Below are 243,793 nucleotides of genomic sequence, written 5' to 3'. Positions count from 1 at the left end.
AAATCATATCCACTCTAGCCCATCAGGCGGAGCGTTCGAGCCAGCTGGCTCAAGCGGTCGCGGAGATCTGCCAAACCGTGTCCACGCTGGCTCAACGCTTGCAGGAGATTGAGACACGCCTCGCCACCCTGGCGGCCCCTTCCTCCCCCCGCCCGTGAGTAGGCACGAGCTACCTTTACCACACCCCTCACGCTACGCAGGTAAACCCGGGCGCTGTGCTCAATTTCTGATGCAGTGCTTGCTTGTGTTCTAACAACCCTCCGCCTACGTTGGCGATGATGCCAAGGTAGCCTTCATGCCTGTTCACGGGCCAGGCCAAGACCTGGTGCTGGCTGTTCGGGAGTTTCGACCTGAACTTTGCTCTTCCTACTTTGTGGCCGAGCTGTGCCAAGTTTTCCACCACCCGGTCACAGAGGTCGAGGCAGAGGGAATCCTCCACGACTGCGTGCAGGGTAGCCGTTCGGCCGCAGAATACTCTATCGCCTTCCGCATCCTGGCTGCCGGCAGTGACTAAAACGATCGAGCGTTGAGGGGAGTGTTTCGTCGCGGATTGAGCGTCGCTCTCAAGGACGAGTTGGCTACCCGCGACGCTGACACCACCCTCAACGAAATGATCGACATCATCATCAGCCTGGACCATCGCCTTCGGGAGAGGCAGCGGGAGCAAGGCAACTAGCGGCCCAGCGAACCCGGAAGCAAGCTGCGGACGACCACACCGGCGGCAACGAGCGGTCGCGACTCCTGGAGGGGTCTCCCGAAACCATGCAGATGGGAAGCGGGAGCGATCGAGCCAACCCTGGGGTTCGTCGCACTCAAGGCCCCCAGCCGAAAACCTCCAGCACCTGTAAAACGGCGACCGCGGCGACCACTGGAGGCGGCGAGCACAGCGCCCGTCACGCGGTTGGAATTGGACGGCAAATTAATTGGTCCATCCAACTCCCAGACAATACGGGCGCTACGCTAGTGGATTCGGGGGCGGACGGGTGCTTCATCGATCCCCAACTGGCAGAGACATTGGGCTGCGACATAGAGAACTTCAAGACTCCCAAAGAGACTCTTGACCTCGACGGTCGACTGCTAGCGAAGGTTACCTGTATCACCGCACCGCTTAAACCGTGGTTATCGGGTAACCATGTTGAACACCGTCAATTCCTTCTCATGCCCTCCCGCAATGTGCCACTCGTGCAACCATGACCCTTCCATCTCATGGAAGGGTCCCACCATACAGGGTTGGAGCCCCTACTGCTATGCCAATTGCCTACGGTCGGCTACTGCAGGGCGAGACCCGTCCCGCGGCGGCGCGCCCAAAGAGATTTGTCTCGAGGGAGTGCCGCGTTGTTACCATGATCTGCGGGAGGCGTTCAGTAAGGACAATGCGCAATCCCTGCCACCCCACCGACCGTATGACTGCACCATGGAACTGCAGCCGGGGGCCCCACTACCGGATTCTCGGGAATCCGACTCTATCATATCTCACACCCGGAACAAGAAGCCTGAGCACATACATTGACTCTTCCCCCGTGGCGGTCATCCTGGCGCTGCAGGAGTGGAGACACTGGCTTGAAGGGGCCAAACACCCCATCACTGTATACACCGATCAGAAGAACCTGGCCGCCATTTGGTCCGCCAAGAGACTCCACTCGCGGCAGGCCCAATGGGCACTGTTCCTCACGCGATTTAACTTTACTCTCACCTACTGCCCAGGGTCGCAGAACACGAAGCCTGACGCCCTATCTCGCATTCACGAGCCGGCAGAGAAGGAGCATGTCATCTCCAACATCTTGCCGGGGCAACACATCCTGGGCGCCCTGCGGTGGGAGGTTGAGAGGAAAGTTCAGGAGGCCCAGGGGGTAACCCTATCCCCAAGGGTTGCCCGGTGGATCGTCTGTTCGTCCCCCCGCTCGACGCACCGAAGTGCTACTATGGGGACACGCCTCCAGGGTCGCCTGTCACCCGGGGATTAACAGGACGATCCATCTCATCCCCCAGCGGTTCTGGTGACCAGCGTACAGGAAGGACGTCTCGTGAAGGCATGCCCCGCCTGTGCTCATGGGAAAGTCTCCCACCAACCCACGGCGGGACTTATCCAGCCGCTACGGATTCCTTCCTGACCCTGGTCCCATATTTCCGTTGACTTCATCACGGGCCTCCCCCCTTCCCGTGGCAAGACGGTCATCCTCACCGTTGTGGACCGCTTCTCTAAGCCGGCCCACTTCATCCCGTTAACCAGATTGCCGTCCGCCATCGAGACGGCTCAACTCTTGGTTATCTATGTCGTCCGTCTCCACGTGATTCCGGCGGCCTGTCGTCTGGCTACCATCCCCAGACCAACGGCCAGACAGAGCGCAAGAACCAGGACCTGGAAGCGGCTCTCCGGTGTTTGTGCCTCCACCGCCGGCGTCGTGGGCTCTCTTTTATGATGGAGTACACACACAACACCCTGGTCTCCACAGCCACAGGTCGGTCTCCTTTCATGTCCGCCTGTGGTTAGCAGCCGCCGCTGTTCCCCACCCTGGAGGGCCAGGTGGAGATTCCGTCCATCGAACATACACCTGAGACAGGCCCATCGAGTGTGGAAGGAGACCAGAGCCACGCTGTCGCGCACAGCAGCCCGGAACCAACATATTGCGGATCGTCGTCGCCGTTCGGCACCAACTTACCAGGTCGGGCAGGAGGTATGGCTGTCCATGAGGGACCTTTGGTTAGCCGGGACATCGGCCAAACTGGGTCCACGGTTGTCTGGTCCCTTTCCTATCGAGGGCATCCTCATCCCGGTCTCGGTGAAGCTACGGCTGCCACCCACGATGAGGATCCACCCGGTTTTCCACGTCTCCCTCCTCAAGCCTGTGGAGACCAGCCCCCTGGCTCCAGCACCCCCCCGGCCCCCAGATGGTGGACGGCGACCCGGTCTACACCGTGCGGGAGATAGTGGACTCTAGGCGCATGGGCAGGGGATTGCAGTACCTGGTCGATTGGGAGGGCCACGGGCCCGAAGAACTACAGTGGGTTCCCCGTTCCTGGATCCTCGACCCATCTCTCCAAACCGGGTGGGCTGCCGGGAGGCGTCCATTGAGGGGGGGGGGGGCAATGTCACATCCTCTTCAGAGCCAGGAGCGAGCCCCTCCCCTCCTGTCTTATCCTCCTCTGCGGCAGGAGCGGGCCCCTCCCCTCCCTGCTCTCTGGACTGACTGTCCTGTTTCTCATTCCTTTAATTGTACCTTCGGGCTATAAAAGCCACCCTTTCCCGTTCGGTCCGCGTCGGTGTATTCTCCGTAGATCCCTGTCACCCAGCAGTACGCAGGTCTGTTACGCTGTTGTTCTCGGTTGCCTGATTTTCTGTTTGCTTTGTCTCAGTAAAAACCCTTCTTGAATATACCGTCTCCACCGTGTATTTCTGTCACCACTCCTCGAGCGGACGTGACACAAGTGAGGAAAACTATATGAGTTCCCCAAACACAAACACACCCAAACATCAACATCATTCTAAAGGCACAACACGGGAAGTCGTGAGCAAAAGATTAGAGAAATTTCCTTTTTTGCACAGGACTGATGGAACATGAAATTTCCTTTTTTTGGACAGGACTGATGGAAAATAGAGGACCCGAGCTAAAAATGGGGGACAGACACCACCCATGGTGGGTGAGATGAGGATTTATATATATATGTATGACATAAACATTCCACTACGTTCCGACGAGTCAGCTGCCGTCACTCTCGCTCGGAACATGACAGCTACGGATGACTCAGCTACAGGATGTTCTTTTCTCTTAAAATATCTATCCAATCACACTGTTGCCACAGCCACATCACTAGATTTCACAGCCTCCTTATTCTTTAATATCGTACTGATCGTAGATTTCGACATGCTGTATTCCCTAGCCAGATCAGACACTCGCACATCTCCTTCATATTTTGCGATTATTTCTTTATTAAATGCAATAGTTGTACGCACTACTTTTCTTTTTTCACTTTTAGCAGCACTTACTTTCTTTGGAGGCATGATTAGGGGCTAAAACTCTTCGTACACTTATATTAAACGCTAGAGCAAAACGCAGCACGTCCGCAAGCGACAACAGTTGGTCACGGAGAGAGCGATAGACCCATACGCCGCTCAGCACCCCACCGATTGCTGTTCGAACTGCGAAGCAAGAATTTCTAGAATATTTTGTTCGGACTGTGAGTCGTTCGAAAACCGAGGTTCCACTGTGTGTATATATATATATATATATATATATATATATATATATATATATATATATATATATATATATATATATATATATATACATCACATCATATATATATATATATATACATCACAGCGGCAGATATACAAGGAAGAGTCTCAGGTATGAAAAACTGGACGGCACCAGGCCCGGATATGGTCCACACCTACTGGCTAAAGAAACTCACAGCTCTCCACGAGCGCCTAGCAGCACAAATGAACCAGCTGCTGATGGATGGGACTCACCCAGGATGGCTAACCGAAGGGCGAACAATCCTGATCATGAAGGATTCCTCAAAGGGTGCAGTTCCTTCCAACTATCGGCCAATAACCTGTCTCTCCACAACATGGAAGCTCATGTCAGGCATCATTGCGGCTAAGATAAGTGGACACATGGATCAATACATGAGCAAAGCACAGAAAGGCATTAGTAGAGATACTAGAGGTGCCAAACATCAGCTGCTGGTTGACAGAACAGTCGCTCAAGACTGCAGGTCCCGACATACCAACCTGTGCACAGCCTGGATTGATTACAAGAAAGCATATGACTCGATGCCACACACATGGATCAATGAATGCTTGGAGTTGTATAAGGTCAACAGGACCCTGAGAGCCTTCGTTGCAAACTCGATGAGGATGTGGAAAACCACACTTGAAGCCAATGGCAAGCCACTAACGCAAGTGTCCATCAAATGTGGCATATACCAAGGTGATGCACTCTCCCCACTGCTGTTCTGCATAGGACTGAACCCCCTCAGCCAGATAATCGCCAAGACAGGCTATGGATACCGCCTCAGAAATGGAGCTACGATCAGTCACCTCCTCTACATGGATGACATCAAGCTGTATGCTAAGAGCGAAAGGGACATAGACTCCCTGATCCACACAACCAGGATCTACAGCAGTGATATCGGAATGTCATTCGGGCTGGAGAAATGTAGTCGGATGGTGACTAAGAGGGGCAAGGTAGTCCACACTGAAGGGGTCTCACTCACTGAAGGAACAATAGCAGACAATGAAAACAGCTACAAGTACCTCGGTATACCACAGGCCAATGGCAACCTCGAATTAGCAACAAGGAAAGCGGCTACGACCAAATACCTCCAGCGGGTGAGGCAAGTCCTCAGAAGCCAGCTCAATGGCAAGAACAAGACCCGGGCAATAAACAGCTATGCCCTGCCAGTGATCAGATACCCTGCAGGAATAATAAGGTGGCCAAAGGAAGAGATTCAGACCACGGATGTTAAGACCCGAAAACTCCTCACCATGCACGGAGGGTTCCATCCCAAGTCCAGCACCCTGAGACTGTACACAAGCCGTAAGGAAGGAGGCCGGGGACTAGTGAGTGTGAGAGCCACTGTCCAGGATGAAACATCCAAGCTCCATGAATACATCAAAGAGAAGGCTCCAACGGATGATGTACTCAGAGAATGTCTCGGACAATGGGGAACAGAGGATGAGGTGCTGGAAGAGGGACAATCATGGGAGGAAAAGCCCCTACACGGGATGTACCACCGAACCATAGCAGAAGTGGCTGATCTCAAGAAGTCCTATCAGTGGCTAGAGAGGGCTGGCCTAAAGGACAGCACAGAGGCACTCATCCTGGCTGCCCAAGAGCAGGCCCTGAACACCAGAGCCATAGAGGCAGGGATATACCACACCAGACAAGACCCAAGGTGTAGGTTGTGCAAAGAGGCACCTGAGACAATCCAACACGTAACTGCAGGGTGTAAGATGCTGGCAGGGAAAGCCTACATGGAGCGCCATAACCAGGTGGCTGGCATAGTCTACCGAAACATCTGTGCGGAGTATGGACTGGAAACCCCAAGGTCAAAATGGGAAACACCTCCCAAGGTGGTGGAGAATGACCGAGCAAAGATCCTGTGGGACTTCCAGATACAGACCGACAAGATGGTAATGGCCAACCAACCAGATATCGTGGTCATAGATAAAGGGGAAAGGAAAGCCGTTGTCGTGGATGTAGCGGTCCCGAGTGATGGGAACATCAGAAAGAAGGAACATGAGAAAATAGAGAAATACCAAGGGCTCAGAGAGGAGCTGGAGAGAGCCTGGAAGGTAAAGGTGACAGTCGTGCCTGTGGTGGTCGGAGCAATCGGGGCAGTGACCCCCAAACTCGACGAGTGGTTGCAACAGATCCCGGGAACAACATCGGATATCTCGGTCCAGAAAAGCGCAGTGCTGGGAACAGCACGGATACTGCGCAGAACCCTCAAGCTTCCTGGCCTCTGGTAGAGGACCCGAGCTGAAATGGGGATAGACACCACCCATGGTGGGTGAGACGAGGATTTTTATATATATATATAATGATAGTGTTTTCATACAAATCCGTAAACATCATAGTTTAGTACATCTTATGTTATTGCATGTTTAGTTTAGTCTATATGGATGTATGTAGCTTATTAGTTAACTACTTGCGTATGCAGAGTGTAACAAGTATCAACTTTCAGTCTAATGTTCTCCCAACACTTGTCCGTAGCTGATAGGCTCAGTCGAGACAATGTCATCAACTGCTGTGTGTTTAAACTAGTTTGAGGAGGCGGGCTTGGTGCTCTTGGCTTCCCCCTCCGACGAGACATGTTCTTTTTCTATTGTTCTACGAGAATAAAGTAGTCTTTTCTGTTCACCATCTACCGTCCCCGCTGGTACTTCATCATAAAACTCAGTTGAACTCCGAACCAGAAGAGAAACAGGAATTAGACTCCAACATATATATATATATATATATATATATATATATATATATATATATATATATATATATATATATATATATATATATATATACAGTAAAGTCTCGTTATATTGATATTCAAGGGAGCCCGAAAAAATATCGATATAACCGGGACTATCGATATATCCGATCCTGCGCCGAACTGCATTAAACAAAAGCCGCCAAAAGAGGGCAGCCAAGCGCCATATAAGAAACAGAGCTGGCCATGAGCTCCCATTTTTTTTTAGATGTTCCCCCAATGTTGCCTCAAAATGGCACATATAATTCTTTAATGATTGTAAACATGTATGCTTTAATCTTCAGAACTACAGTGTATTTGAAACATATTCATAACTGGATGTGTAACAAGAAAGCATATTATCCGAATCTGAAGCCATTGTTTCATGGACGTCTTGGCGTGAAGTCATTTTTATTTGCATTTGAATAAAAAGTGACATCGGCTGTCCTTTAATACACAGTATGGAATGTTAATAATTTTCAAAATCATCGCGCTTCAGCAGACAAAACAAGAAACATTGTTGCAAAAAACGATTGCATTCATATACAGTACAGTGGGCATGTACATAACACAACAGGGAAACTGCAACGCTTACATCTTACTGTATTATGTATACAATTTAAAAAAGTCATCAATCTTCTTCTGCTTCCCATTTTTACCTTTTAACACAAACACTTCAATCTCGTCTGCTACACACGAGCTAGCGTCTGAAAATGAAAATGGCTCTGCTACACGGGTGCTGGGCACGTAACCAAGTCACCTGACCAAGTCGACCAATGGCGCGAGTGATGGCGTGACACGTAACCAAGACACGTGACCAAGTTGACCAATGGCGCGACCGATGGCGTGTCACGTGACAAAGTCACACGGCCAAGTCGACCAATAGCGCGACCGATGGCGGCTCATGTGACCAAGTCGACCAATGGCGCGACCGATGGCGGCTCACGTAACAAGACACGTGACCAAGTTGACCAATGGCGCGACGGATATATCGATATAAACAACAAGAATGGCCGGCGGGGGATGAAAAGGAGCACCGTAATAACCGGATTATCGTAATAACCGGGTATCGTACTAAACGGTACTAATTATACATAAAAAGACTAGAAATGTGCAAGGGAAATGAAAATAGTATCGTAATAAGCGGTACTATCGATATAACCGATATCGATATAACGAGACTTTACTGTATATATATATATATATATATATATATATATATATATATATATACATACACACACACTGTATTTTGTGGTGTATAAGGCACACCCAAAAAGGTCTTGTGTTCTTCAAAAGGTGACACTGCGCCTTATACGCCAGTGCGCCTTATATGTGAAGTCATATTGAGCCACAACAGGTCTCACAACAACCAGCCTCCACCATAGCATCTTATAAAGTGGTGTGCCTTATATTTGGAAAATGTTTTTCATTCATTGAAGGTGTTCTTTGGAAAAAGTTTGAAAATACACTATTCATATGGAGTGTGCCTTATAGTCTGGTGTGCCTTATACACTGGAAAATACCATATACATATACATATATATAGCCTGGTGCAAGAGTGGTTAGTGCGTTGACTTCACAGTGCAGAGGTCGCAAGTTCAGATCTCGTTCCGGCCTCCCTGCATGTTCTCCCCATGGGTTTTCTCTGGGTCCTACGGTTTCCTCTGATTGAACTTGTCTTTAAGTGTAAGTGTCAGTGAGTGCTGATGGTTGTTTGTCTCTGTTTGCCTTGCAATTGGCTGACAACCGGTTCAGGGTGTCCCCTGCTTAGTGCCCGAAGACGGCTGGCATAGGCTGCCCTAGCATAAGCACATCCGACATAGAATCCAGCTGGTCGGGAAATAGCAGGTGCTTGTCTAAACTGGTCAGTGATGCCAAAAAAAATGTTCAGGACCAGAGAAATTTGAGAAGCTTCGAGTCGTGCTGTCCTCCCTTGTTGAAAATCTTGAGCAGGACTCTGCAGTGCTGTTCTTGTCAATAATGGTAGACTCTGATCTGGTCTTTGTCATTTAGGCCAAGCTGTAGGAGGTTGCTTTGGGAACTTGAAGCCTGATAGCGAGTGAACAGAGGGCTGAGACACTCACTTAAGGACATGAACGATTCATCATGAATTTATCAATCAATTGATCATTTAAAATGAACCGTTTTTTCCCAAACTTTTGAGACCACACCAAAAATCGATGAATGACGTCAATTAAAATGGAAGTCTATGACGTGGGCCTTATCATGTGCAAAATAAAAAGTGTCCAAAATGAGAAATAAAAGATCATCACCAAACAATCAAGAGTCATTGCTTGTCATTCTGCGCTGAAAGGATACATGCTGCTGTCCTTGGTTCGCATTTCCAGCCACCGCTTGTTGCTGTCAATCATCCTCTGCAGTTTTCGGCCGTCCACTTTCACTGACTTTTGAACATGCAGGCTACGGGGAAACGCAAAGCATCAGCTGCTAAATACATTCAAAGTTGCTGTCTGTCATCTTATTGATTGATTGGAAAAAAAAAACTGGACCCTTGTACTGTAAATATGGGTTGATGATATGTTATGTGTATATACTGTATGTATATAGGTATAGCTAGATAGCTAGCTATACATATTCAGTATACATATATACACATAATATATCTGTAGATATCAAGCACACATCAACATGTATGTGTATAATTTAAAACAGATTCCTATCTTACAGACAGTGTACTGTCGGTGTCCAAATACCTGACATGTAAATTAGATATCAAGTAGACAGGATGAACTTAATACAACCATGTATGTGTATATATGTATAGACAGATAGCTTGCTAGCTAGCTAGAGAGCTACATCGATAGATCAAGAGAGTGAGAGAGATCAATAACTCAGAAGGAGATGTCATGCTCCTTGAGGCGCTCCAGAGTATTGCAGGTATTATCCACTTGAGATACTTTTTCTAAGAAATTTCGCTCTTTGACAGATTCCCATTTCCACCACAAACGCAAATATATGTTTACCTCGCAGGAGAATATGGTGTCGTCGAGGTCAATTTCTTCGGGGTGCTGGAGCTGAGCACTGCTGCTGCTTCTGGAGAACAACAACAGCACCAATCGGCGACAGTTTAGGCTGCTCGTATCAAACAAGCGATGAACGATGGCTTGACTGTGCATACCAGGAAAGATTTCTCCCCATCTGCGGAGTGTGGCATCATCAGCAGTTCTCAGCCCACTTGTAAACGAGGCGTCCGGGTAAGGGGGCAATCCTGATCCGCTTTGGGTTGATGACTTCCAAAGTGGGACAGCTTGGCCAAGAGTGATTGAAGATCTTGTGTTGCTCTGTTTCTGGGTCAATGAACCCAGAGCTCCTAAAACGGAGTTGAGCTGCCCCGAGATCTGCGGGTGGGACTGTGCTAGCTCATGAGCTTTAGCCAAGAACTTCACGCCGCATCCTAAGAAGTGAGAGGATAACATCTGAGAAGATGGATTGAAAAACTTGGAGTTCCCCCTTGGGCGAAAGACGATCGTTTGTCACCTGGCTCGTCAGGGTCGTCAACCGTGGTGCTCAAGTCTGAATCGGTCACATCAAACGTGACCTTCCTCTCTCCAGACAACAGTGTTGCATCTTGAAGGAATGACTGGAAAGGGAATCAAAAACGTAAAAAGTATTCAACAAGAGCACTGTGCAAATTCAAAACAAGCGTAATATACACATCGCAAGGAACCTTTGCAGTCACTTGGATCAGAATTTCAGAGCCTGGCCAAATGAAATCAACTGTTGACGGGCCTTTAACCCTTTCAGGGGTCGTGGGTACAACAGTGGAAAGCTTATCATGTTATCAGGTTACAGCACAGGTGTCAAAGTCAAGACCCGGGGGACAAATCAGGCCCGGCACATCATTTTATTCGACCTGGTGAAAGCAAATCTCTCCCTAAAGCATCATGGAAAAAAACTCCACTCCAGTGCCAGGGTTTTTGTCACTGACACTCGAATTGCAGGACCCACAGAATATTGAGTTGGAGGACGACAAAACATTCAATGCAGCGTCAGAAAACTTACTCTCTTCGTTCAAAAAAAGAGTTAATTCTTAAATGATATGGGTCTGGAGTTATTTGAGCTTGAAATGAGGGTGGTTGTCCAAAATACAATACAATACATACATATTGGTTTAGATAGCCCTTTAACAACAGCTGAAGCTGGAACAAAGCGCTAACATGGAAAAAGGAGAAATGATGCCCCTTTTTGGAAGGAAAAAAAACCTTGGCTAAGGCTATGGCCAGCACTTTATCGGCACCCAAACAAGTAAAAACAAAACCGGAACAAATTCGGGCATGGCGCTCGACATGATATTTTGGATTGGATGTGTTTATTCACCTCGCAGTGGAGAAATTTACATTTCACAGCAGCAAAGATATGTAAGGAAGAGGAAAGGAAAGAAAGAAGTAGAAAAACAAAATACAGGAGCTGCTGGAAATCGAATACATTTGTCAATGGCAGTGAATAAGTTAAAAATCACATTCTCTATGTAGTTTTATCTTCTTTTTATTTGTAAATGTATCCGTTGTTTTATTTATGTGCTTGTTTTTTGATTGTAATGTATTCCTGAGGAGCTTTGAAAGTCGCTTGTAACTCAAATGTATTATTTTCATGATTATTATTATTAGACATCCTACTGCCAGTTGCCCTCCAATGACATGATGCTAAATGCTAAACTCCTCAGCGATGGAACCTTCAAGCCGATGAAGTTGTTCTTTCCTGCGATTGAGTGTATCCATCTGCTGGATCTCAGACGCGTTTCTCACGTCCTGACAATAGAATGAAAATGCAAATGTGCCACATAGACATGGATCACATTATTAGCATCTGCCGAGTTACCTTCGCTTCGAGGTTGGATTGCTGAGCGGAGTCGCCGTGGGCCACGTGCAGAGTGTGTTTGTGCTTTAGTCGGCTGTTCTCCTTCTCCAGGAAGAGTTTGGTCTTTTCGATGGATGTGCAATGGGAGGAGTTTAATAGGCCACATCTGAGTCAATGGATGCAGGAGTCATATTTTCAATGTCAGTAAATTGTTGACATTTTGTCACATTCAAAAATGAATATGGATGCAAGAATTGCAATGAAAAATAAGAATCGATGTTTCCTCCAAAAGCTATGGAATGATGAGACCATTTTTTTCGGACACTGGTCACATTCGGCATGAAAATGGAGAAAAGTCAACTTCAACGCACAATTAAGACAGTGGAAAAAAATAATTGGCACCGCCCTAGCCACTCTCGAGGACTTGCACGGTGCAAGAATCCAAATAAGGGCGCAGAAAATCCTACTGGACCCTCCGCACCCTGCCCACCACCTTTTCCAGCGACTCCCTTCAGTGATCTTTTAAAATAACTTTGCTAGGGGGAATTTTTTTCTTGGTTATGCCACAATTAACAGTTTTTGGCACAATGATTACAAGTGGGAAAAAAAATGTTTTTTTGCTTATTTTTGTACAGTAAAGTCTGGTTATATCGATATTCAAGGGAGTCCGAAAAAATATCGATATAACCGGGACTATCGATATATCCGACCCCGTTTGCATGTAATTTTCTCCGTGCGTGCATAGAAATAGTATCGATATAACCGGGACTATCGATATATCCGATATCGATATAACGAGACTTTACTGTGTTTGGTGTTTAAAAAAAAAAATTAAGCAAAATATATTCCATGAAATCCCCTAAGGAACATTAAAGTTTAAAAGAAGGAATATTGGTGTTATAACTAGTTATATGCACATGCTAAAACATCCTATGTTATTTCATATCTACTTATTCTTATCAATTAGTAAGTCCATCTATGTAGTTTAGTTATTTGTATATGTTAATTAGTATACATGTACTCAGCTTGTACTTAGTATACGAATCTAGCTATCATGTTTCAGTCTAATAATAAATATTCAAGATTGTATCTAGCAGATACAGCAGGTCCTTTCCAAAGTGACATCACTCCTGATGTCTATATATCTGTCTGAGACACGCTCATGCGCACGCTCTTGTCTCTCTGCCCCTTGGCTTCGCTTCTCCCCTTGAGAACATCCTCTAGCTGCCTGATAATAAATATTCCTTTCTTGTGTATCACCTTGCTTCATGCTGATTTAATATTTAGACTACACAAATGGAGAAGTGAACCAGGAAGAATAACATTAATCCAACATTGGTAATCTCTGAAAATTATATTATTGTATTGTGATAAAACCCTGGAATATTTTTGAGGTCATAAAAAATACAGAAAATACCGCACATTATACTAATCTGCAATATCTATTTTTTGTGTTTGACATCAAAAAATGAAAATGATGGGGAAATCCTGGTGTCGTTTAAAAATATGCCATTCATTGAAGGCGTTCCTCATAATCCGGTGCCTTCATACTACTGGACCCTCCGCACTCTGCCCACCACCTTTTCTAGCGACTCCCCTCAGGCAGGCTACCGATCCATGCGCAGCAAATCCACAGACATTTAAACAGCTTCTTCCCCCAAGCCATTGACTCACGAAACAGTAACCCTAGTACAGTGACACCTCAGTTTACTTAATTGGTTCTCAGAAAGTGTGTGTAAGCGACAAGTTCATCTGCCAAACATTTATTCCCCATAAGAAACCATTAAAAATGAGAAGGTTTCTTCAGCCGTCATCTGTACAAATTTGAAGGTTTCGGACGTTTAGCCTCCTATCCAAGAAGCTTCGTCAGCGAACTAAAGTCTGACACAGGGACACAGATACCTATCATAGCTGTGTCCGGCGCCGCCATGTCTGGACATTAGGGATATATAAACAGGGCCGATACGACGAGTCAGACTTTAGTTCGCTGACGAAGCCTCTTGGATAGGAGGCGAAACGTCCGAAACCTTCAAATTTGTACAGATGACGGCTGAAGAAACCTTCTCATCGATGGACCACTCCTGTACGACTGAGAGTTTACACAGATATTAAAAATGAGATTAATCTGTCCCCATAAAACATACTTTTCTACTAAATAAGCCTTAAAACTACACAAAATATACCTCATTTTATGTACAAGTGTTGGATAAGAAGCGAAACGTCCGACACCTTCCAAAAAGTACAGATGACAGCTGAAGAAACCTTTTCATCAATGGACAACTCCTCTACGACTGAGAGCTTACACAGACGTCTCACTCACAATGTCCCCTGCTAGAAATCAACAGAAGTTTTTCTGCCTTTTCTATTGCCTGAGACCGTTATTTAGACAACACAGAAAGACCCTTAGCCACATGTAGCAATGGTCGACTTAGTACACTGAGACTGGGACGCTAAGTCACACAAATGCACACCTCGTTCCTGTTTTTCGATGATATTCTTCTGCTCGACCGTCATTTTCTTTTGTGTCCTCTTCGGCTTAACACTAGCATGTTGTGGGGTCTTTTTCGGTCCCATAATAGCAAAAGTACTCCACTCGATAACAAACCATGTCTGCACTCAGCAAGAGGGGGTGTGGAAAACTAGTACGCCAGCCACCGTGGCGCTGTTCGACCTTGTGGGTTGGTGTTCTTCTGCCGAAAATTAGTCCGCCCAGCCACCACTGCGCTCCGTATGGTTTGGTTCATTTGCCGAAAACTAGTTTGTATGCCAAGATTATATTCTCGCGAATTTAATGTTCGTAAGGCGAAGGATTTGTAAGAAAAAAGTGTTCATAAACTGAGGTATCACTGTACAACTGTATAGTGCCTCTTTGCAATTTTTCTATGATGATACTTGTGCAGCGTCTTCTACCCGAGAAAAATTCCTTGTGTGTTCTACACAATCTGATTTGTACGTTTGAATAATATAAAGGCTACTGTAGTCTGTGTAAGCTCTCATACAGGAGTGATCCATCAATGAGAAGGGTTCTTCAGCAGGCTGAAGAAACCTTCTCATTGAAAGGCTACTGTACTTACTCAAGAATGCCATTTTTATTGGGAGGTGATTGTTCCAGGTCATCGACATGTAGTGATGAGTCTCTTTGGTTGCTCAAGGGCACTGTCATCTTATTTTCGTCCTTTTGTCTAGCGTCGCTCCCTCCGTTGCGGATTTCTAACTCGCTAACAGGAATTAAGTCAAAGGAAATTGATGATGTTCTTAAAATCGACCTTGTAAGGTCACAGGCACTCAACATTTCGAATCATCTGAGAAGTTGTACCTGACCCTGCGACTGAGTCGGTCGCATCGGTCCTCCAGCAGAGCCACCTTGCTCGCCAGTCGCTCCTTGTCCTCCTTGGCCTTCATGCTTTCCTCCCTCAATTTGTCTCTGTCCTCCCGCAACCTCGCCTCATCTAGCCGGGCCTCGTTCCTCTCCTCCCGCATCACACGAAGGAGTTCTTGAGCTTGCGCTTGCTCCTCTTTCCTTCTCTCCAGCATCAGCTTGAGCTGGTCTCTCTCGAGTGTCATTTTGTTGAAGGTCTGGATTCACATAAATTCATCCGTTAGCCATGCATACAGTAGTTCACGTCGTCCATCTTGGTAACAAAACACCCTACCCCTATCCGTTTGTCAAGACCCTCCTCTACTTCCCCAAGCAATTTCCGCTTCCTCTTCAGATCTTCAGTCTTAGGAAGGTACATTATGAGAAAGCATCGAGTGCCTTGAGTTGTATTTGGGTGAGCTGTGTGTACCTTGCCGGATAGCATTTCCTCCTCTGTCTTCAGCTCTTTGGCTCTCAGTTCCAACTGACTGATGAGATCCTTCAGTTCTGCCTCCTGCAGAAAGAATTACAAAAAAACACATTTGAAGAAATCGCTCATCGTTTGTCACGTTGAAACATTTATTTTCATTGTTTTTTTTCAGCCTACTAAAAGCCAGATAAGGTCAATGAAAATAAATTTAAAACAAAAAGAAAGCAAACAAAAAAAATCAATGTTTAAGCAGTCGCTATAGATAGACAGAAAGACAGCTAGATAGAGAGCTAGCTAGATAGACAGATAGCGAGCTAGCTATACAGATAGCCAGCCGGCAAGCTAGAAAGCTAGCTAGCTAACTAGCTAAACAGATAGCAAGCTGGCTAGCTAGACAGATAGAAAGCTAGCTAGACATATAGAGAGCTAGCGAGCTAGATAAACAGATAGCGAGCTGGCTAGCTTGCTGGCTAACTAGCTATCTATATAGATAGAGTTGGCTAGCTTGCTAGACAGAGAGCGAGATAGCTAGACACAGAGCTAGCTAGACAAATAGTGAGCTAGCTAGCTAGACAGATAGCGTGCTGGGAGAGCGAACGCTAGCGTAAATGGCTGCCGCTGCTCACCCGCAGAAAAAATATCCTGTGACTGTAAATTGTCCTTGAGAGTTTTGAAAGGTGCTTATAAATGAAATCTATTATTATTATTACGGTATTATTATTATTATTGTTGTTATTATTGTTATCATTATCATTATTATGATTATGATTATCATTATTATTATTATTAGACAGAATGTAGCCACAAGGGGGCACAAGCCAGTGTCTTTTTGTGCCGGTCCCAAGCCCGGATAAATACACAGGGTTGTGTCAGGAAGGGCATCCGACTTAAAATTTTTTGCCAAAACAAATATGCGAATCAAACCTATGAATCCCATACCGGATCGGTCGAGGCCTGGGTTAACAACGGCCGCCATTGGTACTGTTGACCTTCAGGGTGCCAGTGGAAAATGGACGACCGTTGGTCGAAGAAGGAGAGGAGGGAGGTGTGCCCGGAGGAAACAAGAGAGATGGAACGCCAAGAGTATAGAACTAAGAGTAGGAACTTTGAATGTAGGAACAATGACAGATAAAGGTAGAGAGCTGGTTGACATGATGCAGAGATGGAAGGTAGACATACTGTGTGTCCAGGAAACCAGGTGGAAAGGGAGCAAGGCTAGAAGCTTAGGGTCAGGGTTTAAGTTGTTCTATCATGGCGAAGACAGAAAGAGAAATGGAGTTTGGGTTATCTTAAAAGAGGAGTTTGTTAGGATTGTCTTCAGAATCAGAATCAGAATCATCTTTATTGCCAAGTATCGAAGTAAAAAGAGTATCAGATAGAATGATGAGTCTGAAGCTAGAAATTGAAGGTGTGATGTTCAATGTTGTTTGTGGGTATGCCCCACAAGTAGGATGTGAGCTGGCGGAGAAGGAGAAATTTTGGTTGGACTTTGATGAAGTCATACAGAACATCCCGAAAAGTGAGAGGGTTGTAATTGGTGGAGACTTCAATGGACATGTTGGAGCAGGAAACAAAGATGATGAGGAGGTGATGGGTAGGTTTGGACTCCAGATGAGGAACGCTGAAGGACAGATGGTGGTTGACTTTGCTAAGAGAATGCAAATGGCTATTGTGAATACTTTCTTTCAGAAGAGACAGGAACATAGGGTGACCTATAAGAGTGGAGGCAGAAGTACACCGGTAGACTACATTTTGTGTCAACGGCGTCATCTAAAGGAAATCAGTGACTGCAAAGTAGTGGTTGGTGAGAGTGTAGCCAGACAGCATAGGTTGGTGGTGTGTAGGATGACGCTGGCAGTGAGGAAGATGAAGAAACCAAAGGCTGAAGTGAGGACAAAATGGTGGAAGTGGAAAAAGGAAGAGCGTTGCATGACATTTAGGAAGGAGGTAAGACAAGCACTGGGTGGGCAAGAGGTCCTTCCAGATGACTGGCAAACTACAGCGAACGTAATCAGAGACACAGGTCGGAAAGTACTTGGTGTATCGAGTGAAAGAAAGGTAGATAAGGAGACTTGGTGGTGGAATGGGGAGGTGCAGGAGTGTATACAGAGAAAGAGGTTAGCAAAGGAGTGAAAGAAAGGTAGATAAGGAGACTTGGTGGTGGAATGGGGAGGTGCAGGAGTGTATACAGAGAAAGAGGTTAGCAAAGAAGTGGGACACAGAAGACGGACAAGAGTAGACAGCAGTACAAGGAGATGCAGCGCAGGGTTAAAGTAAAGGTGGCAAAGACCAAACAAGAGGCCTATGATGACTTATATGCTTGGCTGGACAGCAAGGAAGGTGAGACTGATCTTTACAGGCTGGTGAGACAGAGAGACAAAGATGGTAAGGACCTGCAGCAGGTTCGGGTGATTAAGGATAGAGATGGCAATGTATTAACAGGTGCCAGTAGTGTGATGGCAAGATGGAAAGAGTACTTTGAAGAATTGATGAATGAGGAAAATGAGAAGGAACAAAGAGTAGAAGACGTGACTGTTGTGGACCAAGACGTAGCAAGCATTAGCAAGGATGAAGTGAGGCGGGCGCTGAAGAGGATGAAGGGGGGAAAGGCACTCAGGCCTGATGATTTATCAATCGAGGTATGGAAGTGGTCTTGGAGAGGTGGCGGTGGTGTTCCTTACTGGGTTATTCAACAAGATCTTAGATGGTGAACAGATGCTTGAAGAATGGAGACAAAGTGTACTCATGCCCATTTTTAAGAACAAAGGAGATGTGCAGAGTTGTACTAATTACAGAGGAATAAAGTTGATGAGCCATACAATTAAACTCTGGGAAAGAGTAGTTGAAGCTAGACTAAGGGCAGAAGTGAACATTTGTGAGCAGCAGTATGGCTTCATGCCAAAAAAAGAGTACGACAGATGCAATGTTTGCTTTAAGAATGATGATAGAGAAGTACAGAGAAGGTCAGAAGGAATTGTGTCTTTCTAGATCTGGAGAAAGCGGATGACAGGGTGCCCAGAGAAGAGCTGTGGCATTGCATGAGGAAGTCTGGAGTGACTGAAAAGTATGTTAGAGCGGTACAAGACATGTATCATGACTGTAAGACAGTTGTGAGGTGTGCTGTCGGTATGACTGAGGAATTCAAGGTGGAGGTGGGACTCCACCAGGGGTCAGCTCTGAGCCCCTTCTTGTTTGCTATGGTGATGGGCAGGCTGACAGACGATATTAGCCAAGAATCTCCTTGGACCGGAGAAACTAGAGCTGTGTAGATATGCCCTGGAAAGGAGAGGAATGAAGATCAGTCGCAGCAAGACGGAATATATGTGTGTGAATGAGAGGGATCCAAGTGCAAGAGTGATGCTACAGGGAGAAGAGATAAAGAAGGTGGAGGATTTTAAGTACTTGGGGTCAACTGTCCAGAGCAATGGAGAGTGTGGAAAAGAGGTGAAGAAGCGTGTCCAGGCAGGCTGGAGCGGCTGGAGAAAAATGTCAGGTGTGATGTGTGATAGAAGGGTTTCAGCTAGGATGAAAGGAAAAGTGTATAAGACCGTAGTGAGACCAGCCATGATGTTTGGATTGGAGACAGTGCCACTGAAGAAAAGACAGGAAGCAGAGCTGGAGGTAGCAGAGCTCAAGATGTTGAGGTTTTCTTTGGGAGTGACCAGGTTGGATAGGATCAGGAATGAGTACATTAGAGGGACAACTCATATTAGAGTCTTTGGAGAGAAAGTCAGAGAGGCCAGACTGAGATGGTTTGGACATGTCCAGAGGAGAGTGACTATATCGGGAGAAGGATGCTGAGTCTTGAACTGCCAGGCAGGAGACCGAGAGGAAGACCGAAGAGGAGGTTTATGGATGTGGTCAAAGAGGACATGAAGGTAGCTGGTGTGAGAGAAGAGGATGCACAAAACCGGGATAGATGGAGGACATTGATTCGCTGTGGCGACCCCGGAGGGGAAAAGCCGAAAGGAAAAGAAGAAAGAAGAAGATTATTATTAGACAGCTAGCTAGACAGATAGATAGATGGCCTATCCCAGCTGTCTTCCAGCAGTAGGCAGAGGACACTCTGAGCTTACTTTTTATTTTTTTCCCATTTTACAAACATAAAAAAAAGAATCTGAATAAATGGCTTGCGCGGAGAAGAAAACATTGTCTTTGTTTTCCCTTGATCAGCTAGACAGATAGCCAGCCGGCTAGCTAGAAAGCTAGCTAGCTAACTAGCTAAACAGATAACAAACTGGCTAGCTCGACAGATAGCCTTGTCAAAAGTTCACCATTTTCCTTCTTTTATGAGTGCGACTGATCGTACCCGATGGGAGAACGTCAGCTGTGCTTTCTCGATTTCACTGTCAAGTTGCTTGTGGAGGCTTTCGAGCTGAAGAGCGTGCGAGGCCTGAAGATGCTCTCTGTTCACCTCTAGAGTTGACAGTAAGCGGTTCCTCTGGGCATTTTCCTGTCACAAATAAACATGAAATACGTATTCACATTTTATTTGTCTGTTAGTGGAAAAAAAATCATCTGAAAGCCAGAATTCATTTTGTGGGCAATATTGTCAGAAAAGTTTGGAATGATATGGTGTTTCATGATCGTAGTTTGTTGTAGTTTCCTACGAAATCATGAACTCATTCACAACCATTCATGAATTTATTCAGGAATTGAATATATGATGTAGAGCGCCATTACCAAATTTGTTCGGGTTTTGGTTTTTCATGCTTGGGTGGCAATAAAGTGCTGGCCATGGCATCTGGCAATGTTTTTTTTTTTCCCACAAGGGGGCAGCATTTCCTTTTTTTCCCCATGTTAGCACTTTTTACCAGCTTTAGCTATTGTTAAAGGACAACCGACGCCTCCGGACAAGTTGTGTCCGTAATTTGTAACATCACTTCAAATGACTTCTACTGAACGTATTTTACAAAGATTCCACCCCATAGAGCTATATTTTACATTTTAAGACTCACGCTGAATATTCAGGAAGTCATGTTTTCGAGTTGGATTGGATTTGCCTTTATTAGTCTCTCAGTGGAGAAATTTACATTTCACAGCAGCAAAATTATGAAAGAAATGAAAGTAGAAAAGCAAAATACTGGAGCTGCTGGAAAGGCAGCCACTCTCGCAGCGCCGTCTTGAAGTCAAAATAAAAAATAAAATAAAAAAACTAAATAACAAATAACATGACAACACAAAGACAGAGAGACATCCATTCTTAAGAACTTTCTGTACCCTCTTTGTTACGTAAAGCAGTTCCAGATGAAAGAGGAGAGGATGAAAGTCTTCACCAGTGGAACAAGGACATCATGGTGGAATGTGCACGTCGACTACAAGCTAAATATTGAAAGCAAACACACAGCTGTAGCATCCATTGACAAAAAGAGATTGCCTCACATCTCTTGTCCCTCATAAATCTGCTTCAATTCCAAACCGCGACAGTTCCATATATGCATCGGCGCTCTGCGCTGTCGCTCCTTCCTTCTCATGGTGGGCTCCTCAAGCCATGTATCCATCCAGCCGCAGACTGTCCAACAGCACCGACCTTCCGCTGACAAAGCGGGGCTGTGAAGATGCTGCCCATTACAGGTGCAAAAAAGCACAATGGCTGCCTACTCGGGCGCCATCTTGGACTCCTTATGACGATCCCCACATTTGGAAGGCCCCTGACCGAGAAAGCGACACACAATGCATTTTGCGGTTCTTTGTTTGGTCTGAAAACTTCATGTTGATCTGTGTTGATGGCGAAATTAAAAGGAAAAATACATAAATGACGCGATGGTGAATCATTGTGTGTTGCACCAACACAATTATTTGATATTCGCTGACACAAATTCCCAGCAGACAAATCAGCCCATTTCCAACGGAGCTTGGGCGCCATCTTCTGCATTTTCTGGGACGCTACATTGCTATCATTGACGGCTCGAATAGATATGGGAGGACTCCTTTAATCGATTGCCTCTGATTTGTCTCTGTGTTGTCATGTTATTTGTTCCTTTTATTTTTTTGTTTTTTCCCAAGATGGCGGCACGTGAACACGCAGTGGCTCCCCTCTCCCGGCAAATTTGCATTTTTTTGTTTATTATGTTTGTTAATGTCAGCCTTGCATGCTGGGTCCGAGAGGACAGTAATTTCATCTGTCATGCATATTACCATACTGTATTTGAGAATAAAGCTGACTTTGACTTTGAAAACTTCGTGTTGATGGCGAAATTAGAAGGAAAACACAAATAACGCGACGGTGAATCCTTGTGTGTTGCACCGAGTAACTATTTGATATTCGCCGACAATAATTTTTGAGCCAATTTCCAATGAGTTTTCTCTCCATCTTCTGCCTTTTTTGGGTGCGACATTTCCCTCTCTGATGCTTCAAAATGACACGGAATAAATTCTTTAATTGATTGCAAACGTGGATGCTTTCCTCTGCAGAACTATTTGAATCATAACTGGATGAGTAACAAGAAAGTATGTTCTCCGAATCTGAAGCCATTGTTTTGATTCTCGAGGAAGGCAGGATGTCTTGGCCTGACACCACGAACAAGGGGGCAGGACCCTCTGAAACTGGCCACTTCCGGTTTCAATTTTTTTGCAGTTTCAGCACACTTGAAGTACTTTTTATTGGTGTTTTGCATTTCACTAAAAATATCATCCTGCATGTTTTGGGTATTTTAGATGCTATAAAACGTTGTTCTGATGTCAGTTAGGAAACAAAAAAGTGGTGTCGGTTGTCCTTTAAAGCGCCATATAAACCAATACGTATGTATTGCATTGGATTTTGGACAGCCACCCTCATTTGAAGTTCATATAACTCCAGACCCATATCATTTAGGAATGAACTCTTTTTTCTGACTAAAGAAGAGAGTTTAAGGTTTCTAACCCTGCATTGAATGTAGATGTAGTCCTAAGCGCAATATTCTGTGGGTCCTTCAGACCTAAATTGTGATATTAAAATAGTCTTCTTTTTTTCCTTTCGGCTTTTTCCTTCAAGGTGTCGCCACAGCAAATCAGCGTCTTCCTTCTTTAGAGGTTTGATCCGCATGTTTGTTTTGGCCAAGCTTTTACATCGGATGCCCCTGTTGCGTCACACGAGTGTATGATTTTGAAGTGCGCCTTTCAACACTTTCATGTCTTTCAATTTCTTGATCTCCTTGATGTGCGTATCACCCTGACGCATAGCACACGCTTGTAAATTGTATAAAAGGAGCTGTCGCAGGACAGAGAGATGGGGCGAACCACGGGGCAGACTCATCTCGGACTCACGCCCGGCTCACGCCGGGCGTCGGACGGACATCACGGCACGACTTGCTCGACTCCACGCCACGATCAAGCTCTGCGCGTCACCTGCCTGGGAGATCTGACAACGAACCTACTTACAAATAAAGAGAAACATCAAACTCTTTATTGGCGAGCCAGCCAGGAGGATTTTTTTCCCTCCTCCTCAGCCCAATCAACTCTCCAAATGGAAAGTTCCAGATTTCCCAGCCGCCCGTGAACCCGGCATCTTCACAGCAAGACCCCTCAAGCCGAGCTCCCGATGGGCCGCCACCACCCGTGGGCGCCCCGACCCCACCGTGAAACCTGCCGCACCCTGATGGCCGACATCGTCCAATTCGCCTGGCGACTCTGCAACTAGCTGCATCGTATATGTCCACGATCGCACATCGTCGGACATCGCTTATGTCCACGATCGGACATCGTCGGACATCGCTTATGTCCACGATCGGACTTCGGGAAGACGCTTCATGGCCGACACGGCCACCGACGTCAGCGTTCTTCCTCAGCGTCCTGCAGAGCGCCATGGCAACGCGATCATCGCCACCGTCGCCGATGACCGGCCTGTCCGTGCCCGGCAGCATGGCCAACCCTACGCACCTTCGTCCTCACAATCCCTCATCGATTCTCCGACAAGTCACGGTGAGAAGACCTTCCGGCATCGACTCGACGGCCGCGAGGAAAGTTTCCATCGATCGACTCAAACTGGCAGTCGTAGAGCACTCTTTGCCGTGCTCCCGTACAACGACTTCAGACACCACGAAACCTCCTCGGCAACCTCCCAACCGACGCCTGCCATGCCCGGTGACCGTCATCTTGCCTGGCCTCATCATGTCGCTGAGTGACTTTTGTTTTTATTTCTTTTTCCTTCATCGTTTTCACTGACTTCGGATCCAGGAGGGGAGCCCTGTTGCGTCACACGAGTGTATGATTTTGAAGTGCGCCTTTCAACACTTTCATGTCTTTCAATTTCTTGATCTCCTTGATGTGCGTATCACCCTGACGCATAGCACACGCTTGTAAATTGTATAAAAGGAGCTGTCGCAGGACAGAGAGATTGGGCGAACCACGGGGGAGACTCATCTCGGACATCACGGCACGACTTGCTCGACTCCACGCCACGATCAAGCTCTGCGCGTCACCTGCCTGGGAGATCTGACAACGAACCTACTTACAGATAAAGAGAACCATCAAACTCTTTACCCCTCCTGGCACAACCCTCTGATATTAAAATAAAGTACAGTATGTATTGTCACTATGAGTTATAAAAACTAAACAGGCATACATTGATGACAACAAATATGAACAAAAAAGCCGATTGACATGAAATAGTACTGTATTTTCAGATGTATAAGGCGCATCGGAGTATAAGGTGCAACCCTAATGAACGGTGTATTTTCAAACCTTTTCCATATACAGTGGGGCCTTGGCTTACGAACTTAATTGGTTCCCACAGAGTGTGTAAGGTGAAAAGTGTGTATCCCAAAAATTAATTTCCCATAAGAAACCATTAAAATGATAATAATCCGTTCCCAGGTCTCCATAAAATATACATTTCAACTAAATAAGCCTTAAAACTACACACAACATACCTTATTCTATGTATAATAAATGTGCTATTGTATTGTAATGAAAGAAATACACTGCACTGTATAATACAGTCACTTTATTTATATTTGTGGTGGTCGTTGATGTCTCTTAATTGACACATGTTGCTTTTTGACGTGTAAGGTCTTACGAAACTGAGACATCACATTATCATTCATCTGTGCTGTATGTCATGCATATTAGCATATTTGACAAAAAAGCTGACTTTGACTGACTTTGATTCATCATGTAGATGATTCTCATAGCCACAGTCTTTTCTGGATGGAACTGTTCAATGAAAGCCTGCACATCATTCCACTTATTGATGAGAAGGTTTCTTCAGCCGTCATCTGTACAAAAGTGAAGGTTTCGGACGTTTCGCCTCCTATCCAAGAGGCCCCATTTATATATCCCTTTAGGTGATGAAGGCGATGACCCTTTAGGATATATAAATGGGGCCGATACGACCAGTCAGACTTTAGTTCGCTGACGAAGCCTCTTGGATAGGAGGCGAAACGTCCGAAACCTTCACTTTTGTACAGATGACGGCTGAAGAAACCTTCTCATCGATGGACCACTCCTGTACGACTGAGAGCTTACACAGACGTATCATTCCACTTAGCCAACATTTCCTTGATGCTCTCACTTGATGCTGCAGCCATCTCCTCCTCCTCGCCCTCAGATGACAACTCCTGAATGGCTTGCTTCTGCTTGTCCTCTTGAAGGCAAATCCAATCCTCTGTGTTGAGGACCTCATTATGGTCAGCAAGAAGCTCCTCGATGTCATCTGCATCCACTTTGAGTACCGTAGGTGCCGGCAGAGATTTTATTACAACAAAAGGTGCAGGTCCGATGATTTCACGGACCCGGACGCGACAAAAGAAAACAAAAAGGGGTACAGTGAATAGGCGGGCGGGGGCGATCTGTCCAGCCTATCAAGCTAGGCAAAATAAAATGGCACACGCGGGTGCAAAAGCTCGCGATCCCGGAGAGCAACAAACTTACGCAATCACGGCTAGCAATCACCTTGGGCGAAGCAAACTCTTGTGCTGACAAGTCCAAGACACTGGCGAGGCGCGAGGTATCGTAATCATCCTGCACTGGTGACAGCGACTCGTTTAAATGTCCCAATGTCGGTGATTAGGGGAATGACAGCAGCTGGCGGAGGTCGGGAGCGGCGGCCCCGCCCCAGCTGTCAACTCGCACGTGACAAGTTCGGTGTCATTAGTTATTTGAAAGCATCGAGTAATAAAGCCTTTGTTTAAAGCTTTGTTGCGAAGGATGGTAGCAATGGTGGACTTAGCATATCGGTACCGGGCCGCAAAATCAGACAAACGCACACCTCATTATATCCTGCCTTCCTTTACATGATGTCACATCACATTACGTCACATCCTATTGCGTCGCATCCTGTCCGTCATATAAATGCTCTCCCAGTCCGCGCTTCTCTCTCTCTCTCCCTGCCTCCTCCTCGGCCGACACCGCGATGCCCTTGCTGTCTACAAGATTAAACTAACTTATTCTGTCCAACACCTGGCTTCCTGCTGATTTAACCATCCTCTGCCATCAACACATTGAAAAGCTATGAACCAGGAACGAACGATCACTTCCAACACATTATTATTGGTGCCGAAACCCGGGAAGGAGTGGGCCCCGCGTTTCTTCCAGGGGACGAAGCCCTTTTTCCTTCGAGTGTGTTCGAGTGGGCCGCCCCTCCCTTCTTGGTGCTCGTGGCTCAGGATTGCTTCACGGGTGAGTGGCGCCGCGAGCATGCAGCTATGTTGAATGAATGGATTGCTAATTTTTTTGGCCAAAGGAATTCTAATTACGGTTGATCTGCGCCGAGCTCTGTGGGCGTAGACTTACTACGTTAAACTGAGGGGGGGCCATTTTGGAGGAGCTGTCTGTCCGTGTCCTTTTGTGTGTCCCTTGTGTGCTTCTGTGTGTGTGCATTGTGTGTACGTGCATTGTGTGTGTGTGTATGTGCACGCCTTGCTTGAGCGGAGACGTTGACACAGTGGGGTGCCCTGGGTGTGAGCTTCGTTGAGACAAAGGAACAGAGAGAGCGGGCAGCCCAGCCCTCCTCCTCCTTCTCTGCCTTGAAGGGTGGGGGACAAGCCCCCCCCCCCCCCCCTTTGGTGACTCCAGCTGTGCTTGGTACAATCTAGCAACATGGAGCGCTCATGACTGGGGAGACAGTCATCGCAACTTGAGTCAGCAAATCAATTCACCAAGTGATATTGACAGCGTTGGATTCACAAGAGCAAATCAGGACCTTCTGTCCATTGTATCAATCTGATCATCTTATGGGCACGCCTGGAAACGATCAACAGTTGAAATTTTTTTTGGGGGACACCTGGAAAAAATGTTTTCAAGATTCACAGCCGCATTCAAGGATCGGCTAATTGATTCGTTCGCCGAATGGGTATATACACGGAAAGAAAAGGAATAAGGCAGTTGCGTTAACATTCACGCACATATTGTGCAAAAAAAACATTATTCCTGCCTGCGTGTAATTTGCCACCCATGTCTCTCTTTCACAGGACGAGACTACCTTGCAAGAGGACTTGACGGGGGGCCATCCAGATGACTACCCAGTCTCATCGGAAAACCTGCCCATCTATGCCAGCTCGACATCCTCATGAATGACATAATGTTGTTCCCATAGCTCTTTGATGAATACCGTCCAGTTGAAACAAACACTAAATTAAATAGGCAGGCAAATTAGACTGAGTGAACAAATACATAAGCCAACAAAATAAATGAATGCAGAAGGAGCGAATGGAGAGGAGTGCGTGTTCGTCTGGGTCCTTTTCCGAGGACCCCTGCTGAGTGAATGCTCATTATTACACTTGTTTTGACCTGACAATTGTCATTCCCCTGAAGTCCAAGAACAGATGATTTGATTCATATATACGATATACATATTGAATTTGATGACGATAACAAATTGAATTTGATCGGATTCACCTTTATTAGTTTCCAAGCGGAGAAATTAATTTGAAGAGTACAGGGTTGATTTGCAAAATATGATTACTATAAGATTACTCCGCCAGCCGTGGTGGGGCGGCGCTCCGTGTATATCCCGAAAAATAGTGCTTAATCCAAAGTTTAATTTTTTAAATTTAACATTCGTAACCGGAAAATATCGTAAGGCAAGGTGTTCGTAAACCCTGGCTCCACTGTATAAGGCGCACCGGACTATAAAGCGCACTTTCAATGAATGACAAAGTTTTTTCAAATATAATACAGTGGGACCTTGGCTTACGAAGTTAATGGTTCCCAGACAGTGTGTAAGGCGAAATATGTGTATCCCGAAAATTAATTTCCCATAGGAAACCATTAAAATGAGAATAATCCGTTCCCAGGTCCCCATAAAACATAATTTTCTACTTTCTAATTTTTTAAGCCTTAAAACTACACAAAATATACCTTATTTTATGTATAATAAATGTGCTTTAGTATTATGATTAAAGAAATAAACTGTTCTGTACAATAGTCATTTTATTTACCTTTGTGATGGTCGTTAATGGCTTGATGGAATCGAGTGGTCATGCGTTTAATGCTCATCAGCATTAAAGACTTGATGAGCAACGTAACCTTCTTTCACCATTTTGAGGAATGATCCCTTGTAGGTGTTTTCTCTGTGGTAATTGTATCTAGTTCTTCATCAATTGTGATCTGTTTAGCTGGGTTGATAGCTTTTTGCATCAAGTGTACAGATGACTTGTGCGGGTTATTTGTGGAGCCTGAACACAGTTCAAATATCCCATATATTTGAACTGTTTTCTATCCATTTTCTCACTATTCTCACAAAATATCCCATATATTTTAACTGTTTTCTATCCATGTTCTCACTATTCTCACACTTTTGTTTTTTTTGTATCAAACTCTGTCATCTCCCTTTCGTGTGTATGCGTTTTCTCACTCTCTCTGTCTGCCTGTCTCTTTAATCACGTGGCTTTAACCGGAGACGCCATATTGTTTTTTGGAGAACGGCCTCACTCTCTCTGTTTGTAACCCGATCCCCCACTGCTGTGTTCTTGACCAATCGCGTGGCTTTAACCGAAGACTGGGGGCGGGGAATAGAGGACAAACACGGTGGCCACCATTTTCTTGTTAGGAGAACGGGCTCGTTCTCAAACGACACATCACTCATTGTGGCAGCTCCGTGTGTATCCCGAAAAATAGTTCGTCTGCCAAGGTAAAATTTTCATAAATGTAACGTTCGTAAGCCAAGAGGTTCATAAACCGAGGTCTCACTGTATTCAAATATATATTAGAATTTTCCAAATACATGTAACATCCGAGTTACGACCAGCGTGATTTACGACCACCCGTACGTACGACCACAACCCCCAGACCCTTTTTTTATTCTACGTCTGGCACCACAATGCGTACTACAATTTTGGCCAGCCAGCATATCACACACTCGCACAGCAAAATACTGTGTGACTACACTCAATACAGTAGTTATACAGTGCAGATACTGTCTTGGCAACATCTCCTGTAGTACTGTATATTGCTTTTTCCCCAAGCATGTGTGTCGGACGACCTATTCTGGCTGTTAGCAGGGAGAGCAATTTTACATTACAGGTAGTTATACAGGAATAAAAAAAATCGATAATATGAAATATAAAATGATAAAAACGACACGAAAAGGTAAGTATAACATTTTAAATGAACTTGTCATGATGCCAAAAGAAATGTTAAATAATTTTGTGTTTTCTGGATTTTGGATGGGAGAAAGGTGCGCATTTCTCCCCATTCAAAACAGTAGAGTTGGGCGACCATTAATTGACTCTGAGAAGGTGATTGCAACCACCAGGGAATGGCCAATTCCCGCTGGGACCTGATTGGCCAGAAGCTCAGGTGAAGCACCTCTAAAACCAGACTGAGCCAGTCACTTTGAGGAGGAAGAAGAGGGATTAAGGACAGCCTGGAGAGCAGTGTTACCTGTGGTCAGCCGAAAACTGATATCCACCGCGACTTCAAATAAAGCAAACTCACAATACCCTTCCTGCATCTGGCTGAGTGAACTTTTATCATCTTGCTGTCTCGTCGCACAACAATTGGTGGCAGTGGTGGGATCATTTCACCCTGCATGAAGAAGGTGGGATCGTTACGCCTTGCTGAAGTGGAGAAAGTGAAGGCAGTGGAGAAGATACCACCTCCCCAGACCAAGAAGCAATTGAGGTCATTTCTTGGGCTGATTGGTTGGTATATGAGGTTTATTCCACACTTTGCTACATTTGCTACAATCACCTCGACCATGGACAACAGCATGTGAACAAGCTTTTAGGGCCTTAAAGTTTTTCATCTGTCAAGTTCCTGTCCTGCAGAGTGTAGATTTTTCCAAGGAGTTTCTAGTCTAAGTGGATGCTTCGGATGTTGGTCTCGGCGCAGTTCTGGTACAGGGCAGTGCTGGAGAAGAGAGACCCATCCTGTTCCTGAGTAGGAAACTCTTTGAGAGGGAGAAGAAATAGTCCACCATTGAGAAGGAAGCCCTAGCCATCAAGTGGGAAATTGACTCACTCCGTTACTACCTTCTTGGACGGGAATTCAGATTACAGACTGATTATCAAGCCCTGAAGTGGATGCACTCCATTCAACACCAGAATGCGAAAATACTGCGGTGGTGTCTTGCCCTTCAACCATACCAGTTCAACATTGAGCATTGAAAAATATCAAGAAAAATGTCATGGCTGATTATTTGTCAAGAATGTCTGAACTCTGAGGAGAGGGTGTGAATGATGTCATGATGCCAAAAGAAATGTTAAATAATTTTGTGTTTTCTGGATTTTGGATGGGAGAAAGGTGCGCATTTTGCCCCATACAAAACAGTAGAGTTGGGCGACCACTAATTGACTCTGATAAGGTGATTGCATCCACCTGGGAATGGCCAATTGCCGCTGGGACCTGATTGGCCAGAAGCTCAGGTGAAGCACCTTTAAAACCAGACTGACCCAGTCACTTTGAGGAGGAAGAAGAGGGAGAAAGGACAGCCTGGAGAGCAGTATTACCTGTGGTCAGCCGAAAACTGATATCCACTGCGACTTCAAATAAAAAAAACTCACAATACCCTTCCTGCATCTGGCTGAGTGAACTTCTATCATCTTTCCACCTGCTTGCTGTCTTTCCGCACAACAGAACTGTTCAGCAAACAGTTTTGTATACATTACAGGTACAGTTATACAGTAATAAAAATCGATAATACAAAATACAAAATGATAAAAATGACACTAAAGTTATAAAATTATAAATGAACTGTAAACAGTTTGGTATATAATACCATTCAATCGAAAACGTTGCTTAAAAACAACAGATTGACATGGTATACTATCCTGTAGTATAAATCTCACGTCGGCCATTTTGAATGGATTTTGACTTAAGACTGTTTGACTTACAACCGTTTTGTTGGAACGGAACCCGGTCGTAACTCGGATGTTACCCGTATAGGGCGCACCGGACTATAAGGCGCACCTTCAATGAATGAAAAAAGAGATTGAGATCTTCCTCAAAACCACAAGAGAGCAAATTTAATTTTCTCACCTCCTCCAGGTGTTGATCTCGGATATTGTTTAGCTTCCTCCTGTGCTTCTCCCTCAGCAGTTCCAGCTCCTTCTCATGCTCGCGCTGCACTTCTTCCCGCACTTCCAGCAACAAATCGGAATGCTGCATGGAAAATGAATGAAGGTTATATTGAAAGTCCCGTGTCGGTGAAGGGACTTTGACGAAAGTACCTGTATGCGGTACTCTGCTAGCTGCTGTTCAGGACGTGGACCAATATGCTGCCTCCTCCTTTCTATGCCACTGACCTTTTAGCAACCATATTAAAAACACACCCCAATAAAATGAGAAAGATGTTATTTCCGAGCTCATTGAGGGTTTTTATTTTCAAAAGAAAAAAACTATTAAACACCTCCATTTTAAAAGAGTTGAGTTGCTCTTCTGGAAGTTTCTTTTTCTCTACTTGCACGTTTTCTTCTGACTCAGATTTCAGATGCTCAACGTCCACCTTATTTCGAGTCTCCAACGTGTCATGCCCCGCTGCCTTTTTCTCTTCAAGTGTAATTTGCAAATTTTTCAGCAAGGCTTCACGCTCCTCCCTGAACACACAAACATACACACACACACACACATGCAAATATAATAGCATACGGTGTATAAAATAGGCTGAATATATTACTTTCCTGTGTCTGTTTAGTCTTGTTCTTATTCCATGCAGCGTAAGAAACCTGAGATTCTCTTCTTTCAATAGAAAAAAAGAGTCAATTCCCAACTGATGTGTCTGGAGTTATCTGAGCTTGAAATGAGGGTGGCTGTCCAAAATACAATGCAATACATACATATTGGTTTATATAGTGCTTTAACAACAGTTGAAGCTGGAACAAATCGCTAACATGGAAAAATGGGAAATGCTACCCCCTTGTGGAAGGGAAAAACATCGCCAGAGGTCTGACCAATGCTTGATCGGCACCCCCTCCCCCGCAAGGTTGTGAACACTCATACAACCGGTGTCAAAGTCAAGGCCCGGGGGCCAAATCGGCCCCACGCATTGACTTTTTTCGGCCCGCAAAAGCAAATCAAGCATGTCAGTGTCATGATGCTCGCCAATGTTTGAACCAAAATTGAACACTGTCCTATGTAAACCACAATAACAGTCATTAATCTTGACTTCAGATTTGCATTTGAGAACTCACTTGCATGCCGCAACTGCTCCCATGCACCTTTGTGACCTCATCTCACGAAGCTTCTTTTCTCTCTCCATCAACGCAGAGTCTTTCAGTGCTGCAATTATCCCGTCGGACTCCGTGTTCAACTTGACCTCCTCTTCTTCCCTCTTGGACAGAAGATGCTGCTTCAGAGCTCTGAAAAGGCAGATAAGCAAAGTCAGAATTAAAAAAAATTAGCTTAAAGTTGACTTTTTTTCAAGAGAAATGTTTTTTTGTGATGTCATCATAAAAATGACATACAGTGACACAATGACACACTTAATTGGTTCCCAGAAAGTGTGTGCAAGGCGAAAAGTTGATCTTCCAAACAGTTATTTCCCATAAGAAACCATTAAAATGAGAATAATCCATTCCCAGGTGCCCATAAAACATAATTTTCAACAAAATAAGACTTAAATCTACACAAAATATACCTTATTTTATGTATATTAAATATGCTACTGGATTGTAATTAAAGAAATAAACTGTACTATATAATAATGTCGTTTTATTGACCTTTGTGATGGTCGTTGATGTTGTTGCCGCTTGATGATAGAGTGAAGTTGCTGTGCTTTCTCAGCGATAATACTCTCACTCAACCTGCTCGCTGATTTTCGGGAATCCAAATCAACATCAAGTTTTTCAATCTCTTCTATTGCCTGAGACCGTTGCATAGCCAACACAGAAACACTCTTAGCCACACGTAGCAATGGTCGACTTAGCGTACTGGTACTGGGACGCTATATCACACAAATGCACACCTCGTTCCTGTTTTCCGATGATCTCCTCCTTCTGCTCGACCATCATTCTCTTTTGTGTCGTCTTCGGCTTAACACTTAGCCTGCGGCGGGGTCTTTTTCGGTCCCATAGTAGCAAAAGTACTCCACTCAATTACAAGCCATGTCTGCACTCAAAGAAAGTGGGTGTGGAAAACTAGTCCGCCAGCCACCGTGGCGCTGTTCGACCGTGTGATTTGGTGCTCTTCCACCGAAAAGCAGTTCGTCATCCAACACTATATGGTTGCGAATTTAATGTTCGTGAGGCGAAAGGTTCAGAAGCTAAAACCTTCGTAAGATGAGGTCTCACTGTATTGCTTTGAAAAGCTCTCCAAATTGTTTTTTTTTGCTCAACAATAACACCCAAATTTTTAAAACTGTGCGAAGTGATCAATAAAGGCGACAATAAAAGTTGTGAAAATGTCGCGCCCTCTCATACTCGGAAGTCCAGTACCTGAGTTTCTCGTTGCTCTCTTCCGTCAGCTTTTCTTCCTCCAGTTCTTGGCCTCTCAGCTGGGCTTGGAGGAGACACTTTCTTCGCTCCTTCTCCTGCATGAATCGAACCTTCTCTGACTCCTCGTCTCTCTTTAAATCCTCGATGAAGAGAGATATTCTCTTCTCCTTCTCTCTTTTCAAATGTTCCTTCTCTTCTTCTTCTTCTCTTCTCATCGTCTCCTGAAGATCAAATGCTCTTTTTTGGTTCTCCCCCATTATTTGCTCTTTGCAGTTCTCCACCACCCATACGGCATCTCCGCTTTTTCCGTCCTGCTCCTCACTCCTTTCATTTACGCTCTTTTTTTCTTCAGTTTCCCTTCCCTCATTTTCTTCTTCTTCTTTCTTCTCATTTTTCCCGATTACAAAGTCGTCTTCCAACGGGCTGCCAGAACTCCGCACGGCAGTTTCCACTTCGTTGATTTGGGCGTTGGAAATTGGGCACAGTCGACGTGTCGATGTTTCAGGCTTGTGCAGAGTCGGAGCTGAGGGGAGACCAGCTTCTCTTGGCACACCTGATTGGTGGAGCACCAGGAAATCGACTTTTGGAGATGTGGCTTTGTTTTCGTCTGCCATTTGCCTTTGGAGAAAGCGCATTTTAAAAATAAGTTAATTTCTGAAAATGATTCACAGTCATTATTTGTGATGTGCTTGACTGTGCACCTCGTCATACACTCACTTCTTCATCTCAGCTTCCGTATCTTCCTCATCCTCAATATTCTCCAATGGACTCACAGAGCCAGACAGATCATTCAGGTCCAAAACTTTTTCCGACATCTTTGCGAGACAAATTAAAAAAAAAAAACAGTTTATGCACAGGTTTCTAGCTTTTAAAGGCTTTCTGATTCTAATATTGAGTTTGAGGACTACATAAACATTCAATGGAGTGAAAGAAACCAAAGTTATATGGGTCGGGAGTTATCTGAGCTTGAAATGGGGGTGGCTATACAAAAAAGAGAAACAAAAGTAATGGGGAAGGTATGTTGACTTTCTTCATCCTCTTTGTATTAGCTTTCCCACACAAAAACAATTATTAACTCATTCACTGCCAATCAATTTCTCCACTGCGAGACTAATAAAGGCAAATCCAATCCAATCCAATCCAATGTGCAAAAATGTTTCCACTCCCCTGACAGGGTTTTTTTTGTCATTATCACTCAAATTCCAGGACCTACAGAATAATACAGTTTTAGGACTGCAGAAACATTCAATGCAGCGTAAGAAACATTAGATTCTGTTCTTTCATCAGAAAAAAGAGCTAATTCCTAAGTTATATGGATCAGGAGTTATCTGATCTTCAAATGGGGGCGGCCATACAAAAAAGATTAATAAAAATAATGGTGAAGGTATGAAGAATTTCTTCATCCTTTTTGTATTAGCTTTCCCTCAAACGCACACAAAAATAACTCATTCACTGCCACACGATGTGCAAAAATGTGTCCACTCCAGTGCCAGGGTTTTTGTCACTATCACTCGAATTCCAGGACACAAAGAATATTGTGTTATAGGACGACATAAACATTCAATGCAGCGTAGGAAACCTTAGATTCTCTTCTTTCATTTCATTTGTTTTTCTACTTTCATTCCTTCCATCAGTTTGCTGCTGTGAAATGTACATTTCTCCACTGCGAGACTAATAAAGGCAAATCCAGTCTCATCCAATCCATTAGAAAAAAAGAGTTAATTCCTAAGTCATATGGGTCTGGAATTGTCTGAGCTTGAAATGAGGGCGACAATACAAAAAAACATCTCTCTCATCTCATCTCATTTTCCGTACCGCTTATTCCTCATTAGGGTCGCGGGGGTTGCTGGAGCCTATCTCAGCTGTCTTCGGGCACGAGGCGGGGGACACCCTGAATTGGTTGCCAGCCAATCGCAGGGCACACAAAGACATACAACAGTCACTCTCACACTCACACCTAGGGACAATTTGGAATGGTCAATCCAATCTGCCTGACATGCATGTTTTTGGAGTGTGGGAGGAAACCGGAGGACCCGGAGAAAACCCACGCGGGTCCGGGGAGAACATGCAAACTCCACACAGGGAGGCCGGACCGGGACGCGAACCAGCGACCTCTGCACTGTGTACTGTATGTGTGTGTTTTTATATATATTGGCGGCTGGATAGCTCAGTTGATAAGGCATTGGTTTGGCATGTGGGAGACGAGGGTTCGAATCCCACTTGTGGCAGAGAAAATGAGCACAATGACATCATCCAGTGTGGGTCCTTGGGCAAGACCCTTCACGCTAATGCCTACCTCATACAATGATGAGAGACAATAAATGGAATGACATGCCGGCTCAGACGTCGCCCGGCCAAACAAGGTCTGCGTCGGGTGCTGGGGAACCAGAGCACCTTGATGAAAAATGGGCTACTGGAACAAAGCGGAGATGGACGAGATGCGATAACATGGCTCTGTTGGAATGCTACCACTCAAGCAACCCTAGTAGAGGGGTTACATGCGGAGATGGGGGCTGAATGGTTACTTCGAAACCCACAGTCATGGTTGACCACGAAACAACTAGTTAGCTCATTGTTCCAATATCCACAAACGGCAATTGCTATCACAACTTGAGATTGATGAGGTACAACACAAATTCCGAGGTGAAGGGCCCCAGGCTGCCACATCAGAGGAAGAGGTTCAACCAGAGATTGGGAGGCAAGCCCCAATGAATGATGAGATTGGGAAGCCAGCCCCAATGAATGAAATGCTGAGTGAAGCAGCAACTGACCTGAGAAATAAGGTCATGGCAAGAATGAAAACTGGGCAACGAAGAAACCGACTATGTGAAGTACGGCTATGTGAAGTACCACCTGAAAGTCTCATGGAAACTGTGAATGCAGCACGGAGAACGATCCCGACCGGAACGATCACGGAAACCAATGAGCTGATATACGCCTCAGCATCAGTGATCCTAGAGATGCTTGGCTACAAGAGCAACCATGGGAAAAGACGGTTGGAATGGTGTGAATAAAAGGCCAATACCCAAGAGGTACATGCAGATAACCATACCTGAAGCACTCGAAACTGCCAAACAAAGGCACCAGGCCTTGTCCAGTCGCCTAAAGAGGTACACGAAAGAGAATGAGGCCAGAAGAATAAACAGGTTGTTCGCAACACAACCTGCGAAAGTGTACGCTCAGTGGCACCCAGGATGGCTAACCGAAGGGCGAACAATCCTGATCATGAAGGATTCCTCAAAGGGTGCAGTTCCTTCCAACTATCGGCCGATAACCTGTCTCTCCACAACATGGAAGCTCATGTCAGGCATCATTGCGGCTAAGATAAGTAGACACATGGATCAATACATGAGCAAAGCACAGAAAGGCATTAGTAGAGATACTAGAGGTGCCAAACATCAGCTGCTGGTTGACAGAACAGTCGCACAAGCAGGTCCCGACATACCAACCTGTGCACAGCCTGGATTGATTACAAGAAACCATATGACTTGATGCCAATCACATGGATCACTGAATGCTTGGAGTTGTATAAGGTCAACAGGACCCTGAGAGCCTTCGTTGCAAACTCAATGAGGATGTGGAAAACCACACTTGAAGCCAATGGCAAGCCACTAACGCAAGTGTCCATCAAATGTGGCATATACCAAGGTGACGCACTCTCCCCACTGCTGTTCTGCATAGGACTGAACCCCCTCAGCCAGATAATCGCCAAGACAGGCTATGGATACCGCCTCAGGAATGGAGCTACGATCAGTCACCTCCTCTACATGGATGACATAAAGCTGTATGCTAAGAGCGAAAGGGACATAGACTCCATGATCCACACAACCAGGATCTACAGCAGTGATATCGGAATGTCATTCGGGCTGGAGAAATGTAGTCGGATGGTGACTAAGAGGGGCATGGTAGTCCACACTGAAGGGGTCTCACTCCCTGAAGGAACAATAGCAGACATTGAAAACAGCTACAAGTACCTTGGTATACCACAGGCCAATGGCAACCTCGAACTAGCAACAAGGAAAGCGGCTACGACCAAATACCTCCAGCGGGTGAGGCAAGTCCTCAAAAGCCAGCTCAATGGCAAGAACAAGACCCGGGCAATAAACAGATATGCCCTGCCAGTGATCAGATACCCTGTAGGAATAATAAGGTGGCCAAAGGAAGAGTCAGACCACGGATGTTAAGACCCGAAAACTCCTCACCATGCATGGAGGGTTCCATCCCAAGTCCAGCACCCTGAGACTGTACACACGCCGTAAGGAAGGAGGCCGGGGACTAGTGAGTGTGAGAGCCACTGTCCAGGATGAAACATCCAAGCTCCATGAATACATCAAAGAGAAGGCTCCAACGGATGATGTACTCAGAGAATGTCTCAGACAATGGGGAACAGAGGATGAGGTGCTGGAAGAGGGACAATCATGGGAGGAAAAGCCCCTACACGGGATGTACCACCGAACCATAGCAGAAGTGGCTGATCTCAAGAAGTCCTATCAGTGGCTAGAGAGGGCTGGCCTAAAGGACAGCACAGAGGCACTCATCCTGGCTGCCCAAGAGCAGGCCCTGAACACCAGAGCCATAGGGGCAGGGATATACCACACCAGACAAGACCCAAGGTGTAGGTTGTCAAGCGGCACCTGAGACAATCCAACACATAACTGCAGGGTGTAAGATGCTGGCAGGGAAAGCCTACATGGAGCGCCATAACCAGGTGGCTGGCATAGTCTATCGAAACATCTGTGCGGAGTATGGACTGGAAACCTCAAGGTCAAAATGGGAAACACCTCCCAAAGTAGTAGAGAATGCCCGAGCAAAGATCCTATGGGACTTCCAGATACAGACTGACAAGATGATAATGGCCAACCAACCAGATATCGTGGTCATAGATAAAGGGGAAAGGAAAGCCGTTGTCATGGATGTAGCGGTCCCGAGTGATGGAAACATCAGAAAGAAGGAACATGAGAAAATCGAGAAATGCCAAGGGCTCAGAGAGGAGCTGGAGAGAGCCTGGAAGGTAAAGGTGACAGTCGTGCCTGTGGTGGTCGGAGCACTCGGGGCAGTGACCCCCAAACTCGACGAGTGGTTGCAACAGATCCCGGGAACAACTTCGGATATCTCGGTCTAGAAAAGTGCAGTGCTGGGGACAGAACGGATACTGCGCAGAACCCTCAAGCTTCCTGGCCTCTGGTAGAGGTCCCGAGCTAAAATGGGGAACAGACACCACCCATGAGGGGTGAGACGAGGATTTTTTTTATAGCGGCTGGATAGCTCAGTTGATAAGGCATCGGTTTGGCATATGGGAGACGAGGGTTCGAATCCCACTTGGGGCAGAGAAAATGAGCATAAAAACATCATCCAGTGTGGGTCCTTGGGCAAGACCCTTCACGGTAATGCCTACCTTATACAATGATGAGAGACAATAAATGGAATGACATGCCGGCTCAGACGTCGCCCGGCCAAACAAGGTCTGCGTCGGGTGCTGGGGAACCAGAGCACCTTGATGAAAAATGGGCTACTGGAACAAAGCGGAGATGGACGAGATGCGATAACATGGCTCTGTTGGAATGCTACTACTCAAGCAACCCTAGTAGAGGGGTTACATGCGGAGATGGGGGCTGAATGGTTACTTCGAAACCCACAGTCATGGTTGACCACGAAACAACTAGTTAGCTCATTGTTCCAATATCCACAAACGGCAATTGCTATCACAACTTGAGATTGATGAGGTACAACACAAATTCCGAGGTGAAGGGCCCCAGGCTGCCACATCAGAGGAAGAGGTTCAACCAGAGATTGGGAGGCAAGCCCCAATGAATGATGAGATTGGGAAGCCAGCCCCAATGAATGAAATGCTGAGTGAAGCAGCAACTGACCTGAGAAATAAGGTCATGGCAAGAATGAAAACTGGGCAACGAAGACACCGATTACAATGGCGATGTGAAGTACCACCTGAAAGTCTCATGGAAACTGTGAATGCAGCACTGAGAACGATCCCGACCGGAACGATCACGGAAACCAATGAGCTGATATACGCCTCAGCATCAGTGATCCTAGAGATGCTTGGCTACAAGAGCAACCATGAGAGCAACCACTACCCACCATGGAAAAGACGGTTGGAATGGTGTGAATAAAAGGCCAATACCCAAGAGGTACATGCAGATAACCATACCTGAAGCACTCGAAACTGCCAAACAAAGGCACCAGGCCTTGTCCAGTCGCCTAAAGAGGTACACGAAAGAGAATGAGGCCAGAAGAATAAACAGGTTGTTCGCAACACAACCTGCGAAAGTGTACGCTCAGTGGCAGGGTTCTAACAGCAGAGCAGACCCTCCAAGGCGGGAAACTGAATGATACTGGAAAGGCATATGGGAGAAGGAGGTCGCACATAACAGCAGTGCACAATGGCTGGTGACTCTGAAAGAGGAGCACAGCAACCTCCCTGAACAGAACCCAGTTACCATCACAGCGGCAGATATACAAGGAAGAGCAATTTCTCAGGTATGAAAAACTGGACGGCACCAGGCCCGGATATGGTCCACACCTACTGGCTAAAGAAACTCACAGCTCTCCACGGGCGCCTAGCAGCACAAATGAACCAGTTGCTGATGGATGGAACTCACCCAGGATGGCTAACCGAAGGGCGAAAAATCCTGATCATGAAGGATTCCTCAAAGGGTGCAGTTCCTTCCAACTATCGGCCGATAACCTGTCTCTCCACAACATGGAAGCTCATGTCAGGCATCATTGCGGCTAAGATAAGTAGACACATGTATCAATACATGAGCAAAGCACAGAAAGGCATTAGTAGAGATACTAGAGGTGCCAAACATCAGCTGCTGGTTGACAGAACAGTCGCACAAGCAGGTCCCGACATACCAACCTGTGCACAGCCTGGATTGATAACAAGAAACCATATGACTCGATGCCAATCACATGGATCACTGAATGCTTGGAGTTGTATAAGGTCAACAGGACCCTGAGAGCCTTCGTTGCAAACTCAATGAGGATGCGGAAAACCACACTTGAAGCCAATGGCAAGCCACTAACGCAAGTGTCCATCAAATGTGGCATATACCAAGGTGACGCACTCTCCCCACTGCTGTTCTGCATAGGACTGAACCCCCTCAGCCAGATAATCGCCAAGACAGGCTATGGATACCGCCTCAGGAATGGAGCTACGATCAGTCACCTCCTCTACATGGATGACATAAAGCTGTATGCTAAGAGCGAAAGGGACATAGACTCCATGATCCACACAACCAGGATCTACAGCAGTGATATCGGAATGTCATTTGGGCTGGAGAAATGTAGTCGGATGGTGACTAAGAGGGGCATGGTAGTCCACACTGAAGGGGTCTCACTCCCTGAAGGAACAATAGCAGACATTGAAAACAGCTACAAGTACCTTGGTATACCACAGGCCAATGGCAACCTCGAACTAGCAACAAGGAAAGCGGCTACGACCAAATACCTCCAGCGGGTGAGGCAAGTCCTCAAAAGCCAGCTCAATGGCAAGAACAAGACCCGGGCAATAAACAGATATGCCCTGCCAGTGATCAGATACCCTGTAGGAATAATAAGGTGGCCAAAGGAAGAGTCAGACCACGGATGTTAAGACCCGAAAACTCCTCACCATGCATGGAGGGTTCCATCCCAAGTCCAGCACCCTGAGACTGTACACACGCCGTAAGGAAGGAGGCCGGGGACTAGTGAGTGTGAGAGCCACTGTCCAGGATGAAACATCCAAGCTCCATGAATACATCAAAGAGAAGGCTCCAACGGATGATGTACTCAGAGAATGTCTCAGACAATGGGGAACAGAGGATGAGGTGCTGGAAGAGGGACAATCATGGGAGGAAAAGCCCCTACACGGGATGTACCACCGAACCATAGCAGAAGTGGCTGATCTCAAGAAGTCCTATCAATGGCTAGAGAGGGCTGGCCTAAAGGACAGCACAGAGGCACTCATCCTGGCTGCCCAAGAGCAGGCCCTGAACACCAGAGCCATAGGGGCAGGGATATACCACACCAGACAAGACCCAAGGTGTAGGTTGTCAAGCGGCACCTGAGACAATCCAACACATAACTGCAGGGTGTAAGATGCTGGCAGGGAAAGTCTACATGGAGCGCCATAACCAGGTGGCTGGCATAGTCTATCGAAACATCTGTGCGGAGTATGGACTGGAAACCTCAAGGTCAAAATGGGAAACACCTCCCAAAGTAGTAGAGAATGCCCGAGCAAAGATCCTATGGGACTTCCAGATACAGACTGACAAGATGGTAATGGCCAACCAACCAGATATCGTGGTCATAGATAAAGGGGAAAGGAAAGCCGTTGTCATGGATGTAGCGGTCCCGAGTGATGGAAACATCAGAAAGAAGGAACATGAGAAAATCGAGAAATACAAAGGGCTCAGAGAGGAGCTGGAGAGAGCCTGGAAGGTAAAGGTGACAGTTGTGCCTGTGGTGGTCGGAGGACTCGGCAGTGACCCCCAAAGTCGACGAGTGGTTTCAACAGATCCCGGGAACAACATCGGATATCTCGGTCTAGAAAAGTGCAGTGCTGGGGACAGAACGGATACTGCGCAGAACCCTCAAGCTTCCTGGCCTCTGGTAGAGGTCCCGAGCTAAAATGGGGAACAGACACCACCCATGAGGGGTGAGACGAGGATTTTTTTTTTATATATATACAGTGAGACCTCAACTTACGAACTTAATTGGTTCCCAGACAGAGTGTGTAAGGCGAAAAGCGAAAAAAAAAATTCCCATAGGAATTCCCATAACTATTAAAATGGGAATAATCAGTTCCCGGGTTTCCATAAAATATACTTTTAAACTAAATAAGCCTTAAAACTACACACAACATACCTTATTCTATGTATAATAAATGTGCTATTGTAATGAAAGAAATACACTGCATTGTATCATAAAGTCACTTTATTTACATTTGTGATGGTCATTTATGGCTTGATGGAATGGTGTTGGAGGTCGAAGGTCAAAGGGAATTGCTGTTTGGCAAGAGAGGCGCATTACATGACGACTGTAATTAAAGAAATAAACTGTGCTGTAAAATAAAGTTTTATTTACCTTTTTGATTGTCGTTCCATCAACCTTCCATAAGGACTGTTGGTAACTTAACCTTTGGTGCTGTTCGGTCGTGTGCTTCCGCCGAAGATCACTCCGCCAGCCGTGGTGGGTGTGTATTATGAAAATAGTGCTTATTATAAGGTTTAATTTTCATAAATTTGACGTTTGTAAGACAAAAAGTTTGTAAGTTGAGGTGTTTGTAATTTGAGGTCACACTGTATATATATATTTTTTTCTTTTGACTTCAAGACGGCGCCGCGAGAGTGGCTGCCTTTCCAGCAGCTCATGTATTTTGTTTTTCTACTTTCATTCCTTTTATCACTTTGACGCTGTGAAATGTAAATTTCTCCACTGCGAGACTAATAAAGGCAAATCCAATCCAATCAGCACCCTCGCAAGAAAAAAAAACCTGAAGAAATTCGGGAACGGCATTTCACGTCGCGGTTTTCAATTCCCGAATAAATTCTGGAATGGCAGCGAATGAGTTAATGGCACGGCATGCTTACAACCAATCGCTACGTGGAAGGCTAAGCTAACAACAAGTCACATGAGCAGACAGTACACAGAGAGTGAACAGCAAACCCTACCTCTGGAGGAAGGGGGGATTGATTATTCACACTGTCCATCTCTTGGTCGCAAGCCGCATTGACAACAGCCACTTTTGCTTTCGTCTTGCCGTACTGGTCAGATGGAGTTGTTGCCATCTCCACAATCTCCATGACCTCCTCATTCACAGATGTTGATTGAGCCTTTTGGGCATGGGATTGGTCTTTCAACTCTTTTCTGTGATGCATTCGTCCATCTTCACTGGCGAGACAACTCTCCAACACCTCATCTTCGTCCTCCGTCAGCTTCCTCTGGCTCAAAGAGCATCGCTCCAAATCTCCATGACTGTCAACATCCTCTTCTCCATCTTGTCCGCCATTATCATCTGCTGTACTCTTATACATAACCCCCTCAGTCTTTTTTGCGTCATTATTTGAGAAAACCTTGAACATATCATTGTCTTCTTCTTTCTCCTGGACAACTTCTTCTATCACCTCCGCACACTCCATCTTCTCCTCGTCCGAGATATCCACATGATGGACTCTGCCATTTTTGTCACATGTGTTGTCCAAAATGTCCTCCTCTACTAAACCTCCAAAATCTCCTTTGCCTTTCTTGTCACTCTCATCATCACTGGTTTCTTTCTGCTCATTTTCCAGACTCCTGCGACCGCCTCCCTTCCCGTCGTGAACATCGCCACCATCCCCCGTTTTTTCTCGACTATTCTTTTCCTCATCGTTTTCTTGGGATTCTTTGTCCTCGCCCTCCTTTCGAACAGATAATCGGCGACCTCTCAAAGAGTACTTGTGTAAACAGTCCATCCATTCCAAACATAAAAAGAGGAAAAGTAGAAAGGGGGGGAAGCAGGCAGACAAAGACAAGTCAGATCATTTGAACACACGTGCAAAAGTCAGGGCGGTCAGTGACAATCTTGACAAATACATGCAGGACTGACAGACGGTGTTAAGTAAGTAATTACACATGACAAAATACACAACAACAACAAAAATTGTAAGTGGAAGCTAAATGTATAGATATGTATAATTTTGGCCTATTGAGTACATTTTCAAATGAGCCGTGGCTATGACCAAAATAAATTAAAAAAAATACACAAAAAAAATCACAAGTAGTCAGGTTTTCGTCTATACTACAGAAGGCTGTTCGAAAAGCAATTTGTTCGAAATTCAAAACAATTTTATTCGCCCGTGATTAGGGGCTAATGTACAATGCAGGAATAACAAAAAACAGCCAGAGAGAGATACAGAGAGAGAGAGAGAGCTCAATAGCTAGATAGATAGATGAAGGCTATCTAGATGAATAGCTAGCTAGCTATCCAGAGAGATAAAGAGATATAGAGAAAGAGAGAGAGCTCAATAGCTAGATAGATAGATGAAAGCTAGCTAGGTAGATAGCTAGACAGAGAGATAGAGATAGATGCAGATAGAGAAAGGGAGATAGACAGATAGATGAAAGCTAGTTAGGTGGATAGCTATCTAGCTAGACAGAGAGATAGAGATGGATACATACAGATAGAGAGATAGACAGATAGATGAAAGCTAGCTAGGTGGATAGCGAGTTAGCTAGCGAGCTAGACAGAGAGATAGATCAAGAGATAGATAGATACAGATAGAAATATACAGATATATATATATATATATATATATATATATATATATATATATATATATATATATATATATATATATATATATATATATATATATTCGAGAGAGAACTCGATTGCTAGGTAGCTAGATAGATGAAAGCCAGCTAGTTGGATAGGTAGCCAGCTAGCTAGACAGTTAGAGATAGACAGGTACACATACACACACAAGTCAAGCTTGATTGTTCGTTGTATTGTCTTTGTGCTTCCTACTGTCTTTGTTATTAATTGATTGTTTGATTCCGTCTTTGTTGTTGTGCAGTGAGCCCTTGTTTTATCGCGGGAGATAAGTTCCAAAAATAGCCCGCGATAGGTGAAATCCGCGAAATAGTGAGATTTATTTTTTAATGTTATTTTAAATTGCAATACTGTACTGCAGAATAAAACAAAATAATAAAACCTCTTTTCAGGCCCAAAATGTGTTTAAAAAATAGAAATATTTTCTTTGACATTGTGGGTTTTGTGACTGAGAAAAATTGCAAACGTAAATTTGGCAGAATGTACAGAAACGAAAACCGTTGGTGTAGACTAGAGGGTTGAGAAAATGACCTCCATTACCCGTATTTTTATTCGCTTAGACTACCAAGTCAGTAGATGGCGTTACACTCCTGTGAATGGAACTGATAGGACTATTTATATATGCACATTGTAAAACATTCAATGTTTATTATAAACAACGCATTTATGTGTCTAAGTTTAGTCTACGTATATATATATATATATATATATATATATATATATATATATATATATATATATATATATATATATATATATATATATATATATATATATATATATATATATATATATATATACAGTAAAGTCTCGTTATACCGACATTCTCGGGAGTCGGAAAAAATATCGATATAACCGGACTATCGATATATCAGATCCTGCAGCATGTAAATTTTCTCCTTGCGTTCATAGAAATAGTATCGTAATAAGCAGTACTAGCGATATAACCGATATCTATATAACAAGACTTTACTATATATATACAGTAAAGTCTCGTTATATCGATATTGTTTATATTGATAATACTGCTTATTACGACACTATTTTCATTTCCCGTGCACATTTCTATTCTTTTTATGTATAATTAGTTCCGTTTAGTACGATTCGTGGTTTTTACGATAACCCGGTTCCTACGGTGCTCTTTTTCATCTCCCGCCGGCCATTTTGCTATGTTTATATCGATACACGCCATCGGTCGCGCCATTGATCGACTTGGTCACGTGACCTGGTCACGTGAGTTTGTTACGTGACCAGCTCCCGTGTAGCGGAGCCATTTTCATTTTCAGACGCTAGCTCGTGTGTAGCAGACAAGATTGAAGTGTTTGTGTTAAAAGGTAAAAATGGGAAGCAGAAGAAGATTGATGACTTTTTTAAATTGCATACATAATACAGTAAGATGTACGCGTTGCAGTTTCCCTGTTGTGTTATGTACATGCCCACTGTACTGTATATGAATGCAATTGTTTTTTGCAACAATGTTTCTTGTTTTGTCTGCTGAAGCGTGATGATTTTGAAAATTACCATACATTCCATACTGTGTATTAAAGGACAACCGATGTCACTTTTTATTCAATTGCAAAACACCAATAAAAATGACTTCACGACAAGACGTCTTGCATTGCTTGTGAATCCAAACAATGGCTTCAGATTTGGATAATATGCTTTCTTGTTACACATCCAGTTATGAATATGATTCAAATACACTGTAGTTCTGAGGAGGAAAGGATACATGTTTGCAATCGATTAAAGAATTATATGTGCCATTTTGAGGCAACATTGGGGGAACATCTCTGACCCGAAAAAAAGAGGCACGAAAAGGCGAGCTCATGGCCAGCTCCGTTTCTTATATGGCGCTTGGATGCCCTCTTTTGGCGGCTTTTGTTAATGCAGTTCGGCGCAGGACGGATATATCGACAGTACGGTTATATCGCTATTTTTTGTAACTCCGGAGAATATCGATATAACGAGACTTTACTGTGTATATATATATATATATATTGTGATATCATGAGAGGCTAGCTCTCAGCGGGACGGGACAAGAAGTGCAATGGACGACAGGTTTGGATAAAAAAAAAAGGTTTTAATCAAGGGTTCCAGGGGGAATTTCTCCACTGTGAGACTAATAAAGGCATATCCAATCCAATCCAATCAACAAAGGTTTGAATAGTGTCTCTTCCAATACTATCAAAATAAAGTCTCTTCTGATACTTAAATCTAAATAAAGTCTCTTCTGCTACTTAAATCCAAAGAAAGTCTCTTCTGAGGTAAAACTGAAGACGGAGTTCTTTACAAGACTCTCTAGGCCTCACCCCTCTTGACGTCCTCGTCATGTAGCCTAGCCACCTTAGCTAGGTTCAAATCCAGTGTCCAGTCGTGTGGTCCCAACTGGCAATGAGTTCCACGCAGCAATCAACTTCTCCACAGAGCACAGCAATCGAGCTTGTCTTTCCCCAAGCTGCACACTCAGAGGCTCTCTGCCTTAAGAGCCCTGCTTTCCAATCAAGCCCCGATCAGCTGCAGGTGTGTGGGTTTAATTGCTGCCTTCCACCTGGTGGGGCCAAGACTCTCTCTGGGTGGAGCCATCTTAGGGGGATGTATTTGCCCTCCAGGACACAGCCTCTCGTGACATCACACATCCCCCCCCCCTTGAGACCGACGTCCTTGGCGGGGTGAAGGATGCGAAACAGGCCAGGAAGGCCTCCCTTCGGGAGAGGGCATCCGCATTGCCTTGGCGCTTGCCAGCCCTGTGGACAACAGAGAAGTTAAAGGCCTGCAGGCTCAAGAACCACCTGGTTACTCTGCTGTTGGTCTCCTTGTTCCTGGCCATCCATTGGAGAGGAGCATGATCAGAGACCACTGTGAAGCGTCTTCCCAGGAGATAGAAGCGCAATGACTCCAGCGCCCATGTAATGGCAAGGCACTCCTTCTCTACAGTGGAATAATTCTTTTCCCTGGGCAACAGCTTCCTGCTAAGGTACAGGATGGGATGTTCCTCTCCTCCATGTACTTGCGAGAGTACAGCCCCCAGACCAATTTCCGATGCATCCGCTTGCACCATGAAGTCCTTGCTGAAGTCTGATGCCACCAGGATCGGACTGGAACATAGCGCCTGTTTTAGATTGGCGAAGGCCATTTCGACCTCTGGGCTCCATTTTACCAATCGGGAGTGTTTTTTGGTCGTCAATTCCGTCATGGGGGCTGCTATAGTAGCAAAGTCAGCGATAAAGCGTCTATAGTAGCCAGCCATGCCTAAGAACGACCTCACCTGCTTCTTGGTAAGGGGTTGGGGCCAATCTTGTATAGCCCGTAGTTTTGCTTCTTGAGGCTTCACCAGCCCCCGTCCTATAGTGTAGCCCAGGTAGTTGGTCTCGCCAAATGCCAACCTGCACTTTTTTGGGTTTGCTGTGAGACCTGCTTTTCTGATGGAGTCAATCACAGCTTGCACTCGGGGTAAGTGACTCTCCCAGTCGGGACTCTGTATGACGACATCATCTAAGTATCCTGCTGCGTACCTCTTGTGGGGGGTGAGAATCCGGTCCATTAGGCGCTGAAACGTGGCGGGTGCTCCATGGAGACCAAACGGGAGCCTGGTGTATTGGTAGAGCCCCTCAGGTGTGGCGAAGGCTGTCTTCTCCTTTGATGCCGGGGTCAGGGGCACCTGCCAATAACCCTTTGTGAGGTCGAGAGTGGTGATGAAGCGTGCCTGTCCCAGGGAGTCAATAAGGTCATCAACACGAGGCATCGGTACGCATCAGACACCTCATTCAACTTCCGATAGTCGTTGCAGAATCGTATTGACCCGTCTGGCTTGGGAACCAACACGATCGGACTTGCCCAGGCACTTTGCGACTCCTCAATCACTCCAAGTTCCAGCATCTTCCGTATCTCCTTCTGAATAGCTGCCTTACGGGCCTCCGGCACCCGATATGGACGTTGGTGGACTGTTTTTCCAGGTGTGGTGCGTATCTCGTGTTGCACCACGTCCGTGTGTCCAGGTATGGAGGAGAAGACGTCTTGGTTACGCTCAACCAATTCGAGGGTCATTTGGCGTTGGTGTGGGGACAAATTTGGACCCGTCTGGACGTCTTCTCTGGCCGGTTCCTTCGCCTCGCTGGGGGGTAGGCAACTAAACAGCGCCTCTCTGGCATGCCATTTCTTTAGGAGGTTAACGTGATAAATCTGCTCAGGTTTCCTCTTACCAGGTTGCCTCACCTTGTAGTTCACCTCCCCCACGCGTTCGATGACCTTAAAGGGCCCCTGCCAGGATGCCAGGAACTTGCACTCCACGGTTGGTACCAAGACCAGCACTCTGTCCCCTGGCTTGAACTCTCGAGGCTGGGCAGGTCTATTGTAGGAGGCTTGCTGCTGTCGTTGGGCCGCTTCCATGTGTTCTCGCACTATGATAGATGGCCTTCATCCTTTCCCGCATGTCCCCCACATGCTCGATGAGGGTACGTTGTCGGCACGGCTACTCTTCCCAAGCCTCTTTGGCGATATCCGGCAGTCCCCGGGGTCTGTAAGAGTACAACAACTCAAAGGGTGAGGAACCGGTAGAAGACTGTGGTACCTCCCTCACGGCAAATAGCAAGTATGGGAGCAGTTGATCCCAGTTTCGGCCATCTTCTTTGATAACTTTCCTCATCATGGCCTTGAGTGTTTTGTTGAATCGCTCTACCAATCCATCTGTCTGTGGGTGGTAGATGGAGGTTCTCAGCTGCTTGACCTTGAGCAGGGCACACAGGTCCTTCATGACCTTGGACATAAAGGGGGTTCCCTGGTCGGTCAGTATCTCCTTTGGGATCCCTACCCGGCTGGCGAGAGCAAACAGTTCCTTTGCGATCTGCTTTGTGGTAGCCTTTCTGAGGGGGACAGCTTCTGGGAAACGGGTGGCATAATCCATCATTACTAAAATATACTGGTGTCCCCTCGCACTTTTTGGTAGGGGTCCGACTATGTCCAGCCCAAGCCTCTGAAAAGGGGTCTCAATGATGGGTAAGGGAATTAGCGGGTTTCTGTATGTGGGCTTGGGCGCCACCTGTTGGCACTCGGGGCAAGAACGACAATAGTTCTCGACATCCTTGTGTACCCCTGGCCAGAAGAACCGTTGCAAGATTCTCTCTTTTGTCTTTTCCACCCCTAGGTGTCCCCCTAGCAGGTGTGTGTGTGCCAAGTCCAGTACTGTAGCTTGGTGTGGTTGTGGTACAAGAAGTAGTTCTCGTACTTCATCATTTTGCTTCGTAACCTGGTATAATAGCCCCCGATCAACCGCAAAATGGGGGTATGTGGGGCTTGTCCTTTCCCCCAATACTACACCCTCTAAAACCTGCACATTCTTCATGGCGTTGGCAAGGGTAGGATCCTGTAACCGGGCTGTACCATACCGGCCTGTTAGAGGAAGCAGCTTCTGGGTCCCTGGGTTCTCATCGCCACTGGAAGCCGGGAGATTTTCTGGCGCTGGAGTTTCCTCGGCGGTCTCTGGGCCAGACTCCGTCTTCGGTGGTGCATTTGCTGTCCCTAGGAGGGCACAGGCTGGGGAGAGTGAATTAGAGGGGTAGGCTTGACTATTCACTGCACGCGTCTTACCTCTCCCCTTCCGAGGTAGTCGGGCCAGTCTTTCCTGTGTTTCTCTCCACAGGGGGTGAAAGGCCGGGCAGTCGCGTCCAATCAGGAGGGGGACAGGGAGAGAGTCAACCACACCATCTACCGTGCGGATGATTCTCTTGGTTGTGGTCATGGTGAGTTCCGTAGTGTGGTACTCTCTGGTGTCTCCGTGGACGCAGGAGACTGGAAGGGTTTTCTCTGGAGATAACCTGGTTGGATCGACCAGCGTTTGGCGCACCAAGGTGACCAGGCTTCCGGAGTCCAGCAGGGCTTCAACATCCTGTTGATTCACCGTCACTGGACAGGTAGGGGGTCTTGTTAGTGAGCTTTCACTACCCCCCAGGAGGGAGGCATAGTGAGCAGGGTGGGCACTAGAAGAGTCAGCGGTCGGCATGGACTCTTCCGCTGGTTTTCCACACTGCCATGAGATGTGTCCCGTCTCTCCGCATCTGTGGCATCGTCTGGTTTCGGTGCCACTGGGCGTCCGCCACTGCCTGGGTGGACTTCTGACACTACCTGGAGCAATCTTGGTGGGCTTGGGCAACTTTGGGCGGGCCATTTCAGTCCGGGATGGTGATGTGTTGCCGGTTTCCCTCTTGGTCGTTCGCAGCATCTCCGCTGTGGCCTGGTACTGCTCCACCGCTGCCACTGTTTGACCCGCAGTAGTCAGCGACTGCTGACTGATTATCCTTTTTGCCTCATAGGGCAGGGCTCGTAAGTAGCGATCCACGACAATGGCTTCGACCACCTCAGCTGCCGTGCTCCTTTCCGGTTCCAGCCACTTCCGTGCGATGTGGGCCAATTCGTGCATCTGTGCCCGTGGAGGTTGGTCTGGCTGGAAAGCCCAGGTGTGGAAGCGCTGTGCCATCCCGAACTTGGTGAGCCCATGTCTGCTGAGAATTTCAGCTTTTAAATAGTCGTAGTCTTCTGCTCTGTCTGCGGTCAAGTCCAGGACAGCATTCAGCGATTCCCCTGTCAGGAAGGGTGCAAGCAATCCCACCCACTGCTGCTTGGGCCACTTTTCTCGAGTGGCGGTTGCTTCAAACGTATGCAAGTACGCCTCAACATCATCCGTCGCCCCCATCTTGGCTAAAAAATCCCCCGCCTTCACCCGGGGAATATTCTTGGCGGCCATTTGTTTCTGCAAGAGCAATTCCTCTGCCTTCAGTTCATTGGCTCTCTTTTGCTCCTCCAGGAGAGCCAAATTGGCCCGATATTGGGCATCCTGACTTGCAAGCAGGGTTTTCAAAATGTCTTCCATTGTTGTAATTTAGGATTTTTCAATTTAGAAAAACCATAACACAAACCATCAATGTCCATGCACTTACTAACGCTTGTCCAATGCCCGCATCCTCCACCATATGTGATATCATGAGAGGCTAGCTCTCAGCGGGACGGAACAAGAAGTGCAATGGACGACAGGTTTGGATACAAAAAAAGGTTTTAATCAAGGGTTCCAGGGGGAATTCACAAGCAACAAAGGTTTGAATAGTGTCTCTTCCAATACTATCAAAATAAAGTCTCTTCTGATACTTAAATCCAAATAAAGTCTCTTCTGCTACTTAAATCCAAATAAAGTCTCTTCTGAGGTAAAACTGAAGACGGAGTTCTTTACAAGAGTCTCTAGGCCTCACCCATCTTGACGTCCTCGTCATGTAGCCTAGCCACCTTAGCTAGGTTCAAATCCAGTGTCCAGTCGTGTGGTCCCAACTGGCAATGAGTTCCACGCAGCAATCAACTTCTCCACAGAGCACAGCAATCGAGCTTGTCTTTCCCCAAGCTGCACACTCAGAGGCTCTCTGCCTTAAGAGCCCTGCTTTCCAATCAAGCCCCGATCAGCTGCAGGTGTGTGGGTTTAATTGCTGCCTTTTACCAGGTGGGGCCAAGACTCTCTCTGGGTGGAGCCATCTTAGGGGGATGTATTTGCCCTCCAGGACACAGCCTCTCGTGACATCACAATATATACATGTGTGCGTGTGCGTGTGTGTGTGTGTGTGTGTGTGTGTAGTTTGCCTTATAACTTCATGTATTTATAGTGTATACACTCATATCATGTTTCAGTCTAATGTTGCACGCCTTAAGTCACAGCCGATTGGCTCCCTTTGAAGTGAGGTCATTCCCGAAGGCAGTGGTGGGCCTTCAGAGCCAGCAAGGCCTTCTCTGCTGGCCTAACATAATCAGACATCATTATCATAATTATAATAAAAGTCAATTTCATTAAAAAAAGTATTTTTTCTATATATATATATATAATTATTCTACATACTGTTTTCTTGATGTTATATTATATCCATTTGGTTATGCTCCTTTCAGTGTTGTATTTTTAGGTCAGAGTTTTTAATCCAATCAGAATTCAGCTAGCTTGTGTCGCCAGGCTGTATGAAATCTGACCGACGCCTTCAGAATCAACAGTGAGGGCGTCTGTGCACTGTACATGAACGGGCACATGTAGTTGATATATAGTTGCGATAGCCAATCAGATCACGAGTTGGCACAGTAAGGCCAGCTAGAGGGCCTCACGTTGAACATGACATGTACGCGTCCTGTGATTGGATACTCACTTTACCTCAGCCCTCAGCGGAGGCAGCGCTATGCAAATCAACCAAGCTACAACAGATCAGACCCGGAAACGTTAGCAGAAAAACCAAGTATATCTACTTGCTTTTTTAACCCACAATGGCTGAAGGAGAGGACAACTCAGATTTGGTAGCAGATATACTCGCAAGGCCATTCTAAAGACGGACCTTTCAGGAGAAGCTAGACCTTGTGAGAGGAGGCCGGCTGACCCCCGAGCTAGCTAACCTGTCCCAGGCGGGGAAAGGGTTTGTCCGCCATTTCCATTCGAGCAACTACGAGCGGTATCCCTGGCTTACGGCTTCCAATGAGCGCTGCAAATTGTTCTGCTGGGAATGCCTTTTGTTTGCAAAGGATCGTTTTGGCGTTTGGAGCTACACTGGATTTGCAAACTTGAATTGTTTGACCAAGGCAGCAATGAGACACCAAAGCACGGCTGGACACTTGCAAGCTACGGTACTTTTAAAAACTTTCGGGGACACCCGAGTGGATTCACAACTCAACGAACAGGTGCGCAGGTAAAGAGACTTCCACAATGAAATGGTGAAGAAAAATAGGGAGATATGAAAAGACTGATTGATTGTGTCGTGTTTTGGAGGACAACCGTTTTGGTGAGTGCAAACATTTTTATTTACTTATTTTTTCACTTTTAACATGTTTCTGAAATGTTATTTCATTCATATTAAATCAATGGTAAATAAATGAAATGACAAATATACAAAAAAATTAAAAAAAAAATCTTGCTCTTCTGCAGTGTGTAAATAATGTGCATTGGCGCAGCTGTGTGATTATAGCGGAAGTACTCAGAGACTTGTGTGATTGTGTCGCTGTCGCATGTAGGCCTATTCTCAAGAACAAATGAAAACGATTTGTTTACTTTTATTTTCAACAAAGAGTTCGTTTTGTGAACGTCTTGTTGTTTTTCTTATATTAAACTGACATTTTGTAATTTAGCGTAAAATCTTGTTAAAGATTGCATATTCTTGGTGGACTTAATAAAACTTTGTGGACAAATGATTTTTAATTTCCTTTTATTTTTAAGTGTTTGCAGTATCACGTATAGTGACAAGTTCTAATTGATGATGCAGATTTATTGATGTGTAATTGCTCCGGAAAATAGCCTGTGTTGTAGACGATTAAGGTGATGCCACGCCCAGTACTGCGTGCATGTGCTTTTGTAAATGATATCTCCAGCCATTGTGTCATAAATTATGGTATTACGAGGGATATTTTTTCAAGTCGGACTAAGTAGGACTTCACTGAAGGCCTAGGTGTGAAATGCACGGACCGCCACTGCCCGAAGGTATAAATAACATCTGTTAGGGAAACAGCCTCCCCCTTCTTCACTGGTCCTTTTCTCTCTCTCTTGCTCGGCGCTCTGACTGAATAATAAATATTCTTTTTGTATCGTTGTACTAAGTTCATCCTGTCTACTTGATAACTAATTTAAAGCAGATTCTTTACTTACAGACAGTGTAGGTGTTCAAATACCTGACATGTTTGGGCGTCTACTTCCGCCTTCGGCAGAGTGTCACGGATGTTGACATTCTTTTTGTATATCACCTTACTTCCTGCTGATTGAATATTTTGACGACACAAATGAAGAACTGAACCGGGAAGAAGAACAAGATTTAATCTGAAAATATTCATAATCTAACAGGAACAGAGGAAGTAAACATAAACTCAGCCGAAGCATGCGCAGTCAGTAATAAATCGCCGGCTGACCTTCATCTTTCCTCGTCGTTCACAGGTATTCAAACTAATAATTTCTAGACATTCTCATGATGTTAAAGTAATCAGGGACATGTTGTGTGATGCTTTGGATGTGCCGCATGTCCATATGAAACCGTAGTTTTGTGGCTTTGATGAAGTTGGGATTTGGATGTTGATTGGTAGTTTTCATTGCACATCGCTAGCTAACGGAAAGCGCGTGTGTGTGCACGAGCGTGCATACGTACGTACACATGTGAAAATGTGGATGAGTTACTATGAAAATATGTTGAATGTATAGGCCTACACATTGATGTTTAGATTGATCCCAGGAGTGGGTATTATTGAAAGTTTGAACCAAATTGTATTCTGATATTGAGATTGCCGAATTGATGTTTTGATTAGTAAATATGTTGTGATAATTTGATAATAAATCACTGCCGGCTGAGCAGTGAACGACACTTCCTCGTCGTTCAAAGAACACCTTATTGACTCACAGTGCTCACTGCCTGTGATTCATTTGGACCGACCCAGGTATCACCTCGGACTGAGGTTGGTTACATTGGCATGGGTCTCATGAAAAACCAGTATCAACTTTTTTCACGTCGAGAAAACATCAACTCCCCTGAACCAATCAGGATTCACTGTAAAAAAAAAGCACTGTAAAAAACTCCACGAAGCAGCGAACCCGCGGGAGGTGAAGCGCGATATAGCGAGGGATCACTGTATATGCTGTATCCGATATGTGCTGCATGTACAACACTTTGTATACATTGGTGGTTATATAATTACGGCTGAGTTGAATGAAGTTGACAAAAACAAACACGAGGATAAGCATGCTGTCAAAATTCAGAAGGCAAAACAGTAACAGCGACAGTAGGTAGAGAGCAGGACAAAGAGGAAGGCACAATGGCAGCCATGTCCGTAGCATAAGTCCCAGCAGCATAAAAGCTACTCAAACACATCCTGGGTCCAAATGTCAAGAGATTGAAAGATAGAAAGACGAAAGAAAGATACCAAAAATTCAGATAGGGTTTGATTAGAAATTAGTGAAAAGGTTTTTGAACATGTCAACACTTCCCTCATGAGACAATAATAATTTCATTCATTTGAATTTATGCAAAGAGTGCTGACAAAAAAATAGCTCGAAAGGCAAGTACAGTGATACTTCAGCTCACAAACTTAATTGGTTCCCAGAATGTGTGTGTAGGGCAAAAAGTTCGTCTTCATAACATTTATTTCCTATAAGAAACCATTAAAATTAGAATAATCCGTTCCCAGGTCCCCATAAAACATAATTTTCTACTAAATAATCCTTAAAACGACACAAAATATACCTCATTTTATGTATAATAAATGTGCTATTGGATTGTAATGAAAGAAATAAACTGTACTATATAATAAAGTCGTTTTATTGACCTTTGTGATGCTCGTTGATGTAATTGCCTCTTGATGATAGCTGAGTGAAGTTGCCGTGGTTTCTCAGCGATAATACCCTCACTCACACTGTCCCCTGCTAGCTGATTTTCATTAATCCAAATCAACACAAGTTTTTCAACTTCTTCTATTGCCTGAGACCATTGCTTAGACAACACAGAAACACCCTTATCCACACGTAGCAATGGTCAACTTAGCATAATGGTACTGGGACGCCAAGTCACACAAACGCATTCCTCGTTCGTGTTTTTCGATGATCTCCTTCTTCTGCTCGACCATAATTTTCTTTTGTGTCCTCTTCATCTTAACATTAGCCTGTGGTGGGGTCTTTCAGTGCCATAATAGCAACAGTATCCTCGATAACAAACCATGTCTGCACTCAAAGAAAGGAGGTGTTCAACCGTGTGGTTTGGTGTTCATTCGCCGAAAACTAGTCTGCTAGCCACCGTGGCGCTGTTCGACCGTGTGGTATGGTGTTCATGAGCCGAAAAACTCGTCCGCCAGCCACCGTGGCGCTGTGTGGTTTGGTTCGTCCGCCCAAAAGTAGTTTGTCTGCCAAGATTATATTCTCGCGAATTTATCAGGCGAAAGGTTTGTGAGCTGAAGCGTTCGAATGTCAAGGGATCACTGTAGAAGTTATTTGACAATATAACTATTCCAGAAGTGATTCTTAAAAAATGGATCCTATTTTCAGCATTTCTAAATGAAAAAAAATGTCATGCGATGATAAATGCAGCTCATTAAATTTCATGCATCACCTATCAAATGGTCATGGGTGGTTTACCCATGACCATGATATACTTCATTTGCAGCATTTTTTGAAAGTGAATCGATTTATTTGTTATCAAGAGAATCTTGATATTATTTCTGATACCTGTTGTGATGCTGGTTCAGAGCTGCACCCTGCAGATATGTCCTGCATTTCTGGTTCCGTCCTTTCTTCCGCTCGAACTGCAGCGCTCTCTTCACTGTCCTATCCCACATATGCACATGTAAATGCACAAGCACCCACGCATGTAAGAAAGAAGATGAAGTCATCCAGTAGGGTGTAGAAGAGGACTCAAAATCAAACATGGAAAACCAATAAATTTTAAAAAAGAAAATACATTAATGTTGTTACATAAAGGGGACATTGGTAGGCTAAAATGAAAGCACAACCCAAATGACTTGAGGATCTTGGTGGTTTTGTGTACCTCATACTGTATCCCCCCTCTGAGGTCATCCAAATCCAGGTGGAGGTTCATCAGTTGCTGATCTGAAGACGGTTGACTTGACTATAAATAAAAAAATACAGTCAAAAAGAAATAAATCAGCATGGAGGCCATTGTCGATGAGCTAATTGGTCAATCGTTGTACTGCACCTCATTTTCCAAGATTTCATCACCATTGTCAAACTGCATGTGAAGATAGACTTGTTCTTCCTTGTTGGAGCTTAAAACACTTGCAGGACTACTCTTACGGGGTATCTTACAAGGCAGGAGAATCACAATTAACACTATGAAGTAATAAGTGCGGGCTTTACAATATTGAAATAAACACATACAGGTAACATCCGATTTACGACCGGCGCATGTTACGACCACCCGTACTTACGACCTCCAGACCTTTCTTTTTTAATTCTACGGCTGCAACTGCTACAGCCAGCAACGCGACAGAGACAGAGGTCCGTGCAGGATGATTTATTAAGCTACAACACAAAGTGCTGGTCCCAAAAAGAGGACCAGGGGAATAATCAAAAATAAAGAATACAAACAAATTTACCTTGGCATACAAACTTTACCTTGGCATACAAACTTTTTTCGTACACGGAGCTGCCTCTATGAGTGATGTGTCATTCGCGAACGAGCCCGTTCTTCTAACAACAAAATGGCAGCCCTGCCCCAAGTCTTCGGTTAAAGCCACGTGATTGGTCAAGAACGCAGCAGTGGGGGGGGGGGGGGGGGTTCAACATTAAAGAGACAGGCAGACGACGACAGTGAGAGTTTCAACTTTGATAGTTCAGGGGCAGAGTGTAGACTGCAGGGTTAAAATATCCCATCAATCAGGCTCCACAAACAACCCGCACAAGCCATCTGTACACTTGATGCAAAAAGCTATCAGCCCAGCTAAACAGAACACAATTGATGAGGAACTAGATACAATTATCACAGATGAGGGATCATTCCTTAAGATGGTGAAAGAAGGTTACGTTGCTCATCAAGTGTTTAATGCTGATGAAACCGGCCACGCCATTCCATCAAGCCATCAACGACCATCACAAAGGTAAATAAAACGAGTTTATTATACAGTACAGTTTATTTCTTTAATTATAATACCATAGCACATTTATTATACATTAAATAATGTATATTTTGTGTAGTTTTAAGGTTTAGAAAATTAGAAAGTAGAAAATTATGTTTTATGGGGACCTGAGAACGGATTATTCTCATCTTAAAGTTTTCCTATGGGAAATTAATTTTTGGGATACACGCCTAACACACTGTCTGGGAACCAATTAAGTTCGGAAGCAAAGGTATCATTGTATATACAGTGGTACCTCGGTTCTCGAACGCCTCACTGTTCGAACAAATCGGTGTTCGAACAAAATATTCGAGATATTCTTGCTTCGGCGTTCGAACATCAATCGGTGTTCGAACGCCAATACGGTGCGTGAGTGCGTACGCGAGGGTGGGGAGCTGAGCGGCATGTATCGCTCTGTTCGTGACCAACTGTTGTCGCTAGCGGACGTGCTGCGTTTTGCTCTAGCGTTTAATATAGGTGTACGAAGAGTTTTAGCCCCTAATCATGCCTCCAAAGAAAGTAAGTGCTGCTTAAAGTGACAATGAAAAGTAGTGCGTAGAACTATTGCATTTAAGAAAGAAATAATCGCAAAATATGAAGGAGGTGTGCGAGTGTCTGATCTGGCGAGGGAATACAGTATGGCGAAATCTACGATCAGTACGATATTAAAGAATAAAGAGGCTGTGAAATCTAGTGATGTGACTGTGGGAGTGAGAGCAAGTGTCATTGGATAGATATTTTAAGAGAAAAGTACATCCTGTAGCCGAGTCAACCGTAGCTGTCACGTTCCGAGCGAGAGTGACGGCAGCTGACACGTCTGAACGTAGTGGAATGTTTGGGATCCCAAAGCAGACACGTACTACGCAAGCAGTTTATTCACAAATAAAAGAAAACACAGCGAGTAAGAAGGTGATCCGACCCGCTTACTACGCCAAAAAGCAAATGGCACACGAGGGTGCAAAATTACGCAATCCCGGAAGATGACATAAATTTACGGGACGCAGGGAAAATACCTCGGACCGGATACACTCGCGCATCGAAGGAAGAGTCCAGGTACGACGAGGTGAGTCAATCATCCGGCATTAGCGAGGTGATCGCGAACCGTATAAATGCCCCGTGTCCGTGATTAGAGAATGACAGCGGGTGGAGAACGGTCGGGAGAGGCAGCCCACCCCCCCCTGTCAACTCGCAAGTGACAGGAGCAAAGAGGTGGTTTCGGTGTTCAAAAAAAAAAAATCGCTTTTCGAACAGGGTCCTGGAACGAATTATGGTCGAGAACCGAGGTACCACTGTATTTTTTCCACCTGTCTTGTAAACATATAGCTGACCTGCAAATCATACCACCCCCATTTACATATGGAGGTCCCGCTGTAGTTTTGAATCTGACTAATGTATAAGTCATGTGGTCTTACGGGAAGAGGTTCAGGAGATGCTTTGTGGGGTTCAAAACTTCTTTGCTCAAGAGAGCGTGGAATTGCAGATGCAGAGATCGGGCCAAGGGCGAGACCACCACCGAGAGGAGTCAGGCTTCTTAATGGAGGAGGCAAAGACCCCAATGTCGAACTCAGATCCTATAAGACAGACGGGGGTCTACAATTAAAAAGTGAGATGTCACAGATCAATATTCTCAGTACGTTTTTGGCAGTGATACATTTCCCCCAAAACTATCTATGACTGGGTTGATTTTTTGTTTTCTGTCTATTTCGTAAACATTGGAAAATTGAGCAAGAAAGTCGAGCTGCATATCATATTCCCCTTCCATTTACATACGGGGGTCCCACTGTAGTTTTGAATATGACACCAGTGGATAATTAATGTGGTCTTACCCCAAGAGGTTCAGGAGATGCTTTGAGGGGTTCAAGTCTTCCTTGCCCAAGAGAGCGTGGAAATGCAGATCCAGAGATTGGGGCAAGGGCGGGACCACAACCGAGTGGAGTCAGGCTTCTTAATGGAGGAGGCAAAGACCCCAATGTCGAACTCAGGTCCTATAAAACAGAGGGTTACGATATTTATACAAGTAATCTTTATAGCTAGAAAATATGACTTAGTATTATTCAATGTACAGTGATACCTCATCTCACTTCTTGGCATACGAACTAGTGTTCAGGAAACACACAGAGCGCCACAATGGCTGGCGGACTAGTTTTTGGCGGAAGAATACACAACTACACGGTCAAACAGCGCCACGGTGGCTGGCGGACTAGTTTTCGTCACCCCCTTTGTTTGAGTGCGGACGTGATTTGTTATCGAGTGTAGTACTTTTGCTATTATGGGACCGAAAAAGACCCCACCACAGGCTTGTGTTAAGACGAAGGGGAAACAAAAGAAAATTACGGTCTAGCAGAAGGAGATCATCGAAAAACAGGAACGAGGTGTGCGTTTGTGCGACTTAGCGTCCCAGTACGCTAAGTCGACCATTGTAACGTGTGGCTACGGGTGATTCTGTGTTGTCGAAGCAACGGTCTCAGGCAATGGAAGAGGTTGAAAAACTTCTGTTGATTTGGATTAACGAAAAGCAGCTAGCAGGGGACAGTGAGTGAGGGTGTTATCACCGAGAAAGCACGGCAACTTCAATCGGATATCAACAAGAGGCAACTATATCAACGACCATCACAATGGTAAATAAACAACTTTATTATACAGTAGTTTATTTATTTCATGACAATACTATAGCACATTTATAATACATAAAATAATGTGTATTTTGTGTAGTTTTAAGGCCTATTTAGTCGAAAATTATCTTTTATGTGGACCTGGATACGGATTATTCACATGTTTAATGGTTTCTGATGTGAAATAAATGTTTGGCAGACAAACTTTTTACCTTACACACACTTTCTGAGAACCAATTAAGTTCGTAAGCTGAGGTATCGCTGTATTTGTTTCTGCTGTAATGATTTGTTTTAAAAGCTCACTCCTTTTTGGGGTGCATCCTTTTTTTTCTTATTTTTCTCCTTCTTTTCTTTCTTCTTCTTCTTGGGTCCAGAGCCTTTAGCGGCGGCAGTGCACTGGATGCGTTCACGTTCTTGGATAACGAGGTTGCGGTAGTGTTCATCACAGGGGTGATGCCAAGTAGACTCCCCGGAAGAGAAGTTATAGTAGTAGATGTCTCCTGTAACATCTTGGCTGCAAGAGGGATTACAACAAGTAGTAGTCATCATCCATTCGCAAGCAAAGTGCTTGTGGCCTGCTGCGGACAGCTCCCTGCAGATGGTTCAGAAAGCTCAATCAACGCTGGCGCTGACACTGTCGGATGTCTTTGTTAGTCATTTACAATGATGGATTCGCCGTACGCTGGTACTTCTACTTGCCAATGTCTCTTCACATGAAATTTTCTAAATGGTCAAACTGAAAAGGGAGGATTTTGTGTCGTTACGAAAGAAATTTCAAGTTACGAAAAATACAGTCTTGGTTGCAACTCGCAACCTTCTGATCACCAGCATTTTTAAGTAAATGATCGGCGATTGGTTTCAAAATCCTGATCGTGCAAGCCTACCATCCATGCCATAGAAATGTTGTCACAACATCCATCCATTTTCTATGTCGCTTATCCCGTTTTGGGTAGCAGGTGTGCTGCAGACTATTCCACCCGATTCGCGGAAAGAGGCTGATTACACAATTGATTTTTCGCCAGTCAACCCTAGAACGCAAACTATGTATTGCATTTGTGGAGAACTGGACTACATTGCACTGACAACTGTTAAATGTAGCTATCCATTTGTGCTTCTGATACTATTTGTAAAAATGTTATAGTTGTAACTGGTACAGTTAGTCTGGTTAGTCTAAAATCAGCAATGGGATATGAGGGGAATCGAACTGAAACCTAAATTAAGCAGGTATTCCGTGCTGTATACAGGTTATAGCATTGTTTACCTGTTCAAATGACAGACCTGTATGGATTATGGAGTTTTGCTGGCAAAGAAAATCCCATTGAGACTTAAATTGAGTACGTTCCATGACTTACCAAGGATTCCACTCCGGTGGAAGAGGGGCAACAATCCCTTCCCTGGCCAGCCACATGAGTTCTTTCTCATTGTCAAGATCAATGCCTATCTCCTTTGCATACTCTCTGATTTCTGGGTGGGGAAAATAACACGTTAAAGAAAAAGTGGAGTTTAAAATGAAATAAAGAAATCATATTGTGCAAAACCAGTGACTTGCGAGACGATCAGACGTGACAACAAATAAACTCAATATGTGTACCTTGATCAGAGGGAATATAGTTTTCATCGAAGTCCTCCTCGAGGATAAGCTGATCACCGATGACCAGAGGCGCGCTCATGATTCCTACAGGTAGAATGTAAGCATGAAAGGAACGCGCTATTTTTTGCCTATATTAGTGCAGAACTACGGTCTCAGGGCTGAACAAATAAGCATGTTAAGGGAAACACTTTGAGAAACGTGTACATTGTAAAGTATATTGATTTAGAAATATAGACTATCTACTTCGCAAGGATCCGTAGAATGGTTAAAATCCTCAAATACTTTGAACCTAGCTAGGCGCCATTTAGCTTTGACTCGACAGGCAGGTCGAAAAATGAAGCGCGTGGATGGCGAAGGAGCTTACTTTCAATTAACCGACTTCACTTCGCTTCTCCAGATTCTGTCAGCTCAGGAAGGGATACATTTTTTCCTTTATTTGCATTTTTTTGGGGGAGGGACGCAAAAACAGAACCTTATACTACTAATGGCAACATCTCCAAGGACGCGAGCTTGGTTTCCTGTCCACTTCCAGAAATGGGCTGTTATTGGCTGGGCCGTGTGAGACGTTCAGTAAACACCGTAAATATTATGGCGAAATAATCAAGTTTATTAATAAACAAATAATAATAATAATAATAATAATACTGTACATTCAATTTCTAAGCGCCTGTCAAGCGCCTTTAGGACACTTTACAGTAACGGGATAAGAACCTTTTTGTGTGCGGGTGAGCAGCGGCAGCCATTCGCACCAGTAACAATGGACGACTATACCCTGTTGATATTCAATTCTCTTAATTCACTCTAAAAGTATTCTTCCATTTGAGATGCCAGGCTTTAATATTGCATTGTAACATTTTTTTAAAGAAAATACGTTTGCAGTCATGAGATAGAATCAAAGAAATCAGAAAAAGAACTCAAAACTAAATTTCAATCACATTTTTCACATTTCAAATGTGGCCACTTCATTTCTCGTATTGTTTATGTATCTTGAAAATTAAAAACCTCACCGTAAATTGTATTTACCAATAACTGTTATGTACTGTACTGATATTAAGCAGTCGTTTTCCCCCAACAGCCATATTTGTAATTTTAAAACATGGCACTTACAGTAACCTCTTGCGACTTAGCGGTCTGATTATCGTGGCCCTTGATGCATCACAATTTTTTTTTTCCAAACCTCAAAAAAGGCCGCAAATAGCAGCGAAAGTCACTACAGAGTACTGTTGTTTTACAGTAGTAAAACAACAGCGGGTCACGGAGAGCAGCACACAGCATTCATTAGATTGTTTATTTTCATACATCCATTTTGAGGCATTTTTGTGGTGTAAACGCACAAAACGCAACATGAGTTCAGTAACACAAAAAGTGACCTCCTTTGATTTTTCTGAAGGAAGCCATTGGTTTAAAAAAGTTTGTACACCTCACTGTGACCATAATATTTTTTCCCCGGAGTAAGCACAAGAAGTCTCCAGATAAGAAAAAACTAAAAGTTCTATATTTTTGTGGTGTTTGACACATGCTCTTCTGGCGTTTCCTTGCTCTCATCGCCCATCGACTGTTGCTCTGCCAGCATGTCCGACAACTTCAGGCCCAACACTGGATCCCTGGACTCTGCTGCCGACTGCGAAATAGAAAGCAAGACCTTGAGTTCCTTCCTCTTAACTGGGTGATTAGAATATTTCAAAAAATGATGCAGAACTGTCATGTTTGGGATGTACTGTGGGGTTATTGATAATCCATCAATCCAGGCTATATATCCATATGCCAGAGTTCACTGCTCACCAACATCAGTGTCGTTATGTTAACTCATTCACTGCTATTCCCAAATTTACTTTATGAGGTTATCATGAATCCATACATTCATAATTAAAATTCAAACTATTTGATGTGAGTATTAAGTTTCTTCAAGTCACAAGTTATTTCCTGGCCAACGGCATCCTCTAGTGCAGAGGTGCTCATTACGTCGATCACGATCTACTGGTCGATCGCAGAGGTAGTACTGGTCGAACACAGCGTGACAGTAAAAAAACATTTGTCAGCCTATCAAACGTCCCGTAAACTGAATTGACATACAGGGCAACCATTCAGATGACAACTGAATTTTTACCTTTAGGTCGACGTGCGTGCGTAAACAACGGCGCTAAACGCAGCAAAATTTACAAGCTAGTCAGCGAATTACCTCAGATTTTAAGCCCTTGCTAAAACATATGGTGATCAAATTGAGTGAGAAAGATGGACCAAGTAAGGGGTCAAAACATATTACTTTCATACGGAATGGGAAAATGTGGAGCGCCATTTGCGGACTGTTCATGGAAAATACGACAGCAGTTATTTTTCACTCAACATACTTCAAAAGCGAAAGCCCCCACCGAAGCATCGTTTCGGGTGAGTCACGCCATCATTAAAAACAATAAGTCCTTCCAAGACGGAGAGATGGTAAAAGAAGCATTCGTTGAAGCAGCTGACTCCTTGTTCAGAGATATTATCTTGAATCAAAGCTCTGCAGCTGTCAAGACATACAGCTACACGGCGATGTGAAGCCACGGCTGAGGATTTAACCCAGGAAATGTGGAAAGACATCAGAGATTGTGAGTGTTCTCACTGCTGAAGTCCAGGGCTCATGGACAGTTCTGTAACTTACTCACACAGGAAAAGTACCCCAACATGGGGAAATGTGCTACCTCCTTGACTGCATTATTCGGCTCCACTTATTTATGTGAGTCAGCCTTTTCCTACATGGAGATCATTAAGTCCAAATACCGTTCCATCATGAATGATGAACATTTGGAAATGTGCTTGAGGCTGGCTGTCAGCAGCTACTGTCCGGACTATGCATCCCTGGCTGATTCAATTCAGTGCAAGTCATCAAAGTAAACTCAGGTAATTACAAAAAAATGTTAATAGTTTTTTTTTTTTTATGTTATGCATATGTAGTTATTATGTGTGTTGTGCAATATTGGCTTATTCAGTTATGCAAGGTACATCAACATACATTGTACATACAAATAATCCTTAAAACATTTGAAAATAATTATGTTTTGCATTTTTGTCGTGGGTAGATCATTTTGACTTGGTAGTTATTTATAAGTAGCTCGTATGCTGAAAAAGTATGAGCACCCCTGCTCTAGTGGATGTGTGGTAATACTACATCACACTCGCAGCTGACTGATTCAGATGTAGCACTACTGAAGGCTGATGAATGACATGCCCGGCCCACCACTGTGAGCTATTTGTTACCTCGAAACAACATACATCAAGGAGGGTCATACACCAAGGACCCCGTGCGTGTTATCCAGCTTCTGTGGACTTACTGTTGATGGTCCTCTCCTTCTCAATATGATGCCCTCCGCAAGTAAAGCCTTTGCAGTCTCCTCAAACAATTCAGAGTCATCCATCGCAGATTGACTCTTTAACTCAGCATACTTATCTACAAACCTACAGTGGGGAAACAAATTCTTAAAAAAAAACACCCAAAACAAAGATGGAGAAAATACAAGACATACCTTTGACAGACAGAGACAAAATTAGATTTGGAAAGATCAAAAGGGCGAGGACCCATCCCATATGTGTCATAAAATTTCCTGAAAGCAGAGTTAAGTCATCGATGTTTACATCATGCTATTATCTTTATTAAATTAACCAATGAGATGAACACATTATATGAAATGGTAAATACTGCTATTTACTCACGCTCGAATTTGATCTTCTGGGTAGAAAATTTCAGGGACCGGCTCTGGTTTATTGACCCTGGCTCTTGTTCGGGTCTTTACGTATAGTGGTTGCCGTTTGGGCGGAAAAGCTTCAAACACATCAAACCAGATTGGTTTCTCTGTTTCCTTTATGACTCCAGCTCGCATTAGATCCCGAACCCTGTGAATCACATTTTCGTACAATTATTGACGTTGACTTTAACATCATTATAATTAAAATCAAACATACAGGAGACAGGTCAAAGAAACTATAAAAAAATGAACAAGCAAGGTTGCAAATCGTGGAATGAATCCATATTTGGTCCAAGTTGCTTTGCAATACGAGTTGCACAAATCGGGCAGGACGCCGCCATGAGGACGAGACGGCGTCCTTCAAAATACTTGACGAGCAAGCAGTCGAGTCATAATTCATCAAAATAAGAAAACTAAAAGTTTTAATTCACATTATGCTTTTAAACAATGCGCACAGATTTAAAAAATTCGGGTAGCCATTATTAAAAGTTATCCAAGTAAATACATTGACATGTCGCATTATGTCGTCATCAAAATGCACGTCTAAAATGCACTTGAAATCCCGTGTAAACACATACCCCGAATCATAAATAAGTGACATTATTAACTGTTGTAATAAAATATGTTTAACAGCTTCAGGTATTTAAAGAAGAGACCATAGCTAAAAATAATAATTAACATAGATTGCCTCTGACCAGCTGTTAAATCGGGCTAATTCTCACATAAACCAACACTGTTAACCGCTGATGACTACAGTGCTCTAGTATGGTCAAAAATAGAAAGAAAAAGGTCGTTAAAATCGTTTTCTTACCGCGAAAACACGGTTCCAATTCTTTCGAGCCTGCTCCCAGCCATTGCGTTCTTTTGGAGGCGGCCGAACCAGTCGCAACGCGCTACCCGGAAATCTCGTAATAAAATCTTCCGGTGGTTCTTCGGTCTCCTTCAGAATAAAGTAAGTCTTTTTGAGGGAATGAATCGTGGTTGTTGAAATCTTGCACATACTGTATTTTCAATGTACAATTTAAGATAAAAAAAATCACATTAACAAGAAAGAACATGTACTCTTCACTGTTTGCTTTATTATTATTATTATTATTATTATTATTATTATTATTATTATTATTATTATTATTATTATTATTATTATTATTATTATTATAAAAATTGTAAATGTTTGTTTATTTTATGTATGAATAATTTTTTTGATTTGAATTAAAGTTGTTCGTAGCTTTTACTCAAATAATGGTTTTTCATTTGCAATTTAGAAATAGCGGCAAACTAGTTCAATCGGGCCCCATCCATTATAGAATTTACTCCCCTTTTCAGACACAAGGGGGTCAACTGGTCCCCTTTTTTAATTTCCAAGATGCATCCCTGCAGTAGACTACAGTACAGTATTTTAAAACTCACCACTAGACGGGTGTAAAGATCGTGTCGCTTTCTCGTATTGGATTGGATTTGCCTTTATTAGTTACTCATAGTTAGTCATACAAATATTCATTCATATTCACAATAAAGCTAGCCTTTCAAACTGACAAATGAATTGCCTATTTCACGCGTGCATCAGATTTCATAACATATTTCCTAATGCGGTCATAGATTCAAGTCCAAGATGGCACCCGAGTAGGCACCCGTCAGCAAGTGCTCTGATGAGCCTTGCTTTTTTTGTTGGTTTTGTCTTGGTTTTGTGTTTTCTTTTGTCACTTTGTGTTGTTGTGCGTCGTGTGGAATGGATACGGATTGTTTTTCAGCATTTTTGACCACAACATTCATCAAGGAGGAGACTGCTGAGCGGTTGCGCCTTTTCGGCAGCATGGATATGCCAGTACTGTGTTAAATGGGAGGAATGTCTGTGCCATTCGACTGTCATCACTGGACAGCTCTGGGGCCATTGTGCTTTTTTGCGCCTGTAATGGGCAGCATCTTCACAGCCCCGCTTTGTTCAGTGGAAGGTCGGTGCTGTTGGACAGTCTGCGGCTGGATGGATACATGGCTTGAGGAGCCCGTGATAAGAAGGAAGGAGCGTCAGCGCAGAGCGCCAATGCGTATATGGAACTGTCGCGGGATGGAATTGAAGCTGATTTATGTGGGACAGGAGATGTGAGACAATCTCTTTTCGTCAATGGATGCTACAGCTGCGTGTTTGCTTTCAACATTTAGCTTGTAGTCGACGTGCACATTCCACCATGATGTCCCTGATCCACTGGTGAAGAGACGCTTTGATCCTCTCCTCTTTCATCTGGAACTGCTTTATGTAAAAAGAGGGTACAGAAAGTGCTTAAGAATGAACGTCTCTCTGTGTCTTTGTGTTGTCATGTTATTTGTTATTTAGTTTTTTTTTTGTTCTTTTGACTTCAAGACGGCGCCGCGTGAGTGGCTGCCTTTCCAGCAGCTCCTGTGTTTTGCTTTTCTACTTTCATTTCTTTCATAACTTTGCTGCTGTGAAATGTAAATTTCTCCACTGCGAGACTAATAAAGGCAAATCCAATCCAATCCAATACAATACAAATGTTGTCTGCATTGACAGAAACACACATTAAAACAAAAATGCTCCCAACCTGCAGAAATGAAGTCGAAGAACGGGAGAGTGTATTGTTGAATAGCAACTCATTCAATTGTATTCTCGCCATGCAAAGGGCGAGAGTGAACTTTAAACTGTTATTGTCAGCTGACCAGAAAAAAATACTTGTGTGTGAATGTGTGTGAGGGAGTGTGTGTGTGTGTGTGTGTGTGTGTGTGTGTGTGTGTGTGTGTGTGTGTGTGTGTGTGTGTGTGTGTGTGTGTGTGTGTGTGTGTGTGTGTGTGTGTGTGTGTGTGTGTGTGTGTGTGTGTGTGTGTGTGTGTGTGTGTGTGTGAGGCCCTGGCTCAACAGGATCAGGAACATTACTCGCAGTTCTTGGTACACACACCTTCATACAATGACACAACTCGCTAGCGGCTATTTTTTGTCATTTCACTCTTCGCGTTAGATGTACAATGCGTATGTCATTTAACTTTGCTTGAAGGCTGAAGAGAGAATCTGAAATGGAGAGCCATTGATTCACATTTCTGGTTCAGCAACAAAGTGCATTTTAGGGCAGAGAAGCGAACAAGCAGGCCAGGTTCAGTTGAGGAATGTCAACGCGTTAACTGGGTGGCGTAGAGCGAGAGACGGAGCCAAACAGAGGAGGGACAAAGAGCAGGAGAGGGAGAGCCAGTCATAAATACAATAATTACAGCTTAGGTAGAAATCAGCAAAGAACTCTGGTCACGCTGGCTGCCAGCGTAGCCAACGACGGCACGGAATGGACACGAGCTAAGCAACGTTGACCTTCACGTTTTGCAGCTAACACCAAATCATTTCTGGAGATGGATTTTCTTCTGGATTCTGGTTGATTAAAATGGATTATTGACATCGAGTTTTCTTCCACGTCGCACTGAATTTCCTGACAGCCTTAAAATTGATTCATTCACCATGTCTGTAGCTGCCTTGTTTCGGGGAAAGTGGGGCACCAAAACTCAGGACAGCCCAGAAAAGCATCCCGCCGCTTTGACTCTCGCCAGCCACGCGGAGTACTACGATGATGACGATGATGATGATGAATCCAGGGTAGGCCTGAGCAGAGAGCCCATTCGCAGAAACTCTCGCTTTTACCGTTCAATGAGGAGGAAGAGAATGGCTGCTGTCGAAAACTCAGAAAGTAAGAAAATATCATGTCAATCGGATGATCTGGCTTGTTGACGCCATTGCCATGGCTTCATGTCAGCCACTGGTTCTTAAAACGTGGTCCGCGGAACCGCCGGTTGTCCCCGAGATGCCACAAGTAGAGCCATCTACGGAACGATTTGTTTCGTGACACAACCTTGAACTACAATTAGTGCAATTCCAATTCAAATTTTATCATCCTTTTCTGTTCAGTATGCACACGTCACTTTTTGGTGAAGTCAAAAACAGGTAACATCCGAGTTACGACCAGGTTCAATTCCGACAAAAAGGCCGACGTGAGGTTTACACGACAGGATAGTTAGTATACAATGTCAATCTGTTGTTTTTAAGCAACATTTTCTATTGAATATTATTATATACGGTTTTTACAATTCATTTATAAATGTGATAACATTTAGTGTTGTTTTTATCATTTCATGTTTCATATTATAGATTTTTATTACTGTATAACTGTACCGGTAATGTATACAAAACTGTTTACTGTACAGGTCATTTATGTACAGGTAGGTCATTTATAAATGTTATACTTACCCTGCTCTCACTGCTAATGGCCAGAAGAGGTCGCCCGACACACACGCTCGGACTCAGGTGGATGCCGAAGGAAAAAAGCACAGTACAGTACTACAGGAGATGTTGCACTGTATAACTACTGTATTGAGTGTAGTCACGCAGTAGATTGCTGTGCGGGTGTGTGACATGCTGGCTGGCCAAAATTGTAGTACGTGTTGCCGGCTGCTTGCGCGTTGCCATGCCAGACGTAGATTAGAAAAAAGGGTCTGCCAGTCGTGGTCGTACGTACGGGTGGTCGTAACTCGTGCTGGTCGTAACTCGGACTTTACCTGTATAAGAACATGAAGAACATTAGAAAAGTTGACTTTTACGTATTCTTGTCAACAAGCAGTTTCTGTTTTGTTTATATTGCCATTCTTGTTGCATATAAATGAAGCCTCGTCCATATCCCCCACAAACAAGGATATATTTTTTTCCAAAACACATCTTTTTAATCCATATGCAAAATGAATTAGCCATAGTACACAATAATTTTTGAAAAGGCCAGACAGTCCAAAATATTTTTTGCTAAACTTCCTTCTGAGCTTCTGGGTCTTGACGGAGTGAACAGTGCTTTTTGGATGCTGTTAAGTTTTTATTTTATGGGTGATAACTTTTCATTTTATGGGTGATAAATTCAGTTTCTGTTATGAAATTTAAAAATAGTATGGGAACAGAAATGACCAAATGCACAACGTCAACTGATGGTGTTTTTGTTTGTTTTTTGTTTGTTTCTTGTTTTTGTTTCTTGTTTTTTTTTGTTTTTTTTTGTTTCATGTTTTGTTTTATTTTTTATTTTTGTTTTGTTTGTTTTTTTTTGTTTCTTGTTTTTGTGTCTTGTTTTTTATTTCTTGTTTCGTTTTGTTTTTGTTTGGGTATTGTTTTTGTTGTTTTTTGTGTTTTTGATGTTGTTTTGTTTTTGTTAGTTGTTTTTTTGTTTTTGTTTGTTTTGACCAACTGCAAGACAACATCTACTGAAGGTGTTTTTTTTTTTTCTTTATTGCCAACCATCTATCCATCCATCTAGTTTCCATACCGCTTATTCCTCATTCGGGTCGGGGGTGCTGAAGCCTATCTCAGCTGTCTTCGGGCACGTGGCAGGGGACACCCTGAATTGGTTGCCAGCCAATCGCAGGGCACACAAAGACGTACAACAGTCACTCTCACACTCACACCTTGGGACAATTTGGAGTGGTCAATCTGCCTGCCATGCATGTTTTTGGAGTGTGGGAGGAAAGCGGAGGACGCGGAGAAAACCCACCCCAACTTACAGTAGAAAACATCATTGCTCACAAAATAGATTGGAGCATGTTTGAACTAAATCATATAGGTAGTTATCACCATTTTATTTTGATTAACAGGCCTATTGTCGGGGAAAAAATGAGAAAGAGTCAGATATTAACTCATTGAATGGAATCACTGTCAAAATCAAAATGTTTGCTTTGGAGGTAATCGTCCCTTCGACTCGGACATTTGCATACTTGACTTGAAATCAGACGCTTCAAAATGACGCCAAAAAGGCTTGTCATGAATTCTACTGAAGTGAAAATCTGTGTGGGTGCGACTTGAGTAACCTGTTGGGTTAAAATCACACACGCGTCTGAGTAATATCCAAATGTTCCACGTCAACATCTGACGTCGTCAGACCAAACATAAAGTCATTAAGAGTAAACTTTTAAAGTGGATTCGCTTTTTACTCACATTCAACAACTGTCAAGTGAATCAGAGAAGTACATTCTTTTTTTGGGTGTTTTTTAATGTGTAAACAAATCATTATCCTCATATATATATATATATATATATATATACACAGTGGTACCTCGGTTCTTGAACGCCTCACAGTTCAAACAAATCGGAGTTCGAACACAATATTCGAGATATTCTTGCTTCGTAGTTCGAACACCAATCGGTGTACGAACGCCAATACGACGCGTGAGTGCTTACGCGAGGGTGGGGTGCTGAGCGGCGTACGGGTGTATCCCTCTCTCCGTGACCAACTGTTGTCGCTTGCGGACGTGCTGCGCTTTGCTCTAGCGTTTAATATAGGTGTACGAAGAGTTTTAGCCCCTAATCATGCCTCCAAAGAAAGTAAGTGCTGCTAAAAGTGACAAAAGAAAAGTAATGCGTACAACAATTTCATATAAGAAAGAAAAAATCACAAAATATGAAGGAGGAGTGTCTGATCTGGCTAGGGAATAAAGCATCTACGATCAGTACGATATTAAAGAATAAGGAGGCTGTGAAAACTAGTGATGCGGCTGTGGGAGTGACATTGGATAGATATTTGAAATGAAAAGAACATCCTGTAGCCGAGTCATTCGTAGCTGTCACGTTCCGAGCGACAGTGAGGGCAGCTGACCCGTCGGAACGTAGTGGAATGTTTGGGATCCCAAAGCAGGCGGCAGAGACGTACTACCTAAGCAGGATGTTTATTCACAAATAAAAGAAAACACAGCAAGTAAGAAGGCAGGGGGTGATCCGACCCGCTTACTACGCCAAAAAGCAAATGGCACACGATGGTGCAAAATTACGCAAACCCAGAAGATGACATAAATTTACGGGACGCAAGGAAAATACCTCGAACCGGATACACTCGCGCATCGAAGGAAGAGTCCAGGTACGGTGGCGAGTTGAGTCAATCATCCGGCATTGGCGAGGTGATCGCGAACCGTATAAATGCCCTGTGTCCGTGATTAGAGAATTGACAGAAGGTGGAGAATGGCCGGGAGAGGCAGGAGCAAAGAGATGGTTTCGGTGTTCGAACAAAATCACTTTTCGAACAGGGTCCTGGAACAAATTATGGTCGAGAACCGAGGTATCACCGTATATATATATATATATATATATATATATATATATATGTATATATCATCTCTCATCTCATTTTCCGTACCGCTTATTCCTCATTAGGGTCGTGGGGGTTGCTGGAGCCTATCTCAGCTGTCTTCGGGCACGAGGCGGGGGACACCCTGAATTGGTTGCCAGCCAATCGAAGGGAACAGAAAGACGTACAACAGTCACTCTCACACTCACACCTAGGGACAATTTGGAATGGTCAATCCAATCTGCCTGACATGCATGTTTTTGGAGTGTGGGAGGAAACCGGAGGACCCGGAGAAAACCCACGCGGGTCCGGGGAGAACATGCAAACTCCACACAGGGAGGCCGGACCGGGACGCGAACCGGCGACCTCTGCACTGTGAAGCCGGTGTGCTAACCACTCGACTACCGGGCCGCCCTATATATATATATATATATATATATATATATATATATATATATATATATATATATATATATATATATATATATATATATATATATATATATATATATATATATATATATATATATATATATATATAATAAACAAAATCCTCGTCTCAGGCACGACTGTCACTTTTACCTTCCAGGCTCTCTCCAGCTCCTCTCTGAGCCCTTGGTATTCCTCAATTTTCTCATGTCTTCTTTCTGATGTTTCCATCACTCGGGACCGCTACATCCACGATGACGGCTTTCCTTTGCCCTTTATCCATGACCACGATATCTGGTTGGTTGGCCATTACCATCTTGTCAGTCTGTATCAGGAAATCCCACAGGATCTTTGCTTGGTCATTCTCTACTACCTTGGGAGGTGTTTCTCATTTTGACCTTGGGTTTTCCAGTCCATACTCCGCACATATGTTTCGGTAGACTATGCCAGCCACCTGGTTATGGCGTTCCATGTAGGCTTTTCCTGCCAGCATCTTACACCCTGCAGTTATGTGTTGGATTGTCTCAGGTGCTTCCTTGCACAACCTACACCTTGGGTCTTGCCTGGTGTGGTATATCCGTGCCTCTATGGCTCTGGTGTTCAGGGCCTGCTCTTGAACAGCCGGGATGCGTGCCTCTGTGCTGTCCTTTACGCCAGCCCTCTCTAGCCACTGATAGGACTTCTTGAGATCAGCCACTTCAGTTATGGTTCGGTGGTACATCCCGTGTAGGGGCTTTTCCTCCCATGATTGTCCCTCTTCCAGCACGTCATCTTCTGTTCCCCATTGTCTGAGACATTCTCTGAGTACATCATCCGTTGGAGCCTTCTCTGTGATGCATTCATTGAGCTTGGATGTTTCATCCTGGACAGTGGCTCACACACTCACTAGTCCCTGGCCTCCTTCCTTACGGCTTGTGTACTGTCTCAGGGTGCTGGATTTGGGATGGAACCCTCCATGCATGGTGAGGAGTTTTCGGGTCTTAACATCCGTGGTCTGAATCTCTTCCTTTGGCCACCTTATTATTCCTGCAGGATATCTGATCACTGGCAGAGCATAGCTGTTTATTGCCCGGGTCTTGTTCTTGCCGTTGAGCTGGCTTCTTAGGACTTGCCTCACCCGCTGGAGGTATTTGGTCGTAGCCGCTTTCTTTGTTGCTAGTTCGAGGTTGCCATTGGCCTGTTGTATACCGAGGTACTTGTAGCTGTTTTCAATATCTGCTATTGTTCCTTCAAGGAGTGAGACCCCTTCAGTGTGGACTACCTTGCCCCTCTTAGTCACCATCCGACAACATTTCTCCAGCCTGAATGACATCCCGATATCACTGGTACTCCCTGATCCACACAACCAGGATCTACAGCAGTGATATCGGTATGTGAAATGAAAGCCGTTGTCGTGGATGTAGCGGTCCCGAGTGATGGAAACATCAGAAAGAAGGAACATGAGAAAATCGAGAAATACCATGGGCTCAGAGAGGAGCTGGAGAGAGCCTGGAAGGTAAAGGTGACAGTCGTGCCTGTGGTGGTCGGAGCACTCGGGGCAGAGACCCACAAACTCGACGAGTGGTTGCAACAGATCCAGGGAACAACATCGGATATCTCGGTCCAGAAAAGCGCAGTGCTGGAAACAGCACGCATACTGCGCAGAACCCTCAAGCTTCCGAGCTAAAATTGGTCTACCTGTGTACCTCTGCCTTCACTCTATATATATATATATATATATATATATATATATATATATATATATAGGAAGGGCATCTGACGTAAAAAAATGTCCAGAACAAATATGCGAATCAAACCTCTGAATCCCATACCGGATCGGTCGAGGCCCGGGTGTCAACGGCCGCCACTGGTACTGTTGACCTTCAGGGTGCCAGTGGAAAATGGACTAGTGTTGGTTGAAGAAGGAGAAGAGCGAGGTGTGCCCGGAGGAAAAGAGAGAAATGGAACGCCAAGAGTATATAACTAAGAGTAGGAACTTCAGGAACTGAATGGAGGAACAATGACATGTAAAGGTAGAGAGCTGGTTGACATGATGCAGAGAAGGAAGGTAGACATACTGTGTGTCCAGGAGACCAGGTGGAAAGGGAGCAAGGCTGGAAGCTTAGGGTCAGGGCTTAAGTTGTTCTATCATGGTGAAGACAGAAAGAGAAATGGAGTTGGGGTTATCTTAAAAGATGAGTTTGTTAGGAATATCTTAGAAGTAAAAATAGTATCAGATAGAATGATGAGTCTGAAGCTAGAAATTGAAGAAGTGATGTTCATTTTTGTTTGTGGGTATGGCCCACAAGTAAGACGTGAGCTGGCAGAGAAGGAGAAATTTTGGTTGGACTTTGATGAAGTCATACAGAACATCCAGAGAAGTGAGAGGGTTGTAATTGGTGGAGACTTCAATGGACATGTTGGCGCAGGAAACAAAGATGATGAGGAGATGATGGGCAGGTTTGGACTCCAGATGAGGAACGCTGAAGGAAAGATGGTGGTTGACTTTGCTAAGAGAATGGAAATGGCTATTGTGAATACTTTCTTTCATAAGAGACAGGAACATAGGGTGACCTATAAGAGTGGAGGCAGAGGTACACAGGTAGACTACATTTTGTGTCAACGGCGCCATCTAAAGGAAATCAGTGACTGCAAAGTAGTAGTTGTGAGAGTGTAGCCAGACAGCATAGGTTAGTAGTGTGTAGGATGACACTGGCAGTGAGGAAGATGAAGAAACCAAAGGCTGTAGTGAGGACAAAATGGTGGAAGTTGAAAAAGGAAGAGCGTTCCATGACATTTCGGAAGGAGGTAAGACAAGCACTGGGTGGGCAAGAGGTCCTTCCAGATGACTGACAAATTGCAGCAAACATAATCAGAGACACTTGGTCGGAAAGTACTTGGTGTATCGAGTGGAAGAAAGGTAGATGAGGAGACTTGATGGTGGACGGGGAGGTGCAGGAGTGTACACAGACAAAGAGGTTAGCAAAGAAGAAGTGGGACACTGAGAGGACGGACGAGAGTAGACAGCAGTACAAGGAGATGCAGCGCACGGTTAAAGTAAAGGTGGCCAAGGCCAAAAAAAGATGCATATGATGACTTGTATGCTCGGCTGGACAGCAAGGAAGATGAGACTGATCTTTCCCGGCTGGCAAGACAGAGAGACAGAGATGGTAAGGACCTGCAGCAGGTTCGGGTGATTAAGGATAGAGATGGCAATGTATTAACAGGTGCCAGTAGTGTGATGGCAAGATGGAAAGAATACTTTGAAGAATTGATGAATGAGGAAAATGAGAAGGAACAAAGAATAGAAGACGTGACTGTTGTGGACCAAGACGTAACAAACAGTAACAAGGATGAAGTGAGGAGGGCGCTGAAGAGGATGAACTGGGGCCTGATGATTTACCAATCGAGGTATGGAAGTGTCTTGGAGAGGTGGCGGTGGTGTTCCTGACTGAGTCATTCAACAAGATCTTAGATGGTGAACAGATGCCTGAAGAATGGAGACGAAGTGTACTCGTGGCCATTTTTAAGAACAAAGGAGATGTGAAGAGTTGTACTAAGTACAGAGGAATAAAGTTGATGAGCCATACAATGAAACTCTGGGAAAGAGTAATTGAAGCTAGACTAAGAGCAGAAGTGAACATTTGTGAGCAGCAGTATGGCTTCATGCCAAAAAAGAGTACAACAGATGCAGAGTTTGCTTTAAAAATGCTGATAGAGAAGTACAGAGAAGGTCAGAAGGAATTGCATTGTGTCTTTGTAGATCTGGAGAAAGCGTATGACAGAGTGCCATGAGAAGAGCTGTGGCATTGCATGAGGAAGTCTGGAGTGACGGAAAAGTATGTGAGAGTGGTGCAAGACATGTATCATGACTGTAAGACAGTTGTGAGGTGTGCTGTTGGTGTGACTGGAGGTGGGACTCCACCAGGGGTCAGCTCTGAGGCCCTTCTTGTTTGCTATGGTGATGGACAGCCTGACAGACGATGTTAGACCAGAATCTCATTGTGACATTGTGATCTGTAGCGAGAACAGGGAACAGGTGGCAGAGAAACTAGAGATGTGGAGAGGAATGAAGATCAATCGCAGCAAGACGGAATATATGTGTGTGAATGAGAGGGATCCAAGTGCAAAAGTAATGCTACAGGGAGAAGAGATAAAGAAGGCGTAGGATTTTAAGTACTTGGGGTCAACTGTCCAGAGCAATGGAGAGTGTGGAAAAGAGGTGATCAAGTGTGTCCAGGCAGGCTGGAGCGGCTGGAGAAAAATGTCAGGTGTGATGTGTGATAGAAGGGTTCCAGCTAGGATGAAAGGAAAAGTGTATACAACAGCGGTGAGACCAGCCATGATGTTTGGACTGGAAACAGTGCCACTGAAGAAAAGACAGGAAGCAGAGCTGGAGGTAGCAGAGCTGAAGATGTTGAGGTTTTCTTTGGGAGTGACCAGGCTGGATAGGATCAGGAATGAGTCAATTAGAGGGACAACTCATATTAGAGGCTTTGGAGAGAATATCACAGAGGCCAGACTGAGATTTTGGACATGTCCAGAGAAGAGAGAGTGACTATATGGGGAGAAGGATGCTGAGCCTTGAACTGCCAGGCAGGAGACCGAGAGGAAGACTGAAGAGGCGGTCTTTGGATGTGGTCAAAGAGGACATGAAGGTAGCTGGTGTGAGAGAAGAGGATGCACAAAACCGGGATAGATGGAGGACATTGATTCGGTGTGGCGACCCCTGAGGGGAAAAGCCGAAAGGAAAAGAAGAAGATATACATCTATATATACAGTGATACCTCGGTTTTCGACCATAATCCGTTTCAGAAATCTGTTCGAAAACCGATTTGTTCAACAACCGAAACAGCATTTTCCATTAAAATCAATTTAAAAAATCTTAACCGTTCAAAGTCTAGAAAACAACTTTTTAACTATTTCATCGCATAAACCAGATGAAAATGTAATTATAGCGCAGGTTATGTGTAAAATTCTATAAAAACAAAGTTGTTTTCACCAATTTTAACATCAACATTAACATCTGTACATAAAAATCTCTCTATCTTTCTAACACGGGGCGTGTTGGCACCTATCCCAGCTGTATTTGTCTTTTCAAACCATCCTCTGCTTGCTTTAAAATCATACTATTCAGGAGATCTTAACCAAATCTGTCATAGCAATAGCATTTTGGCAAAAATAAAACCTCAACAATATTAATGCGTCGGTCACAATGAGACAATGAGGAAGACGTGACATATAACGAAGTGACGTATAAGGAAGCAGAGGGTGTCGAGTGATGCATTCTGATGCACTCAGTTTGGTTGAGAACAAAATTTCTATTGTATACCGGGGCATAAAAAATATTACATTTTTGGTTGAAAACCGAATGGGATGAGAACCGAGACGTTCGAAAACCGAAGTTTGACTGTTTATATATATATATATATATATATATATATATATATATATATATATATATATATATATATATATATATATATATATATATATATATATATATATATATATATATATATATATATATATAGATATATATATATATATAGAGAGAGAGAGAGAGAGAGAGAGAGAGAGAGAGAGAGAGAGGGTGGTTAATTCCTATTGAGAATAATGGTTTCTTTACGCAGTAAAAAAACAAAAACAGCTTTAATTTTACATGCTGTATATGTATTTTTATATTTATATTTATTTTATATATATATATAGTCAAAGTCAAAAAGTCAAAGTCAGCTTTATTGTCAAATATGCTAATATGCATGACATACAGCACAGATGAAATTAATGTCCTCTCGGACCCAACGTGCAAGAGATGCAAGGCACTTATAACGTGGCTAAAAAAGACATACAATTGACAACAGACAATACATGTAATTTCTGTATGTAAAGTGAGGTAGTGTCGTATGGAAAGTGAGGCAGTGACGTATGTAAAGTGAGGTAGTGACATATGTAAAGTGAGGAAGTGACGTATATAAAGTGACGTACTGTAGTAATGCAAAAACGAACAACAAGAAAGGGTTTAAGTGAGGTCTTGCAGAAAAAAATCAGAGAGAACAAAAAAATAGAGTTCAGGGTGATCGTACAGCATGTAGCGTGTACTCAGAGTTCGGTGAGTGTGGCAGTGGGAAGGGGCAGGCTGGGCAGGGCTGGGAGGGAGTTGAGTCTCCGGACTGCCTGGTGGCAGAAACTGTCCTTGAGCCTGCTGGTCTTGGCTCGGAGACTCCGCAGTCTCCGACCCGATGGCAGCAGGCTGAAGAGGCTGTGGGAGGGGTGGGTGGGATCGCCAGCGATCCGGATGGCTCTGCAGGTGAGGCGGGTGTTGTAGATGTGGGGGGGGAGAGAGACACCGATGATCTTCTCAGCTGTCCTCACGATGCGCTGCAGTCTTACGGCAGGACACGGTGCAGGCGCCATACCACACGGTGATACAGCTGGTATATATATATATCAGAATCAGAATCAGAATCATCTTTATTGCCAAGTATGTAGAACACACAAGGAATTTGTTTCCGGTAGAATACGCTGCACTAGTATCGTTGTCAAAAAAAACTGCTAAGTGGCACTATACAGTTCCATTTTGGCTACTGTTGAAAGAGTTCAAAGAGTTAATGGCTTGGGGGAAGAAGCTGTTTAAATGTCTGCTGGATTTGGTGCGCATGGATCGGTAGCGCCTGCCTGAGGGGAGTAGCTGGAAAAGGTGGTGGGCAGGGTGCGGAGGGTCCAGTAGGATTTTCCGCGCCCTAGTTTGGATTCTTGCAGTGTGCAAGTCCTCGAGAGTGGGTAGGGCGGTGCCAATGATTTTTTCCGCCGTCCTAACTGTCCGTTGAAGTCGGATTTTGTCCATTTTTGTGGCGGCCCCGAACCAAACCAAATATATATATATATATATATATATATATATATATATATATATATATATATATATATATATATATTTTTTTTTTTTTACTGTGACAGAAAGCATTGTTGTCAACAGGAAGTAAGCATTCTCACTGAGCCACACCAAAGTGTTTGGGCTTGGACTTTGCCCAGCATAGAACAGGCCTCTCAAGGGTTATTGGGCACGCAAGCATTAAAAAGGCGGTCAGAGTCATAAAAAGCACCAGGACTTATCACAAAGCCTTGTCAGAGATCTGTTGATAAGGCTGTTGATTTTGCAACATTTAAAAAAAAAATAATGACAGTATTTTCTGGAATATAAGGCACATCTTCAACGAATGACATATTTAAAAGACCTTTTCCATACATAAGGTGCAATGTATGATAAGGGGCTTATTCAATGAATGACATATTTTAAAACATTTTCCATCCATAAGGCATACTGGATGATGAGGCACTTGGTCAGCTTGAAAAAAAAATATTTTCTTTTAGGTGCGCCTTATAGTACAGAAAATACGGTACTTATAGTTATAGTCAATCCCATTGCAATAAAAAGTGTCACACTTGATTACTCTGGCAGTCATTTAGTTTTATCACAATTCAATACATATGCTCCATTGATTTTTTTTTTTCCTCTATCTCTCTACTCCATCCATGTTGACCTTTGACCTTTTATACCAGGTGCCCCCAGAACCGGAGTGGACAGCACCACATTGGCTAACTCTTACTCTAATTGTCCATCGCCTCATAAATCGCCAGAAATGTCAGCGAGCGGTCGGTGAGTTGAGTTTCTGTACTTGGACGACTAAATTCCAAAACAAATGCACATGTTGCATGTTGAAACATAGCTGGCACACACACGCACACACACACACACACACACACACACACACACACACACACACACAAGCACACGCACGCACGCGCACACGCACGCACACACGCACACACACACGCACGCACACGCACACGCACACACACATACACACACACACACACACACACATACACACGGAGAGCCATTAGATCATCAATAAAAGAGACGCAGCAGCCGCCATTTTCAGTTTGACGGGATACTGTACGTGGAACACGATGCGAGAGGCTCAAATTGTGAGTAAAGTTCTTCTGATCAACTAAAATGAGTGTTAGTCATCCATTTTCTGTTAACATGCGCCACATTCCATTCCAAAACTAAATACAGAATGATGTATACTGTATGTGGTTCATTAAACCATACAGTATCCACATTGTTTTTGGTCAAAATGGCATTGTCGATACAATATAAAATGAGAAAGCCACCGCGTTATTTGATAGACAGTGATACCTCAGCTTACGAACTTAATTGGTTCCAAGAAAGTGTGTGTAAGGCGAAAACTTTGTCTGCCAAACATTTATTTCTGATAAGAAACCATTAAAAATGAAAATAATCCATTCCCAGGTCCCGATAAAACATCATTTTCTACTAAATAAGCCTTTAAACTACACAAAAATATACATTATTTTATGTATAATAAATGTGCTATTGTATTGTAATGAAAGAAATAAACTGTACTGTATAATGTATAATAGTTGTTTTATTGACCTTTGTGATGGTCGTTTATGTAGTTGCCTCTTATCCGAATGAAGTTGCCGTGCTTTCTCGGCGATAATACCCTCACTCGCACGGTCCATTGCAAGATTGTATTCTCGTAAATTTAATGTTCGTAAGGTGAAAAGTTCGTGAGCGAAAGCTTTTGCAAGCTGAGGTATCAATGTACAATATAAAATGCGAAAAACACCACACTGGAAAAGCGCCGCGATGTTGAAGTCAAAACAACAACAACAACAACTAAATACCAAATAATATGACAACACAAAGACACAGACAGTCTTTCAATCTTAAGCACTTTCTGTACCCTATTTGTTGTGTGAAGCAGTTCTAGATAAAAGAGGAAAGGACCAAAGCGCCCTTTTCACCAGTAGATCAGGGATGTCGTGGTGGAATGTGCACGTCTGCTAAAGGCTAATTGTTGAAAGCAAACACCAAGCTGATGCATCCATTTTTGTCTCACATTTCCTGTCCCACGTCAACCCGCTTCAATTCCAAGCCGCGACAGTTCCATATACACTAATCTTTCTGCTGAACAAAGCGAGGCTGTGAAAATGCTGCCTATGACAGGCGCAAAAAAAGCACAATGGCCCCAGCGCTGTCCAGCCATCACAGGCAAATGGCAACAACATTCTTCCGATATCAAAAACAGTGCTGCTGAACAGGCACAACCGTTCAGCAGTCTCCTCCTTGATGAATATTGTGGCCAAAATGGTTGAAAAACAATCAGTATCTGTTATACATGACACACAATAATCTCGATAAGCCTTCTAAGGCTCTAAGGTCATCTTTTGAAGAAAATCAAGGCTTTTTGGTACGCTGGAAAATATGGTACATATGGTGGTCCCACTTTGCTTTGGAAATTCTGTTCAAAGGATAGGCTAGGGTAGCTTTAACTAGATGTTTACTTTTATGTTGTAAAAAGTAAGTGTGTGAATTGAGCACATAATAATAATATAATATATAATAGATAATAGAATATAATATATAATAGATAGCCAACAGATAGCTTGCTAGATAGCTATTAGATATCTATTAGATAACTTGATAGATAGCTGTATAGCTATGAGATAGCTAGCTAGATAGCTATATAGCTATTAGATAGCTAACTAGGCAGCTAGAAAGCAAATAGATAGGAATTTACGAATTAACTCGTTTTTTTTTATAAAATAATAGCATCTATAGTGTCTTACGCTGCATTGATTGTCCATGGAGTCCTAAAACTTAAGATTCTGTGAGTCCGAGAATTTGAGTAGCAATGACAAAAACCCTGGCACTGGAGTGTACACATTTTTACACATCTGCACCTTTGTTGCACCTGTGTTGCCAAGCAATGGCGTGGCCAGCAGCAGCAGCCGATATTACGCTCTGTGCAACAAGGATGCTGTGAATAAGGGAAGAGGAGGTGTGGGAGGAGGCAGCGTGGACCTCTCTTCTTCTACCTCCTACCACAACGCTTTAACGGACGACTCCATCGCCTATCGGACTCACAGCATACTTAGCGGGGACATTAAAAAGCTGTCCGAGCAAACCACGGCGTCCTGCACTGTACGCGACATCAGAAGTAACATGCATTCGGGATTGACCAGCCCGCCGGGGACGGACCCGGAGAACTTCAACCAGAGGTTTGTCCCCGCAAATGCTTGATATGCGCCATTAAAGCTAAATTTAACGATTTCAAACCCAGTAACAACGTCTGCTCTGTGACATAATAGCTTGCCCTGCCGTCTCATTTCAATTTACGCGTTCGGTGACACAAATCTTCCACCTGCTCATCTTTCGCTGGCAATTATCTGTCTGCTGTTGTTTCATTTCAGGTTGCTGAGCAATGGAGGTGACTCAAAGACATTCAGTCACACCCTCAACATTGTCAAAAACATCGGTGAGTACTCCAATCACTCTAATCAGCCGTCACCCTTTCTCAGACTGCTTCAAATTTAACTCCGACGTGACTTGTTATAGTTGTTAAAATCTAGTCGCGGCGCTATCAGAGAAACATTGATTGGCTTCCGGGTCAAGAATTCATTCAATCTTTTATCTTCATTTCATATTTGAGTTGAAATTGTTCTTATTATTGCTTCCACAGAGCACTGTCCATTTTTCAGCTGCATTTTTTTTTCACTCTTATGTAACTTGCCGTCCAGTCCGACGCCCACCAAACCAATCTGCAGTTATGACTGGGGGAGATTACGCAACGCACTCCTTCCTGCTGTTTGGAGCCATCTTAACTTTGGAAATAAATAGAAAAACAATGAAAAATAGGACATTTCTTATCAGTGAACTTTGAACCCACCCAAAACATTCTTCATTTGTTTCTTTTACTCCTGTATTGAATGTAAATAGGGACATGATATTCAGCTTCATACTCTGTAAAAAATAAATACACAATTAAATGAATAAATAAACAAACACCTAGAGAAATAAATAAAGAAATACAAAAATAAATAAATAAATACATAAACAAACAAAAACACACACAGGCAAAGAAACAAATAAGTAAATGAATCAGAATCAAAATCATCTTTATTGCCAAGTATGTAAAACACACAAGGAATTTGTTTCCGGTAGAACACGCTGCACTAGTATCGTCGTCATAAAAACTGCTAAGTGGCACTATACAGTTCCATTTTGGCTACTGTTGAAAGAGTTCAAAGAGTTCAAAGAGTTAATGGCTTGGGGGAAGAAGCTGTTTAAATGTCTAAATATTTAAATAAGTAAATAAATAAACACACATAAATAAATAAATAAATAAATAAATAAATAAATAAATAAATAAACATTGTAGTTACGGTTTCCTCTCGGGGGCCGTTTGGGAATTTGGGAAAGCCATTAGAATGTTTCATCCCTTTCACGTATTCCATCTAGAGCGCACGACAAATGAATGAATAAGTAGTTTTCAAATCTAAAGTCCAAAATAATGACTGTTCTTATGGTTTACATATGAAAATTTTACATTTTGCTTCAGACTTTAGCCAGCATTATGGTATTTCACAAGTCCTTGGCTTTGAAACCAGTGTCATAAATTGGATTGGATTAGCCTTGATTAGTCTCGCAGTGGAGAAATTGACATTTTACATCAGCAAAGTGATGAAAGGAAGAGGAAAGGAACAGAAAATGTAGAAAAACAAAATACAGGAGCTGTTGTAAAGGCAGCCACTCATGCCGCAGCCATCTTGAAGTCAAAACAACAACAACAAAAACTAAATAACAAAATAATGTGACACAACACAAAAGTCACACACAGTCGTTCAATCGTCAGCACTTCCTGCACCCTCTGTCGAATGAAGCAGGTCTAGATGAAAGAGGAGAGAATCAAAGTGTCCTTTTCACAAATGGATCAGGGACATCACAGTGGAATGTGCACCACTGCTACAAGCTAAATGTTGGATTGGATTGGATTGGATTGGATATGCCTTTATTAGTCTCACAGTGGAGAAATTTACATTTCAATTTACATGTTGAAAGCAAACACATCTCCTGTCCCACATCAATTCGCTTCAATTCCAAGCCGCAACCTACTGCCCATGACAGGTGCAAAAAAAGCACAATGGCACCGACATTCCTCCCAATCAATCAATCAATCAAATGAAAATGAGATGGAAAAAGTGACTAATGAGATGCTTTTTTTCCATTGCAGCCTTCTTGTATCAGGAATACCGCGACACATCGAAAAAGCAGGAGATTGAGCAGCGACGACAGCGCGAGCATCGGAGTCCGGCCGCCATGTTAGCGGGCTCCAATGTGTCCTCCCCGCCGGTTTTGCAGCTCCAGCTGAGGAACAACACCCGTACTCTCAGTTTGTGGCAGAACCTGCAAGCGGTGCAGGCCAGTAGACTCCTCATCCAGTTGCCACAAAAAGAAATTATCATGCAAGAGGTAATCCAAAAATGCTTTATAATTGGTGGCATGGGCATTTTCAATGACGTAGTTTTCACCCCCGACCGAAATATGTTTTATTTTTATTATCGTCCTCATTCACTGCCATTCACGAATTGATTCGGGAATTGAAAATATGACAGAGCGCAATACCCGAATTTGTTCAGGTTTTGTATTTTCATGCTTGGGTGCCGATAAAGCGCTAGCCATGGCCTTTTTCTTTTCCACAAGGGAGCATCATTTCCCTTGTTTCCATGTTAGCGATTTGTACCAGCTCGAGCTATTGTGAAAGGGCTATATAAACCAATATGTATTGGACAGCCACCCCCATTTGAAGCTCATATAATATTAACAATAATACATTTAATTTATAAGCGCCTTTCAAAACTCTCAAGGTTACTTCAGTCACAGGATCAGTTTTTCTGTGGGTGAGCAGTGGCAGCCACATTCACCAGCGTTCACTCAACCCAGAAGTAACTCAAATAGATAGAAAGCTAGCGAGCTAGCTAATAGATAGCTAATAGATAGCTAGCTAAATAGCTAGCCAGCCAGATAGCTATGTAGATAATAGATAGCTAGCGAGATAGCTAGCGAGCCAGCCACATAGCTAATAGATGGCAAATAGGCTTTGCAAATAGCAGATAGATAGCAAATAGATAGCAAATAACTTTGACTTTGATAGTCCCTTCCCACGAGGGGGCATCATTTCCCTTTTTTTCCATGTTAGCACTTTGTCCCCTGTACCTGTCATTCCTTTTTTTTTCTTTCCAGGCCATGTTTGAGCTTATTACTTCAGAGGCATCATACTACAAAAGTTTAGAGATTCTCGAAACTCACTTCCTTCGGAATCCTTCTTTAATAAACACCCTGAGCCAATCCGATATGCACTTTCTGTTCTCCAACATTGAAGAAGTCATGAAAGCAAGTGAACGGTAGGATAACGCTTCGGCTAACGCAAATCGCTGGTTGTTCATTTTTTACAAGCAATCCCTCCTAACGCTCTTCTTACGTTCTTAGGTTCCTGATGGATCTTGAACACCGAATTGAGAAGTCCATTTTAATTTCGGATGTGTGTGACATCGTTTACAACCATGCTGTTGAGCACTTCAGCGTTTTCATCAAGTACGTCATCAACCAGATGTACCAGGAACAGAACTACAGGCGAATTTTGTGAGTAGTCATTATTATTATTATTACAGACATTCCCCAACTTACGAACGGGATATGTTCCGAACGGTCGTTCGGAAGTTGAATTTGTTCGTAAGTTGTTTCAGTGCTATATTTTGTATGAAATGTATGTTTGAAGGACAACCGACACCATTTTTTTGTTTCCTAAATGACATCAGTTTTGTTTTATAGCATCGAAAATACCCAAAAAACGCAGGCTGATATTCTTATTCAAATGCAAAACACCAATAAAAATGACTTAGAGTGTCCCAAAACTGACACAAAATGAGCTCGAAAACTGGGCAGATTCAGAAAGTCCCGCCCCTGGGTTCGTGACGTCACTATTGGTCACACACTGCCTTGCCACAGAATCAAAAACAATGGCTTCAGAGAGTTCAGATTCGGAGAAGATGCTTTCTTATTACTCATCCGGTGATGAATATGATTCAAATAGTTCTGAAGAGGAAAGCAGAAATGTTTGCAATCGACTAAATAAGTCCTTCCGTATCAATTCGAGCCGTCTGGACTCCAATGTAGCGCCCATAAAATGCAAAAGATGGCGCACAAGCTCCATTGGAAATGGCTGATTTGTCCCCGTTTGTGTAAAAGTACACATTCTTCATGCGTGTGACCGCAATTGGCTGCGACACACAACGATTCACCATCGCGTTATTTATGGAGTTTTCCTTCTAATTTCGCAATACCAACCCGATATTTTCAGACCTAACAAAGTACCCAAAATGCATTGTGTGTCGCTTTCTCGGTCACGGGCGTTCCCTCCGTGACGTCACGTAGGGGATCGTCATCAACTCGAAAACAAGACTTCCTGAATATTCAGCGTGAGTCTTAAAACGTGGAATCTTTGTAAAATGCGCTCAGTAGAAGTCATTTGAAGTGATTTTACAAATTATGGACACAACTCGTCCGGGGCGTCGGTTGTCCTTTAAGGCTTGTAGAAGTAACCTGTATTGTTTTTTCATAAAAAAAATTAACATTTCATAAAATATATGCTCTATAAAGATATGTACATGTACAACTGGAGATAATACGACATATGATACTACAAAAATGTTCATATGTACCATTGTTCGTAACTTGAATGTTCGTAAGTAGCGGACCGTCTGTATTTAGAATGTTTCACATGCTGCTCCATCGTTCTTTTCAATATCAATCGGAGTCATTTGTGAGGGTGAGACTGAAATGAACTATTACGCTCACTGTAATAATCAATGTTCTTAGGCACTGGTGTCAAAGCCAAGCCAAGCCAAGCCAAATCAGGCCCACCACACCATTTTATTCGGCCCACAAAAGCAAATCAAACTTGTGAATTAGAATCATAATCAGAGTCATCTTTATTTTCTGTGTGGGTTTATAAGTATGTAGAACAAACAAGGAATTTGTCTCTGGTAGAACACGCTGCCATAAGAAAAATGAAGACAAAATACAGTTCTATTTGAATTCCTGTTCAGAGAGTTAATGGCAAAGGGGGAAGAAGCTCTTTAAATGTCTGCTGGATTTGGTGCACACGGATCGGTAGCGCCTGCCTGAAGGGGAGTCTCTGGAAAAGGTGGTGGGCAGGGTGCGGAGGGTCCAGTGATTTTCCGTGTTTATTCTCTTTACTTGGGATATGTTTATGACTTTAAAACTGACAGCCACATTTGTTCATGATGCAATTACGTTTGTGTCTTTGGTGCTGGAAAAGGTGGTGGGCAGGGTGCAGAGGGTCTAGTATGATTTTCCGTGCCCTGTTCTTGATATTTACAGTGTGCAAGTACTCCAAAGTTGCTCGGGCTTGATAAATCCTGAACCAAAATTTCAAATCGTCCCATGTAAAACAGAAAAATAGTCGTTTTTTACTTCAAATTTGAAGGCACAGTACACAGTGTGTAACCTCTTCACAAAAAGTACCCGTAAGTCAGTCATAACATCACAGCTTCTGGTTTATCCATGACAATTGATTTGAATACTTTGGCAATATGGATGCTTTAAAAAAAGATCCTGTTTTCCTATAGCATTGAAGTGTCTTCTATTTGATCGCAGTGATTGAAATCGTTTTAACCATGCGACGATCGAGTGAAAATTTACCTTGTTCTTTATTTTGGAGATTTGCAAAATTCCAGTGTGTGCTCAGCAAAGAAAAAGTAATCACTAAGCATGTGCGTGAAATAGGAGACATGCCATAAAAAAGCAGGTGAGCTTTGGAAAATGTGAAGGGTGTGGTTGCTTGTGAATTTTGACGTGCGCTGTACAGTATATCGCTATTCATCCGACACATAATAGAGCAGGTGAGATGTTCCCACGCCTCCCACAAGACAGTGAGAACGCATGCACTAAAACACCTGTTATATTACATGCCATCGTCGTTAGCTGATGTGCATGACATCGGTCACCAGCAGTTAGTGGTGCAACCAAAAAATGCTCATTAACTCATTCACTGCCAGACGTGCAAAAATGTGTCCACTCCAGGGCCAAGGTTTTTGGCATTGTCACTTCAATTGCAGAACTCACAGAATATTGACTTTTAGGAGGACACAAACATTCAATGCAGCGTAATAAACCTTAGATGCTCTTCTTTCATCAGAAAACAAGAGTTAATTCCTAAATGATATAGGTCTGGAGTTATCTGAGCTTGAAATGGGGGCGACTGTCCAAAATACAATGCAAGACATACATATTGGTTGATATAGTGCTTTAACAACAGCTGAAGCTTGAATAAAGCACTATTATGAACAAAAAGTAAATGCTACCCCTTCGTGGAAGGGAAAAACATTGCTAGAGGTCTGACCAGCGCTTTATCGGCACCCAAGCATGAAAAACTAAACCCAGATTTAATTTACAAACGCCACTCTATGTAATATTTTCAATTCCCGAAAACGTTTGTAAATGGCAGTGAATGAGTTAATCAATGTCTTGGATTAAAGCAATTAATTCAGGCAAACTGGAAGTTTTCAGTTTCTAATTCTTGGTCAGTCGGTCTCCCCCACCGTCCATCTGTCCGTTTGTCTGTCCAACTGTTTTATATGAAATTCACTGGCGTCAATGTTATGGCTTCAGATTGCTAGGATGGTAATATTGTTTAAATTTTAATGTTTCAAAATGTAGATTGATATAAAAGAATAATTTGCTTAACAACATATATAGTACTGTGCTTCAACACAGAACAGCAACAAAAACAATTCAAAAATCATAATTGTCTTTGGAAAGATAGCTGTTTACGTAGAATGTGGACGTGAGTGGGAACTAGAACGTAAACCTTGGCTGAAGGTATGAGACCTGAAGAGCCATGACTGGAAAAACTCGGTTTGACAGTAAGCGACAGTGAATAAATATTTGGTGGAACTCAATGCCGTGTTGTTTGTTTTGGCATGATGGCAGCATCGCCAATGAGGAAATCACTATTGGATTGTGTGGACAGTTCGAAATGGATGGCATCAGTATTTGCGAATCGATAAACTACTTTTACACATGCATTCAGTTGGAACCGAGGCAAAAACCAAATAAACGTAGGAAACGCCGCAGAACTGATCGAGTCATCAAGGCTAAACGCAGAGAAGGAAATACAGAGAGGGAGTGGTCTGGAGGAGCATGCTTTTAAAGTCAAAGAAGGCGCACCTAGCTTACAGGTGTGTCTGATAACCGCACAGTGAAACTGGCGAAAGATTGGACAACAGATTGTTCGCAATCACATTGTACCTTGCTCCCTACGTACCATACTCACAGAGAAAAATCCATTGAGTCGATATTTAGTAGTGATAAAATAAGTTTCGATAGAAAGATGGAGAGAGAAAGAGAGAGAGAGAGAGAGAGAGAGAGAGAGAGAGAGAGAGAGAGAGAGAGAGAGAGAGAGAGAGAGAGAGACAAAGAGAGACAAAGAGAGACAAAGAGAGACATACAGAGGGACAGAGAAAGAGAGAGAGACAGTCAGACAGAGAGAGAGAAACTGAGAGAGAGAGAGAGACAGAGAGACAGTGACAGAGAGACAGAGGGAGAGACAGAGGGAGAGACCGAGCGATAGACAGAGGGAGAGACACAGAGAGAGAGTCAAAGAGAGACATACAGAGGGACAGAGAAAGAGAGACAGACAGACAGAGAGACATAGATACAGAGAGACAGAGACATAGAGGTAGAGAAAGACAGACAGAGACAGACAGTGATAGAGAGACAGACAGAGACAGAGAGACAGAGAAAGAGAGACAGAGAGACAGTCAGAGACAGACAGAGAGACAGAGAGAGAGACAGAGAGAGATTAAGAAAGCTAAATGTCGTGAGGTGTGGACTACGTCCCACAACCACAAAATGTGTTTTTTTCCCCAAATAGTGCCATTAAAACACGAAATAAAACAAAAACGTTGCCATTAGCTACAGTCACTTGAAGTGTTCGTACTACCGTAATTAGTGTCGCTATGTTACCGCAAAGTGGTAAAATGCCACACCCTGATCTACGTGGATTTGCCACAATGGGTGTGTCACCATTGTTAGGTTAGCATAGCAGAAAGCCGCACAAGCGAGCTCAAGACTGTAGGTCACACACTTTTGTTTTTTGATTATTTTTTTTTTTGCTCTTGGATCCGTCAGACGTCATTCAGCAGTGATTTCAGCAAATACTATTTGTGATTATAGCCAAAAGTCAGATTTTCTATATGTATTAAAATCAAACAAGGCAAAATGGTCTTGCAACTGTTTCGTTTTTGGTCTAATAATGTCTGGATACTGTCAGCGTACCTGAGGCATCGGGAAGGTTTGTAGGGGTGGAAGAGCGAGGCCATTTATGGATTTGAAGACAAATAATAATATCTAGAAAGAAACTCTAAAATGTATAGGGAGCCAGTGAAAGGATGCCAGAGTAGGAGGTACAGTATATGCTCCCTCTTACGAGTACCAGTCAAGAAGCAGCAAATACCAGTACCAGCCAAGAAGCAGCAAATTGCCAAATGAACGATCGTTTGGCATTTGGCATACTCGACACGGCAGCCAATCAGAAGCCTGTTTCGTTCTTCGGACTATACCGTGACTGAAAAGTGTACTTCAACGTTTTGAAAGCCGCTGAGAAAGAGGCGTCCACTTGGCTTGTAGCGGTTTGCTTGTAGCTTTTGCTTTATTGAATAAAACAAACGTTTAATTTGAAAAATATCGGGGTTTTTTTTCTTGAAGAAGTTGTCGGCTACACGGGCCGAGACGTTTTGAAAGTCGTATGCTCGACGTAAATGTTTTACGCCCCGGGCCACCGGGCAGACGCGATTTCAAACACTGCATACACCATTGAATACCTTATTGAATGCTTTGATGGGATAAAATAGAACAGTTCTCAGATGGTTCAGACCTTATGACAGGGGTTATTTTGACCTTTGGAAATTTTGAATCTGAACAAATGGCTGTGACTTGTGGAGTCCTTCAAGGGTCAATCCTTCGACCCCTTTAGTTCAGTCAAATATTTCAGAACCATCTTTCAAACTATCTTTCAAAACCAAAGACTAAGTTTGAAGTGTTGCTGATAGACTCAACCTGACTTTCGGAAATCATATCCAACCAATCATTAAACAGCCTTTTACCAGCATATCAAAACGGAAGGTCTTCCTATTTAAAGCAGACTAGCAGTGAACCTGTTCAAGCTTTGGATTGATCAAACTCATTTCATGAGATTTGTGCAGTTAATAAATCAAATTTGGGACCGTGAATATGTGTGCCCATCTCTCCAGAGAAGGAAACCAAGCATTCCGGGAGACCATGGCCATATTGGAGAACCATCCATGTGTCAGAGGGCTTTCTTTTACATCATTCCTCATTCTTCCTTTCCAGAGGATTACAAGACTCAAGTTGCTGGTTCAAGTGAGTAAAACTGACTGGATTCAAGTCACAATAGTTTTGGAAGTCTCTAAAATGTATCACTGCTTCTTCAGAATATTCTAAAAAATGCTGAAGAACACTCCGAGAGGGAAGCAAATGCTATTAAGGCACATCAGCGACTGGAGCAGGTAAGGAATAAACTATTTAACTTATTGACTGCCAGACGATGTGCAAAAAATGTGTCCAGTCCAGTGCCAGGGTTTTTGTCATTGTCACTCAAATTGCAGAATCCACAGAATATTAAGTTTTAGGACGACATAAACATTCACAATGCAGCGTAAGAAACCTTAGACTATCTTCTTTCATCACAAAGAAAGACTTCATTTCTAAATTATATGGGTCTGGAGTAATCTAGCTTGAAATGGGTCCGGGTGTACAAAATACAATACAATACTGTACATAGATTTTTTTCTCACTTTAACAACAGCTGAAGCCGAAACAAAGCGCAAACATGGACAAAAGGCAATGCCCTCTCGTGGGAGGGAAAATATCGCCAGAGGTCTGACCAGCGCTTTATCGGCACCCCCCCTGCAAGAAAACCCAATCAAATTCGGGATTGGCGCTCCACGTCATATTTTCAATTCCCGATTAAATTTGGGAATGCCAGTGAAATGATCATACCAAAAACTCACTCACTTGTGTGTGTCTCTTTAACAGATTGTGAAAGAGTGCAACGAGGGGGTGCGAAAAATGAGTCGCACAGAAGAGCTGATCAGCATTGAAAAGACTTTAGAGTTTAAATCCAAGGTAAAGAACTGCATCCTCTGGTTTGGCATTTTAACCCGTGACTTCACACGTTGCCTTGGAGATTCTGTGATGCGGAATCATCAGTAGCAGGCCATGGATTCCATCAGTAGGCCTTCAGTAGTGCTATGTCAGAATCTATCCAGACTGAAAAAAGTGTGGTGTGATTTACTACAAGTTCACTAGACGGTACCATTAGCCAGATGATAACTGACCGACCGACCTCAATGATGTCCATTTTTTTCTTGAAAAGTCCGTCTTGAAAATTGCTTAGACAGTAAATCTGCAACCAAATCCTTTTTTTTCTCTTCCTTTGGCCATTGTGGGTTGACAAAACCACTATTAAATCAACACAACAATGTATTTGCTTATGCAGCTCATGACCGATACAGTGTGGTAGCGCTGGGGAGTATGCGCTTATCACTAGCGGCTTGTGATCAGAGCAGTTTTTCGCAAACTATGATTGCCTAATAACTAACCAATCATAGTTTACGAAAACTATGACGTTGACCAGCGCCTTCCAGAAGGCGTTCATACCCCTTTTGGGTAGCCAACTTGAAATCTGATTGGTTCGAGCAACAGTTTGATTGACACATTTGATGCTCCAGAGCCTGCAGAACTGATGGTGAAGGCGTCCAGTTTGATTTCTGACCTTCCACAATGATGTCTGAAATGTGATTGGTTAAATGCTTAAATACGAAAATGCACATCTGGAAGCAATACAACAGGGGAAAGAAAAGCAATGAAAGGAAGCTACAAGGCAATTCCGAATTCATGGACAAAATATCATTCTCATCAGTCTGTGATACAGATATTTTTAGGCCAGCAGAGAAAACTTTGCAGGCCTTGACGGTCCGCCACTGAGAATCATGTATTATGAAGTAAATAGTGCTTTCTTCCCTTGTAGTCTGTGCCCATCATCTCCCACTCCCGCTGGTTGCTCAAGAAGGGGGAAGTGCAACTCATGGCCGGACCCAAGAGCACCAGGACATTGCGAAGCCGTAAACTTTACCAACCCGTCTTCTTGTTTCTCTTTAACAACCTTCTGCTGGTCACCAAGCGTAGCTCGAGGTACGCATCTTTTCAATCATTCTCTTGCCAAAATGTCATCAGTCAGTGTCGGTCGTATACACAAATGTCTTTCCAGTGGTGACAAGTTTCAGGTTCTGGACTCCTGCACACGGGCGATGCTGAGGACTGAAGATTTAGAGGACCAAGGTCAGATGTTAGCCAATGTCTTTAATCTTAAATTGCTGGAGAACCAAGAGGACCGGCCAGTCAGCTACATGCTCAAGACTTCAAGCATGTAAGTTTGTGAATCACATTTTGGAAAATCCATCCATCCATTCAATTTCCAGACTGCTTAATCCTCATTAGGGTCGCGAAAGTCGATCCTAGCCGTCTTCGGGCACTTGGCGGGGGACACCCTGAACAGCTTTCCATGCAATTTCAGGGCACACATAGACAAACAACCATTCACTCTTGCATCAAAGGATTTTTTTTGGGTGTTCAATCCGCCTGCCATGGATCTTTTTTGGAATGTGGGAGGAAACCGGAGTACCTGGAGAAAACCCACACAGTGAACATGCAAACTCCACACAGGCAAGCCGGCCGGACCGGGTCTTGAACTTGTGACCTCTGCACTGTGAAGCCCACTGAATTAAATGTTCAACGATGACTTGTCATTATCCGAAGAATGACATAAGCGCGCGTGCTCTGATGACCACCTCCAAGTGTTCTGTTGCCAACGTGGCCTCCCTACTGAAAAATGTGCGGCCACGCCCCTGGCATACGTTTCACGAATGCATCATTAAGCATCATGTGTCACATTTAAAGTTCAGGAGATGAGTGGCTTCAATTGGTGGCTGTGTTCACACCCACTACGGCAACATCTGACCTATTTACAATTTGCATCGAGATGATAGACTTGCGTTAGTCCTGAAAAAAAAGGTCTTGAACTCATTCACTGCCATAGACCAGAAAATAAATACAAATATAGCTATCTAGCAAGCTATCTAGCTAGCAATCTGGCTAGCTATCTATTTGCTATCTTTCTGGCTAGCTAACTATTAGCTATATAGCTATCTATTTATATAGCTAGATATCTATCTATCTAGCTGTCTATTGGGTATGTCCTTGAGAGTTTTGAAAGGTGCTTATAAATACAATGTATTATTTATTATCCATCCATCCATCATTTCCCATACCGCTTATTCCTCATTAGGGTAGCGGGGGTGCTGGAGCCTATCTCAGCTGTCTTCGGGCACGAGGCGGGGGACACCCTGAATTGGTTGCCAGCCAATCGCACACAAGGACAAACAACAGTCACTCTCACACACACCCAGGGTCAATTTGGAGTCTTAATCCGCCTGCCATGCATGTTTTTGGATGTGGGAGGAAACCGGAGGACCCGGAGAAAACCCACGCAGGCCTGGGGATAACATGCAAACTCCACACGGGGAGGCCGGAACGGGACGCGAACCGGCGACCTCTGTATAATTTATTATTATTATTATTATTATTATTATTATTATTATTATTATTAATTAGCTATCTAGCTATCTAGCTTTCTATCTATTTGAGTTACTTCCGGGTTGATTGAAGTTGCGTGTGGCTGCCGCTGTTTACCCACAGAAGAACTTATCCTGTGACTGTAAATTGACCCTGAGTGTTTTGAAAGGTGCTTATAAAAGAAATGTATTCTAATTCTAATTCTAATTCTAATTATTCCTGAATCGATGAGGTTTCTTCAGCCGTCTTCTGTACTTTTTGAAGGTGTCGGACGTTTCGCCTCCTATCTAAGAGGCTTTGTCAGCGAACTAAAGTCTGACTGGTCGTATCGGCACACAGCTATGATAGGTCCCTATTCTCAGGTTGGGGGGAGCAGAGGACCACTCCCTGTGGCCCCACTGATTGTTCCTACATTCCTGACTAACGACTGGCCTATTTGCCCCTGTCCCACCGATATCACCTCATCAGCATTACGAATGTTGCCTAACCTGTGTTGCTTAAGCAGGCTATTGTATGCACGATCCAAATTGAACCTCACCCCACCAGACCGGTTTAATGAAGGATTTAGTTGTTTTATGAGAATCGCTTCTTTTACCCCCCTTTCAAACCATCTATGAAAGAAGTGATTCTCATAAAACAACTAAATCATTCATTAAACCGGTCTGGTGGGGTGAGGTTCAATTTGGATCAAGTACAGATGACGGCTGAAGAAACCTTCTCATCAATGGACCACTCGACTGAGAGCTTACACAGACATTATTCCTTAATGTATTCGGGAATTGCGGTTATTGAAAAGAGGACATAGAGGGCCATTCCTGAATTTGTTCGGATTTTGTTTTTGTTTTCATGCTTGTGTGCCGATAAAGCCATGGCCCCTGGCAATTTTGTTCTTTTCCACAAGGTGTTCTCCCCAGACCCGCGTGGGTTTTCTCCGGGTCCACCAGTTTTCTCCCACACTCCAAAAACATGCATAGCAGGCAGATTGACCACTCCAAATTGTCCCTAGGTGTGAGTGTGAGAGTGACTGTTGTATGTCTTTGTGTGCCCTGCAATTGGCTGGCAACCAATTCAGGGTGTCTCCCGCCTCGTGCCCGAAGACAGCTGAGATAGGCTCCAGCCAATCCCTGCGACCCTAATGAGGAATAAGCGGTACGGAAAATGAGATGAGATGAGATAATAATAATATGTCGTGCGGCGAGACAGCAAGCAGGTGGAAAGATGATAGAAGTTCACTCAGCCAGATGCAGGAAGGGTATTGTGAGTTTTCTTTATTTGAAGTTGATATCAGTTTTCGGCAGACCCCAGATAACACTGCTCTTCAGGTTGTCCTTTGTCCCTCTTCTTCCTCCTCGAAGTGACTCGCTCAGTCTGGCTTTAAAGGTGCTTCACCTGAGCTTCTGGCCAATCGGGTCCCAGCGGCAATTGGCCATTCCCAGGTGGTTACAATCACCTTCTCAGAGTTAATTAGTGGTCGCCCAACTCTACTGTTTTGGATGGGGAGAAATGCGTACCTTTCTCCCATCCAAAATCCAGAAAACACAAAATTATTTAATGTTTTTTTTTGGCATCATGACATAATAATAATAATAATAATAATAATAATAATAATAATAATACATTTTATTTCTAAGCGCCTTTAAAAACTCTCAAGGACACTGTTAGTGCTTTGTTTCATTTCAAGATAATTCCAGACCCATATCACTTAGGAATTGGATTGGATTGGATTTGCCTTTATTAGTCTCGCAGTGGAGAAATTTACATTTCACAGCAGCAAAGTGATGAAAGGATTAACGTATGCATTATGTAAACATTCGATAAAACGTTGAAAACTTTGACTCTCTTCTTTCATCAGAAATGAAGAGTTAATTCCTAAATTGTATAGGTTTGGATTTATCTGAGCTTGAAATGAGTGACTGTCCAAAATACAATGCAATACAGAGATCCCTCGCTACTTCGCGGTTCACTTATCCCGGCTTCAGTGCATCACGGATTTTTTTTTGAAGGGAAAAAACGTTTTTATTCGTATTTTTCATTATTATTGTTTTGTTTTTTTTATTAATGGCATGCAAATGTGCAAACAAACAAAGTAAAAGAAACAACACTGCAAACACACTGCAAACATAGCAGAATAAAATCAAACACACTGGCTTTGAACATCTCATGGAGCATCCATATCTGGTCTGACAAAAAAAAAAGACAAAAATAAGAAAGAGTGCCAACAACTACCGATAATGTTCTTCTCTCGGAGAAACACTCCAGTAGAAAAACACGCTACAGCGAAGCAGAGTCAGGATGAATACGTGCAGCAGTTTTACAACACTGTTCTTTAAGCGATTAAAAAAGAGGTTTTATTTTTCGTTTCATTCTGCAGTATGTATAGTTTTGCATTGTAAAATAAAAAATAAATAAAAAAAGCTGACTACATTGTACTTCGCGGATTTCACCTATCGCGGGCTATTTTTGGAACGTATCTCCCGCGAAAAACGAGGGTTCACTGTACATACGTATTGGTTTATATAGCACTTCAACAACAGCTGAAGCTCGAATGAAGCGCTAACAGGGAAAAAAGGGAAATGCTGCCCCCTTGTGGAAAGGAAATAAATATTCCCAGAGGTCTGGCCAGCGCTTTATTGGCACCCAAGCATGAAAAACCAAAATCCAAACAAATTAGGGAATGGTGCTACATGTCATATTTTCAATTCACAAATAAATTTGTGAATGGCAGTGAATGAGTTGAAATCAAATGCCTCAAATCAAGATGACTTTCAAGCTCATGGTTTCAGTTTTCGACCTATCCGTTAGCTGTCAATGGTTTGAAATAAAACAAAGTAACGAGACTTGGTGCTAATCAACGGAATTCCGTTGACAGGAGTGATAAGCTTCGATGGATCTGTGCGCTGACTCCGAACCCACGCACCCGCTTCATGTCGACCAGTGCACACCAATCAGGTGAGATTTCTTGTTTTATTTTATTTTTTTATTGAGAGTATATGCAAATTGAAGTGATACATTAGTAAAATACAGTCTCCTTGATTTGAATACCACATCCTTGGATGTCTCAAGCACCATCATCCATAAACCAACAGAACATAGAAATTTTAATAGGTTGTCTTTTCATGAACCGATTTATAACCTTGGCTCATGAGCTCTTCCTGTGAAGGAGTTTACAAGTCCTAAATTTTGCCCAAGGCCAGATTTTCTACACGAAGATGACATGTTAAAGGCTGTGTCTATTCACCTCAGATTGAGCCCAGATTTTCCGTGCTTCCATTCTGGGCCCTGTGATCGGGCAACTAAGCATACAATAGCATGAAACTTTGAAATAGGATAACTTCTTATGTGTCTATTCTCCATCACTCAACATACAAATCGAATCATACTCATACTATCCGTTCTGTTACGCATTTTAGACTCTTTGCAAGTGCAGTGCATTCAGTCCTACTCCTCCCAGGAGCCGGATGAACTCTCCATCGAGATGGCCGACGTTTTGAATCTCTTGGAGAGAACGGATGACGGTACATAGCCCTGCATAACCACCACGGTAGTTCAGTCTTCCGATTTGGCCAACGTGCGTCGTATTTTGTGGTTGCTTCCAGGCTGGATGATGGGCGAAAGGCTCCACGATGGTGAAAGAGGATGGTTCCCAAGTCGATTAGTGGAGGAGATCCAGAGTCAGGAGGTTCGGGCTCAGAACCTGAGAGAGGCGTTCAAGGTGCATCACGCTCAGGAGGGAGCCGGAGTCTTGCAAAGTGGTCCGAGACTAGGTTCGAGAGGGGGGAGACCCACGCCAAAAGTCTCCAGTCTCTTCAGTTTGTGGAATGATCCCATGGGAAGGAAATAAATATCAGCGCTCAAAGAGGATGCATGTGCAAAAAAGCATAGAGTTTTGGATGGATCTTGAACAATGATGCCTTTTCAGCTTTACCGTTTTGCTGTCGGTTGCCCCTTTTACACGCAGATCGCATAAAACTGTCGCATCGGAGCCATCATAGAATATCTGTCATTGATCCACCTTGGCCGGGATTTCACGATTTCAAAACTCGACTTGACATGATCCAAATTTTTGGGGCCACGCATACATCACAAGACGAAGAAATATTTCAGTAAATAACTTGTATACAGGTAACATCCAAGTCACGACCGGCGCAAGTTACGACCACCCGTACTTACAACCACGACCGCCAGACCTTTTCTTTTATTCTACGCCTGGCACCGCAATGCGCAAGCAGCCGGCAACGCGTACTACAATCTTGGCCAGCATGTCACACACTCGCACAGCAATCTGCTGCGTGACTTTACTCAATAGATGAGTTATACAGTGCAGATACCGTCTTGGCAACATCTCCTGTAGTACTGTACACTGCTTTTTTCCTTCGGCGTCCGCCGGAGTCCGAGCGTGTGTGTCGGGCGACCTCTTCTGGCCGTTAGCAGGAGGAGCCATTTTTCAACATAAAATGATAAAAACGGCACTAAAAGGAAAGTATAACAGTTATAAATGAACTGTACAGTAAACAGTTTTGTATACATTACAGGTACAGTTATACAGTAATAAAAATCAATAATACGAAATATAAAATGATAAAAATGACACTAAAAGTGATAAGATTTATAAATGAACTGTAAAGAGTTTGCGTCTGTGTAAGCTCTCAGTCGTACAGGAGTGGTCCATCGATGAGAAGGTTTCTTCAGCCGTCATCTGTACAAATTTGAAGGTTTCGGACGTTTCGCCTCCTATCCAAGAGGCTTCGTCAGCGAACTAAAGTCTGACTGGTCGTATCGGCCCTATTTATATATCCCTAATGTCCAGACATGGCAGCGCCGGATACAGCTATGATAGGTCCCTACTCTCAGGTTGGGGGGAGCAGAGGACCACTCCCTGTGGCCCCCCTGATTGTTCCTACATCCCTGACTAACGACTGGCCTATTTGCCCCACTCCCACCGGTATCACCTCATCAGCATTATGAATGTTGTGTAACCTGTTTTGCCTAAGCAGGCTATTGTATGAATGATCCAAATTGAACCTCACCCCACCAGACCGGTTTAATGAAGGATGTTGTTGTTTTATAAGAATCGCTTCTTTTACCACCCTTTCAAACCATCTATGTTCTTTCGCTAAGATTTTAACCTCATTGTCGTCAAATGAGTGGTTGCTAGCTTTTAGGTGCAAATGTACTGCCGATTGAGGCCCACTTGTATTATCCCTGCAATGTTGATAAAGTCTTTCTTTGAGAATTTGTTGAGTCTCCCCAATGTACTGCTCTTTACAATTTCATTCTCACAATGTATTGAATAAACTACATTACTTTGTTTTTCATTTGGTAGCCTATCTTTTGGATGCACTAATTTTTGTCTTAACGTGTTTATCGGTTTGAAATAAGTAGGAATTTTGTGTTGCCAAAGGACTCTTTGTAATTTTTCAGAAACTCCTGCAATGTAATGTACTGCTACTCCTCTCCTTTTTGTGTCTTGAGAATTTTTGGTTTCATTCCCTATTCTTACTTTCTGACATTTGTTGAATGACCACAGACTTTAGTTCGCTCACGAAGCCTCTTGGATAGGAGGCGAAACGTCCGAAACCATCAAATGTGTACAGATGACGGCTGAAGAAACCTTCTCATCGATTTAAAGAGTTTGGTATAATTCAATAGAAAACGTTGCTTAAAAACAACAGACTATACTGTCGTGTAACCATCACGTCGACCATTTTGAATGGATATCGACTTACAACCGTTTGACTTACGACCGTTTTGTCAGAACGGAACTCGGTCGTAACTCGGATGTTACCTGTATTTACTTCCTATACTTGTGTCATGTTGACGGAGTATCAACAAAATTCAATGGTGGGCCGTGGATTTCATCACGAGGCCTTCAGTAGTGCTATGTCTCACTCAATCCAGACTGACAAAAGTGTAGTGTGATTTACTACAAGTCCACTAGAGGGTACCATTAGCCAGGAAATAACTGACCAACCTTTCTTGAAAAGCCCGTTTTGACAATAACATCACAAATTAACACAAAAATATATTTTCTTATGCAGCTCGCTACCGATACAGTGTGATAGCTCTGGCCAGTATGCTCTTATCACTAGTGGCTTGTGATCAGAGCCAACTCTGACGTTGACCAGCGCCTTCAAAAAAGGCGTTGCTCCCCTTTTTGGATTGCCAAAATGAAATCTCATTGGTTCGAGCAACAGTTCGACCGGCACATTTGATGTGACAGGGCCTGCAGAACTGATTGTGAAGGCGTCCAGGTCGATTTCTGACCCTCATAAAAAATGATGGCACAAGTGTGATTGGTTAAATGCTTGAATACAAAAACACCTGTCTGGAAGCATCACAACAAGGGAAAAGTAATGAAAGGAAACTGAAAGATTATTTTAAAATAATTCATGGACAAAATATATTTCACATCAGTCCATGACTCAGATATTTTTAGGGCAGCATAAAAGGCTTTGCAGGCCTTCACGGTCCGCCACTGACAAATTTATGCTCAAGGGCGTTTGGCTATTTTCAATCTTCCATCCATTTTCTGTACCGCTTATTCCTCATTAGGGTCGCGGGGGGTGCTGGAGCCAATCTCAACTGTCTTCGGGCATGACGCGGGGGACACCCTGAATTGGTTGCCAGCCAATCGCAGGGCACACAAAGACGTACAACAGTCACTCTCACATTCACATCTAGAGATAATTTGGAGTGGTCAATCTGACTGCCATGCATGTTTTTGGAGTGTGGGAGGAAACCGGAGGCCCCGGAGAAAACCCACGTGGGCCTGTGGAGAACATGCAAACTCCACACAGGGAGGCCGGACTGGGACGCGAACCAGCCTCTGCACTGTGAAGAAGTGTGCTATCCACTCGAATACCGGGCCGCCCTATTTTCAATCTTTTCCACCCCAAAAAGAATGAAAGCGGTTCTATTAGGTCTGAATCCAGGACTCGTTTTGTGGCGGGCTTTATATAGGTACGTCTGTTGTGGCTCTGATACTATTTTCCAAATCTATAAAATTGTCAAGACGACATTGTCCCCCCCCCCCCCCTTCCATCTTGGTGCCTTTTATGCTCTGAAAACAAAGGTCTTGGACGTACAGGCAGTGTTAAAGGGACTCGTGATTCCCGACCAGTCAAAACAACTCAAGCAATGCGACATGGCTCATGAATGTGCAATTATTACGTTTTTTTGGTTGTTGTGCCCAATGCACTTAATATGGTGTGCCATCAATGAAGAATCGACATTTGATAAAGAACCATTGAGGGTACAATGGTCCATATACCCCCAAATGTTTTTGGCCTTAATTTATTGTGAAAATATTGTAAATATCCCTCAGATGCATGGGCAGGGTTTCATTTGATTGTGTTCATTCATTTCATTTTTGAAAATGCATAAAAAATGTTATGAAAAGCACCAAAGATGATTCAAGTGTCTGTCTATGACAAGGGTGTCAAAGTTATTATTATTTATTTATTTATTTTTTTGCCGCGGGCCACATTGTATTTCCGGTTTCATCTCGGAGGCCGTTATGAATTTGGGGAAGCCATTAGAATGTTTCATCGCCGCCACATATTACATATAGAACACACAACAAATGAATGAATAACTAGTTTTCAAATTTAAAGCAAAAAATACTCACTGTTATTGTAATTTACATACAACAATTTGAAATTCGGGTTTGGACTTTTGCAAGCATCATGAAATTTTACCTGTCAAAGTTTGATTTGCTTTCACGCACCGAATAAAATGACACGGCGGGCCAGATTTGGCCAACATGCCTTGACTTGGACACCTTTGATGTAAAGGATTAGCGAGATAACTGAATAGAAAGAGAGCGAGTTAGTTAGCTCGGCCGCTATCTAGCTAACTTGGTCGCAAGCTAGTTCGGTCGTTAGCTAGCTCGGTCGCCAGCTTGCTTGCAGTGACGTGGGGTGAGGTTCATGGCTGGTGAGGCACTGACGTCATCAGTGAGATTTACAAACATGAACTCTACAGAGTACCTTATTCCCCATTTGATTGGCAACAGTTAACGTGTTTTGTTTAAAATGTCATGTCAGCATTCTTTATATAAACTATAGCATAGAAAAAATAATTTAAAAAACTTTTTTTTATTATTGTGTTACCTTTACTTATAAATGAAGTCCATGCGCCACTCCTTCTGAAGAAAGGCATCGATAACTTCTTTGTAGAAGCCTTCCTGATCTTTCTTCAGTTTTAAAAGTCTTTATATTTCTTTCAATTTAGAGATGTAATCCTCCATTCTGAAAATAAGGCCAAGCAACACGAAAAAATGACTGGATGGTTGCACGTAACTTGCTAACTGTTTACTGTAGCTTGCTCTCACTAATTATGTTATTCTGCAGCCGAGGAGGCGCAAGAAGAATCTGTACTCACCAGCACCCCCTGTCATGAGGCAGGAGAACTGTGTGCCTCACCTATGCACACAGCTTTGATAAAAAATAAAATAAACACTGTGGTACAGTGTTTAAAATGACTCTACATTATATACACCAGCTAAACTGTAGAAATTTAGTTCATATACTAAAAGTGTTTGAACACTTTAATAGCGATATGCAGAGAGACAGCAATGCAGTCTCACTGCAGAGCAAAACAGCAGTTAGCATAGTCATTGTGCAATCCATGGTGAGGACCAATACTTACCAACCAATACTTGACCAACTAACTCGGTCGCAAACTAGTTTGGTTGCTAGCTTGCTTGGTCGCTAGCTCGCCCAATAGATGAAGATGGAATTTCACAAGGTTGATTTGCTTTCGCAATGACGCAGCGGGGGCGAGATTGAATCATTTCAAATGTTCTATTAACAGATGTCAGATCATTGTTTATTGGATTCACAATTATTTCTTGATTTCACAATGTTGTTGTTCATCGCGCTCCTAGAGTTTTCCATATTGATCATGAAAGTTAGCACCAAAAATGTTCGCATGTCGTCCTGATTGAAGTGGATGATGTCATGTGGGCACAAAAAAAACTATGCTCATATGTCTCAAAATACTCAGATGTTAGTCCATAAAAGCAATCAAGACAATAATACAAAAAAGGGATGTTGTGTTTACATTCAAGGGATTTTTAGATCATATTTTGTCAGAAAGATATAAAATTTGAGAAGACTAAACGAAGCGATGGCCTGGCCTGAACTGACAAGAATAAGCAAACTTCCGCAAAGCAAACTATCGCTCTGCTTTGATTTTATAGCGGAGAACAAGATAGGTGGCCAGGCGCAGGATGAGAAAGAAAACCCCCAGAACGACGAAGTCCATATAAAGGTTAGCGTCTTCCACGTCCAACAGCTGAAGAACCTCCTCGGGTTGTTGGAAGCGACATGATTTGCTGGGACATGCCAGTTCTGAACGATTCATCCCATAAATGGACAGAAGGACTCCTTCAAAACCGTACCTGTGGGGGATGTGGAAATCCATTGCTCAATTTTCTTGATAATTTATTCATTTATTCTCAGTGGCTTTCAAAGTCGTATAGGTTGAGTTTTTTTTATACACACAAAACATTCTTTCTTCGATCCATCCACGCATTTTGGGGAAATGTGGGGGGAAACCGGAGTACCCGGAGAAATGGTGTTAAATTGATCTGACAGAAAACGATTGAAACAAACATTGACAGAGCATCGCAGATCGTTTCACCGTCCTTGATGTGTTCTGATATAATACACACCTGACGTATGACACGTAAGAGCTCCATCGAAGGTATTTTGGAATTGTGTCAAAGTTCACAAAGAACCCAGAGAAAAGCAGCACCGGGATGGCGGTGACTGGTCCAACAAAGGTGGCGACCTGTGTACAAGTACACCGACAGTACGCACAAGGGGAAGCGTTCTAATAAAAAAGAAGATAGGGGGTTTTTGTTTTCCCTTCTTCTTATTTTTTTTTTATGTACAGTACCTGGAGTGAGGTGGAGGCGGCGCCAACGAGCAGGCCGAGCGATTGTGCGACCAGAGAAGTGCAAACGGACAGCGCGATAAAGAGGAGGTAGCGGCTAGCCTCTGGAGGCTGCTCCGTCATCCAGTACACGATGCTGCAGTACATAATGGGGCAGATCACCTGAAACAACATACAGTGATACCTCGGCTTACAAACGCTTTAGCTAATCAACTTTTCACCTGACGAACGTTAAAATCGCAAGAATATAATCTTGGCATACGAACTAGTTTTCAGGAAACACACAGAGTGCTACAATGGCTGGCGCACTCGTTTTCGGCGGAAGAACACCAAACCACACCGTCGAACAGTGCCACGGTGGCTGGCGGACTAGTTTTCATCACCCCCTTTCTTTGAGTGCAGATGTGGTTTGTTATCAAGTGGAGTATGTTTACTATTATGGGACCGAATAAGACCCCACCACAGGCGAGTGTTAAGCCGAAGAGGACACAAAAGAAAATGATGGTCAAGCAGAAGAAGGAGATCATCGAAAAACACGAACCAGGTGGGCGTCTGTGTGACTTAGCGTCCCAGTACCAGTATGCTAAGTCGATCATTGCTACGTGTGGCTAAGGGTGTTTCTGTGTTGTCTAAGCAACGTTCTCAGGCAATAGAAGAGGTTGAAAAACTTCTGTTGATTTGGATTAAGGAAAAGCAGCTAGCAGGGACAGTGTGAGAGTATTATCGCTGCGAAACCATGGCAACTTCACTCGGATATCATCACCGACCATCACAAAGGTAAAAAAAAATGACGATCATACAATGCAGTTTATTTCTTTAATTTACAATAGCACATTTATTATATTGTTTAGTTCTAAGGATCATTTCGTCGAAAATTATGGTTTATGAGGACCTGGGAACGGTTTATTTTCATTTTAATGCTTTCTTATGTCGAAATAAATGTTTGAAAGACGAACTTTTCGCCTTACACACACTTTCTGGGATCCAATTAAGTTCGTAGAGGGATCCAATTAAGTTCATAGAGGTATCACTCAAAAATCACACACAAAAAAAATTATACTCGACCCTCCACACCCTGCCCACCACCTTTTCGAGCAAGTCCCCTCAGGCAGGCAGAATGTGCACCAAATCCAACTGACATTAGAAGAGCTTCTTCCCTCGTCGGGATTTTACGCATGTTTTTTTGCTACTTTGGACCTTTTTTGTTTTGATAATTTTGTTGTTTGAGATTTTGCTCCTGCCGACTTTAATACAATTTGTCAAACACACCCTGCCACTCCCTTCTGCCTGCTATTTTTTCCACCACCACCACCAACACCATCTTGTAAATGGTGACAACATTCAACGACGACAACCAACCCACTTGGAAGGGAATATCTGCCATGGTCTTGGCCAGATAATAGGCTTTCAGGCTGTACCAGTAGTTCAGATGCTCCCTCAGAAACACCGACATCTCCAAAGGAACTGAAATATAAGAAACGGGTCTACCGGATTGACGTAATCACCAAAATGGCGACGTCCACCCCCCCTCTTGTCTGATACTCACACGTTAACACCGTTGGCATAAGTGCTCCAAACATGAGGAAAAGCATTGAGAAGAAGAGAAATCCCGTGTTGTTCAGCACCTTGCTGGCATCGTTGCCAATATTGAGATAGAGCAAGCCGATCAACACACCGATGACAATGTGAGACATCAGTCTCAGGTGTGTCAAAACCTGAAATCAGAACAAAAATAAAGACTGAAGGATTGTTACCGGTATATTTATCATACAGAATAAAAGTTATAATATTTTAAAGTTTCATGCTGTTATCTGCTTAGTTGGTTGAACATGTGTGACAATACACAATGGTTTCTTGTGCACTTAGATAAGAACAAGAACCAGCCTGTCAAATTGTCATCCTCGAGTAATAAATTGAGAAAGGAGTATTTGTTGATACCAATGTCTGAAACTCATGACAAAAAGTTACAGGACACCAAAGGAGACAACTCTGAAAGTTGCCTGCCCGGCCATAAAGTTGCCTGCCCCATTTTTCACCACTTGAAACACAATAAGAAAACTAATTGCAAAAAAAAAACATTGTTGCAAAGTATTGAGGATTGTTTTATTAAGGCGTATCTACCACAAATGCTCAGTTGCTGATGATTTTGCTCCAGTTGGTCATTTGTCCATACAATCTTCGTCATATTCCACAATGCAATGTTTGCATCGCATCGTTTGCTACAAGCCACGTGAATTCTTATTTCCACGATGCTTTGAATAATACATTTAATTACTAAGCGCCTTTCAAAACTATCAAGTTCACTTTACAGTCACGGGATAATGTATACGTTTACGTTTTGTAGCGTAATAAATTTTGTTCGCGTCTTTTGAATCTTTCTTCTGGGGCTGAGGTTCTGTGCATCTACTTTCTAAAATGATATGCAAATGCACGATCTTATAATGCTCGGGAAAGACGGAAGCACGAAACAGGCTTCTGATTGGCTGCCGTGCCGAGTATGCAAATTACCAAACGAACCGAAATTCAGAAAATTCCAAAACGAATGAAGATTTCTAAATCGGAATAATTTATTCTGATTTCGAAAACTTTGTTCTTTATTTAATAAAGCAACCATTTGGTTAAAAAAAATATTGTGTTTGTTTTTTTTTTCTTGAAGAAGTTGTCGGCCACCCGGGCGGAGACGTTTTGTAAATTGCACGCCCCAGGCGTCTGGGCAGACGCTATTTCATTGATATATACTATTGATATATACTATTGATACCCAACCCAGAGCGGACGGGAGTACTTGGTACACTCTTGTACCAGAAAAGCTAATTCGCCAGGTTTCAAATATATCAGGTTCAAAAAGGCCATCCAGTAAAATATCTACGTTCTGTTGGTTTATGGATGTTGGTGCTTGGGATATCCAGGGGTGTGGTATTCAAATCAAGAAGACAGTGTTTTACGAATGTATCACTTCAATTTGCATATACAGTGATACCTCAGCTCACGAACTTGTGGTTCCCTGAAAGTGTGTGTAAGGCGAAATATTCGTCTGCCGAACTTTTATTTCCCATAAGAAACCATTAAAAATGAGAATATTCTGTTCCCAGGTCCCCATAAGACATAATTTTCTACTAAATAAGCCTCAAAATATAACTTATTATATGTAAAATAAATGTGCTATCGGATTGTAATGAAAGAAATAACCTGTCATGCGTAATAAAGTCGTTTTATTGACCTTTGTGATGGTGTTGATGTAGTTGCCTCTTGATGATATCCGAGTGAAGTTCCCGTGCTTCCTCGGCGATAATACCCTCACTCACACTGTCCCCTACGAGCTGATTTTCGTTAATCCAAATCAACACGGGTTTTTCAACCTCTTCTATTGCCCGAGACAGTTGCTTAGACAATACAGAAACATCCTTAGCCACACGTAGCAATGGTCGACTTAGCGTACTGGTACTGGGACGCTAAGTCACACAAACGCACACCTCGTTGGTGTTTTTCGATGACCTCCTTATTCTGCTCGACCGTCATTTTCATTTGTGTCCTCTTTGGTTTAACACTAGCCTGTGGTATGGTCTTTTTCGGTGCCACAAGAGCAAAAGTACTCCACTCGGTAACAAACCACGTCTGCACTCAAAGAGAGTGTGGAAAACTAGTCCTCCAGCGACCGTGGCGCAGTGTGGTTTGGTTCGTCCGCCGAAAACTAGTTTGTCAGCCAAGACGATATGCTCGCGAATTTAATGTTTGTGAGGCAAAAAGTACTCTCTAAATAGCTTGGCTGCATCCCCTGCTGGCAGTAAAAGACAATCTTCCTTGTGTTCGCGCCTTTGTTGTGTCCGAACAAACATCCTTGACAATTGAACCTCCATTTTTTCATAGAGTATTTGTACGGCACCACATTCAGTTACCTGGTCTCGACAAATAGCGATGAAGGTTCTCTTGAAGAGGATGCAGAACTGTGTCAGTGTGCTTGCGGCAAAGGTGCGTCTCTCCGTGTGTCCAAGACCCTGAGTAAAATATGGACAGGTGGTCTTAGAGTGACGTAGGTGCATACCATGACAACGACAACAAATTTCCTCACAAACCTCTTCACATCAGTGGTCGGAAATGTATATTCAATATTTTGAAGCCGTCATATGTACTATATTTTCCGGTGTATAAGGTGCAAAGGAGTACAAGGCCCTACAGTCGAGGCTGAAGTTACACACTACTTCTTCTTCAGGGGGAAAATGGAGTATGTTCATTTACCGTATTTTCCAGTGAATAAGGCGCACCGGAGTATAAGGCGCACCTTCAATGAATGAAAAAAGTTTCCTAAATATAATATATACATACAGGTAACATCCGAGTTACGACCGGGTTCCGTTCCGACAAAACGGCCGTAAGTCAAACGATAGTAAGTCGAAGTTTTCCAAATCTTCTTTTCCTTTCGGCTTTTCCCTACAAGTGTCGCCACTGCGAATCAGTGTTCAACATCTAACCCGGTTTTGTGCACCCTCTTCTCTCACGCCAACTACCTTCATGTCCACTTTGACAACATAAACCTCCTCTTCGGTCTTCCTCTTGGCCTCCTGCCTGGCAGTTCAAGGCTCAGCATCCTTCTCCCCATATAGTCACTCCCTCTCCTCTGGACATGTCCTAACCATCCCAGTTGTCCCTCTAATGTACCCATTCCTGATGCTAACCTACCTGGTCACTCCCAAAGAAAACCTCAACATCTTGAGCTCTGCTACCTCGAGCTCTGCTTCCTGTCTTTTCTTCAGTGGCACTGTCTTCAGTGGCACTGTCTCCAGTCCAAACATCATGGCTGGTCTCAACACCATTTTATATACCTTTCGTCCTAGCTGAAACCCTTCTATCACACATCACACTTGACATTTTTCTCCAGGCGTTCCAGCCTGCCTGGACAAGGTTCTTCACCTCTTTTCCACACTCTCCATTGCTCTGGACAGTTGACCCCATGTACTTAAACTTTACTTTACTTTAAAATCCACCACCTTCTTTATCTCTTCTCTCTGTAGAATCACTCTTGCACTTGGATCCCTCTCATTCACACACATATATTCAGTCTTGCTGCGACTGATCTTAACTCCTCTCCTTTCCAGGGCATACCTCCACATCTCTAGTTTGTTCCCCAGCTGTTCCCTGTTCTCGCTACAGATCACAATGCCATCTGCAAACATTATGGTCCAAGGAGATTCTTGTATCATCTGTCAGCCTGTCCATCACCATAGCGAATAAGAAGGGGCTCAGAGCTGACCCATGGTGGAGTCCCACCTCCACCTTGAATTCCTCCGTCACACCGAAAGCACACCTCTGTCTTACAGTCATGATACATGTCTTGCATCGCTCTGACATACTTTTCTGTCACTCCAGACTTCCTCATGCAATGCCACAGCTCTTCTCTGGGCACCCTTTCATACGCTTTCTCCAGATCTACAAAGACACAATGCAATTCCTTCTGACCTTCTCTGTACTTCTCTATCAGCATTCTTGAAAACATTGCATCTGTCGTACTCTTTTTTTGGCATGAAGCCATACTGCTGCTCACAAATGTTCACTTCTGCTCTTAGTCTAGCTTCAACTACTCTTTCCCAGAGTTTCATTGTATGACTCATCAACTTTATTCCTCTGTAATTAGTACAACTCTGCACATCTCCTTTGTTCTTAAAAACGGGCACAAGTACACTTCGTCTCAATTCTTCAGGCATCTGTTCACCATCTAAGATCTTGTTGAATAACCCAGTCAGGAACACCACCGCCACCTCTCCAAGATACTTCCATACCTCGATTGGTAAATCATCAGGCCCGAGTGCCTTTCCCCCCTTCATCCTCTTCAGCGCCCTCTTCACTTCATCCTTGCTAATGTTTGCTACGTCTTGGTCCACAACAGTCACATCTTCAACTCTTTGTTCCTTCTCATTTTCCTCATTAATCAATTCTTCAAAGTACTCTTTCCATCTTGCCATCACACTACCGGCACCTGTTAATACATTGCCATCTCTATCCTTAATCACCCTAACCTGCTACAAGACCTTACCATCTTTGTCTCTCTGTCTCGCCAGCCTGTAAAGTTCAGTCTCGCCTTCCTTGCTGTCCAGCCTAGCATACAAGTCATCATAGGCCTCTTGTTTGGTCTTTGCCATCTTTACTTTAACCGTGCGCTGCATCTCCTTGTACTGCTGCCTACACTTGTCTGTCCTCTCGGTGTCCCACTTCTTCTTTGTTAACCTCTTTCTCTGTATACACTCTTGCACCTCCCATTTCCACCACCAAGTCTCCTTATCTCCCTTTCTTCCACTCAATACACCAAGTAGCTTATGACCTGCATCTCTGATTTTGTTCGCTGTCGTTTGCCAGTCATCTGGAAGGACCTCTTGCCAACCCAGTACTTGTCTTACCTCCTTCCTAAATGTCATGCAACACTCTTCCTTTTTCAACTGTCACCATTTTGTCCTCACTTCTGCCTTTGGTTTCTTCATTTTCCTCACCACCAGCGTCACCTACACACCACCAACCTATGTTGTCTGGCTACACTCACCAACCACTACTTTTCAGTCAGTGATTTCCTTCAGATGGTGCCGTTGACACAAAATGTAGTCTACCTGTGTACTTCTGCCTCCACTCTTATAGGAGACCATATGTTCCTGTCTCTTCCTCAATAGCCATTTCCATTCTCTTAGCAAGGTCAACCACCATGTGTTCTTCAGCGTTCCTCATCTGGAGTCCAAACCTGCCCATCATCTCCTCATCATCTTTGTTTCCTGCGCCAACATGTCCATTGAAGTCTCCACCAATTACAACCCTCTCACTTCTCTGGATGTTCTGTATCAAAGTCCGACCAAAATTTCTCCTTTTCCGCCAGCTCACATCCAACTTGTGGGGCATACCCACAAATAACATTTAACATCACACCTTCAATTTCTAGCTTCAGACTCATCATTCTATCTTATACTCGTTTTACTTCTAAGCCATTCCTAACAAACTCCTCTTTTAAGATAACCCCAACTCCATTTCTCTTTTTGTCTTCACCATGATAGAACAACTTAAACCCTGACCCTAAGCTTCGAGTCTTGCTCCCTTTCCACCTGAACTCCTGAACACAAAGTATGTCTACATTTCTTCTCTGCCTCATGTCAACCAGCTCACTACCTTTACCTGTCATTGTTCCTACATACAAAGTTCCTAATCTTACTTATATACTCTTGGCGTTGCATTTCTCTCTTTTCCTCCGGGCACACCTCCCTCCTCTCCTTCTTCGACAGTAGTCAATTTTTTCACCAATTTTTTCCACCAATGGCGGCTGTTGTTAACCCGGGCATCGACCGATCTGGTATGGTATTAAGAGAATTGATTCGCATATTTGTTTTGGCAAAAAAAAAAATTAAGTCGGATGCCCTTCCTGACACAACCCTCTGTATTTATCCGGGCTTGGGAAGTTTTTCAAATATAATATATAAATACAAACAAGTTTTCCAAATATAAGGCACGCCACATTATAAGGCGCTACAGTATGGGCTGGGTTACGCACTACTTCTATAAGGGGAATTGGAGTCTTTGGCCGCTGACAGTCGTTGCCAGACCTGTTGTGGCTCAATGTTACATCACATATCAGGCGCACCGGCGGCCAAGGTGCATGGTCATTTTTTGAAGAAAATCAAGGCTTTTGGGTGCGCCTTATACACCGGTAAATATGGTACTTCTACAACTTCTCCTTCTAACCAAGCAAATAAAAATAACCTGCACACTTACATGCACCCTGTAACCCAGGGGTGTCAAAGTCATTTTTTGCCGCGGCCCACATTGTAGTTATGGTTTCCTCTCGAGGGCCGTTATGAATTTGGGAAACCCATTAGAATGTTTAAATCCCTTCAAATATTACATATAGAGCACACAGCAAATTAATGAATAACTCGTTTTCAAATCTGAAGTCAAGAATAATGACTTTTATTGTGGTTGACATCCAAAAATTGTCACGGTTTGCGAGGTGGTGATGGCGGGTGCGGATCCCAAGAAGCAGGCAGGAGGGAGCAGGAGGTTGTTTGACAAATTGTATTAAATTAAAGGTCAGCAGGAACAAAATGTAAAACATCAAAATCATCTGAATGGAAAAAATACAAAGTAGCAAAAGAAGACCAAAAGTAAATGTCCGCCAAGGTTAAACAAACACATACACAATGCATGCAGCAAACAAGCAGCAAACAATGAACCAACACCGGATGATCGTGCCGGGTGTCCTTTTAAGTGTCAGTGATTAAAACGACCAGCAACTGCGAGGCTGCAGGCAGGGCTGACGTCGCTACCCGTTGGTCGCCAATCTGATCGGGACGACCAGCACCTGTGCAGGTGCAGGCGGGGCCGACAGCTCCCCCCCCCCCCCCCCCCCCGTTGGTCGCCAACCAGATAATGACAAAAATATGAAATTTTGGCTCAGATTTTAGCAATCATCATGGAATTTAACAAGTTTGATTTGCTTTCGCGGGCCGAAAAAAATGGTGTGGCGGGCCAGATTTGGCCCGCGGGCCTTGACTTTGACACCTGTGCTGTAACCCATGGATGTCCAAATCAAGGCCACGCCACATCATTTTATTCGGCCCGCGAAAGCAAATCAAACTTGTAAAATTCTATGCTAGCTTGCTAAAATCTGAACGGATTGACAAACTTCATGATGTGCCGCAAAGTCAATCATTTGAATTGTTATTCCATCCCGAATCTTCCATTCTTGATCCTAACGTTAACTTTGTTGACTACCCACCTTGGACTGCGCTTTGGTATACACCAAAGATCGATCGTTACCGCACGGGTTCTTCTTCTCTTCTGTAGGGGACATTCCTCCTTGGACGGCTTCAAACAAAACAGGGTTCAAGTCTCCATACTCTCCCGATGCCACTTCAATGACTGAATCAGAATCAGCAAGATGTAATGTTGGTGAAAATGAAATTTGTTGATCTCAAAAACATGAGTGAGTAAAACTAGACCTACTGAAGTCTGCAGGGTTGTGGTAGGTCGGACAGTAAAGTCCAAGTCCCTTCAAATAGGGGATGAGGTAGGAACCGGTGCCTTTGTAGATACATCGACCTTGACCAAGAATATAGAGCTGTGAAAGGACAGATGGAAAAGTAAGTCAACAATAACAAACAGGGTCTGCGAATACGTCTGGGTATATCTTAAGGGAGTTGTCCACCGAGGAAAAGATTTCTTCAGCCGTCATTTAGACTTCTTTGATGGTGTCGGACGTTTTGCAGGGGTCTGGCACCACCACCTCTGTCCATTAGGGATGTATTTATATGGGGCCAGAATTACCAGCATAACTTTAGATAGCTGATGACGCTCTTTAGATGAGAAGCGAAAACATCCAATACCTTCAAAAAAGTCCAGATGATGGCTGAAGAAGCTTTTTCCTGAAAAATGAAGAACCCTGCATTTCTTCATGAATGAATAGCTCGTGTAATGAAATAAGGCACAGCCCCATGTTTAAGTGAGTGCTGTTTTGTGAAATACTATATACCTTATCAAACATCTCAAACAGTTTCGCACTTGGTTGGTGGATAGTGCAAATGATTGTCCTTCCTCCCAGTGCTAACGAGCGCATTATGGACACAACTTGATAACATGACACGCTGTCCAAGCCGCTGCGGAGGTAAACAAAGACACCAGTCAAGGAACACAGCCGGCCCCATTTTATGCTCATATAACTCCTGACCCATATAATTTATAACTTATAACTTATTGAATGTTTATGTAGTCCTAAAACTCATTATTCTGTGTGTCAGACTTGGACAGCTGTGATGTAAGGGATTAGCCAGCTAGCTGAATGGAAAGAGAACTAGCTAGCTAGCTATATCGGTCGCTATCTAGTTCGGTCACTGGCTAGCTTGATCACAAGCTAACTCGGTCGCTAGCTAGCTCAGTTGCAAGCTAGCTCGGTCACTAGCTAGCACAATAGATGAGCATGCAATTTCACAAGTTAGATTTTCTTTCGCGGGTCGAATACAATGACGTGGCAGGCCAGATGGCCCCCGGGCCTTGATTTTAACACTTGTGGTTAAAATGGTCATTGTCAATGATAACAATCAAGTCAAAATGTCTCCAATCTACTCAACAAGTACACATTTGCTATACACGGAGATAAAATAATTCTGTTCCAAGGCGTCAAATCTGATGTGTTCAGTCTTTTAACTGCGTCTCACCTGGTGGGCTCATCAAAAAACATGACTGGCGGATTGTTGACCAGCTCAAGGGCAATGGCGAGCCTTTTGCACTGACCACCTGAAAGTGAGCTGGTACGGGTATGAGCACAGTCAAGAAGGCCCAAGGCAAGCAGGATCTCCTTGACCTGTCAAACAAAAGATGAACACCAACAAAGATCAAAATCAAAGAGGGGATACCGAGTCAGCATTACAAAAAAACAACAAATTTAACTAATTCACTGCCATTCACAAATTTATTTGGGAATTGAAAATATGACATAGACCATCATTCACAAATTTGTTCGGTTTTGGTTTTTCTTTCTGGGGTGCCGATAAAGCGCTGGTCAGACCTCTGGCAATGTTTTTCCCTCTCACGAGGGGCAGCATTTCCCTTTTGTCCATGTTAGCGCTTTGTTCCAGCTTCTGCTGTTGTTTAAGCGCTAAATAAACCAATATGGATGGATTGTATTGTATTTTGTACAGCCACCCTCATTTCAAGCTCATTTAATGCCAGACCTATATTATTTAGGAATTAACTCTTTTTTTCTGATGAAATAAGAGCATCACAGGTTTCTTACGCAGCATTCAATGTTCACATAATCCTCAAACTCAATATTCTGTCCGTCCTGGAATTGAAGTGACAATGACAAAAACCCTGGCTCTGGAGAGGACACATTTTTTTGCACATCGTCTGTCAGTCAACAATCAGAATCAGAATCAGAATCATCTTTATAGCCAAGTATGTAGAACACACAAGGAATTTGTTTCCGGTAGAACACGCTGCACTAGTATCGTCGTAAAAAAAAACTGCTAAGTGGCACTATACAGTTCCATTTTGGCTACTGTTGAAAGTTAAATGGCCAAGTTAATGAATAACTAGTTTTCACATTTGAAGTCAAGAAAAAGGACTGTTTTCGTGGTTTACATGGGACAATTTGAAATTTGGGTTGGGACTTTTGTTATGCCACTTGACATGCTTGATTTGCTTTCACGGGCCGAATAAAATGATGTGGCGGTCCAGATTTGGCACCCGGTCCCTGACTTGGACACCTGTGGTTAACACCATGTGTGGCTTCAAGTCCTGTGATCAAGTTTTAGTTACTAGCTACAATGTTATATGAAGAGCATTTACATTTTCAAAGTAATTAGCATGTCAACATGACTTTTGAGTCTTTAATAAAATGTCAGAAATGGAAACTTTTTAAAATTTACCAGTTCTTTCTTCAGATCCATCGACTCATTGATCTTCAAGTTTGCTGATACCTGTAACAGTTCACAAAATAAACTTCACATCAGCACCCTCCCCGCGACCCTCGTTGGGATAAAGCAACGGAAGGAAGACAAATTAACGAATAAAGCGTCATCAGTTCCTGCTAACTGATAGAGTGCTTATGCACATGAGTAAACATATTATGTTATTCCATGTTTAGCTTAGTACATATTATGTTATTGCATATTGCAAATGGAGGAGCAGCTGCAAGCCAGCAATGTCGCTGGTGTCTGGAAGGGCCTGAAAAACATCTCAGGCCACAAAAGCCCAGTGACATTGAACGAAAAAGACAAGGACTGGGCAGATGAACTCAACCGCTTTTTCAATCGGTTTGACAAGACGCCAGCCGCCCCCGGCCCACCGTCAACTTCACCTGTAGCTGCACCTGCACCAACTCTCACTGTGGCCTTACCCTCCCTGCCCCCTCTCACGACCAGCTTTCCACAACCAACATCTGCCCTCCCAACCGTTGCCACACCCTCAGCCGCCACTCTGCCTCCTGGTTCCTGCCTGTCTGGCACAACTGCGCAGGTGAGGAACCAACTGAGGAGGATGAAGGTGAGGAAGGCAGCAGGTCCGGATGACATCAGTTCCCGACTCCTCAAGACCTGCTCCGACCAGCTGTGTCACATTGTCCAGCACTTGTTCAACCTGAGCCTGAAGCTGGGCAGAGTTCCACAGCTGTGGAAAACGTCATGCCTGGTCCCAGTGCCCAAGATTGCCAACCCCAAAGAGCTCAACAGCTACAGACCGGTGGCGCTGACGTCTCACCTGATGAAGACGCTGGAGAGACTCGTCCTCGCCCACCTGCGACCGCTGGCAAGCTCATCGCTGGACCCGCTGCAGTTTGCCTACCAGCCCAGCATCGGTGTGGAGGATGCCATCATCTACCTCCTCCATACGACGTTGCTGCACCTGGAGAATGCTGGGAGCACGGTGAGGATCACATTCTTCGATTTCTCCAGTGCCTTCAACACCATCCAGCCCAGTCTACTGGGGGACAAGCTGCAGCATGCCGGAGTCGACCATCACCTCACATCCTGGATTACAGACTACCTCACAAACAGGCCACAGTACGTGAGGGTAAAGAACTGTGAGTCGGACAGGCTTCTCTGCAGCACCGGAGCGCCGCAGGGAACAGTCCTGGCTCCATTCCTCTTCACCCTCTACACCTCGGACTTCAACTACAACACCCCAACCTGCCACCTTCAGAAGTTCTCTGACGACTCAGCTATTGTCGGCCTCATTACAGAGGGAGACGATAGGGAGTACAGGGGACTGACAAAGGACTTTGTGGACTGGTGCCAGCAGAATCACCTCCAGATCAACACTGGCAAAACCAAGGAGCTGGTGGTGGATTTCTGCAGGAAACAATCGTCACCTGCACCATTGAACATCCAGGGTTCGGACATTGAGAGGGTGACCTCCTACAAGTACCTGAGTGTTACTCTCAACAATAAACTGCACTGGACAACAAACACGGATGCCCTAATCAAAAAGGGACAGAGTCGCCTCTTCCTCCTCAGGAAACTGAGGTCTTTTGGAGTTCAGGGGTCACTCCTAAAGACTTTCTATGACTCTGTGGTGGCATCAGCCATCCACTATGGCATTGTCTGCTGGTCAGGCAGCATCACCACCCGGGACAGAAAAAGACTGGAGCGCTTTGTCAAGCGGGCCAGTTCTGTCGTGGGCTGCTCGCTGGACTCTCTAGAGGAGGTGGGCAACAGACGGACGCTAGCTAAACTAAAAGCTATGACGGACAGCCCGTCCCACCCCCTCCTGCCCATCCTGACAGCTCTGGGTAGCTCCTTTAGCCAGAGACTATTACACCCGCGCTGCAAGAAGGAGAGGTACCGCCGCTCGTTCCTACCGACTGCTGTCAGGCTTCACAATTCCCAATGATCACATGTGAAAAAAAACCAAAAAAAAAACTGGACACTTGTAAATATGGGTTATTGCAATATATCTAAATGCATCTCTTGATTCTGCACTATGTACAGTCTTGTTTATAGAACGGTTTTTGCACATCTACATTTGCACAGTATACAGTTGACATTTTTATTTTGTTATGCTTAGAATATCTTGTTTTCTATCCTTTCACTCCCACCCCAACCCCATCCCTCTTCAATTGCTGCTGTGGACTGCAAATTTCCCCATTGCGGGACGAATAAAGGTATTCTGATTCTGATTCTGATTCTGATTTAGTTTAGTCTACATGGATTTGTTGTGAAATCAGAATGGAACAAGTATCAAGTTTCAGTCTAAATGTTCTCTCAACAAAGTTGTCCGTAGCTGATTGGACAACAGGTCGCTGCTGTGTGACTTCCTATACTTGTCCGTAGCTGATTGGACAACAGATCGCTGCTGTGTACGTTTAAAACTAGTCTGAGCGGGAGGGCTTTTTTTCTCTTTGTGCTCTTTGTGCTCTTGGCTTCCCGTCCCGACGAGAGATGTTCTCTTTCACTAGAATAAAATAGCTTTTTGTTCACCATCTATCGTCCTCGCTGATATTTTTATCACAGAACTTCATTGAACACCGAACCAGATGAGAAATGAGAATTAGAACCGAACACTAACCATCATGGCTTCTTGCGCGGTGAGATGCGGCAGCAGCATGTCTTGCTGCATGATATAGCAAGACATTTTCCGAAATGACCTCAGATCCCGGGGTCGCCCGTTGACAAGGATTTGACCCGTCATTCCCGTTTCCCTAATCGGAGAAAAGGATATAATCATTTGGATGAAAAATATGAAATTACGGGAAATATAACATGTAAAGCTCCACATGGGAATGGCTACAATGATTGTTTTTATTATTATCCTCTTTTCCTTCCGGCTTTTCCCCTCAGGGGTCGCCACAGCGAATCAATGTCCTCCATCTATCCTGGTTTTGTGCATCCCCTTCTCTCACACCAGCTACCTTCATATCCTCTTTGACCACATCCCTAAACCTCCTCTTCGGTCTTCCTCTCGGTCTCCTGCCTGGCAGTTCAAGGCTCAGCATCCTTCTCCCGATATAGTCACTCTCTCTCCTCTGGACCAAACCATCTCAATCTGGCCTCTCTGACTTTCTCTCCAAAGCCTCTAATGTGAGTTGTCCATCTAATGTACTCATTCCTGATCCTATCCAACCTGGTCACTCCCAAAGAAAACCTCAACATCTTCAGCTCTGCTACCTGTCTTTTCTTCAGTGGCACTGTCTCCAGTCCAAACATCATGGCTGGTCTGACCATGGTTTTATACACTTTTCCTTTCATCCTAGCTGAAACCCTTCTATCACACATCACACCTGACATTTTTCTCCAGCCGCTCCAGCCTGCCTGGACACGCTTCTTCACCTCTTTTCCACACTCTCCATTGCTCTGGACAGTTGACCCCACATACTTAAAATCCTCCACCTTATCTCTTCTCCCTGTAGCATCACTCTTGCACTTGGATCCCTCTCATTCACACACATATATTCCGTCTTGCTGCGACTGACCTTCATTCCTCTCCTTTCCAGGGCATATCTCCACATCTCTAGTTTCCCCACCACCTGTTCCCAGTTCTCGCTACAGATCACAATGTCATCTGCAAACATCATGGTCCAAGGAGATTCTTGTCTAACATCATCTGTCAGCCTGTCCATCACCATAGCAAACAAGAAGGGGCTCAGAGGTGACCCCTGGTGGAGTCCCACCTCCAGCTTGAATTCCTCAGTCATACCGACAGCTCACTTCACAACTGTCTTACAGTCATGATACATGTCTTTCACCGCTCTGACATACTTTTCCATCACTCCAGACTTTCTCATGCAATGCCACAGCTCTTCTCTGGGCACCCTGTCATACGCTTTCTCAGACTAGTCTTTCCCAGAGTTTCATTGTATGGCTCATCAACTTTATTTTTCTGTAATTAGTACAACTCTGCACATCTCCTTTCTTCTTAAAAATGGGCACGAGTACACTTCGTCTCCATTGTTCAGGCATCTGTTCACCATCTAAGATCTTGTTGAATAACCCAGTCAGGAACACCACCGCCACCTCTCCAAGACACTTCCATACCTCGATTGGTAAATCATCAGGCCCAAGTGCCTTTCCCCCCTTCATCCTCTTCAGCACCCTCCTCACTTCATCCTTGCTAATGCTTGCTACGTCTTGGTCCACAACAGTCACGTCTTCTACTCTTTGTTCCTTCTCATTTTCCTCATTCATCAATTCTTCAAAGTACTCTTTCCATCTTGCCATCACACTACTGGCACCTGTTAATACATTGCCATCTCTATCTTTAATTACCCGAACCTACTGCAGGTCCTTACTATCTTTGTCTCTCTGTCTCGCCAGCCTGTAAAGATCAGTCTCACCTTCCTTGCTGTCCAGCCGAGAATACAAGTCATCATCTGCCTCTTGTTTGGCCTTTGCCACCTTTACTTTCACCGTGCGCTGCATCTCCTTGTACTGCTGTCTACTCTTGTCCGTCCTCTCAGTGTCCCACTTCTTCTTTGCTAACCTCGTTCTCTGTGTACACTCCTGCACCTCCCCATTCCACCACCAAGTCTCCATATCTACCTTTCTTCCACTCGATACACCAAGTACTTTCCGACCCGTGTCTCTGATTATGTTCGCTGTAGTTTGCCAGTCATCTGGGAGGACCTCTTGCCCACCCAGTGCTTGTCTTACCTCCTTCCTAAATGTCATGCAACACTTTTCCTTTTTCAACTTCCACCATTTTGTCCTCACTTCAGCCTTTGGTTTCTTCATCTTCCTTACTGCCAGCGTCATCCTACACACCACCAACCTATGCTGTCTGGCTACACTCTCACCAACCACTACTTTGCAGTCACTGATTTCCTTTAGATGGCGCTCTTGACACAAAATGTAGTCTACCTGTGTACTTCTACCTCCACTCTTATAGGTCACCCTATGTTCCAGTCTCTTCTGAAAGAAAGTATTCACAATAGCCATTTCCATTCTCTTAGCAAAGTCAACCACCGTCTGTCCTTCAGCGTTCCTCATCTGGAGTCCAAACCTGCCCATCACCTCCTCATCATCTTTGTTTCCTGCGCCAACATGTCCATTGAAGTCTCCACCAATTACAACCCTCTCACTTCTCGGAATGTTCTGTATGACTTCATCAAAGTCCAACCAAAATTTCTCCTTCTCCACCAGCTCACATCCTACTTGTGGGGCATACCCACAAACAACATTGAACATCACGCCTTCAATTTCTAGCTTCAGACTCATCATTCTATCTGATACTCTTTTTACTTCTAAGACCTTCCTAACAAACTCATCTTTTAAGATAACCCCAACTCCATTTCTCTTTCTGTCTTCACCATGATAGAACAATTTAAACCCTGACCCTAAGCTATTAGCCTTGCTCCCTTTCCACCTGGTCTCCTGGACACACAGTATTTCTACCTTCCTTGTCTGCATCATGTCAACCAGCTCTCTACCTTTACCTGTCATTGTTCCTACATTCAAAGTTCCTACTCTTAGTTCTATACTCTTGGCGTTCCATCTCTCTCTTTTCCTCCGGGCACACCTCCCTCCTCTTCTTCTTCGACCAACAGTAGTCCATTTTCCACTGGAACCCTGAAGGTCAACAGTACCAATGGCGGCCGTTGTTAACCTGGGCCTTGACCGATCCGGTATGGGATTCATAGGTTTGATTCGCATATTTGTTTTGGCAATTTTTTTTACGTCGGATGCCCTTCCTGACACAACCCTCTGTATTTATCCGGGCTTGGGACCGGCACAATAAGCCACTGGCTTGTGCCCCCTTGTGGCTACATTGATTATTTTTATTATTATGTCTGATGTATTATCATGCTGATGATGTGATACCAGAGTGAATGGGGTAATCAGGGCCAGTCACCGACGATAATCAGACAGAACAAAAGCAGTAATCAGATTAACTCTTTTTTTCTGATAATGCATGAAAGGGCGAACCCTACTCGGTACATGAGAATAATAATAATACATTTCATTTATAAGTGCATTTCAAAACTCTCAAAGTCACTTTACAGTCACAGGATCATTTTTTGTGTGTTTTTTCAGTGGCAGCCACACACGCCAGCGTTCACTCAACCCGGAAGTAACTCAAATAGATAGAAAGCTAGCTAGCTAATAGATAGCTAATAGCTAGTTTAGCATGTAAGGCCTCAGACAAGCTCACGGGGTTATTGGGATGCGCAGCCTTACAGGCGTGTTAGCTATCTATTAGCTAGCTCGCTAGCTTTCTATCTATTTGAGTTACTTCAGGGTTGAGTGAACGCTGGCGTGCGTGGCTGCCGCTGCTCACCTAGAGAAAAACTTATCCTCTGACTGTAAAGTGACCTTGACAGTTTTGAAAGGTGCTTAGAAATGAAATGTATTATTGTTGTTATTATTATTATTATTATTAGTAGTAGTAGTAGTAGTAGTAGTAGTATTATTATTAAACTCACCTGTATCCTGCCAAAATGTTCATTAAGGTGGACTTTCCAGCACCAGAGGGCCCCATGATACCTACAAGCTCCCGACTGTAGAATTTCCCAGAGAGACATTTCAATAGGGATTTTAATCCTGATAAAAAAAATAACACGGCACTAGTCAGTTATACACCGGAGAATAAGATAGAACAATTTAACCAAATTGTGAGTATGCGATTTTAGACAATTTTTCAACTAAATGCAGTGGAAAATTGACATACGTTTCGGGTTGCGGCCAACGGGTGTTGGTCATTTTAATCGGTGGCAGTTAAAAGGACTCCCGGCACGACTCACAATGTCGGGCCATTGTTTGTTTCACCCTGTCAGATTTGTTTCGTCTTGTCATGTTTGTCTCATGGTTTTCTTTGCTGCTTTGGACCGTGTTGTTCTGATGACTTTGTTGATTGACATTTTGTTTTGGTTGACTTTATTTAACTCATTCATGGCCGTTCGAGAATTTATTTGGGAATTAAAAATATGACCATTCCTGAATAGATTCTGTTTTTTTTTTTTTTTATCTTTGCAATTTTTTTCACAAGGGGGCAGAATTTCCCTTTTTTCCCATGTTAGCGCTATTTTCAGGCTTTAGCTGTTGTTAAAGTTCTATATCAACCAATCTGGCACTGGGCAGGTCTGTTTGATCTGTGATCTGTGATGGGGTTAGGCGTCCCAGCCACCACGAGTCTCCCTGTCTAAGTGAGCATGCCACATAGACAGTAGGTTATTGTAGGGCCTGTCTTCCTATGCATGTAAAGCCTGGACCCAGCAGATTGCTTGGAGGAAACCAATAGACTGGTTCAACGGGCCTGAAGGTGGGCCCAGCAAAGCGTTGTGGAGCGCAAGTAGGGCACAGTGAGACACGTAGTACACTGTGGTCATCCACTGCATCCCGACCCATTCCCAGCCTTCTTGACTGTCTTGCCACTGGATTCAGATGGGCTGGGACAAGAGAGTGAGGCAGACAACATTGTGCAACTCTCCTTCACTTTAATCAAACTCACGCGCAAGTCACCTTCACCACCAGTGAAGATGATCATCTCTTGTCAAAGAGGACGAACACCATATCAACCAATATGTATGTATTGCATTGCATTTTGTATTTTCATGCTCAGATAACTCCAGACCCATGTCACTTAGGAATTCACTCTTTTTTTCTGGTGAAAGAAGAGAGTCTAAAGTTTCTTACATTGCATTGAATGTTGATCGAGGCGAAGGTTTCTTCAGCCGTCATCTGTACAAATTTGAAGGTTGTGGACGTTTCGCCTCCTATCCAAGAGGCTTCGTCAGCGAACTAAAGTCTGACTGGTCGTATCGGCCCTATTTATATATCCCTAATGTCCAGCCATGGCGGCGCCGGACACAGCTATGATAGGTCCCTACTCTCAGGTTGGGGGGAGCAGAGGACCACTCCCTGTGGGCCCACTGATTGTTCCTACATTTCTGACTAACGACTGGCCCATTTCCCCCACTCCCACCGGTATCACCTCATCAGCATTACGAATGTTGCCTAACCTGTTTTGCCTAAGCAGGCTATTGTATGAACGATCCAAATTGAACCTCACCCCACCAGACCGGTTTAATGAAGGATTTTGTTGTTTAATAAGAATCGCTTCTTTTACCCCCCTTTCAAACCATCTATGTTCTTTCGCTAAGATTTTAACCTCATTGTCGTCAAATGAGTGGTTGCTAGCTTTTAGAATCAGAATCAGAATCATCTTTATTGCCAAGTATGTAGAACACACAAGGAATTTGTTTCCGGTAGAACACGCTGCACTAGTATCGTTGTCAAAAAAACTGAGAAGTGCCATTATACAGTTCCATTTTGGCTACTGTTGAAAGAATTCAAAGAGTTAATGGCTTGGGGGAAGAAGCTGTTTAAATGTCTGCTGGATTTGGTGCGCATGGATCGGTAGCGCCTGTCTGAGGGGAGTAGCTGGAAAAGGTGGTGGGCAGGGTGCGGAGGGTCCAGTAGGATTTTCCGCACCCTAGTTTGGATTCTTGCAGTGTGCAAGTCCTCGAGAGTGGGTAGGGCGGTGCCAATGATTTTTTCCGCCGTCCTAACTGTCCGTTTTAGGTGCAAATGTACTGCCGATTGAGGCCCACTTGTATTATCCCTGCGATGTTGATAAAGTCTTTTTTTGAGAATTTGACTTCTGTTTTTAGCGCTCTGTCGTCGTTTATAATTACTTGGATTGTAAAGTAATTACTTGGATTGTAAAGTAATTATAAAAGCGGACAGAGCGCTAAAAACAGAAGTCTTTAGGAAGGCTACGCACAGTGACCAATACTTACTTTTTGACTCTAACCACCCTTTACAACACAAATTAGGAGTTATCAGAACCCTACAGCATACGGCTGAACTAATACCAACTAGCATTGAAGGTAGAGAAAAGGAGTCAAAACATATCAGGCGAGCACTCACTAACTGTGGGTACCCTCAGTGGTCATTCAACAAATGTCAGAAAGAAAGAATAGGGAATGAAACCAATAATTCTCAAGATACAAAAAGGAGAGGAGTAGCAGTACCTTACATTTGCAGGAGTTTCTGAAAAATTACAGAGTCCTTTGGCAACACAAAATTCCTACTTATTTCAAACACGATAAACACGGCAAAAATTAGTGCATCCAAAAGATAGGCTACCAAATGAAAAACAAAGTAATGTAGTATATTCAACACATTGTAAGAATGAAAATTGAGAAAGAATGAAAAAAGAGCAGTACATTGGGGAGACTCAACAAATTCTCAAAAAAAGACTTTTTCAACATCGCAGGGATAATTCAAGTGGGCCTCAATCGGCAGTACATTTGCACCTAAAAGCTAGCAACCACTCATTTGACGATAATGAGGTTAAAATCTTAGCGAAAGAACATAGATGGTTTGAAAGGGGGTTAAAAGGGGCGATTCTTATAAAACAACAAAATCCTTCATTAAACCGGTCTGGTGGGGTGAGGTTCAATTTGGATCGTTCATACAATAGCCTGCTTAGGCAAAACAGGTTAGGCAACATTCGTAATGCTGATGAGGTGATACCGGTGGGAGTGGGGGAAACGGGCCAGTCGTTAGTCTGGAATGTAGGAACAATCAGTGGGGCCACAGGGAGTGGTCCTCTGCTCCTCCCAACCTGAGAGTAGGGACCTATCATAGCTGTGTCCGGCGCCGCCATGGCTGGACATTAGGGATATATAAATAGGGCCGATACGACCAGTCAGACTTTAGTTCGCTGACGAAGCCTCTTGGATAGGAGGCGAAACGTCCGAAACCTTCAAATTTGTACAGATGACGGCTGAAGAAACCTTCTCATCGATGGACCACTCCTGTACGACTGAGAGCTTACACAGACGTATTGAATGTTCATGTAGTCCTAAAACTCCATATTCTGTGGGTCCTGGAATTCGAGTGACAATGACAAAAACTCTGGCACTAGAGTGGACACATTTTTTGCACATCGTCTGGTAGTCAATAAGTTAATACAATTTGACGAATCCACCCTGCTCCCCCCCCCGAGCTGCTTTTTTGGGGTCCACCACTACCTTGCAAATTGTGATCAAAACTGTCTTAAAATTCAATCTAAAGATCTAGTTTTGAAAAATAGATGAATGGATGTCTTATCAAACTGCTTGTATGACAAGAGAGTTTAGTGTTTAGTTACCTCTCCTCCGACAGCACGATCCCTCTTGAACAGTGTAAGAGATGTCGGTAAATTCGAGATCCACAGGAGAGCGTTTCGGCAGATGGCTGAAGCACTGTGCTTCTTTCAGCTTGTGGTCATGTTTCTTTTGCTTCAACATGGACGCCTCCTGCTGAAGAGTCTCTCCATTACAAATGAAACTGTCCTCCATGGAAATACCCACAGAGTCTGCTTCCAGTGCCTTGTTCTCCATACTTGTCTTCTGTGAGCATGAGATCATGGACAAGGACAGAAGAAGACTCAAGATATCAAGTGAGCTGTGAATTAAAAAAAAAAAACGTTTAGAAAGTTAAATTGATGTACGCTGGGTAGTCATTTCTGATCATTTGGTGAGAATGCCAAGGATAAAATAGGATAGTTTTGGAATGCACTATCACCACCCTATAAGGAGCAGAACTATGTACCGTATTTTCCTTTGTACAAGGCGCATCCAAAAACCTTGATTTTCATCCAAAGATGACCTTACACGGGTGTGCCTTATATGCAAAGTCATATTGAGCCGCAACAAGTCTCCCAATGACTGTCAGCAGCATTATATACGGAAAATTTTGAAGACACCATTCAATTGGGGTGCGCCTTATACTCCGTTGCGCCTTATACAGCGGAAAATATGGTTGTTTAAAAAAATTGATTGCACACATTTTTATAGCATTGGAAAACAAACCATGTTAAGACAAAAATTATATTTCCATTTTCAAACATTTCTGAAAAAGCTCTAGGGAGCCACTAACTGTACAAGCGGTTCCGAAGTCTGAGGTGGTACAGTAATTTGCCCTCTTTGAGTCGAGGTCTCATCTAATCTTTCATGGTGGTTCTTAATCCTCTTGGGGATTAAAATCAACTTTCTTTTCCAGCCTTGATGTGTTGAGGAGAAGGAGGGGCGACATTTACCTCCTTGGGAAAAAAAAATCTGCAGAATCCTATCCCGAGGCTAGCTAACGTATGGGAAACGAGCACCGTTTCACTTTGCACCCCCTTCACAATGATGCCCTCATTTGATTGACAGCGTGACGCGGGAGGTCTAAACTTCGTCTGTTAGGCCACAAAAGTGTTTTGATCGACGCCGCAAACAAGGGACAGAGACACCATTTCATGCCAACGTGTCACGAGTCAACCCGAATAGCCCTCTGGATGAGGGTGGGGGGGAGAAAAGAACTCAGTGGCCTAAGGTCACATCACCTGAGGTGCACTGTTGCCTACAATCTCTTGTGCAATTTGTCGCATCAAAATTGTAAGTACACATCTGCTAAGAAAAGAAAACAACATCGTCATTACACAAGTCTATTGAATCAGACAAAAGTAGTGATCAATTTCATGAAAATTAACTCATTCGCTGGTCTTCAAAAAGTACAGATGACAGCTGAAGAAACCTTTTCATCGATGGACCACTCCTGTACGACTGAGAGGTTACACAGACGCTGGCCATTATTGAATTTATTCGGGAATTGAAAAGCATGATGTGGAGCGCCATTCCCGAATTTCTTCGGGTTTTGTTTTTTCTTGCAGGGGGTGCCAATAAAGCGCTGGTCATGGCCTCTGGCAATGTTTTTTCTTTTCCACAAGGGGGCAGCATTTCCTTTTTTCCCACGTGTCCACTCCATCCAGGATTTTTGTCATAATAATAATAATACATTTATTAATAATAATACATTTGATTTACATGCGCCTTTCTGTACACTCAAGGACACTTTACAATTAAAAGAACAATACACAGATCAATAAAACCATAAATAAAATAATAAATAATAAAATAGCTGATTAAACTAGACCATGAATGCATTTTTAAACAGATGGGTTTTGAGGTGGGATTTGAAAGTAGGAAGGGAGTCAATATTAGGGATCTTGGGTGGAAGTGAGTTCCAGAGTTTGGTAGTAAAGTGACTGAAAGCTCTGCACCCGATCGTGGTGGGACGGGCAGAGGGCACTCATATTGCAGGACCCACAGAATATTAATACATTTTAGGACTACAAAAATATTCAATTCAGCGTAAGAAACCTTAGACTTTCTTCTTTCATGCGAAAAAAAAAGTTAATTCCTAACTGATGAGTCTGGAGTTATCTGAACATAAAATGCGGGCAGCTGGACAAAATACAATACAATCCACATTAATATAGCGCTTTAACAACAACTGAAGCTGCAACAAAGCGCTTAACATGGACAATTTTTATAGACAAGAAATAAAGCGGTCACAAAGATCGTCAAAAGCACCAAGGAGTGAAACTAAGATCAAGTCGGAATCATAGTTCAAGAGTTCACAGAGTTCAAGTGAGTTTTGAGATGGGTTTTAACGGTAGGCAGCGAGGGCCAATGTTCATTGGAAGCTCATTCCAGATGGATGGATATTATTATTACGAGTACAAAGTTGGGCTCAACATTTTTAAGATGCTACTTCTACGGCCAAAGGACAGTATTCAAAAGTGAATTTGACATGTATGAAGTGATTCTGACGTTATACAACATGCGAGACTGAAACAACGTCAGAGCGAGCAAAGTAGGTTAACAGTTCAGATCTCCTTTGACTTTGTAAACTCGATTTCTGCGGATGTCGGAATGAAGAAATTCATCTGCATAAACCAGTGGTGCTTAATCTTGTTTCAGGCGCCGAACCCCACCAGTTTCAGGTGCTCATTCATCAAACCCTTCTTTCAATGACTCTGCCTACTAAACTAGAGGGGTGAACCTCTGGGGCGGAGGATCCACAGAACCCATGAGACCGACTGTTGAAGAACCACTGGCAAAAACCTTGAGATGCAAATTGGAATAGATTCTGGTGGTTGGCAGTCGTTTTACTTGCAAGATCTTATCACCAAGAATGAGTTACCGTCAGTCTCAATGAGTTTACGAGAGTGGACTACTCCTTCATTTAGACAAAATTGTATTGCCAGGTAAAATAATTTATGAAAATAGTTTTGGTGGCAAATAGATCTTGATGGGCTCAATCGATTGGAATTGGTCAACAATCCACCTAAGACCTTTCACAAATGGATCATAAGTCATTCAATCCAAAGCACATTTACATTTCCATTGACAAAAAATCCAAACTAATAATCGGTCCTAGAATGGATAACCCGTGTGACTTGAAGTCTTTTCTTCAAGATGAGACTTAAAAAGAAAGGCATTCACAAAAACAACTTCTGGTTCATTTGAATATGAGCCGGTTGATCTTACATTATTTGTCGTCAAGTCCGTCGTCCGAGTTTTGCGACGATTTTCCTGCTTGAGTCTTTGTTCATCACTTGAGAGAGTCTGCTCGCTGGGGGCCTGGCTGACAAGGTACGTCGGTACAGGAAGGGACGTGGGTGGGGGTCTCAGCTCGGTCTATGCCTGCTAAGTGGATACTGGGGGATGGCTGGGGGAGGGGCCGGTCCGACATACCTGAGTGACATGAAGAATTCAATGCGCCTCTGGGAAACGGCAATTTATGCCATCCTGATCCTGAGCAAAGGGGCTCACATTGACATCAAATGTATTTCGACTACCTGGAAAGAATATTTTGTGTCACACAGAAGGTACAATATGATGATTGCCTGATGTGGAAGCTTCAGGTCAAACTACCGTCTTTTTGGGTGTATAAGGTGCACCCAAAAGCCATATACATGAAGTCATATTGAGCCACTACAGGTCTCGCAAAGACTGTCAGCAGCCACGACTACATTCCACTCCACCCTTGTTTGAAGAAGTCGTGCAAGGTCCATGCTGGGATGTATAAAACATAACCCCAGCCTTGTTTGAAGAAGTCGTGCAAGGTCCATGCTGGGATGTATAAAACATAACCCCAGCCTATACCGTAGCGCCTTATAATGTGGTGTGCGTTATATTTGGGAAACTTCCATATATTTATATATTATATTTAGAAAACCTTTTTTCATTCATTGAAGTTGGAGTCCAGTGCATCTTATCGAACATATGTAAATAAGTTGGAATATACACCATTCATTGGGGGTGCATCTTATACAACGGTCCACCTTATATATGGCGAAAGTTTGAAAATACACCCTTCATTGGGCATGCGCCTTATACTCCGGTGTGCCTTATTCACTGGAAAATATGTTAATGAACATACCAAAAAAATACTGCAAGCACCCTATACACTGGAAAATATGTTTAATGAACATACAAAAAAATACTGTAAGCGCGTTATACACTGGAAAATACGGTAAATGAAGATACAAAAAATACTGTAAGCGCCTTATACACTGGAAAATACGGTAAACATGCAAAAAAAAATACTGTAAGCACCTTATACACTGGAAAATACGGTAAATGAACATACAAAAATACTGTCAGTGAGCTGTCAAAGACTGGTAAATTGTTTCGTAAGATTGACCATTTTTTAAAAATATTTGGACAGAAATTTAGATTGTTTTGGTAATCGGAGTCTAATTTTCAATTGCAACTTCTGTTTGAAGAGATCTCTCAATGGCTGGTGAATGACTCCCTATCAGTGAGTTGAAATGCCTCAGGCTACGTTTCATGATGTAGCTGTGATGATACGTGGAAGTCGGAGTCACGGTTGAATTCCTCAGTGGTGGGGAATGTGGCAAAAAAAGACAACAAGCCACAACCTGTCCACAACAGTCTTCTATCTCCTAGTCTGTAGCGAAATGTTACCAACACCCATTTACACAGGGAAAACTCGATTCAAGATTCAGTGATACCTCATCTTACGAACTTAATTGGTTCCCAGAAAGTGTGTGTAAGGCAAAACGTTAGTCTGTCAAACATGTATTTCCCATAAAACAAATTTCTACTAAATAAGCCTTAAAACTACACCAATTATACCTTATTTTATGTGTAATAAATGTGCTATTGGATTGTCATTAAATAAACTGTAATGTATAATAAAGTTTTATTTACCTTTGTGATGGTCGTTGATGTAGTTGCCTCTTGATGATATCCGAATGAAGTTGCCATGCTTTCTCGGCGATAATACCCTCACTCACACGGTCCCCTGCTAGCTGCTTCTCGTAAATCCAAATCAACAGAAGTTTTTCAACCTCTTCTATTGCCTGAGACCGTTGCTTAGACAACATGGAAACACCCCTCGCCACACGTAGCAATGGTCGACTTAGCGTACTGGTCCTGGGACGCTAAGTCACACAAACGCGCACCTTGTTGGTGTTTTTCGATGATCTCGACCGTCATTTTCTTTTGTGTCCTCTTTGGTTTAACACTAGCCTGTTGTGGGGTCTTTTTCGGTCCCACAAGAGCAAAAGTACTCCACTCAATAACAAACCACGTCTGCACTCAAAGGGGGTGTTGAAAACTTGTCCGCGAGCCACCGTGGCGCTGTGTGGTTTGGTTCGTCCACCGAAAACTAGTTTGTCAGCCAAGACGATATGCTCGCGAATTTAATGTTCGTGAAGCGAAAAGTTCATGAGCTAAAGCGTTCGTAAACCGAGGTATCATTGTATAAATCAATATGAATGTATGGTATTGTATTTTGGACAGCGACCCTCATTTCAAGCTCAGATAACTCCAGATCCATATAAATTAGGAATTAACTCATTTTTTTCTGATGAAAGAAGACAGTCTAAGGTTTCTTATGCTGCATTAAATGTTGATATAGTCCTAAAATTCAATATTCTGTGGGTCCTGCAATTGGAGTGAAAATAAGCAAAACCCTAGCACTGGACTGGACATGTTTTTGCACATCATCTGGCAGTGAATGAGTTAACTTGTAGACTACAGCTGGGTGGGAGCGCAGAAGTCCTTCTGGGGCGGAGTTCTAAATTGTGATCTCTCTGAAATAAACTGAGTTGCAGCAGTTGGAATGAGCTGCAGTTTTTTGATGCTCTTTGGAGGGATCCCAGTCCGATTCACAATCACAAATTATAAAGACACATTTAAACAGTCATTTAGTCTGCTAATATTTGAATGATAATAGCAGAATGCTAATTCACTCAAGACTGTCTTTACCTCAGAATAGCGATTTGCTGATGATGCAGTCGGTTTGCATTTGGACCCCCCGTGGCTAACTGCAGCCACTCAGAACTGCTTGCACAGCTGTCGACTGCTGTGTTGTTCAAAGTGGGCCTCAAGTTGTCACTCGGTGTAACCAAAGTGGCGCTCATGGTTCTCGATGTCCGAGTTCTACGTTGGACCACATTGATCTTGAAGTGGCTTGGGACTATTTTGGCAAAAAAATAAATTTAAAAAAATGGAGTTCTTTGTGTAATAAAAAACGACATCTGAAATAATCCTGGATGTATTTGATGTCTTCTACTGCAATTCTAACTGTATAGTGCGATTTTCTAAACTGATGATACTAAAACAGCATGTTAGTTGTGTCCGGAGGAATGAGACGAGATGAGTTGCTTTGTCTTTATTGTGCTACCATATTAGTGGACCTGCGGTCGTGACGTCACCGCTGCTTTTCGACCTGTCGCAACATTCTGTAGCAGTGTGACATAAGCTACATTTACCCCCCTCCGTGAAGGAACCAGAAAAAACTTTGTAAACAAGGGAAACCGGGTAGACTGCCGGTTTCCCGCTTAACCGTGTGGGTTATTCTGCCACGCAATAGGCTAAGCACTAGCTAGAGTCTGAACATTCGAAATTGGTGATTTAATTGTCCAAATACCGAGTGCAAAGGCGAACGCGACCTGGCCAAGGCTCTGGATGAGGATCTGGCCCCACAGGCACGGCTGGTTCACCACACCCTTCAAGGCGTCCCATTGGTGTTCTCGGATGTCTGACAGGACGTCAGTCATCTTTGCCTGAGAAGCCCATATCTGCGACAGCCCTGTCGTTCGAGGGGGTCGGTGATGCCACTCTCTTTAGGCGGCTGGCATGCCAACGCGACCCGTCAGCCAGACAGAAGGTGGACGGTCCGAATGGGGCGGTAATCTGGACTGGTGCTGTCCAGAATGAGTCCAATTTGTGAGAGCAGCTCGGCCGGCGAATGCGGACTCAGTCCGTCACAGTAAGTGTGGGTTGCTTCGTCCGGCGCTTCTCGTTGGCCCCTCTGCTGGCTGAGGAAGAGTAGAGAAGGCCGTCTGCTTGGTTGGAGCTTTTTACACCCCCGTTGGCCTGGGGGTGAATTGTGGCAACCGCATCGTCAGATATGGAAAAGCCGAGTGCACAAAACAAGTCCAAGCCCAAGAGGTTGGCGCCATGACGGGATATTTGGAAGGTGAAGGGGGCGAGAGTACTTGAGCCATAACACAGTGTGAAGGTGGCAGTTCCCACCATGCCAATATTAGTGTGGCCATAGCCAAACAAGTCTTCAGAGTTGGCCTCGATCGGGAGATGTGGAAATAGACGTCAAACTGTGTACATGTTCAACAGTGACCTGGAGGCTGCAGTGTCGAGCAGAAGTGGTAAGCTCACTCCATCCAGTTCCACTGTGCACCACTTGAATGGCTTGGCGCGTGAGCCCAAGCAGTGGATGTCTGTGTAAGCTCTCAGTCGTACAGGAGTGGCCCATCGATGAGAAGGTTTCTTCAGCCGTCATCTGTACAAATTTGAAGGTTTCGGACGTTTCGCCTCCTATCCAAGAGGCTTCGTCAGCGAACAAGCAGTGGATGGTGTGTCTGCCTCAGCTGGTCTGGTGAGCGGCGTGACAGGTATGTTGACGTGGGAGCAGAGCGGCACATCCTAGCGAAGTGGTTCCTCTTTCCACAGTACTGGCATCTCTGTCCAATGGCTTTGCAAATTGGCGCGCGTGTGGGGTGCCAGGCAGACCCACAGTTGGCACAAGGCCTGCGTGTGGTGGCCCCTTGAAGTCTGACGACATTTACCTCGGAAATGGAGGGGTTGGAGCAACAATCTATGCCAACGCGGGAGAGTGTGAAGGTGTGGGTGGGTTCACGAGCTGAGCCGTTAATTGTGCTGCGTTCTTCAATTGGAACGCCATCTCCACAGCCTTCGATAGTGGGAGGTCGTCAGGGGACAAGAACCGTTTCTCCCGTAGCTTGGCATCAATCGTGTGCTCCGCTAGTTGATCTCTAATCATTTCCTCCTTCAAGCGGCCGAATTTACAGAGGCCCGCTAATCACCGCAAGTCGGCAACGTAGTGGTGCACTGACTCGCCTCTGCATTGCCATCGTTGACGGAAGGCAATCCACCGGACAATCACGCTCTGCGGTGGGGCGAAATGTCCAATAAAGCGACACTGTATGTCTGCGTGGGTCCGAGTGTCTGAAAAATGCGCTCCCCCTCACTTCCCAAGCTGTGCATTAGCATAGCCATTAGCCGCGCGTCGCTTGCCTCGTTTAGTCCGATCGCCGTCAGCTATGTTGCGAAAGAGTCATACCAGCGGGACCACGGGACTGGTGGCTCACTGGGGAGCGCGAGGAACGAGGGGAGCTGTGTTGAAGTCCATCTTCGTCGCCAAAGTGGTGTCCGGTGATGAGAGGAGAAGAGTTGCTTTGTCAACGTCTTTATTGTGCCACCATGTTAGTCTACCTGCGGTCAGTGACGTCACCGCTGCTTTTTGACATGTCGCAACATTCTGTAGCAGTGTGACATATGCTACAGTGTTCTACCGCAGACAAATTCCTTGTGTGTTATACATACTTAGCCAATAAAGATGATTCTGATTCTGAAAATGGGATAGATTAGCATGCGTAAAAATTACAGTGATACCTCAGTTTACGAACACTTTCACTTACGAACTTTTCACTTTACGAACATTAAATTTGTGAGAATATAATATTGGCATACGTACTAGTTTTCGGCAAACGAACCTAACTACACAGCGCCACGGTGGCTGGCAGACTAGATTTTGGCGTAAGAACACCAAATGACATGGTCGAACACTGGGCACATATTATGGGAAAAAGACCCCACCACAGGCTCGTGTTCAGCCGAAGAGGACACAAAAAAAATTATGGTCGAGCGGAAGAAGGAGATCATCGAGAAACACGAACGAGGTGTGCGTTTGTGTGACTTAGCGTCCCACGACCAGTATGCTAAGTCGACCATTGCTACGTGTGGCTAAGGGTGTTTCTGTGTTGTCTAAGCAACGGTCTCAGGCAATAGAAGAGGTTGAAAATTTCTGTTAATTTGGATTAACGAAAAGCAGCAAGCAGGGGACAGTGTGAGTGAGTATTATCACAGAGAAAGCACGGCAACTTCACTCGGATATCATCAAGAGGCAACTACATCAACAACCATCACAAAAGTCAATAAGACGACTTTAATAATAATAATACATTTCAGTTCTAAGTGCCTTTAAAAACTCTCAAGGACACTTTACAGTCACGGGATAAGTTTTTTTTGCTATGGGTGAGCAGCGGCAGCCACACACACCAGCGTTCAGTCAACCCGGAATAACTCAAATAGATGGAAAGTTAACTCAATAGCTAAAAGCTAGCTAGTTTATTTATTTAATTACAATGCAATAGTTTATTTATTATACATAAAATAAGGTATATTTTCTGTAGTTTTAAGGCTTATTCAGTAGAAAATTCTGTTTTATGGGGACCTGGAAATGGATTATTCTCATTTTTAATGGTTTCTTATGGGAAATAAATGTTTGGCAGATGAACTTTTTGCCTTACACACATTTACTGGGAACCAATTAAGTTCGTAAGCTGAGGTATCACTGTATTTGAATACGATGCACGCAGACACATTCCCCATTTTTTTCCATGTAGCAGCAGGACAGCAACTAGCAACAAGTTACTTTTTGAATCAATCATGACAAGGTGCTGTTCTTAACCCCCTCCCCCCATTCCTCTGTCGCCTGTCTTCTGGGAACACTAATAGGCTCCATGCAGAGTAACATGACCAATTGAATCATTCTTGGGCTGGAGCTGGAAGTTGCAGAGAGAGCGTCGTCGCGCTCACTCCAGCTGCAGCGGACACCCCCCCCCCCCCCAAAAAAAAAAAAAAAAAAAACTCTCACTAGTGACACAGTGTCTGTCTCCCGACTTCTCCGGGATTCATAACCTGTCCTGCCAAAGGAACTACTACAGCATTGCGATTGGTTTCATGTTTTTTTATTCCCCCACTTTGGCAGACCCTAGACCACTTCATTGGTGAAAAGGTCAGCGGGCCCCTTTGCATCCCTGACTGCAGATTGAGGTGAGTTGGTTCGCAAAAGGTTCTCGTATCAGGACGATTGCTTGTGATGTGGGTCAGTCGAGTCAATTGGAGGAAAAAACCTGGAACTCAATTTTAGCAGGACAAATGTCTACTCATACAAGGTATATATAGTTTGTATATACTGTATACGTTGTTGTCTGGTATAAAGTTATACTGTATACACATATTGGGTACATTTTTGACATTTCAAACAATTCAAAGGGCCTCTGTGAATGAATACTTATTTATATATATCAGAGGCGGAATTTGACTCAAAGCTTTGCGATTTCGTGATTGGATCCCATTTTTTCGAAGTCTACAGACCAGGATTGGAAATCGGGGAAATGGCTGACTGGGCTCAGTCTTGTGTCATGACTTTAACGAGGGTGTGAATAGAGTATGTTTTCCGCCAGCCTTGGCGCGTTTTTGACTGCACATTTTATTTGTTTTGGTTGTCACTTTCATTATCTGGCGTTTGGACAAATAGGACGTAGATGTAGTTCATAGATATCATATAAGTACTGATTTCAAGTGGATTGTGGGTTGAAAACTAATTCAGACGTAGAATTGGACCCATATTCGACCTGATGAACTCATTGACTGGTAGGCGATGTGCAAAAAAATGTGTTGACTCCAGTGCCAGGGTGTTTGTCATTGTTTATTTTGTCAAGCAAAGGTTGTGAGAACTGATTACTTAGGCGCCATCTTGGATTTCTTTTATAGGATAGATGACCCTGCGCCTTATATGTGAAGTCATATTGAGCCACAACAGGTCTCACAACTATTGTCAGCAGCAACCGACTCCATTTCCCGTCATATGGAGAGTAGTGCTTAACCCCAGCCTCTACTGTAGCGCCTCATAATATGGTGCGCCCTATATTCGGAAAACTATTTATATCTGATGTTTGGAAACCTTTTTTCATTCATTGCCTTATCGTATGATGTGCCTTATATATGGAAAAAGTTTGAAAATACACCATTCATTAGGGGTGCACATCATACACCAGAAAATACAGTCCAATGAATTACCAGCACTACCAGAACCCTAAGATCCCAATTAAATGTGAATAATCATAATCAGAAAGCGTTTAATAGTCCCACAGTGGGGACATTTGGAATAAGATGAGAAGGTTTCTTCAGCCGTCATCTGCACAAATTTGAAGGTTTCGGACGTTTCACCTCCTATCCAAGAGGCTTCGTCAGCGAACTAAAGTCTGACTGGTCGTATCGGCCCTATTTATATATCCCTAATGTCCAGACATGGCGGCGCCGGACACAGCTATGATAGGTCCATACTCTCAGGTTGGGGGGAGCAGAGGACCACTCCGTGTGGCCCCACTGATTGTTCCTACATTCCTGACTGACGACTGGCCTATTTCTCAAGATACAAAAAGGAGAGGAGTAGGAGTACCTTACATTGCAGGAGTTTCTGAAAAATTACAAAGAGTCCTTTGGCAACACAAAATTCCTACTTATTTCAAACGGATAAACACGTTAAGGCAAAAATTAGTGCATCCAAAAGATAGGCTACCGAATGAAAAACAAAGTCATGTAGTTTATTCAATACATTGTCTTCTTCTTTTCCTTTCGGCTTTTCCCTTCAAGGGGTCGCCACAGCGAATCAGTAACCTCCATCTTCAGAGGTATGATACGCATGTTTGTTTTGGACCAGCTTTTACGTCGGATGCCCTTCCTGACACAATCCTCTGTATTTATCCGGGCTTGGGACCGGCACAAGAAGACTTATGTCCCTTTGTGGCTACAGAACAAGCAACTCGCTCACTAAAAGGCTCCCAAACACAAAATGGTCATCAGCACAGCAACAATCAAAAAAGCAAACATTGTAAAGAGCAGTACATTGGGGAGACTCAACAAATTCTCAAAAAAGTCTTTATCAACATCGCAGGGATAATACAAGTGGGCCTCAATCGGCAGTATATTTGCACCTAAAAGCTAGCAACCACTCATTTGACGACAATGAGGTTAAAATCTTAGCGAAAGAACATAGATGGTTTGAAAGGGGGGTAAAAGAAGCGATTCTTATAAAACAACAAAATCCTTCATTAAACCGGTCTGGTGGGCCTCAATTAGGATCGTTCATAGGAAAAACCGGTTACACAACATTCGTAATGCTGATGAGTTGATACCGGTGGGAGTGGGGCAAATAGGCCAGTCGTCAGTCAGGAATGTAGGAACAATCAGTGGGGCCACAGGGAGTGGTTCTCTGCTCCCCCCAACCTGAGAGTCGGGACCTATCATAGCTGTGTCTGGCGCCGCCATGTCTGGACATTAGGGATATATAAATAGGGCCGATACGACCAGTCAGACTTTAGTTCGCTGACGAAGCCTCTTGGATAGGAGGCGAAACGTCCGAAACCTTCAAATTTGTACAGATGACGGCTGAAGAAACCTTCTCTTCGATGGACCACTCCTGTACGACTGAGAGCATACACAGACGTATTTGGAATAAGAGAAATTATAAGAGCAGAATAAGAGCGGACTCGGGAAATGGTTGTTAGGATTTGTGTCGTTGCTCCGTTTAGAGCTCCCTGCAGATGAAAGACACATTCCTACTCTGCATGTCGCTGTGTTCCTCTGACAAATTTCCAGCTGGGAACTGCTCCAATCACCTGGCAACAATATTGACATAGAAATAGAAACTCTGGAGAGGACAAGACTCTACCCCTCTGCTTGTCACATATACATCTGGCCCATCGGACCTTCACTACAATGTGGCGCGCCGCAAAAAATGAGCTATTGACTAGCCAATCATAGTTTGTGAAAATTCTGACGTTCAAAATTCAAGATTTTGATTACCTTACAGCAGTGGCGGGCCGTGGATTTCATTGCTAGGCCTTCAGTAGTGCTACGTCTGAATCAATTCAGACTGAAAAGAGGGTGGTGTGATTTACGACAAGTCCACTAGAGGGTACCATTAGCCATGTTATAACTGATCCACCTTTCTTAATGATGTCCATATATAAAAAAACAGTACACATGCAACCACATCTAGTGACTAGCTAATCACAGTTTATGAAAAGTCTGACGTTGACCAGCGCCTTCAAGAAGGTGTTGGTACCCCATTTGGGTTGCCAACTCAAAATCTGATTGGTTAGTGCAACAGTTTGATTGACACATTTGATGCTCCGGGGCCTGCAGAGCCGAAGGCGTCCAGGTCGATTTCCGACCCTGGTCACAAATAATGGCTGAAATGTGATTGGTGAAATGCTTCAATACAAAAACACAGATCTGGAAGCAGCGCAACAAGGGAAAAGTAATGAAACAAAGCTGAAAGACAATTTGGAATTATTTCATAAGAATTCATGGGCAAAATAGAATTAATTAGTCAGCGATTTAAATATTTATAGGACAAAGAGAAGGCTTTGCAGGCCTTAACGGCCCACCATTGCTCTGAACACAAACTAGTCTCAAGAGGCCCCCACTGGAAGCAGCGCAACAAGGGAAAAGTAATGAAACAAAGCTGAAAGACAATTTGGAATTATTTCATAAGAATTCATGGGCAAAATAAAATTAATTAGTCAGTGATTTAAGTACAGTAAAGTCTCGTTATATCGATATCGGATATATCGATAGTCCCGGTTATATCGATACTATTTCTATGCACACACGGAGAAAATTACATGCAAATAGGGTCGGATATATCGATAGTCCCGGTTATATCGATATTTTTTCGGACTCCCTTGAATATCGATATAACGAGACTTTACTGTATGTGTAGGCCAAAGAGAAGGCTTTGCAGGCCTTGACGGCCCACCATGGCCCTAAACACAAACTGGTCTCAAGAGGCCTCTACTGGGTGCTAGGCAGCATCTACAGATCAGATCATGATTCAGATATTTTTAAGGCAGCAGTGAAGGCTTTGCAGGCCGTGACAGCCCACCACTGCTCTAAAGACAAACTGGACTCAAGAAGCTCAGTGGTTTAGCGGGCCCCACTGGGTGCTAGGCAGATCTACAGATCAGATCGTGATTCAGATATTTTTAGGCGAGTAAGAAGGCTTTGCAGGCCTTGATGGTTCATCACTGTCTATTGTATTGCATTGTATTGACTTCAGATTTGAAAACTAGTTATTCATGAATATGGTGTGTGTTCTGTATGACTTATGTGAAAGGGATGAACCATTTTAATGGCTTCCCCAAATTCACAACGGCCCCCCTGAGAGGAAACCGGAACGCCAATGTGGCTCCAATGACTTTGACACCCTTGGGTTGAAGGATTTCATTGTAGCTTTTTTGTTTCCATTTCTAGCAGGATTTGCAAAGATGACAACCAAACACAATCGTGGCGCTCCGGACAACAAAGTACTTTCATCCCGTCTTCTGCCGTCCGGAAAGAGGCAACGTCTCGTCACCAAAGATGGGCGCTGTACCCTTCGCCCCCCGCTGTGTCCCTCCGGTTCATGGCTGGGAGCATCAAGCCGGGCCTGGCTCTTAGCCCTGCATGACGTGTGGGGACAGTTGGTGGTTTTGCGCTGGCGATGGGTTCTCTTGACCTTTTGTGCCTCTTTTGTGGCCCATTGGCTGCTGTTCGCTTGCCTTTGGTACTTGCTGGCTCACGTCAATGGAGACTTGGATGTGCCGGATCACGACGACCCGCCGCAAGGGCATGTGGTGTGCGTGAAACACATCACCAGCTTTGCCGCCGCGTTTTCCTTTTCCCTGGAGACGCAGCTCACCATCGGTTACGGCACCATGTTCCCCAGCGGCGATTGTCCAAGTGCCATCGCGCTGCTGGCTGTGCAGATGCTGCTCGGGCTCATGCTTGAAGCTTTCATCACAGGTACACTTCATTTCCTCCACCCTTGTAATTCCACTGGTTGGCCTGCAATTGGAGGGAAAATGACAAAAGCCCTGGCACTGGAGCGGACACATTTTTGCGCATCGTCTGGCAGTCAATGAGTTAACACCTATTTGATGACTATACAACCTTTAATGCAGCTATGGGGGCGACTCATATAAAAAGTGTGGTGTGATTGACTACAAGTTCACTAGGGGGTAGCGTTTGCCAGGAAATAAGGCCTGCGAGAAGGCCTCGGCATTGCCAATTGGAATCGGATTCTTTCAAGCAACAGTTTGATCGCCACTGATTTGATGAGAGAGAGCCCGCAGAACTGATGGTGAAGGCGTCTGGGCAGATTTCTAACCCTGGTAATAAATAATGGCTAAAATGTGATTGGTTTACTGATTAAATATGAAAACACACATCTGGAAGCAGCGCAACAGGGGAAAACTCACAAAAGGAAGCTGAAAGGCAATTTGGAATCGATGGACAAAATATCATTGACATCAGTCTGTGATCCGGATATTTTGTGGCCATGAGAGAAGGGCTTGCTAGTCCCGACGGTCCACCACTAGTTGGCAAATGCGCATGTCGATTAGTGTCGGACATATTGAACCGTTTTAAGGTGAACATTGGTTCCTGCGAATAATCACCCTGAGATGGCAGAAGAACACTAAGAGGGAAAAGAACTCAAAGGGCAATACAGACACTCCCCAACTTATGAACAAGATACGTTCCGGTCGTTCCTAAGGTGAATGTGTTCGGAAGTTGCTTCAGTGCTATATTTTGTATGTAGTGTATGTTTAAGAATTATAAAAGTATGTTTAAGGCTTATATATGTATATTTAAGGATTGTATAAGGCTCGTTTAAGGCTTATATTTATATACAAAAGAAGATGAGTAACCTGTATTGGTATGCACTCAAAAATAAACATTGAATAAAATATATTCTCTGTAAAATGTTACAACAAAAATCTTCGTATGTACCGTTCTTCATACCTTGAATGGTCGCAAGTAAGGGAGTGTCTGTCTAAAAAAAAACTTTAACTCTTGAATTCTCTGCCTCCCAGATCACTTTTCCATTCCATCATGTGCAAGTCTCAAAATGTCCCAAAAAATCTTTTGACCAGAAAAGTTGCATTACAGAGAAGAGTTTCTGGACTACAATCATAACATCGGTCCACCTTTTCAGGAAATGTGTCCCAAAAACCCAAACAAAAGTATATCTTTGCTTCCTAAAAAGCGTCGTCTTGAAGAATGTAATTCGCCGATTCTCAATTGTCTGCCAGGTGCCTTTGTGGCCAAGATCTCTTGTCCTCAGAAGCGAGCCGGAGCCATCCAGTTCAGCCACCAGGGTTTGGTAGGCCAGCACCAGGGTCAAACTTGCCTCTTGTTACGGGCCACAAACTTGCTGCGGCGGCCTCTGGTCGACGTGAAGGTGAGTGCCGTGCTCTACGAGGAGCGCGAAGGCCAGCCCCTGCACCAAACCGCCCTGGACTTCTACGTGGACCACCTGGGCCAGCATCCCTGCCCCTTCTTCATTTTCCCACTGACTTTTTACCATCCCCTGGACCGCCGCAGTGCTCTTTACCCTGCCCTGCGCGAAGGCAAATCCAACCATTTTGAACTGGTGGTGTTCCTGTCAGCCTCGCAGGAGGGAACGGGGGACACCTGCCAGAAGAGGACCTCCTACTTGCGCCAGGAAATCCAGTTTGATCGTTGCTTCACACCGGCCCTGGGCCTGGATGCCTGCGGAAGGTTTGTGATGAGCAACCATCACTTTGACACCATGCACTCCAAGGACCCTCAGGATAAGGACTGCGTGGTGCAGATCAACGGTGACGGTAGTGACAGGATGGAATAAGGATACTGGAGAGGAGGTTACACTGGGACTAAAGGGCAGTTTGTTTGGAGGCTAGATCTGGATCTAATGGGATTTTGTCAGCTGGAAAGTAGACCACTTGGGAAAATTACACTTTGTGTTGGTTGAATCATTTGTAGTTCTTAATCATTTAATCTGTTGGCAGAGAATGATCCCAGATGATCCCTGAGGGGTCTGGCTCTTTTTATTCACTCTGCGGGCCCAATTCCGATTTAAATCCATCCAGTTTTGACAGTGCGTAACCTGGAGAAAAGCCATGCGGGCCATTGGAAGAACTGAGCCAAGATTCAGACCTCAGATCTCACAAATGTTAAGCCAGCCGCACTTTCAACTCATCTTTCTGCTATGGATGAACATCATCTAATACTGCAATACAAGGGTGTTAGTCATTTTTTTGCCGCGGGTCACATTGTAGTTAGACAGAACTTCAGACAGAAATTAAAACAGAAGTAATCCGATTAGCTTCAGGGAGTAGTCCACTGCCCCCCCCCCCCCCAACCTTAGAGCAGGGAGCTATCAAAGCAGAGGTCTGGCACTGCCACCTCTGTCCATTAGGTGCTACCAGGACAACTGTAGTTCGCTGACAAAGCTTTTCGGATGAGAGAATCGTCCGACACCTTCGAGAGGTACAAATGACGGCTGAAGAAACCTTTTCATCGATGAACCACTCCTGTACAACTGAGAGCTTACACAGACAATCAAGATCAATACTGATCTTGTTTGACCAAAAATCCTGGATCATGTGATCAGGGAAACATGGCAGCCTGGGTTTAAGTGGAGAGTGTTCAAGGTTGACTGAAGAAATGTGTGGTTTGGATAACGCTACAATCAATTCACAATGGCGGTTTTTTATCTGTCTGACGTGTTCCAACAGAGAAACTAATGAACAAGTACTGACACCTGACTAATTTGTACTGACAACTAACTGACTGATTTGTAGAAGAGTACTTTTAATTTGGAAAAATCAATTGCACAAATCATCACTTGAGTCATCATATTTATTTATCAAATGTTCTTTTTTTGTCTTCTGCGTTCTCATCATTGGCGGTTGTATCGCCATGGGGATGATCAAGAATTGCGACATAATCGATCTTTGGTCAATGAAAGCTTTTGAAACGTTTGATCTGAATGAAAAGGAACACGCCACCACATATGATTAGCATGCTTGACATGTCACGCCACCCGTCTCACTTGTTGTGGTGCTGCCTTTGTACAGTGTACATTATGAGAAATAAATATTTTCGAAACAAACCTGATGGAAGGGAGACCTTTTTGGGGGCGAGGGGGGGCGAGGAGCAAAAAACCAAATCTTAAACTGCAGGTGATATACTTTAACTTGAAATGGGGGTTGAAGGAGGAGTGAAGGGGGTGGGGTGAACTCAATTTTAACACCGAATAGCAATGCTGCCCCTCTGTGGTGTTGAGGCAAACACGTGGGAGAAAATAGTTGTCAAGATACAAAATGAAGGCAGGAGCAAAGACTACCCCCAAAGCTCACAATTGGGAGTCGGACATGTTACCGTATTTTGCACTCAAAAGCCTTGATTTTCTTCCAAAGATGACCCTGCGCCTTATACGCCAGTGCGGCTTATATGTGAAGTCATATTGATACACTACAGGTCTCGCAACGACTGTCAGCACTCACTGACTCCATCAACCCCTGTCGAAGAAACAGTGTATAACATCAACCTCTACTGTAGCGCCTTATATTTGGAAAGCTTTATATTTCTATATTATATTTGGAAGCATTTTTTCATTCTTTGAAGGTGCCCCTTATACACCTAGTGCGCTTTATATATGGAAAAAGTTTGAAAATACACAATTCCTTGGGGGTGTACCTTATACACCGGAAAATACGGTTCTATTTGCATGCCTGTCAACGTTGGCTAATAGCTGCCCCATATAATGATGACAATTCCTATATAAAAGTTGTTGTACGCCATACATTATTTCAAAAGATTAAAAAAAACGCAAACACAAGCAGAAATGCAGTCAGTTTACCCTTGCATGCGCACGTTATGCTTTTATCAATCCGACCGTACGCAGCGATAAAAAAAAATACATGATTGAGGATGACTTTTGCTGGTTTGCCATGACAATCGTAGCATTGTCGTTGGCAACCAGCAGTTGAGACCAACTGGATTGGAGCAAAAATGCTCATTGGAAGATTGCTTCACAATTATTTTTTTTCCAGGATAAAAGTTGTACTACATTATTTGAAATGATTAAAAAAAAACTATAAAATACGGCGAACAAAGTATAAGTTGACATGATACATGATATGTATTTGGAAAACTTTTTTAAATCATTGAGGGAGCACCTAAAGCAGGGGTCGGGAACCTTTTTGACTAAGAGAGCCATAAAAGTAAAATATTTAGAAATGTTTTTCAGCGAGAGCCACACGCACGCGCGCGCGCACATACAAGTGGTCACGTGCGGGCGCGCGCGCACACACACGTGCACGCGCGGCCACTTTTCAACAAAATATCAGAATGTATTATTTAAAATAACTTTGTGATAGTACTCACCGTTAACATGGATGTTTTCCGTTCCTCGTGTTTGGTAAAAATCCAAGAAAACGATCGGAATGAAATTCAATTTGCCGGTCCAGAGGCAAAGTTACTGCTAGCTAGCCTGCACACGGCTCATAAGCTTCCACACTTGCTATCTGCAATCTACTTCTCGCAGAAGTATGTCGATGCGAACGTTAACATGGGGCTTGTTAAAATGTCACTGACATTCGACTGTTTCATCGATGGTATTGTTTCATTGCAAATTAGAATCAGAACATTTTCTCTCCTCTAATGCTACGGTGCATTCAGGCTGAAGTGCACAAGTTGGGCTCATTTAAAGGGACGTTTACCTGTTTCAACATGACGGCCACTATCATCCAATCAACATAGCGCTTTCGGACATTCTAGGTCAGTGTCATCCAATCAAAATTGCGCTTTCCGCCAACTGCAGCCCCAAGGTGAAATGAACGATGAAAAAAATGACAATATGTATTATAATATGTAATATTTATCGGCGAGCCATATGCAATCATCAAAAGAGCCATATATGGCTCGCAAGCCATAGATTCCCGACCCCTGACCTAAAGTATGGAAAAGGGTTGAAAAGACAGATCATTGTCTTAGATCATACTATACTATGCTGCCCCTTATACACCGGAAAATATGGTAAACTTTTAGCCAATTTTCAGTCATGAAATATTTTACTATCTTTAATTGTATGTTTATATTTTTTTTTAATTTAATGAACAGGGCAGCCCAGTAGCCCAGTGATTAGCGCATCGACCTCGCAGTGCAGAGGTGATGAGTTCAAACCGCACTTTGACCTGCGTGGGTTTTCTCTGGGTTCTCCGGTTTCCTCCCACATTCCAAAAACATGCACGGGAGGCAGATTTAACACTCAATTGTCTTTTGGTGTCTCCCCTCATATTTGCTTCATAAGGTTTCTGAATACAGTGAGACCTCGGTTTACGAAAACCTTGCCTTACGAAATTTTCGGCTTACGAACATCAAATTTATGAAATTTAAACCTTGAAATACAAACTACTTTTCGTGATACACACCCACCACGGCTGGCGGAGCGATCTTCGGATCTGGCGGAGTGATCTTCGGCGGAAGCACACGACCGAACAGCGCTCCAGCCGGCGCACATTTCCACAACCCCTCTCTTTGTATGCACACGTCGATCGCCTCTGAGATTTTTGCAGATAATTTTACTATTATGGGACCGAAAAAAAAGCCACCACAGGCTCGTGTTCAGCCGAAGAACAAAAAATACAAAATCACCGTCTAGGAGAAGGAGATAATTGAAAAACACGAACGAGGGGTGCGTTTGTGTGATTTAGTGGCCCAGTACGGCGATGCTAAGTCAACCATTGATCCATTCTCCGCACCAGAGAAGCCATCAAAGGTGTGTCTGTTGCAAAAGGTGTTTCCGTGCTGTCAAAGCAACGGTCTCAGGCAATCAAAGAAGTTGAAAACCTCCTGTTAATTTGGATTAATGAAAAGCAGTTATCCGGCAACAGCCCGAGTAAAGCAATTATATGCGAGAAACGTCTGTGTAAGCTCTCAGTCGTACAGGAGTGGTCCATCGATGAAAAGGTTTCTTCAGCCGTCATCTGTACTTCTTTGAAGGTGTCGGACGTTTCGCTTCTTATCCAAGAAACTTCGTCACCAAACTAAAGTCTTACTGGTAGTTTAGGCCTTATAACATATATATATATATATATATATATATATATATATATATATATATATATATATATATATATATATATATATATATATATATATATATATCCCTACTGTCCAGACATGGCGGTGCCGGACTCTGCTATGATAGGTCCCCGCTCTCAGGTTGGGGGGAGCAGAGGACTACTCCCTGCAGCTGCTCTAACGACTGGCCTGATTGCCCCATTTCGACCAGTATCACCTCATCAGTATTACTAATCCTATGTTGCCTAAGGAGGCTATTGTATGAACAATCCAAATTAAACCGCACCCCACCAAACCGGTTTAATGAAGGATGTAGTAGTTTTATGAAAATCACTTCTTTTACTCTCCTCCCAAACCATCTATGTTCTTTCACTAAGATTTTAACCTCATTTTCGTCAAGAGTGGTTGAGAGCTTTTAGGTGCATATCTACTGCCGATTGAGGCCCACTAGTATTATCCCTGCGATGTTGATAGTCTTTTTTTGAGAATTTGTTTAGTCTCCCCAATGTACTGCTCTTTACAATTTTCATTCTTACAATGTATTGAATAAACTACATTACTTTGGTTTTCATTTGGCAGCCTATCTTTTGGATGCACTAATGTTTGTGTTTGTAATGTGTAGACATTTCCTGTCATAGAAGTAGTACTGCGTAACCCCAGCCTCTACTGTAGCGCTTGATAATATGGTGCGCCTTATATTTGGAAAACATATCAATTTATACAGTGACACATCAGTTTGACCATAATCCGTTCCAGAAACCTGTTTGAAAACTGGTTTGTTCGAAACCCGAAACAGCACTTTGCATTATAATCAATGTAAAAAAATATCCGTTCTCGAAAGTCTCGAAAACAATTTTTTTTCAAGCACTTAACTATTTTACAGCATAAACACGTAAGAAATATTTAAATATTCAGCCACAACGGGTCTCGCAACTACTACTCGCAGCCACAGACTCCATTCCCCCACTTTAGAAGTAGTGTGTAACCTGTGACCAATCTCAATTTGCCACTATTCATTTGTTAGTGATAGTCCTTCCAAATAACAATAATGAGACCATTTCTCTTCATCATGTTTCAATCTTTTATTTCATTCAGCGATTGTGATTACAGAATATATTTTCAGACGTGACGCAAAAATAGATTTCGCTGATCATTTGTTTGTGAGATAAACTAGTAGACTCTGCTTAAACAAATGATACTATATATTGCATTTTGATCTATGAAAAAATAGTCATTTTTCAACAAGAAAATACAGGAAGGTCAGAGAGGAAGTACACACAGTAGTCGCTCATTACTATAGAAGTACAACATGCAGGGAGTGAAAACAGAGCAAAGACCGTGATTTCATTTTTTAAATTCCATTGTTGCTTTTAAGATCAACGACATTCTTGCTTAAAACTGAGTTGCATCCAGGAAAATGCTAGTGTTTTCTTTCGTCTTTCCCGCTCAAGATGAAAGCTCTGCGTGTACTTTGTGTCTTCTGCGAGTAAGTACTCACATAGATTTGAAAGTATATATTGAAAATTGTCAGCAATGTTATTTTAACTCACTCACTGCCATTCACAAATTTATTTTGGAATTGAAAATAAGCCGCAGAGCGCCACTCACAAATTTGTTCGGGTTTTCTTGTTTGGATGCCGATAAAGCGCCGTCAGACCTCTGGCAATATTTTTACTTTTCCACAAGGAGGCAGCATTTCCCTTTCGTCCATGATAGTGCTTTGTTCCGACTTCAGCTGTTGTTAAAGCGCTATATAAATCAACATGTATGTATTATATTGTATTTTGGACAGCCGCCTCCATTTCAAGCTCATATAACTCCAGACCCATATCATTTAGGATATTTTTCTGATGAAAAAAGAGAGTCTAAGGTTTCTCATGACACATTGAATATTTATGTAGTGCTAACACTTAATATTATGTGGGTCCTGGAATTCGAGTGACAAGTGACAAATTTTTGCATGTCTGGCAGTGAATGAGTTAACATTATCCACACACATACACAAACATAAAACAAAGCATTTAATTTATTTATTGTTTAGTGCGCTTTACATGGGACAATTTGAAATGTAGGTTGGGACTTTAGCTAGTATCATGGCACTTGACATGCTTGATTTGCTTTAGGGGGCCGAAGAAAATGATGTGGCGGGTCGGATTTTGGCCTTGACTTGGACACCTGTGCTGTAGAAAATGAAGACTAAATGGACCAACTATGGAAATAGAGATTGTAAATGACGAGCAGTCTACCTGGTCCTGACGTGCTGCCACTGTTCTGAAGCAATGTAAACCTCATACAAGTCAGCTGCCCAAAGTAGCGACGAATGCAGAAAATGCGTCATCAATTCTTGAATGACAATGTGCAATTAAAAATTAAAAGTTACCAAAAAAAAAAATTACAAAAGTGTGATCGCAAAAGATTCTGGAATTAACATTAACAACAGCACTTTGATCAGTAATTGAAATATAAAAGATGTTTTTTTTTGTAAATTGTGAATACAATGGTACCTCAGCTTACGAACGTTTTAGCTCCCGAACTTTTCACCTCACAAACATTACATTTGTGAGATATAGTCTTGGCTGACGAACTAGTTTTCCGTGGACGAAACAAACCACACAGCTATGGCTGCCGATGGCTTCCGGACTAGTTTTCCATAACCCCTTTGAGTGCAGGCGTGGTTTGTTATCGAGTGGATTACTTTTGCTATTATGGGACCGAAAAAGACCCGAAAAAGAAGCCGAAGAGGACACAAAACCGAATTACAGTCGAGCAGAAGAAGGAGATCACCGAAAAACACCAATGAGGTGTGCGTTTGTGTGACTTAGTGTCCCAGTACCATTACGCTAAGTCGACCATTGCTACCATCCATTGACAACTACTCTCACAAAGGTAAATAAAATGACTTTATTATATAGTACAGTTAATTTCTTTCATTACAATACAATAGCACATTTGTTATACATAAAACAAGGTATATTTTGGGTAGTTTTAAGGCTTATTTAATAGAACATTATGTTTTATGGGGATCTGGGAATGGATTATTCTCATTTTAATGGTTTCTTATGGGAAATACATGTTTGGAACTTTTCACCTCACACACACTTGGGAACCAATTAAGTTGGTAAGCTGAGGTATCACTGTATTTTGAACTCTTGTTGAATAAAGTGCATTGGCACCGCCACTCCACTCGGGGGCAGTGAGAAGCACTGCATTTGTGGAAGTCGAATTTTGGCCTATATTTTTTTAATCCATTTTTTATTTTTTTTGAAAATATGTGGACACCCTTTCCAGCTGAAGTGGCTAGCATCAAGAAATGATTTTGGGCACAATTAAAAAAAAACATTTAAAAAAAGGAAAAAAACATAGCGGTAATAAGGATAATAAAGTTAGATAAAAAAAACACCTTAGACCAGAATGTTTTTTATGTTAGACTCACGATTGGGGCGCTAACATTTTATGAAGCTTTTCTTCCCTGCCAAGCAATATTGTCATGCAAAAATATATATATGGAAATATATTAGTCAAACAACAAAAACATAAATAGAATGTTGTGAATAGTCACACATTTCATGTTATTATGGGGGTGGAGGGCAGGGGGTGTAAGCGTGAAACAACATAACCAAACTGGAACATCGCACTTTACAAACAGCACAAAAGCGCATTAATGCTAATGGCACATAAATGCTAATGGTGGGGGGGGGGGGGGGGGTGAGGGGGGGAGTGACAGTGTTTACGGTATGCAGCACAAAATGAATACGCAAGACAACGGTACACTAATGGACATACGGCCATTTTGTGGACTGGTCCCTATTTCCTTTCTTATGTGATGTCGTGCAGTTAGTGCATTTTAACTTACCATTGCGAAACTAAATCAAGACCAACGTTGCTCAGATATCGAAGTAAATTGGTTATAAAGTGCCAAATTGTGGGTGTTATGATTGAAAAAAAAATGTGAATATACTTTTTGCACGTTCACCCGGAGGACCAGTCGCCGTCCGATCGGGGGTCACGAGCAGAAAGCCGACTGAAGTTGTTTGAAGGCGGCTTGCCTCTCTTTTTTCTCCACTTCCTGCTTTTTGCGTTCTTCCTTCTCCTCGCGGATTTCGGCCTCGAACTTACTGCCCACGGAGAGCGCCTGCATCTGGTGAGACGCAAAAACACAATTTCTTTTGGAATATATTGGAAAACTTTTTTTCATTCATGGAAGGTGCACCTGATACTGCAGTGCGCCTTATACAGGTAACGTCCGAATTAAGACCGGCGCAAGTTACGACCACCTGTACTTACGACCATGACCGCCAGACCCTTTTTTTATTCTAAGGCGCGAGTTACGACCATCTGTACTTATGACCATGACCGCCAGACCCTGGCACCGCAACGCACAAGCAGCCTACAACGCATACTATAATTTTGGCCAGCCAGCATGTCATACACTTGCACAGCAATCTACTGCGTGACTAGACTCAATACAGTCGTTATACAGTGCAGATACCGTCTTGGCAAAATCTCCTGTAGTACGGTACACAACTTTTTTCCTTCGGCGTCCACCTGAGTCCAAGCGTGTGTGTCGGGCGACCTCTTTTGGCCGTTAGCAGGGACAGCAGGGTAAGTATAACATTTATAAATCAGTCGCGCTTGAAAGAAAAGCTTTTTTTATTTTGAATGGACTCGCCAGGGGCAAATTGATTGGACGCGATCGATTTACCCGCCCGAGCGCAAGACAAATTACCTTGGCTTCAAAAAAGTCTTTGGCCCCACTCACTCCCTCGGTGGAGACATTAATTTCAGAGAGTCTGGCCAGCGCCATCAGGCCACTTTCTTCTTGCAGCTCGCCCGCGGCTGCTCTTCGGAAGATCAACAAAAACTGCCGGAAGGTCAACAACAAGAGTTTGGCTTGGAGGTTGGAAAATCTTGGTGTGTTACTTTTCAAAATGCGACCCCACAAACGTGCAGCTTGAACCATTTTTTTGCACAGATGGAAATTGCGGTCACAGTTTAGCGACTTGATGCAGTTACCGTATTTTCCATTGTATAAGGCACAGAGGAGTATAAGGCGCACCCCCAATGAATGGTGTCTTTTCAAACTTGTTCCATATACCGTATTTTCCAGTGTATAGGGCGCACCCAGATGCTTAGATTGTCTTCAAAAGACGGCACTGTGCCTTAAACGCAGGTGCGCCTTATATGTGAAGTCATATTGACCCACAATAGGTCTGGCAACTGACTCAATTTCCCCCTGTAGAAGAAGTGGTGTGTAACCCTAGCCTCTAGTGGAGCGCCGTATAATGTGTTGTGCCTTATATTTGGAAATTTTTAAATATTCATACATTATATTTGGAAAACCTTTTTCGTTCACTGGGGGTGCATCTAATACTCCGGTGCGCCTTGTACAGTGGAAAATACGGTATAAGGCGCACCATACTATATGTTCATAAGCATTATACACAGGTGCGCCTTATATGTGAAATCATATTGAGCCGCAAGAGGTCCCGCAACTCCTGTCTGCAGCCTTCAACTTCATACCCCCCCCCCCCTTTAGAAGTAGTGCGTAACTCCAGCCTCTACTGTTGCACCTTATAATGTGGTGTGCCTTATATTTGAAAAACTAGATATACTTGGAAAACTTTTTTTCATTCATTGAAGGTGCGCCTTATAGTCCAGTGTGCCTTTTATCTGGAAAAAGTTTGAAAAGACATCAATCATTGGGGTGCGCCTTATAATACGGCGCACCTTGTACACCGGAAAATAGGGTAATCAACAAATCGCATGCGACGTCAAACTGGTGTCGATCTCTCAGGAAAGACGATGTATACCCCGATACATGATATGCAATATTAAAATACATAAATTGGTTTTGTCAAATCAAGACTGATCTTCTGATTTGAATATTTTATTTTTTAAACCGCATCCCGAACGATAAATGTACAGTGATACCTTGGCTTACGAACCTAATTGGTACCCAGAGAGTGTGTGTAAGGCGAAGTGTGTATTCCAAACATTAATTTCCCATAGGAAACCATTAAAATGAGAATAATCTGAACTGAACAGTATAATAAAGTCGTTTTATTTACCTTTGTGATGGTCGTTGATGGCTTGATGGAATGGTTAGCTTTTTGCATAGTGTCTCAAGGAGCTCTGGGTGGTACGTCTGGTATGCAGAGATTATATTCTCGTGGATTTCTCCACTGTGAGACTAATAAAGGCATAAAGGCACAATCCAATCCAATTTAACGTTCGTAAGGCGAAAAGTTTGTGAGCTAAAGCGTTCGTAAACTGAGGTATCACTGTATATGGTGTTCCTAACAGTCCTGTTTGAAGGTGCGATTTGAAGCGTGCTGACCTCTCGAAAGCTGAGTTTCCCGTCAAAGTCCTCATCCACTTCTTTGATCATGTTCTTCAGGCCCAGGTGAGTCTGCGGGGCCCCAAGCTTCTCCATCATCAACTTGAGCTCCATCAGGTCGATGAATCCATCTCTGCCCGTGTCGTACCTGCAAAGTACACGTCAGTTTCCCTCACGGAAACAAATACTTGTCTTTTTTCCATTTCTTTTCTTACTATTGTCGATAGCTAACATTTCAATATGTCATTAACTCATTCACTTGCATTCCTGAATTTATTCAGGTATTGAAAATATGACATAGAACGCCATTCCTGAATTTGTTTGGGTTTTGTGTTTTTTCCATGCTTGGGTGCAAATAAAGCACTGGTCCGACTTTTGGAAATTATTTTTCCTTTCCACAAGGGGGCACCATTTGCCTTTTGTCCATGGTAGCGCTTTCTTCCAGCTTCAGCTATGGTTAAAGCGCTATATAAACCAATATGTACGTATTGCATTGTATTTTAGATAGCCGCCCTCATTTCAAGCTCAGATAACCCCAGACTCATATAAGTTAGCAATTAACTTTTTTTCTGATGAAAAATTTATATTTAGTTAAACTCAATATTCTGTGTGTCAAACTTGGACAACTGTGATGTAAGGGATTATTAGCCAGCTGTCTGAATGGAAAGAGAACTAGCTAGCTAGCTCGGTCGGTAGCTAGCTAGAACTGTCACTAACTAGCTCGGTCGCTAGCTAGCTCGATAGACGAGAATGCAATTTCGCAAGTTTGATTTTATAATAATAATAATACATTTAATTTCCCTCTGTGTAACCAAGAATGACGCGTATTCCTTCAATTTGTGGCATGTTCTTAGTACACCTTTGTTATATCCGAAGCAAAAATAATTCTGTCCCAAAGTGTCAAATGTGAATGTTCCTGGAATTGGAGTGAAAATGACAAAAACCCTAGCATTGGAATGGACACATTTTTGCACATCGTCTGGCAGTCAATGAGTTAATATGAGAATAGCCAAGCCTTCCAAAGTGTACAAGCCCGTCACGACAATATCAGCGATTAATTATTAAACTGTCATGCTGAAACATATTGCAGGTGTTTGTACAATTTCCAAACACTGTCAGTCTTTCTTTGCCGCTCGTCTATTGTTGTTTTCGGGTGGCGACATTAACTCAGAGGATTGTTTCATTGTACAAGAAGCAAACGGTACATCAGATTTGAAAATTAGTTTTCAAATCTGAAGTAAAGAATAATGTCTGTTATTGTGATGAAAAGGTTTCTTCAGCCATCATCTGTACTTCTTTAAAGGTGTCGGACGTTTCGCTTCTTCAGCGAGCTAAAGTCTTGCTGGTAGTTTCGGCCCTATATATATATCCCTACTGTCCAGACATGGTGGTGACGGACTCTGCTATGATAGGTCACTGCTCTCCGGTTTGCGGGAGCAGAGGACTACTCCCTGCAGCTGCTACACTGATAGTTCCTGTCGTTCTGACTAATGACTGGCCTGATTGCCCCACTTCGACTGGTATCAGCTCATCAGTATTACTAATCCTATGTTGCCTAAGCAGGCTATTGTATGAACGATCCAAATTGGTGCATATGTACTGCCGATTGAGGCCCACTAGTATTATCCCTGCGATGTTGATAATCATTTTTTGAGAATTTGTTTAGTCTCCCCAATGTACTGCTCTTTACAATTTTCATTCTTACAATGTATTGAATAAACTACATTACTTTGTTTTTCATTTGGCAGCCTATCTTTTGGATGCACTAATTTTTGCCTTAAAGTGTTTATCGGTTTGAAATAAGTAGGAATGTTGTGTTGCCAAAGGACTCCTTCAATGTAAGGTACTGCTACTCCTCTCCTTTTTGTATCTTCAGAATTTTTGGTTTCATTCCCTATTCTTTCTTTCTGACATTTGTTAAATGGCCACTGAGGGTACCCACAGTTTGTGAGTGCTCTCCTGATATGCTTTGACTCCTTTTCTCTACCTTCAACGCTTGTTGGTATTAGTTTAGCCATATGCTGGGGGGTCTGATAACTCCAAGTTTGCGTTGTAAAGGGTGGTTAGAATCGAAAAGCAAGTATTGGTCAGTGTGCGTAGCCTTCATAAAGACTTCTGTTTTTAGCGCTCTGTCCTCTTTTATAATTACTTTACAATCCAAAAAGGCTAGTTGGTTCTCTTTCATGTCCTCACGAGTAAATTTAATGTTGATGTCTACCAAGTTGGGGTGATATGTGAAGGATTGAATTTCTTGTTTTTTAATTATGACAAAGGTATCGTCCACATATCTAAACCAATGTCTAGGTTTTGTCCACGGGGAGGATGGGAGGGCCTGTTTCTCCATCTCTTCCATGTACAGATTAGCCACTATGGGTGAAACTGGTGAGCCCATAGCACAACCATGAATTTGTTTGTAAAATTTCTCCCTAAATTGAAAATATGTAGTATTAAGGCAGATTTCCAATAATTGGCAGATGTGGTCCAGTTTAAGTTTGGTTCTTTCATGCAGAGAAACGTCCGCCAGCAGTCTCGTCCTCACCACTGAGACTGCTGCTGGGGTTGGGACAGATGTAAAGAGAGAAGTCACATCGTAAGATGCCAATGTTTCCTCAGGTTCCAATATGAAGTCTTTGATCCTCTGCTCCCCCCAATCTGAGAGCAGGGACCTATCATAGCAGAGTCCGGCATCGCCATGTCTGGACAGTAGGGATATATATATGGGCCTAGACTACCAGGAAGACTTTAGTTTGCTGACAACGTTTCTTGGATAAGAAGCGAAACGTCCGATACCTTCAAAGACGTACAGATGACGGCTGAAGAAACCTTTTCATCTTTGGAAGGCATGGCTATTCTCATATTAACTCATTGACTGCCAGGCGATGTGCAAAAAATGTGTCCACTCCTGTGCCAGGATTATTGTCACTTTCATTCCAATTGCAGGACCCACTGAATATTGAGTTTTAGGACTACATAAACATTCAAGACAGCATTACAAACCTTGCACTCTCTTCTTTCACCGGAAAAAAAAAGTTAATTGCTCAGTTATGTGGGTCTGGAGTTATCTAAGCTTGAAATGAGAGCGGCTGTCCCAAATACAATGCAATACATATTGGTTTATATTGGGCTTTAACAACAGTTGAAGCCGTAACAAAGCGCTATCATGGAAAAAAAAGGGAAATGCTGCCCACTTGTGCAATGGAAAAAGCATTGCCAGAGGCCATTGCGAGCGCTTTATCGGCACCCAGAAAATGAAAAAACAAAAAACAAACAAACAAACAAACAAACAAACTTGGGAACGGCGCCCTACGTCAGGGGTGTCAAAGTAATTTATTGTAGTCACGATTTCCTCTCGAGGGCCGTTAAGAATTTGGGGAAACCATTATAATATATCATCCCCTCCACGTATTACACTGCAAATTTATGAATAACTAGTTTTCAAATTTAAAGTCAAGAATAAATGCAGTTACAGTATTGTGTTTTTACATACTTACATACTACATACTACACTTGAAATGCTTAATTAGCTTTGGTGGGCCAAATAAAATGATGTGGTGGGCCAGATTTGACTTGACTTTGAAACCTGTGCCCTGCGTCATATTTTCAGTTCCCGAATAAATTCCGGAATGGCCGCGAATAAATTAACATTCATGACTCATTGAAGCATCGAGGACGAACTGCAAAGGAAAGCTTCGTGTTGTCTCCGGCGAGAAGGAGTCCTGAATTGAATGGAACGAAATGAAAGACCCAATTGTTTTCACCTTGGAGCGACGCGTCAGCATCTCCATCCTAATCTCATCACGAGCTTCCATGTCTCATTCGGTTCATTGCGCACGAAAGGACACCCGGTGGGGGGCAAAACGACACGATTTACACCAGCATCCTAATTCTCACCGTTTAAAAATCACCTCCATCTCCTTAATCTGCTTTCGGGAGAACTCCTTGAATTCCGTGTAGGGGTTGAAGACGAGGCTCGCCCGAGGGGGAGCGTTGCCCTCGTTGATGTCGAGCCGACGATTGAGTTTGGCAGACAGCTCGGACGGGGTGTCTCCACAAGCTGGTTCGGATTCCACACATTTGGTCGCGACGACGGTCTCGTCGGGCTCCGGCCTCGGCTCGGTCTCCTCTGAAGCGGCCCGTCGCGACTGAAGCTTCCTGGCGAGCTCTTCGGACGCCATCTTGTTGGTTTCAATGGACGTTGCTCGCGGCCACAGAGTGTCAAGGGTCGAAGGAATGTGGGGCTTGTTCGGGGATAAGCTGGCGGTTCTGCTTGTAAATTGCCTCCTTCCTCTTGCTCGACCACATGACGTGGAACAACTTCCGCTTGGGTACTTCACAATAAAGACGATTTTAAAAAAAGGCATGAGTGGAGAAGTGCACCAAGTCAAACGTCATTGGATGTCAAGACCTTTCCGTTCAAAATCAGCTGCAAAAGGTTTAATAATAATAATAATAATAATAATAATAATAATTATTATTATTATTATTATTATTATTATTATTATTATTATTATTATTATTATTATTATTATTATTATTATTATTAGTAATTATTATTATTATTATTATTATTATTATTATTATTATTATTATTATTATTATAAGGACACTTTACAGTTAAAGGACACTTTACAGTTAAAGGACAACCGACGTCACTTTTTTGTTTTTTGTTTGACACCACAAAAACGTTTTATAGCATCTAAAATACCCAAAAGACGCAGTATAACATTTTAGTCAAATGCAAACCACCAATAAAATGACTTAAAGTGTCCAAAATCTGCAAAAAATTGAGCTCAAAACAATGGCTTCGGATTCAGAGAATGCTTTCTTGTTCCACATCCAGTGATGAATATGATTCAAATAGTTCTGAAGAGGAAAGCATACATGTATGCTTTTAATTACTTTTAATACTAAGAAGAATACATTTCATTTATAAGCGCCTTTCAAAACTCTCAAAGTCACTTTACAGCCACAGGATACGTTTTCCTGTAGGTGAGCAGCAGCAGCCACACGTGCCAGCATTCACTCAACCCGGAAGTAAATAGATAGTTACTTCGTTGGCTAGTAGATAGCTAATAGATAGCCAACAGAGAGCTAGCTAGATAGATAGCCACCTAGATAGCTATATAGCTAATAGAAAGCTACCTAGCCAGCTAGTAGATAGCTAACAGATAGCAAACTGACACCTAGCTAGCTAGCTAATGGATAGCTAAATAGATAGAAAACTAGCTAGTAGATAGTTAATAGATTTTCTTACAAAATATTCCTCAAAAGTCAACCAAATAACTTTTTACCCATTTTTTTGTTTCCTAACTGACATCAGAAAAAACGTTTTATAGCATCTAAAATAGGCAAAACACGCAGGCTGATATTTTAGTCAAATGCAATACACCAATAAAAATGACTTAAAGTGTCCAAAATCTGCCACAAATCAGCTCGAAACTGGTTGTTTTCAGAAAGTCCCGCCCCCAGTTCGTGACGTCACAGCAAGTCATCTTGCCTTGCTCAAGAAACAAAACAATGGGCTCACGGAGTTCAGATTCGGAAAAGATGCTTTCTTATTACTCATCCAGTTGTTAATATGATTCAAATAGTTCTGAAGAGGAAAGCATAAATGTTTGCAATCGATTAAAGGAGTCCTCCCATATTAATTCGAGCCGTCAAAGACAGCATCTAGTGTCCCAGGAAATGCAATAGATGGTGCCGAAGCTCTGTTGGAAATGGGCTGATTTGTCTGCTGGGAATTTGTGTCAGTGAATATTAAATAGTAGTCTTGGTGGAACACACAACGATTAACCATCGCGTTATTTATGTGTTTTCCTTCTAATTTCGCCATCAACACGTATCCACACAAAGTTTTCAGACCAAACAAAGTACAGCAAAATGCATTGTGTGTGGCTTTCTAGGTCAGGGGAGTTCCAAATGTGACGTCACGTAGGGGATCGTCATCAACACAAAGACAAGACTTCGTGAATATTCAGTGCGAGTCTTAAAATGTAAAATATAGCTATATGTGGTGGAATCTTTGTAAAATACGCTCAGTAGAAGTCATTTTACAAATTATGGACACAACTTGTCCAGAGGCATCGGTTGTCCTTTCAGCATTTAACCAATAACATTTCAGCCATCATTTGTTACCAGGGTCAGTAATCGACTTGGACTCCTTCACAATCAGTTTTGCAATGGATATGAAACAGTTGCTTCAACCAATCAGAGTACGAGTTGATTTATGTTCAGTTCAAATTCTTGTTTCTCATCTGGTTCGGTGTTCAACGAAGTTCGTGGTAAAAATATCATCAAGGACGATAGATGGTGAACAACAAAACTACTTTATTCTAGTGAGACAAAAAAGCACTTCTCTCGTCGAAGCAGAAAGCCAGGATCACACAGAACAAAGAGCACAAAGAAAGAGACAGGACCTCCCACTCGTACTAGTTTTGAACGTCCACAGCAGCGATCTGTTGTCCAATCAGCTACGGGCAACTCAGTGTTGGGAGAACATAGACTGAAACTTGATACTCGTTACATCCTGCTTTCAAAACTATTCAACTAATGAGTTTATTATTCCATGTAGTCTAAATTAAACATGCAATAACATAATATGTACTAAGCTAAACATGGAATAACATAATATGTTTACTAATCTAAGCATGAAATAACGTAATATTGTGGCGGGCACTAGGACCAGACATCTCACCCAGCAGGTGTACGGGAGGGGGCGGGTTTATATCACATATATTGCACTGCAGTTTCCGTTTTGTCTCTCTTTCTACTTGTTAGCAGTTGGAATAAAGACATACTCCAATCGACCGTGTGTTCTCATTCCTCAACTGCTACACTGGTGACCCCGACGTTCGAAATGTTCATGGCAGCGGACGAAGAGATATCTTCCACGGCCATGCCGCCACGACCGGCGCCTCAGCTCGCAGCTGCCGCCTACGCCGCGAAGCTGCCCGAGTTTTGGAATAGCGACCCTGCTTCGTGGTTCCAACATGTGGAAGCGCTTTTCCACCTACGAGGCGTCACGACAGATGAGCCGAAATATTATCTGGTCGTGGCGTCTCTCAACGAACAGACGACTCGTCGTGTGCTGCCTCTCTTGCGTGCACCTCCACCGAGCGAAAAATACGCAGCGCTCAAACACCTGCTGCTCCGACGGTTCACGTTATCGGCCTCTGAGAGAGCAGACAGGCTTCTTTCTCTTCCCGGACTCGGCGACGGAACAGCAGTGGACCTGATGTTGTCGCTACTAGGTTCGGATGACAGCGGATTCCTGTTCCCCCACGTGTTCCTTCGCCAGCTACCGGCCTCTGTGTGCGCCGTGCTAGCCAACTCGACGTGCCTAGCCACCGGCGACTACAGAGGTTTGGCTGAAGAAGTGGACCGGGTGCTTCTGGCGACACGGAGGTTCGCCGTGCAAGGCGTGACGGCCGAACCCCTCGGCGGAGCGGCAGCGAACATCGACCCGACCCTAGTAGCCGGAGTGGTCACGCGGAAGCGACACGAGAAAGCCCTCTGTTTTTTCCACCAGCGGTTTGGCGCCAAGGCCCGACGCTGCACACCATCCTGCACCTACGAGGCTCCGGGAAACGCCAGCGCCGGCACCCAATAGCGGCTGTGGGTGCCGGCAACGAAAGCGAGCTGCTTTTTATCACAGACTCCTCGTCAGGTAGACGTTTTCTGGTGGACAGCGGGGCACAAGTAAGCCTGCTGACGCCCACGGCCTCGGACAAGACGGCAGGTGGATGTGGGCCTCCCCTGCGCGCAGCTAACGGCTCGCCCATCGCTAGCTTTGGCACCAGGTCGGTAACTGTGTGTTTCCACAAACGAAAATTCGAGTGGGACTTTATTGTGGCCTCGATTACAGTTCCGATAATCGGCGCGGATTTTTTATGCGCTCATGGACATTGCTAACCGTCGTTTGATCGACGCCATCTCTTTCGCCACTTTCCCATGTGAGGCTGGAGGGCTTGGAGCGTTGACGCACGCAAATTATTTAACGTCAGGTAACGTTTATGAACGCCTGCTGACCATCATCCGTCGTTAACCACACCCGCCTTTTCCAATGCCGATACAAAACACGGGGTACAACATTTCATTCCCACGGCGTCCCCAAAATATTCGTTCCGTCTGCTCTTAGGTCAGCCCGTTTCGTCTTCGTGCGTCATGATGCCCACCGCTCTCCCCTCCGGCCGCCGTATGATGGCCCGTTTAAAGTGCTCGAACACGGGGAAAAGAATTTTGTGCTCGATATGGGTGGGAGAAGGGAGGGCATTTCAATAGACAGACTCAAGCCGGCTCACATAATTGCAGGCGAGGACGTTTCGCCGGCCCAGGTCCCACGTCGCGGACGCCCTCCAAAACCTCCAACCTCTCCGCGGCATGCCAGGGTTGAGTGTCGTTCCCCCACTCAGTTCTCACCCGGATCACATGCCCGAGCAATTTCACCTTCACCAACGACGGACTGCATAGTCGTTGTGGCAGGCTGGTCAAGCCCCCTGCAAGATTTTCGCCTTGACTGTCCTTCTGGGTGTTCTGGGGGGGGCTGTGTGGCGGGCACTAGGACCAGACATCTCACCCAGCAGGTGTACGGGAGGGGGCGGGTTTATATCACATATATTGCACTGCAGTTTCCGTTTTGTCTCTCTTTCTACTTGTTAGCAGTTGGAATAAAGACATACTCCAATCCACCGTGTGTTCTCATTCCTCAACTGCTACAATATGTTTACTAATGTGAATAAGCACTATATCAGCTTCCCAAGGCCTGCTGGAAGGCGTTGGCAACGTCAGAGTTTTCTCAGCAAGTGAAGTTCCCAAGTGGTTCAGCGAGACGAACGACCCAAAGGACGTGCGGCACTTTATGAAGTGCGCTCTATTTCGGTCCCGTACATTTGTCTTTGCGGATAATTTGCTGACTGTGGCGGACGCCGCCGCTGGGTGGAAATTGCCGTCCTATCACACGGTGGCCTGAAAAAGAACATTGGGTGCTTTGTGGAAGTGGAATATTCTGTTTCTCGTCAAACAAAAGTGTTTGATAAAATGTTGAAAGTAAATAACATCTGGATCGAGGGCTAACGTTTTAGTACACATTTCAAAGAAATCTCACCCCAGTCTTGTGAGCTTTACCCCAATTTGAAACCCTACAGCAAGGGTGTCAAAGTCATTTTTTATTGCCACGGGCCACATTGTAATTCAGTTTTCCTCTCGTGGGCCGTTGTGAATTTGGGGAAGCCATTAGAATGTTACATCTCGAACGCACAACAAATTAATGAATACGTAGTTTACAAATCTGAAGTCAAGAAGGTTTACACACGACAATTTTAAATTTTGGTTGGGACTTTAGCAAGCATCATGGAATTTAACAAGTTTGATTTTGTGGGCCGAATAAAACGATGCGGCGGGCCAGAATTGACCTTGACTTGAACACATTTGTCCAACAATAATCTCAAAGCACGGACCCATCTTTGAAATCCTCACATTTGACGATGAAACCCCATTTTGAAACCCAATTCGACATTTGAAACTCAAAATTGAAGGGAGAACCCAAAACCCTAAACATCAATTGACATCCAAAGCCTCACCTGCAAACTTATCAGCACAAATTTAAAGCAGCTTGAAAAAAAAATCTCAGTTGTGCGATCATGTGAGCGCCATTGTTGTACCTGAGCCATGTTTCCTCAAAGTGACTTTTGAGAGAGAGCGCATGAGGGATGAATCCCTCAGCTGAAATTCGTCAGCGTCTCATCAAGGCTCATGTCACGCTCAGAAGACGAATGTCCACACTGGGCCGTGCATCACCACCTTGCCTGCCTGCCTGTCGACGGTGGGGGGTGGACAAGTCATGTAACCAAGAACAGATCATTGCTGGGCAGAAGTTATCTTTTTTTCTACCTCACCTGACATTTAAGGAAATGCTAGATACGTCAGCTTCCGAACGCTTTACCTCACAAATTTTTCGCCTCACAAACATGAAATTTGCGAGCATATAGTGTTGGGCTGACGAACTAGTTTTTGGCGGACGAGCCAAACGACACGGTCGAACAGCGTCACAGTGGCTGGCGGACTAGTTTTCGTCACCTCCTTTCTTTGAGTGCAGATGTGGTTTGTTATGGAGTGGAGTACTTTTGCTATTAAGGGACCGAAAAAGACCCCACCACAGGCTAGTGTTAAAGGACAACCAACACCACTTTTTTGTTTCAAAACTGACATCACAAAAACGTTTTATAGCATCTAAAATACCCAAAACACGCAGGCTGATGAGCTCGAAACTGCGGAGATTCAGAAAGTCCCGCTCCCTTGATCGTGACGTCACTATGGGTCACACACTGCCTTGCTCCAGAATCAAAACAATGGCTTCGGAGAGTTCCGATTTGTAGAAGACGCTTTCTTGTACTCATCCAGTAATAATGATTCAAATAGTTCGAAAGAGGAAAGCATAAATGTTTGTAATCGATTAAAGAAGTCCTTCCGTATCAATTCGAGCCGTCTGCAAGCGATGAAACCGGTGAAGATCTAACTCTGATGTAGCGCCCAAAAAATGCACAAGATGGCGCACAAGCTGCGTTTCATCCAGTATATGAAGTGGGCTAATTTGTCCGCTGGGAATTTGTGTAAACTTGCGCCTTCTTTATGCATGTTCCCGCAATTGGCTGCGACACACAACGATTGACCATTGCGTTATTTATGTAGTTTTCCTTCTAATTTCGCGATCAACACTGTGTTTTAAGATGAAAAAAAGTACCCAAAATGCATTGTGTGACGCTTTCTCGGTCAGGGGCGTTCCGAATGTGACGTCACTTCGGGCATTGTCATCAACTCGAAAACAAGACTTCCTCAATATTCAGCGCAAGTCTTAAAACGTAAAATATAACTATATGCGATGGAATCTTCGTAAAATACGCTCAGTAGAAGTCATTTGAAGCGATTTTACAAATTATGGACACAACTTGTCCGAAGGCGTCGGTTGTCCTTTCATACAAGGTAAGTTAGACCAGTTTTCACTCAGACGTGATCCAGCTTGTTTGGGGACTTGACTACAATTCTGAATATCTGTGACTTTAATTTCATAATGCCCTGAATGTGAATGGCGTAATAAACAAAAACCAGCATCAGCCCGCTGGCCGGCGAGGCTTCCATTTGTCTTCCTCGACGCCCCAAGAAAAATATCCAACACGTGGCTTCTTTGATTTATCATCATCCCATATGGCGCCGCAGAGATGAAGTGCAATTAACGGTGTTTAGAATGCAAATGTTGTATGATTGGTATCACAAGTCAAGAGTGAAGAATTGTCAAACAAAATAGTCGGAGCAAAGAAGACAACGCAGGATCGGCGAATGGAACAGAAAGAAGTAGAAGAAGATGACGACGATGACTAGGAAGAGTACAAGGACAAACAATCAAATCCCAATATTGCAGATGCAGACCAAAAAATGTATATGATGAAGAAGGCAAATCCTAATCCCGTCCATCCTGAAGTTGAAGAGCTGGATGTTGTGACTGTTGTTGTGTTCTTTTTCCACCGGGGGGCGCCGCCCCCCATGTCTTCTTGGCCATCTTTTCCACCCTTTTTATCCTCATCTCAGGCTTTGTTCCTCCACGCCCCTTCCCTTTCCTCACTCCTCTTCTTTGCCCATCCTTTGTTCCACTTTCCTCTTGCAAAGGCGGCACGCCGTGTCCTCTCTTGTATTCATTTATTTATTTTCAATATTTAATTGTATTTATTCATTCATCTACTTACTTATTGTCACGGTTTGCAAGGTGGTGATGGCGGGTGTGGGTCCCAAAAAGCAGGCAGGAGGGAGCAGGAGGTTGTGTTTGACAAATTGTATTAAAATAAAGTCAGCAGGAACAAAATCTAAAATATCAAAATCATATGAACAGATAAAAAAACAGATCATGACAGTACCCCCCTTCAAGGGATTGCTTCCAGAAATCCCAACAGTCTCCCAAAAGGTCCAACTCGCCAGGTGGAGACAGCAACCGTTGCCCCTCCAGCATATGATGGGTGGCCTGATGGGAACAGGTTTCAGCCTGACGTGGACGAAGACGCGGCACGGATCGTCGTGGACGTGTGTGACCCTTTTCGCATGATCACGTGACGACGCATGGCGCGATGTGGACGTTGCACTGCCAGGCGCAGAGTGCCAGCGTGGGCTAACGTAGATGCGAACTGCCCGGCACCGGTGAAACAAGACATAGCAGCGGGATCCAGCGACGAGTGGGGTCTCGGACTGACGTGGACGCGGACGTGTCACGGCCCGTCGTGGATGCGACTCAATTCAACTTACACAACGACGTGTGGCTGGACGTGTGCGTGCGCTGCCAGACACCCAGTGTCACCCTGGACGGCCACCTGGAAAGAGATCTCGGCCCGACGTGGACGTGCACGCGGCATCGCTTGTCGTGGACGTTGAGTGGGAACCTTTTCACACAATCACGGGACGAAGCATCGGTTCGACATGGACGTTGACTGCCAGGCACATGGTGGAAATGAAACTGGTCCATTGTACCTGCGGGATCCGATGGTTGGTCGGGTCATTCTGTCACGGTTTGCAAGGTGGTGATGGATCCCAAAAAGCAGGCAGGAGGGAGCAGAAGGCAGCAGGAGTGAGCAGGAGGTTGTGTTTGACAAATTGTATTAAAGTCAGCAGGAACAAAATCTAAAACATCAAAATCATCTGAACAGAAAAAATACAAAGTATCTAAAGAAAACCACGAGTATAAGTCCACCAAGGTGAAATAAACACATGCACGGCATACAAGGCATAAACAATGCATACAATTGCTTACAAAGCATACAATGACCCAACAATGAATGGTCGTGCCGGGAGTCCTTTTGACTGCCATTGATTGTAACGACCAGCACCTGCGAGGCTCCAGGCAGGGCTGACAGCGCTACGCTTTGGTCGCCAACCAGATCATGACACTTGTCTGCCCCATTATTTATTATTTTATTTGTAATATTTGTACAAACAATGTTAAAAGTATTTATTTATTCATTAATTTACTTATGCTTTAATTTATTCATTCATCAATTTATTTATTTTTTTAAATATTTGTTCATTTATTGGTATTTATTCATCAATTTATTTACCCAATTATTTGTTGGTTTTTTTTTTTGTTTTAAATGTTTATTTTTTGATTTATTCATCCATCTTTTTATTTATTTACCCATTCATTTATTCATTTATGTATTATTTCATTTGAACATGTATTTATTTATTTTTATTTATTAATTCGTCTATTTATTTATTTATTTACCATTTGTTTATTTAAAGGACAACCGACGTCTCCGGACAAGTTGTGTCCATAATTTGTAAAATGGCTTCAAATGACTTCTACTGTGCATATTTTACAAAGATTCCACCACATATAGCTATATTTTAGGTTTTAAGACTCGCGCTGAACATTCCGGAAGTCTGGTTTTTGAGTTGGTGACACCCTACGTCACTGATGGATGCCCCTGACCTTAAAAAGGACACATTGTAGCAGTCCTTCCATCACGTCAATGCATTTTGCTGTACTTGTTTGGTCTGAAAACTTTGTGTTGCACCTAAAAGAGGCAGAAGAGGGCGACAAAGCTCTGTGTAAGTAATTAATCAGCCTGTGGAAATGGGCTGATTAATTCCTTACAGAGAGCTTTGTCACCATTTTCTGCCTCTTTTTTAGTGCTACGCCCCCCCCCCCCCCCCCGCTATTGCTTCAAAATGGCCCGGAATAAATTCTTTAATCGATTGCAAACATGTATGCTTTCCTCTTCAGAACTATTTGACACATTCACATTCATAACTGGATGAGTAACAAGAAAGCATATTCTCCAAATCTGAAGCCATTGTTTTGATTCTCCAGCAAGGCAAGACGTCTGGGGGTGACGCCACGAACTTCTGAAACTGGCCACTTCCGGGTTCATTTTTTTTTGCAGATTTTGGACAGTTTAAGTCATTTTTATTGGTCTTTTGCATTTGACTAAAAATATCATACGTGTTTTGGGTATTTTAGACGCTGTAAAACGTTTTTCTGATGTCAGTTAGGAAACAAAAAAGTGATGTCGGTTGTCCTTTAAATATTTATTTATTCAAATTTATTCAGTCATCTATTCATTCATTTACTTGTATGTACAAAGTATTTACCGAATTATTTATTTGTTGGCTTATTTCTTTTAAATGTTTATTTATTTATTTCTATTTATTCATCCTTCTCTTTATTTATACAATTATTTATTTACATATTAAATTATTTTAAACATGTATTTATTGATTGTGATTTATTAATTCATCTATATTTATTTTAAATATGTATTTAATTATATTCATTCATTAATCTATTTATTTATTTTAAATATTTATTTATTTGTTTATGTTTCTTTATCCATTTATCTATGTATTTATTTACCCATTTATTTATTTTAAATATTTATTTATTTATTAATTTTTATTCATTCATCCATTCATCTATTTGATTCTTTATTTATTATGTTTGTTTATTTATTTATTCATTTATTTATTTATTTTTATATCACGGTTCCCAGAACTGTGAGAAAACAAACCGAGCTGCAAAAATCCAAGGTTTTTTTTCCCCTTTGCGAGCAAGCCGCTTAATAAATATCTAAAGCGAAAAGACTGATTGTTTGCGGACTAAGTCTTGGCTTGAGAACAGGCGACAGTAAAGACTATCAGCGGTGAGCCAGCACCTCCCGAGTCCGTCGCAATCTGCGACGAGCCGCTGCCAACAATGTCGCCACCCGCACCCCCCCCCTCCACCGCCCTCGCCTGCCCCCGCTTTTGGCTTTGACATCCCATGAAATAAACGTTTAATTAAAACAATGACGCGTTCCTTCTTCCCCTCGCTGTCCTGTTGACTTTGTCACAGCGTTCATCCTCTTTCATATCCCCGAGAACCCAACCAAAGCTCAAATAGAACTCTTTCTATTACCCCCTCGCATTACGTCTGTGTAAGCTCTCAGTCGTACAGGAGTGGTCCATCGATGACAAGGTTTCTTCGATGTTGATAAAGTCTTTTTTTGAGAATTTGTTGAATCTCCCCAATGTACTGCTCTTGACTGCTCTGGACTGCTCTTTACAATTTTCATTCTTACAATGTATGTTTATATGTACAATGTAGTTTATTCCATACATTGTAAGAATGAAAATTGTAAAGAACAGTACATTGGGGAGACTCAACAAATTCTCAAAAAGACTTTCTCAGCATTGCAGGAATAATACTAGTGGGCCTTAATCGGCAGTACATATGCACCTAAAAGCTAGCAACCACTCATTTGACGACAATGATGTTAAAATCTTAGCGAAAGAAAATAGATGGTTTGAAAGGGGGGGAAAAGAAGCGATTCTTATAAAACAACAAAATCCTTCTTTAAACCGGTGTGGTGGGGTGAGGTTCAATTTGGATCGTTCATACAATAGCTTGCTTAGGCAAAACAGGTTAGGCAACATTCATAATGCTGATGAGGTGATACCGGGGGGAGTGGGGGAAATAGGCCAGTCGTTAGTCAGGAATGTAGGAACAATCAGTGGGGCCACAGGGAGGGGTTCTCTGATCCCCCCAACCTGAGAGTAGGGACCTATCATAGCTGTGTCCGGCGCCGCCATGCCTGGACATTAGGGATATATAAATAGGGCCGATACGACCAGTCAGACTTTAGTTCGCTGACAAAGCCTCTTGGATAGCAGGCGAAACGTCCGAAACTTTCAAAATTGTACAGATGACAGCTGAAGAAACCTTCTCATCGATACCCCCTCGCATGTGTGTTTTCAATAATGTTTTTTTTTTTCGGGATAAATTACCTTTTTGTGGGACAAAAAAATTCTGTTGCAAGAAATCCCATTGAAGCATTCAATTTTTGAGGAAAAAGGTGTTGAATGACTCCATCTCGCCACTCGCTCTTAATAATTTCAAAAACAGATTTCGTTTGCTCCTCAAAAGAAATACTGGTACATTAAATAAACATCTTTTCATCAAACCAGTCTGCGGCTGGATGTCGCGGCTTGGAATTGAAGCGGATTGACATGTTTACAGGAGATGTATGAGACAATCTCTTTTCGTCAACGGCTGCTACAGCTTCGTGTTCGACATTCAGCTTGGAGCAGACCTGCACAATCCACCATGATGTCCCAGATCCACTGGTGTGAAGGACACTTTGATCCTCTCCTCTTTCATCTAGAACTGCTTCATGCACCAAAGAGAGAGCAGAAAGTGCTTAACATTGAATGACTGTCTGTGTCTATTGTGTACAGTGATACCTCAATTTAGGAACTTAATTGGTTCCCAGAAAGTGTGATTAAGGTGAAAAGTTGGTCTTCCAAACATTTATTTCCCATAAGAAATCATTAAAATTAGAAAAATCCGTTCCCAGGTCCCCATAAAACATAATTGTCTCCTAAATAAGCTTTAAAACTACACATAATCTACCTTATTTTATGTATAATAAATGTGCTATTGTATTGTAATTCATGAAATAAACTGTACTGTATAATAATGTCGTTTTAAGAAAGGGGGTGACAAAAACTAGTCCGCCAGTCACCGTGGCGCCATGTATTTTTGTTTTGTTGTCGTTGTTTTGACTTCAAAAAGGCGCTTGCGAGAATGGTTGCCTGTACAGCAGCTCCTGTATTTTGTTTTCTACTTTGCTTCTATGAAATGTACATTTTTTCCACCGTGAGACTAGTAAAGGCTAATCCAATCCAAACCCTCACTAGGTATTCGAGCTGGTTACGTATCAGTCGCTCTGCCTCTCCATGCACTTGACGAAACCCGTTGCAGCTTCGCTTAACTTTTAGTTTGAGTACGCTCGCCCAAATGCTTCATTGTTTTCCAGCCACCTATTTTTAGAAAATATGTCATTGTGACAATAACAGGAAATAAAAAATGTGTATAACTCTTTGCTATGCGTGATATGAATATCCTTGGGAGAAACTCAAAATGACATTTTTCATATGGACGGCAGCGGAACAAACACAACTTATTACTCGGCATGTTTAATGTATGCCTTTTTCAACATGAAGAGCAGTAGATTATTAGACGTGAGACTTTAATATCGGCGGCCGGCCAGATGCCGAGAGTCTGCGATCAGGACTAAAAGCGAAAGTCTATTGGAATCTCACTCGCCGTCATAAAGACGCAAAAGGGGGCAGCCAGTGTTGCCCACGGGCGATTGCACCCAATAAGAAGCCAGCGACAGGCCCGACCTTGGGCTGTTTGTCATTTTAATCCCCCCATGAGTACGTTATTAATCCCTAAAGGGACCTGCGCCACACCGCAGTGCAAACTGAGCGCTTCTTCCATTGCACAGGTGTCCACGTCAAGGGCCCGGGGCCAAATCTGGCCCGTCACATCATTTTGTTCGGCCTGCGAAAGCAAATCAAACTTGTTAAATTCCATGCTTATCTATCTATTGAGCAAGCTAACTAGTGAGCTAGCTAGTGATCGAACGAGTTAGCGAGCGAGCTCTCTTTCACTTTAGATAGCTGGCTAATCTCTTACATCACAGGTGTCAAAGTCAAGGCCTGGTCGCCAAATGTGGCCCTCCACATCATTTTATTCAGCCTGGGAAACCAAATCAAAGTTGTGAAATATCATGCTTATCTGTTGAGGTAGCTAACGAACGAGTTCTCTTTCTATTCAGCTAGTTGGCTAATCCCTGACATCGCAGGTGTTAAAGTCAAGGTTCGGGGGACAAATCTGGCCCGCCACATGATTTTATTCGACCCGGGAAAGCAAATCAAACTTGTGAAATTCCAGTCTTATCTATCAATCTAGTTAACTAGCAGGTTAGCTAGCGATTGAGCTAGTTAACAAACGAGCTCCATTTCTATTCAGATCACTGGCTAATCGCCTATATCACTGGTGTCAAAGTCAAGACTCGGGGGCCAAATCTGGCCTGCGACATCACTTTATTCAGTATTTATTCTATTTATAATTGTATTTTAGTTGTTGCATTCTATTTGTGATTGTATTTTATTTATTTATCATAGTACCTATGCTTGTCTGTGACTGTAAAGTGTCCTTGATAGCTTTGAAAGGCGCTTAAAATGTTATGTATTATTATTATTATTATTATTATTATGATTATTATTATTATTATCTCATCTCATCTCATCTCATCTCATTTTCCGTACCGCTTATTCCTCATTAGGGTCGCGGGGGTTGCTGGAGCCTATCTCAGCTGTCTTTGGGCACAAGGCGGGGGACACCCTGAATTGGTTGCCAGCCAATCGCAGGGCACACAAAGACATACAACAGTCACTCTCACACTCACACCTAGGGACAATTTGGAGTGGTCAATCTGCCTGCCATGCATGTTTTTGGAGTGTGGGAGGAAACCGGAGGACCCGGAGAAAACCCACGCGGGTCCCGGGAGAACATGCAAACTCCACACAGGGAGGCCAGACCGGGACGCGAACCGGCGACCTCTGCACTGTGAAGCCGGTGTGCTAACCACTCGGCTACCGGGCCGCCCTATTATTATTATTATTATTATTATTATTATTATTATTATTATTAAACCTTGACAACAACGTGGCACCCCTGCATCAAAAAAATGACTGTGACCCCTTGCTCCATTGGGTGGACTCTCAAATTCAAAGGTTAACGCAGCTCTGCTTACCATAAGGGAAAGGTCGTCGTTCACTCTCAGAACGTTAACCCGCCTTTTTGCTACGCTTCTCGATTATTTTAGGCCCAGTCACTCCCCCCCCCCTTCCCCGACCGCTGACGTTGATGGGGGAAAAGGACGTTTGGACGTAACATCGTCCATCATCCACAATTTCCGATGGTGATGACTTTAATTCAAGTTACTAATGTCACGTTTGGCGGTTCATTGATAACCTGTCAGCGGCAAAAATGAATATGATGGTGTCTCGAAAATGGCGTTGCTAGCCTGGGACCGGTACCCATTTGTTTATCGAGGACATCCTGTGTTCGGAATGGAACTCCCGCCCACCCCATCCGACAGGATGACATCTCCCGTGTCCTTGTGCCCTCTGCCACGTGTTTCCTGTCGCTCATTAAAGCCGCTTAGCATGAGAGGGGCCAGACTGCAGCTGGAAGCCGCCCACTCCCGCCACCCAATCGGCATCGACACCTCCAACGTCGCCACCCTTGTTTAGCACACAAGCAACGCCGCTGCCAGATGAGTTCTCGTTTGACGGCCGGCTGGATTCGCACCCTTCGATCCCCCCACCCCACAGTTCACCTGTCAGCCCGAGTTCTTCTTCGCCTTCAAAAGCAACTGTGAAATCTCTAGCAGTCTCTCCTTGCCTGTCACACTTTTTCTCCTCGCGTCACCTTCCTGCAGTTCTCGGCGCGAAGGAGTCGGGCTCCGAGCCACCTCGCTCCGTTGCCCCCCATCCCCACACCGCTCAAATTCCCACACAGCAGCTGTCTCGATTTGGATCACCGGAGCTTCTGAGGTTGTTCAGCAAAAAATGAAGTCAAACGACTGCCCCGAAGAAGATGAACTGAAATGTAGTCGTCGACCCCATGATTGCTTTTATTTTGTTAAAAAAAAATCATTGAGCATAATGACCAAACCTTGAGCTGAGTTTGCAGAGCTTTGTCGACGTCAACATTAGCGGTAGGTTCGCAAATCAGAAGCCCCCGGATGAAAGCGGCGCACCAACGTGTCGACTTTTCATCAAGTTGCGATAGAGCTACTTGATCCAAGCTACTCCTCATTTTGTTTTTCCTACAAAGATCACAACACGCCTTCAAATCCGATGCGCCTTGTGTACGGAAGGGGTGTGCCGTGGGTTACATCGCTAGGCCTTCAACAGTGCTACTTCTCAGACGGTCTGAATCAATCCAAACTGAAAAAAATGTGTGATTTACGACAAGTCGACTCGTGGGTACCATAAGCCAGGAAATAACTGACCGACCTTTCTTAATGATGTCCTTTTTTTCATGAAAAGTCTGTCTTGAAAATGGCTTTAACAGTAACTCTCCAACCAAAACAATTTCTTCTCCTCCTTCAGCCCTTGTGGGTTGACAAAATTGCTATGAAACCACACAACAATTTATTTGCTTATGCAGCTTGCTAAAAATGAAGTGTGCTAGCTCTAGCAATACGTCTGTGTAAGCTCTCGGTCGTTGACCAGCGCCTTCAAGAAGGTGTTGCTACCCCATTGCGTTGCCAACTTAATAATAATAATAATACATTTAATTTACAAGCGCCTTTCTGAACACTCAAGGACACTTTACAACAAAGACAACACACAAAACAGTAAAATCATGCATAAAACAATAAATAATAAAACATCAGAATAAATTAGACCATGAAAGCAAGTTTAAACAGGTGGGTTTTCAGGTGTGATTTGAAAGTAGGAAGGGAGTCAATGTTGCGGATGTTGGGTGGAAGTGAGTTCCAGAGATTAGGAGCGGAGCGGAGCGGCTGAAAGCTCTGCACCCCATCGTTGTGAGACGGGCAGAGGGCATGTAGAGGTGGAGGGAGGAAGAGGATCTGAGGGCCCGAGAAGGAACGGAGATTTGAATTAGGTCAGAAAGATAGGGGGGTGCAAGGTTATGGATGGATTTAAATGTAAACAGAAGTATCTTGAATTCAATACGGAGTTTAACAGGGAGCCAGTGGAGCTGTTGGAGGACAGGAGTGATGTGGTAAAATGAGGGTTTTTTTGTGATGACCGGGCTGAGGAATTTTGAACTAGTTGGAGTTTATGGAGACATTTTTGATTGACCCCGAAAAGAAGTGAATTACAGTAATCGATACAGGAGGTGACGAGACTGTGGACGAGGATAGCAGTGGTGTGAGGGGTGAGAGAGGGACGGAGACGATTGATATTGCGGAGGTGAAAATATGCCGACCGGGTTATGTTATTTATATGGGAGTTAAAAGATAGTGTGCTATCAAGGATGACACCCAGGCTCTTAACCTGAAGGGCGGGGCACACGGTAGAACTGTCAATGGTGAGAGAGAAACTGTTTGCTTTGTGAAGGGTGGATTTTGTACCGACAAGGAGAAGTTCAGTTTTGTCGCTGTTTAGTTTGAGAAAGTTATGAGAAAACCAGGATTTGATTTCTGAGAGGCAAAGTGTAAGGGATGCAGGTGGAAGAGAGGCGTCGGGTTTACTGGAGAGGTAGAGCTGGGTGTCATCCGCGAAGCAGTGAAAATGAATTCCAAATTTGCGGAAGATATCACCAAGGGGAAGAAGGTATATAATAAAGAGAAGTGGCCCCAGAACAGACCATTGGGGCACACCAGAAGACACAGGGGAGGACCGTGAAGTGAATGAGGTAATTTGGATAAACTGTGAGCGGCAAGTGAGGTAGGAGTGAAACCAACTAAGTGGGGTATGTGTCACGCTTAGAGTGGAGAGTCGATTGAGCAGGATGGGGTGAGAAATGGTGTCAAAGGCCGCAGATAGATTAAGAAGGATGAGAATAGAGAGGGAGCCGGTATCTGCTGCTATGAGAAGGTCATTCGTAATTTTTATGAGCGCTGATTCAGTGCTGTGGCCGGGACGGAAACCAGACTGGAATTGTTCGTAGAGGTTATTGTGAATGAGGTGAGAGTGTAGTTGACAGGCGACGGTTTTTCGAGAATTTTAGCGATAAATGGAAGATGCGAAATTGGACGTAGGTTATTGAAATCATTGGGATCTGAACCAAGTTTTTTCAGGATTGGCGTTACAGCTGCGGTTTTGTGAGGGACAGGAACAATTCCAGTGGACAATGAGGAGTGAATAATAGCTGAAATAAAAGGGAGGAGAGCGGGTAGACAAGATTTGATGAGCACAGTAGGGAGGGGGTCAAGTTGACAGGTGGAATTCTTGGACTTGGTGATGAGGTCAGAAAGTAAGGAGGGATGAGGGAGTTCAAAATTAACAGCAGTTGATAGGGAGTAGGAAGGTTGGGGGAGGGGTGGATACAGAGGAGCCGAGGTGCTGGTGGTTCTTGTTGATCTTTTCAGTGAAAAACAGAAGTAGTGCGTTCCAGGTGTCTGAGGAGTGAAAGTGTGGGGGGAGAGAGATAGGGGGTTGAATGATTTTGGTGTACAGGGAAAACAGAGTCCGTGGATTCCCAGTGTTAGCGTCAATCAGTCCAGAATAGTATTGTGATTTTGCGCGTGTGATAGAGTCCTTGTAGTGGGTGAGGTGAGCTGTGTACACGTCCTGGTGGGTGGTGAGGCCGGTCTTTCTGTAAAGTCTTTCCAGCTGCCGAGTTTTCGCCTAGGTGGAGCGGAGTTGGGCGGTGAACCAAGGGGCGGATCGAGTGAATTGGACTGACTGGGATTTTACAAGAGCAAGGGTGTTGAGCATGTTTGCAAGGTCCGTGTTGTATTGGGAAACAAGTTCATCAGGGGGGGAGTTGTAGTCCGGATTGAGGTTGGCAGCCATTGCAGTGAGGGTGACAGTGTCAATGTGTTTGATGTTCCGATTAGTGATGATGCGCGGTGGCTTGGGGAGAGAGAGTGTGATGGGAATGTTAAATGAGACAAGGAAATGGTCCGTTACAGGTGGTTCGTTTGCTGTGCAGTTGGCGGTGGTAAAACCACAGCAGCATATTAAGTCCAGGCTATGCCCTTTTATATGCGTGGGGAAATCAGAGAATTGATGCAAGCCAAAACTCTCCAGTGAGGAAATAAAGTCTTTGGTGAGGGGATGGGTGGAATTGTCAATGTGTATGTTGAAGTCCCCAAGGATAATAATATTTGGTGACAGAGTGGAGAGGTGTGTGAGGACAGCTGAGAAGTCTTTTAAAAAGTCACAATGTGGTTTAGGGGGACGATATACAGTGGCTATAACTGTGGGAGATGGACCAGAAATTTGACACGGAAGGCATTCAAATGAGAGAGTTTCCGGGACTGGCACTTGAGTGACTTTCCAGATCTCGCGGTAAAATATCGCGAGACCGCCTCCACGGCCCGAGAGGCGGGGTTTTGAGAGGTAAACAAACCCAGGTGGCGTCGTGTCGTTTAACTCGGAAAAGTCCCCCGCCGTTTGCCAGGTCTCATTCAAGCAGAAGAAGTCCAACTTACGGTCACTAAGGATGTCTTGGATAAGACAACGCTTCCCCTTGAAATCTGATTGGTTAAAGCAACAGTTTGATCGACACATTTGAAGCTCCAGGGTCTGCAGAACTGATTGTGAAAGTTTCCAAGTTGATTTCTGACAAATGATGGCTGAAATGTGTGTGAACTCCTTCAGTACGAAAACGCACATCTGGAAGCAGCACAACATGGGGTAAAGTAATGTAAAGAAGCTAAAAAACAATTTGGAATTATTTTATAGGAATTCATAGACAAAATCTAATTCACATTAGTCTGTGCTGTGTTAATGCTAGCAGAGAAGGCTTTGCAGGCCTTGAAGGTCCGCCGCTGGTGTACCATCATTACGGTACTTTTGCAACCCCCAAATTGCTCCTTGCTACACACAATGAACACGGAAATAAACAAAATACGACAAATTCACGTTTGGTCATGTCATGGCGTTTTTTTGTTTTTTTCCACCATCGACCTTAAAGGTCCGAGTGGACTTAAAGAGTTTGATGTTTCTCTTTATTTGTAAGTAGGTTCGTTGTCAGATCTCCCAGGCAGGTGACGCGCAGAGCTTGATCGTGGCATGGAGTCAAGCAAGTCGTGCCGTGATGTCCGTCCGACGCCCGGCGTGAGCCGGGCGCCTGAGCGGGTCTGTGCAAGTCTCTTTGGGTCTGTGAGTCCGAGATGATTCTGCCCCGTGGTTCGCCCAATCTCTCTGTCCCGCGACAGCTGCTTTTATACCATTTTCAAGCGTGTGCTATGCGTCACGGTGAGACGCACATCAAGGAGATCAAGGAATTGAAAGACATGAAAGTGTTGAAAGGCGCACTTCAAAATCATACACGCGTGTGACGCAACAGACTCGAGTCCCCGTATAACGACCGCTGCAAAGATGGAGTGACCATCGGCGGGTCGTTTGAAATGAGGGAGTGCGGGAAAGGCATAACGGCGGCGCCATTTGGAAGATTGACAGCACAATCGGCGACATCTTAATCACGTCTGCGTGTCTCCTTAATCAGGGCAAATAGAGACTGTTCAACGCGCCCGCCATCTTTCCCATTAATAATTTGGCTCACCTTCAAGGAACGATCACTGGCAGGATCATCGAAACTTCTTCGCCGTTCTTATTCACACCTTTTGAAGCGGAAGTCCAGTCAAGATTTTTTTTTGCAAAAAGACTCATCTTACGTCTCAGCTGCATGATTGTAGTGCACTAATTTTTGTGAGCCATCCAGTATTTGCTCAAACGAAATCCAAAATTCCGAACTGGAGTTCGTAAGAGGGAGCATGTAGCTTTCCCTGACTGGTTGGCTCTCTATTGAACAGCTCGTTTTTAAGATTACATTTTTTATTAAAAATCTTGAAAAGGTCTCAGCCAACTCATGAGAACCAATGATTTTTTTTTAATATTAAAAAACATGGTCAAATGTCAACATGCAATGTGATTGAAATGTGAAATTCTGCGATGTTCCATTCCCCCTCATAACAATAATAATAATAATAATAATAATAATAATAATAATAATAATAATAATAATAATAATAATAATTAACAATAAGAATGACAATAACAATAACAATAACAATAACAATAACAATAACTGTTTCTACCCCGGTCAAGGATGACACTTCTTCTGATGTCACAACGTTTATTGTGAAACACTTGGAACACCGTGAAAACTATAAAGGACATTGAAACGACAACATTACAATAGGTTCGACAAAACATTCAGTCAATAAGGTAATTAATAACATACCGTGTGCACCTTACTAACCGAAAACAGATAAACGTTGACGTAGACTTTAGACTGCCGTTCTCTATCTAGCAGTTGCTCTGCTTCTGTCTCTCTCTAGCATCAGTCTCATTCTGTCTGTCTCGTCTTGCTCTCGTTTATCGAAAACACATGACACGGAAGAGGAAGTGATAATGACAAAACATTAAAAGTATCGAAGACGATTTTAAGGAAACACACATGTAAAGGTTCGCATAGAAACATTAAACACTTTTACAGAACAAGTCCAAATAAATTATATTTTGTTGTCATGGCAACCAATGACAAGTTACCCGCCGGTTACAATAACAATAACAATAAAAATAAAAATAACAATAACAATAACAATAACAATAACAATAACAATAACAATAACAATAACAATAACAATAACAATAACAACAATAATAATAATAATAATAATAATAATAATAATAATAATAATAATAATAATAATAATAATAATAATAATAATAATAATATCACTAGATCACTATCTAACTATCTGTCTATCTCGCTGGCTATCTATCAATTTGTATTTTTTTTTCTAATATTTTCAATGTCAACTCGATCAACTTGATTGGATAAATCAAAACACTCATGTGCTCCTTCTTGGAATGAGTTCAGAGCCCCGCCCTCACCGCCCCACCCATCTCCTCGGCGCGATCGTAACGCTAAAAGTGCGATTTAGCTCGTCCGTCAGCGGGCCAACTTAATAGTGTCGTTAAGGTTAGCGTCTATTACGAGTGACTAATGTCATGTTGCTTTACGGCGCGCCACTAATGCGCGGGGCTTGGAAAACAACATTTTAATTCTGCAGACCGTAGCAGCCACTTTAATTGAGATGTTATAGTTTGTTTTGAGAAATGGAGGGCGGGGGGCGAGCGCACTAGTTGTTGGGAAGCGCTATTAAATGGAGTGCGGCTAAACTTATCTTATCTATCTACCTATCTCATACTCTTATTACTCCTCTGTTCTTTTGGTTTCAACCGACCCCCCCCCCCCACCCGAGTTTACAGCGTATGTGAGAGAATATAACCGTACGTCACATCATTTGCATATGGACCAGCTTGCTTGCACTTTTCAACACAAATGTTGATATTGCTGGAGGAGATTCATAGCAGAGTCCGGCACCGGCGTGTCTGGACAGTCGGGATATATATATAGGGCCTAAACTACCAGTAAGACTTTAGTTTGCTGACGAAGTTTCTTGGATAAAAAGTGAAACGTCCGACACCTTCAAAGACGTACAGATGACGGCTGAAGAAACCTTTTCATCGGTTGATGGAGGAATACGAAAAGAGGTCAATTCAAGGTCATTCATCTTGGAATTTGGGAGTGAGAGTCCTCAATCCGCTCAATATTCTCAAGGTCAAATGATTTTAATGAGATAAAAAAATAAGTAATTCGCTGCCATTCACAAATTTATTCCGGAATTGAAAATATGATGTGGAGCTCCATTCCTGAATTTGTTCAGGCTTTGGTTTTTCATGCTTCAGTGACAATAAAGCGCTGGTTATGGGCTCTGGCAATGTTTTTTCCCTTTTTTCCATGTTAGCGCTTTGTTCCAGCTTCAGCTGTTGTTAAAGCGCTATATAAACCAATATTGCTATCTATTTGCTACCTAGCTGGCTGGCTATCTAGCTAGCTATCTATGAGCTATATAGCTATGTAATCCAGCTAGCTAGCTATTGGCTATCTATTGGCTAGCTAGCTAGCTTTATATCTATTTGAGTTACTTCCTGTTCGAGTGAACATTGGCTTGTGTGGTTGCCGCTGCTCACCCACAGAAAAACTGATCCTGTGACTATAGAGTGACCTTGAGGCTTTTAAAAGACGTTTATAAATGATAGTTATTATTATTATTATAATACTACTACTACTACTACTACTACTACTACTACTACTAATAATAATAATAATAATAATTATTATTATTATTATTATTATTATTATTATTATTATTATTATTATTATTATTATTATTATTATTATTCGGATAACTCCAAAGCCATATCATTTAGGAAATAACTGTTTTTCTGATGAAAGAAGAGAGTTTAAGATTTCTAAAACGCAATATTCTGCAGGTCCTAGAATTGGAATGACAATGACAAAAACCCTGGCACTAGAGTGGACACTGGCAATCAATAAGTTAATATGTTGAATTGATCTTACATTTCATTTTGATCGTGTAGAAAATAACAAGGTGCTTTCTTTATCCTCTGAGAAGATTTTTTTTTTTATTTTTGCACATGGTCTGGCAGTGAATGAGTTAATTCGTTGAACATGGAGGAAAAAATGTAGTCCAATGAGTTTGGCGATGTGATCCACACGAGCAGCCACTGGTAAATATTCTCTCGAGCTTCCGGGATTAGGAAGAATGTGAGCTAAGAGATTATCAAGTATCTGGGCAGGCAGATACGCCCAAGAGGAGGAGAAAAAAATAATAATAAAAACTAAATACAGGCAACATCCGACTTACGACTGGCTCGACTTACGATCACCCGTACTTACAAGACTCTACTTTAAAAATTTCAATTCTACGCCTGGCACCACAACGTGCTAGCAGGCCGACAACGCATACGACAATTTTGGCCGGCCAGCCAGCATCTCACTCTCGCACAGCAATCGACCGTGTGACGGCACCAGAGGGGGGAGTTTGCGAGGCATTCTGCCTCCGAGTGTCTATTCAACACTTTGAATAGATTTTGACTGACGACCATTTTGATTTACGATCATTTGGTCGTATGTTACCTGTAAAAAAAAAAAAAAAGCAGCCAGATCTCCATCAAGGCGAGGAGGTGGTGAGCACTTCATTGTACCCGTACCAAAAAAAAAAAATCACGCTGTCAACACGTCAAGACGACAGCCCCCTCGCCTCCCCATTCTTTGGGTTTTACCATTTTCTTTATCACCACCCCCCCTAAATTCTGGAGCGCCACACGGCGACCTCGCCGGCTAGCATTAAAACGTGACGCACGCATGACAGAAAACACACAGCGGCATGCTTTCAGCCATTATTGTTGAGACTAGTAAACGCTGGTGTGTCAAATTTTAGAGGTTGAGCCAAATGCGTGAACCTTCCCCCCCAATCCCCCCATTTTGCCCAGTGGAGCTTCCTCCTTATCGGCACGCTGCACCCACGCAATCGCGCGAACAGCCCCCCCCCCCCCTGCCCCCCCTCCTGCTTGACCACATTCATCCTAAGGGTTCTTTTCTGGGGGCGATGAGCTGTCAAACGTAGCGGGAAGGGCGCAAAGCATTTGCGCTGCCCACTCCCTCCCTGACAAAACTCCCCGTCACTTTACTCCTGCCCGTCCGCCGTTTCCAAGTGGACAATTCATTCTTTTGAGGGGACTTAAACATACTCCAGCCTTTTTTTTAAAATCTGATCAGTGATACGGTCCGCTAACAACCACCTCACGCGCGTCATGAGCTGAACGCTCAAGATAGCTCTAGCTGATCACTCACAATGTTTGCTTCCTATTGGGTTATATGTGTCACAATGGGCTAGCTAGTGCGACAAGCGAACAATGGGATACTTCGTGCGACAAGCTAACATTGTTGAATCTTTTTTTTTAGATCAGATCAGTGACATGGCCCGCTAACATACGCCTCATGCGCATTGCGGGCCGAACGCCCAAGCTAGCTATGGCTAATCACTCACTCACATTGAAATGGATATCAAGCATTTAACACCCTCACATACCACAGCCATTTTGTCAACAAATATTTGTTTCCTATTGCGTTACGTGTGTTACAATGGGCTAGCTAGCGCAAGAAGCTAACAATGGGCTACCTAGTGTGACAAGCTAACATTGTTGGATTTTTAAAAAATCTGATCAGTGACATGGTCCGCTTACATCCGTCTCATGCGCGTCACGGGCCGAAAGCTCAAGCTAGCTCTAGCTCATCACTCACCCACATTGAAACGGATAACTAAATACTTGTTGCCTATTGCGTTGTGTGTCACAATGGGCTAGCTACTACGACAAGCGAACAATGGGCTTGCTCACGCGGCAAGTTAACAGTTAACAAGTTAACATTTTTACTATGCTTAGAATATCTTGTGTTTTTCATCCTTTCTTGCCCCCTCCCCCATCCCCTTTCAAATTGCTGCTGTGTACTGCAATTTCCCCATTGTGGGACGATTAAAGGTTTTCTGATTCTGATTTCTGACAATGAGCTAGCGAGTGCAACAAGCTAACATCATTGCGTCTTTTTTTTTCTTTTGAAATCTGATCAGTGACACAGTTTACAGTCCCTCATGTGCGTCGCGGGTTGAACGGTCAAGCTAGCTCTAGCTGATCACTCACAATGTTTGTTTCCTATTGCGTTATGTGTGTCACAATGGGCTTGATAATGCGACAAGCTAACAATGGACTAACTAGCGCGATAAGCTAACAATGGACTAACTAGTGCAACAAGCTAACAATGCGCCACCTAGCGCAACAAGCTAACAATGGGCTAACTAGTTCGACAAGCTGATAATGGGCTAGTTAGCGCGACAAGCTAACATCGTTGTTGCTTGACTGAGCCCTCCGAAAAAGTCAGCGATGATAAAGTGACGGATTCACGATATCCGTATCAGACTTTTGTTGAAAAGCAGGATGGCTAATCGCTCAACGATTCAAGTCTATCGCATTATCCATTTTTTTTCCATCTTGGTCTGTGTTTTGACGTGTAAACAACTGGAATCCTGCGGTCTCACAGGGGACCGAAAACAAAGACGCTGGATGCTAATTTTGCCAGATTTATCTTGTCTGTGCCAGCTAATTTTACACAACACATCCACACAAACATCAAATCCAGTCCGGTGACACACAACCCACAGCTTGATTTCACAACATCACAGCATCGATTGTGAGACTGCACGTTGGCATGCGGATGGAGCATATTCTTATCTTACTCTTATTATGATTTTCTTCTCAGTTTGTCACACAAGCTTGCCCTCAAAGCGACATACGTATTTGAATCAGTTGTTTGGTGGTTACCCCGCGATGGCATATCATCATTGCCAAACTATCCACTCTACTTCAATGTCTTTCGCCTTTTGATTTTATTCCCCACTTGTCTCTGCTTTTGGTGATGGATTCTAGGTCCAATTTATTCCATGGCTATTGTCACGGTTTGCTAGGTGGTGATGGCGGGTGCGGATACCAAAAAGCAGGCAGGAGTGATTAGGAGGTTGTTTGACAAATTGTATTAAAATAAAGGTCAGCAGGAACAAAATGTAAAACACCAAAATCATCTGAATGGAAAAAATACAAAGTAGCAAAAGAAGACCAAAAGTAAAAGTCCGCCAAGGTTAAACAAACACATATACAATGCATGCAGCAAACAAGCAGCAAACAATGAACCGACAACGGATGGTCGTGCCGGGTGTCCTTTTGAGTGACAGTGATTATAACGACCAGCACCTGCGAGGCTGCCGGCTGGGCTGACGTCGCTAGCCGTTGGTCGCCAATCTGATCGGGACGACCAGCACCTGTGCAGGTGCAGGCGGGGCCGACAGCACCCCCTGTTGGTCGCCAACCAGATCATGACAGCTATCTTCACAAAAAAAAAAAAAAAATATTCCATAGTTACAATATAAATATCATCAACGATCTGGGGAAAGGCCGCCAATTGTAGCTGTGACGTGGGAGATTTATTTTTTTATTTTTTTATTTTTTTATAATCTTCCTCTTTTCCTTTCGTCTTTTCCCCTCAGGGGTCGCCACGGCGAATCAATGTCCTCCATCTATCCCGGTTTTGTACATCCTCTTCTCTCACACCAGCTACCTTCATGTCCTCTGTGACCACATCCATAAACCTCCTCTTCGGTCTTCCTCTCGGTCTTCTGCCTGGCAGTTCAAGGCTCAGCATCCTTCTCCCGATATAGTCACTCTCTCTCCTCTGGACATGTCCAAACCATCTTAGTCTGGCCTCTCTGACTTTGTCTCCAAAGCCTCTAATATGAGTTGTGCCTCTAATGTACTCATTCCTGATCCTATCCAACCTCGTCACTCCCAAAGAAAACCTCAACATCTTCAGCTCTGCTACCTCCAGCTCTGCTTCCTGTCTTTTCTTCAGTGGCACTGTCTCCAGTCCAAACATCATGGCTGGTCTCACACCTGGCAGTTCGACGTCCACGTAGAGCCATGCGCCGTCGCGTGAACGTGCGAGAAGGATCGCACTCATGCCCACGACGATCCGTGCCACGTCTTCGTCCACCCCAGGCCGAGTCCCGTTCCCATCAGGCCGCCGCCCCTCGTATGCTGGAGAGGCAGCGGTTGCCCTCTCCACCGACCGTTCCCTGGCGAGTGGACCTTTTGGGAGACTGTTGGGACTGTTGAAGGGGGGGTACTGTCACGATCTGTTTGGCGACCAACGGGGGGCGCTGTCGGCCCCGCCTGCACCTGCACAGGTGCTGGTCGTCCCGATCAGATTGGCGACCAACGGGTAGCAACGTCAGCCCTGCCGGCAGCCCCACAGGTGCTGGTCGTTATAATCACTGTCACTTAAAAGGACACCCGGCACGACCATCCGTTGTCGGTTCTTTGTTTGCTGCTTGTTTGCTGCATGCATTGTCTATGTGTTTGTTTAACCTTGGCGGACTTTTACTTTTGGTCTTCTTTTGCTACTTTGTATTTTTTCCATTCAGATGATTTTGATGTTTTACATTTTGTTCCTGCTGACCTTTAATTTAATACAATTTGTCAAACAACCTCCTGCTCCCTCCTGCCTGCTTTTTGGGATCCGCACCTGCCATCACCACCTCGCAAACCGTGACATACTTTAACCGTGCGCTGCACCTCCTTGTACTGCTGTCTACTCTCGTCCGTCCTCTCAGTGTCCCACTTCTTCTTTGCTAACCTCTTTCTCTGTATACACTCCCAGACACTCCTAACAAACTGCTCTTTTAAGATAACTCCAACTCCATTTCTCTTTCTGTCTTCACCATGATAGAACAACTTAAACCCGAAGCTTCTATCCTTGCTCCCTTTCCACCTGGTCTCCTGCACACACAGTATGCCTACCTTCCTTCTCTGCATCATGTCAACCAGCTCTCTACCTTTACCTGTCATTGTTCCTACTTTCAAAGTTCCTACTCTTAGTTCTATACTGTTGCCGTTCCATCTCTCTCTTTTCCTCCGGGCACACCTCCCTCCTCTCCTTCTTTGACCAACAGTAGTCCATTTTCCACTGGCACCCTGAAGGTCAACAGTACTAATGGCGGCCGTTGTTAACCCGGGACTCGACCGATCCGGTATGGGATTCATAGGTTTGATTCGCATATTTGTTTTGGCAAATTTTTTACGTCGGATGCCCTTCCTGACACAACCCTCTGTATTTATCCGGGCTTGGGACCGGCACAATAAGACACTGGCTTGTGCCCCCTTGTGGCTACATTTATTTATTTATTTATAATAATAATAAATATTAATAATACATTTAATTTCTAAGCGCCTTTCAAAACTCAAGGACACTTTACAGTCTGTCTGCCTATCTATCTATCTATCTATCTATCTATCTATCTATCTATCTATCTATCTATCTATCTATCTATCTATCTATCTATCTATCTATCTATCTATCTATCTATCTATCTATCTATCTATCTATCTGTGTATTTCAATTTATTTGTTTATGGATCTTTTTATTTATTTATTTATGACTTTATTTCCAAGTTTATTTAAAATATGGCTCATGATGGTCCCACGCTATGCTGTACAGCTTTGGAAAATACTTTGTAACTATTGCGAGATACACAGGAGCCCAAGCTAAGTCTGTAGTTTCAAAGTTGCCAATTATAGCCCTCTTTCCTTGTGAGTATGCTAAAAGTGACAAGTTTTCTTTCTAATGAGCTTTGCGCTCATGACAGATGTTCCTGTTAGCTACTCGGAACACAAAAAAAAACCCTGACGTCTCTCTTGCAAAGAGTGTGCCGAAAGGTTAATTATATTCTCGCTGATTGTGATTAGCGACAAGCTTGGGAGAGCGTTACGGAACGCTAAAATCGGGTGGGCAGGTATAAAATGAGCAAAGATTGCGTGTGAATTTTCATATGTGCCGCACGCTTAAAAAATGGCTTCGCAAAGCTATAATTTGGGGCATAAAGTCCAAGGTCTTGACGCCTGTATGTCGAGACTTTGGTACTAGCCACCTGTTTTATCAGCTCGCCAGCTGACAAAGTGCAAGGTGATGAGCTAAGCTGCTATCTTGGTCGGCGGGGGAAAAAAAGTTCATTTGGCAACGCAACTGCCAGACAATGTGCAAAAATGTGTTTGCTCCAGTGTCAGGGTATTTGTCACTGTCACTCAAATTCCAGGACCCAACGAATATTGGTTTTTAGGACCACATAAACATTCAATTCGGCGTAAGAAACCTGAGAGTATCTTCTTTTAATCAGAAAAAAAGAGATTTTTCCTAAATTATATGGGTCTGGAGTTATATGAGCTGCTTAACAACAGCTGAAGCTGTAACAAAGCGCTAGAATGGACAAAAGGCAAATGCCTTCCCCTTGTGAAAGACATCGCCAGAAGTCTGACCAATGCTTTATCAGCAATCCCCCCTACTCCGGCAAGAAAAAACAAAACCCGAAAAAAATCGAGAATGGTGCTCCACGTTATATTCTCAATTCCCGAATAAATTTGAGAATGGCAGCGAGTTAGGTCATGTTTTTCTACTTCGCCCTGCCTACCAAAAATGGAAAAATACGGCATAGTGAAATTATTTAAACAGGTAACATCGGATTGACGACCGGGTTCCGTTACGACAAAACGGTCGTAAATCAAACGCTCGTAAGTCGAAATCCATTCAAAATTTACACGACAGGATAGCATACGATGTCAATCTGTTGTTTTCAAGCAACATTTTCTATTGAATACTATTAAATTCAAAACTATTTACAGTTCATTTATAAATTTTAGCACTTTTTGTGTCATTTTTATCACTTTATATTTCGTATTATCGATTTTTATTTCTGTATAACTGTACCTGTAATGTATACAAAACTGTTTGCTGTACAGTTCATTTATAAATGTTATACTTAAATTTTAGTGTTGTTTGTATCATTTTATATTTCATATTATCGAGTTTTAATACTGTTGAAAAATCGCTCTCCCTGCAAACGGCAACAAGAGGTCCCCCGACACACACTCTCGGACTCAGGCGGACACCGAAAGAAAAAAGTAATAATAATAATAATAATAATAATAATAATAATAATAATAATAATAATAATAATAATAATAATAATAATAATAATAATCTTCTTCTTATCCTTTCGGCTTTTCCCCTCAGGGGTCGCCACAGTGAATCAATGTCCTCCTAATATCCCGGTTTTGTGCATCCTCTTCTCGCACACCAGCTACCTTCATGTCCTCTTTGACCACATCCATAAACCTCCTCTTCGGTCTTCCTCTCGGTCTCCTGCCTGGCAGTTCAAGGCTCAGCATCCTTCTCCCGATATAGTCGCTCTCTCTCCTCTGGACATGTCCAAACCATCTCAGTCTGGCCTCTCTGACTTTCTCTCCAAAGCCTCTAATATGACTTGTCCCTCTAATTTACTCATTCCTGATCCTTTCCAACCTGGCCAAAGAAAACCTCAACATCTTCAGCTCTGCTACCTCCAGCTCTGCTTCCTGTCTTTCTTTAGTGGCACTGTCTCCAGTCCAAACATCATTGCTGGTCTCACCACGGTTTTATACACTTTTCCTTTCATCCTAGCTGAAACCCTTCTATCGCACATCACACCTGACATTTTTCTCCAGACGCTCCAGCCTGCCTGGACACGCTTCTTCACCTCTTTTCCACACTCTCCATTGCTCTGGACAGTTGACCCCAAGTACTTAAAATCCTCCACCTTCTTTATCTCTTCTCCCTGTAGCATCACTCTTGCACTTGGATCCCTCTCATTCACACACATATATTCCGTCTTGCTGCGACTGATCTTCATTCCTCTCCTTTCCAGGGCATATCTACACAGCTCTAGTTTCTCCGGTCCAAGGAGATTCTTGTCTAATATCGTCTGTCAGCCTGTCCATCACCATAGCAAACAAGAAGGGGCTCAGAGCTGACCCCTGGTGGAGTCCCACCTCCACCTTGAATTCCTCAGTCATACCGACAGCACACCTCTCAACTGTCTTACAGTCATGATCCATGTCTTGTACCGCTCTAACATACTTTTCCGTCACTCCATACTTCCTCATGCAATGCCACAGCTCTTCTCTGAGCACCCTGTCATACGCTTTCTCCAGATCTAGAAAGACACAATGCAATTCCTTCTGACCTTCTCTGTACTTCTCTATCAGCATTCTTAAAGCAAACATTGCATCTGTCGTACTCTTTTTTGGCATGAAGCCATACTGCTGCCCACAAATGTTCACTTCTGCTCTTAGTCTAGCTTCAACTACTCTTTCCCAGAGTTTCATTGTATGGCTCAACAACTTTATTCCTCTGTAATTAGTACAACGCTGCACTTCTCCTTTGTTCTTAAAAATGGGCACAAGTACACTTCGTCTCAATTCTTCAGGCATCTGTTCACCATCTAAGATCTTGTTGAATAACCCAGTCAGAAACACCACCGCCACCTCTCCAAGACACTTCCATACCTCGATTGGTAAATCATCAGGCCCGAGTGCCTTTCCCCCCTTCATCCTCTTCAGCGCCCTCCTCACTTCATTCTTGCTAATGCTTGCTACGTCTTGGTCCACAACAGTCACATCTTCTACTCTTTGTTCCTTCCCATTTTCCTCATTCATCATTTCTTCAAAGTACTCTTTCCATCATGCCATCACACTACTGGCACCTGTTAATACATTGCCATCTCTATCCTTAATCACCCGAACCTGCTGCAGGTCCTTACCATCTTTGTCTCTCTGTCTCGCCAGCCTGTAAAGATCAGTCTCACCTTCCTTGCTGTCCAGTCGAGCATACAAGTCATAATAATAATAATAATAATAATAATAATAATAATAATAATAATAATAATAATAATAATAATAATAATAATAATAATAATACATTTCGTTTTAAGCGCCTTTCAAAGCTCTCAAGGACACTACAGTCACAGACAAGCATCGGTACGATAATAAATCAAATACAATCACAAATAGACTACAATAAATAAAATACATTTGTAAATAGAAACAAGAGAAAGAGCCTCACAGAAAATGCAATTCTATGGCAGCAATTGAAAGGGGATGGGGTGGGAGGGCGGGGTGAAAGGATAGAAAAAGAGATCGTCTAAGCGTAGCAAAATAAAAATGTCAACTGTATTCTGTAAATGTGCAAAACCCCCATCGTGCTGAGACGGGCAGGGGGTGGGCACACAAAGGTGGAGGGAGGAAGAAGATCCGAGAGGGAATAGAAATTTGATAGGTATGGGGGGCAAGGTTAGGGATAGCTTTAAATGTATAAATAAGAATTTTAAAGTTGATTCTATATTTGACCGGGAGCCAGTGGAGCTCTTGGAGGACAGGGGTGATGTGGTAAAAGGATGAGGTTCTGGTGATGATCTGGGCTGAAGAATTCTGGACGAGTTGAAGTTTGTGGAGAGGTTTCTGAGGGACAACAAGGAGAAGTGAATTGCAATAGTCAATCCGGGAGGTGACAAGACTATTGTAGTACGCGTTGCTGGATGCTTGCGCGTTGCGGTGCCAGGGCATATAATTAAAAATAAATGCAATTTAAAAAAAGGGTCTGGCATTCGTGGTCGTAAAGATGGGTGGTCGTAACTTGTGGCGGTCGTAACTCGGATGTTACCTGTAAACTTTTTGATGTTCAAAATATGGTTTCTATAAGAGGACTTTTTTTTTTGCATTTTGTTAAAGGCTATTTATAATATGTTGAATAAATCTTACATTTCATTTTGATCGAGTCGTCATGACAAATTTAAGATGTACAGTAAAGTCTCGTTATATCGATATCGGATATATCGATAGTCCCGGTTATATCGATACTATTTCTATGCACGCACTGAGAAAATTACATGCAAACAGGGTCGGATATATCGATAGTCCCGGTTATAACGATATTTTTCGGACTCCCTTAAATATCGATATAATGAGACTTTACTGTATTTTTATTTATTTATTTATTTATTTATTTATTTGCTACGACTTTTATCCTCTGAGAAGATTATTATATACCCCCCCCAGATTTCCCATCTTTACAGAACGCAGAAGGTGGATTACTCTCCCATCTCTCGCTAGTGCCGGGGAATGACTTGCCTCAGAAGCAGAAACGGCGGAAGCGGCGGCGGCGGCGGATTTGCGTTGGAGAGAAAGAGAGAGAGAGGGAGCAAGCGAGCGAGGGAGGGGTCGCCGTCCGTCCATTCGTCTGTCTGTCTGGCGATGTGGGTGTGAGCGAGCGCGAGTTCCGATGCAGCGCGCTGAGCGTGGCATCGCGGCGAGGCAGGCTGAGGACCCTATCGCCCTTCTTCTGCCCCCCCGCCCCCGCCTCACGGCTGGTGGCAGCTCCAGCGGCATCACAGGCAGAATGGCGGGTGAACTGGAGACTTAAGCGGCGATGCCAGCGTGACGAATGAGAGCTTCCCCTCCCAGGAGCGTGGTGGTTTGGGGACCCCCCGCCCCCCAGCCCAGCAACTATTGGACATGCTTTCCGGGACAGCGTGTGGATTCCTCCACGCCTTTGAAGTTGTTTTCTTTCTCCTGGTGCTGTCTGGGTGTCCCGAAGCCGCCGACCCGGCTCGGACCAAAGGGAGATGGAACAAGGGAGGTAAGACTTGCCGGCTGCCAGCCTCCATGTCACCGATGAAATGGCGGGTGTCCTCAACCGGGATGCTGGGGACACCCGGGGCGCTCGCGCTCATAAGAAACCTCCAGTTGAGTTGCGGATCTAATCGCTTTAAACGCATTTTGGGTCAAATTGACCCATTGTGTCAAATTCCTCGTTCTGGGTCAAAGTGACCCAATGAAGGAGGGCTCTGTCGGCTTTCTGCTGTACTTAGGGTTACTTCTTTTGCCGTGGTAATAGAACCAACATGGATTAGATGCCTTCACACCGTTCCCGAGGTTTGAAAACATCATCATCTGGGACATCAGAAACAGAATCCGAATCAGAATCAGAAAAACCTTTATTCGTCCCATAATGGGGAAATTTGTAGTAAATGGTTCTGAAATATGGGGATTTCTTTTCCTCTTGTTCTTGGCGTGTTTATAAATACGTGGCTCATTTTGATCCAGGATGCCTTCACACTGTTACCGAGGTTTGAAAACATCGTCACCTGGGACATATTTACAGTGATATGGTTTTGAAATATGGGGATTGCTTATCCTCTTGTTCTTGGGGTGTTTATGAATACCATGGGTCATTTTGACCCAGGATGTCTTCACACTGTTACCGAGGTTTGAAAACATTGTCACCTGGGACATATTTGCAGTGAAATGGTTCTGAAATATGGGGATTAATTATCCTCTTGTTGTTGGCGTATTTATGAATAATTATAACTTCTCTATGCAACCATGATGGGTTTTGTCATGGCTAAAGTCAACTCTTTGACTCCCCAATAATTTTTTGTGTGTGGGGGGGGGGGGGGGGTGGCAAGAGGAAAACTGACTGTTTGGGATGTCGCTTTCGCCTTTATTGAAAAAAACAGCTGCTACTTTTTGGATTCTTTGCTCGATTATTGATCAAGTAATTGTAAACGAGCAAACAAAAGGATTGCTCAATCTCTTTGCACTTAATATTATGATGTGGGGGGAGGGGGTTGGACCTCTGGCCTTGACTTGGATTGGAAATGCCAGACGTGCAAACATGTGTCCAGTAAAGTGCCAGGGTTTTTGTCATTTTCACTTGAATCGCAGGACCCACGAAATATTAAGTTTTAGGACTACATCAACATTCAATGCAGCATTAGAAACCTTAGACTTTCCTTTTTCATCAGAAAAAAAAATGTTAATTCCTAAGTTATATCAGTCTGGAGTAGATGACCATGAAATGAGGGCGGCTGACCAAAATACAACAGAATAAATACGTATTGATTGATATAGCGCTTTAATAACAGCTTAACAGCTGAAGAGATGTAAATGCTTTATTCCTAAATGATATGGGTCTGGAGTTATCTGAGCTTAAAATGAGAGCGAACAAATTCAGGAATGGCGCTATACGTCGAATTTTCAATTCCTGAGCTTTTATTTATTGATTTATTTTGATGTGACAAAGACATTTGTTGTTTTTTGTGCGGCTGCCAAATTGCTGATTCGGCAAGTTGCTGCGCGGCCATTGAAGAGGTCACGAAAAAGGCAGCAACCAAAATGGCCCCCCAATTTCACTTTCGCAAACAAATCCAAGTGGTCCTGATTGTAGCCGCCAGGCCGCGTGGGCGCCGCACCGTAGATACGCCGCAACTAACCGGATTGGCTCGTCATCAAGCAAATTGTGTGGCGGCGTTGCCCTGGAACGCCGCAGGGCCACTTGGAGCCATTTGAAACTCCGGGGCCATGTTTGTCAGCCATCTTTTGTTGTTTGTCTACTCCGACGGTGCCACGCGCTTCCCCCAGCGACAGTGGGCAAAAATGGCCGTGCTGCATTTCCCGAGCTATATTTATACATCAACGTCGTGTGAATAATTCACGGTTCTACATCTTTTCCATCTGGACTTGGTCGGCTTTGAGAGGACGCCGCCATATTCCGCCTTTACCATTATTATGAACGGCTGTTATGCTGAATGGCTAAAGCTGTTATGAATCAGTGCTTATGAATCGGTGATTATTAACTCATTGACTCGCAGACGATGCGCAGAAATGGGTCCACTTCAGTGGCCGGGTTTTTGTCATTGTCACTCCAATTCCAGGACCCACAGAATATGAAGTTTTAGGATGACATCAACATTCAGTACAGGATTAGAAACCTTAGATTATCTTCTTTCATCAGACGAAAATAGTTAATTCCTAAATTATATGGGTCTGGAGTTATATGAGCTTGAAATTGGGGCATCTGTACATACTGGTTTATATAGTGCTTTAACAACAGCTGAAGCTGTAACAAAGCGCTAACATGGAAAAAAGGCAAATGATGCCCCCTCGTGGAAGGGAAAAACACGGCCAGAGGTCTGACCAGCGCTTCATCAGCACCCAAGCATGAAAAACCAAAACCCAAACAAATCGGGAATGGTGCTCCACGTCGTGCTTTTCAATTCCCGAATAAATTCAGGAATGGCAGCGAGTGATTATTAATCGCAAGTATTCTATCAGTCATTTTGACGATGAATCACTGAGCCCGATGACACCTTTGATTAGCATCCGCAGCCTATTTTCTCCGTCAGTTAGCGCCATCTAGGGTTTGATTGTGGGCGCCGGCGTTGAACGAAGCTCAGTCTTTTTTTGCGTTTGTCGACGGTGTCTTGTCCTTACTTCTTTTTGCTCTCTGCGATCAAACTTTAAATAGATAAGAAGCTTTTTTTTTCTATTTCAGGGTCGCCATTAAGCTAAATATTGCATGGGCCACAGAGAAGAACAGTTTGAGTCCTAAGGAGGATAGAAAAGCACAGCCTTCAATTCAATTATACATCGTTATCGCAGCTGGCGAGGCCGCCGCTTTCCACCCTTGGCGTCCGGGCCTCCAAATGTTCCGTGTTAATGTCTCATCCAATATGGCGTGTCGGGAAAAACAGCCTCTTGCGGTGCATTTGGACAAGGAACTCAAAGAATCGGGGCCGCCGTCCATATGGCTCCGAGTCAATTCATTGTCGCCAAAACAGGCACTCTGTTGAAAACAGATGCATTACATTTACAAGCGCCTTTCAAAACTCTCAAGGTCACTTTACAGTCACAGGATCAGTTTTTCTATGGGTGAGCAGCAGCAGCTACTCGCGCCAGCGTTCACTCAACCCGGAGGTAACTCAAATAGATAGAAAGCTAGCTAGCTAGCTAACAAGCTAGCTAGCCACCATAGCTAGACAGATAGATTGATTGATAGCTAGCTAATAGATAGCTAGAAGTGTTCATATATATACTGTATGTATTTTTTAATAGAAAATTGGAAAAAAAACAGCCTCAGAAAAATGCACCAAAGTGAAAATTCATGACAGTAAAAGTCTTGATCAGGAAATGGTTAGCATTTTCTTAAATTGATCAGAAAATGGATGCCATTATCTGATTAAGTCTAGAATGATCAGCCTGAAATAGAAAATGAATGCCATTTTCTGATCAAGTGAAGTGATCCTGTGAAATTTGTTCATGCTTAAGCTCTCCAGCACTCGGGAAATGTTTATCTTTTTTAATTTTTTTCTGCTTCAAGAACTATGTCAGTGCATCAATCTACACAAATGGCTAAAAACACTTGCCAGCGGCTGAGCTGCACTGTGTTTGTTTACCAAGCAGTTGTCCCATTTAAACAAATTACAAAAATAAAAAAATAAATCCATGTGACGTTGCCGCCGTTGCAACGTCAGATTTGCGTTTACAAAGCTCCTCGGGGGCATTCCCGTTTCAATTAAAAGCCACTCGAGATGACCTCAAGCCATTTGAGCTTGCATCTAAAGGCCACTTCAAAGGATCACATTTATTCTTTTTTTTTTTACATCCCCACCAGGAGCTGCAGTTTGCGGCTTCCATGCGAGAAGCGTGGCAGCGCAGTATTTATCACAAGCAAACGCAAAGGCCACCTTTACCTTTTGCATTCGTCTGCAGATTTATTCTTCTTCTTCTTTTCCTTTCGGCTTTTCTCTTCAGCCACAGCGAATCAATGTCTGCAGATTTATTATTATTATTATTATTATTATTATTATTCTTTTTACCCTCTCCTCCTTCTTCTAAAAGAGCCGAAAAGGTTTCTTGCTCTCTTGGGGTGCTGGAACGAAGCAGGAAAAACTGCTCCTGTTCCATTTGACCAGCTCAGAGATATTTACACCGCTGGCAATTGTTGTCGTGTGCATGTGCTGCCTTTTGACCTCATTTTTCAAGTGTGATGATTCTGAAGGCAGCGACTCCAAGTGATCATTCGCTGATGAAATTTGGTCTTGCTTTATTTCTCAACACCTCGCAAAGTGGCATTTCTATTTTTTTTGTCTTGGATAGAGGAATCATACTTGTTTTTTAATTTAATTTAATTTAATTTAATTTAATTTAATTTAATGCAATTTAATGCAATTTAATTTAATGTAATTTAATTTCATGCAATGTAATTTCATGTAATGTAATGCAATTTAATTTCATGTAATATGATTTAATTTCATTTAATGCCATTGAATTTAATTTAATGCCATTTAAGGTAATGTAATTTAATGTAATGTAATTTAATTTAATGCCATTTAATTTAATTTAATGCAATGTGATTTATTTCAATGCAATTTAATTTAATGCAATTTAATGTAATGCAATATAATTTAATGTAATGTAGTTTAATGCAATGCATTTAATGTAATTTGATTTAATTTAATTTAATGCAATGTAATGTAATGTAATTTAATGCAATTTAATGTAATTCAATGGAATGTAATTTAATTTAATGTAATCGAATTGAATGTAATGTAATGTAATTTAATGTAATATAATTGTATTTATTTATTAAGCATTCTTGTTTATTTTTTATGTATTTATATATTTCATTACATATGGATTGATCTGTTTATTTAATAATTTGACTATTTATTAGACCAATAATGTATTCAAATGTTTATTTGAATATGTATTAATTAGTTTGTTTATTTATTTATTTGCTGTGGGTTGGGCTGACTTTTGAAGAAAGCTTAACGGCAGTGGCTCATCACTGGTGTCTCAGACTCCTCGGTCGTCCATTCGACTGCAAAGTCCTGCCGCTGATCGGGAACCCAATCATTTTATCAGCCATTGCTCATTTCCCAGAATACGATTTCGGGATTGGTCCATCCACTCAACGGCGATTAAATAAATTGGTTGACGGACTTTGGAAATGGCGGTTTGAGCCAAATGACTTTTAATGAAAGGTGAGGCGGCAACCATTTGTTTCGTTTCAACAAATTTTAGAGTCATAAGTGTTCTGAACGGAAGGCAGAACGTCGTCGGCGTCAGCAGAATGTCATGCCGAAAAGGCCAACTTTTGATTTCAAGTTGAAACTTGGACTTGGACTTGGACTTGAAGCAACTGCAGCACGCGCGTTCCCGGGCCGCCTCAAATGAACATTGTCCTTCGCCCGCCAGTTAATTAACCCCAAAGACCTTCATTTGCGCTCCAATAATGTGCAACAATGGATTAACTTCCCATTCTCATTACAAAGATTGATTGATTAAAATGGCGGCTGCCGTTCTCGGTTCTGTTCCGACTATCAGCAAGTCGCTGCGATTGGGTTGACCACAAACGAGCTTTTAGCCGAATAACAACGTTCACAATTTAGCTGCCTGAATTGTAAATTTCTCGACTGTGAGACTATCTATCCATGCATCCATCCATCCATTTTCCAGACTCATTCCTCATTAGGGTCGCGGGGGTTGGTGGAGCCAATCCCAGCCGTTTTCAGGTAGTCAGCGGGGGACACCCTGAACTGTTTGCCAACCAATATCAGGGCACACATTGACAAACAAGCATTTACATTTACACCTAAGGGCAATTTGGAGTGTTCAATCTGCCTGCCGTGCATATTTTTGGAATGTTGGAGGAAACCAGAGTACCCGGAGAAAATCCACGCAGGTCAAAGCGGGGTTTGAACTCATCACCTCTGCACTGCGATGTCGATGCGTTAATCACTGGGCTACCAGGCTGCCATGTTCATTACACAGAACATGAAAACTCCACACAGGGAAACCGGCCGGACCGGGTCTTGAATTTACGACCGCTGCACTGTGAAGCAAGCTGCCCATTTTGAAATGAATAATCTAATCTATTGTCTTCTATTGTCATCTAATGCCATTTAATATGGTTTAATGTCATTTAATGTGAATCTAATCAAATTTAATAACATTAAATGTAATTAAATCTAATTAAATATAATTTAATCTAATGTAATACAGTAAAGTCTCGTTATATCGATATCGGATATATCGATAGTCCCGGTTATATCGATACTATTTCTATGCACGCACGGAGAAAATTACATGCAAACAGGGTCGGATATATCGATAGTCCCGGTTATATCGATATTTTTTCGGACTCCCTTGAATATCGATATAACGAGACTTTACTGTATAGATTAATCTAAATTAATGTAATGTCACTTAGTAGGATTTAGCATGATTAAACTGTTGTAACGGACAGTTAGGACGGCGGAAAAAATCATTGGCACTGTCCTACCCACTCTCGAGGACTTGCACACTGCAAGAATCTAAATGAGGGCTCGGACAATCCTCCTGGACCCTCCGCACCCTGCCCACCACCTTTTCCAGCTACTCCCTTCAGGCAGGCGCTACCGATCCATACGCACCAAATCCAGCAGTCATTTAAACAGCTTCTTGCCCCAAGCCTTAACTCTTTGAACTCTTTGAACTCTTTCAACAGTAGCCCAAATGGAACTGTATAGCAATTAGCAATTTTTTGATGATGATACTAGTGCAGCGTGTTGTACCGGAAACAAATTCCTTGTGTGTTCTACATTCTTGGCAATAAAGATGTTTCTGATTCTGATGTAATGTAATGTAATCCAATTTAAACACGTTTATTCAAATGTAATCAAATTTAATAACATTAAATCTAATTACAGTAAAGTCTCGTTATATCGATATCGGATATATCGATAGTCCCGGTTATATCGATATTTTTTCGGACTCCTTTGAATATCGATATAACGAGACTTTACTGTATATCTAATTTAATCAATGTAATCTAAATTAATCTAATGCCATCTAATGTAATTTAATCTGATTTTATCTGTTGTAATCTACTTTACTCTAATTTAATCAAATATAGTCACATTTATTCAAATTAATCAAATTTAATAACATGAAATCTAATTTGATTTAATGTAATCTAAATTAATCTAATGTTATTTAATATCATTTAATCTAATGGAATAAAATTTAGTCGCATTTATTCAAATCTAATCAAATTTAATAACATCTCATCTCATTTTCCGTACTGTTTATTCCTCATTAGGGTCGCGGGGGCTGCTGGAGCCTATCTCAGCTGTCTTCGGGCACGAGGCGGAGGACACCCTGAATTGGTTGCCAGCCAATCGCAGGGCACACAAAGACATACACAGTCACTCTCACACTCACACCTGGGGACAATTTGGAGTGGTCAATCTGCCTGCCACGCATGTTTTTGGAGTGTGGGAGGAAACCGGAGGACCCGGAGAAAACCCATGCGAGGCCGAGGAGAACATGTAAACTCCACACAGGGAGGCCGGACCGGGACGCAAACCGGCGACCTCTGCACTGTGAAGCCGGTGTGCTAACCACTCGACGACCGGGCCGCCCTAATTTAATAACATGAAAAATTTAATCTAATGTAATTTAAATTAATCTCAACTAAATCTAATGTCATTTAGTCTGATTTAATCTGATGTAATCTTATTTGATCTAATGTAATCAAATTTCGTCACATTGATTCAAATGTAATCAGCATTAATAAAATTCAATCTAATATAATCGAATGTAATCTAATCGTATTTAATTAAATTTAGTCACATTTATTCAAATGAAATCAGATTTAATAAAATTAATCTAATTTAATCTAATGTAATCTATTTTAATCTAAATGAATGTCATTATTTTTTGAGTAGTCGTCTTCGAAAAGGGTTTTTTTCCGTGTGTGGGGTTAAGGACACCCAAACCGGACAAGGGCTTTAATGACAGCTAAAACTGACGGCCTCTCATCCTAGGTGAATGATCCCCGCCCCCGAATCGCCCCTCACAACAGGGTACGATGCTGAAAAGTCAAGCTCATCCCTCCTCCCTCATTTGGATCCACCTGTCACCAGGAAAACCGCCACCAGCGCCTGAGGCGTGTAATCACACTTTTATTGTCTACAGTCACACGCCATCATACATTGTTTGGGAGGACCAGAGGGGTCGGGGGGGGGGGGGGGGGGGGGGTCACCTGTGAGTGTAACAGACGCTTGATGAATGTGGCTCTAATGGAACGTTAATTGTGTGTCGTCAAAATTCCTCACCCGCCGTTTGCCCATTTTTATACGCTGGTAAGAAAGTCGCTAGTCTCTGGGTAGGATGCCCCCCCACTCCCGGCTCTCCAGCCCCTCCCGCGCTTTGGCCTGACACTATTAGCTCGGCTGACATATTACGGTTGTGTTTCCTTTGTAATTTGTTTTGTGTGTCAGCATGATGGATGTCTTGTTTGCTGCCATTTCCTCACACGCTCAAGCCCCAAAATGGGCGCCCGGGGGACATCGGCAGCTCCCAGCTTCCTAACGGAAGACGCCAAGCATTTGTTTCCACCAACCAGATTGTTAAGTACCGTGATAGAAAGTGAGTCTTGCCTATGCGCTGCTAGCAGTGTTAGCTCACGCTAACACAAGAGCAACGCTTTGGTGTTCCGTCCAACATCTGTGCTGCAGGATAACGTTGACATGTCAAATGATCCAACCAAAGATGCTGAAAATCCATACCCTGCACACCACCTTTTCCAGCAACAAAGACACAAACTTTATTGCATCATAGACAAACGTGGCATTTACTTTTAAAGAGACAAACATGTCCTGAGTAACTTAGCAGAAAAACAGAATAAACACGGAAAATCCTACTGGAGCCTTCACACCCTGCCCACCACCTTTTTCAACTCCCCCTCAGGCTGGCGCTACCGATCCAGGCGCACCACAATGCAGCAGACATTTAAACGGCTTCTTCGCCCAAGCCATTAAATCTTGAAACAGTCACCCAAATAGAACTACATAGTGCCTCCATTTTTCTTATGATGATACTAGTGCAGCGTGTCCTACCGGAGACAAATTCCTTGTGTGTTCCACATATTTGGCCAATTAAGATTATTCTGATTTGCCAGTTTAACGAAAATCAAACACCATGATCATGTAAACGTCATTACTAACCATCAAATGAGTGACAAGGACTTTGTAGCAACTAACCGCGGCTAGCTAACCGTCGCGGCGACCTTGCTTATGAGCACGTCATACGGCGCTAAACCGACGACCAATTTTTTGCAGCTCACTTTTTAAGAGCTTTACCATCGAGGAAGAAACAGTCAGCTCGAAGAAAAAACAAATAAAGCAGTCACTTTTTCCATTTGAAAACGACAAAATGAAAGCGCTAACGTGTTGTCGATATCGAGCGCGGAACCGCCGCCAACGATTTCTCGTCGCCGTTGCCCGCCAACTATTTGAAAAGGAGGGCCGCAATCCTTAGGATTACTTTGACACAAAAGCTTCATTTTCCTTTGTGGCTGTTTGTTTCTTTTTTCCGCCGCCTTTGAATTGTTAGCTCAGCGCGCCGCGCTCCCATATGCAAATTTGCCGGCGGAAACGCGGTCTGGCTGATGGAGAGGCTCTTATCCTATTTGGTGTCTGCACCGATTGGAGGCGGGAGCTGTTGAAAGCGCTCAGAGATTGAAAGGAGTGTTTTCTGTGGCATCTGAAGAACGTTTTGCGTGCCGTCGTATGTCTTCAATCAGCGGTCGGCGTCGTTTATGTTCTCAAAAGCAGAAAGATCCGGCCGCGCCATTCAAGTACAGTGATACCTCATCTTACGAACTTAATTGGTTCCCAGAAAGTGTGTGTAAGGCGTCTTTCAAACATGTATTTTCCATAAGAAACCATTAAAATTAGAATAATTCGTTCCCAGGTCCCAATAAAACATATTTTTCTATGAAATAAGCCTTAAAACTAAACAAAATACCTTGTTTTACATATAATAAATTTACGTCTGTGTAAGCTCTCAGTCGTACAGGAGTGGTCCATCGATGAGAAGGTTTCTTCAGCCGTCATCTGTACAAAAGTGAAGGTTTCGGACGTTTCGCCTCCTATCCAAGAGACTTCGTCAGCGAACTAAAGTCTGACTGGTCGTATCGGCCCCATTTATATATCCCTAATGTCCAGACCTAGTGGTGCCGGACACAGCTATGATAGGTCCCTACTCGCAGGTTGGGGGGGGCGCGGGACCCCCCCCTGTGGCCCCACTGATTGTTCCTACATTCCTGACTAACGATTGGCCTATTACCCCCACTCCCCCCGGTATCACCTCATCAGCATAACGACCCTCATCAGCATTGCGAAAGTTGCCTAACCTGTTTTGCCTGAGCAGGCTATTGTATGAACGATCCAAATTGAACCTCACACCACCAGACCGGTTTAATGAAGGATTTTGTTGTTTTATAAGAATCGCCTCTTTTACCCCCCTTTCAAACCATCTATGTTCTTTCGCTAAGATTTTAACCTCATTGTCGTCAAATGAGTGGTTAGTAGCTTTTAGGTGCAAATGTACTGCCGATTGAGGCCCACTAGTATTATCCCTGCGATGTTGATAAAGTCTTTTTTTGAGAATTTGTTGAGTCTCCCCAATGTACTGCTCTTTACAATTTTCATTCTTACAATGTATGGAATAAACTACATTACTTTGTTTTTCATTTGGTAGCCTATCTTTTGGATGCACTAATTTTTGCCTTAACGTGTTTATCGGTTTGAAATAAGTAGGAATTTTATGTTGCCAAAGGACTCTTTGTAATTTTTCAGAAACTCCTGCAATGTACGGTACTGCTACTCCTCTCCTTTTAGAATCTTGAGAATTATTGGTTTCGTTCGCTATTCTTTCTTTCTGACATTTGTTGAATGACCACTGAGGGTACCCACAGTTAGTGAGTGCTCTCCTGATATGTTTTGACTCCTTTTCTCTACCTTCAGTGCTAGTTGGTATTAGTTTAGCCCTATGCTGGAGGGTTCTGATAACTCCTAGTTTATGTTGTAAAGGGTGGTTAGAGTCAAAAAGTAAGTATTGGTCAGTGTGCGTAGCCTTCCTAAAGACTTCTGTTTTTAGCGCTCTGTCCTCTTTTATAATTACTTTACAATCCAAGAAGGCTAGTTGGTTCTCTTGAATGTCCTCACGAGTAAATTTAATGTTGAAGTCTACAGAGTTGAGATGATCTGTGAAGGATTGAATTTCTTGTTTCTTAATTATGACAAAAGTATCGTCCACATATCTAAACCAGTGTCTAGGTTTTGTCCCTGGGAAGGATGTGAGGGCCTGTTTCTCCATCTCTTCCATGTAAAGATTAGCCACTATGGGTGAAACTGGTGAGCCCATAGCACAACCATGGATTTGTTTATAAAATTTTTCCCGAAATTGAAAATACGTAGTATTAAGGCAGATTTCTAATAATTGGCAGATGTGATCCGGTTTCAGTTTGGTTCTTTCATGCAGAGAAACATCCGCCAGCAGCCTCGTCCTCACCACTGAGACTGCTGCTGGGGTTGGGACAGATGTAAAGAGAGAAGTCACATCGTATGATGCCAAAGTTTCCTCAGGTTCCAATATGAGGTCTTTGATCCTCTCTACAAACCCTGTGGTGTTCTCTACGTGGTATTCTGTGTTACCAACCAACGGAGCTAAAATAGTTTTTAAATATTTGGCTACATTGTATGTAGAGGAGTCAATGCTACAAACAATGGGTCGGAGGGGGAACCCTTCTTTATGTATTTTTGGCAGGCCATAGATACATGGCGTGGCCTCTCCCGGGTATAATCTAAAATACATCTGTTTATCTATATGTTTTCCTTTCTCTAGCTTTTGGAGACAGTCAATCATTTCTTTCTTGTATCTATTGGAAGGGTCCCTTTTTAGTTGCTCATACGTGTTAGAATCACTGATTAACCTATTTATTTTGTCTTCATAATCCAATGTGTTGAGCAGCACTGTGCATCTGCCCTTGTCTGCTGGCAAAATAGTAATATTTTTGTCTTTTTGTAGAGTAGTTAACGCCTTTCTCTCTTCTAATGTTATGTTGGACGGAGGAAGTTTGGCACTACTGAGAAGAGCTGATATTTTAATGCGTAGATCATCTGCCTCTGCATACGAAAGTTTGTTATTTTTAATAGCCGATTCAGTAGCTGTGATATAATCTATTGTAGGTATAGTTTTAGGAGTCACTGAGAAATTTAAACCTTTGGTAAGTACTGCCTTTTCTGTCTCTGAGAGATCTCTGTCTGACAAATTTTTGATCCAATTCTCCCTTGCAAACTGTTCATACCTAATTTTACGCGTGTTTACCAGTAGCTGAGATTGTTTCAGTAAAAGTAATTTTTGAAATTTACCCTTTTGTCTCTCTTTGGTTTTGCTGTGGTGCCTCATATAACCGGATTTAGTAAATTCACACACTTCCTGATAGATTTTGTGGGTAAGATTAGTTTGTAATCGCTGATAATAAGTTTCTATTTCTGACTGTTTGTTTTTTATCTCTATGTTAAGTCTCCTAATTCGCAAATTTAGAATTTTCCTAGTATAATTTTGTTGCATTTTGTCGGCTAAGTATCCGGGTTCCAGGGGTGCTTGCTTCAAGCATTTAGGAATTAACCGGCTCTGTCTACATCTAAGATTGAATCTGAGGTGGTTCTTTAAATCAGCTAATTTAAAGGTGGCCTTTTCTAAGTTACGTACCAGCAGAAGGATGTCTCTCCCAAAGTTGGCAGCAATACGTCTGTGTAAGCTCTCAGTCGTACAGGAGTGGTCCATCGATGAGAAGGTTTCTTCAGCCGTCATCTGTACAAAAGTGAAGGTTTCGGACGTTTCGCCTCCTATCCAAGAGACTTCGTCAGCGAACTAAAGTCTGACTGGTCGTATCGGCCCCATTTATATATCCCTAATGTCCAGACCTAGTGGTGCCGGACACAGCTATGATAGGTCCCTACTCGCAGGTTGGGGGGGGCGCGGGACCCCCCCCTGTGGCCCCACTGATTGTTCCTACATTCCTGACTAACGATTGGCCTATTACCCCCACTCCCCCCGGTATCACCTCATCAGCATAACGACCCTCATCAGCATTGCGAAAGTTGCCTAACCTGTTTTGCCTGAGCAGGCTATTGTATGAACGATCCAAATTGAACCTCACACCACCAGACCGGTTTAATGAAGGATTTTGTTGTTTTATAAGAATCGCCTCTTTTACCCCCCTTTCAAACCATCTATGTTCTTTCGCTAAGAGTTTAACCTCATTGTCGTCAAATGAGTGGTTAGTAGCTTTTAGGTGCAAATGTACTGCCGATTGAGGCCCACTAGTATTATCCCTGCGATGTTGATAAAGTCTTTTTTTGAGAATTTGTTGAGTCTCCCCAATGTACTGCTCTTTACAATTTTCATTCTTACAATGTATGGAATAAACTACATTACTTTGTTTTTCATTTGGTAGCCTATCTTTTGGATGCACTAATTTTTGCCTTAACGTGTTTATCGGTTTGAAATAAGTAGGAATTTTATGTTGCCAAAGGACTCTTTGTAATTTTTCAGAAACTCCTGCAATGTACGGTACTGCTACTCCTCTCCTTTTAGAATCTTGAGAATTATTGGTTTCGTTCGCTATTCTTTCTTTCTGACATTTGTTGAATGACCACTGAGGGTACCCACAGTTAGTGAGTGCTCTCCTGATATGTTTTGACTCCTTTTCTCTACCTTCAGTGCTAGTTGGTATTAGTTTAGCCCTATGCTGGAGGGTTCTGATAACTCCTAGTTTATGTTGTAAAGGGTGGTTAGAGTCAAAAAGTAAGTATTGGTCAGTGTGCGTAGCCTTCCTAAAGACTTCTGTTTTTAGCGCTCTGTCCTCTTTTATAATTACTTTACAATCCAAGAAGGCTAGTTGGTTCTCTTGAATGTCCTCACGAGTAAATTTAATGTTGAAGTCTACAGAGTTGAGATGATCTGTGAAGGATTGAATTTCTTGTTTCTTAATTATGACAAAAGTATCGTCCACATATCTAAACCAGTGTCTAGGTTTTGTCCCTGGGAAGGATGTGAGGGCCTGTTTCTCCATCTCTTCCATGTAAAGATTAGCCACTATGGGTGAAACTGGTGAGCCCATAGCACAACCATGGATTTGTTTATAAAATTTTTCCCGAAATTGAAAATACGTAGTATTAAGGCAGATTTCTAATAATTGGCAGATGTGATCCGGTTTCAGTTTGGTTCTTTCATGCAGAGAAACATCCGCCAGCAGCCTCGTCCTCACCACTGAGACTGCTGCTGGGGTTGGGACAGATGTAAAGAGAGAAGTCACATCGTATGATGCCAAAGTTTCCTCAGGTTCCAATATGAGGTCTTTGATCCTCTCTACAAACCCTGTGGTGTTCTCTACGTGGTATTCTGTGTTACCAACCAACGGAGCTAAAATAGTTTTTAAATATTTGGCTACATTGTATGTAGAGGAGTCAATGCTACAAACAATGGGTCGGAGGGGGAACCCTTCTTTATGTATTTTTGGCAGGCCATAGATACATGGCGTGGCCTCTCCCGGGTATAATCTAAAATACATCTGTTTATCTATATGTTTTCCTTTCTCTAGCTTTTGGAGACAGTCAATCATTTCTTTCTTGTGTCTATTGGAAGGGTCCCTTTTTAGTTGCTCATACGTGTTAGAATCACTGATTAACCTATTTATTTTGTCTTCATAATCCAATGTGTTGAGCAGCACTGTGCATCTGCCCTTGTCTGCTGGCAAAATAGTAATATTTTTGTCTTTTTGTAGAGTAGTTAACGCCTTTCTCTCTTCTAATGTTATGTTGGACGGAGGAAGTTTGGCACTACTGAGAAGAGCTGATATTTTAATGCGTAGATCATCTGCCTCTGCATACGAAAGTTTGTTATTTTTAATAGCCGATTCAGTAGCTGTGATATAATCTATTGTAGGTATAGTTTTAGGAGTCACTGAGAAATTTAAACCTTTGGTAAGTACTGCCTTTTCTGTCTCTGAGAGATCTCTGTCTGACAAATTTTTGATCCAATTCTCCCTTGCAAACTGTTCATACCTAATTTTACGCGTGTTTACCAGTAGCTGAGATTGTTTCAGTAAAAGTAATTTTTGAAATTTACCCTTTTGTCTCTCTTTGGTTTTGCTGTGGTGCCTCATATAACCGGATTTAGTAAATTCACACACTTCCTGATAGATTTTGTGGGTAAGATTAGTTTGTAATCGCTGATAATAAGTTTCTATTTCTGACTGTTTGTTTTTTATCTCTATGTTAAGTCTCCTAATTCGCAAATTTAGAATTTTCCTAGTATAATTTTGTTGCATTTTGTCGGCTAAGTATCCGGGTTCCAGGGGTGCTTGCTTCAAGCATTTAGGAATTAACCGGCTCTGTCTACATCTAAGATTGAATCTGAGGTGGTTCTTTAAATCAGCTAATTTAAAGGTGGCCTTTTCTAAGTTACGTACCAGCAGAAGGATGTCTCTCCCAAAGTTGGCAGCAATACGTCTGTGTAAGCTCTCAGTCGTACAGGAGTGGTCCATCGATGAGAAGGTTTCTTCAGCCGTCATCTGTACAAAAGTGAAGGTTTCGGACGTTTCGCCTCCTATCCAAGAGACTTCGTCAGCGAACTAAAGTCTGACTGGTCGTATCGGCCCCATTTATATATCCCTAATGTCCAGACCTAGTGGTGCCGGACACAGCTATGATAGGTCCCTACTCGCAGGTTGGGGGGGGCGCGGGACCCCCCCCTGTGGCCCCACTGATTGTTCCTACATTCCTGACTAACGATTGGCCTATTACCCCCACTCCCCCCGGTATCACCTCATCAGCATAACGACCCTCATCAGCATTGCGAAAGTTGCCTAACCTGTTTTGCCTGAGCAGGCTATTGTATGAACGATCCAAATTGAACCTCACACCACCAGACCGGTTTAATGAAGGATTTTGTTGTTTTATAAGAATCGCCTCTTTTACCCCCCTTTCAAACCATCTATGTTCTTTCGCTAAGAGTTTAACCTCATTGTCGTCAAATGAGTGGTTAGTAGCTTTTAGGTGCAAATGTACTGCCGATTGAGGCCCACTAGTATTATCCCTGCGATGTTGATAAAGTCTTTTTTTGAGAATTTGTTGAGTCTCCCCAATGTACTGCTCTTTACAATTTTCATTCTTACAATGTATGGAATAAACTACATTACTTTGTTTTTCATTTGGTAGCCTATCTTTTGGATGCACTAATTTTTGCCTTAACGTGTTTATCGGTTTGAAATAAGTAGGAATTTTATGTTGCCAAAGGACTCTTTGTAATTTTTCAGAAACTCCTGCAATGTACGGTACTGCTACTCCTCTCCTTTTAGAATCTTGAGAATTATTGGTTTCGTTCGCTATTCTTTCTTTCTGACATTTGTTGAATGACCACTGAGGGTACCCACAGTTAGTGAGTGCTCTCCTGATATGTTTTGACTCCTTTTCTCTACCTTCAGTGCTAGTTGGTATTAGTTTAGCCCTATGCTGGAGGGTTCTGATAACTCCTAGTTTATGTTGTAAAGGGTGGTTAGAGTCAAAAAGTAAGTATTGGTCAGTGTGCGTAGCCTTCCTAAAGACTTCTGTTTTTAGCGCTCTGTCCTCTTTTATAATTACTTTACAATCCAAGAAGGCTAGTTGGTTCTCTTGAATGTCCTCACGAGTAAATTTAATGTTGAAGTCTACAGAGTTGAGATGATCTGTGAAGGATTGAATTTCTTGTTTCTTAATTATGACAAAAGTATCGTCCACATATCTAAACCAGTGTCTAGGTTTTGTCCCTGGGAAGGATGTGAGGGCCTGTTTCTCCATCTCTTCCATGTAAAGATTAGCCACTATGGGTGAAACTGGTGAGCCCATAGCACAACCATGGATTTGTTTATAAAATTTTTCCCGAAATTGAAAATACGTAGTATTAAGGCAGATTTCTAATAATTGGCAGATGTGATCCGGTTTCAGTTTGGTTCTTTCATGCAGAGAAACATCCGCCAGCAGCCTCGTCCTCACCACTGAGACTGCTGCTGGGGTTGGGACAGATGTAAAGAGAGAAGTCACATCGTATGATGCCAAAGTTTCCTCAGGTTCCAATATGAGGTCTTTGATCCTCTCTACAAACCCTGTGGTGTTCTCTACGTGGTATTCTGTGTTACCAACCAACGGAGCTAAAATAGTTTTTAAATATTTGGCTACATTGTATGTAGAGGAGTCAATGCTACAAACAATGGGTCGGAGGGGGAACCCTTCTTTATGTATTTTTGGCAGGCCATAGATACATGGCGTGGCCTCTCCCGGGTATAATCTAAAATACATCTGTTTATCTATATGTTTTCCTTTCTCTAGCTTTTGGAGACAGTCAATCATTTCTTTCTTGTATCTATTGGAAGGGTCCCTTTTTAGTTGCTCATACGTGTTAGAATCACTGATTAACCTATTTATTTTGTCTTCATAATCCAATGTGTTGAGCAGCACTGTGCATCTGCCCTTGTCTGCTGGCAAAATAGTAATATTTTTGTCTTTTTGTAGAGTAGTTAACGCCTTTCTCTCTTCTAATGTTATGTTGGACGGAGGAAGTTTGGCACTACTGAGAAGAGCTGATATTTTAATGCGTAGATCATCTGCCTCTGCATACGAAAGTTTGTTATTTTTAATAGCCGATTCAGTAGCTGTGATATAATCTATTGTAGGTATAGTTTTAGGAGTCACTGAGAAATTTAAACCTTTGGTAAGTACTGCCTTTTCTGTCTCTGAGAGATCTCTGTCTGACAAATTTTTGATCCAATTCTCCCTTGCAAACTGTTCATACCTAATTTTACGCGTGTTTACCAGTAGCTGAGATTGTTTCAGTAAAAGTAATTTTTGAAATTTACCCTTTTGTCTCTCTTTGGTTTTGCTGTGGTGCCTCATATAACCGGATTTAGTAAATTCACACACTTCCTGATAGATTTTGTGGGTAAGATTAGTTTGTAATCGCTGATAATAAGTTTCTATTTCTGACTGTTTGTTTTTTATCTCTATGTTAAGTCTCCTAATTCGCAAATTTAGAATTTTCCTAGTATAATTTTGTTGCATTTTGTCGGCTAAGTATCCGGGTTCCAGGGGTGCTTGCTTCAAGCATTTAGGAATTAACCGGCTCTGTCTACATCTAAGATTGAATCTGAGGTGGTTCTTTAAATCAGCTAATTTAAAGGTGGCCTTTTCTAAGTTACGTACCAGCAGAAGGATGTCTCTCCCAAAGTTGGCAGCAATACGTCTGTGTAAGCTCTCAGTCGTACAGGAGTGGTCCATCGATGAGAAGGTTTCTTCAGCCGTCATCTGTACAAAAGTGAAGGTTTCGGACGTTTCGCCTCCTATCCAAGAGACTTCGTCAGCGAACTAAAGTCTGACTGGTCGTATCGGCCCCATTTATATATCCCTAATGTCCAGACCTAGTGGTGCCGGACACAGCTATGATAGGTCCCTACTCGCAGGTTGGGGGGGGCGCGGGACCCCCCCCTGTGGCCCCACTGATTGTTCCTACATTCCTGACTAACGATTGGCCTATTACCCCCACTCCCCCCGGTATCACCTCATCAGCATAACGACCCTCATCAGCATTGCGAAAGTTGCCTAACCTGTTTTGCCTGAGCAGGCTATTGTATGAACGATCCAAATTGAACCTCACACCACCAGACCGGTTTAATGAAGGATTTTGTTGTTTTATAAGAATCGCCTCTTTTACCCCCCTTTCAAACCATCTATGTTCTTTCGCTAAGATTTTAACCTCATTGTCGTCAAATGAGTGGTTAGTAGCTTTTAGGTGCAAATGTACTGCCGATTGAGGCCCACTAGTATTATCCCTGCGATGTTGATAAAGTCTTTTTTTGAGAATTTGTTGAGTCTCCCCAATGTACTGCTCTTTACAATTTTCATTCTTACAATGTATGGAATAAACTACATTACTTTGTTTTTCATTTGGTAGCCTATCTTTTGGATGCACTAATTTTTGCCTTAACGTGTTTATCGGTTTGAAATAAGTAGGAATTTTATGTTGCCAAAGGACTCTTTGTAATTTTTCAGAAACTCCTGCAATGTACGGTACTGCTACTCCTCTCCTTTTAGAATCTTGAGAATTATTGGTTTCGTTCGCTATTCTTTCTTTCTGACATTTGTTGAATGACCACTGAGGGTACCCACAGTTAGTGAGTGCTCTCCTGATATGTTTTGACTCCTTTTCTCTACCTTCAGTGCCAGTTGGTATTAGTTTAGCCCTATGCTGGAGGGTTCTGATAACTCCTAGTTTATGTTGTAAAGGGTGGTTAGAGTCAAAAAGTAAGTATTGGTCAGTGTGCGTAGCCTTCCTAAAGACTTCTGTTTTTAGCGCTCTGTCCTCTTTTATAATTACTTTACAATCCAAGAAGGCTAGTTGGTTCTCTTGAATGTCCTCACGAGTAAATTTAATGTTGAAGTCTACAGAGTTGAGATGATCTGTGAAGGATTGAATTTCTTGTTTCTTAATTATGACAAAAGTATCGTCCACATATCTAAACCAGTGTCTAGGTTTTGTCCCTGGGAAGGATGTGAGGGCCTGTTTCTCCATCTCTTCCATGTAAAGATTAGCCACTATGGGTGAAACTGGTGAGCCCATAGCACAACCATGGATTTGTTTATAAAATTTTTCCCGAAATTGAAAATACGTAGTATTAAGGCAGATTTCTAATAATTGGCAGATGTGATCCGGTTTCAGTTTGGTTCTTTCATGCAGAGAAACATCCGCCAGCAGCCTCGTCCTCACCACTGAGACTGCTGCTGGGGTTGGGACAGATGTAAAGAGAGAAGTCACATCGTATGATGCCAAAGTTTCCTCAGGTTCCAATATGAGGTCTTTGATCCTCTCTACAAACCCTGTGGTGTTCTCTACGTGGTATTCTGTGTTACCAACCAACGGAGCTAAAATAGTTTTTAAATATTTGGCTACATTGTATGTAGAGGAGTCAATGCTACAAACAATGGGTCGGAGGGGGAACCCTTCTTTATGTATTTTTGGCAGGCCATAGATACATGGCGTGGCCTCTCCCGGGTATAATCTAAAATACATCTGTTTATCTATATGTTTTCCTTTCTCTAGCTTTTGGAGACAGTCAATCATTTCTTTCTTGTATCTATTGGAAGGGTCCCTTTTTAGTTGCTCATACGTGTTAGAATCACTGATTAACCTATTTATTTTGTCTTCATAATCCAATGTGTTGAGCAGCACTGTGCATCTGCCCTTGTCTGCTGGCAAAATAGTAATATTTTTGTCTTTTTGTAGAGTAGTTAACGCCTTTCTCTCTTCTAATGTTATGTTGGACGGAGGAAGTTTGGCACTACTGAGAAGAGCTGATATTTTAATGCGTAGATCATCTGCCTCTGCATACGAAAGTTTGTTATTTTTAATAGCCGATTCAGTAGCTGTGATATAATCTATTGTAGGTATAGTTTTAGGAGTCACTGAGAAATTTAAACCTTTGGTAAGTACTGCCTTTTCTGTCTCTGAGAGATCTCTGTCTGACAAATTTTTGATCCAATTCTCCCTTGCAAACTGTTCATACCTAATTTTACGCGTGTTTACCAGTAGCTGAGATTGTTTCAGTAAAAGTAATTTTTGAAATTTACCCTTTTGTCTCTCTTTGGTTTTGCTGTGGTGCCTCATATAACCGGATTTAGTAAATTCACACACTTCCTGATAGATTTTGTGGGTAAGATTAGTTTGTAATCGCTGATAATAAGTTTCTATTTCTGACTGTTTGTTTTTTATCTCTATGTTAAGTCTCCTAATTCGCAAATTTAGAATTTTCCTAGTATAATTTTGTTGCATTTTGTCGGCTAAGTATCCGGGTTCCAGGGGTGCTTGCTTCAAGCATTTAGGAATTAACCGGCTCTGTCTACATCTAAGATTGAATCTGAGGTGGTTCTTTAAATCAGCTAATTTAAAGGTGGCCTTTTCTAAGTTACGTACCAGCAGAAGGATGTCTCTCCCAAAGTTGGCAGCAATACGTCTGTGTAAGCTCTCAGTCGTACAGGAGTGGTCCATCGATGAGAAGGTTTCTTCAGCCGTCATCTGTACAAAAGTGAAGGTTTCGGACGTTTCGCCTCCTATCCAAGAGACTTCGTCAGCGAACTAAAGTCTGACTGGTCGTATCGGCCCCATTTATATATCCCTAATGTCCAGACCTAGTGGTGCCGGACACAGCTATGATAGGTCCCTACTCGCAGGTTGGGGGGGGCGCGGGACCCCCCCCTGTGGCCCCACTGATTGTTCCTACATTCCTGACTAACGATTGGCCTATTACCCCCACTCCCCCCGGTATCACCTCATCAGCATAACGACCCTCATCAGCATTGCGAAAGTTGCCTAACCTGTTTTGCCTGAGCAGGCTATTGTATGAACGATCCAAATTGAACCTCACACCACCAGACCGGTTTAATGAAGGATTTTGTTGTTTTATAAGAATCGCCTCTTTTACCCCCCTTTCAAACCATCTATGTTCTTTCGCTAAGAGTTTAACCTCATTGTCGTCAAATGAGTGGTTAGTAGCTTTTAGGTGCAAATGTACTGCCGATTGAGGCCCACTAGTATTATCCCTGCGATGTTGATAAAGTCTTTTTTTGAGAATTTGTTGAGTCTCCCCAATGTACTGCTCTTTACAATTTTCATTCTTACAATGTATGGAATAAACTACATTACTTTGTTTTTCATTTGGTAGCCTATCTTTTGGATGCACTAATTTTTGCCTTAACGTGTTTATCGGTTTGAAATAAGTAGGAATTTTATGTTGCCAAAGGACTCTTTGTAATTTTTCAGAAACTCCTGCAATGTACGGTACTGCTACTCCTCTCCTTTTAGAATCTTGAGAATTATTGGTTTCGTTCGCTATTCTTTCTTTCTGACATTTGTTGAATGACCACTGAGGGTACCCACAGTTAGTGAGTGCTCTCCTGATATGTTTTGACTCCTTTTCTCTACCTTCAGTGCTAGTTGGTATTAGTTTAGCCCTATGCTGGAGGGTTCTGATAACTCCTAGTTTATGTTGTAAAGGGTGGTTAGAGTCAAAAAGTAAGTATTGGTCAGTGTGCGTAGCCTTCCTAAAGACTTCTGTTTTTAGCGCTCTGTCCTCTTTTATAATTACTTTACAATCCAAGAAGGCTAGTTGGTTCTCTTGAATGTCCTCACGAGTAAATTTAATGTTGAAGTCTACAGAGTTGAGATGATCTGTGAAGGATTGAATTTCTTGTTTCTTAATTATGACAAAAGTATCGTCCACATATCTAAACCAGTGTCTAGGTTTTGTCCCTGGGAAGGATGTGAGGGCCTGTTTCTCCATCTCTTCCATGTAAAGATTAGCCACTATGGGTGAAACTGGTGAGCCCATAGCACAACCATGGATTTGTTTATAAAATTTTTCCCGAAATTGAAAATACGTAGTATTAAGGCAGATTTCTAATAATTGGCAGATGTGATCCGGTTTCAGTTTGGTTCTTTCATGCAGAGAAACATCCGCCAGCAGCCTCGTCCTCACCACTGAGACTGCTGCTGGGGTTGGGACAGATGTAAAGAGAGAAGTCACATCGTATGATGCCAAAGTTTCCTCAGGTTCCAATATGAGGTCTTTGATCCTCTCTACAAACCCTGTGGTGTTCTCTACGTGGTATTCTGTGTTACCAACCAACGGAGCTAAAATAGTTTTTAAATATTTGGCTACATTGTATGTAGAGGAGTCAATGCTACAAACAATGGGTCGGAGGGGGAACCCTTCTTTATGTATTTTTGGCAGGCCATAGATACATGGCGTGGCCTCTCCCGGGTATAATCTAAAATACATCTGTTTATCTATATGTTTTCCTTTCTCTAGCTTTTGGAGACAGTCAATCATTTCTTTCTTGTATCTATTGGAAGGGTCCCTTTTTAGTTGCTCATACGTGTTAGAATCACTGATTAACCTATTTATTTTGTCTTCATAATCCAATGTGTTGAGCAGCACTGTGCATCTGCCCTTGTCTGCTGGCAAAATAGTAATATTTTTGTCTTTTTGTAGAGTAGTTAACGCCTTTCTCTCTTCTAATGTTATGTTGGACGGAGGAAGTTTGGCACTACTGAGAAGAGCTGATATTTTAATGCGTAGATCATCTGCCTCTGCATACGAAAGTTTGTTATTTTTAATAGCCGATTCAGTAGCTGTGATATAATCTATTGTAGGTATAGTTTTAGGAGTCACTGAGAAATTTAAACCTTTGGTAAGTACTGCCTTTTCTGTCTCTGAGAGATCTCTGTCTGACAAATTTTTGATCCAATTCTCCCTTGCAAACTGTTCATACCTAATTTTACGCGTGTTTACCAGTAGCTGAGATTGTTTCAGTAAAAGTAATTTTTGAAATTTACCCTTTTGTCTCTCTTTGGTTTTGCTGTGGTGCCTCATATAACCGGATTTAGTAAATTCACACACTTCCTGATAGATTTTGTGGGTAAGATTAGTTTGTAATCGCTGATAATAAGTTTCTATTTCTGACTGTTTGTTTTTTATCTCTATGTTAAGTCTCCTAATTCGCAAATTTAGAATTTTCCTAGTATAATTTTGTTGCATTTTGTCGGCTAAGTATCCGGGTTCCAGGGGTGCTTGCTTCAAGCATTTAGGAATTAACCGGCTCTGTCTACATCTAAGATTGAATCTGAGGTGGTTCTTTAAATCAGCTAATTTAAAGGTGGCCTTTTCTAAGTTACGTACCAGCAGAAGGATGTCTCTCCCAAAGTTGGCAGCAATACGTCTGTGTAAGCTCTCAGTCGTACAGGAGTGGTCCATCGATGAGAAGGTTTCTTCAGCCGTCATCTGTACAAAAGTGAAGGTTTCGGACGTTTCGCCTCCTATCCAAGAGACTTCGTCAGCGAACTAAAGTCTGACTGGTCGTATCGGCCCCATTTATATATCCCTAATGTCCAGACCTAGTGGTGCCGGACACAGCTATGATAGGTCCCTACTCGCAGGTTGGGGGGGGCGCGGGACCCCCCCCTGTGGCCCCACTGATTGTTCCTACATTCCTGACTAACGATTGGCCTATTACCCCCACTCCCCCCGGTATCACCTCATCAGCATAACGACCCTCATCAGCATTGCGAAAGTTGCCTAACCTGTTTTGCCTGAGCAGGCTATTGTATGAACGATCCAAATTGAACCTCACACCACCAGACCGGTTTAATGAAGGATTTTTGTTGTTTTATAAGAATCGCCTCTTTTACCCCCCTTTCAAACCATCTATGTTCTTTCGCTAAGATTTTAACCTCATTGTCGTCAAATGAGTGGTTAGTAGCTTTTAGGTGCAAATGTACTGCCGATTGAGGCCCACTAGTATTATCCCTGCGATGTTGATAAAGTCTTTTTTTGAGAATTTGTTGAGTCTCCCCAATGTACTGCTCTTTACAATTTTCATTCTTACAATGTATGGAATAAACTACATTACTTTGTTTTTCATTTGGTAGCCTATCTTTTGGATGCACTAATTTTTGCCTTAACGTGTTTATCGGTTTGAAATAAGTAGGAATTTTATGTTGCCAAAGGACTCTTTGTAATTTTTCAGAAACTCCTGCAATGTACGGTACTGCTACTCCTCTCCTTTTAGAATCTTGAGAATTATTGGTTTCGTTCGCTATTCTTTCTTTCTGACATTTGTTGAATGACCACTGAGGGTACCCACAGTTAGTGAGTGCTCTCCTGATATGTTTTGACTCCTTTTCTCTACCTTCAGTGCTAGTTGGTATTAGTTTAGCCCTATGCTGGAGGGTTCTGATAACTCCTAGTTTATGTTGTAAAGGGTGGTTAGAGTCAAAAAGTAAGTATTGGTCAGTGTGCGTAGCCTTCCTAAAGACTTCTGTTTTTAGCGCTCTGTCCTCTTTTATAATTACTTTACAATCCAAGAAGGCTAGTTGGTTCTCTTGAATGTCCTCACGAGTAAATTTAATGTTGAAGTCTACAGAGTTGAGATGATCTGTGAAGGATTGAATTTCTTGTTTCTTAATTATGACAAAAGTATCGTCCACATATCTAAACCAGTGTCTAGGTTTTGTCCCTGGGAAGGATGTGAGGGCCTGTTTCTCCATCTCTTCCATGTAAAGATTAGCCACTATGGGTGAAACTGGTGAGCCCATAGCACAACCATGGATTTGTTTATAAAATTTTTCCCGAAATTGAAAATACGTAGTATTAAGGCAGATTTCTAATAATTGGCAGATGTGATCCGGTTTCAGTTTGGTTCTTTCATGCAGAGAAACATCCGCCAGCAGCCTCGTCCTCACCACTGAGACTGCTGCTGGGGTTGGGACAGATGTAAAGAGAGAAGTCACATCGTATGATGCCAAAGTTTCCTCAGGTTCCAATATGAGGTCTTTGATCCTCTCTACAAACCCTGTGGTGTTCTCTACGTGGTATTCTGTGTTACCAACCAACGGAGCTAAAATAGTTTTTAAATATTTGGCTACATTGTATGTAGAGGAGTCAATGCTACAAACAATGGGTCGGAGGGGGAACCCTTCTTTATGTATTTTTGGCAGGCCATAGATACATGGCGTGGCCTCTCCCGGGTATAATCTAAAATACATCTGTTTATCTATATGTTTTCCTTTCTCTAGCTTTTGGAGACAGTCAATCATTTCTTTCTTGTATCTATTGGAAGGGTCCCTTTTTAGTTGCTCATACGTGTTAGAATCACTGATTAACCTATTTATTTTGTCTTCATAATCCAATGTGTTGAGCAGCACTGTGCATCTGCCCTTGTCTGCTGGCAAAATAGTAATATTTTTGTCTTTTTGTAGAGTAGTTAACGCCTTTCTCTCTTCTAATGTTATGTTGGACGGAGGAAGTTTGGCACTACTGAGAAGAGCTGATATTTTAATGCGTAGATCATCTGCCTCTGCATACGAAAGTTTGTTATTTTTAATAGCCGATTCAGTAGCTGTGATATAATCTATTGTAGGTATAGTTTTAGGAGTCACTGAGAAATTTAAACCTTTGGTAAGTACTGCCTTTTCTGTCTCTGAGAGATCTCTGTCTGACAAATTTTTGATCCAATTCTCCCTTGCAAACTGTTCATACCTAATTTTACGCGTGTTTACCAGTAGCTGAGATTGTTTCAGTAAAAGTAATTTTTGAAATTTACCCTTTTGTCTCTCTTTGGTTTTGCTGTGGTGCCTCATATAACCGGATTTAGTAAATTCACACACTTCCTGATAGATTTTGTGGGTAAGATTAGTTTGTAATCGCTGATAATAAGTTTCTATTTCTGACTGTTTGTTTTTTATCTCTATGTTAAGTCTCCTAATTCGCAAATTTAGAATTTTCCTAGTATAATTTTGTTGCATTTTGTCGGCTAAGTATCCGGGTTCCAGGGGTGCTTGCTTCAAGCATTTAGGAATTAACCGGCTCTGTCTACATCTAAGATTGAATCTGAGGTGGTTCTTTAAATCAGCTAATTTAAAGGTGGCCTTTTCTAAGTTACGTACCAGCAGAAGGATGTCTCTCCCAAAGTTGGCAGCAATACGTCTGTGTAAGCTCTCAGTCGTACAGGAGTGGTCCATCGATGAGAAGGTTTCTTCAGCCGTCATCTGTACAAAAGTGAAGGTTTCGGACGTTTCGCCTCCTATCCAAGAGACTTCGTCAGCGAACTAAAGTCTGACTGGTCGTATCGGCCCCATTTATATATCCCTAATGTCCAGACCTAGTGGTGCCGGACACAGCTATGATAGGTCCCTACTCGCAGGTTGGGGGGGGCGCGGGACCCCCCCCTGTGGCCCCACTGATTGTTCCTACATTCCTGACTAACGATTGGCCTATTACCCCCACTCCCCCCGGTATCACCTCATCAGCATAACGACCCTCATCAGCATTGCGAAAGTTGCCTAACCTGTTTTGCCTGAGCAGGCTATTGTATGAACGATCCAAATTGAACCTCACACCACCAGACCGGTTTAATGAAGGATTTTTGTTGTTTTATAAGAATCGCCTCTTTTACCCCCCTTTCAAACCATCTATGTTCTTTCGCTAAGATTTTAACCTCATTGTCGTCAAATGAGTGGTTAGTAGCTTTTAGGTGCAAATGTACTGCCGATTGAGGCCCACTAGTATTATCCCTGCGATGTTGATAAAGTCTTTTTTTGAGAATTTGTTGAGTCTCCCCAATGTACTGCTCTTTACAATTTTCATTCTTACAATGTATGGAATAAACTACATTACTTTGTTTTTCATTTGGTAGCCTATCTTTTGGATGCACTAATTTTTGCCTTAACGTGTTTATCGGTTTGAAATAAGTAGGAATTTTATGTTGCCAAAGGACTCTTTGTAATTTTTCAGAAACTCCTGCAATGTACGGTACTGCTACTCCTCTCCTTTTAGAATCTTGAGAATTATTGGTTTCGTTCGCTATTCTTTCTTTCTGACATTTGTTGAATGACCACTGAGGGTACCCACAGTTAGTGAGTGCTCTCCTGATATGTTTTGACTCCTTTTCTCTACCTTCAGTGCTAGTTGGTATTAGTTTAGCCCTATGCTGGAGGGTTCTGATAACTCCTAGTTTATGTTGTAAAGGGTGGTTAGAGTCAAAAAGTAAGTATTGGTCAGTGTGCGTAGCCTTCCTAAAGACTTCTGTTTTTAGCGCTCTGTCCTCTTTTATAATTACTTTACAATCCAAGAAGGCTAGTTGGTTCTCTTGAATGTCCTCACGAGTAAATTTAATGTTGAAGTCTACAGAGTTGAGATGATCTGTGAAGGATTGAATTTCTTGTTTCTTAATTATGACAAAAGTATCGTCCACATATCTAAACCAGTGTCTAGGTTTTGTCCCTGGGAAGGATGTGAGGGCCTGTTTCTCCATCTCTTCCATGTAAAGATTAGCCACTATGGGTGAAACTGGTGAGCCCATAGCACAACCATGGATTTGTTTATAAAATTTTTCCCGAAATTGAAAATACGTAGTATTAAGGCAGATTTCTAATAATTGGCAGATGTGATCCGGTTTCAGTTTGGTTCTTTCATGCAGAGAAACATCCGCCAGCAGCCTCGTCCTCACCACTGAGACTGCTGCTGGGGTTGGGACAGATGTAAAGAGAGAAGTCACATCGTATGATGCCAAAGTTTCCTCAGGTTCCAATATGAGGTCTTTGATCCTCTCTACAAACCCTGTGGTGTTCTCTACGTGGTATTCTGTGTTACCAACCAACGGAGCTAAAATAGTTTTTAAATATTTGGCTACATTGTATGTAGAGGAGTCAATGCTACAAACAATGGGTCGGAGGGGGAACCCTTCTTTATGTATTTTTGGCAGGCCATAGATACAGAGGCAGATGATCTACGCATTTAAATATCAGCTCTTCTCAGTAGTGCCAAACTTCCTCCGTCCAACATAACATTAGAAGAGAGAAAGGCGTTAACTACTCTACAAAAAGACAAAAATATTACTATTTTGCCAGCAGACAAGGGCAGATGCACAGTGCTGCTCAACACATTGGATTATGAAGACAAAATAAATAGGTTAATCAGTGATTCTAACACGTATGAGCAACTAAAAAGGGACCCTTCCAATAGATACAAGAAAGAAATGATTGACTGTCTCCAAAAGCTAGAGAAAGGAAAACATATAGATAAACAGATGTATTTTAGATTATACCCGGGAGAGGCCACGCCATGTATCTATGGCCTGCCAAAAATACATAAAGAAGGGTTCCCCCTCCGACCCATTGTTTGTAGCATTGACTCCTCTACATACAATGTAGCCAAATATTTAAAAACTATTTTAGCTCCGTTGGTTGGTAACACAGAATACCACGTAGAGAACACCACAGGGTTTGTAGAGAGGATCAAAGACCTCATATTGGAACCTGAGGAAACTTTGGCATCATACGATGTGACTTCTCTCTTTACATCTGTCCCAACCCCAGCAGCAGTCTCAGTGGTGAGGACGAGGCTGCTGGCGGATGTTTCTCTGCATGAAAGAACCAAACTGAAACCGGATCACATCTGCCAATTATTAGAAATCTGCCTTAATACTACGTATTTTCAATTTCGGGAAAAATTTTATAAACAAATCCATGGTTGTGCTATGGGCTCACCAGTTTCACCCATAGTGGCTAATCTTTACATGGAAGAGATGGAGAAACAGGCCCTCACATCCTTCCCAGGGACAAAACCTAGACACTGGTTTAGATATGTGGACGATACTTTTGTCATAATTAAGAAACAAGAAATTCAATCCTTCACAGATCATCTCAACTCTGTAGACTTCAACATTAAATTTACTCGTGAGGACATTCAAGAGAACCAACTAGCCTTCTTGGATTGTAAAGTAATTATAAAAGAGGACAGAGCGCTAAAAACAGAAGTCTTTAGGAAGGCTACGCACACTGACCAATACTTACTTTTTGACTCTAACCACCCTTTACAACATAAACTAGGAGTTATCAGAACCCTCCAGCATAGGGCTAAACTAATACCAACTAGCACTGAAGGTAGAGAAAAGGAGTCAAAACATATCAGGAGAGCACTCACTAACTGTGGGTACCCTCAGTGGTCATTCAACAAATGTCAGAAAGAAAGAATAGCGAACGAAACCAATAATTCTCAAGATTCTAAAAGGAGAGGAGTAGCAGTACCGTACATTGCAGGAGTTTCTGAAAAATTACAAAGAGTCCTTTGGCAACATAAAATTCCTACTTATTTCAAACCGATAAACACGTTAAGGCAAAAATTAGTGCATCCAAAAGATAGGCTACCAAATGAAAAACAAAGTAATGTAGTTTATTCCATACATTGTAAGAATGAAAATTGTAAAGAGCAGTACATTGGGGAGACTCAACAAATTCTCAAAAAAAGACTTTATCAACATCGCAGGGATAATACTAGTGGGCCTCAATCGGCAGTACATTTGCACCTAAAAGCTACTAACCACTCATTTGACGACAATGAGGTTAAAATCTTAGCGAAAGAACATAGATGGTTTGAAAGGGGGGTAAAAGAGGCGATTCTTATAAAACAACAAAATCCTTCATTAAACCGGTCTGGTGGTGTGAGGTTCAATTTGGATCGTTCATACAATAGCCTGCTCAGGCAAAACAGGTTAGGCAACTTTCGCAATGCTGATGAGGGTCGTTATGCTGATGAGGTGATACCGGGGGGAGTGGGGGTAATAGGCCAATCGTTAGTCAGGAATGTAGGAACAATCAGTGGGGCCACAGGGGGGGGTCCCGCGCCCCCCCCAACCTGCGAGTAGGGACCTATCATAGCTGTGTCCGGCACCACTAGGTCTGGACATTAGGGATATATAAATGGGGCCGATACGACCAGTCAGACTTTAGTTCGCTGACGAAGTCTCTTGGATAGGAGGCGAAACGTCCGAAACCTTCACTTTTGTACAGATGACGGCTGAAGAAACCTTCTCATCGATATAATAAATTTACTTACTTACTTTATTGTAATTAAAGATATAAACTGTACTGTAAAATAAAGTCATTTTATTTACCTTTATAATGGTTGTATTACCTTGACTTTCATCGTCGTACCCAAAGTGCTATGTGGAGTAAAAATCAAACAACCAAAACAAAAAATGAAACGGACGTGACTTTTTTGTTTCTTAAGTGACATCAGAAAAACGTTGTATTGCATCTAAAATACCCAAAACACGCAGTATGATATTTTTATTCAAATGCAAAACACCAATAAAAATGACGTAAAGTGTCCAAAAGCTGCGAATTGGGCATTTTCAGAAAGTCCCGCCCCCAGTTCGTGACGTCACGCCAAGACGTCTTGCATTGCTGCAAAATCAAAACAATGGCTTCAGATTGGGAGAATATGCTTTCTTGTTACACATCCAGTTATGAATATGATTGAAATAGTTCTGAAGAGGAAAGCATACATGTTTGCAATCGATTAAAGAATTTATTCCGTGCCATTATGAGGCAACGGAGGAGAGATGTCTCAACAAAAAAGAGGCACAAAATGGCGACCTCCTGTGGCCAATTCCGTTTCCACAGGCTGATAAATTCCTTATTTGGAGCTTGTACGCCGTCTTCTGGTGGGTTTTGGATGCAACACGAGGTCCCCAGACCAAACAAGTACAGCAAAATACATTGACGTGATGGAAGCACCGCTACGATGCGTCTTTTTTTCGGTCAGGGGCGTTCCTTTAGTGACGTCACGTACGGACTCGTCACCAACTCAAAAACAAGACTTCCTGAATATTCAGCGCAAGTCTTAAAACGTAAAATATAGCTATATGCGGTGGAATCTTATTAAAATACGCTCAGTAGAATTCATTTGAAGCCATTTTACAAATTATGGACACAACTTGTCCGGAGACGTCGGTGGTCCTTTAAGTCTTCATTGAAGCCTATGTGCAAAAATGTCCACTCCAGTGCCAGGGTTTTTGTCATTGTCACTCCAACTCTAGGACCCACAAAATATTGAGCTATAGGACTACATAAGCATTCACTGCAGCGTAAGAAACATTAGTTTCTCTTGTTTCATCCGAAAAAAAAATCCTAATTTATATGGGTCTGGAGTTATCTAAGCTTGAAATGGGGGCGGCTGTCCAAAATATAATACAATACATATTGATTGATCCTGTATAGCGCTTCGACGTCAGCTGAATTGCCGATTGGCTGGCAACCAATTCAGGGTGTCCCCCGCCTCGTGCCCGAAGACAGCTGAGATCGGCTCCAGCAACCCCCGTGACCCTAATGAGGAATAAGCGGTACGGACAATGAGATGAGATGAGAGATAATAATAATAATAATAATAATAATAATCCATACATTCATTTTCCGTACCGCTTATTCCTCATTAGGGTCAACCGGCGACCTCTCACTGTGAAGCCGGTGTGCTAACCACTTGTCTACCGGGCCGCCCGCTAATAATAATAATAATAATAATAATAATAATAATAATAATAATAATAATAATAATAATAATAATCTCATCTCATTTTCCGTACCGCTCATTTTCCGTACCGCTCAATAGGGTCGCGGGGGTTGCTGGAGCCTATCTCAGCTGTCTTTGGGCACGAGGCGGGGGACACCCCCGCCTCAAATTGGTTGCCAGCCAATCGCAGGGCACACGAAGACATACAACAGTCACTCTCACACTCACACCTCGGGACAATTTGGAGTGGTCAATCTGCCTGCCAATGCATGTTTTTGGAGTGTGGGAGGAAACCGGAGGACCTGGAGAAAACCCACGCGGGTCCGGGGAGAACATGCAAACTCCATACAGGGAGGCCGGACCGGGACGCGCACCGGCGACCTCTGCACTGTGAAGCCAGTGTGCTAACCACTCGTCTACCGGGCCGCCCAATAATAATAATAATAATAATAATAATGATAATAATAATAATAATAATAATAATAATTAATGTTAGAATTAGTTAGATACCCATGCTAAAAGCATCCTATGTTATTTCATTTCTACCCGTGGCGGTCCGTGCATTTCACACCTAGGCCTTCAGTGAAATCCTACTTAGTCTGACTTGGACAAATATCCCTCGCAATACCATAATTTATGACACAACGGCTGGAGATATCATTTACAAAAGCACACGCACGCAGTACTGGGCGTGGCATCACCTTAATCGTCTACAACACAGGCTATTTTCCGGAGCAATTACACATCAATAAATCTGCATCAGCAATTAGAACTTGTCACTATACGTGATACTGCAAAGACTTAAAAATAAAAGGAAATTTAAAATCATTTGTCCACAGAGTTGTATTAAGTCCACCAAGAATATGCAATCTTTAACAAGATTTTACGCTAAATTACAAAATGACAGTTTAATATAAGAAAAACAAGACGTTCACAAAACGAACTATTTGTTGAAAATAAAAGTAAACAAATCTTTTTCATTTGTTCTTGAGAATAGGCATACATGCGACAGCGAGTTGTCCTCTCCTTCAGCCATTGTGGGTTAAAAAAGCGAGTAGATATACTTGTTTTTTCTGCTAAAGTTTCCGGGTCTGATCTGTTGTAGCTTGGTTGATGTGCAGCGCTGCCTCCGCTGGGGGCTGAGGTAAAGAGAGTATCCAATCACAGGATGCGTACGTGTCATGTTCAACGAGAGGCCCTCTAGCTGACCTTACTGTGCCAACTCGTGATCTGATTGGCTATCGCAACTATATATCAACTACATGTGCCCGTTCATGTACAGCGCACAGACGCCCTCATTGTTGATTCTGAAGGCGTCGGTCAGTTTTCATACAGCCTGGCGACACAAGCTAGCTGAAATCTGATTGGATTAAAAACTCTGACCTAAAACTACAACACTGAAAGGAGCATAACCAAATGGATATAACATCAAGAAAACAGTATGTAGAATAATTATATATAGATTTAGAAAAAATACTTTTTTAATGAAATTGACTTTTATTATAATTATGATAATGATGTCTGATTATATTTGGCCAGCAGAGAAGGCCTTGCTGGCTCTGACGGCCCACCACTGATTTCTACGTATTCTTATCAATTAGTAAGTCCATATATTTATGTAGTTTAGTTTTCTGTATATGTTAATTAGTATACATGTACACAGCGTGTACTTAGTATAGAAATCTAGCTATCATGTTTCAGTCTAATAATAAATATTCATGATTGTATCTAGCAGATGATAGGTCCTTTCCAAAGTGACATCGCTCCTGTTGTTTATAAATGTCTGTCTTGTGTCTCTGTCCCTTGGCCTTGCTTCTCCCCTGGAGAACATCTTCTAGCTGCCTGATAATAAATATTCCTTTTTGTATATCACCGTGCTTCGTGCTGATTTAATATTTAGACTATACAAATGGAGAGCTGAACCAGGAAGAACAACATTTCACGCAACAATAATATGTCACGTCCACTCGAGGCGTAGTGACAAGACTCGAGGGACGACGGAAGGCGGAAAGGGTTGGATCCAAAATGCACGGTGAGACAGAGTTCCAATAAAGAGTATTTTACTGAGACACGCAACAATCAACAATCAAAGAGGTAACAGTGAGGGCAAATAACGATCAGACCTGGTGGTGAGGTAGGGGGGAACTTCCTGAATATTCCGACGGAGACTGAATAGCGCAATCGGCAGATATAGTCAGAAGGCACAATCACGGGAATGACAAACGGCTGTGGGAACCCAGGTGCGTGATGATGGAAGGGGCCGTCTCCAGGGAGCAGCGGAGGAGATGACAGGAGGGGCGGGGCGCGCCCAGGACGGCGACGAGATGTGACATAATAATAATAAAAATTTCATTTCAGGTCTATTTACAGTCACTGGATAAGTTTTTCTGTGGGTGAGCAGCGGCAGCCAAACATGCCAGCGTTTAAACAGTAATTCAAATAGATAGAAAGCTAGCTAGTTAGCTAATAGATAGCTAATAATAATACATTGTATTTGTAGTGCCTTTCAAAACTCTCAAGAACATAGCTATCAAAATAGATATACAGCTAATAGATAGCTAGCCAGGTATATAGCTAATAGATAACAAATAGATAGCTCTCTAGGTAGATAGGTGGATAGCTAAAAGTTTTCATCATTCACCAGCCTTGAGCGTCGACCGGCATGCCCCCCCAATCCCTCACTCCCAGTCGATCGTCTCCGCCTCACATTTGGGGGAGGCGCAGGGGAGTCCTCATCTTCATTAATTGGAACAGCGCTCCGATATGCTGATTGCAAATCACAGAAAAAAAGCCTTGCTTCTTTTTGTTGTTTTTGTCTTGTTTTGAGTTTTCTTTTGTCACTTTGTGTTGTTGGGCGTCTTGTGGAATGGATACGGATTGTTTTTCAGAATTTTTGACCATGACATTCATCAAAGAGGAGACTGTGCTGAGCGGTTGCGCCTTTTCGGCAGCAACAGTACTGTTTTTGAATGGGAGGAATGTCGGTGCAATTCAACTGCCATCGCTGGACACCAAAGGGGCCATTGTGCTTTTTTGCGCCTGTAATGGGCAGCATCTTCACAGCCCCGCTTTGTTCAGCGGAAAGGTCGGTGCTGTTAGACAGTCTGCGGTTGGATGGATGCATGGCTTGAGGAGCCCGCGATAAGAAGAAAGCAGCGTCAGCGCAGAGCGCTGATGCGTATGTGGAACTGTTGCGGCTTGGAATTTAAGCAGATTTATGTGGGACAGGAGATGTGAGACAATCTCTTTTCGTCAAATCCAATCCATCCAATGGATGCTACAGCTGCGTTTTTGCTTTCAACATTTAGCTTGTAGTCAACGCGCACGTTCCACCATGATGTCCCTGATCCACTGGTGGAAAGACGCTTTGATCCTCTCCTCTTTCATCTATAACTGCTTCATGTCATCACAAAGTGGGTACAGCAAGTCCTGAAGAATGAATGACTCTCTGTGTCTTTGTTTTGTCATGTTGTCTTTGTGATGTCATATTATTTGTTACAGTAAAGTCTCGTTATATCGATATCGGATATATCGATAGTCCCGGTTATATCGATACTATTTCTATGCACGCACGGAGAAAATTACATGCAAACAGGGTCGGATATATCGATAGTCCTGGTTATATCGATATTTTTTCAGACTCCCTTGAATATCGATATAACGAGACTTTACTGTATTTAGTTTTTTTGTTTTTTTTTTACTTCAAGACGGCACCGCGAGAGTGGCTGCCTTTTCAGCAGCTCATGTATTTCTTTTTTCTACTTTCATCACTTTGCTGCTGTGAAATGTAAATTTCTCCACTGCGAGACTAATAACGGCAAATCCAATCCAATCCAATAATTGGCAACAATTAGGTCAATGGCTACTTGAGTGACAATCTTTTGGATTATATTGCCGACATTGACATGACATTCCCGAATTTGTTTGGGTTTTGTTTTTTCTTGCCGGGGTTGCCGATAAAGCGCTGGTTAGACCTCAGGCAATGTTTTTCTCTTCATTAAGGGGGCAGCATTCGCCTTTAGTCCATGTTAGCGCCACAGCCACAGCCACAGCTGTTGTTAAAGCACTATGAAAATCAATGTTCGTATTGTATTTTGTACAGCCATCCCCATTTCAAGCTCAGATAACTCCAGACCCATATAACTTACGAATTAACTCTTTTTTTCTGATGAAAGAAGAAAATCTAAGGTTTCTGACGCTGTAATTGAATGTTCATGTCATCCTAAAGCTCAAGCTGCGGGTCCTGCAATTTCATTGAAGATGACAAAAACCCCGTTACTGGGGTGGACACATTTTTCTCACATCGGCTGCCAGTGAAGACTTAAAGGACAACCGACACCATTTTTTTGTTTCTGAACTGACATCAGAAAAACGTTGTATAGCATCTAAAATACCCAAAACACGCAGGCTGATATTTTTAGTCAAATGAAAAACACCAATAAAAATGACTTAAAGTGTCCTAAAACAACTTCAAAATGAAACCGGAAATTGACAGTTTCAGAAGGTCCCGCCCCTTTGTTCGTGCCGTCACGCCAAGACGTCTTGCTTTGCTGGAGAATCAAAACAATGGCTTTTTTGATATTTTTTTTTTGGACCCATTTAATTTAGTGGCTGCCTCTCAAGCAGCTCCTGTATTCTGTTTTTCTACTTTTTCCTTTCTTTTCCTCTTCTTTTCATCACTTTGCTGCTTTTAAATTTCAATTTCTCCACTGCCAGACTAATAAAGGTGAATCCAATCCAATAAAAGGCCCAAAAGTCAACTCCCTCTTGCTAACTTAAAGTCCCTTCTGGCCCCCCTTGTGGTCCTACCACGCCGATGAGAGCCGAGCGATTGGCTAAAGCGTCCGCGCTGCTTTTGTTTTCGAGCTGACCTTGTTATTCACACGCAACTGCACCCGGATGATTTCCTTGGACATCTTTTTTGTTGCGACACAATGTCCTGACCCGACCCACTGTCGTACTGTAAATCAACTCCCCCCCAATGCCCCTCTGCAGCCCCCATGTGGGTATGCACTGTTTCGTTTACGGCTTGATGGACTGCGGCCATGACATTGACGCACAGGCTGGTGGACAGTCGTCAGTCCCTCATCACAACGGTGATGGAAAGCATAAGATGGCCACACGTCAAGCGTAACCTTGACCCCAACAGAGCAGTCGACGTGACAAGCAGAGAATTTTTTTTCAAAAGTGCAGACATTCCAATAAAATCCATATTTAGCAGTGAAACGTGAATAATGAGACAGATGTTTATCTCGTTATACAGCTATCCAGCGAGCTATCTAGCTAGATACCAAGCTATCTACCTAGTTGCTATCTATTTGCTATCAATTTGCTATCTAGCTGACTATCTATCTATTAGCTTTCTATTAGCTGTCTATTAGCTAGCTAACTAGCTTTCCATCTATTTGATTAACTTCCGGGTTGAGTGAACGCTGGCATGTGTGGCTGCCGCTGCTCACCCACAGAAAAACCTATCCTATGACTGTAAAGCGTCCTTGAGCATTTTGAAAGGCACTTATAAATGAAATGTATTATTATTATTATTTCCTCTGCTTTGCCACCCATTTTAGACCCCCAACTTGGCCTCATCTCATAACACTGGTCCACCCCAAGGTGAGCTGCATGTATTAATCAAGCCCCATGGCGTGATTGACAGATGCTATCAAGCTCTGGATCGGCCTATCCGCGCCTGTAGGAGCCTCTGCTATCTATCTAGCTCGCGTCTCGCTTGCGCTGTGGGCTGCCTGCTCCATCTGTGCTTCTCTTATCTCCTCCATATTTACGCAACCCTGCCATCAAAAGGGCCCGTAGCACTTCCCCGGCTAATTGCCGGAGGCTAATCATTTGTGGAACACGCCCCCACCACCGACAATGAACCCCCCACCCACCACCCATCCTCTTTATGTCACCTCCACCATCTCGGCTGCAGGTGGCTAATAAAATAATAACTAGCATGAAGCATTTCCAGTTATACACCGCCTGACCTACTTTCAATGGGAATTGCCACTGAATCTCTTTTCTGTAAAACCCCCCCATGGCTCCATTTGTGTACGCGCAAAAAAGGAGCCTTGCTTATCGGTGGCTTTGACGCTCAACGTAAGCCTTACCTTACGCCTCAACCTTTTCCGAATTCAACTGGCATAATCTGAAGAGGTGAGATGTCGCGGAAACATTCATGTTAGCGTTAGCATTAACGTTGGCATTGTTGTAACTGGCGGGTATCTTGTCATTGGTTGCCATTACAACAAAAATATAATTTATTTGGACTTGTTGTTCTGTAAGTGTTTAACGGTTATATGCGAACCCTTATATGTGTGTTACAAGATACCCGCCAGTTACAATTGTCGTTGGCGTTAGCGCTGCCGTTAGCATTAGCGCTGCCGTTAGCGTTAACATTAATGGTAGTGTTGCTATTGGCATTAGTGTTGGCTTTGGAGTTGGCGTAAGCATTAATGTTAGCATTGCCATTGATGTTAGCGTTGGCTTTGGTGTTGGCATTAGCCTTAGCGTTAACATTGCCACTAGCAATGCGATTGGCATTAGCGTTAGCATTAATGTTAGCATTGCCGTTGGCGTTAGCGTTAGTATTGACATTAGCGTTGCCATTGAAAAAGGAGTCCAAGATGGCGCCCGAGTAGGCAGCCGTCAGCAGGTGCTCTGATGAGCCTTGCTTTTTTTGTTGTTTTTGTCTTGTTTTTGTGTTTTCTTTTTCTCACTTTGTGTTGTTGTGCGTCGTGTGGAACGGATACGGATTGTTTTTCAGCATTTTTGACCACGACATTCATCAAGGAGGAGACTGTGCTGAGCGGTTGCGCCTTTTCGGCAGCATGAATATGCCAGTACTGTTTTTGAATGGGAGGAATGTCGGTGCCATTCGACTGCCATCGCTGGACACCAAAGGGGCCATTGTGGTTTTTTTGCGCCTGTAATGGGCAGCATCTTCAAAGCCTCGCTTTGTTCAGCGGAAGGTCGATGCTGTTGGACAGTCTGCGGCTGGATGGATACATGGCTTGAGGAGCCCGCGATAAGAAGGAAGGAGCGTCAGCGCAGAGCGCCGATGCGTATGTGGAACTGTCGCGGCTTGGAATTGAAGCAGATTTATGTGAAACAGGAGATGTGAGACAATCTCTTTTCATCAATGGATGCTACAGCTGCGTGTTTGCTTTCAACATTTAGCTTGTAGTCGACGTGCACATTCCACCATGATGTCCCTGATCCACTGGTTAAGAGACGCTTTGATCCTCTCCTCTTTCATCTGGAACTGCTTTATGTAACAAAGTGGGTACAGAAAGTGCTTAAGAATGAATGTCCCTCTGTGCCTTTGTGTTGTCATATTATTTGTTATTTAGTTTTTTTTTGTTCTTTTGACTTCAAGACGGCGCCGCGAGAGTGGCTGCCTTTCCAGCAGCTCCTATGTTTTGCTTTTCTACTTTCATTTCTTTCATAACTTTGCTGCTGTGAAATGTAAATTTCTCCACTGCGAGACTAATAAAGGCAAATCCAATCCAATCCATTGGGCGTTACGGTTGGCTTTGGGGTTGGTTTTGCCGTTAACATAACGTTAGCATGAATGTTAGCATTGCCATTAGCATTAGCATTAGCGTTGGTGTTGGCGTTAGCATCAGCGTTAGCGTTGGCATTAGCTTTGGTGTTGGGGTAGCATTAACGTTAGCATTGCCATTGGTGTTGGTGTTGGCATTAGCATTAACGATAGCATTAACATTAGCATTGTTGCATTGGCTGTGGCGTTGGTGTTTGCCTTAGCGTGAGCATTATCATTAGCATTGCCATCGGCATTAGCGTTGGCTTTGGCATTGGTGTTGGCGTTGATGTTGGCGTTGCCATTGGCGTTAGCGTTGGGTTGTGCAGTTGCCTTACTTCTGTGTATACTCTCAGGCGTACAGGAATGGTCCAGCCATGGTCGTGCTATGGGCTCACCAGTCTCACCCATAGTGGCTAATTTGTACATGGAAGAGATGGAGAAACAGGCCCTCATATCCTTCCCAGGGACAAAACCTTCACAGATCACCTCAACTCGGTAGACATCAACATAAAATGTACTCGCGAGGACATCAAAAAGAATCAACTAGCCTTTTTGGATTGTAAAGTAATTGTAAAAGAGGACAGAGCGCTAAAAACGGAAGTCATTAGGAAGGCCACTCACAGTGACCAATACTTAGTTTTCGATTTTAACCACCCTCTACAACACAAACTGGGAATTATCAGAACCCTCCTACATAGGGATAAACTAATACCAACAAGTGTCGAAGGTAGAGAAAAGGAGTCAAAACATATCAGGAGAGCACTCACAAACTGCGGTTACCCTCAGTGGTCTTTTAACAAATGTTAAAAGGAAAGAATAGGGACTGAAACCAACAATTCTGAAGATACTAAAAGGTGAGGCGGAGCAGTACCTTACGTTGCAAGAGTTTCTGAAGAACTACAGAGTCCTTTGGCAACACAAAATGCCTACTTATTTCAAACCGATAAACACTTTTAGGCAAAAATAGTGCATCGAGAAGATAGGCTGCCAAATGAAAAACAAAGTAATGTAGTTTATTCAACACATTGTAAAAATGAAAATTGTAAAGAGCAATACATTGGGGAAACCAAACTAATTCTCAAAAAAAGACTTTCTCAGCATTGCAGGAATAATACTAGTGGGCCTTAATCGGCAGTACATATGCACCTAAAAGCTAGCAACCACTCATTTGACGACAATGATGTTAAAATCTTAGCGAAAGAAAATAGATGGTTTGAAAGGGGAGTAAAAGAAGCTATTTTTATAAAACAGCAAAATCCTTCCCTGCATCATAATGGTGGGTTGCGGCTCAATTTGGATCGTTCGTACAATAGACTGCTTTGGCAAAATAGGCTTAGTTATGCTGATGAGGTGATACCAGGGCAAATTGGGCAATCAGCCTAGTCGTCAGTCAGGACGATAGAAGCAATCAGTGGAGCCGCAGGGATTAGTCCTCTTCAGACTAATCCCTCCAAAGCTTCTTGGATAAGAGGTGAAACGTCCGACACCTTCAAAGAAGTACAGATGACGGCTGAAGAAACCTTTTCATTCATTAGCCTTATTGTTAACTGTAACATGAGCATTGCCATTGGCATTAGCATTGGCTTTGGTGTTGGTGTTGGCATTAGCGTTAGCCTTAGCGTTAGTGTTAGCTGACCCTTGCGCAACATGAGTCGACCTTTCCCAAGCCCCCAAATATTCCACCCTGGGACTCCACCAGCCGCCGTTGTCGCCAATTGCCTCACTTTTAGTTGACGATTGTCTCCCGTAATGAGACAATTGTGGGCTTTAGAGCAGATTGACGGTATTAACACAGATGGCAAATCTTTTTTTCCACAACCCAACCGGATTAGTTAGTCTGGAAAAAACGCCGGAATATAAAAAGTGCGCACAAGGCCCGTTCTGGTGGAACGGGAAGGTCTATGAAGTGATAATTACCAGCGCTACACCCGCCATCCTCATAATGGCAGGCTTAATTCTTCCTGGAATGTGGAAACGTTGCCGTCGGGCGAGGGAAAAGCTTTGCCGCCGTGTTTTATATGCGCCGCATGTCCGTGGCCGGCGGTCTCTTAAAGGACAACCGACACCACTTTTTTTGTTTACTAACTGAAATCAGAAAAATGTTTTATAGCATCTGAAATACCCAAAACATGCCAGATGATATTTTTAGTCAAATGCAAAAGGCCAATAAAAATGACTTAAAGTGTTCAAAAACCACTTAATATTGAACCCGGAAGTGGCCAGTTTCAGAAGGTCCTGCCCCCTTGTTCGTGCTGTCACGTCAAGACGTCTTGCCTTGCTCGAGAATTAAAACAATGGATTCAGATTCGAAAAAGATGCTTTTTGTTCCTCATCCAGTTATGAATATGATTCAAATAGTTCTAAAGAGGAAAGCATAAATGTTTGCAATCGATGAAGGAAGTCTTTCCGGGTCATTTTGAGGCGTCCGGACTGATGTGTAGCACCCAGAACTTGCAGAAGATGGCGTCCAAGCTCCGTTGGAAATGGGTTGATTTCACTGCTCGGAATTTGTGCCAGCGAATATCAAATAGTTGTCATGGTGCAACACACAACGATTCACATCGCATTATTTATGTTTTCCTTCTAATTTTGCCATCAACTCGGATCAACACGAAGTTTTCAGACCAAACAAAGTACCGCAAAATGCGTTGTGTGTCCTTTCTCGATCAGGGACATTTCTTCCGTGACGTGACGTCAGGAATCGTCACCAACTCGAAAACAAGACTTCCTGAATATTCAGTGCGAGTCTTAAAACGTAAAATATAGCTATATGCTGTGGAATCTTTGTAAAATACGCTCAGTAGAAGTCATTTGAAGCGATTTTACAAATTATGGACACAACTTGTCTGGAGGCATCGGTTGTCCTTTAAGGGTATCTTCATCACTTTAGCTTCGACGCATGCTATTCACGTCCACGTCTGGACGTCTTCTGACACCCTTGGGGGTGAACACGAACAAACACAAGTCGAATTATTCCACAGCCACTTTTGTTTGAAGCACGCAGCAGCAAAAAATATCTCTGCAACTCCAAAAATGGAAATTGGGATTTGAGCTAATAATAATGAACCAAAGGACCAGGAGCAAACATTGAAAACAAATCATGGTTAGGGTTCCTGTACCATCATAAATTATGACAGTTGAGCTTGCTATCAAGCTACCTATTTGCAATCCGTTACTTATCTATTAGCTAGATATTAGCTAGCTATTAGTGTAAGAGCTGGCTGAACTAGCTAGCTAGTTAGGTATAATCGATCTAGCTGGCTAGCTAGCTATCTAGCTATCTATCTACTGTGTTAGCTCTCTATTAACTAGCTAGCTAGCTTTCTATCTAATTGAGTTACTTCCAGGTTGAGTTAATGCAGGCAAGTGTGGCTGCCGCTGCTCACCCACAGAAAAACTTGTCCTGTGACTGTAAAGTGACCATGAGAGTTTTGAAAGGCGCTTATATATGAAATGTATTATTATTATTATTATTATTATTATTATTATTATTATTATTATTATTATTATTATTATTATTATTATTATACCGTTGCGACTCTCATAGCAGAATGTTAATATGAGCACAAATGGCCATTTTTTTGCCTCTCACGGGCGCCATCGCCTTTGCCGCCAGCTTCCCAGCGCGCGCCGTCGGGTGCCACCGTTCATTAGCAGTTACAAGTAGCACCCCCCTCCCAAAAAAAAAAAAAAAATACATTCAGTACAGTTTAATGTAACTTCCCAACGGTCATCGTCCCTCACGTCTCGGCCTACTTGCCACTCCCCCAAACGCCTCCTGACTTCCTCCGGGTGCTAATTAAGGCGCGTAGAAGTTTCCCGCGTCTTTTGTTGCGTCTCAGCGGCTCTTCCCAGGACGTTGGATGCTACCTTTGATGGTACCTATGAACGTATGTTGGTGGTATGGATTTGCTTTCACGTCTCAACTGTTTTTCACCACCCCCCCAACCAGACCGCCCATTCCCCCCTCATACACATGTACAGTACACACGCTGACACACTTTATTTGCCATTCGTCTTGATGTCTCCAAAGATGGCTGCTGAAATCCAAAAGTGAGCAACCGCCCACAGCCTCACAAATTGCTCCAAGTGGCCTAGAAACATACAAAAACCAAAAGTAGAGATACAGTGATACCTCAGGTTACGAACTTAATTGTTTCTCAGATAGTGTGTGTACGGCGAAAAGTTCATCTGCCAAACCTTTATTTCCCATAGGAAACCATTAAAAAGAGACGAATCCGTTCCCAGGTCCCTATAAAACAGAATTTTCTAATAAATAAACCTGAAAACTACACACATTATGCTTTATTTTATGTATAATAAATGTGCGATTGTACTGAAAGAAATAAACCGTACTGTATAATAGTCGTTTTATTGACCTTTGTGATGGTCGTTGATGTAGTTGCCTCTTGATGATATCTGAGTGAAGTTCTTGATGATATAAGAGTGAAGTTACCGTGCTTTCTCGGCGATAATACCCCCACTCACACTGTCCCCTGCTAGCTGCTTTTCGTTAATCCAAATCAACAGTTTTCAACCTCTGATATTGCCTGAGACCGGTGCTTAGACAACACAGAAACACCCTTAGCCACACGGAGCAATGGTCGACTTAGCGTACTGGAACTGAGACGCTAAGTCACACAAACGCACACCTCGTTGATGTTTTTCGATGATCTCCTTCTTCTGCTCGACCGTCATTTTCTTTTGTGTCCTCTGGCTTAACAATAGCCTGTACTGGGGTCTCTTTTAGTCCCATAATAGGAAAAGTACTCCACTTGATAGCAAACCATGTCTGCACTCAAAGGGGGTGTGGAAAAGTAGTCCGTCAGCCACTGTGACGCTGTTCGACCGTGTGGTTTGGTGTTCATCCGCCGAAAACTAGTCGCTATTTGCGGGCCTTTTGTGCTCATCGAGGTCATTTTTAAATTCTCGACAAGTCGCTGCAAATCACGTTGAGTCATTCACGCCTTCTCTGTACACGATACACAAGTGACTTGTGCGTTCACGCCCAAGTTGTTTACTGCGTGTCGGAATGTTCCGCATTATATTAAGTCATGTTTGCCCCCCACCCGCCAATATTTAATTTAATTTAATTTATTTATTTTTATTTCTTCCTATTGTCTCCTCCGATGACACTCAAGCCGCCTCCCAGCAAATGATAATTAAACAAGGAGTGCGTCAAGAAAAACCTGGAATTATCGCACTTAATTGTGCATCCTCGCCGCATGAATATATCATGCAAAGGGAATCAACATTTTTAATTATTCACCGCTACAAAATGCACAAAAAGTCAAATGTGGAAGAGTTGAAGAATGCAAACCTACCGATGATGACGGTGATGATGATGACGGTGATGATGATGACGGTGATGATAATGACGGTGATTATCATCATGATTGTTATTTTGTATTTTATTTATTAATTTTTTTGTCTATATTTATTTATTAAGATGCATCCCTGCTCTTCTGTTCTACCGTCATGGGAGAGTTTCAAAGCGTCCATGAGGTGCGGGATTAATTACCGGACACGGGGGAGAAAAAGGGAAAATGATGCGGGGGAGATTTGTGACCTGGAAGACCCCCTTGGTGAGTGGTTGCAGTGCATTTTTAAATGACAAACCATGTTGTACATACATAAACCGCACCTGACTATAAACCGCATGTTTATAAGGAAAGACGGTACACAGAAAATGTTTTAATAATAATAATAATAATAATAATAATAATAATAATAATAATAATAATAATAATAATAATAATACATTTCATTTACAGTCACAGGATAAGTGTTTCTGTGGGTGAGCGGCGGCAATCACACGCGCCAGCGTTCACTCAACCCGGAAGTTAATAGATAAAAAGCTAACTAGCCAGCTAGGAGATAGCTAATAGATAGCCAACAGATAGCTGGCTAGATAGCTAGTCACCTAGATAGCTCCATAGCGAATAGCTAGCCACCTAGGTAGTTAGTTAGCTAATACACTGGATGTCACTATTAAATACACAGATAGAACGCTAGCTAGCCAGCTTGTAGATAGCTAATAGATAGCCAACAGATAGCCAGCTAGATAGCTAGACACCTAGATAGCTCCATGGCTAATAGCTAGCTAGATTCACTCAACCCGGAGGTACTCAAATAGATAGAAAGCTAGCAAGCTAGCCAATAGATAGCTAATCAATAGCTAGATAGTAATATTAATAATACATTTCATTTTAAGCGCCTTTCCAAGCTCTCAAGAACACTTTACAGTCACAGACAAGCAGGTACTATAATCAATAAAATACAGTTATAAATACAAACAAGAGAAAGAGCTACACAGAAAATGCAATTCTAAATAGGTGGATTTTAAGATGAGATTTGAAGGTGGGAAGAGAATCGATGTTACGAATGTTGGGAAGAAGTGAGTTCCAGAGTTTGGGGGCAGAGCAGCTGAAAGCCTTGTCCCCCATCGTGCTATATACCTTAAAGGACAACCGACGACACTTTTTTGTTTTTTAACTGACATCAGATAAACGTTTTATAGCATCTAATATACCCAAAACATGCAGTATGATATTTTTAGTCAAATGCAAAACACCAATAAAAATGTCTTAACGTGTCCAAAATCTGCAAAAAATTGAGCTGTGAATTGGGCATTTTCAGAAAGTCCCGCCCCCAGTTCGTGACGTCACGGCAATACGTCTTGCATTGCTAGTGAATCAAAACAATGGCTTCAGATTCGGAGAATATGCTTTCTTGTTACACATCCAGTTATGAATATGATTCAAATAGTTCTGAAGAGGAAAGCATACATGTTTGCAATTTATTTGTGCCATTTTGAGGCAACATGGGGGGAAAAAAAGAGCCACAAAATGGCGACCTCCTGTGGCCACCTCCGTTTCCACAGGCTGATAAATTACTTATATGGCGCTTGGACGCCCTCTTCTGGCCTTCTGGCGGCTTTTGGGTGAAACACGAGGTCCCCAGACCAAACAAGTACAGCAAAATACATTGACGTGATGGAAGGACCGCTACAATGCGCCTTTTTTAAAGGGGCGGTCCTTTAGTGACGTCACGTACGGACTCGTCACCAACTCAAAAACAAGACTTCCTGAATATTCAGCGCAAGTCTTAAAACGTAAAATATAGCTATATGCGGCGGAGTCTTTGTAAAATACGCTCAGTAGAAGTCATTTAAAGCCATTTTACAAATTATGGACACAACTTGTCCGGAGACGTCGGTTGTCCGTTAAAGGACAACCGACATCACTTTTTTGTTTCTTAACTGACATCAGCAAAACGCTTTATAGCTTCTGAAATACCCAAAACGTGCAGTATGATATTTTTAGTAAAATACAAAACACCAATAAAAATGACTTAAAGTGTCCAAAATCTGCAAAAAATTGAGCTGCGAATTTGGCATTTTCAGAAATCCCCGAGTTCGTGACGTCATGCCAAGACGTCTTGCATTGCTGGAGAATCAAAACAATGGCTTCAGAGTCGGAGAATATGCTTTCTTGTTACACATCCAGTTATGAATATGATTCAAATAGTTCTGAAGAGGAAAGCATCCATGTTTGCAATTGATTAAAGAAGGCCTTCCGTGTCATTTTGAAGCATCCGGACTGCAATGTAGCGTCCCAGAAAAGAGGCAGAAAATGGCAACCAAGCTCCCTGTGAGGAATTCTCATCTCATCTCATTTTCCGTACCGCTTATTCCTCATTAGGGTCGCGGGGGTTGCTGGAGCCTAACTCAGCTGTCTTCGGGCACGAGGCGGGGGACACCCTGAATTGGTTGCCAGCCAATCGCACCTGTGAGGAATTAATCAGCCCATTTCCACAGGCTGATAAATTCCTTATATGGAGCTTGGTCGCCCTCTTCTGGCTCTTTTTGGTGCAACATGACGTTTGCAGACCAAACAAGCACAGCAAAATGCATTGACGTGATGGAAGGACTGCTTGATGTGTCCTTTTTTTTTCGGTCAGGGGCGTTCCTTCAGTGACGTCTTGTACGGACTCGTCACCAACTCAAAAACAAGACTTCCGGAATATTCAGCGCGAGTCTTAAATCTTAAAATATATGTGGTGGCTATATGTGGTGGAATCTTAGTAAAATACGGTCAGTAGAAGTCATTTGAAGCCATTTTACAAATTATGGACACAACTTTTCCGCAGACGTCCTTTAACTTTTCTTTCAAAACAGTGCCTGTTGCACGGCAGCAACACAACATGCATTACAGTAGTAACACAGCCCAAACAAAAAATGCTGGTACAAGTGAGACAAGACAGCAACACATTAGCACTCGCTAACAGGTCTGGGTACAAAAACATCAAGTCACTCAGACACGGAAAAAATACATTGGCAAAGATTGCTCTTCGCATACGGCCATTTTTGGTCAACGATTTCTTGCCGCGGGTTATCTAAGCCGACGATTCAACTCGGAGGGCGACATTAAATGCACGATTCACACGCGTAGTTACATTAACTTGTGTCTTCCTCTGCACATATACTCACCGCTTCTCACTCTTACCTTTAGTGCTCGGGCGCCCCATGGTGGCCGTTAGAAAAAATACATCAATTGGCCGCATCTTGCATAAACCGCAGGGTTGAAAGCTTGTGACAAAAGTCACGGCTTATAGTCTGGAAATTACGGTAACTTTTCTACCCATGTCAAATGTATTTTGTACGTTGTTTTTTTTGGGGGGGGGCGTGTGAGGGAGGCCCCCCCATTTAAGTTCCCCCGCCTCCCTTTTCCGGTTTCACAAGAAAGCAGGTGACCCGAGCCAGCACTTGGCCTCCTCCCTTGGCCTGCTCGTAAACAATAACAAACCCCTCCCCACCCCCACCCGGCGGTGGTCCTGGCCTGTCATCTGACGGCGAAGCGAAGGCCGCAGCAGATGTTCGGGTTCCGGCGCCAAACAGACGGTTGGTCCGAGTGGCCCCCGGTTCGGCGTCACCTTCCCAAACCGGGGAGGGGGAGGCTCACGGGGGGCCGCTTGGCCATCGGGCCGCTCGCTCTTAACCATGAATTTGTATAGTTGGGATGTGGAGAAGTGGCTCGGGGTGAGGTGGGCACAAAAGAGGGGGGTGTAATGAGGGGGTTGGGGCCCTGCCATCCCACCTTGTCTAATCCTTCGGTTTGGAAGCCCGGAGGGGAGATAGCATGTCTGCGATATCAAAGCCGCCGACAGGCCGATAGAGTATTTTAGGGGGTGGGGGGTGATGAAACGACAATTCCCCGGGAGATGTTGTAGAAACGGGTTTTTCAAACTGATGGCTTGCATCCTGGTATGTTGCTTTTTGGCCGCCACTCTAACCCTGGATGTCCAGAGCTAGTCAAGCTTTCCCTTTCAAAGGCTTTCAGTGTGCCGCCGATGATGGACGGCGTGAAAATCTGTCTTCATTTGTTTATTTCAAAATTTTGGCTCAACGCTGGCTGGAAATCCAACATAGCCCAAAATCCTGTGCCCGGAACCAGCACGAGCGCCGGTTCCGGGCTAAGTGGGCCTAGCTATTTCTTGGGTTGTATCGTTTCCGGCCGAATTCAAGAACCGTCCTTGCGAACTCCTCCGCTGTCAGCCGTTAATTTTCTGTGTTTTCCCAAGAGGCGAGGACTGTTTGCCGTTGAGATTCACACCTTTGCCGCGCCGATGACAAAGAGAGCTGCCAGGTCTTTGAATAAACAATCGATTCTCGGAAAAGCGCAGACAATAAAGACCTCAGCGGGAGGAACGGCGACCTCAATGGGCGCACAATTCCTGCACCGCCGTTTTTATTTATCTGAAGCAAATGCGCGAGTGCACTCTGGACATTAGCGATAATGAAAGCCACACTTCTTCTACCGCGAAAATGAAGCTGGCTAGCTCTCTCTTAAAGGACAACCGACATCACTTTTTTGTTTGACTAACTGACATCAGAAAACCATCTAAAATACCCAAAACACGCAGTATATTTTTAGTCAAAAGCAAAACACCAATAAAAGTGACTTAGTGTCCAAAATCTGCAAAAAATTGAGCTGCGAATTGGATTCTGCATTTTCAGAAAGTTTCTTGTTACACATCCAGTTATGAATATGATTCAAATAGTTCTGAAGAGGAAAGCATACATGTTTGAAATCAATTAAATAATTTATTCCTTGCCATTTTGAGGCAACATTGAGGGGAAACGTATCACCAAAAAAGAGGCAGAAAATGGCGACCAAGCTCCGTGTGAGGAATTAATCACCCCGTTTCCACAGGCTGATTAATTCCTTACATGGAGCTTTGTCGCCCTCTTCTGCCTCTTTTTTGGTGCTACACAAAGTTTTCAGACAAGCCAAGTACAGCCAAATGCATGGACGTGATGGAAGGACTGCTACAATGTGTCCTTTTTTGGTCAGGGGCGTTCCTTCAGTGACGCAACGTACAGACTCGTCACCAACTCAAAAACAAGACTTCCGGAATATTCAGCGCAAGTCTTAAAACGTAAAATATAGCTATATGCGGTGGAATCTTTGTCAAATACGCTCAGTAGAAGTCATTTGAAGCCATTTTACAAATTATGGACACAATCTGTCCGGAGACGTCGGTTGTCCTTTAAGTGTTTTCACACTTCCAACTCAATTACGGCCACCACTGATGCTCGCGGCCCGAGATGAACGGCAGCCATGACATGGTGTGGAAAAGGCTATTTGAGGCAGGGGCAAGGGATGGGGGCGCATAATATTGAAGTCCAAGATGGCACCTGAGTAGAAAGTGCTCTCACGAGCGTTGCATTTTGTTTTGTGTTTGTTTTTATGTCGTTTTTTTGGGGGCGGGAGGGGGTGGAGGGGGTGTTCACTGTGTCGTTGTGCGTCGTGTAAAACGGACATGGATTGTTTTTCAGCATATTTGGCTACAACATTCATCAAGGAGGAGACTGCTGAGCGGTAGCATGAACATGCCTGCACTGTTTTTATTTGGGAGAAATGTCATGTCACGGCTTGGAATTTAAGCGGATTGACGTGGGACAGGAAATGTGAGACAATCTCTTTTTGTCAATGGATACTACATGTTCTTGTTTGCTTTCAACATTTAGTTTGTAGCAGACGTGCACATTCCACCGTGACGTCCTCGATTCACTGGTGAAAAGGACGCTTTTATCCTCTCTTCTTTCATTGAGAACTGCTTCATACAATAAAGAGGGTGCAGGAAGTATTTAGGATTGAATGACCATCTGTGTTTTTGTGTTGCGTCACACTATTTGTTATTTACTTTTTTGTTGTTGTTGTTTTAACTTCAAGATGGCTGCTGCGAGAGTGGCTGCCTTTACAGCAGCTCCCGTGTTTTGTTTTTATTCCTTTTCCTTTCCTTTCCTTTCCTTTCCTTTCCTTTCCTTTCCTTTCCTTTCCTTTCCTTTCCTTTCCTTTCCTTTCCTTTCATCACTTTGCTGCTGTGCAATATACATTTCTCCACTGGTAGACTAATAAATGCTAATCCAATCCAATCCCAATACCCCTCCAAGGGTGTCAATGGGAGCTCATTGGAGAACGCGGGGACACCGCAGCAAGGACGGGAAACACGACTCATTAGATCCGGGCCGCGGAGAGCCGCATGCTAATGTCACGGTGGCGCGATAGCACGTCAGGGTCCCTCGCGGTCATCTCGCCGAATTGTCGTTGGCGCCGCATAACTGACTCGCCACTCCAGCCACACGAGAGCCCGAGCGGGTCTCCAAGAAGAGCGGCAGACTTTTAATCCTAATG

The 243,793-nt window shown here is 43.2% G+C and overlaps 7 protein-coding genes and 1 pseudogene across 14 annotated transcripts in view; 3 read left to right on the top strand and 5 right to left on the bottom strand.

Annotated features, from left to right (window-relative positions):
• Window positions 1–8,183: 8,183 nt before the first annotated feature.
• cep164 (centrosomal protein 164) lies at window positions 8,184–63,008 on the bottom strand. 4 transcript variants are annotated; one of them, XM_089013197.1, is made up of 27 exons: window positions 62,854–63,008; window positions 62,490–62,573; window positions 62,251–62,362; window positions 61,202–61,490; window positions 60,113–60,271; window positions 59,699–59,857; window positions 57,368–57,472; window positions 57,200–57,280; window positions 56,881–56,979; window positions 43,045–43,806; window positions 34,091–34,188; window positions 33,374–33,991; window positions 32,132–32,299; window positions 31,351–31,537; window positions 31,172–31,246; window positions 30,981–31,103; window positions 19,894–20,037; window positions 15,585–15,668; window positions 15,450–15,518; window positions 15,113–15,372; window positions 14,871–15,014; window positions 11,818–11,962; window positions 10,477–10,579; window positions 10,118–10,393; window positions 9,963–10,032; window positions 9,298–9,399; window positions 8,184–9,049 (listed from the first exon to the last, which is right to left on the bottom strand). In XM_089013197.1, the coding sequence occupies exons 2-27, from the start codon at window positions 62,566–62,568 to the stop codon at window positions 8,953–8,955; spliced, it is 4,608 nt and encodes a 1,535-aa protein (XP_088869323.1). In that variant the 5' UTR covers window positions 62,569–62,573; window positions 62,854–63,008; the 3' UTR covers window positions 8,184–8,952. The 4 variants fall into 4 exon arrangements, with proteins under 4 accessions (XP_088869323.1, XP_088869322.1, XP_088869324.1 ...); XM_089013196.1 differs by having other exon boundaries at window positions 15,450–15,668; XM_089013198.1 differs by having other exon boundaries at window positions 15,450–15,668; window positions 61,202–61,412.
• Window positions 63,009–63,763: 755 nt separating this feature from the next.
• On the bottom strand, window positions 63,764–67,122 carry mrps23 (mitochondrial ribosomal protein S23). Its single transcript, XM_089013672.1, has 5 exons — window positions 67,023–67,122; window positions 66,180–66,359; window positions 65,993–66,070; window positions 65,801–65,924; window positions 63,764–64,110 (listed from the first exon to the last, which is right to left on the bottom strand). The coding sequence occupies exons 1-5, from the start codon at window positions 67,064–67,066 to the stop codon at window positions 63,982–63,984; spliced, it is 555 nt and encodes a 184-aa protein (XP_088869798.1). The 5' UTR covers window positions 67,067–67,122; the 3' UTR covers window positions 63,764–63,981.
• Window positions 67,123–69,281: 2,159 nt separating this feature from the next.
• ngef (neuronal guanine nucleotide exchange factor) lies at window positions 69,282–101,625 on the top strand. Of its 2 annotated transcripts, none has more exons than XM_089013806.1 (15): window positions 69,282–69,891; window positions 81,262–81,358; window positions 83,500–83,793; window positions 83,986–84,050; window positions 85,806–86,044; window positions 86,816–86,976; window positions 87,062–87,214; window positions 92,908–93,037; window positions 93,109–93,183; window positions 93,713–93,802; window positions 94,707–94,870; window positions 94,947–95,105; window positions 99,180–99,259; window positions 99,721–99,825; window positions 99,907–101,625. In XM_089013806.1, the coding sequence occupies exons 1-15, from the start codon at window positions 69,666–69,668 to the stop codon at window positions 100,149–100,151; spliced, it is 2,283 nt and encodes a 760-aa protein (XP_088869932.1). In that variant the 5' UTR covers window positions 69,282–69,665; the 3' UTR covers window positions 100,152–101,625. The 2 variants fall into 2 exon arrangements, with proteins under 2 accessions (XP_088869932.1, XP_088869933.1); XM_089013807.1 differs by having other exon boundaries at window positions 69,671–69,800.
• Window positions 101,626–105,118: 3,493 nt separating this feature from the next.
• Window positions 105,119–131,104, bottom strand: LOC148888030 (ATP-binding cassette subfamily G member 4-like). 2 transcript variants are annotated; one of them, XM_089014232.1, is made up of 15 exons: window positions 130,968–131,104; window positions 127,760–128,055; window positions 124,086–124,203; window positions 120,236–120,368; window positions 117,601–117,651; window positions 116,389–116,534; window positions 115,707–115,830; window positions 115,181–115,295; window positions 114,954–115,096; window positions 110,107–110,205; window positions 107,757–107,925; window positions 107,574–107,674; window positions 106,214–106,372; window positions 105,987–106,105; window positions 105,119–105,713 (listed from the first exon to the last, which is right to left on the bottom strand). In XM_089014232.1, the coding sequence occupies exons 2-15, from the start codon at window positions 128,016–128,018 to the stop codon at window positions 105,488–105,490; spliced, it is 1,962 nt and encodes a 653-aa protein (XP_088870358.1). In that variant the 5' UTR covers window positions 128,019–128,055; window positions 130,968–131,104; the 3' UTR covers window positions 105,119–105,487. The 2 variants fall into 2 exon arrangements, with proteins under 2 accessions (XP_088870358.1, XP_088870359.1); XM_089014233.1 differs by having other exon boundaries at window positions 127,760–128,000; window positions 130,968–131,098.
• LOC148888031 (uncharacterized) lies at window positions 120,453–122,418 on the bottom strand (annotated as a pseudogene).
• Window positions 131,105–137,700: 6,596 nt separating the features above from the next.
• kcnj13 (potassium inwardly rectifying channel subfamily J member 13) lies at window positions 137,701–144,937 on the top strand. 2 transcript variants are annotated; one of them, XM_089013830.1, is made up of 3 exons: window positions 137,701–137,831; window positions 142,101–142,631; window positions 143,921–144,937. In XM_089013830.1, exons 2-3 carry the CDS (start codon window positions 142,115–142,117, stop codon window positions 144,493–144,495), a joined length of 1,092 nt encoding a protein of 363 aa, XP_088869956.1. In that variant the 5' UTR covers window positions 137,701–137,831; window positions 142,101–142,114; the 3' UTR covers window positions 144,496–144,937. The 2 variants fall into 2 exon arrangements, with proteins under 2 accessions (XP_088869956.1, XP_088869957.1); XM_089013831.1 differs by lacking the exon at window positions 137,701–137,831 and having other exon boundaries at window positions 141,722–142,631.
• Window positions 144,938–149,796: 4,859 nt separating this feature from the next.
• On the bottom strand, window positions 149,797–159,374 carry efhd1 (EF-hand domain family, member D1). 2 transcript variants are annotated; one of them, XM_089014145.1, is made up of 4 exons: window positions 158,968–159,372; window positions 155,077–155,224; window positions 153,466–153,600; window positions 149,797–152,877 (listed from the first exon to the last, which is right to left on the bottom strand). In XM_089014145.1, the coding sequence occupies exons 1-4, from the start codon at window positions 159,249–159,251 to the stop codon at window positions 152,743–152,745; spliced, it is 702 nt and encodes a 233-aa protein (XP_088870271.1). In that variant the 5' UTR covers window positions 159,252–159,372; the 3' UTR covers window positions 149,797–152,742. The 2 variants fall into 2 exon arrangements, with proteins under 2 accessions (XP_088870271.1, XP_088870272.1); XM_089014146.1 differs by lacking the exon at window positions 153,466–153,600 and having other exon boundaries at window positions 158,968–159,374.
• Window positions 159,375–192,136: 32,762 nt separating this feature from the next.
• The window catches only part of robo2 (roundabout, axon guidance receptor, homolog 2 (Drosophila)), a 367,855-nt gene continuing 316,198 nt past the window's right edge, over window positions 192,137–243,793 (top strand). The window contains exon 1 of the mRNA XM_089012942.1: window positions 192,137–192,577. Coding sequence (XP_088869068.1) covers window positions 192,454–192,577 — 124 coding nt within the window. The 5' untranslated portion in view covers window positions 192,137–192,453. The remainder of the gene's footprint in view (window positions 192,578–243,793) is intronic.

Source organism: Hippocampus bargibanti, linkage group LG14 (assembly GCF_051943395.1).
Source record: "Hippocampus bargibanti isolate YZ-2025 linkage group LG14, ASM5194339v1, whole genome shotgun sequence".
Taxonomy (NCBI): Eukaryota; Metazoa; Chordata; class Actinopteri; order Syngnathiformes; family Syngnathidae; genus Hippocampus; species Hippocampus bargibanti.
Note: the sequence above shows the minus strand (reverse complement) of the source record. Positions and strands in the feature narration are given on the sequence as shown.

Excerpts from the sequence above, each read along its gene's own strand:
- cep164 (XM_089013196.1), bottom strand. The coding sequence starts at position 62,568 with ATGAGCGCGCCTCTGGTCATCGGTGATCAGCTTATCCTCGAGGAGGAC. Across the intron at positions 57,281-57,367 it reads ATGAAATCTTGGAAAATGAG|TCAAGTCAACCGTCTTCAGA; the intron begins GTGCAGTACAAC and ends TTTTATTTATAG. Across the intron at positions 31,538-32,131 it reads GGAGCAGTTGCGGCATGCAA|GGAGGAGCGTGAAGCCTTGC; the intron begins GTGAGTTCTCAA and ends TTGTGTGTTCAG.
- mrps23 (XM_089013672.1), bottom strand. The coding sequence starts at position 67,066 with ATGGCTGGGAGCAGGCTCGAAAGAATTGGAACCGTGTTTTCGCG. Across the intron at positions 66,071-66,179 it reads CCAGAAGATCAAATTCGAGC|GAAATTTTATGACACATATG; the intron begins GTGAGTAAATAG and ends CTCTGCTTTCAG. Across the intron at positions 64,111-65,800 it reads GAAGGAGAGGACCATCAACA|TCGGCAGCAGAGTCCAGGGA; the intron begins GTAAGTCCACAG and ends TCTATTTCGCAG.
- ngef (XM_089013806.1), top strand. The coding sequence starts at position 69,666 with ATGTCTGTAGCTGCCTTGTTTCGGGGAAAGTGGGGCACCAAAACTCAG. Across the intron at positions 83,794-83,985 it reads CCGGAGAACTTCAACCAGAG|GTTGCTGAGCAATGGAGGTG; the intron begins GTTTGTCCCCGC and ends GTTTCATTTCAG. Across the intron at positions 99,260-99,720 it reads GACCAGTGCACACCAATCAG|ACTCTTTGCAAGTGCAGTGC; the intron begins GTGAGATTTCTT and ends TACGCATTTTAG.
- LOC148888030 (XM_089014232.1), bottom strand. The coding sequence starts at position 128,018 with ATGATCTCATGCTCACAGAAGACAAGTATGGAGAACAAGGCACTGGAA. Across the intron at positions 107,675-107,756 it reads TATGCCAACGGTGTTAACGT|TTCCTTTGGAGATGTCGGTG; the intron begins GTGAGTATCAGA and ends CTTATATTTCAG. Across the intron at positions 106,373-107,573 it reads TGGCAGATATTCCCTTCCAA|GTGATCTGCCCCATTATGTA; the intron begins GTGGGTTGGTTG and ends ATGTTGTTTCAG.
- kcnj13 (XM_089013830.1), top strand. The coding sequence starts at position 142,115 with ATGACAACCAAACACAATCGTGGCGCTCCGGACAACAAAGTACTTTCA. Across the intron at positions 142,632-143,920 it reads GCTTGAAGCTTTCATCACAG|GTGCCTTTGTGGCCAAGATC; the intron begins GTACACTTCATT and ends ATTGTCTGCCAG.
- efhd1 (XM_089014145.1), bottom strand. The coding sequence starts at position 159,251 with ATGGCGTCCGAAGAGCTCGCCAGGAAGCTTCAGTCGCGACGGGCCGCT. Across the intron at positions 155,225-158,967 it reads ATGGAGGTGATTTTTAAACG|GTACGACACGGGCAGAGATG; the intron begins GTGAGAATTAGG and ends TGTACTTTGCAG. Across the intron at positions 153,601-155,076 it reads GGAAACTCAGCTTTCGAGAG|TTTTTGTTGATCTTCCGAAG; the intron begins GTCAGCACGCTT and ends ACCTTCCGGCAG.